The sequence below is a fragment of the Pristiophorus japonicus genome, chromosome 11 (genome assembly GCF_044704955.1).
Source record: "Pristiophorus japonicus isolate sPriJap1 chromosome 11, sPriJap1.hap1, whole genome shotgun sequence".
Lineage (NCBI taxonomy): Eukaryota > Metazoa > Chordata > Chondrichthyes > Pristiophoridae > Pristiophorus > Pristiophorus japonicus.
This window is the reverse complement of record NC_091987.1, coordinates 90,390,490-90,678,847: the sequence shown is the minus strand read 5'-3', so window position 1 is coordinate 90,678,847 and position 288,358 is coordinate 90,390,490. Positions and strand designations below refer to the sequence as shown.

General features: G+C 44.4%; 1 protein-coding gene and 1 long non-coding RNA gene across 2 annotated transcripts; both read right to left on the bottom strand.

Annotated features, from left to right (window-relative positions):
• Positions 1-100,310: 100,310 nt before the first annotated feature.
• On the bottom strand, positions 100,311-277,729 carry LOC139275555 (proto-oncogene tyrosine-protein kinase ROS-like). Its single transcript, XM_070892724.1, has 36 exons — positions 277,601-277,729; positions 275,952-276,012; positions 273,213-273,361; positions 272,371-272,509; positions 268,327-268,534; positions 251,666-251,720; positions 250,914-251,001; positions 247,096-247,405; positions 246,623-246,780; positions 243,476-243,651; positions 243,265-243,358; positions 242,723-242,983; positions 240,573-240,724; positions 198,314-198,505; positions 198,120-198,220; positions 196,730-196,814; positions 192,390-192,519; positions 190,720-190,976; positions 189,372-189,435; positions 187,842-188,015; positions 182,588-182,646; positions 178,954-179,070; positions 178,469-178,689; positions 178,251-178,358; positions 174,194-174,349; positions 166,643-166,709; positions 156,535-156,706; positions 153,376-153,484; positions 147,901-148,106; positions 143,173-143,308; positions 142,283-142,445; positions 141,730-141,794; positions 136,919-137,048; positions 125,589-125,686; positions 113,591-113,794; positions 100,311-100,449 (listed from the first exon to the last, which is right to left on the bottom strand). The coding sequence occupies exons 1-36, from the start codon at positions 277,727-277,729 to the stop codon at positions 100,311-100,313; spliced, it is 5,133 nt and encodes a 1,710-aa protein (XP_070748825.1).
• LOC139275798 (uncharacterized) lies at positions 251,722-267,859 on the bottom strand. Its single transcript, XR_011595758.1, has 3 exons — positions 267,810-267,859; positions 256,201-256,320; positions 251,722-251,841 (listed from the first exon to the last, which is right to left on the bottom strand). It is a non-coding gene; the product is annotated as an uncharacterized lncRNA (long non-coding RNA).
• Positions 277,730-288,358: the final 10,629 nt, after the last annotated feature.

Here is a 288,358-nt window from a genome sequence, read left to right as displayed (position 1 = left end):
GCTGAACCCTTTGTTTTCTCACGAGTTGCCCTTTCAACCCAGAGGGCATTTCTTTGTTCATTTACGCCATCCACAATGATATTATAGGACACATATGTGAAGCGTACTTTTCTATACTGTACTTCCTTCATCAGCATTTCAAATTTGTGAACTCCCACAGCTAGCAGCGGTAGTCATACTCAATTGGAGCAAAATTCTAGTGCTCTGGAGCAAATTATTTTACTTTTATGCTTTGTAAGCTTATCTTATCATGATAGATCTATTTTAGACCAAAAGTAAATGAGTAAATCCATTAAAGAACCCACCCAATTTTCATTCCATTGGTTTTAACAATAAAAGAACAATCAGACGCGTTCACCAATGGGCAGGCAGGTAATTCACTTCACCAGGTACCGCCCAGGAGGGCCGATTAAAATTTACTCTAAAGTCTCTGTACCTATGTTCGTTCATCTGCCTCTCTCTCCCTCTCTCTCTGTCTCCGTGTGTACTGTGTTTTTTCTTCTTCTATCTGTCCAGATGCATTTATGGTTACCCACGTATTTGTCTCTTTTTCTTGTTTTTTTCTCTTGCTCTGACCTACTGCGATTATTGAACAAGAAATCGGAACCCGAGCTGGAGTTGAAGACTGTCTGGCACTTTAGGGAGAGAGAGGTTTCTACAGCAAGAATTTCAGAGGGTAGTCATGCTGCTGTGATGATCCACAAATCAGGAATGGCTAGGGGACACAGGCCAGAGCAGCAACAGCCAGAGCAAATGATTCTCTTTTACAAGTTTAAAGCACTGGGTTCCAGCCGAACAATCCAATAAATAACAATGGCACCAAAAAATGAGATGGCTCAAGATGGAGACATTAGCATTTCAGTTAGGAATGCAATAGCGATAGGAGGCTCAATAGTTAGAGGGATGGACACTACCTTTTGCAATCTAGACCAAGTGCCCTGGATGCTTTGTTACCCAGATGTTAGGGTAAGGAACATTTCAGAAAGACTGGAAAAGATCCAACTGAAGACTGGAATAGGTGAAGGGAAGGTAGATCAACCAGTCATCATCACCCATGGGAGATCCAATGATATAGGAAACTCCTCAAAAGGAATTTAGGAAATCAGGAAGAAGGCCCGGGAGTAGGGCTTTAAGAGTGATAATATCTGGATTATTCCCCCCAGCCCCATGCTAGAATAGTGTGGGAAGAAATTCAGAAGCAATGCGTCGCTAAAGGGATGGTATTAGATGTCATGTTTGTAACTACAATGTAACAGCACTGTATTACTGTATACACTCAACTTAGATGCACACCTTGACCACAGGGGTGAACTTGTGGGAGACACTCCTTACCTGATCAAACAGGTATATAAAGGGAGGTCCCACGCAGGGTCATCACTTCTGGAGTCCTGTAAAAAGAGTTACGGTCACAGAGTGGCCTTGTCCCTGGAATGTGCCTCGTGTGGTTTCATGCTGTAGAGTAAGGACTTTACATTAGGAAGAGCGTTTCCACTTTAAGGGGCATTGGCACTCATCTGGAAAAGGTGGGAGCTATTCCGCAAGGAATATGGAAGTGTGTCATTTGAACTAGGAAGGAAGGGGAAAGGGAAAATACAAGCAATCAAAGAGCAAGTAGAGAAGGTAGAAACAGATTAGGTAAATATACAAATAAAAATTAATTTATCAAAAGGGGTAGCATGCAGAAGGAATAAATGGAGTAGAAGAGAAAAATCAAATAAACAAGTTGTAAGCAGGGAATAAACTGGAATAAAGGAATGAGATGTCATCTTGGGCAAAGAAAACAAAGGACAAAGAGTAGCTTTAACCAACCCCTCCACCCCCCCCCTCCCCGCAAAAAAAAAAAATGCTTTATTTCCATACTTAAGTGTGGGAAATAAACTGGGTAATTAGAAGCAATAAATATGTCACAGGAAGATATAGATTTAATAGCAGTAACATGAACTTGGCTGCAAACTGGACAGGAATGGAAAATAAACATATCGGCTTATAATAATTTTAGGAGGGACATAAGGACGAGGAATAGCAATATCAGTGAAGGAGGGAATACATGCTGTGGAGAAGTTCAGATCCAGTCAAAATGGTTAGAGATCCAACATTAAAAACAGGAATTGTTACATCTGTGGGATCATTTTACCGGCCCACTAACTGTCAGAGGTCGGAGGGAAATCGAAGATCAGCTCTGCGGACAGATCAGGGGAATGAGGGAGAGTAAAACAAATCATTGTTCTAGGAGATATTAATTACTCATTTATCAACTGGGGCAGGGAAGGAGTAAACAGAGTAAAAGGAATGGAATTCCTAAAATGTATGCAGGACTTCTTCCTCAAACAGTAGGTTCACAAGCGTACAAGGGTCGAGGCATTGCTAGATCTGGTTCTGAGTAACAAAATAGATTAAGTAGCTAAGTTAAATATGGGTGAGCATCTCCAGTGACCATAGCGAGATGAGGTCCAAGGCCCAAACAGAATTGGAAAAGGCGAGTCCAAATATATGGGCACCAGATTGAAATAGGGCAGATTTTAGACAACAGAGACATGAGCCAGCTGAGGCGAGATGGAAATTCAAATTGGCTCACAGAACTGTAGATCGATGAGATATTTTTAAAAAGGAGTTTGTAAACTTATATCATTTATATATAAAATAAAGAGACTAATTGAAATTTCAAGGTGCTATGGATGAATCAAGTTAAGAAACAAACTGAAAACGAAGAACACGGCACGCTGATAGATGTGATAAAAAATGAGAAAATAAGGAAAGAGGTTAAGAGGAAAACAAGATGGGAATATTAGGAGATAATCGAAAAAGAACAGTAAATTATTATATCAATGCATCAGTAAAAAGAGAATTGTTAGATATGAGGTGGTAAGCCTGAGAGGAGATGAGTTAGCAGAGGATAAGTGGACTTTGGTGAGGATAATTAGTGATAAAGATGTAGCACCTTTTAAGACCTCAGAATGTCCACAATAATTCATTGCCTGTAGGCACTTTGAAAGTGCAATCACTATTGTAATGCAGGGAAATGTGGCAGCCAATTTGAGCACAAGGTCCCACAAACAACAGTGAGTAATTGAACTGTTTTTAGCGATGTTGGTTGAACGATAAATGTTTGGTTAGCACTCAGCATCTGTAACCTTTTGTCGGAGAGAGTTCCAGATTTCCACTGGGTGTAAAAAAATGCTTCTTGATTTCACGCCTAAATGGCCTCGCTCTAATTTTAAGATTATGCCTTATTGTTCTGGTTTTTCCCCACCAGAGGAAACAGTTTCACTTTATCTAACTTGGTCTTTTCCTGATGGCCATTTTCATATTTGTATATGATCAGTATTTCCTTCCAGCTTCCTTTGCTCCTCTAAATTATTACTGCCTTCTATTTTAGTATTGTTTACAAATTTGGACACCGCTCCCTCTAGCTCTGTATCCAAATCATTGATGTACGCAGTGAACAGAAGTGGTGCCAAAATAAAACCCTGTGGGATTCTGCTACCTACTTCCAACCAGTCTGAGAAGCCTCGATTAGATAGTGTACATGGACTTTCAGAAAGCCTTGGGCAAGGTATCACACAGGAGACCACTGGAGTAGGTGAAAGGGTATGGAATCGGGGGAAGGCTGATAAAGTGAATTAAAAAATGGCTAGGAAATGGGAGTCGAAGTTAAGGGCAGCTTCTGGGACCACTTCTGTTCACTGCGTACATCAATGATTTGGATATAGGGCTAGAGGGAGTGGTGTCCAAATTTGTAAACAATACTAAAATAGAAGGCAGTAATAATTTAGAGGAGCAAAGGAAGCTGGAAGGAAATACTGATCATATACAAATATGAAAATGGCCATCAGGAAAAGACCAGCTGGTCCATCAAGCCTGCCTCAGTGATGGAAAGGGTACAAAAACTAGCAGATGGAAATCAAATGTCAGTAAATATAAGGTGGTACATTCTAGCTTTTTAAAAAGTAAAATTTATACTTTGAATGGGGTAAGATAGGATGATCTGAAAGAGCCGAGGGATTTGGGGGGTTCAGTTTCACGAGCCATTAAAAGCAGCACCTCAAGTGAGTAAGGCCATAAAGAAAGCCAAATGCATGCTGGGTTTTAAGGCAAGACATATTGGGGGAGAAATTTGTTTTAGCCAGTGTTGCTGGCAGGTGGAGGTGACAGCCACTGAAAAGGGCCACAATGCTAACGGAGTAAAATTTATCTGGGGAGATGGAGATTATTGGCGCAGCACTTCCTGCCATGCAATGCGGTCCTAGTGGCGTTACTGGAGGCATCCAACCCGAAGTTCGTGTGCAAGAGCAGCGTTGGAGCTTCCCTCAGTCTCAGGGAAACTTACCTGAACGATGTGTGTTTCCCCTTAAGACGTGCAGACATCGCCATGGTCAGCTTGCTTGCATGCCAGGTTAACGCTAAGGTTGAAGTTCATGCTTGTGACGTTATGTCGGTGTTGCACGCCGTTTTACGTCACAATGCCGCCATTTTGTTCGGGATGGTGTTGCCAGTTACCAGCAGCGCAAAGGTAAAGATAAAAACGGTGGCCGCCGCAAAAACCACCAACAGTTGGCGAAAGAGCGGTGGCCACCGTTTTAGCGCCATGGTGCAGCCCGGCACTGCGTTTCTGTGCCGGGCTGTGACCACAGCACCCCGTATCCTCGGTGGAGGCCCCTCGCCCCACTGCAGAGCTCACAATGTGCCCTCCCCTTTAATGGAAGGGGACAGTACCATGCTCACAGCAGCGCTACGTGGACAGGCTGCGTAGCGCTAGAAAATTTGCATGCTTACCATCCTGGTCCTGCCCCTGACATTGCGCTCCACTTCCTCTCGGGGGCGGTAGGACTTCCTACCAGCGCAGGAAGTCCTACCTTGCCTCGGTTACTGCCCCCAAATGGGGTGATACTGAATTTGAACCCCTTTGAAACAAACAAGAAATTGCATTTTTAAAGTTCTATTTCAGGCAAGTTTCATATTTAAAATATTAACTGCTCCTTTTCTAGTATGAACTGTTCAATTTTAGTTCACAGACGGACAACATCTGTGAATATTTAAGCAAGACAAAAATTCCGTGTCAAGAATGGATAACCTTTTTTAGTATAAAAATCAAACAGTATTTTAGTATTTTCAAGTAATATAAACACAGGAAGCTGAATTTGAATTAGCAGTTTCCTCCTAATTGGTTGTTATCCATGTCAATCATGACAGGCCCCTCCCATAATTTTGGCTCAAAAATCAGTTAAAAAAATCTCTCTCTTCTGAGAAAGACAGCGAGCCATTGTATAATCACTGTGTAAACGCTGAACTTTTCCCACATTTTATGTGGTCATTTTGTTCACAGAAATGTTGTTAAAGACTATATAGTTGGCATACTTAGTCAGTTGCGAGCTTATAAACTGCTTTAAGGTAGGAATGGGCTGACAAGAAAAAAAAGTGATGTTAGTTCCTGATCGTCCAAAAGGGGCCATAGACAGTTTTTTTGCCCCGTTCTCATGGGCCCCCAATATAGTTAGACCCTGGGAATTCCCCTAGTACTGCTGGACTCAGCCTCTCCATGCTGACTGGCCTCCCTTCCCAGTCCTTCTGGACCCCTTACGCAGAACCTTCCCTCTGCTCCCAGATTCCAGGAATACCCTCCCAGTTCGAACAAAATCTTAGACTGCTCCTCCAGTGCTTCCATACCCCAGGATTACCTCCTATTGCTCCCTGATTTTACGACCGGTCTCAATGCTTGCAAACCATAGGACTTCAGCTTGTAATACATTAAAAACCTTGGATATACTTTGCAATCCTTATGTTTCTGTAAAGTAACACTTACTTACTACTTCTGTTATTTTCATCAGGTCTGTTCTTTATCCAAACTATCTCCATCGATTAGATTTACCCTTGATTAGAGTCCTCCCAGCATGTGGCACTGTGCCCCATAGCACCACCTGCCGGAGGCTTATTTTAAGATGGTTAAATGCTTTCAAAACTTTTCCTTCTTTTAAAAGCAATTAAACAACTTAAGACTGGTTTCTAGTCATAGCCAGGAACAGTGCATTTAGTTTCAATCTATCCAAAGTGTTTTATTAATACAGATGGCTTATTTACAATATAGTTTTCAGTTTACTTTTATTTTTATTTGGCTTTCAAGCTTTCAAGGCCTTGTAGAACTGGAGTTTGAAGCTCTAATTATACTGCATAATGTTGATCATTTCTCTCCCCCCTCCCTTTCCTGGTACAGTTTAGGATCTGTGAGCACTCGCATAAAGAGTAATGAAAACACTACTCTAAGCCAAATAACTAAAATAGAAACAGCACTTGCATTTTTCAAATAGTTCCCCTATTCATAAGAAAATATCAGGCATAGTGCATCACTTCTAGAGGCAATGCAACTGCATGCAAAAATATAACGTTACTTCTGAAACTCATGAATCACAAGGTTTTTACATCTGTTCAGCATGTCGTGCTCTTCAATCATTTGAGTGTAGTTATGCCATGTGCTTCCAGAATTCACAATGAGATCACTGTCTTCTGGTGTGCAGTGGTGGCAGTCTGTCAAAACTGTACGTTTATTTTCAGGAAAAAGTTAAACAAAAGTGGACGGCAAAAATTCACAGTATCTTTACCATTCGTCACCGTTAATGTAAAATGTTAAAGATGTAGAATAAGAGCGCGACAGTTTACTTCTTTTGCAACCGTTTGCTCTGCAAAAATGCTGTCGTCAATGGCATCAATTTCAGATCATCACAGATCTCTCTTTTTGACTGACAGATTAGCTGTCTCCATCTATTATTCAGAGTGTAATTTTACTCCTCCCCTTCCCCCAACATAACATCAGTACTTTCTAAAGCACATTTTGTTTCGTTTGGGGTGGATGGGGGGAAACAAGCTGCTCACTATTCATTAAGCTTTGGGAGTATGTACATTACCTCTTGCTGTAATACACACTATGTCATTTGCTGATATCCCACAACCTCTGATAACATGCACTACTTATAGTTAACCCACCATGCCATCCAGTTCCAGAAATTTAGTGTTCAGCCTGATCTGGGAGCAGAGCTGCGTATGGAACTTCCTGATGGATGACTCTGTGGAAAACTTAGGGTTCAAACCAAATCATACATTATGTGACTTCAATTATAAATTTAATTCTAAATACTAAGAAAGTGGCGTATTGCCAAGACTGGGTAAGGATTTTCAAAATGGTAATTGTAACATAATTACTATGCTGCAATTCATTTGAGAAACTTTTTTTCATAAAGATACATGATTTGAAAGTCTAATTTAAAATAAATGACATTTAAAAGAAACAATGGGACAGGTGCTCTCATGCACCATGATGCTATGGCAGTGAATCTCAAGGTTCATCACTGTGATTCATGCAGAGTGATTCAATCTTTTACTAAACTTACAAAAGTGTATTATAAAATCCTTTGTTTAAAATTAAATTGCTTAAAGAAGTCACCATTGATGTAATGGCATCAATAGGAGGCAAACTAGCAAATAAGCACAGCACACAAAATGCCAACAAAAATGAGGACTGATAAAGAATTTGAATGTATATAGCAGGGTCCCGGAGAAAGCAATGAGATAAATGACCACTGATATTGTGTATTTTTGGGGGGAGTTGCTGTTTCAGGATAAATGTTGGACACAGAGAGGTCCTCTGCTCTTCTTTGAATAGTGCGATGGGATCTTTTACATTCACTTGAATTTATGGAAAAATTCATGATTGCTTTTTAAAAAATTGCTCCAAATGGCGTATCTGTTTCCGGAGTCTCCTGGGCAGGTCTTGTACTCAGAGGCTGTTCCACTATTTCCTGTTAGAATTGCAGCGGGGGTCCTACATGCATGGTAGAACCCGTTTTTCAATAATTATGCCAGCTGATGGAGGCATCTGGACCTCCCAGATCCTAACCAGAGGCAAAATGACAGCGGGCATCACCAATGCACAAACCGAGCGACATGTACTGTTCCACCATTTTAACACTTAGGCCCCAGTATTAAAAGAGAGGGTTTGGGGTGGGGCAGTTTTGCAGTCTGGAAACCCGGAAGGTCAGGTTTCCCTCAGGTCCTGCCGAATTTAATGGTAGGACCTGATCATCATTTTTGGAATCCGTTTTCTGGCAGAAGCCAGCCAGATTGAGAGGCTAGCTGGCTGTTAGGCGGGTAGGCCTGCAGCATCAGGCCACAACTGGGGAGTGGAGAGGATGGAGGGAGAGATTGGGGGTGGGGGGCATGGGGGTTGGGGGGGGGGGGGAGTTGAGACTTCGATGGGGGCAGTAGAGAGATCAAGGGAAATGGAGAGAAGATTGCAGAAGGCCCATGGATGACATGGAAGAGGGCGGGGAGCTGGAAGGAGATCACAGGCCCTGGAGGACATCGGGAGGGCATACGATCGCCGGGGGAGCGGTGGGGGGAGCAGGGGAAGGGGGAGCTGGGGAAGGGTGCCAGATCGCTGGGGAGGGTAACAGGTTTTCTTGGTGGGCTGAAGGAAAGCACTCCTGCTCCTCCTAAGCCCACAAGCAGTGCTGGAAAAGCACTTACCTGTTCCATGCAGTAGTTCTCGCCTCCCTTTAGCTGCCGGGATTCCCAAGAACCAGGAAACCCAGCTGGCCAGTGGAACAGAGAAAAAAATCTGAGGCACAAAGCCTCATTAAAATAATTAAATAGTTAGTCACCCACACCCGTCCTGCCTCTGTTAAAAATCGCAAGTGGCAGGTTCGAGGCGGGTTGGGTTCAGGTTTGAGATTTTTAAAATTCTTTACTTCCCTCCCGACCCAAACCCATCCGTTTTTGGGATTTAAAATTCCCTGTTGGTTGTTGATTACCCTTTATGTAAACCGATATATATATTTTTTTAAACTGACAGTACTTTTTCAAACTAAACCCCGACGTTCTGGTATATACAGGAACTGGATTACCACTTTAGAACCAATTATCAGCACAGAACTGCAAAGCACTACATGCAATGCCTGTGATTACGAAATATGATCCAATCAGGAGGCCAGCATAGTGTGAGTGACCACAGCTTTGAATTTTTATTCCTCGGGATCTTTTCAGCCATCCATGAGGGACCTGGCAGGAGTGAGCCATTATATGATGCAGTACTAAATCCTGAAGGCTGGATTTTTGGTTGCTATAGCTTCAGTTCGTGGCCAGAGGGGGTGTTAATGCGAGTGGGAGAGCTTAGCGACCAGGCGCACAGCCTTTAGTGCCCCAACCAAAAATTCATTAGAGGCTCACCGGGGGCGCAAACCATTAGCGCCTGGCTGTTGACGATCTCTCCGAACATGACGTAATCCTGGTGCAACGCGCATTCTTGCGCCCCGGTCGCTAAATTCGGTGCGTGTGCCTCATTGAGCACCCGCCAATAACAACGTCTGGAAAAATAGTCAGAACAGGCTTGCAGAGTCGTTAACTGGTGTCTACTTAAAGGGATGAGGAAGTGAGGAAGTGCTTCCCTCAGAGGTCATGTCAGTGCAACGTTTACACATAGCACAGTGCGTGAGCGCCGTGTTTGCAGTGGCAGACACACATAACGGTTCAGAATTACAAAAAGTAATTTGTTAAACTTGAATGGGTGCATTACTATGCCACCAGCATCCCATTGTATGTGTTCTAGCAGGGCGGTGTCAACAGAGAAGGGCTGTCTGCCATATCAGCAGCCGAAGGAGCAGGAGGCCTTACCCACCACGACTTCACCGGTGGCAACGTTCGTACCTGGATCTGTCAGAGGAGCAGTGTGTTAGAAGGCTGCACTTCCGAAAGGAAGTAGTTGCAGAGATATGCCATCTCCTGCAGGCAGACCTGCAGCCTCACATCGGCACCAGAACTGCGCTCCCCGTCGCAGTGAAGGTCACGGTGGCACTCACCTTCTATGCCTCCGGCTCCTTCCAGGCTGCATCGGGGGACATGTGCAGCGTCTGACAATTTGTAGCACATCGCTGCATCCGTCACATCACACATGCACTCTACACACGCAGAGAACCAGGGAGAAAGAGGATAAGTGTGCATGTGGGTTTGCCAGGATAGCAGGCTTCCCTCGGGTCCAAGGAGCAATTGACTGCATGCGTGTGGCCTTGTGAGCATCATTCCAGAATGCAGAGGTTTTCAGAAACAGAAAAGGAAAGCGCTCCCTAAATGTGCAGCTGGTGTGCGACCATCCACAGTGCATCTTCGCACTCAATGCTCGCTATACTAGAAGCGCACATAATGCCTTTATCCTGCGGGAGAGCACTGTTCCTCGACTGTTTCAGCCACCAAAGCAAGGCCGAGGCACGGGCACAAGGGATACGGCCTGGACACCTGGCTAATGACTCCCCTCCGCAACCCCACCACAGAGCCGGAAGAACGCTACAATGAGAGCAATGCCGCAACCCGTAACATCATCGAGTGAACAATAGGGGTGCTGAAGCAACGATTCCGATGCCTGGACCGCTCTGGAGGCAGCCTTCAATTCTCCCCTCAATAGATCGCACTATTCATTGTGGTGTGCTGCATGCTGCACAACTTGGTCATCATGAGGGCCCAGGCCTTGCCAGTGGGGATCGCAGGCCCACCTCAGGAGGAAGAGGGGAAGAGGAGAGGAGGGAGGAGGGGGAGAGGGAGAGGGAGAGGGAGAGGGGGAGGGAGAGGAGAAGGAACAGGAGCCTGGCGACGCCCCAAATCTCCAGCAACACGAGGAGGACCAGCAGCAGCCATGGAGGAGGCAGCCTGCCAATGTTGGCGGTGCCATGACTATTCGGCAGCGGCTCATAAGGGGGTGCTTCCCTTAAATGGAAGTAGCTGAAGGATGCAGCTAATAGTGCACTGTGCCCCAATAATGCCACATCTCCATCACAACTGAACAGTCAGACACCAGAGGCTGAAGGAAACAGTTCAACTAACATGCCTCAAACAACTCCAAAAAAACGCACACCCGCCAATAAAACAAAATGGAGCACCCGCTCCTTCAAAAAGCACAACAGAAATGCTGAAACTTCCCAACATATATACATAGGTCCCATGGGGACACATTTATTCAGTACATCTTCTGCTGGCATTTCCCACCCCTCTACACTCAGCTCTCTCCCTCGCCTACTGCTGCTCCTCAATGGGGCCTCAGTGCCTGCAGCAAGGCCGCATGAAGGCTGCTGTGTATCTGAGGGACACAGGACAGATGGCCTAGCATGGCACTCTGGACCAACTCTGGGCCAGGAAGGCCCGGCTGCTGACAACACCGCCTGAGAATAGGCGGCAGCAGTGTCGGATGGCTGGGGTGCAGACCACAGCAGATACAAAGGTGGAGTGGCAGTGGTGGGAGCCGGAATGATGTCTGCTGAGGAGAGGACATCAGTTTGCATCTCGACCGACTGGCTGCCACTCCCCCAGGGAAGAGTCTCAGCATCTGGAGCAATCTGTTGGAGCGCAGATTACCGGCCTACTTTGGTGCCGTTACCTCCCCATTAGACTGATGGGGAACAAGACACGTTGGCAGCAGTCAGTGCTGCGTGGCATCAGTTTGACTCTGCTTCAGAGCACACAGTGCACTGATGTCACCACGCACAGATGATATGGCAGAATGCAGGTGTAGCATGGTCTCGGCCTGCCGCTCAATGGCTACTGTCACGTCAGCCATGGCCCGCGCCATCATGTCTGGGACCCCATGGTCATTTGTGGCATCCCCCATCCATTGGTATCAACCAAGGATGGGCTCGATGGGCTCCTGAGACACAAAGGCAAATATTGAGGCAGCCTCCACCACACTCAAAGCTCAGCACACTACTAACCAATGCACCATTAGCTTGCAGTGCACCTGCACTGACTCATTGGACATAGCCTCCAAGTCCAGGTGCTCATATGCCTGTCTGTGAGCAGGACTCATACCCTCTGCTGCCTAAGCCTCACTGTATCACACAATGTAAAGACTTTGCAGGGCCATCCCCTTCTCTATGTTTACCAGGCTATGCTCCAGACGCGACCGAATTTCTCCTTCCATAGTGTCATCAAGGCTCTGTAAGATATGCACTCAGTATGTGCACTTAGGCACCAATCCTCACAGCAGACATCCTGGCAGCAAGGAGTCCTTCAAATTGCCATTTTTCCAAGTATGCAGATCATCAACAATGGCGACCTTGAAAAGCTTACGTCGCCACTGGACACCCCACCTCTGAAACAACAAGCTCCAAAACACAGATGGATTACACACCAGGATCTCACTGATTCCCAAAGATTCAGAGTTGGCCAATAATCCCATTAACAGTGTTTCTGCTGTCTCCTTGCTTATCTCAGAAAATCTGCACTCCCTTTTGGCTATCTGTCTTCTGCAACAAATTCTAACAAACATTTGCTATCCTGCATATTATATAGCATTTGCTGCACTAACATTATTTAAACTCCAGTTGAGACAGAGGACAGGAAACAGCTGAAGTATGTTAGAAGAAAGAAAGACTTACATTTATATAGTACCTTTCACAACCACTGGATGTCTCAAAGCACTTTACAGCCAATGAAGTACTATTTGAAGTGTAGTCACTGTTGAAATGTAGGAAACGCGGCAGCCAATTTTCGCACAAGAAAGCTCCCAAAAACAGCAATGTGATAATGACCAGATTCAGTTTTTTTGTTATGTTGATTGAGGAATAAATATTAGCCAGGACACCAGGGATAATTCTCCTGCTCTTTTTCAAAATAGTGCCATGGGATCTTTTACATCCACTTGAGAGAGCAGACGGGGCCTCGGTTTAACATCCATCTGAAAGACGGCACCTCCGACAGTGCAGCACTCCCTCAGCACTGCACTGGAGTGTCAGCCTAGATTTTGTGTGCTCCAGTCCCTGGAGTGGGACTTGAACCCACAACCTTCTGACTCAGAAGCGAGTGTGCTACCCACTGAGCCACAGCTGTCATTGTTTGTACACAATAATGTAAGACGGTACTGGTAAAAACAATTCTGTAACAAATAGCACTTAAAATTGATCCTAAACTGTCTGCTGCAGCAATAAAAACTTTCGGGGCGAAATTGCCCTGCGCCCCAATTTGGGGCAGTAACCCATTGGGGTGGGACTTCCTGTGCCCAGTGTGGAAGTCCCGAGCCCACCGCCACAATCTCGCACGCTCCACTTATTATAGGGACAGGATCAATGGCGCTAACGGGAGCATTACATGGAGCATCCGCGTGCTTCAACACCCCTCTCCTTCACTTAAAAGGGAGGGCCACTGTGCACACTCAACAAGGCCTCCGCTGGACCACCAGGGCAGCGTGGTACTGGGCCTGTAGCCCAGCACCCAAAACGGACTGCAAAATGATGGTCCCGATTACGCAAAAAAAGTGGTAAGTGAGCTGACCAGAGAGTCAGCAAAATATCTAAGATGGCGGCGCGGGGCTCTGGTGATCTCTCCTTTAACTTCCGCCCGGCAAGCGGATGTCGGCCAGCTTCACAAAGCTGGTGGTGACATCCGCTCGTGCCAACCTCGCGGGCTGCAGGGCAATTTATCCCATGGGGCGGTAAGCGCTTGGTGCGTGGCGCAGAGGGGTCATCGAGCACGGTGATGATGTCATCGCCAGTTGCGTGGAGCCCCGGGGCGCTACCAACGGGGCACGGCGTTGCCTTGACAGAGTCTCTGCAAACTCTCGGGCAATTTCCCGGGAGGCAGTAGCGGTCCAACCCCCTCCCCTCCCCACAAAGTGTCTTGCACCATAGGTGCTAACGACCCTCTCAAAAAGGGGCCATTTCGCCCCCAAATTATCTTTGCTACAATCTGGAGACAGTAGATCATTCTAACTACCATGCACATTATAATTGTTATTAAGTCAAATTTCACTGTTCCCTGCTGGGTTTAACATCAAAGACAATAGTCACTAGCTGGAAATCAAAGCAAGGAGCAGGATCTCTGGTCACCATCCATTAACCCCACTGTAAAATGGACATACGTGAACACTGGGTGAAGGCAAGATATAATGCCCACTCCCTTCATCTCCTCATTTTCAAATAACTCTTGCCTGACAACACTCATCGTCTAGGCTTACAGGAAGAATGGCTGTTTGGGGAAGGTACTGAAAGGTAGCTGTTGCACAAGGAACTGCACCACAAATGTCACAGCCTTCAGGAGCTTGGCTAAAGAGAAAAAAAACGGGGGGGCTAAACATAATTGAAGTTTAATTTTGACTGCTTTCATCGAAGTGAGGGCGCTCTATAATTTGGAATCAAGGGCACAGTTAGTAAACCTTGCAAGATCATTTATATGTTGTAAAAATGATCACCCAAACACGCCCTTTCTCAAACTGCGAGGAGGATGCTATGAGGCTGCAGAGTGACTTGGATAGGTTAGGTGAGTGGGCAAATGCATGGCAGATGAAGTATAATGTGGATAAATGTGAGGTTATCCACTTTGGTGGTAAAAACAGAGAGACAGACTATTATCTGAAAAGTGACAGATTAGGAAAAGGGGAGGTGCAGCGAGACCTGGGTGTCATGGTACATCAGTCATTGAAGATTGGCATGCAGGTACAACAGGCGGTTAAGAAAGCAAATGGCATGTTGGCCTTCATAGCGAGGGGATTTGAGTACAGGGGCAGGGAGGTGTTACTACAGTTGTACAGGGCATTGGTGAGGCCACACCTGGAGTATTGTGTACACTTTTGGTCTCCTAACTTGAGGAAGGATATTCTTGCTATTGAGGGAGTGCAGCGAAGGTTCACCAGACTGATTCCCGGGATGGCGGGAATGAAATATCAAGAAAGACTGGATCAACTGGGCTTGTATTCACTGGAGTTCAGAAGAATGAGAGGGGATCTCATAGAAACGTTTAAAATTATGACGGGTTTTGACAGGTTAGATGCAGGAAGAATGTTCCCAATGTTGGGGAAGTCCAGAACCAGGGGTCACAGTCTAAGGATAAGGGGTAAGCCGTTTAGGACCGAGATGAGGAGAAACTTCTTCACCCAGAGAGTGGTGAACCTGTGGAATTCTCTACCAGAGAAAGTTGTTGAGGTCAATTCACTAAATATATTCAAAAAGGAGTTGGATGTAGTCCTTACTACTAGGGGGATTAAGGGGTATGGCGAGAAAGCAGGAATGGGGTACTGAAGTTGCGTGTTCAGCCATGAACTCATTGAATGGCGGTGCAGGCTCGAAGGGCTGAATGACCTACTCCTGCACCTATTTTCTATGTTTCTATGTTTCTATGTTCAATGCCTGTGGTAGCAATTGAGATTGATGCTGAGGGTTTTCTCCAGCAGCTCTCGAATCATTTGCTTTTACTTTACATATTGAAGTTTTAAAAGTGTCACTTGTGCTGAAACTCAATGGGGAGATTTTAAAATCAGGTCCGCAAAACAAGTTTGTACTGGCAGCAATGCAGGAAGTCACCAAAGTTCATCCATTAGAATGACTGTTACAAGTCTCAATTATGGACACAATGGTCAAGGGCATTTTCAAACTTTATTGAAAATATACTTTATGTTCCCAACTTTTTGGGCAATTTGTTGCTTTTCCCTTCTAGATAGTTCCATTGTGCATAATACTCCACTACCATGTTTTCAATTAGTGAAGCCTGTAGCTTTAATGAATGCTGTTTCTCAAAGGAGAAGGCCAGGTTTCTAATCCAATGCTCTGCCAAATTGTGTTTGTTAATGCCAGCTGCTCCCCTATCTAACCATACACTTCATCCACAAATATCACTCAAGTACTGGGCCATGAAAATGCATCTCCTTGTATCCCCCAGCATCCCCCATACCATACTGAAAACATAATCCGACAGTAAGGTTCAGCATCACAAATCCTGTAGAATCTAAACAGTGTCTGCAGTACCTATGGTCAGCTGCTGTATGTCAAATTATAATTGAAGAAAAGTCTTCCTTTTACCATGGTAGTACTTATGAACACAGCAGGTGGCAAAATAGTTTCAGTTAATTAGAGCAACTGAGGCAATTTGTCGCAAGATTTATTTCTTCATCTTTTTTCCTTGCCAGTTTTTGCCCCAAATCTCTCTTCCCTCCCTCCTCTCCCAAAGGCATTGACATTTTGCTAGGGTATTGTTCCATGGGCATAGGTTGGCTTCTGGTACCTCACCCAACTGGCTAATTTATCATTGAGTGAGCCTTGACACTGAATGGTGCCAAGAGAGCAACACAACAAAGTCTAATCCTGCACTTATCCAATGTCTATACAAGCTCACTCCTCGGAGTTGTCAGTGATTAACAATCAGGAGGCCAATTATAACATCCCCTTCACCATCTGATTGAGGTCAGCTATCGCAGCACAGACCGGGGCGGGGGGGCGGGGTTGAACTTAAAATTTACATTTTTCTGAATGGTGCAGCTGTTCACTGAACATTTGAGTTTTAATTTAAAAAATATTCCTAGCGGATGAAATTGCCCCGCGCCCCGATTTGGGGCCGGGACTTTTAGCGCCTGGTGCGGATGTCCCGCCCCTGCCATGAAATTGCCCTTACCGGCCCTGAAAGGAAGGGGAGCACAATCTCCCGTGCTCCACTTCCTTTGGGGGCGGTAACCGGGGCGCTACTAGGGCGGGGAATCTAGTTCTGTGCTGATGCTACATGTAGCACTAATGTGCTTCAATGCCCCTCCCCTTCACTTAAAAGAGAGGGCCACTGCACACTCTGAAAGGACTCTGATAATCTCCACTGGACCACCAGGGCAGCGGCGACCAGGCCAGTTGGCCAGCACCCAGATGTGCCGGGCTGCATGATGGCAGCCCAGACCACGCTGGAGCTGCCATCTTTGAGCCTATCCAAGAATCGTCCACCAAAAAAGATGGCGGCCCAGGGTGCTGCTGCTCTCCCCTTTCAGGAGCACCCTGAGAGCGGATATCCACCAGCTTCGTGACCCGCGAAATGATCCCATATTGTCAGGGGTCAGTGCGAGACGATGAGGGTTGCCGCAGACAGCGATGGTTGCTTGGCCGCCCAGGGCACTAACAGCAAGGCCCCCCACATGTCTACACAGCTATTGTATGTAATCAAACTATTAATTTAAGACAGTGTCCCAGTGCCTTTCCCTGGTTTGGGTGACAGTCTATTTGGTTTGTAGTGAGAGGTTGATTAATGAGAAACAATCCAACTCGCCCATCACCCTGTCCTCACTGACATACATTGGTTCCTGGTCCCCAACATCTCAAATTTAAAATAGTCATCCTTATGTTTAAATCCTCTCATGGCCTCACCCCTTAAGGGTGAAACAATATGGGGTCAGTTCTTGATTCTTCTCCTCACTTTTGCCAAACATCAACTCCATCTGGGACAACCGGACAGCCTTGGCTGTTAGCATCCCCATAAATGCAATCAATTCTCCTGTACAGTCTGCCAGCAATAGATGAGATTCAAACATGGATCTGGATGTCGGTGTTTCTACACCCCTCTGCATGCTCCCCCCTACCCCCCTCCCCCCTACCTCCATCCAAAGATGGAGCATCCCACTTCTATCATGCCCTCTGTTTACCCAATATCAACTTCTAAAACTGACGACCTCCCCGAATGAACAAATGTGAGTGTGAGAGATGGCCTGTTCCATCTCTCAAAAACCTATGGATGATAAGCAAGTGTTTAATAAATTGAAATTCCAACTAGATTATTTTTTTTTCTGTTATGCACAATCTAGATTTTCTATATAACAGAAATGTGCACATGAAATTATCAGCATTGGGACGATAAATCTTTCCACAGAAAATTATTACAATTATTCATTAAAATATTGAAAAATGGTCTTGAGAAGTCATTTAAACAAAGTGGACGAGTTAGAAGCCCAATTTAGTACTTAGGGAAAAAAAGGCTCATGCGCAGCTGTTTATAATAGTAATTCAACCAAATACAGCAATATATTTAAGCCAATTCACATTGTGCAATACCAGTTTACTTGTGTGGAATTCTAGTTACTTATACATTCTGCAAAATGAAAATAATTCAATAAACAGAACATTTTGTAATCTGCTTGTTTTTTAAATTAATTCCTGTGATGTGGGCGTCGCTGGCAAGGCCAGCATTTATTGCTCATCCCTAATTGCCCTTGAGAAGGTGGTGGTGAGCAGCTTTCTTGAACCACTGCAGTCCGTGGGGTGAAGGTACTCCCAGGGTGCTGTTAGGGAGTTCCAGGATTTTGACCCAGCGACAATGAAGGAACAATGATTTACTTCCAAGTCAGGATGGTGTGTGACTTGGAGGGGAACTCGCAGGTGATGGTTTTCCCATGCGCCTGCCTCCTTCTAGTTGGTAGGAGTCGTGGGTTTGGGAGGTGCTGTCGTACAAGTTTATCATTGTGATCTTAGATATGCATTAGCTCAAGACCACAAATTCAAATAAATGGAAATTTGAAATCTTCTTTCTCCTGGCATGTGAAAGAAACAGAACTGTAATATTGTTTTAGTTTACCATTGTTACTAACTGTGCCAAACAGATCTGATTTTGGGATTGAAACTATTCCTTAAAACACTGTTTCATGCTGGAATTCAAAATGCTCTATTTAACAACAGTACTACCAAATCCGTAACAATAATTTATCACAACACAAATCTAAACATTAGCATTCCAGAAATCATTTCTTCATTTAATAAAATGGATTGTGTGTAAGAGAAGGCCAATGACAAATGACTATCTGCTTCAGTGAAAGATTCACTGTCCAACTATCAAAACTTCATGTAATTATTTTGCCAGAAACATTTGTTCCAAGTTTTGGCACTTGTGGTGAGAAATGTTTTGTTTCCACAAGGCTAATCAATAGATTAAACAAAATTACATTTATGTGAAAGACAGAACGTGTTAAATAAAATTGTAATAGTGATTCTTGCATTCATCTACCTTTAGAAAGGAAAGCTAATCAAATTAAATGGTACAGTTCCAGAATTCTCCTGGATATCAAGTTGATAATTTTAACTGAATTGTGAAGCGAGGAGATGCAACGAAAATGAAGTTGTAAATACCCAAGACCAGGAACCAGGTATATCACTTTAAAGAGGGTACAGTTAAAGCAAATGAATTTGGGGGAGGTTGTTCAACAACATTTCAGTAATAGAGAAATGGAACACCTTTAAAGGTATAATACTGAGCATGAAAGATAAATGCATTACTAGGTAAAGAAGAAAATGGTTCGTACAAATCTTGCAGGAATAAAGGAGAAAGGTCTAATTGGAATGAATATAAGCAAATGCAGAAATATATTAAAGGGGTGATCAAAGGAGAAAAGAAAGACCTGAAAAGAGGCATAGCAGCTTAAGCTCAGCATAACAGTAAAACATTCATTTAGTACCACAACAGCAGTTAGAGAAGAGATGAAAACCATAAAAGAACCAAACAGACTCAAAACTGAGGATGAGCACAAAATAGTAAAGATTCTGAATGACTAATTCCTCCAAGTATTCACAAGAGAAGACATTAGCAACCCATCCCCTCAAACAGAGCTATCCCAAATAAAACCAATGACTTCATTATAATTATTGGAAAAAATCCTGAAGGACAGGATAAATCTACATTTAGAAAGACACGGGTTAATCAGGGACAGTCAGCACGGACTTGTTAAGGGAAGGTCGTGTCTGACTAACTTGATTGAATTTTTCGAGGAGGTAACCAGGAGGGTCGATGAGGGCAGTGCGCATGAAGTAGTGCATATAGATTTTAGCAAAGCTTTTGATAAGATCCCACATGGCAGACTGGTCACGAAAGTAAAAGCCCATGGGATCCAAAATTGGTTCAGAGGCAGGAAGCAAAGGGTATTGGTTGATGGGTGTTTTGTGAATGGAAGGATGTTTCCAGTGGGGTTCTGCAGGGCTCAGTACTAGGTCCCTTGCTTTTTGTGGTACACATCAATGATCTAGACTTGAATATAGGGGGTATGATTAAGAAGTTTGCAGATGATACTAAAATTGGCTGTGTGGTTGATAATGAAGAAGAAAGCTGTAGACTGCAAGAAGATATCAATCAACTGGTCAGGTGGGCAGAACAGTGGCAAATAGAATTTAATCCAAAGAAGCGTGAGGTAATGCATTTTGGGAGGGCTAACAAGGAAAGGAACTACACATTAAAGGGTAGGACACTGAGGGGTGTAGAGGAACAAAGGGACCTTGGAGTGCAGGCCCACAGATCCCTGAAGGTAGCAGGTAGATAAGGTGGTTAACAAGGCATACAGAATTGCTTGACTTTATTAGCCGAGGCATAGAATATAAGAGCAGGGGAGTTATGCTTGAACTGTATAAAACACTGGTTAGGCTACAGCTGGAGTACTGCGTGCAGTTCTGGCCACTGCACTACAGGAAGGATGTGATTGCACTGGAGAGGGTACAGAGGAGATTTACGAGGATGTTGCCGGGAGTGGAGAATCTTAGCTATGAGAACAGATTGGATAGGCTTGGTTTGTTTTCCTTGGAACAGAGGAGGCTGAGGGGAGACCACATTGAGCTGTGTACATTATGAGGGGCCGAGATATAGTGGATAGAAAGGGCCTATTTCCCTTAGCAGAGGGGTCAACAACCAGAGGGCATAAATTTAAAGTAATTGGTTGAAGGTTTAGAGGGGAGTTGCGGTGAAATTTCTTCACGCAGAGGGTTGTGGATGTCTGGAACTCACTGCCTGAAAGGGTGGTAGAGGCAGGAACCCTCACCACATTTAAAAAGTACTTGGATGTGCACTTGAAGTGCTGTAACCTACAGGGTTACGGACCTAGAGTTAGAAAGTGGGATTAGGCTGGATAGACACGATGGGCCAAAATGGCCTCCTTCCGTGCTATAAACGTCTATGATTCTATGATAAATGAGATGGAAGCTCGAGACAAGAGAATGGTATAAGTGACCAAGTGCCCCTTCTTTGGGCTCAATTTTCCCTAAAGCCACTTTTTGGCGTACTTGAAGAGCTACGACCGTTTTTTTGGGGCCCAACTGCACCAAAAAAAATCATCCAACTTTCCCCGTTTTAATTGTTAATTTTGGCGCCGCGTAGCCCGTCCTTTAGCTTTGGGGTGGAGCCTAAGATCTGCGCCAAAAAGATTGGGTTGCCAGGGTAACAAGGGACACACTGCAGGCTGAGGCTGGAAAGTGAAACATGCAGCACATTTTGGCCAGCTCACAGCAACCTGCACAAGCACCTTGCACATTGCAGCAGCATTCCATTATTAAATTATTAAAGTGTTTATGCCAAAAGTCTATCCCCCCCTGCCCCCCCTCACGGTGCCTGGTACCACTCCTAATCCAGGCCAAAAGGCTTCCCTGCCCCCTTCCAGTGCAACTGGCGGTTGCCGCTGCTAACCTTGGCCAAAGGGCTTCCCTCCCGATGTCAGTTGTTGCTGCTAGCCCTGGCCGAAGGGGCTTCCCTCCCCTCCCTGTGCCGGGTGATGCGGCTCGCCCTGACTGAAGGGCCTCTCCCTCCTGATGCTGGTTACCGCTGCTAGCCCTGGCCGAAGGGCATCCCTCCTCCTGATGCCGGTTACCTCTGCTAGCCCTGGCTGAAGGGCCTCGCTCCTCTCCCAGTGCTGGGTACTGCTTCTAACTCTGGCCGAAAGTCTTCCCTCCCCTGCCGGTTGCTGCTCCTAACCCTGGCCGAAAGGCCTCCCCTCCTCGCTGCTGCTGCTGTCTGGGCCGTGGAATTGCATCTGCTGAGCTGATTCTCTCACCTGCGCCGATTTTGTTAACTTCCAGAAGGTTTTTCCAGAGTGGTCACATACACCGTCCTAAGAAAAATTGGAGTAAATCGGAGCTGGCCAAACTTCCTTAAATGGCCAGAATTGGTGTGGGTGGCAGGTTACGCTCCCAATGAGGTAAAAAAAATCATAGCCTAAAAAAAAATCCTACCTAAGTGAATTATGCAGAAATTTTGGGGAAACTTGGGAGATTTTAATTTACTCTTTAAAAAAAAACGGTGCAGGCCAAAAAACGGTGCAGATAATTGGGGAAAAGTGAGCCCATATATATGAGAGTCTAGTTTAGTGTCAGCAGGCTATTCAACTGTGAAGGGAATCCAAGAAAAGTTGATTCTGCCCTCACCCAACCAACACATGTGTGCCTCCCAGAACGAAGAGTCACTGAATAATAATCAAGAAAGGGAACCATGGCTGATTTTTCCCCTTCCCAGTCCAGGTCTGCTAAGGCTATTTGGAACATCCTGAGTGACACCCCAGCTGAATCAGCATAAACCATCTTTTGTACTGAACACTTCCCAGCCTAAAAATATTTGAGATACTTGATTTAAGGTTAAAAAAAAATGCCCAAATTTACTTTCTTTGCTTAAATATACTTAGCTTTTATAATGTACATAATTCTCCATGTTCTAAAATTACTTTCATATGCACACTTCAAAAGCTAGAAAGCCAGTAAAGATCTCCAAAGACACTGCACAGTTTTAATGTGCAAAATGACAAAGCTCTATAGTTAGCCAGAGAGCTTTTTAAGACTAAAACAGGTTTTCTAGTCAGTAAATAAAAATGGTGGGTATCGTGACATTTTCTAAAACTAGTAGGATGGTCAACTTACAAAGATACACATGCACAATATAACCCATGATTAAGAAGTTCATATGTGATCAGTATTATTACTTTTACTGTGAAGAAATAAAACTGATCAGAGGACAGCTGTTATGGAACCTTAGAGTTACATTCCATGATGCAATGACCCAAGACCACTATTATTTCTAATAAAATGTATCTATACTATAGCTCCACAGTGGTCTGGCATCTGCAATAACAACAGTGGGTTACCCGATGTACCAAGAATGACAAAGGGCAGTGTGGGAATAAAATTCTTGACAGTAGCCACTACACAGATGTAAAAGTCACCCTGTCATCCTCCTTAACACCTGTCAATCACTGGAACACAGTAACCTCGACACCCTGCTGTAAAGTGGCAAATACTCTGCTGGCTGCCGATCTTCTTATAAAACCCTCACTGCAGGACGTATGGTGGACAGGCTACCTGGGAATGCGAGTGCTAGGGCAGGCTCGACTATAGGCCTCAACTTAAACAAACAATTGGTGAATGTTCCCTTAAAAGATGCACTCTGGACTCAACTCAATTGGATGGTAGAACAATAGAATCAACAATAGAATTAACATCCAATTTGTATCAATTCCCATCAGGCCAAGGACAGTCATGTTATCTCCCATCTATACCACTAAGAAACACAAAACTGTTATTTCTAACCCTTAAGAGGGACAAAGCCATGTTATCCCTCTTTTTCTTATTTAGGGATTACAATACTGTCAGTTGTTCAGCCAAAACATAGCACATTTACCTTCAAATGCTTGATTGACAATACCCTGGGAGATGTCACTGTTCCTGTAGCCATCATTGTAGTGCACAAGAGCACGCTGAGTGCCTTGGGGGCTGCTTTTCAGGTGTTCCAGGCAGCTTTCAATGTATTGGAATGACGGCCTCTTGTGGGGTTCACGTGTCCAACACTTGAGCATCAGCTGGTGGCTGTTTTAGGGACAAGGAGAGATGATCACCATGGATAAGGAGAAAGCTAACTTCATTACTCAAAAGACCATGCGTGGAATGTCAAAAGTTATAATAGAATTGACAGCTTTTCACTGTTTTTTCTGATAATCACAAAAGGTTCTTTGACAGTTCTAAAATAGACCTTTGTTTATTTCATTTAGCAGCACCGCATACATTTGTAAATGCTCTGCATTAGTCACATTCCAAAGACTGCCACATTCACAAGTCTTAGCCAAAGAATTTCATTTTAACATGTAGAGAGAAACTTAATCAATGCAAATTAGATTCTTTTGAGAGTTAGAAGCCACTCAGCAAACAAGATTTATATAACCTCCAAGAAATTCATAGCACAAATTTAGGGAATTCATCAATATTATAACACTGATACTTCACTCTATGTCAAATCCATAATAGTCAATATTTTTTTAACATTGCTAAGATAATTAAAATACCATGAGAGTTAGATTAAGGATCACAATGAAGTATAATTTGCACAGTGATAACATTTTCCAAAAAAATTAAAAGGTAAATTAATACTTATGCAAGATGTGGAATCATACCATCAAATATCTTAACTGTAATACACAGATGCAATATTTTGTTTTCTGTATATCAATGTCTATATTGAGACAGACAGACTGAAATGAGATGAGAATGATTGACACTCTCAGCTGTACAATTTGACTTTACACAAATGGTTAAGAGAACTCACTAGCACAGAACCCAAAGCGAGATTGACTGTAGATTTCAGAGAACAAGCACCCTACAGGACTTGGCAACTAGTTGGATAAAGTTCCATAATAGTGCCCTGAAATGTCTTGAAACACAAATGTTGAAGATAATGAAAACCAATCAATACAGATTTTCTTTGTTTAACCATTTTGAGAAATAGCTTAAGCTAAAGCAAATATTTAGAATCAGCACAGAATTACTATTTCAATATAGTATAAGTGATACCTTTGCCTCCACCGGAAAATGTATTTTTGTTAATGAGCCATCTGCTTTAAATAACCACATTGCTGTTTCAGCAATTTAAATCAGCTCAAGTAGCTTAATTACACTGTCAATTGATAATTAGATCCAACATTGTAGGGAGTTATTGAGTCAATATAATAATTTGAGATACTGTGCAGACTTTTACCCAATCACAATTTTGGATTTACCATCTGTCACATTCATTGATATGAAGACATTGGCATTCTGCACAGTTTCTCATACCCAATTCTGTAAATTGGGCATTGTTTGATCCACAGCGGAAAATAAATTACTGGGAACACTTTCCAGTTAGGTAAATGTTGCAACAATATTTATCTTAAGCTAGCTATTGGCTGGCAGTAGTGTACAGAGGTAAGAATTGTGTCACAAAGTGCTAATATTCTCCAGTCTGCTGAGTTCTTAATGTCTCCTCACACAGCTGTGAGGAGGCACCAAGCAAAGACCAGTGACCTCCTCACAGAAACAAGGGAAAACTGGAGGGAGAGTCATCACCATAACCCATGCATGCCAGTTGCTACGTGGCATGAAACAATGAGTTGGGCATGGATGGAGGGAAAGGACTCTATGTCTAAAAGAAATGCTGGAGAAAAGACCATCCTCGTCGCCAGGTGTTGAGTCCTTAACTCTTAAACATAATCACACGAGGCACGTACTGCAGACACAGTCACTCTGTGACCTTCACCTTTATTACCTGGACCAAGGAGTATGGCCCTGTGAGGGACCTCCCCTTATATACCTGAATCTCCAGGTAAGGAGTGTCTCCCACAAGTACACCCCCTGTGGTCAAGGTGTGCATTTCTAGTAAGTATGTACAGTATGTAGTGGTTACATGAGGGTTACAATTGTATAAGGGTTACAGTAGTATCAAAAAGGAGTTAGTTCTATCAAAAAGGAGTTAGATGTAGTCCTTACTACTAAGGGGATCAAGGGGTATGGCGAGAAAGCAGGAATGGGGTACTGAAGTTGCATGTTCAGCCATGAACTTATTGAATGGCGGTGCAGGCTCGAAGGGCCGAATGGCCTACTCCAGCACCTATTTTCTATGTTTCTATGTTTCTAAACTATCAGGAATCCCAACCACAATGATTTAAATTTGTGATAGTCAGGATTAGAGATTATAAAAACAGAGAATGCTGGAAATCGCAACAGGTTAGGCAGCATCTCTGGAGAGAAAAACAAAGTTACCGTTTCGGGTTGATGACCCTTCATCAGAACTGCCGAATGTTCGAAAAGGTCACATTCTTAAACACTGAAAGGGGGAGGGGAAGAAAGAACAAAAGGGAAGGTCTGTGATAGGGTGGAAGGCAGGAAAGCCTAGAGACACAAAAGGGATGATGGGCCAAATTGAAATTGTAAAGACAGAAGTTAGAAAAAGGTAAATCTGGATAGGGTGTGAATGGCGGAATAATGACCAGCTGCCATTAGAGACAAATAGGAAAAAAAAGAAAGATTGTTCAGTGTTCAAGTTGAGGTACAAAATGATACATTTTGAAAATAGCTGCATATAAATAAAGATGATTCACAAATGGAATATACAGTTAGAAAGAGATGAAGATAATTTTACATTAATTTGATTCTATATACTTTCTATGCCAATATCTAATTTGCCGGTGTCTAGGGAGCTACTTTACAGTTTTGTATACAAAGGCAGGATACAATGACAACACTAGAAATGCAGTGATATCACATCACAGACCTGGCAACACAAATCAATATTGATACAAATCAAACAACTGCATTGCAAAAGTCCCCATCAGTGTTAAGGAATTGCTGGATTTTCATCATAAGTTCAAATTAAACTTGTCGCAGAAAGTTAGGGCTGCTATTTCACAGTGTACGGACCCTGGAAATGGGATGATTAATGGCCCTGACATGCCATGCAACCTCTCTGACCCAGAAAGGAAAAAATTGAAACTGTGAGTCTAACTCCTGCAAGTACTAAATTGTTCCTAGAAGATTTTTAGATTTTTAATTTCTCTCTTTCCTCTCTTTATCCAATCTTTCTTTCTGTATCTACTTTAACTCTAATTCACCCTATTTCCTTCTCTGTTGTTCGCTCTGTTTCTCTATCTTTAAATTTCACTGGTAAGGAGATGGACTTTTGGTCCCATCGTTCACCAAGATCCCAGATGACTTCACCACACTGTCACATTTCCGGCAATTTATGGTGCAAAAATAATTTGAGCTGAAGGACGAGGAAAATATTCCAACTCAAGTTGCACAACATGATACCTGTACCAGCAAATTCTGGGCCTTTATGTCTCTTGATACTTAAATGCTCCTGGTAATCAACTTGATTGTAGGACATGTTGCACCAGCTATTCCATCAACTAAGTGTGCATGTAGACTCAATATTGCAACAATGCCCTTATGCTTTTCAAACACAAAACCCGGTTTTAATTCTGGTCCAGTTTTTGGTGGGTGAGTAGCAGTGCGAATTAGAAACTCACCACTGCTCCAGAAATGGACTTGGAGTATTCTAACCGCCAATCCTCATTTAAACCCCACCAGTCAACTACTCACCTGTTCCGACCAGGAAGCTATACGAAAGGCCTAGCTTGCCTGGTGGGGCATGGAGGAGCATTCCTGGTCCTCCAGTCCCAAGGCAAGTTTAAAAAAAAACAACCTTGTGGACCTCTTCTGGTTTTTTCTTCTTTCCTTATGTTTTTTTCTTCTTTCTTCTATTTATTTTCTTTCTTCTATTTATTTTTCTCTTTGTCTCTAATGGCAGCTGGTCATTACTCTGCCATTCATTACCCTATCTAGACTAACCTTTTTCTAACTTCTACCATTACCATTTCAATTCGGCCCATCATCCCTTTTGCCTCTCTAATCTCTCCTGCCTTCCACCCTATCACAGACCTTCCCTTTTGTTCTTTCTTCCCCTCCCCCTTTCAGTGCTTAAGAATATGCTCTTTTTGAACCATCGTCGGTTCTGATGAAGGGTTGTCGACCCAAAACTTTGGGGCAGAAATTCTGAGGAGGGCTTCCATTGAGCAAATCAAGAAAAAATAGAAATAAAATGCGTACTTACCTGAAGCTGCTGCGCCCGCTGGAACTCGCGATCCACAGGCCTCCTCTCCCTGCAACATGCAGCGCGTGCACGTCGGGATGTCTGCAGGCGTCACGTGGCCCTGGACACCCAATCACAGGTAACTATTTTCTCATTCATTGTAATCGAAGATTCGTAAGTTACGAATCCCCTATTACTATGAATGAGACAAACCCCAAAACACACAAACACTACATAAAACATTTTAAAAACACCTCACACAATAAAGTAATCGAAATTAAAAATGTTACACATGTTTTTATAAAGAAAAAAAAAATTCCCGATTTTAAAAAAAAGTTAGGGTTAGGGTTTAAAATAACATTATCTGAGTGGGCAGGGTTTTAACATAAATGTGTTTTTTAAACTTTTATTTTAATCATGTTTTTTCTATGTTTTTAAACTCTTACGCCTATAAAAGTAGGCTATGTGCCTACTTTTTCAGCTGCAAGAGTTTTGAGGACATTTGCCATGCAAGATATGGGTAAATAGCCCAAACTTCCACGTACAAATGTCCTCACTCCCGATCTGCGGACAGATCGGAAAAGCCGGTTTTCAGTGCATGCGCATTGCGCTTTTCCGATGCCTTCCCGGATCCATAGAAACTTCGTACGGACCCAGGACATCAGAAATTCTGGGCCGTTAACTTTGTTTTTCTCTCCACAGATGCTGCCTGACCTGCTGAGATTTCCAGCATTCTCTGTTTTTATTATGAATTAAAATTACAGATGGATTCAGGTGATATCTTGGGGATCCGGCATACATATGTAAATAAGGATCCCATCATTTAGACGGGTATCTTTGCCGCCTGTTCAGTTGGACAGGTTAAAATTGGGAACCATCAGCTCCTAACGTGTCCAGCATGGGCTATTTAAACTGCCACGTTCCCAGTTTCTGCGTGCTAGGAAGAAGTTGCGGAATACCTGGGAAAATGTGACCAACAGTAAAGTAATAAGGAATGTGCTAAATGTAGTACATTACAGTCAAATCGTTATGATGGACAAGGTACGCATGTCAGGATTGGACGATGATGGAATGTATCTTAGCTAGCAAAAGATCACACAGAAAACCAAAGCTGAGATGGTGCAGCTCTGTAAAAGATCTAAATAAAGTAGTCACAAAGGGAAGATAGATGTGGGAACAAGCAGAAGAAAGAGTCCAATTATAAGATCTGGTCACATCATGGTTACTGGTTATGACTGACTGACATGATGATTGACTGCTTTAAGGACAGGGAAGTGCATGAAGGGGAAAGATTGAGGAGCAGAAATGTTCAGAATGTGGTTTATGAAATAAATTCAGATCATTGGCTAATGTGAATAACATTCATTTATTTTCACTTGATACTAATGCCTAATAACTATGGTTTCTTAAAACATTTTATTGTTTAACTTGTTCTGTATTATCCTAATAAATCTTATGTAGCATACTAAAAATCAACTGCAGTTTTCAACTTGTCTTTTTGATATTCTATGGTGCCTGTTCTTAATTATGATTACATTTCTGATAAATGCAGGGATCCTAAATTGATAATGAGCAGCTCATGCACACTAAATAGAAACAGAAACCCAGGACAAGGTGTTTATTAGTGCACAGGTGCCAAATAATTTAACAATTAGCATTATTTTTCCACATAGTGTTAAAGGAATATAGTGCAGAATAGCTCTATGTTTGGGATTCAACTACCTGATAAGATTTTTTATGAACATTAATTTAGAACTCAAAAATATTTGAAATGGATGGGGAAATTACTGCACAAAAGAACCAAGGGTGAAGTTATGGCAGATAAGCTAAGCACTGTCATGATGCATTCCCCTATCAAGAAATATGCAAATAAACTGAAGAGGTAGGCTAGGATCGATTCCATCACCCTCCAAACTTGACCTTGCCCATAATATGACTGCAACATACCAACTTACTGCCTTCAGCTCACTCCTTCGTATTACTTTAGTGTTGGTCACTGGTTTCTCCAGATGCTACCCATCATCCTCCTTACACACATTGAGGAAAGTAACTAGAAAACTGCCAATGCAAAACTGCAAAGAATTTATGAAAACAACCAATCCTGAACAATCAGTCAGGGGATTCTACTGATTAAAAAAAATAAAGCTCGAAATGAACCAACTGAATCACCAAAGTATTTTGCTGTTGAATCACAAAACGTTATTGAAATTTCCCATATCAAAAATAAGCAAAATAAAAACATTTTAAAAGTACATATTTCACAATAACATTGTTGAATTTATCCACTGAATTATCATTTGTGCCTTTTAATACCTTCATTAAAATTTTCATTTGAAGGCTTCAACCTCTCTCAAAAACCAAGGCTAGGACTATAATTCTTTGCCCAGTATTGTTTGTGGTACCTTGCAGTGCACAAATTGGCAGCCATTTTTGCCTACAAACCGACCATGATTAAATTTCAAAAGCAACTCATCAGCTGTGAAATTTTTTGGGACCTACGATGGTCATGAAAGGCACTTCATAAATGCAAGTTTCTTCATTTTTAAAACACCTTTTGCAGTTTTTGTTTATGTTCAAAACATAAACAATTATTTATTTTTCTCAGATTAAATGTCACATTATATGAGCTCAATTTTCCCCAATGCTGTTTTTTTGGCGTATTTCAAGAGTTACACCTGTTCTTTTGGGCCCGACTATGGCAATTTTTGAAATTGGTGCCGCGCAGCCTGTCCTTTAGCTTCAGGGGGTGGAACCTAATGTCTGCGCCAAAAAAAAGGATGCCAACCCTTCTGCGCATGCGTGAAAAAAAAAGTGATGTTTTTTACCCAACTGCTATGGGCGCGCATGCCCAGTACACCACCCGGTCTGCATTCAGCCATTTTTAAAGAGCCAGTTGTGTGTGAGAACTTTAATTCTGAGTGGTGTGTGAGAACTTAAAATCAGAGCCGAAATATACAACGCGGCTCAAGGACTAAGAATTTCTCACAGGACGAAGTGGAGACCCTGGTTACTGTAATTGAGGCCAGATGGCATGAGCTGAACACCAGCAGAGGTCACATAAAAGTTTCACCAAAAGAAATGAAGAAATGCTGGAACCAACTTTCACAAGATTACTGAGCAATGGTGACCACCCAGAGATCCGGAGGCCAGTGCAAAAAGTGGCAGGACCTTGGTCAAGCAGTTAAGTAATATTTTCATTTATTCACTGGAATTGCAAATGTAAATGTGATCATCTGTATATGTCCCACCCTTTTAAAAGTTACATTTTCATCTTTGCAGAGGAAGGTGGCACACAACAAAAGAGAAAGAACTCGAACAGGAGGAGGTCTGGCAAATCTGCACCCACTGGTACCCTTGGAAGAGAGGGTCACTGCTTTGATGGGTCCTGCCTAGAGAAAAGCAACCAACACTGCACAAGTTGGGCCCACACTCATGGGAGAGGTTAAGTCCTGCAAATTCCACAGTCTGGCTTTGCTAGATGTTAAGTACTACGCGGGCTAGCCATGCTTCAGTTCATGGGGATGTCTCTGTCAGCTACGCTTCAGTTGACGCAATGTGCTATCATTCATTGTGATCCTTCAAATCAGCCTGCTGTGTGAGCCTACTCATGCCACTCTGCCCCCTCCTCTGCTGCTAACCATTTGTCTTTTCTGTTATATTTTGCAGAACCTGATGCCAACCCTGACAAGACTGAAGCTGATGCAGAAGATTCAGACACAGACGAGCCTGAAGAGGAGAACATCTTGCAATCCGACCTTCCAGACCAAGAGCATGGGGATGTGGGGGAGGGGGAGGGGCAGGGACATGGGGAGGTTTCAGTGGGGTGCAACGAGGTACACCCAGGGCCCCACCGTCCAAGGCTCCGGGTCCCAGTGGGATGCAGCGAGCCACACCCAGGGTGAGGAGGGGAAGGAGAGCTCGACAGCGCTCTCCTGAGGTGCAGGATCTAACAGATGTGGATCAGATGATGGCAATGAGTGGGGAGAGCATTGACCTTACACGATCACTCCTGGACACCATCAGTGAGGTGGGTGATGAGGTATCGGGACTGTCGGGAGAAATAACAACACACTCACGAGAAATGGGAACACTGTCCGGGCACATCAGGGAGGGAATGTTGCAGGTAGTTGACACACTGTCAGGGCATGAGGGAGGGAATGTCGGAGTTAGCTGCTGCAACAAGGGAACACGCCCAGACCCCGTGCCCATTGATAGAATCAACTGCCACTCCCACTCCAATCTCCAGACCAGCCTCTGAAGAGGCCCAAGCCGGGCCTTCCACATTACCGCCTGCCCACGCCCCCCCCCCCATCAAGAAGTGCGCATTACCCGAGATGCTCAAAAGAGTAAGTTTGGTACCAATCCCAGAAACGCTGCACCACTGCCTGCGGGCAGGGGTGGAGTCAACAAGACGAAGCGCAGCGAGCGGTCTGAGAATAAGGTGGAGGAGAGATGGGTGCAGCCTTTCTTTGCTGCTGTTGTTATTATTATTGTTGTTACTGTTGTAACTGTCCTCAAATTAAATTTTTTTTGTAATTGATTTAAATTTACAAGTTTAAAAGTTTGTAAGTGATAACTGAAAACTTTAAAGTGTGATACAAGAATATTTTTATTAAAGTTAACTTAAGTACGAACAAGTGTTCAACTTTTGAATAAAATATATTTTAAATTATAACTGAATCATTTACATTATTTGTTCCATTATTAACACAACTTTTTGAACGAAAGAATAATCAATTTTGATTATTTATTCCATTAACACAACACAACATTATGGAACAGGTCCAAACAGTAAACATAGTCCATTTGGAATAGTTGCCGTTGAGCCTTCAGGCAGCAAAGTGTTCATGGATGAGCTGCTGGCGCAAGACTCGAGCAATCGTTAAAGGGGCACGACGGCCCGCCCTCCTCACTGTTGTGCTCCGGGTTCAGGTAGTTGCATGGCTTCCTCGTCCTCATCCTCCTCGTCAGCTGCATCTTCCTTCTCATCATCAGCCATTCTCACCTCAGGTGGGTCTTCTACTACCAGCTGCTGCTGCGTCATGATGGCTAAGATTTGCAGCATGCAGCAGACAACAGTGAGCTGACCGACAATCTCAGGGGAGTATTGCAAGTAGCCTCTGGAATGGTCCAGGCATTGGAAACGCTGCTTCAAGATGTCAATTGTCCTCTCTATTATGCTGCATGTCACATTCCCGCTCAGCTTCCGTCCAGGTTATGCGAAGGGGCGTCATGAGCCAAGTGGTGAGGCCGTACCTTTGTCTCCCAGTAGCCAGCTCTACCCTTCTGGCTGCTGCTGAAACATGGCAGATGTAGCACTCTCACATAGGATGAATGCACTATGGGTGCTCCCAGGGTATCTCGCATCAACTGCCACGATGCAATGCATGTCGTCACAGACGAGCTGCACGTTCATGGAGTGGAAGCCTTTTCTGTTCCTGTGCATCTCGGAATCCTCCAAGGTGCTCACAAGGCGATGTGCGTACAATCAATACAGCCCTGTACCTTTGGGAAGCCAGCAATCCTGGAGAAGCCCGCAGCCCTGTCACGCATTGCCTGGGCAATCATGGGGAACTTTATGTAGTCATTCCTTTGAGCATATAGTGCAGCAGTCACCTGCCGAATGCAGGTGTGTGTTGCATGTTGAGAAATGGCACACACATCCCCAGTTGTGGCCTGGAATGACCCAGGTGCATAAAATGAAAGTGCAGCTGTAACCTTTACTTCAACTGACAAAGCAGTGCTCCTGACGCTTCTAGGGTGCAGGTCTGCTTTATTAACTCTCAGATCTCGGTTACAACTTCTTTGCGGAAACGCAGCCTTCTCACACAGTCTGCATCACTCAGGTGCAGGTATGAGCACCTGTCTCGATATACCCGATGTGGGTAAGGCCTCCTTTCCATCATCCTACGTGCCCTGAAGTTCCTCAGGTAATGATGCCTAATCAATCTTCTTCTCCACAGCACTATCATGCAGAAGACTTGCACATGGTATAACATTGTCAATATTGCCTCCATAATTTAATTGTAGCTTTGCAACAAGCTCAAAACAGCAGGACAAAGCACGTACACCTTCTCTCCTCTCTCTCTCTCCAAGGTGCACACCCTGGTCTGCGCATGCACAATAGGCTTGCTTAGATTGGGAAGCTAGGCATTCAATTAAGACATTTGGGGTAACAAAGTCTAATGCATTTCTTTAATTTTTGATTATCAAAGTACCACCCCACCACCGAATGTCTCCTCACCGGGCTTGAGGGTCGGAGCGTCGGCCGGCAGAATCGCTCCATCGCCCGGACACAGGGGCTCAGCTTCCACCTCCACACTCCTGGGCTTCTTTTGACGCTGCTGAAGTCGACAGTAGTGAGGATGAAAACAGAGTTTTTAGAAATTGATCATTTATAGCCTAAGGGTTCTCATCCCTTATATAAGTGGCTGGCAGTTCAGTTCGGCTTCCACCTCACCCCCGGGCTTGTTTTGAAGCCGAGCCCCGAGCCCCTGTGTGTCTGGGCAAGTGAGCGATTCTGCCGGCCAACGCTTCGACCCTTGAGCCCAATGAGGAGGCGTTCGATGGTTGGGTGGTACTTTAAAAAAAAATCAAAAGTTAAAGAATTGCATTGGACTTCCAATTTCTCCCTTTTGACTTTGAAAAAATTAAGATTGATTATGCATATTCTTTGCCTTCTTGACTCCCTCCAAAACTTTGCCTAAAAACATCTTTCTGCACCAATTTTTTAATGTGCGCTGCTTTTTCTTAATTGCCTAGAAGGTTTTTTGGGAGTGGTCCATACACCGTACTAGGAAAAATGTAAATTGGCCAAACTTGCTTAAATGTGAAAAACTGGCGCAGACTTCAGATTATGCCCCCGATGACGCAAAAAAATCACAACCAAAAAAATCGTACCTAACTGAGTTACGCTGATGCAGAAACTTTGGAGAAACTTGAGATTTTTATTTATTACAAGAAAAAACAGTGCATGCCAAAAAAACAGCACAGATAATGGGGGAAAATTGAGCCCTATGTCTGTCCATATCAGTATTTCATTGCATTTTGGAAAATGATTTGAATATAATTGAACAATAAATTTGGGTAGATTTACAACTAAACTTTTAAGTATAATCTATTATTTTTTTACTCAGACTTTAGGAATCCATCAGTGAGCCAAACCCCACATTCCACTCACTCGTTTTGCCAAGCCTCAATAGTGGCAGCAGACAATAGGATTTATCTCCCACCCTCCACTATGCTGCCAAACTCCAGCTCCTCCACCCCAGTGGGGTCAATCTACAGGAACCCCACCCCAGTTCTTCCAAACCCAAAGACAATTCCCTCCAGAGCCACCACTCCAAGTGCAGCTAACCTCCAGGTATATACCAGGTGCCCACCTCTAAAACATAAATCTTGTAGTGTAGCCTAGCTTTAAAAAATAGTAATGGATAAAGGATTTGTGTAATTGCCACATTTATAGATTTGACAAAATATGAGAGAGCTAGATCCCCAAAGCACTGTAGAAATCATCATCATCATTATAGGCGGTCCCTCGAAACGAGGATGACTTGCTTCCACGCCAAAAAGGGATGAGTTCACAAGTGTTTCAATGAATGACCTAATATTCCAGATCCCAAACTACATATTGAAGGGTGGAAGATGCCTGTGCGTGGATTTTTTTAACGTGTGGTGGCCGTTGCACACCAGCCACCATACAGGCTTGACCGAGCTAAGTCTTGGTCCAGTGGCAAGGATTAACCAAGACGACTGGAAACCAGCTCTACTTTGTGCGCACACACATCTGGCCTGTGCAGTTCAGCTGTGACTTCGGTGAATGCTTGCTACTGGACAATTCGATACCCTTTAAGGTGAGAGTTGGGCAATCTGACCTGGTCTTCACAGTGCTGAAGATTATAGGCCAATCATTGACTCGCAGTCCAAACCGGTCGATAGCTGCCTGAGGGTTTAGGTCAAAAAAGACCCTGAAATAAGTGTCGTCATAAGAAGATGAATATCCATTTGCTATGACCTGATGCTTGCTTCCACTGTGCAAGTACTGAGCAACTCATGAGATGTTCCACAAGATACCAGTATACTGGGCAAGTAAATGGAATTTTATTTATTCAGTCACTGTAAATCAGTGGCTCCGATGTTACACCCTCCCCAACATTACACCCTATTGTTACACATAGTATATCATTTGAGTCACTGTGACCAATGACATAGGAAATCTATTAGTAATAAATTAAGGGGCCGAAATTGCCCACCTCAGAAAGACTCGTTAGTGTCTCCGGGAGGCACGAACGTGATGCTAAAGGGTTTTACCCGGGCGGGGAGGCCAGAGCACCCGTCCGTCCCCCAGAATTTCCCTTGGGGCTCCGCGTGGCACAAAGTGGTTTGTGCCATGCCTCACCCCGCGATGATGATGGCATCGGCGTGCGCGCCAACCCCTTTGCGCCCCATGGGGGAAATTGCCTGACGGGACACTAGGTTGGCGTGGGGCAATGCCACCGACTGCTTCTTGGGGAGGTGGTAGCGCCGTGGCAGCCATCTTTTCTCTGTGAACTGGTGTGGCCTGGCCATTGTGCAGCCTGGCACCCCCGCTTGGGTGCCGGGCCACTGATCCGGCCGACACCCTCCCTGGTGACCCAATGGGCACCATTAAAGTGGCTGTAGAGCTCACAGCGGTTCTCCATGGCATATCAGCAAAAAGATCAGATCATTCGAATTGAGCGCCCTAAACCCAATTTCGGCCCTAAAAATCTTACTGATAGAGCGCACATCCTATCATATTTGAGTAGTCGTACTTCAGATGCCACATTTCAGCATATTCTCTGATTCCGATATCATGGGAGTCTGATTTACATAAGAACTTAAGAAATAGGAGTAGGAGTAGGTAATTCGGCCCTTCGAGCCTGCTTCGCAATTCAATAAGATTCTGGATGATCTTCTACCTCAACTCCACCTTCCTGCACTATCCTTATATCCCTTGGCATCCAAAAATCTATCGATCTCTGTCTTGAATTTACATATTTTATTTCTGATTACCACATCTCTAACTACTTCATATTAAAAATACTATAGGACTTTTATATATGTCAATTATAGAATGAATAAGGGTTGTTACATTAGCAACTTAATGTCAGCATTAATTTACTCTCAGCTTAGGTGTAATGCTTGTACTGCTCCCTGATTATCAAGATCCATGACAAGACCTTGGACAATGTGGACCACTTCCTATACCTTGGGAGCCTACTATCAGCAAGGACAAACATCAATGACGAAGTCCAACACCACCTTCAGTGTGCCAGTGCAACCTTCGATTGACTGAGGAAAAAAGTGTTCGAAGACCAAGATCTCAAACCTGGCATCAAGCTCATGGTCTACAGAGCAGTAGTGATACCCGCCCTCTTATATGCTTCAGAGTCATGGACTTTGTACAGTAGGCACCTCAAAGCACTGGGGACGTACCTCTGCAAAATCCTGCAAATCCATTAGCAGGATAGGCGCGCCAATGTCAGCGTTCTCTCTCAGGCCAACATCCCCAGCATCGGGGCAGTGACCAGGCTTGGTTAGCTACTATGAACGGGCCACATTGTCCGGATGCCCGATACTAGACTCCCGAAACAAGCAGTCTACTCCGAGCTACGTCACGACAAACGAGCCCAGTAGAGAAAACATTTCAGAGAAAAGGCTCCTTGAAAAAATGTTACATACCCACCGACTCTTGAGAATCCTTGGCCCTAGACTGTTTAAAGTGGAGAAGCATTCAAGAGGGTGCCGAACACTTCGAGTCTCTTCGTCAGGAACACATGGAGACAAGTACAAACAACAGAAGGAGCGTACAAAAATCAAGCACCCCACCCACCCATCCCTCCAACCACCGTCTGCCCCACCTGTGACAGAGACTGTAGATCTCGCATTGATCTCATCAGTCACCTTAAAACTCATTTTAGTGTGGAAGCAAGTTATCCTTGACTCCGGGAGACTGCCTAAGAAAAAGAACACTTGTACCATAAAACATTCAAATTGCATGCTTTGACAGCATACCAACAGAGAAATCCAAGATTTATTTCTGCAAGGAAGGAATTGGTCTCCTATCCTCAGAAACACTGTGCTCCAGCAACTGATCTGGCTGAAATTTCAAATGAGGGAGGACAAATGTAAATTAGAGTCAGTTATGGCTAGGATTTCAAATCTACTTGGGTCCAATGCTGCACCACTGGCACAGTTTAATTTCAATTTAAATTCAACTTAAATCAAAGTTACATTTAACTCAAATTTTCTCATACACTTGACAAGCATCATCAATTAAAGACGATATTTCAGGTACTCTTCTATGCATTAGATATGTACTTGTCCACAAATGCAGGATGAACTGATCATTGTAGAAGTAACTGCCACAGAGTTAAAATGTCTGTATCTCTTACCGGCAACTGATTAGATCAACTCAAGAGTGTATGAAACAATGATAGTATAGATAGGTTTTAACAAAGCAAAACCAAAGGATGTTCTTTTTATTTTCCATTTTGCATTTATCAGGTTAAGAGCTGGGGAAATGTGTATTTCCTCTTTGTACCTAGAATCTGTCATGTATCCTACATGGCTATTTTTGTACTATCACAAGGTGTGCCACCAGAGGGCACAGCAGTGGGAGACTTGTAGGTTACCTGTACAGGTGTGCATGGCCTAGTATAAAAAGGCAGGCCACCAGGTGTGATCCTCACTCTGGAGTTAACAAATAAAGGACTAAGTTCACTACAGTTCAAGTACAACACATTGCCTCATGGAGTCATTATTAGAGCATTCAAGGACACAACAAATGGAGACAAGATTACAGACTTTCATGCGAAAATGGCTACCCTTGGTACGTTGCAGCAGTTCGCCGATGGTGATGATTGGGACGCTTTGTGGAGAGGCTAGAACATTTCTTCACAGCAAACGACCTGGCAGGAGACAATCCGACCACACTGGCTGATAAGCGCAGAGCTATCCTGCTAACCAGTTGTGGACCCACTGCCTATGGCCTTGTCAGGGACTTGCTGGCACCAGCGAAGACAACAACCAAGACGTACAAGGAGCTCGTAACACTGATCCATGAGCAACTCAAGCCGAAGGAGAGTATCCTCAAAACCAGATACCGGTTCGACACCCACCGGCGGCCCGAAGGCCAGGAAATCGCGAAATACGCCGTAGATCTCAGGAGGCTGGCGGCACCATGTGATTTCGGTGACCACCTCAACGAAGCGCTGTGGAACATTTTTGTCATTGTAATCAGCCATGAGGGCCTTCTTCATAAGTTACTTTCAGCGGATACCACAGTCACACTGCAGAAGGCCATCTCTGTGAGCCAGGCATTCATGACCTCGACCTGCGGTTCTAGGCAGATGACTCGCCCTCAGGACTCAAACCCGGCAGGTACTGTGCACTGAATGGCGCCTTTCAGAGGCTGGACTGTAGAATGCGAACCCTCTCAGGGGAGAGAGACCAGGCCCCCGAGTCCCTTAACTCAGAGTCCGCCGAGGGGGGCTAATCAAGTAGCACCATGCTGGCGTTGTGGAGGGAATCACAGGGCTCACCAGTGCCACTTTAAAGACTATGTATGCAAGGGCTGCAGCACAAAGGGCCACCTCCAGTGAATGTGTAAAAGAAATATGACTCACTGTGTCGATGAAGAGTCTGCAGATGGCCATGAATCCAGCGCGGATTATGAAACGATAGGCAAAGAGGCAGCTCAGCCCCACGATGAGGTATATAGCATGTTTACCTGCACCATTGAGTGTTCCCCATTGAGGATGGAAAGCGAGATAGATGGCGCTCCAGTCTTCATGGAAGTGGACACAGGGGCGAGCCAGTCAGTAATGAATCAAGAAGCCTTTGAGAGGCTATGGGACAATCAAGCTGGATGACCAAAGTTGGTCCTGGTTCAGGCAAAGCTGCGCACCTACACCGATGAACTTATCCCAGTCGTTGGTAGTGCGAAGATAAAGGTACTCCATGATGGCACGGTGCACAAGTTACCTCTGTCTATTGTTGCAGGTGATGGACCAATGGTACTCGGAAGAAAGTGGATGGAGAAGATCCATTGGAAGTGGGAAGACTTCACCCCTCCAGCGATCGACGTCTTCCGCGTTCGGAGGAATAGCAAGCCCTCACTTGAGGGTGGACCCGGCACCAGAGAGCCGAACAGCACAGCATCCGAGGCACAGACCGCTCAGCAAGACTGTTTGAGATGATCTAGCTGAGACAACCCGAACGCACCTTCCAGGCTCCAGTGGCCGGACCCTGGAGGAAGAGAATCAGATCCAAAGGCGACTTCCTGGCTTCAGTGGCAAAACCCGGGGAGAAGAGGATCACCGCAGTCGACATCGTGGATGGAGGAAAGATGGTGCCCAAACCACGAGGTGATGCACTGAAGAAAAAGTTGGCCGTGGCCAGACCATGAGGTGCAGCGCTGATGGAGCAACATGTGGCACCAAACGGAGAAGAGGTAAAGAAAGCAAAGCTCTCTTAAAGGAGGCCTGCAACCCACTACAATTAAATGGACAATTCCACACACTCAAGCAATGTAATAGCAACTGTAAGTTAGAGACTAAAATGTGCAACTGATCAGAGTTGTGAACATGCAATAAGCAAGGAAAAGTCGTGCGATCATGTAAAATGTGTAATTGATGATCAGAATTGTGTACATGCAACCAGCGAGGAAAAGTCGCGTGATCGCAATCGGAGCTTCAGAGTATCCACCATAAGTAATGAAAAGTTGTGCGATGTAGGATTTCAACTGCATGCAGCCAATGCAGCGGGCAGACACCCATCGGGAGCACACAGGTCCAGCGAGCTACCCAATGCTGTAGCCTGCATCTCTGGGACCAGAGTTATGCACCATGGAGTGTGGTCACAAGCAGCCAATACACACGAGCTGCAGAGCAAGCGATCTCAGGAGGGCAATGGCACCGGTATCGATACCCTGCCCCTGATCGGCTCCACCTCTCAGGCACCCGATGGCACCAACCACCAAGAGCCTGAAAGTGCAAACTGTGCTAAGGCGCAGCCCCCAGACCTCATCGCCACCAAGGCCCTACCCGGAAATGAAGGGTCACTCTCTACAGTCCTCCCAAAGGAGACCGAGACCAGCCAGGATCTCAAACCAAACAATGCACAGGCTAACGAGTCAGCAGTTCCCTGTGCACTGCTAGACGACAGCCCCTCAGGGAGCAGCAGTGACCCAGGGCACAAGAAGGGACAGGGAGGTCACAGGAATCTGTAAACCTGCCCAATGCTAGGAACCACAGCAACAGCCCCAAGAGCAGGCAACTTGAGCCAACTGGGTTCCCATTGCCAGTACTGGGCACCGTGCCGCCACCAGACTGCCTGGACTCCATCCAGCAGTTCTGGCACTAGTTTGTCCTTATGCACCGGTCACCGATCCTCAGTAAGCATTGATAATGTATCTCACCAGTCTAACGTACCGGTCTCACAACTGAACCACAAATGAATGCAAACTTGTTTTTCTGAACTTGAATGTATATGAATGCACTGAGCCTCCGGCATAACCTATATGTGGGAGGGGGAGAATGGAGTGGTCAGGGACACACACAAACAGCAACCATCAGCACACTACTGCACCAACCACTCACCCAAGATTGAAACAACCCGCCAAGGTTCAACCAGATAGAGCTATGCCCAGAGCACAGTCAATGCAGAGGCGATTTGCACTAAAGGCTTGGGGGAGAGTGATGTCATGTACTGGCTACTGTTGGTACTATCACAAGGTATGCCACCAGAGCGCACAGCAGTGGGAGGCTTGTAAGTTACCTGAACAGGTGTGCCTGACCTAGTATAAAAGGCAGGCCACCAGGTGTGATCCTCACTCTGGAGTTAACAAATAAAGGACTAAGGTCACTACAGTTCAAGTACAACACATTGCCTCGTGGAGTCATTATTCAAGCATCCAAGGATACAACAGAATCAAACAGCTCCAAGTAAAGTTTTGGGAGACATTTTTCTTGTATTACATTGGCTCCGATTTTCCGTGGCCTATGACCGTGTACGCTGACGTAAATGTCCCGCAAGTTCTGGCTCCCCGTATGTGATGCGCGTGCGCGAAAACCCGGAACTTGCGATCTGTCAAGCTTCAGCTTGACAGATCGTACGAATCCGCAGGAAACGAACATTCACTGGCACAGGGGTTGGGCTAATTTGCCCAACTACTGCCCAGCGAATGTCCACAGAACTCTTACGCCTGGTAAAAGCAGGTGTACCATTCAAAAACCTTTAAAATTAGGTTAGGTTTTTGTTGGCCCCTTTAAAAATGTTTACATTTTTTTTTAATTACTTGTTTTAAATATTTCATTAAATTTTATTTTAATAATTTTAAACATGTGATGATTTATTTTTATTTAGGTTGCATTTTTTTAATGTGGTTCCTATTATGCTTATGGGGATTCCGTACGTAAATGGAATCCCCATAAGCATAATGGGAATCTCCGCTTTGATTGGTTGACCAGCCCACATGATTCCAGGGACGCTGGCGAACCACATGCGCCCCGGGATACATGGGCTTTATGCAGGTGTATGCCTGCAGGCCCAGGAGTGCAAGTCTTCGCAGGTCCGGGGCCATCAAGTAAGTACGGATTTTACTTGCAGGCTGGGGGCATTTGTCTACATGAAGCCTCCCACAGCAATTTCAGGTCCATTAAGTTTTTTTTGTCCACTTGTGTTTGAAGTGTCTGTAGAACATTCTGAACTCTTAAAGGGGCTTCTGGAAATCCACTTTTCTTCATGGGGGTTCTTCTGGGAATTACACTCGAGCTGGAGGAAAAGTAAGAGCAACAACAGGAGGAAGGAGCTGCAACAGTCGGGATAGCAAATACAAGGAAGCATGTTCACAGGTAGCCTAACCTTCCCAAAAGAGTTTAATTATGCAAGATAATATACCTACAGTTCTCTGATTAGCAGTGCATTAAGAAGGTTGTGCTACTCTATGGAGGCTGTCACAGAGTTGAGGCAGCTCCTGCAAAAAGACCAACAACTCAATGGTACAGCTGCCATCAGGTTCACTACATAGAAACATAGAAAATAGGTGCAGGAGTAGGCCATTCGGCCCTTCTAGCCTGCACCGCCATTCAATGAGTTCATGGCTGAACATGCAACTTCAGTACCCCATTCCTGCTTTCTCGCCATACCCCTTGATCCCCTAGTAGCAAGGACTTCATCTAACTCCCTTTTGAATATATTTAGTGAATTGGCCTCAACTACTTTCTGTGGTAGAGAATTCCACAGGTTCACCACTCTCTGGGTGAAGAAGTTTCTCCTCATCTCGGTCCTAAATGGCTTACCCCTTATCCTCAGACTGTGACCCCTGGTTCTGGACTTCCCCAACATTGGGAACATTCTTCCTGCATCTAACCTGTCCAAACCCGTCAGAATTTTAAATGTTTCTATGAGGTCCTCTCTCATTCTTCTGAACTCCAGTGAATACAAGCCCAGTTGACCCAGTCTTTCTTGATAGGTCAGTCCCACCATCCCGGGAATCAGTCTGGTGAATCTTCGCTGCACTCCCTCAATAGCAAGAATGTCCTTCCTCAAGTTAGGAGACCAAAACTGTACACAATACTCCAGGTGTGGCCTCACCAAGGCCCTGTACAACTGTAGCAACACCTCCCTGCCCCTGTACTCAAATCCCCTCGCTATGAAGGCCAACATGCCATTTGCTTTCTTAACCGCCTGCTGTACCTGCATGCCAACATTCAATGACTGATGTACCATGACACCCAGGTCTCGTTGCACCTCCCCTTTTCCTAATCTGTCACCATTCAGATAATAGTCTGTTTCTCTGTTTTTACCACCAAAGTGGATAACCTCACATTTATCCACATTATATTTCATCTGCCATGCATTTGCCCACTCACCTAACCTATCCAAGTCACTCTGCAGCCTCATAGCATCCTCCTCGCAGCTCACACTGCCACCCAACTTAGTGTCATCCGCAAATTTGGAGATACTACATTTAATCCCCTCGTCTAAATCATTAATGTACAATGTAAACAGCTGGGGCCCCAGCACAGAACCTTGCGGTACTCCACTAGTCACTGCCTGCCATTCTGAAAAGTGCCCATTTACTCCTACTCTTTGCTTCCTGTCTGACAACCAGTTCTCAATCCACGTCAGCACACTACCCCCCATCCCATGTGCTTTAACTTTGCACATTAATCTCTTGTGTGGGACCTTGTCAAAAGCCTTCTGAAAGTCCAAATATACCACATCAACTGGTTCTCCCTTGTCCACTTTACTGGAAACATCCTCAAAAAATTCCAGAAGATTTGTCAAGCATGATTTCCCTTTCACAAATCCATGCTGACTTGGACCTATCATGTCACCTTTTTCCAAATGCGTTGCTATGACATCCTTAATAATTGATTCCATCATTTTATCCACTACTGAGGTCAGGCTGACCGGTCTATAATTCCCTGTTTTCTCTCTCCCTCCTTTTTTAAAAAGTGGGGTTACATTGGCTACCCTCCACTCCATAGGAACTGATCCAGAGTCAATGGAATGTTGGAAAATGACTGTCAATGCATCCGCTATTTCCAAGGCCACCTCCTTAAGTACTCTGGGATGCAGTCCATCAGGCCCTGGGGATTTATTGGCCTTCAATCCCATCAATTTCCCCAACACAATTTCCCGACTAATAAGGATTTCCCTCAGTTCCTTCTTCTTACTAGATCCTCTGACCCCTTTTATATCCGGAAGGTTGTTTGTGTCCTCCTTAGTGAATACCGAACCAAAGTACTTGTTCAATTGGTCTGCCATTTCTTTGTTCCCCGTTATGACTTCCCCTGATTCTGACTGCAGGGGACCTACATTTGTCTTTACTAACCTTTTTCTCTTTACATATCTATAGAAACTTTTGCAATCCGCCTTAATGTTCCCTGCAAGCTTCTTCTCGTACTCCATTTTCCCTGCCCTAATCAAACCCTTTGTCCTCCTCTGCTGAGTTCTAAATTTCTCCCAGTCCCTGGGTTCGCTGCTATTTCTGGCCAATTTGTATGCCATTTCCTTGGCTTTAATACTATCCCTGATTTCCCTTGATAGCCATGGTTGAGCCACCTTCCCTTTTTTATTTTTACGCCAGACAGGAATGTACAATTGTTGTAGTTCATCCATGCGGTCTCTAAATGTCTGCCATTGCCCATCCACAGTCAACCCCTTAAGTATCATTCGCCAATCTATCCTAGCCAATTCACGCCTCATACCTTCAAAATTACCCTTCTTTAAGTTCTGGACCATGGTCTCTGAATTAACTGTTTCATTCTCCATCCTAATGCAGAATTCCACCATATTATGGTCACTCTTCCCCAAGGGGCCTCGCACAATGAGATTGCTAATTAATCCTCTCTCATTACACAACACCCAGTCTAAGATGGCCTCCCCCCTAGTTGGTTCCTCGACATATTGGTCTAGAAAACCATCCCTTATGCACTCCAGGAAATCCTCCTCCACTGTATTGCTTCCAGTTTGGCTAGCACAATCTATGTGCATATTAAAGTCACCCATTATAACTGCTGCACCTTTATTGCATGCACACCTAATTTCCTGTTTGATGCCCTCCCCAACATCACTACTACTGTTTTGAGGTCTGTACACAACTCCCACTAACGTTTTTTGCCCTTTGGTGTTCTGCAGCTCTACCCATATAGATTCCACATCATCCAAGCTAATGTCTTTCCTCACTTTTGCATTAATCTCCTCTTTAACCAGCAATGCTACCCCACCTCCTTTTCCTTTTATTCTATCCTTCCTGAATGTTGAATACTCTTGGATATTGAGTTCCCAGCCCTGATCATCCTGGAGCCACGTCTCCGTAATCCCAATCACATCATATTTGTTAACATCTATTTGCAGTTCTAAACCTCTTGGCCTTGGGCACCTTCCAGACTGCCAAAGGGCTATCAGTAACATCAGTCAATTCGCAGTTCATCCCTGAATTAAAAGCAGGTCAGTAATGACATGTTTGGTAGAGCAAATACTTTCATAATTTTTCCCATGGACATCTGGAAGCAACAGGACGGAGCTGAGGTTTGCAGCGATTGCAGGATTCTCCCAAGTCCTGTGCGTCACTGATTGGAGCCACATCACCCTGTATAACTGCAGCCAGTGGAGATTTGTGACGATGGACGTTAGATAGAGAGTGAGAGGGGACCAACAGTTGCCTGCGTCAGAATTCTTCAGCAACATCTCATTGAAGAGTGCTCCAGCTGAACAATCGTTGCATTAGCAGTCATGAACAACATCCCTCCCAGTCCTTCACACTCAAATAAAATGCTTCTGCCCATATATGAAACTTAGATGAACTAGCATTTCAGGGTCACCAGCTAGTACACTCTATATACGAATATTTCAAAAATTATAATTTTACTGTCCTATACAAATGCCAAACAGCAATCATCACCAGAGTATCTGTCTTAAGTGCTCTCTCACCTACTCTAGTGCTCCTGCACAATATTCTGTCCCAGTGGCTGCAGTATGGGAGGTGAAAGGCCTTTATGGCTGCCAAGGGCACTCGAGATGCTTATGGTTGGAAAGCTGTAGGAGCTGAGAGGGCCTAGCTGCAGACTGAAAAAATCAGCCTCTGCCAGAGTAGTCAGGCCCAGCTGGCTTTCTAGCAGCAAGGTGGGCATTGATCGAGAGGGGATCTGGACATCCTGCCATCCCAAGAGTTGGCAACGTGGTCCATTCCACAACTGGCCGTTATCATGCTGTGCCTCAGAAATCCCACTGCTCTGCAGGAGAGCTGACTGTGAGATTCTTGATCTGACTAAAGCCCCTATGAAATCAGTCTGCCAATCTGTTCAAGGCGGAGTAAGTAGTGGAGTCCAGAGCTTGCCAGGCCCTTGCTTGAGCAGCCCCAGGAGATGCTATTATTGGTGCCACAGATTCCTGCAGGATGAGCACAGGGGCAGTGTTTTTTTGGAGTGTCAATGCCATTAATCCGAATCCCACACAAGTTGTGAGTAGACTCCTCCACACTCTCCATGTCAAGGGAACCCGATTAGTGCTGGCAGCTTGCTGATTTCATTTAACTTAAGCCTGGCCAACCCCCCTACCTGCTCCATAGGATGGGTGAGCAGATCACACACTTTGCTCATTACCCGCCCGACATGCGCCACATATGAAAATCACCCCTGCAGTTTCATGCTTATTTAATTATCAATGCATTTGTAGCATGAATAAGATTATTTGTGAAATAGAAGATGTAGAGAGGAAAATACTGTTACTGTCTGCTTTTAATGAAACTCCCTCATTAATTTAGTGTGGATATATATAACTATTTTTTTTTTTAAGTACAGTCTGTGAGTTGTGGCATGTAAAAAGGGGATATCTTGGTTGCCATCAAGCTTAGAGAACTGTGTGTAGTACATAGTAGTTCTGAATTTAAAATAAAAAGCATGAAACTGCAAATACTGGAAATCTGAAGAATAAATGCTCGAAACATTCAGGTCAGTCAGCATCTGTAAAGAGAAAAGACAGATCGATATTTCAGGCATATAGCCCTTGATCAGAACTCAGGACTTCATGCCGGAGATGTTGTTAGCTATTCTCGGCCCCGGATGCTGATTGACCAACTGCATGTTACCAGCATTTCAGTTTTTGTTTTAAATTCAGTCTAGCTGTTGTAAAACATCACTTCATATAAGCAGGCCAATTTCAACAGCATTCACAGCAGGATTGGAAGTCAGCGCAGGAAAATCACTTCTGCAAGCTGGTCTTCAATATAAACAAACCATCAAATTTAGAGAGATATTCAGTATTGTCATAAAAATTGGATCATTAGTTTTTTTCAGTAATTTTCCATTCTTAATTACAAAGTGATTTCTTAGATGCTGTTTTCTATTGCTGTTGTACTACTACATGACATAGGATCTTACAGAAAATGCATTTTAGCAATCTTAATGTAATGTTAGCAGGTTATTTTGGAATGTGAATTTGAGGAAAACTATCTAAACTTTCCATTATTAAACCATATAACCTCCATGTTTGAATAGGGAAATGCATCACAAAGTCTACAAAGTGGAGTTAATTTTAGCGAAAACAAACTGCTCCCCAGATCACTTAGCTACAATCCACCAGATTTATTAAATGTAATAGAAAATACTGTAGTCCCAATATTACTATGGAACCACACGCTGCAGTACTTTCTAATTACTGCAGCCCATAGTAATTAGAACCAATAGCACATCTGATGAACAAACTAAAATATAAGGGAAAATATTCAAACTATATGTAATTTTGCCATCCACTTACTGCCAGGAAGAATATTGCAATCTTGGCTTTAAGGGCACGGTGAGCAGCATTTGCATCCCTCTGTGCATTCCAGGATAGGTTTAACACAGCAGTAAATGATTACTATCAGCGAACTAAGAACACTAATTTAGCCAATTATTATGCAGCAGATCCAATTCAGTGAAGTAGCTCTACACATTGACATTTCAAAACTCTTTGGCAACTAGCACTATGAGTCACAGCTGGACTAGATTCTAAAAGACTCGAGATAACATATTTTATATTTTTTTTAATATATATGTAACCAATATGGCTGATTAATATTTACTGCTACATTTTGATAAATTATGAAGCACTGCTAATATTTTTCTAACACTGCTACTTATTATATATCCAATGAACCTATTTGTAATACATGCAGTGCGCTGGAGCTGCAGGAGGAAGGTTTGTTGATTTCCAATCAGCATGTTGATCAGATTATCATCCATCTTTTTTATTGCACCCAGCAAAACTCTGTAATATTAAGCAGTATTGTGAAGTTTCTGTATACTTTGATGAAACCAAACTGCCCAGCATCAAATCCTATATCCTGTGAACACCAAAGCTGCCTAATCATTGCCATAGCTTTGTTTGTCTCGGACTTTACTCAACTCATCATCATAGGCAGTCCCTCGGAATCGAGGAAGACTTGCTTCCACTCTTAACATGAGTTCTCAGGTGGATGTACAGTCCAATACGAGAACCACAGTCTCTGTCACAGGTGGGACAGATAGTCGTTGAGGGAAAGGGTGGGTGGGACTGATTTGCCGCATGCTCTTTTCCAATGCCTGCACTTGATTTCTACACGCTCTTGGCGACGAGACTCGAGGTGCTCAACGTCCTCCCAGATGCGCTTCCTCCACTTAGGGTGGTCTTTGGCCAGGATCTCCAAGGTGTCAGTGGGGATGTTGCACTTTATCAAGGAGGCTTTGAGGGTGTCCTTGTAATGTTTCCGCTGCCCACCTTTGGCTCGTTTGCCATGAAGGAGTTCAGAGTAGAGCGCTTGCTTTGAGAGTCTTGTGCCTGGCATGCGAACCACGGCCTGTCCAGCGGAGCTGATCAAGTGTGGTCAGTGTAACTATTAGCTGGCCAAAGTTGCCTAAATGGCCAGAATTGGCATAGGTGGCTGGTAGCGCCCCCTTTTGAGAAAAAAAAACTTACCTAAAAAAAACATAACTAAGTCAGTTACGCCAGTGCAAATTGATTGGGGAAACTGGGGATTTTTAAGTTAGGCCAGAAAAAGCAACCTGCTCCAAAAAAAAGAGCAAATACTGGGGAAAAGTGATCCCTTAAGTTAGGAGGCACAGAAAGTTGTGTAGAGAGGAGTAGGAAGTTGCAAAGGAGCATAGAGAAATTACGTGAGAGGGCAAAACAGTAGCGGATGAAGTTTAACGTGAGAAAGTGTGAGGGTATCCACTTTGGATCGGAGAAAGACAAATCAGAATATTTTCTTAAATGGTGAGACACTAGCAGCTGTGGTGGATCAAAGGAATTTAGGTCTCCATGTACTCAAATCACTAAAATCTAGTGCACAGGTACAAAAAGTAATCACAAGTATTAATGGAATGTTGGCCTTTATCTCAAGGGGACTGGAATACAAAAGGGGAGGAAGTTATGCTCTAGTTGTAGAGCTTTGGTCAGACCACATTAGGACTACTACATTCAGTTTTGGGCACCAAACCTCAGGAAGGATATATTGGCCTTGGAAGGTGTCATGTATGTAGACCATGTATAGTCACATAAGGTGTGCCACCAGAGGGCACTGCGGTGGAAGACCTGAGGGTCACCTGCATAGGTGTGCAGGGCCCAGTATAAAAGGCTGCCCACCATGCTTGTGCCTCACTCTGGAGTTACAATAAATGGGACTAAGGTCACAACAGCTCAAGTACAATACTAGACCTCCTGGAGTCATTCATAAGAGTATTAAAGACATAACAGAAGGGGCACAGCACAGGTTTAAAGGGTTAAATTATGAGGACAGTTTGCATAAACTTGGCTTGTATTCCCTTAAGTTTAGAGGTTTGAGAGGTGATGTAATTGAGGTATTTAAAATGATAAGGGGATTTGATAGGGTACACACCGAGGCCGTGATCTCGCTAACTGCGGCGAGACCGGGGTAGCCAGGGTACGTGGCGGGTGACAAAGCCACTCCTCGCTCCAGCCCGCACTGAATGAATAATCTTCCATTAATAGGGCTAGTTAAGCCCGCCCTGCGAGGTTTCCGGCCAATTAAAAGGATGATAGTCTGATGACATCATCTGATGACACATCATCTGGTTTCCTTAAAGGAACCATGTACACACTCATTTTGACAGTAGTGCTATCCGTGTTCTACAGCATTGAGGTGCTGCAAACACTGACGATCATTGCACAAAGGTGCAGCCAGGCTCTCCCATAACTCCAGATGCTTATGGAGGGAGTCACAGCACACAGGGAGGTTCTCTTCCCTTCCAATGGATGGAAAAGACCTCCCCAGGAGACCAACACAGCCTGATTACGCATTGCACAGGAGGGCACAAGCAGGGATGACGTCAGGAGGACCTGGCTGCAGTGGTGCAAACCTTTCAACTCAGTAGATCACTAAACGTTAGTGCAAAGCCACACTCAACTTCATCCTACTGTGCCACTCATCACATCCCCATCACTCTGCCTTCCCTACCCTAATTTTGCACATCCATACTCACAGCAGTGTACCTTGCATCTCCACCCATCCTTCTCTCCCTATCTACATTATCATATCCCCATTTCACTAGTGTCCCCTCACACTCACCCTCATCCTTGTCCAATCATTCAAACTAAAAACACACAAAGGTAGATATTTGGGTGCTTTAGTGAAAGTTTGTGTTAAGTTTCCGTTAGTGTTGTCAAGCATTGAAATCTTTATTTTCACCACTTGCCTTCTTGTACAAATTTGTGTGCATCTGGTAACGAGTGTCAAAGGAATGGCTTGGACATTGTAGGGATGATTTTTGGTGCTGGTATAGGGTGGTGCCAACCTGGTGTATCATGTGGCAGCCAGGGTGTACAGTGCTAAGTGAAGCAAATCTGGACATTGTGAGGCCATCGCTGGCGTCCCAGGCAGGAATGTGCACAGATGATGATGCACTGTGTCGAGTGCAGCATCGGTTGATTGTGGAAATGATTGGTGTGGATGTTGGTGCTGCTAGTGTGCCTAGTGCTGGGGTTCATCGTGCTGGGAATCTGATGAACAAGGTGAGATTTTTTCAAGGGTACCAATGCTGATGGAATAGATGGCAGGTGAGGTTGAGATGACAGAAGCGATCTGTCAATGGTGAGAGAGGTTGCTCCAAGAAGGTAACACTGGATAGAGAAAGTTTGCTCCAAACACTTGCTAGCTGCAAAATGCAGTAAGCAACTGCTTCTAACCTTGTAAAGTGAAGACCTATGAAATGGGAGTTTTCATAGACCATATGTAGCTGTCAGGTTAGTGAATCATTCGATGCTGACACAACACCCGACCTACTTACTGAACATGGTAACCGTGCTCCGGGAAACTCGTTAAAATCTAGTAAAATGTTAAATACATGGTAAAATCCTGCTTAGCGACCTTTTAACTATCTAAATTAGCTAGCCCGCCACTTGTTGTCGGGTCTGTGAACTGTAGCCAGACCCGACACTTTGGAAACTGACAAGTAGGTGGGTTCAGAGCGGGATCCCGCATCGCTGTCAATCTCGGCAATTTTGACAGTGGGCCTCCAAACCCACACTCACAGGGCTGGTAAGATTCCGGCCAGAGACACTATTTCCTCTGATGGGGAATCCAGAACAAGGGGGAAGGGGACACATTCTTAAAATTAGAGCTAGGAAATTTAGGTGTGAAATCAGGATGCACTTTTCACACAATGGCTAGTGGAAATCGGACTCTCTCCTATAAAAGGCTATGGATTCTGGGTCAATTAATATTTTCAAGACTGAGATTGAAAGATTTTTGTTAGGTAAGGGCATCAGAGGAAAGACAGACAGACAGACAGAAAAACAGAAAGACTTGCAGTTATATAGCGCCTTTCACAACCACCAGATTTCCCAAAGTGCTTTACAGCCAACGAAGTATCTTTTGAAGTGTAGTCACTGTTATAATGTAGGAAACGCAGCAGCCAATTTGCACACAGAAAATTCCCACAAACAGCAATGTGAAAATGAGCAGATAATCTGTCTTAGTGATGTTGGTTGAGGGATAAATATTGGTCAGGACACGAGGGATAACTCGATAACTCACCTGCTCTTCGTCGAAATAGTGCCATGGGACCTTTTACGTTCACCTGAGAGAACAGACGGGACTCGGTTTAATGTCTCATTCGAAAGATGGCACCTCCGACAGTGCAACATTGATAAGAACATAAGAAATAGGAGCAAAAGTAGGCCATTTGGCCCCTTGAACCTGCTCCACCATTCAATAAGATCACAGCTGATCTGATCTTGGCCTCAACTCCACTTTCCGGCATGTTCCCCATAACCCTCGACACCCCTATAGTTCAAGAATCTTCTGTCCCAGCCTTGAATATACTCAATAACTCAGCCTCCGCAGCTCTCTGGGGCAGCGAATTCCAAAGATTCATGACCCTCAGAGAAGAAATTCCTCCTCATCTCCGTCTTAAATGAGTGAACCCTTATTCTGAAACTAAGCCCCCTAGTTTTAGATCCCCCCTCGAGAGGAAACATCATCTTAGGATCGACCCTGTCAAGCTCAGTCAGAATATCTTTTTCTAACTTCTGCCATTATCATTTCAAGTCGGCCCATCATCCCTTTTGTCTCTCTAATCTCTCCTGTCTTCCACCCTATCACAGATCTTCCCTTTTGTTCTTTCCTCCCCCCTCCCCCCTTCAGTGCTCCTCAAGAATCTATCCATTTCGAACAGTCATCAATTCTGATGAAGGGTCATCAACCTGAAATGTTAACTATTTTTCTCTCCACAGATGCTGCCTGACCCACTGAGATTTCCAGCATTTTCTGTTTTTATTTCAGATTCCAGCATCTGCAGTATTTTGCTTTTGTTTCCCTCAGAATATTATATGTTTCAATAAGATCACCTCTCATTCTTCTAAACCCCAATGAGTACAGGCCTAACCTTTCCTCATAAGATAACCCCATCTCAGGAATCAACTTCATGAAACTTCCCCAATCCAAGTATATCCCTCCTTAAATCAGTTGTTGCAAAACTTCTCTGCTTTTATACTCCATCACCCTTGCTATAAAGGCCAACATTCCATTCGCCTTCCTAATTACTTCCTGTACCTGCATACAAACGTTTTGTGTTTCATGTACGAGTACCCAGATCCCTCTGTACCGCAGCATTCTGTAATCTCTCGCCATTTAAATTATATTTTGCTTTTCTATTCTTCCTACCAAAGTGGATAAACTCACATTTTCCCACATTATACTTCATCTGCCAAACTTTTGCCCACTCACTTAGCCTATCTATATCCCTTTGCAGACTCATTATGTCCTCCTCACAACTTGCTTTCCCACCTATCTTTGTATTGTCAGCAAATTTGGTCACAATACACTCGGTCCCTTCATCCAAGTCATTAACATAGTTTGTAAATAGTTGAGGCCCTAGCACTGGTCCCTGCGCAACCCCACTTGTTACAGTTTGCCAACCTGAAAATGACCCATTTATCCCGTCTCGCTGTTTTCTGTTAGTTAGCCAATCCACTATCCATGATAATATATTACCCCCAATCCCGTGAGCTCTTATCTTGTGCAGTAACCTTATGTGGCCCCTTATCGAATGCCATTTGGAAATCCAAATACACTGGTTTCCCTTTATCCACCCTGCTCGTTACATCCTCAAGGAACTCTAATAAATTTGCCAAACACAATTTCCCTTTCATAAAACCATGTTGACTCTGCTTGATTGTATTATGATTTTCTAAATGGCCTGCTACTACTTCCTCCCTCAGTATGCACTGGAATGTCAGCCTAGATTTTTTTGCTCAAGTCACTGGAGCGAAACTTGAACCCACAACCTTCTGACTCAGAGGTGAGAGTGCTACCAACTGAGCCACTGGCTGATAGCATATGGATTAATGGCGGATAAATCAAGTATAGATCAGCTATGATCTCATTGGGCCTGAATTTGGTGAAGGTCCCTGCCTGTCCAAGTGCTGCCCAAAGGACGGCCGATGCCCGCCGAGATACCCGACGGTACTTTGGGCAGGGTTTTCATCAAAACATATTCTTCAAAGGGCGGCGGGTGGCAAATGAGGGACTTACACCGCCAATCTGGGTGGCAGCTGGTGGGAGCTCCCAATCCCTGCGGCAAAGGCATTTGCCGCCCAAATGCCGCCGAGAATGGCATCAGGCCCATGGAGGGTCGAAGACCTGCAAAGTGAAAGCATTAAAAAAAATCGGAACACCTTCAGGGGACCCCATACAGGTAAGTGGCCGGAAAGAAAAAAAATTAAAAATGTTTACTCACCTTTTTTTTTCAGCTCCTCATACCTACCATCAGGGACAGACCAGCCACCTCGCAGTGGTCCACCCCCGTTCTGGCGCTAACTCCCGCCCGCACCAATCTGGCATCTCGGCGGTCGGGAGTCCACTTACGCCACTCCCGGCGGCTCTCCCCTCCCGCCCGCTCCAAACCAGATCAAAACTGCCACTGGGCGGAAGCCGAGGAGAAATGTTGGCGGCAGTGGGCGGTGAGTGCATTAATTTTAGGCCCACTTGAGTGGTAGAATAGGCTTGAGAGGCATCATTCCCCTTGCCAAGTGTTTCTCTGGCATTCTACTTCTCTTTGCTGTCTACTTCCAAAATGCTGACAGGCTCATAAAGCAGCTCCACGGCCGCAATCCTGCCTACCAAGGCAGGCTCAGTGCAGCCAAAGTAGGAGCTGGGTTGCGACCCCCCTCCCGGCTCCATCATGCTCTGTAAAACAATTTTACCTTGATGGGGCTTGTTAAGCTCACCCTGCGAGGGTCCCGGCCAATTAAAAGGAAGTGGGGCTGATGTCGTCATTTAATGACCCTTCATCAGCCAGGTTCCTTAAAGGGACCATACCCACATTCATTTTGTCAGATGTTGCTGTGAGTGTTCTACAGCATTGAGGTGCTGCAAACACTGACAAACAATACACAAAGGTGCACGGTTGCACCCATGCTTCCCATGACTCCCTCCAAATCCTTATGGGCAAAGTCACAGCAGGGAGGTTCTCTTTCCTTCCAATTAGCAGAAGCGACCTCGCCAGGAGACCAACGCAGCCTGGTTGAACATTGCACAGGACGTCACAAGCAGGAATGTTGTCAGGAAGACCTGGCTGCAGTGGCACAAACCTTTCAATGATCTCAGGAGATCATGAAACATTGCTGCAAAGCCACATTCAATCACATCCCCATCACTCTGCCTTCCCTACCCTACTCCTGCACATCCTTACTCACACCAACTTAACTTGCACCTCCATCCATCCCTCTCTATCTACATTATCACATCCCCATCTCACTAGCCAGCCCTCACACTCACCCTTATCCTTGTCCAATCATATCAACTAACAACACACAAGGGTAGGCACTTGGGTATTTTAGCCAATGTGCATGTAGAGTTTCTGTTGATGTGTTGCCAAACATTGACATCTTTATTTTCAACACTTTGCCTTCTTGGACAGATTTGTGTACACCTTTGGAAGTGGCTTGATCAGTTGCAATAAATGGTGAGACTACGGTACCCCTGCAATGGGGATGACTGTGAAAGGAATAGCCTGGACTTTGCAGGGATGCTTTACGGTGCTGGTGTGTGGTGGTGCCAACCTGCTGCATCATGTGGCAGCCAGGGTGTACAATGTCAAGTGAAGTAAATCTGGCCTAGTTGAGGCCATCCCTGGCTGCAATGTGGTCAGGTGCTGATGCCCTGTGTCCTGTGCAGCATCAGGTGATTGTGGAGAAGGATGGTGATGGTGTTGGTGTTGGTGATGCTGGTGTGCCTGGTGATGCTGGTTTTCGGGCTGATCCAAGGTGAGCTTTTTTTCCAAGAGTACCAATGCTGCTGGAATAGATGGCAGTTGAAATTGAGATGACAGAAGCGATCTGTCAATGGTGAGAGAGAGAGCTCCAAGAAGGTGAAATTGTTAGATAGTGAATTAGGAATTGGGCCTGCTTTAGCCAACAGCCTGCATTAGTAGTTTTAAAATTGGCCATGGCAACACACATCACCAGCTCTATGTTAAGACTTGTGGTTAGGCGAGGTGTTGAATGATAGGAAGGTCAGGCTGAATAACAGGAAGCCTCGGCCGTTGCTTCTCAACAGAAAATGTAAAGTCCCTCATTTGTCCAAACTATGATTTGACCAATGACTGTATCTTTGATTGAAAAAGGTCATATAGATGGACAATGAATGTACACGCCTACTTGCTTTCTGTATAACTGCTACGTATCTCAGTGAATTTTTGAGATCGGAATGTGGAGCACAGTGAATTGCTGATAAGAGATATCTGTATCTTCCTTGCAAATAAATAAACAACTCTGACTTTTCACAGACTTCTTGTGGTGTATTTATTATTATACCACATCAAATGGATTTCGTGGAAGGCAAACAGACAACTGTTGACAAAACAATACAGAGTGAGTATTTTAAATTACCACTCTAAAATCCGATGCAGTGTGTCACGGGACGTGTTGGTCGACCAGGGAATCCGAACTTTGGAAGAAGTCTGTGGAACATGGAAACATAGAAAATAGGTGCAGGAGTAGGCCATTCGGCCCTTCAAGCCTGCACCACCATTCAATATGATCATGGCTGAACATGCAACTTCAGTACCCCATTCCTGCTTTCTCTCCATACCCCTTGATCCCTTTAGCCATAAGGGCCACATCTAACTCCCTTTTGAATATATTTAATGAACTGGCCTCAACAACATTCTGTTGTAGAGAATTCCACAGGTTCACAATTCTCTGAGTGAAGAAGTTTCTCCTCATCTCGGTCCTAAATGGCTTACCCCTTATCCTTAGACTGTGACCCCTGGTTCTGGACTTCCCCATCATCGGGAACATTCTTCCTGCATCTAACCTGTCCAATCCCATCAAAATTTATATGTTTCCATGAGATCCCCTCTCATTCTTCTAAATTCCAGTGAATATAAGCCTAGTCGATCCAGTCTTTCATATGTCAGTCCTGCCATCCTGGGAATCAGTCTGGTGAACCTTCGTTGCATTCCCTCAATAGCAAGAATGTCCTTCCTCAGATTAGGAGACCAAAACTGTACACAATATTCAAGACTTGGCCTCACCAAGACCTGTACAACTGCAGTAAGTGTCCCTGCTCTTATACTCCAATCCTCTCGCTATGAAGGCCAAGATGCCATTTGCCTTCTTCACCGCCTGCTGTACCTGCATGCCAACTTTCAAGGATTGATGTACCATGACACCCAGGTCTCATTGCACCTCCCCTTTTCCTAATCTGTCACTATTCAGGTAATATTCCGCCTCCCTGTTTTTGCCACCAAAGTGGATAACTTCACATTTATCTACATTATACTGCATCTGCCATGCATTTGCCCACTCATCAAACCTGTCCAAGTCATCCTGCAGCCTCTTAGCTTCCTCCTCACAGCTCGCACTGCCACCCAGCTTAGTGTCATCTGCAAACTGGGAGATATTACATTCAATTCCTTCGTCTAAATCATTAATGTATATTGTAAATAGCTGGGGGCCCAGCACTGAACCTTGCGGTATCCCATTAATCAGTGCCTGCCATTCTGAAAAGGACCCATTTATTCTACTCTTTGCTTCCTGTCTGCCAACCAGTTCTCCATCCACGTCAATACATTACCCCCAATACCATGTGCTTTAATTTTGCACACTAATCTCTTGTATGGGACCTTGTCAAAAGCCTTTTGAAAGTCCAAATGCACCACATCCACTGGTTCTCCCTTGTCCACTCTACTAGTTACATCCTCAAAATTTTTTAGAAGATTTGTCAAGTATGATTTCCTTTTTATAAATCCATGCTGACTTGGACCGATCCTGTCGCTGCTTTCCAAATGTGCTGCTATTTCATCTTTAATAATTGATTCAACATTTTCCCCACCACTGATGTCAGGCTAACCAGTTTAGAATTCTCTGTTTTCTCTCTCCTTTTTTTAAAAAATGGGGTTACATTAGCTACCCTCCAATCAATAAGAACTGACCCAGAGTCTATAGAATGTTGGAAAATGACCACCAATGCATCCAGTATTTCTAGGGCTACTTCCTTAAATACTCTGGGATGCAGACTATCAGGCCCTGGGGATTTATCGGCCTCCAAATCCATCAATTTCCCAAACACAATTTCCTGACTAATAAGGATTTCCTTCAATTCCTCCTTCTCGCTAGACCCTCGGTCCCCTTGTATTTCCGGAAGGTTATTTGGTTCTGTCCTCACTAAGGAAGACCCAAAGTATTTGTTCAATTGGTCTACCATTTCTTTGCTCCCCATTATAAAGTCACCTGATTTTGACTGCAAAGGACCTACATTTGTCATCACTAATCGTTTTCTCTTCACATATCGTTAAAAGCTTTTGCAGTCAGTTTTTATGTTCCCAGCAAGCTTACTCTCATATCCCCCTCCTAATTAAACCCTTTGTCTTCCACTGCTGAATTCTAAACTTCTCCCAGTCCTCAGGTTTGCTGTTTTTTCTGGCCAATTTATATGCCTCTTCCTTGGATTTAACACTATCCCTAATTTCCCTCATTAGCCATGGTTGAGCCACCTTCCCCATTTTATTTTGACACCAGACAGGGATGTATAATTGTTGAAGTTCATCCATGTGATCTTTAAATGTCTGCCATTGCCTATCCACCGTCAACCCTTTAAGTATCATTCGCCAATCTATCCTCGCAAATTCACGTCACATATCATCGAAGTTACCTTTCTTTAAGTTCAGGACCCTAGTCTCTGAATTAACTGTGTCATTCTCCATCTTAGTAAAGAATTCTACCATATTATGGTCACTCTTCCCCAAGGGGCCTCGCACAACAAGATTGACAATTAATCCTCTCTCATTACACAACACCCAGTCTAGGGTGGCCTGCTCTTAGTTGGTTCCTCGACATATTGGTCTCAAAAACCATCCCTTTTTCACTCCAGGAAATCCTCCTCCATCGTATTGCTACCAATTTGGTTAGCTCAATCTATATGTAGATTAAAGTCACCCATGATAACTGCTGTACCTTTATTGCACGCATCCCTAATTTCCTGTTTTATACCATCCCCAACCTCACTACCACTGTTTGGCGGTCTGTACGCAACTCCCATTACCGTTTTCTGCCCTTTGGTGTTCCGCAGCTCTACCCATACAGATTCCAGATCATCCAAGCTAATGTCCGTCCTTACTATTGCGTTAATCTCCTCTTTAACCAGCAACGCTACCGCACCTCCTTTTCCTTTCTGTCTATCCTTCCTGAATATTGAATACCCCTGGATGTTGAGTTCCCAGCCTTGGTCACCCTGCAGCCATGTCTCCATAATCCCAATTACATCATATCCGTTAACAGCTATCTGCGCAGATAATTTATCCACCTTATTATGAATGCTCCTCGCCTTCAGGCTTGTTTTTTTAACACTCTTTGTCCTTTTAGAATTATGTTGTAATGTGGCCCTTTTTGATTTTTGCCTTTGATTTCTCTGCCCTCCACCTTTCCTTATCCCCTTTCTACCTTTTGCTTCTGTCTCCATTTTACTTCCCTCTGTCTCCCTGCATTGGTTCCCATCCCTCTGCCATATTAGTTTAAACCCTTTCCAACAGCACAAGCAAACACTCCCCGTAGAACCTTGGTTCCGGTCCTGCCCAGGTGCAGACGTCTTGTTTGTACTGGTCCCACCTCCCCCAGAACCAGATTCAATGTCCCAGGACTTTGAATCCCTCCCTCTTGCACCATTCCTCAAGCCACGTATTCATCTTAACTATCCTGCTATTTCTACTCTGACTAGCACGTGGCATTTATATCAATCCTGAGATTACTACGTTTGAGGCCCTACTTTTTAATTTAACTCCTAGCTCCCTAAATTCAGCTTGTAGGACCTCATCCCGTTTTTAACCTATATCGTTGGTACCTATATGCACTACGACAACTGGTTGTTCACCCTCTCCCTCCAAAATGCCCAGCAGCCGCTCCGAGACATCCTTGACCCTTGCACCAGGGAGGCAACATACCACCCTGGAGTCTCGATTGCGGCCACAGAAACACCTATCTATTCCCCTTACAATAGAATCCCCTACCACTGTAGCTCTCCCACTCTTTTTCCTGCCCTCCTGTGCAGCAGAGCCACCAATGGTGCCATGAACTTGGCTGCTGCTGCCTTCCCCTGATGAGTCATCTCACTCAACAGTATCCAAAACGGTATATCTGTTTTGGAGGGAGGTAACCACAGGGGACCCCTGCCCTACCTTCCTTCCACTGCTCTGCCTGATGGTCACCCATTCCCTATCTGCCTGATTAACCTTTACCTGCAGTGTGACCAACTCACTGAACGTGCTATTCATGACATCATCAGCATTACGGATGCTCCAGAGTGAGTCCATGCGCAACTCCAGTGCCGCAATGCAGCTTTTTCAGGAGCTGCAGCTGGACACCCTTCCTGCACACATAGTAGTCAGGGACACTGGCTGTGTCCCTGACTTCCTGCATAGCACAACATGAGCATGACACAGTAACAGTAAGGCTCATATTACGTGTTCGAACAATTTAAATATAAAAGATAGTTAAAGTAATTACGTAGATTAAAGTCATCGACAGGAAACTGTGGTAGTGATATATTTCGGCAAGTTGGAAGTAAACTAAGTCAGTTATAATTGTATAAGTCTAGAGTGTACAATATAACTTTCCAGCTAACAGTCGAGGACTGGTCGATCTGGGTCTCGGAAGTACCCGAGTGCATGATAGTTGTCTAGAGAGTTACCCAACTCAGAAGAGATTAAACTATCAAGTATCGGTTCGGACCAATGATGGCCGACGGAGATAAAATAGTCTGAGGACCAGAAAAGTCGCTCACGTGGTTTTACGCTGATGACCGCCAGGGACTTAGATAAAGTAAAAGATGGTTGGGACCCGTCCAAAGAGCTACCTACTCAAAAGGAGTGTGGAAGAAAGAGAAGAGAAAAAGGACAACTAAAGCTGGCATAATTATCGCACTACAATTTCTGAAATACGTAGAATTGAACAAGCCAAAAATAGAGAAACTAAAAGAATTGAAGTGGGACATTGCGTCCTTCAGGAATTAAGGGGTTAACAATGCAATCTGCAAACTAGCTGCAATGGCTGAGATGGCACATACACATAAACCGCAGACAGGCTTAAGCTAAAAAGAATTCCCCCTTCGTAGTTGACAGGATCTCAAGCGGCAATTCAAAGCCATGTCAAAGGTATAAGAACATTTTAATTACCACGCACAGTTAGGACAAGGGAAGAAATCTGTCTGGTGTCAGTTGCCTGAGAGACTCGAATCTGCAGGTCTGGCAGAGACTTCAATTCGTCAGCAGAAGATCCAGGTGAAACAATTACGATCGGTTATATAGAAGTGTGTCTGTGTAACGTTGCGACTGATAATTGATATATGTTGCAAGTATCAGTCTCACTCAGGGCAAGTAATTAAGGGGTGTACCGCTGACAACATATAGCCATGGGAAGTGAGAAACTCGAGTTGGGACCAGAGGTGTCTCTGACACGATACCTAGCAGATAAAAAAAAAATCATAAACTAATTGAAATAATGATTATACAAAATTGGAAACCAGACGACCCACCCGCGGCATAAAGGAAGTGGTGGGAGTTGGAAAAGAAACAAAAAGAGAAAGCCCTCGTTTTAGTGACTCGCCCGTATTGTGAAGACTATTGACTGAGAAAGTGACAAAATAAACCGACAGTAGGTATGATGCTGATAGCACCCACATCAGGACGACAATATATACGGGGGGGTGGGGGGAGGTTTAGAGAAGATCTCTTCACCCAGAGAGTGGTGGGGGTCTGGAGCACACTGCCTGAAAGGGAAGATTATGTTTTTCTTTACGTGTACAAGCACTGAGAGGTTAAACTGAAAAGGCTGCAAGCTGTGGGATGAAAGTTGACATTGATTGATGGTGTCTGTGTTTGTTGGCTTTCGAAAAAAGGAAGTTAACTCTTTCACAGGCAGCTGTGAACTCTGTTTTAATTCAGTGGGCAATACCTTTTGAATATTGGAGGTTTTCTTACTTTGAAGAGAATATTTGCTTGTAGGGTAGAAGGAATTTTCGGATCATATTACAAATTAACCCCTCGGGCTCTTAAGCAAAATCACCAGAGATTCTCTGTTTCTTTTGTTTTAAGTAGGTGACCATCAGGAAGAAACAATGTGTTTAAAGAGGTTAGTGGATTGTACCCGAGGGATCAGGAGGACACACACCTGACTACATGTGGCCCTGAGTAAATCTCAGGAATGGGAGGACTCCCCGGGAAATTTGGGTGAGATCACACTCGAGAATCCAGACCTCATGGACGGGTCTCGAATCTGTGATTGGCCATCCCAGAATGGTATGGGCGGTGGTGGATCAACACCTGCAATAATTTTTATTTATATAGCACCTTTAACGTAATAATGTCCCAAGGCGCTTCGAAACACTTGAGGGAAGTGTAAAAAGAGGTTAAAGGCTGGGGTCTGAAGTGCAAGGGCCATGAGACAGAGGACCATCGGCATAAGTGGCAGAGCTGACCTCCCTGACTGAAGCCCTGATATTAGCAGAAGGGAAAATCAGTAAACATTCATACCGACAGCAGGTATGACGACATGGTTGCCTGGGAGAGATGATGGTTTGTCACATCAGCTGGTGAGGCCATCAAACATGAAAGCCAGATTAGGTTGTTACTAGAGGCTGCTAGTAAACCCGCCAAGGTGGCGGTACTAAAGGTAAAAGCCCGCCAGGGGATGGCAAACAAGGCTGCTCATGAGGCGACGACATCTGCCGAAGTCAAGGCAAAACCAATATGCAGCCTGACCATGGAAGAGGATATAAAAATTACATGCAGACGTTAGTAAGAAAGCCATATAGCTCCATGTGCATTAGGCCCCCCCAAACCTAGCGGCTGATCATCGCAACCGGGTTAGTGTAGAATTTAGATGGGTTGGTTACCTTGAGCTGGTTAGTCAAGGATCAAAAGTGGGAATTGAAGTAGGAATTGGGCCTGCTTTAGCCAACAGCCTGCATTAGTAGTTTTAAAATTGGCCATGGCAACACACATCACCAGGTCTATGTTAAAACTTGTGGTTAGGCGAGGTGTTGAATAACAGGAAGGCCAGGCTGAATAACAGGAAGCCTAGGCTGTTGCTTCTTAACAGAAAATGTAAAGTCCCTAATTTGTCCAAACTGTATGATTTGACCAATGACTGTATCTTTGACCGAAAAAGGTCATATAGATGGACACCTACTTGCTTTCTGTATAATTGCTACGCACCTCAGTGAATTTTTTGAGATCGGATTTTAGAGCTCAGTGAATTGCTGATAAGAGATATCTGTATCTTCCTTGCAAGTAAATAAATGACACTGATTTGTCACAGACTTCTCGTGGTGTATTTATTATTATACCACATCAGGTAGTTTGCTCCAAACACTTCCAACCTGCATAAAGCAGAAAAGTGTATTCCAAATCCTGATGGCTCCAGCTTCTAAAATTGTAAAGTGAACAGTTGTGAAATGGTAGCTTTTATACTACTTTTGAAGCTGTCAACTATTCAGAGGAATGGAGAGTCATTGAAAACCCAACCTACTTAACTGACGTGATCCCAGAGCGCCGGGAACCTTGTGAAAAGCTGGAAAAATGGAAAGTACATGGTAAAATGCTGTTTAAATACCTTTTAACAAGCTCTTAACGATGACAATTGGCTTTCCCGGCGCTTGGTGTCGGGTCTATAAAGCGGTCAGACCCGGCATTTCGGAAACGGACGTTGAGGCGGGTTGACAGCAGGCCGCCTCTGAACCCGCTCTCTGCATACTGGCAAAATTCCAGCCCAAGTGCGGTATACATATAAAAATATCTGTGGATCCACTAAAACAATATTTTCACCAATTGGTGTTAGATTTGTCTAAACGTCGCATTCTTTACAAAAAACCTGCTGCAGAAAACAGAAAGCCAATAATTAATCTGAGTACTTGAACCACAGCAAAGAAATATGACTAAAACGGCTAAATTATGAGGCCAGGTTGCATAGACTAGGCTTGTATTCCCATGAGTATAGAAGATCAAGAGGTGATCTAATTGAGATGTTCAAGATGATTGAAGGATTTGATAGGGTAGATAGAAACTATTTCCTCTGGTGAGAGAGCCCAGAACAAGGGGGCATAACCTTTAAATTAGAACTAGGCCATTCAGGGTGTGATGTCAGGGAGCACTTCACAAAAAGGGTAGTGAGAATCTGGATCTCTCTCTCACAAAAAGCTGTTGAAGCTAGATCAATTGAAAATTTCAAAACTGAGATTGATAGATTTTTGTTAAGCAAAGGTATTAAGGGTTACAGAACCAAGGCGGGTAGACAGAGTTAAGATACAGAACAGCCATGATTAATTCAATGGTGGAACAGGCTTGTAGTGTTGAATGGCCCATTCCTGTTCCTATTTAATAAACGTTATTATAGAAAACGTTGGGAAAATTGCATGCAACCATTAAAAATTATAATACACTTATTTGAATTGAAAGACTCTGCACACATATCACAGTGTGGGCTGGCCCGTGCTGCCCCAGGGCCCTCGGCTCTTCTGGATCCTGAACTCTCGCCTCTCCTGCGCCCCGATCACATCCCGAGTATGTGCTGATTCCCTCATAAGATTTGCAGAACTTACGGCCAAAGTTGTAATGAAGCAGATTTTTCAAATTAGTGCTCCAACATAAAATTCATATTGAAAGCCATATTCCTGACAAATGAATGGGTGGGAAATTCTGCAGGAAGTACTGAGCTCCACATGCAAATTTACAATCTGTGCTCCTGTTGCAGAAAGCCTTGTGCCAGAAGCACTCATTTGTAAAAACTACCTCAGTATTTATAAGGCCACATATTTAAATCACTGGGCCGTAAACTGCGGCCTCTCCGGGTGCGTACCATGTGTGCACATACCCGAAGAGGCCCCCCAAGTGCCAATTCCGGCACACAATGCGCATGCACCGAGAACCGGCATTTGTGAACTATCAAAATGTCTTTTGACAGATCGCACACAACCCTGGGAGAAGGACCTTCACGGGCAGAGATTTGGGCTATTTGCCCAACTCATCTAGCCTGCTTTTACCAGTGTAAGAGTTTTAAAAAGATAGAAAAATAAAATGATCAATAATTTTTATATTAAAAACCCTGTCCATTAAGATAAGTTTTATTTTTACCCCTATTAAAAAATTCAAAAAAAAAAAATAATTGTGTAATACATTTAATTAAATTCAATTTCAATTAATTTTAAATATGTGAAGTGTTTTTCTTATTTATTTAAAATGTGTGTTTTTGGGGGTATCCACATTCACAGAAATCCATACAAACAGAACTCACCATCACGGTGAATGGGGATACTCTATTTTAATTGGTTGGTCTGGCCCACTTGATCCCAGGCTGCACATACGCTCCTGGAAGACGTGAGCCTATATGCTGGACTGCAAATGCAGGCCTCGGACTGCAAGTTTACTTTCCTCCGGGACCACTAGGTACTTTCATTAAAAAAAATTCAGTCGGAGGCAACTGCCTGCAGGAATTTCTGGGCCAATAATACACTTTCCTATAGCCTTGTATGCTATTCCACAACTTTGGGAGCATTGCTACATTTTCTAGGAATGATTCCTGAGGCCTTTTGATAGTCCTCGCTTGTAGGCATTGCCATATTGCTGCCAAAGAAAAGCATGTTTAAATTGACCAGTGCCTCACTGAAACAAACAATGTTGATTTCACCAATGTTCCTTCTTTGCCACTGGAATGCCGAAGTCACAAATTAGCACAGGCAATGGCTTCCTTTCTGCTGATAGGTTTAAATATTAAATGTTAACAGCTCACTAATAAATGTAGCAGCTGAGACCGCAGAAGTGTCAAAAGTGCCTTTAAATCCACCATTCAAGAGAGTTATCTCCGAAATACTTAAACATCACGCTCCTCTTAATACCCTAATAACTGCACTATATTAAAATTTATACTTTTAAGCCATTATAAAAGCAATAACTCTAACATTTAGATGCTTAATGATGATCAGAATCCCAAAAATAAATCACTACCGTGACTTCTGTGGATTTAAAAAAACTTTTTAAAACATTTGGTATTATTAAACGCTTTAATTTTTTTCTTTTAGTAATGAATTTTCTTGTAACTTCACACAATAATTCAGTACATTGCTGTAATTTAATTAAAAAAATCGCAAATTACAAAGCAAAGTATTTTAAAGTAAATTAAGACGACAGAATGAAAAGTACTCGGAACAAAAAATCCCTTAAATTTTGAAAAGATGCACATTTGACAGGGACGATTAAAGGGTTAAAATCCAAACTAATTCTAAGTATAATCACTGTAACAAGTTTGAGAAATGTGGTTCACTTTTAGTCTCCATTAGTATTAGCGATTGAACATGTCAAATGTAATTTCAGCAGAAGGGGTTTTAAGCTGGAATTTTACTGTTGATTGACTTAATTGACTAATCCTTTAGGTACGCTCACGGGAATAAAAAAAACATTGTTTTTATAGAATATTGTAAGAAAGTCAGCATGGTGGAACCAATTCTTTACTGACAGATTGTCCGCTATCAAATTATTAATAGGCTGATGTTTAATTTAAAATAAGGATATCGGATAGTCATTATATTTTCCGAGGGTCATAACTACCATTAATACTGGACTTCAAAGGTTTTCACATTATGTCAAGTGAAAATGGAGGAATTAGGATGACTCAATCATTGTGAGTACTTCATTATTTTCTTTTGAAGAAAGGATTCCTTTTCACTGATTTACCAATAGTAGCCTATGTTTGAAAGACGGAATATTGTATTACTAGTAGTATCATATTTAAATATCAACCAGGTTCAAAAAGCAATTATGATTCTTTAAAAAAATGACCTGAAAAAAAAATCAATAAAATAAAAATAAGTCAAATAGGGAGAACTAGGGGTTGGGACAGGGAATAAATTGGTGTCTGGAAGAAAGCTGCAGAAAACACATAACTATGTGTAAAAAGTTGAGCGAGACTAAATTCCAGGATCTTGTAAGAATAAAAGTGTTTATTAATGATTAAAATTGATTCTGTGTATGGATAAATGTTAAAAGTGTAGATTATACGGAAAGGTCTGTTTGTGTTGAAACAAAATGGAAGCCCACAGAGTTGCCGCATGGGTTTTGTGTATTGGAAAACCATTAAAATAATCAATGGCTGAGCCAGGCCAGACAGCCACGTGTGAGGAGAGCCAATAAGGAACTGCCCTGGAACCAAGGTCCAATCCGGAGGCGTTTTGAGGGACAATAACTTTGAGAAGTATAAAGAACTCAGGCAAAGACCTTTCTCTTCCTCTTCTCTCTGCTGGACACACGGCAAAGACCTCCTGTTGAAGATCCGCTAAAACAGCAAGCCGTGTGTTCAAACCAGCCAGCCAAAGGGAAGTAATGTGTATCACTTGTTATTATAATATTGTATCTCGGTTGTAGCTAAGGTAGACCCGTAGGATAATCAACAACTGCTGATATGTGCATGTGTGTGTATTTTTTAATAGACTGTTCCAATTATTTTTAAAAGAATTGTCTCACTGTCAAATTTAATGCCAGAGATTTAGAAATCTTACAATTGGTGGAGAATGCCGGCACCTGGCGAGACAGCTTTTTGATGATTCTTTTGAATAATTGGAAATCTCGGGAGAGTTGCGATTCTAATCTGTGTTGCGAATTATAAGCTATAAACGATTAATCAGATCGGGAGTTGCGTCTTAAGGAGCAGTTGTCTCAATAGTTGTAACTGTTTAAGTGGTGTGGGTTGTAACTGTTTAAGTGGGGACCCACCAGTTGTTATATTCAAAAGACACAGGATGAAGGGATCGGTCCTGGACAAAAAAAACAACAATAAATGAAATGTTGACTAATTTATCAGGAAAAGTTGTTCAAAAAGTCCCCGATACAAAAGATAGAAGAGTTAAAGGAACAGGCACGGCACCTTCACGAGGGTCAACCTGCATCATTTGGGGAGATGGTGAAACTTATCCAGGAAAGAGTAGATAAGGGAGAGCTAAGGCCAAAATGGGCAAACAGTCTCGTGGCCTTCAGCGCATTTTATTGTGCCCGGAGAGATGAGGAATTAATGAGACAGGACGCCAAAGTGATACATGATTTGAAAGAATTGCAAGTAAAAGAGATTCAACTAAAAGAGAGATTGAAGGTATAAAACAACAAAAGGAAGAAGTCTTCCAACTTGTGAAGCAGTTAAAAAAGGGAGAAATACAGCATTTAAGTCAAGAAACTGGCCAATTAAACCACAGTATTAAGCAATTAGAAAGAGGGGCTGAACAGGCAGCTTCACTGCTACAACAAAGTCTCTCAAACTTAAATGCCACAGCAGCCGTTGTTGAAGCAAATGAAAACAAATTAGAGTTAAAAAAATATAATTTGGAAAACTTGAGGCTCCAGCAAGAGATAGAAGATGCTAGGGGGCATTAAGGGAAGTAATTAAGAAGCCACATAGGGAGGCAGATCACTCCCAGTGCCAACTAGAAATAGCGAGGCTAAAAAGTAAGTTAGGGGAGCAGTAGTCCCTGATATCCGCAGTAACACGGGGAGCCATAACAGAGAAAGCAGAAGGGGAAAAGGGGGAACCAGACTGGGAAGAGGAAGGCAGTCAGTATAAACCCCAGGAGAGTGGTGTAGAATGGGATACCATGGAGACACAAGAGCCAATCATAGCCGTAGTAACCACTTCTTCACGACATAATGCACATGGCCACATCACCAGTAACCACAGCGACTCACGGCCCATATCTGGTGCTGACGCCACCTTGTGTAGCCACATGTTGGGGCCCATTAATGATGGGGACGATCCACTGGAAGTTAATAGGACGTGGGAAAATTTCAGGAGGGGTCACCATGAGTTGGAAGCGAGAGACTTAACATGAGTCCTACTCTTGGCCTATTCCACTTCCCTAAAAGATAATCTGCCAGAAGCAGTCCTCCAGCCGGGCACAGCGGCTGAGGCACTCATGACCAAGATCCTAAACCATTTAGGGGTCCAAAACTTGAACTTAGTGGCTCTGCTTAATCAGACCAAACAGCGCCCAGAAGAGACCCCTAGAGCCTTCAGTAATCGCCTGTACGCTATCTATCAACGTACACAGAACCAGGCACCCGCAAATGCTACAGTAGGAAAGAATCAGGAACTGCTCGCCCTCTTTCACTCCCACCCCACAGCAGGACACTATTCGGCCCTGGTAACCTTCTATAAGGTAGCATCCACAGCTTGGTGGCCTTCCATGAGGGAAACAATCAACCAATACGTGGCATGATGCCTACCGTACCTGCAACACAATCCTCCCGCATGCACTAACTGAGCCTTGCTTCAAAGCACACACCCCACCTCAAGGGCCGTGGACTCACCTCCAGATAGACTTCATTGGGCCACTTCCACAGGCGCAAGGCAATTTTCAGCATGCCCTAGTGGTGGTGGATCAATTCACTAAAGGGATCGAAGCATTCCCCTGTCACTCCAACACCTCAATCACAGCAGCCAAACACTATTAAATCATGTTTTGTAGGTGGGGAGTACCAGTACAAGTGGACAGCGATCAAGGTTCACACTTTACCGGTAAAATTTTTACCCACTTGCAGGAAATGTTGGGGATAAAACACAAATTATATATTGCTCACCACCCCCAGTCATCCAGAGGGGTCGAAAGGGGGAACAGGACCCTCAAGTTAATGTTAAAAAAATTGTGCGTGGACCACCCCACTCAATGGGCTAACATGCTGCCAATGTGCTTAATGGCAATGAGGTCCACACCTCATAGAACAACAGGTGTCTCCACATAGCAAGCCATGACTGGGAGGCTCATGAGAACACCAGGCCAGCTAACACTAACAGGGATGAGTCCCATGACCATGAAACCATGTAGTTCCAAGTGGCTGGAACAAGTGGTAGATCACACCGATCAGATCAATCAATTGATTTGTGGCCACCAAATTGGGGAAGTCAAAAAGACAAATTAAAAGATACTTTGACAAGAAAGTACGTCCCTTTGTATACCAGGTGGGAGACTCTGTAATGATTCAAAATTATGGGAAAAAGAAGCTGCCTTTGAGCCCAGGTGGCGGGAACCACATACAATTATAGACCGGTTGAACCCCGCGGTCTATTTGATTCAGCTACCGGGGAAAAAGGGTGTTAAGTACAAGAAGTGGTTTCACATTAATCAGTTAAAAACTGCCAAAGAGTAAATACTGCACTGATCTCGTTTCCCACAGACCATGTTACGGATCCTCACGATTGTCAGGACAATACCGGCCAGGACCGAAGCCGAGGTAAAATGGAGAAGTGGGAGCTGCAGCATGACTCACGAACATCATCAATCATCAATGTGCTGTGAGAAGCGATGGTGCACTGAAGATACGGGAAAGGGAGGGTCTCCGCTGGAGATGTTATTGTACTATAGTAAATCCCCTACGTGGCCTACACCTTATGAGGTGGGGACCAAGTCAGGCCATCCACTTTTCTCTCTCTCCCTCTCAATGTTTATGATATGTAAACCCTGAGGAGATAAACCATATGAGGAGTCAATAAGGATATTTCCTCCTCAAGATGGGGAGTTTGTAAGAATAAAAGTGTTTATTAATGATTAAAATTGATTCTAAGTATAAATGTTAAAAGTGAAGATTGTACGGAAAGGCCTGTTTGTGTTGAAACAAAATGGAAGCCCACAGAGTTGCCGCATGGGTTTTGTGTATTGGAAAACCATTAAAATAATCAATGGCTGAGCCAGGCCAGACAACCACATGTGTGAGGAGAGCCAATAAGGAACTGCCCTGGAACAATGGTCCAATCCGGAGGCATTTTGAGGGACAATGGCTTTGAGAAGTATAAAGAACTCGGGCCAAAACCTTTCTCTTCCTCTTCTCTCTGCTGGACACACGGCAAAGACCTCCTGTTGAAGAGCAGCCAAAACAGCAAGCCGTGTGTTCAAACCAGCCAGCCAAAGGGAAGTAACGTATATCACTTGTTATTATAACCTGATTGTATCTCGGTTGTAGCCAAGGTAGACCCGTAAGATAATCGACGACTGCTGATATGTGCATGTGTGTGTGTTTTTTAATAAACTGATCCAATTGTTTTTAAAAGAATTGTCTCACTGTCAAATTTAATGCCAGAGATTTAGAAATCTTACATCTTGATTGGGTATGTGCAAAAGGGGGACATAACCCATGCCAAAAATGTTTGGTGGGGAAGGAGTCGAACATTTTCCTCAGTAATTACACCTATGGGTTACTAAATCCAACAGCACGTGTGAGCTGGAATTAGCCTTCACAACTGAAATGGCAAGATTCTTTAAGCACGCTGATACTCTTGTATCTACTCCTACCCTAGGAAATGCAACGTGACGTGGTAGGAAGACTTGCATGCTTATGACCCAGTAAACAATGCTGGAATAAGTCAAGATGATACACTGATGGAGTCAAATATTTTGCTCTGGACTGACAGCAGTGGAAAAAATGGGTTGCCTCATGTGCCACAGGAGTCTAACTAACTGCATTTACTAATTCAAATTTATCACACATCTCTGTAACTCCACCCAGATTTCTGTACTGATAACCAAAACCTTTGAACATTGTGTTTTTTTTTTTAAAAAAGGGAAAAAGCTCCTGTCTACCACAGTGATTTCAAAATTAATTTCTATCCTTAACAAATTAGAACTGGAAAATTAACTCACTAAATTGGATGGCAGATGTCATGAATCATCATTCAAACTTTACAAATAGGCAGCCTTGACTGCATTAAAAAAAAACTATTATCTTCATTTTATTGCTGTTTATAAAATGTTTACCGCAGTTTTAAAGAAAGCACTTTTTATGGGTTTAGAACACCAGCTCTCACAGGACCAACATAACCTTGCCAACATTGCTCGACCTCCACAGCTAATACCATTGCAAAGCAGAAAAATAAAAGGAAAATAGAAAGGATGAGAGAGAAAACATTTGCACTAGCAATAGTACTGTCGTATTCTCAGGCAAAGTCTATCTACAATAGTACACGCAACCGTGAAAAAAAACTTTTTGCCTGGAAAGAATTTCTGCTTCGCAAAATTACAATTCTAGTAGCCAAGTAAAACAATTTTGATGCCAAGCCATATGAGATGTCACAACATATCAAGACATTAGTGAACAAAGGAATATTTTTAATATTTCATCTAAAACAATGTAGGTTATCTCACCCCATGTGCTTGACAGTTACCATTATCATATCTTTGACAGTTTAGAAGTTTTAGCAACCAATTTAAGGAAGTAGTTATTGACCAGGGTCATGGAATTTGTTGCCAAATTTCCAAAGCTCATTGAATTAATGTTATAAAATCTGCAAACACAAAATGGCTGCCTAAGTTTGCATGGTCTCAACAAATCTGGGAAATTTGCTATTAAAAAAAGACAGATTTTCTGGTACCATCTGTACGGCAAGATTTATTGGTATCCGCTTGGAACACAGGGCCAAAGTTGACTTCTCCTCCCCTGTTGTATTAAACATCAGCTTCATGTGAACATGACCATTGAAAATAGAAATATTAGCAAAGTCTATTGCAAACTTTTATTAAATTTTCAGTCATAGATTAACATGCAAGAATAGAAAGTCCTGTATATTTTCCTCAGGTAAAGTAATCTACGAGGGAAATGGCTAGCTAAAAGCATTCCAGTTTGAATGTCTTTAAATCTTAGTCAAGCAATCTAAATATAATAAGTACATAAAAACAACACAATGAACCTTTGGTTAGTTCATGGTGAATCAATTTATTCAAGTATACTGAAAGATTGGCCATCTGTAGGCATTTACATTGTTGGAGTTTTCAATACAAGGCCAAAATAAATACACAGCTGCAATGGATTTGAACAAGCAACCTTCTCTATTGTCAGTATAAAAATATATCTATTATTTGATTAGATTTTACAGATAGAATTAGCTCTGAGCCCACTGAATTTCAAGATGATAGGCAAACCTTAATCAGCAGCTGATCTGATGTTAGGTGCAGATTCTCAACTGCTTTTAGTTTGACCTTGTTTCTACCACTGCGTGGTACGATAGCTTTACAAATACTTTCACTCTATTAAATTGCTGTTTTTGGTACTGCATATGTGCTCATGAAAAAAATTAGTATCATAAATCAAGGTACAAGGTCCAGAAGATTTTTCCTTTAATAAGCTTATGGCAGCTCATTTCTAATACACACATCTTTCTGAGGTAATTGTGAAACCAAAGATCCAATCCCAAACCCTTGGACACATACTGACCTCTACAAATTAGTGATGGGGATAAAATGGTAGTATTCTCTCTCTTCCCCCGCCCCCCACAACAACTTATTACACAATGATTAATGACAAAAATATTTGAGTCATTTTAATCCTTGCATTTGCATAAATACTCAAATTATAGAAAGTGGTTACTTTCCTTTTTATTCCACAGTTCGCAATTATTTATTTGATGGGTCAAATGGTCAATAATTCAAAAATCAGAAATAATAATTTACACATGTAAATTTTGACTTAATAGTCACCAACCATGTCCAACATTCCAGAGATCATTTAAAAACTTAACAACATTCTACCAGGGCACATTTGCTCTTGGAAATAAATAGACAGCTAAGTTGTGAGTTCCATGACGTTCTTTCCCTTGTGTGAAAGATTGGCATTGCTTAGATATTCTGTTTTTCATTTCTCCTAGACAATTTCTCACTTCTTTAAAATAGTTTGGCTGTCACCAGAGTTTATCAGTACAGGGTACATTACTTTGTTCCCATTTTGAAGTCATCTTATTTTCTAAGTCTCCTCATGAGTGCAAATAGGTGACTTATTCCCAAGCCTCTGTCAAGTCCACATTTGAACTGGGAGGTATGCAAGAATGGTGCAGGGTCATTTTCTTGCTGTTTTTGTTCCCTCACTGTATGGATGCACCTGGTATACATTTTGCACCACCCTCTGATGGTATGGAAAAAAATGGGAGGGGGGGGAAGTTACTATGGGGAAATTCAGACATGCAACTGTTTTGCATAAGATGTTGCAGCAGTTGTTCCTTTTAGTTACTAATCTGCACATAATTATATTTTTCTCTTATTCAAGAGCTTTGAAACATGTTAAAAAATAAGCAGTGGGTGTTAACTGTCTGGTTACCTCTAGTCCCTGGGCTTAAAATCAGTCCTGGAGAACTGGATGATAGTTTCCACTTGCTGTGAACTGTAAGGGTCCAACATGAATTGAGTTTGGTCAATTTAAGGCCAGTTTTAAAAATTGATGTTATGCTATAAATCGACACAAATTGGCAGGGACATAGAGACAGCTCATGTTAGGCATGATAAAATTCAAGTTGGTCCAATATGACGTGTTTTACTGAGGCTGGGGTAAGCCATAATGTTTAGGAAAGGGGAAAGGAGAGTTTAACTTCATTCATCTAGAGTTATTCATGACTGGGGACTCTGGACAATGTCACTGGAAACCAAATAAATGTGTTCTATTCCCCAGCACCGAATTCAAAAACAAAAATATATTATTGGCAGAGGGATAATAGTTTATTTATGTTTTTTTACCTTTAAACATCAAAGATAGTAAGTTCTCTTACAGCTCACTGCACAGCGTGACAACTATTGAAAAGCAGACTTAAAGAAACAGAAGTAAATCCTACTTCATTTTTTTAATATACAAGAGAAGGAAGAAAGGTACTTAAGGACAATAGAGGGGAAGATGAGAGTGCAAATAGGCTGAATGGTAATCTGCTTTGTCATTTTCCTACGGGGGTCCAAATTTCATATATATTGCTGACAAATTAGTTGTCTTGCTTCATCAAGTTACATAGATGCAATCCCTCCAACTCTGACACCCAATGGATTATCACATGTAGGTTGGATACAAACAGCCACCTCATCAACATTGCCAGGGACACCGAACACATACTACTCCACCACTGCCAGAGAAAACATACAGGCAACAGGCTGCCAGGGATTTTCCCTCCCACTTCCAACATAATCATTAATAACTGGATTGTTACTCTGCCTATATTAGCAGGACAGAAAAAAAGGTATGAAACTTCACCATTACGTACTTAGCCACAGACATTAGATGCTCACTTGTAACTCTCCGTAATGACAGTTAACTTATGGCAGGATAAGATAAATGGCACAAGTGAAATATTTGTGGACATACTTTCAAGTAAAATTTGAGTATTTGAGAATTAACCCATGCTTGCCCAATGTCTGCCACTTTGAGTTATAGGTTTAATAGGAATCTCTCCCCAAGCTAGACAGTTAAAATTAAAACAAAAACACAACCAGCCAATCAGAAATATGAAGAAAAAGGGGAAATACAAGAGACCGTGTGAGAGTAAGAGAGCATAGAATGAATATAATCTGGTTAAAAACAACCACCTGCAGGTAAGAGAGAAAAATAAATGAGATAATGACCAGATTCTTAGATATTTTATTTCCATAGGTGCATATATTTTAGAGTTTGTCGGGACAAGGGGGCGTAAGCAAACAAATGCATTTGGCGCTTTTTCAAAGTTTGAGATCAACACCATATGACCCCAAAACAATTGAAATGTAGGAAGCATCATCCCAATAAAACCTGGCAGGGGGACGAGGGCTTTGATGAGCATTTAAAAAGCCCATACACCTTCAGGATAAGTACATTAGGCCTTTCAAAGGCTCTTCTATATATTTTTTTTATAGCTGACATGTAGGCTTTCATGAGCCTTAGTGCCAGGTGCAATTTATTTTGCCCAGAGCTCTCTATATTGGCACCAGAGGATTTGCTACCAAGATCCTTCAAGCATATTTGATAGAGAGGGGGGAACCAGAGGAAGAATGCCAGGCAGGTTAGACTTGGGATGCTCTGCATCTTCTCGCCTACACCCCCACCCCAATACCTGTGGAGAGAGATAGCAAACCTCACTTTGGCAGGTGTTGTCATTTCTTCTTAGGTGTGCAGGTTATCAGCAATGGTGTAAATAGTCCTACTACTGGGTTTTTAAAATAATCTAATTTAAATGATTTTAAGGTCTTGTAACCGTGAAGCATTCCATCACAGTAGAATGTTGCATTTAGATCATTAGAATGGCAACATCATTTCTTACAGTACGCATACACATGTACCTAGCGAGATCATCAGCAAGCATCCTGGGTGGAGGTGTCCTAAAATAATTATAGGTTTATTGTCAACTCTTCAATAGATTATTCCCACGTATTGAAAAACAATTAAATATAAAACCTGAAAGATTTGTGGGCTATCTTCAAAAATGCAACTTGGCACCAAAGCCGCATCTATGTCCATTGATAAATGTTACAAACTTACAACATAATACTTATTCACATAAGATTTTGATTATGGTTTTTTTTTCCTTGAAATGTTTTCATTGAAAAACAGCAAAATGAGGTTAAAGTTTCTTTGTTGACAACAAAAAAATAAGTAACGGAAAGCGAAAAGTCAAAGATTGCTGGAAAATATTGAGAGTTTTTATTCATCCATTCCTTGTTTCCATTTTCAAAATGTTCAGAGAGTTGCATGGCCCAACAGGTGCAGTCAGTTTGCTGCTTCAGTTTGGGCTTAATTACACAGATTTGTCATGAAGAAGAATATATTCATTGCTGTTTAAGCCATGAACCCACCACTGCATGAAAACTTAAAACTTAAACATCTAACAATTCCAAGTGTTGAAAATGTGATTTAAAAAAAAAAATTCTTTCACATCTTAAGATAATAAATACACAGTTTTGAAAATTTAAGCAGCCCATCTGGCAATGGTGAAAATTTAAATACTGTGTAATGGTTAAAACAAGCAATGCAATACAGCAATGTCATTACAGAAAGCTGAACTTCAGCCAGGAGGGCAATGTAATGAGGCTGGAATTAGGCTGGTTTCCTGTCTCCTTTAACACAGTTAAAAACAATGGATTTTATTAACTGAAAACACCATTCCACCCCATGCTGAATGAGGCTTACTTTCTCACGCAAACCACCACAGTTCCTAGTGTACAGAAGATGTCTGCGGAGTCAGCATGTACTTAGGTTCCTTAAAAAAAATTAGATGACACTGATATTTGTTAAATAAAATCTAAAACTACAAAGTGCTATTTCTTGTCATTTGATATTTCACAGATATATGCTGTGGCAAAGAATATGTAAAAAAAAATGGAAGTAGCTTCGGTAGCAAGTAGTGGGCTTTCATTTAAGCCACTTTGAACACAACTCTTTTCAATGGCACAGTTTCACCAGCTTGGAACTGGTCCGTTGAACTGAGCTCCTCATAGTCGCAGTAGGACCTGTTTCCTCTCTGGTAGAATGAACAGGCCTTCAGACCGTTGACCATTGACCAGAAACTCACCTGGACCAGCCACATAAATACTGTAGCAACAATCAGAGGCTGGGTATTCTGTGGCGAGTGTCTCACCTCCTGACTTCCCAAAACCTTTCTACCATTGACAAGGCACAAGTCAGGAGTGTTGTGGAATAATCTCCACTTGCATGGATGAGTGCAGCTCGAACAACACTCAAGAAGCTTGACACCATCCAGGACAAAGCAGCCCACTTGATTGGCACCTCATCCACCACCTTAAACATACACTCCTTCCACCACCGGCGTACTGTGGCTGCACTATGCATCATCTACAAGATGCATTGCAGCAACTCACCAAGGCTTTTTCGGCAGCACCTCCCAAAAACGCGGCCTCTACCACCTAGAAGAACAAGGGCAGCAGGCGCATGGGAACACCATCACCTGACAGCTCCCCTCCAAGTCACACAGCATCTTGACTTGGAAGTATATCGCCGTTCCTTCAGTGTCGCTGGGTCAAAATCCTGGAACTCCTTCCCTAACAGCACTGTGGGAGTACCTTCACCAAATGGACTGTAGCAGTTCAAGAAGGTGGCTCACCACCACCTTCTCAAGGGCAACTAGAGATGGGCAATATATGCTGGTCTTGCCAGTGACGCCCACATCCCAGGAACAAATGAAAAAAAAAGACTGGCCCTGTCCTGCAGGTATGCCAATCAATCAGGGAACAGCAGTAATGGTGGCCATTGCGAGATCATCAACGTACCATCCCAGTGGAACAAGTGACAAGAATGAAGAAACAAAATGTTATATATTATGCCTTAGAGTATTATGTACATTTGTTCCCATTAAAATCTGTGGCATTAACAGACTTTTTTGTAATTAAACAAAATTGAACTCCCTCCCACCTAGAGACGTGTTAAGACGTCTTTCCTGTTTCCCAGGCTAGACAGACGCCCTCACATTGACACCAAGAAAATACAAACTCCCTAAATGTCAATTATTTAATGATGAGAATAACATGACTACATCACCACCATGTATAACTGGCTTGGGTTGTTTTCTTACAATTAGTAATTACTGACTAGTCCACTAAAAAACAAAACCCACCCAGGCCCATGGACCTCCCTTACCTGGGAAAACAATATCCCACAGAATTTCAAAAACTGCTCGACTATTAAACAGCATGATGATCAAATTCTGCTTAACAGGGTTTTGTAAGACATGTTCCAGAAATCTTATAAGGATCCAATTAGATGTTTGAAAAGAGAGCAGCTGGGCACAAACATAAACAAACTATCATTGTAAACTGATCTTTAGCTTATCCCCAATTGTAATTAGAGCGGAATCGTCTTTTAAACTCCTTTGAAACATTTTCAACAGGCCCAAACAGCCATAATACAACGACCAAAGGTCTCCCAGCAACCACAAAGATTTTAAAATTTGGATTTTAAACCATTAATGAAAAACATATCGGACGAGCCAGAGGACTACTCAGCCAATTTTAGCAATAAATCGGAGTACCTTCCCTCCCCGCCCAAATCATGGCTGCATACACATGCCACACCTCCCCAGGGTAGGGGACGCAATCTAGGGATAGTCTGTTTGGATAATCTCATTAAAACAAAGGGACATAGACAGGCAGACGTACGGCCATCTTTCCACATCTCCCATTGGCTGCCTTCAGCAAAATGGCAGAGTTCCGGGAGTAAATTACTTGCATGCGCTCTGGACAAGGTTTGGTACACAGTACAGAGACCCCAAGTAATGAAGGGGGCAAAATAAGGCTGAGAAAGATCCCAGCTTATTTCTTACCTAAAAAAGAATTCTACCCCAACCTTTTTCAAGCAAGCTGAGATGGAGCACGTAGTCAGGAAGCTAATGGTCAACTAAATTGACATTGCTATAAGACTACATTTCACATTTGTGGTTTTGAAGTGTTCTCCAAATGCACAGAAGGCAGGCAAATTAAAGGAAGTTTAAGAACTTGTGCCCATTCCTACCACCATTACTGCCAATACACACATGATGGAATCCCTATCCTCCCAATCACCTCAGGCATGGCCTTCTTTTCTAAAAGACAGATTCCTAGTCCACCTTAAATTACCCTCAGCTCATACTAAATCGCTGATTACATTTTAAATTGCAGCTTTCCTGCATTGATGGATTTCTTTTTCTCGCTGACCTTTCTTTTTGCGTCTGTTTTTTTCAGACCATTTATGATCTTCTCCATTCTGTTTCCTCCAATGTCCAACCTCATACTCCTCATATTTAAATATTACCAGAGATAACATGAGAATTTAACTATGTGCCTTTTAGTTGAAAAAAAAATGACAGGACAAGTACATTAGTGTTGGGGAAAAAATAGCATGGCAGCAGGTACCAGTGATATCTACCATGCAGACTGCGGCAGGGGGCAGAATGCCATTTTTTATATCTTAACCTTGCCCAGAAGAATGGATTGCCTCCATTACAACTGGCATCAGGCAGTAGAATTATTACATTAAAGGTAAATCAATCTCTTGTGGTGATTGAGAATGGGGAGCCGGTGTTCTTATAATAATTCAGTGTTGCATCTGCAAATGACCATTTGTTATGCTGTGCATCCATTTTGGGGGGTTGGGGTGGGGGTGGGGGTGGGGGGGAAGAGGGGATTAGAAAGAAAAATGCATCACAATCACGATCAATTTAATGGGAGTATATACAAATTTCAAATAGGACAGTTCATTGGGCCCTTTCTGCATTTAATGGGTACGTAAAAATAAAAAAGGGAAGGTGGCTCAACCGTGGCTATCAAGGGAAATCGGGGATAGTATTAAAGCCAAGGAAGTGGCATACAAATTGGCCAGAAATAGCAGCGAACCCGGAGACTGGGAGAAATTTAGAACTCAGCAGAGGAGGACAAAGGGTTTGATTAGGGCAGGGAAAATGGAGTACGAGAAGAAGCTTGCAGGGAACATTAAGGCGGATTGCAAAAGTTTCTATTAGGTATGTAAAGAGAAAAAGGTTAGTAAAGACAAACGTAGGTCCCCTGCAGTCAGAATCAGGGGAAGTCATAACGGGGAACAAAGAAATGGCAGACCAATTGAACAAGTACTTTGATTCGGTATTCACTAAGGAGGACACAAACAACCTTCTGGATATAAAAGGGGTCAGAGGGTCGAGTAAGAAGGATGAACTGAGGGAAATCCTTATTAGTCGGGAAATTGTGTTGGGGAAATTGATGGGATTGAAGGCCGATAAATCCCCAGGGCCTGATGGACTGTATCCCAGAGTACTTAAGGAGGTGGCCTTGAAAATAGCGGATGCATTGACAGTCATTTTCCAACATTCCATAGACTCTGGATCAGTTCCTATGGAGTGGAGGGTAGCCAATGTAACCCCACTTTTTAAAAAAGGAGAGAGAGAGAGAGAAAACAGGGAATTATAAACTGGTCAGCCTAACATCGGTAGTGGGTAAAATGATGGAATCCATTATTAAGGATGTCATAGCAACGCATTTGGAAAGAGATGACATGATAGGTCCAAGTCAGCATGGATTTGTGAAAGGGAAATCATGCTTGACAAATCTTCTGGAATTTTTTGAGGATGTTTCCAGTAGAGTGGACAAGGGAGAACCAGTTGATGTGGTGTATTTGGACTTTCGGAAGGCCTTCGACAAGGTCCCACACAAGAGATTAATGTGCAAAGTTAAAGCACATGGGATTGGTGGTAGTGTGCTGACATGGATTGAGAACTGGTTGGCAGACAGGAAGCAAAGAGTAGGAGTAAATGGGTACTTTTCAGAATGGAAGGCAGTGACTAGTGGGGTACCACAAGGTTCTGTGCTGGGGCCCCAGCTGTTTACATTGTACATTAATGATGTAGACAAGGGGATTAAATGTAGAATCTCCAGATTTGTGGATGACACTAAGTTGGGTGGCAGTGTGAGTTGCGAGGAGGATGCTATGAGGCTGCAGAGTGACTTGGATAAGTTAGGTGAGTGGGCAAATGCATGGCAGATGAAGTATAATGTGGATAAATGTGAGGTTATCCACTTTGGTGGTAAAAACAGAGAGACAGACTATTATCTGAATGGTGACAGATTAGGAAAAGGGGAGGTGCAACGAGACCTGGGTGTCATGGTACATCAGTCATTGAAGGTTGGCATGCAGGTACAGCAGGCGGTTAAGAAAGCAAATGGCATGTTGGCCTTTATAGCGAGGGGATTTGAGTACAGGGGCAGGGAGGTGTTACTACAGTTGTACAGGGCCTTGGTGAGGCCACACCTGGAGTATTGTGTACAGTTTTGGTCTCCTAACTTGAGGAAGGACATTCTTGCTATTGAGGGAGTGCAGCAAAGGCTCACCAGACTGATTCCCGGGATGGCGGGACTGACAGATCAAGAAAGACTGGATCAACTGGGCTTGTATTCACTGGAGTTCAGAAGAATGAGAGGGAATCTCATAGAAACGTTTAAAATTCTGATGGGTTTAGACAGGTTAGATGCAGGAAGAATATTCCCAATGTTGGGGAAGTCCAGAACCAGGGATCACAGTCTAAGGATAAGGGGTAAGCCATTTAGGACCGTGATGAGGAGAAACTTCTTCACCCAGAGAGTGGTGAACCTGTGGAATTCTCTACCACAGAAAGTTGTTGAGCCCAATTCACTAAATATATTCAAAAAGGAGTTAGATGTAGTCCTTACTATTAGGGGGATCAAGTGGTATGGCGAGAAAGCAGGAATGGGGTACTGAAGTTGCATGTTCAGCCATGAACTCATTGAATGGCGGTGCAGGCTCAAAGGGCCGAATGGCCTACTCCTGCATCTATTTCTATGTTTCTATGTACCTTCCAAATCCTGGTGGACTAATGTTATGCAGCTTAGATCTCTATCTTTTAGTGCAGCAAGTACAGGGAAGATTGTTCCCGGCTTACAGTAACCCCACTCTTAGTAGTTTAACTTTAAAATTTAAAGAGAATTTCTATTCTATGTCTAAATTACTGATGACAGTCTCTTAGGAGTAGAAATGAGCTTAGCCCCAGAAAAAGATCTCTTCAGAAGAGCTCTTAAAGAACTAGATGTGGAATTAAGGCCTAGAGTTTCCTTGAAATAAGTTACACCACTGTTGCATTTTTGACTAGGTGTTGCGTCTGCCGGGTGGTTTCGAGGGAGTTAACACGAGTTTGCTGGGTCTGCTCATTTGCATTCTCATTGGTCCACTTATCTAAAACCGGCCTGCGAGCAGCGTGGTGGCCCCGACCTGCGAGGAACCATCAGCGGCAGGTCGGGGCCATAAAAGGAGCAGCGTGGAGCATACCACTACAGGGTACAGCGCGAGCTGGGTGCAGGAGGGCGACGGCAGTGAAGAGGGCAACTGGATTGGACGTCACCATAATCCAGGTCGGTGATTGGAGCGTGGGCAGGTACAGCAGGAGCGGTGAGATCGGCGCAAAGGAGCAGCAAGAGATTGTAGATGTGATCGGGGCCCAGGAGAGGCATGAGTTCGGGGCCAAGAAGAGGCGTGGGCTCAGGGGCAGCACGGGCCAGCCCACACTGCGATATGTGTGCACACTAGGTCCATGCAGCAGAGCTGGTTTCCAGTCATCTTAGTTAACCCTTGCTACTGGATCAAGCCCTAACTCTGTCAAGCCCACATGGTGGTTGGTGTGCAAACTCAACCACACGTTAAAAGAATCCACGCACAGGCATCTTCCACCCTTCAATATGCAGTTTGGGACTTGGAATATTAGGTCCATCATTGAAACACCTGTGAACTCATTGAACTCATCCATTTTTGACGTGGAAGCAAGTCATTCTCAATTCGAGGGACCTGGAATCTTCTGTGCAGCCTATAAAAGAAAGACAATTCAGCCTGCACTCTTCAGCAGCAGACAGGGGACAAACAAGTGAGGCAGCAACAATGCTTGGCTATTTCACTTCAATCTCTAATACCTTGACTTGTACAGAATTATGGCCACTCAAGCGCCATCTGTACCTGGAGGGCAGCAGAGCATGGCACCAAGTCAGAGAAGAAGAACGCACAACTTTACTCATTTGGAAAATTTGCTGGTGGTCTGACCTTGTGAGAAGCAGTCAGAAGTAATTGCAGGTGTCTGCCATTCCTGCACATTAAGGGCACCTGAAATGACAAGGAAAATCACCACCTCAGTCTCCAATTTCTGGCTCATTGTTGCAAACAAGAAGCTACCAACAAGTTGCATTCAACAAACAGAGACAACATTGGCCCAGAAATTGCAGTCGGAGGCTTCCCGCGGGCGGATGCCTCCGACCTGAAAATTTCTATGAATGTACCTGGTGGTCCCAGAGGAGCGTGGGATTACTTGGGGAGGCCTTCTCTTCCCACGCTGCGAAGCGCGCTCCCGTCCTCCAGGCTCCCACACAGAAGGTGCAGTCACGTGTGACTGCTCAACCAATCAGGTACAGTATTCCACAGTTTTCTCATTAATAGCAATGAGAACTCTGGATCTACTATTGCTATTAATGAGAAAAAAAACAAACACACTAAACACCAAAATAAAAAATAAAAAAACACACCTCACATAATTAAAATTAATTGAAATTAAAGTTAATAAATGCCTTAGAAAAAAATATATTTTCCGATTTTTTAAAAAAGTTTTGTAATTAGGGTTAAAAATAAACTTACCGTAGTGGGCAGGGTTTATAACAATAAAATGTGCTTTTTTAATTTAATTATATTTTTGTTCGTTTTAAAACTCTTATGCCTGTTAAAGTAGGCTATGCCTGATAAAAGTAGGCTTTTATCAGGCGCAAGAGTTTTGAGGACATTTGCTGGGCAAGATATGGGTAAATCCCGCAATTTTGCCCTTGCAAATGTCCTCGCTCCTGAGATACGGAAGATCTGTCAAGCTCCAGCTTGATAGATCGGAAAAGCTGGTTTTCAGCGCAAGCGCATTGTGTGCTGAAAACCGGCTTTTGCGATGCCTTCTCGGGTCCATAGACACTCAGTACAGACCTGGGGAGGCTGGGATTTCCAGGCCAATAAGGATGACAGTACAGTTGGACTAGATCAGTACAAAGGGACTGACAGAATTATTTAGAAAGAGTACACATATTTGGACTGATTGGCTTGCTATGAAGAAAAAAAGAACTGGCATTTATATAGCACCTTTTGTGATCTCAGGATGTCCCATAGCACTTCAGCACATCCAATGAATTACTTTAGAATTGTAGTCACTGCTGCAGTGTAGAAAATGCTACATCCAATTTGCACACAGCAAGCTCCTACGAACAGCAGTGAGATAATGACCAGATAATCTGTTTTTAGTGGTGTTGTTTGAGGGGTAAAATGTTGGTCAGGACATTAGGAGAAATCCTCTGATCTTCTTCAAAATAGTGTTGTGGGATCATTTACATCCAGCTGAGAGGGTAGACGGATAAGATGTCAATCAGCAGATTTACTCCCACTGCTCCAGGTACCATTTGTGGAAGGTGGAAAAATGAGTCAACAGTCTATCACATTTTGAAGTCAAAGCAGAAAGCTTGGCTCACTCTGATCAGTAATGAGAATTGTCTCATTTGACTGACAATTTTAATCCCCAAATATGAAAACTGAGCAATATCAGCAATCAAACTCAGCAATATTAATCTTTATTATTGCAGTTAGTTTAATCAGCATTGCTCAAAATGTCTATTTTCTCAAAAAGAGTGGAAGAGGCCTACATTTTCCTTGATATTCATGAATCACTAACAAAACTCTGGAAATGCCTGTTTTTGAAAGGTACCATTCCTGAAATAAAGATTTCGGTAGGAGTAATGATCAAATTGCAGGCAATCACGACACAGCTGCAGTAATGATCCTTTAACACTTCTTCGGCAGCTGAACAGTCAGTTAACTTGTGTAAATCTCCCAGACTTCGTTAATCCAGCTGTTGAGTGTGCAATTATAGCTGAAAACGGCTGAATGCCAGCAGAGTAAAATTCTGATTTACAAGGTATTGTATGCACTCAAGCCCTCAGTTCTCTCAAGAATGAGTTTAAGTCATTAAAAAAATATATTTGTTGCCATTGGTAGCAAATTTGACATCGCAGAACAGTTTGATGTACTAAATTATTTCTATTGTCACTCTTATATTGCTCCAATTTCAAAACTGTTTTGCAATGATATAAATATGACTGTATAACCACATTCTAAGTGTAAATAAGGTTCCACACTAAAAATTAAATAAATTACATCTGTGTTTTAGGCACCAGAATTTGAAGTCTTGCGCTACAACTTTGAAACCTGGCTATATTACTCGCTTCAAAGCGAATGTAATCATAGAATGAATAATGCAGAAGAAATAGTTCCAAGGCTAATGGGCTGAATTAATGCACCGCCAGACAATTACAATGTGTTTGTTATGTGAAAACCTGTCCAGAAAATTAACTCAATTTGAATGATGTGAGCTCTTCAATTTTTTTTTAAAAAGTATATTGGTATTGATTAACCAAAATTGTTTGCGGAACGGTAAGGAACATAGCGAGAAACTGGACACACCTCACCCTCTAAAGAGTTACTCCTAAAATGCTGAAAAGTACTCATTTGAAGAACATTCTGATTCAACCATGTCTTACTGTCAGACAAGCTGTCTGACAACACAAAGATGATTTAAACAGATAAAGCAGAGTCTCATCAGTATACAGGGCACAAGTTTCCACATGATTTGCACCTGATTTTTAGGAGCAACTGGTGGAGAACGGACTATTTTAGAAATCGCAATTCTCCACATTTTTTTTTCTGCAGTTCTAGTCAGGTAGAACAGTTCCACTTTGGAACAGAATTTTTTCTTCCACTGACGCCTGATTTCAAAGTTTCCACAGTGAAAACGTACTCCAAACTAAAGTAGAATGGAGCAAGTGAAGATTTTTGTAGAACTGAAAAAACCTGTTCTACACATTAAAAAATCAGGCCCAGGTTACAAATTAGGCGTCCAGAACGAGGTGGGAGGGGGTGGGGGGTGGGGAAGGGAAGTCATTAAATTCTACAATCAATCCTATTTATACTTCTACAAATATTATACAAATAAATCCAACCTGAATAAACATTTATAAGCAAAGAAAAGATTAAATAAACCATCTTCCTACCTGTGTGAAAGTGCTTCAGCCATCGTTCGTTCCCATGGGGGGTGGGGAAGGAAACCGTCGTTTGTTGCCGTGGAGGGGAGGGAGTGGGAGGAAACCGCCATTTGTTACCGTGGAGGGTGGGGAGGGGAAGGAGACAGTGAGAAGGGAAGCCTCAGTGCTGATGTGCTGATAGCAATGTGCTTTTATTAAAAAATGTTCAAAAATTAAACAGCTACAAAGAACTACAAAAATGGCCGAGTGCCAATGTTTCCTTCACACTGCGCGTGCGCGAACGCTCCAATGCGCAGTGTTGCCGGCAGGAAAAAAACTAATTTAAATAGTACCCGCCCCCTCCCACTTACAAAATCGGCGCGAGTGTAGGCTCCGCCCCCCTGGGTGCCGCGCCAAACAGACAAGGAGCTGCAAAGCGCTCGAGAATAGCTTTGGCAGTAAAAATAGAAAAGCAAATTACAATTTAAATGGAGAAAAATTGCTAAATGTTGCAGTACAGAGGGACCTGGGGGTCCTTGTGCATGAAACACAAAACGTTAGTATGCAGGTACAGCAAGTAATCATGAAGGCAAATGGAATGTTGGCCTGTATTGCAAGGGGGATAGAGTATAAAAGCAGAGAAGTCCTGCTACAACTGTACAGGGTATTGGTGAGGCCACACCTATACTACTGTGTACAGTTTTGGTCTCCTTATTTAAGGAAGGATATACTTGCATTGGAAGCTGTCCAGAGGAGGTTCACTAGGTTGATTCCAGAGATGAGGGGGTTGACTTATGAAGATAGGTTGAGTAGGTTGGGCCTATACACATTTGAGTTCAGAAGAATGAGAGGTGATCTTATCGAAACATAATGAGCGAGCTCGATAAGGTGGATGTAGAAAGGATATTTCATAGGGAAAACTAAAACTAGGAGACATAGTCTCAGAATAAGGGGCCGTCCCATTTAAAACTGAGATGAGGAGGAATTTCTTCTCACAGAGGATGGTAAGTCTGTGGAATTCTCTTACCCAGAGAGCTGTGGAGGCTGGGTCTTTGAATATATTTAAGGCGGAGATAGACAGATTTGTGAGCGATAAGGGAGTAAAGGGTTATGGGGAGCAGGCAGGAAAGTGGAACTGAGTCCATGATCAGATTAGCCATGATCTTATTGAATGGCGGAGCAGGCTCGAGGGGCCGGATGGCCTACTCCTGCTCCTATTTCTCATATTCTTATGTAATCCAGAGACCAGGACCGACCATTAATCCAGAGAATGAGAGTTCAAATCCCACCATGGTTGTTTCAGAATTTGGATTGTTAAAACATATCTGGAAATAAAAAGGCTGGTATCAATAAAAAAGTGACCATGAAGATAGAAAATTGTTGTAAAAACCCACTGATTTGCTAATGACTTTTAGGGAAGGAAACCTGTCATCCTTACCCAGACAGGCCTATATGTGACTCCAGTCCCACACCAGTGTGCTTGATTCTTGCCCTCTGACGTGGCCTAGCAAGCCGCTCGGTTGTATCAAACCGCTACAAAGACAACAGCTGTTCAAGAAGGTGGGCAGCCATCACCTTCTTAGGGCAACTAGGGATGGGCAATAAATGCTGACCTTGCCAGCGACGCCCACATCACAAGAATGAATGAAAAAAATGTACTGGGACAGGTAGGAATGGAACCATAAAGGGGCACTTCCATGAAGGTGAACTGTGGCGGATGGGCTATGCCTTATTTCAGGTACAGTAATAAGCTGCTTGTATGCCTCCTTTTGATAAGGTCAATAAAATGTATACTGTTTGATTTGACTGTGCAGCACTTTAATGATGTACCATTTATTTACAAGTTAGATATTGATGATGTCGGCCATTCAGCCCATCTTAGCTGATGCATTCCTCAGACCACAGCATGCAAATGTTTCTCAAATGATTTCAGAGTTTTTGGTTCTACTATCCTACCCAGATGTCCATTCCATGCATTGAACATTGTGTGGAAAACTTCCTGACATCAGTCCTAAAGTTGCCTTTTGCTAGATTGAATCTGTGTCCCATTGTCAGGTTATGATGAAGTAGTGCTCCCGATTTATATTTTCTATACCATATATTGCCTTCTATGACTCAGTAACTTCCATTTAAAGCTGAAAAGCAGAGTGTTTTTCCCAGTCTTTCCTCATACCTCAATTCTCTGACACTATCGGATCAATCTGATGGCTCCTTGAACTGTCTTTAGTGCTTGAATATCTCCTTTGTGCCAGTGATCATACTGGACACAGTGATCTGAATAGTGCACTATACAGTGTGAGCATTACTTCCCCTAACTTGTACTTTACTGTTTTATCAGTATATTTTGAACCTCAACTAGGTCTTAATACACAAGAACATTAAAAAATATATATTTATATTGTTAATGTGCATTACTCTTTTTTTAAAAAAAGGAAAGGGATGATAAGATCAGCACTGTCAGATAGTTCATTAGTGCTTTCTCCACATTACCACCTTATTCATTTGCAAAAATTAACAGAGTTTTAGGCTTAACAGAATTAGATTTTGCTACCAAATTTATCTTTTTCCTTTACTTTCTGACCAGTTTTCCTGCATATTACACTGCTACGAACACACTAAGAAAAAGTGCAGAAGCAATGAAACTGCTGCCATATTTTTCTTTAATGCATGCTCACTTGTACCTCCATAGGCATTTGTTTCAAAATTAAGATTTCACTAAAATATTTAGCAGGGGTAATGGTCTCCCAGCATGGAGCCTTGCTGGGCGAGAGCCATGGGTGCAGAATCAACCCTATCGCCCACATAAGGAACAGGGCAATGTTCCCTCGAAGCTGCGCGGTTGTGCAGATGCACAGTGGCTGTGTGGGCCCACGCAGGTCGCTCGCCCGCTCGCCCACCTTTGCATTGTAAAAACTGCGCATGCGCAAAACTTGAATGGGCTGCGCAGCAATTTAAAGGGACCGCACATGGAAAAAAAAAATTAGAGGGAACATTAGAGCAGGGTCTTGCAAATCTATTCCCATATCCTGTTCAGGTTAACATGGCATCTCTTTGCTGACTTTTTAAACTTGGATTCAATATTTTTCTTTTTCCTCCCTGCTGTTTCTCTTTATTGCTTCACTTGCTCATTTCGTCCCTCCATTCTTTCCCTTTTTCTCACTTTATAGTTACTGCCACCCAGATCACAATATAAGCAATGTGTGCACTACAATACAATGACTGTCATCAATGGGAAAATGTATAATTATGGGCATTTTCACACAGGATTTTGACTATTTGGATAGTTCACAGGGGCACTTGAAATCTATAGCATTCCTGGAAATTCCTTGCCATATCCATCTTGTGTTGCAGTCTATGTAATATGGGAATCCCTATAGAGATGGTATCACTGCACGTTGTAAAAACCTGCAGGATAGCGGCCAGCAGTTGGAAAGACTTGAATTTCTAACTTTTAATAACAAATTTAGCTGCATAGCTGTGGAGCTGTAGTATTCTATCATGTTCCCTCTTCGCACCCCAATACTGACAGCACCAAGCTCACTGGCTGTCTAAGCAACAGCTATTGAAACAAACTGCTTTGTGTTGATCAATTATCTTATCTCTTGCACTGTTTTTTGGGCTTTTGGCTGACAGAAGTTCCCAAGCGCTGTTTGAAAATACATCAGGTTAAACCAAAGTTAATGGACAAGTAAGAGTGATAAATTTAGTATGAAAAGTTGCACACACAGGCCGCGATTTCGCCAACAGTGGCGAGACCGGTCCACCGGCATTGATGGCGTGGGGAATGCGCTCCCAACTCCATCCCGTCCTCTCAACACAATCTTCCAATGATTGGGCTTGTTAAGCCCGCCCTGCGAGGTTACCGGCCAATTAATAGGAAGCTGGTCTCATGATGTCATCTGATGACACATCATCAGCCGGTTTCCTTAAAGGGACCATGGCTGACTTTTTTATTACAGCTGTGCTGTCAGTGTTCTACAACATTAACCTACTGCAAACATTGACGATCACTGCACAAAGGTGCACGGCTGCACCCAGGCTCTCCCATGACTCCCTTCAGATGCTTATGGAGTGAGTCACAGCACGCAGGGAGTTGCCTTCCCTTCCAATGGATAGACGAGACCTCCCCAGGTCACCAACACAGCCTGGTTGCACATTGCACAGGAGGGTACAAGCAGGGATGTCATCATAAGGACTTGATTACAGTGGCGCAAACCTTTCAATGATCTCAGTAGATCACGAAATGTTACTGCAAAGTCACACTCAACTCCATCCTGCTGTACCACTCATCACATCCCTATCACTCTGCATTCCCTACCCTACTCCTGCACACCCTTACTCATACCAACTGACCTTGCATCTCCACCCTTCCTTTTCTATCTACATTATCACTTCCCCATCTCACTAGCCACCCCTCACACTCACCGCATCTTTGTCCAATCATACCAACTAACAACACAGAAGGGTAGGCATTTGGGTGTTTAAGCCAATGTTCATGTAGAGTTTCTGCTAATATACTGTCAAGCATCGAAATCTTTATTTTGAATACTTTGTGCTCTTGCACAGATTTGCATGCATCTTTGGAAGTGGCTTAGTGAGTTGTAGTGAATGGTCAGACATAAGGCCATTCTGCACAATAGTGATGAGTGTGTAAGGAATGGCTTGTGCATTGCAGGAATGCTTTATGGTGCTGGTGTGGGGTGGTGCCAACCTGCCACACCATGTGGCAGCCAGTGTGCACTGCATCAAGTGAAGTAAATGTGGCCATGGTGAGGCCATCCTTGGCCTCCCAGACAGTAATGTGGTTGGGTGCTGATGCCCTGTGTCCTGTGCAGCATCAGTTGATTGCGGAGAAGGTTGGTGTTGTTGGTAGTGGTAGTGTGCCTGGTGATGTTGATGTTGGGGCTGATCGTGGTGGGATTCTAAGGACCAAGGTGAGATTTTTTCAAGGGCACCGATGCTGCTGGAATAGACGGCAGGTGAGGTTGAGATGACAGAAGCGATCTGTCAATGGAGGGAGAGGTTGCTCCAAAGAGGTGACAGCGAATGGAGAGTTCACTGCAAACACTTCCAAACTTCACACAGCTCAAAAATTTCTTCCAAATCCTGAAGACTTCAGCTTCTGACATTGGAAGTGAACAGCTGTGAAATGGTAGCATTTATACCACTTCTGCAGCCATCAACTAGCCAAAGCGATGGTGAGAACCTGACACACTTACCTGGCGTGAAACCCAAGGGACAGTAAACTGGTTGAAAACTTGGTAAAATCCTTTTAAATACCTTTAAATTACCTCTTAAGCATCTTAATTGACTGGCCCGATGCTTGGTGTCAGGTCTGCGATCCAAACGCAACAATTGAGAAACTGACACGGAGGCGGGTTCAGAGCGGACTTCTGCCCTGCTGTCAATCAGAGTCATTTTCACAGCGGGCCCGCCTCCAAACCCACACTCGCAAGGCTGGGAAGATTCTGGCCACAATGTCAATAACAGTTTTACTAAATCAAAGCAGTTTGCCACATGGCTAAGAGTCATGACAACCTTTCAGAAAACCTGCATGTTTATGAAGAATGGTTTTGTATTCAAAACTTGGGGAACAATGGTATCGTGGGAGCTCGTAATGCCCTCGCACTATATGGGATTAACCACCCTATCAGCTGGTCTAAAGATGGTAATGGCCAGAGGAGGAGCATTCCATGTCACAGCCCATCAGACTGTTAATCAGCCTACAAATCTTTCGACGTAGTGTCAGATGTGGCTTAGTTGGTAGCACTCTCGCCTCTGAGTCAGAAGTGTGTGGGTTCATGTCACACTCCAGAAACTTGAGCAAAAAATCTAGACTGATACTACAGAGCAGTAGTGAGGGAGTGCTGCACTGTCAGAGGTGCTGCCTTTAACAATGGAAACCCAGGTCACTGTTTGGAGCATAGGCAGGAACATCGGTGGGGTCCAGATACAGCGAAGGAGCGGGAAGGTCAGGGCGGATGAACGGCAAGAGATCATAGCGGAGATGCGGTGAATGTTTGTGGCAGGGGAGCGGTGAGAGATTGTGGCAGAGGTGCAGCGAACGTTTTGTGGTGGAGGCGCGGCGCGAGATCATAACGGAGGTACGGCAAATGAGTGTAAGGAGGCCAGAAGAGTCGCGGGTCCAGGAGCAGCACGGGCCAGCCCACACTGCGATATGTGTGCGCACTAGGTCCATGCAGCAGAGCAGGTCTCCAGTCGTCCTGGTTTAACCCTTGCCACTGGATAAAGGCCTAGCTCTGTCAAGCCCGTGTGGTGGCTGATGTGCAACAGCCACCACGTTAAAAAAATCCATCCCTTCAATTGGAGTTCAAGACTGGAATATCGGTCCTTCATTGAAACATCTGCGAGCTCATCCCTTTTAGTGTGGAAGCAAGTCATCCTCCTTCAAGAGACCACCTATGATGATTAACAATGAAATATTAAACCGACACCCTGCCTGCTCACTCAAGTTGATGTAAAAGAAATGGCACTATTCTGAAGAAAAGCGGGGGACTTATCACTGGTGTCATGGCACCAACCCGACCTGGTTGGAGACACCAGCAGCAACACTGGGGATAAAAGCAACTAGCCACCGCAGGGAGCAGCGCGAGCCGTCCTGAGAGAGCGCCAAAATCGAAGTTTGACGTCCCCGGAATCCAGGTAGCTGATTGGCCGCGTATCTCAGAGTGAGGTCGAGGCTCAGGATCAAGGTCGGAAGGAGCAGCAAGGTTGAGCGAGGTCTGGAGGAGCAAAGTCAAGGCCCAGCAGTGAGGTTGAGGCCCAGCAGGGAGGTCGGGAGGAGCAAAGCCCTGGAGAGGCAAAGTAAGGTCGGGACCCAGAGGAGCCGGGACCAAGAAGCGAGGTCAGGAGGAGCAGCGAGGTCAGGGCCCGGGAGCGAGGTCGGGGGGCCCGGGAGTGAGGTCGGGGCCCAGCATGGACTAGCAGCGGGTTCGGAGCCCAGGGAAGGTGCAGCATGGGCCAATAGCGAGATCGGGAGACTAGACTGCATCCTATGAAACCCAGGGAGAGAGGACCTGCGGGAAGGAGGAAGGAGGACAGTAGAGTATGTTTGTGTGTGTTTACTAGGCCGATGTAGCAGAGTCTGGTCTCCAATCTTCTTGGATCCTCTTGTCATTGGACCGTGACCAAGCCCGTGTGATAGCTGGTGAGTAACGGCCACCCCACGATAAAAGAATTCATGAACAGGCATCTTCTACCCTTTAAAACAAGGATGCGCTTATTTGTACTGCCAAAATGGCCAACGTGTTCCAGCCTTTGTTTCTTGGAGGATAAGCCACACCCTGAAGTTTCACAGGAATGTGTCACTGGAACAGCCCATCCCAAGGTCTCACTGACTTTGCAAATTGTAACTCAACTCGATCCACTTTGACTTCCTGAAACGACAGAGGACAGAGCTCCCCAGAAGACAGCAAGGACCAGCCAAAGTCTCATACCCCAGTCCAAGTACATCCCTCCCCCAGCCAAAATGCTTTACCCCACCCCAGTCCAATCACTAAGGAGGTGGTACTTAGTAAGATAATAGGACTAAAGGCAGATAAATCCCCTAGACCTGATGGCTTGCAGCCTAGGGTATTAAGAGAAGTAGTGGCAAGGAGTGTGGATGCATTGGTTGTAATTTACCAAAATTCCCTGGATTCTGGGGAGGTCCCAGCAGATTGGAAAACTGCAAATGTCACGCCCCTATTTAAAAAAGGAGGCAGACAAAAAGCATGAAATTATAGACCAATTAGCCTAGCATCTGTGGTTGGGAAAATGTTGGAGTCCATTATTAAAGAAGTAGTAGGACATTTGGAAAAGCAAAATTTGGTCAGGCAGAGTCAGCATGGGGGGAAGTCATGTTTGACAAATTTGCTGGAATTCTTTGAGAATGTAATGAACAGGGTGGATAAAGGGGAACCAGTGGATGTGGTGTATTTGGACTTCCAGAAGGCATTTGACAAGGTGCCACATAAAAGCTTACTGCACAAGATAAAAGTTCACGGGGTTGGGGGTAATATATTAACATGGATAGAGGATTGGCTAACAAACAGAAAACAGAGAGTCGGGATAAATGGTTCGTTCTCTGGCTGGCAATCAGTAACTAGTGGGGAGCTGCAGGGATCAGTGCTGGGACCTCAACTATTTGCAATCTATATTAACGACTTGGAAGAAGGGACTGAGTGTAATGTAGCCAAGTTTGCTGACGATACAAAGATGGGAGGAAAAGCAATGTGTGAGGACACAAAAAATCTGCAAGAGGACATAGAGTGGGCAAAAATTTGGCAGATGGAGTATAATGTTGGAAAGTGTGAGGTCATGCACTTTGGCAGAAAAAAATCAAAGAGCATTTTTTAAATGGAGAAAGATTGTAAAGTGCCGCAGTACAGCAGGATCGGGGGGGTGCTTGTGCATGAAACACAAATGGATAGTATCATGTACAGCAAGTGATCAGGAAGGTCAATGGAATCTGGGCCTTTATTGCAAAGGGGATGGAGTATAAAAGCAGGGAAGTCTTGCTACAAGCTATATAAGGTATTGGTGAGGCCACACCTGGAATACTGCGTGCAGTTTTGGTTTCCATATTTAAAAAAGGATATACTTGCTTTGGAGGCAGTTCAGAGAAGGTTCACTAGGTTGATTCTGGAGATGAGGGGGTTGACTTATGAGGAAAGGTTGAGGAGGTTGGGCCTCTACTCATTGGAATTCAGAAGAATGAGAGGTGATCTTATCGAAACATATAAGATTATGAGGGGGCTCAACAAGGTGGATGCAGAGAAGATTGATGGGGAGACTAGAACTAGATGGCATAATCTTAGAATAAGGGGCTGCCCATTTAAAACTGAGATGAAGAGAAATTTCTTCTTTCAGAGGGTTGTAAATCTGTGGAATTCGCTGCCTCAGAGAGCTGTGGAAGCTGGGACATTGAATAAATTTAAGACAGAAATAGACAGTTTCTTAAATGATAAGGGGTTATGGGGAGCGGGCAGGGAAGTGGACCCGAGTCCATGATCGGATCAGCCATCATCGTATTAAATGGCGGAGCAGGCTCGCGGGGCCGTATGGCCTACTCCTGCTCCTATTACTTATGTTCTTCTGTAAGCGCATGCCTCCCCCAGCTGAAGTGCCTTACCCCAGTCCAAGTACATCCCTCCCCCAGCCAAAGTCCCGCACCCCAGCACAAGTGCATGCCTGCCCTAGCCAAATTGCCTTATCGCAGTCCAAGTGTATCCTTACACCGCCCCCCCCCCACCCCCCCAACCATAGATGGGGCATTGTGTACTGATTGTTAACAGGTTTATTGGGTATGAAGTGAATAGTGACAGTGTCATGACTTCTGGATATCATCCACACCAACGATGTCCCTTGTAGGGGGTTGTAAGAACGTGATCCATCTTCCCCGAGTTCCCTCTCTCCCCTCCGATTTACCCCCCCCCCCACCCAGTGTCTCTCTCTACCCCCCCTCGCCACCCCCAGCCTCTCTCTCAACCCCCAGCCTCTCACTCTCCCCCTCCCCCAGCCTCTCTCTCTTCACCCTCCCCCAGCTTCTCACGCTCCCCCTCCCCCAGGCTCTCTCTTTCCCCCCCACTGCCCCCCCCCGCCCCAGCCTCTCTCTCCCCCCGGCCTCTCCCTCTTCCCCAGCCTCCCTCTCTCTCCGCCCTGCTGCCTCTCTCGTTATCGGGCCCAGGACCACCGCTATCAGATCCCCGGGAGTTGCTCTTGGACCCAGGATCGCTGGCTGCTCTCGGGCCTATGCCCAAGGGAGCGAGTCGGCAAGGGAGCAAGTTGGGTCCTAGCGAGGGAGCGAGTCGGCGATGGAATCAGCAGCGTCTCAGGCCTCAGGACTTGTTTCTTGGCACCACATGGAGGGAATGATTCAGGGCCCGGAAGGGGAGGGGGCGAAGCTTGATGGGGGCAGGGCTTGCCGCCTGTTGGTCAAAAAAAGTGCAATACGGGTGGGGAGGGGGACGGGGCTGGATAGATGCTTGTCTGTCAAAGAAAAGTGCAGTACAAAGAGTGTCATCCTCGTCTCTGAGGGACTGCCTAAGAAGAAGATTTCTCCCTCGATCAATATCACTAAAAACAGATTATCTGATCATTATCACATTGCTGCTTATGGGAGCTTGCTGCCACAAATTGGCTGCCACATTTCCTACATTACAACAGTGACTACACTTTAAAGGTACTTCATTGGCTGCAAAGCACTTTGGGACATCATGATAGATGCTACATAAATACAATTCTTTCTTTTTCTTTTTTCAAGGGAAGAATGTGAAAACAGAAGAAAAAGTCTCCTTCCGTTGCAAGGATCCTATGTGGGCAAAGTTTGTGCAGTTTCAATCCAGTTTATAGTGGGCACGAGCCTGCGGCACAAAACTAATTGGGCACTCAGAGTGGTTACAGGATGGCTGGTATGAGAAATGGAAAATATTCCACCCTATTGCAGTAGGGGTGCTCTTCTGAAGTTGGAGCTAAAGCACAGAGCAGAAAGAGCTTTAATTTACATCTGGCTTTGCTATATCTAGCCTGGGAGTTCTTGATTGGGTGCCTAAAATGGGAAAAGTTGCATTCGCCAACACCTTAATAAGCTGAAAATAAGCCCAGCCACAGTAAATGACTGGTGATGCATAAACTGATCAAAATGACTTTGATGTGATTATATGTAGTTTTAAATTCGCTCTCATAGTTCTTACATTAAGTCACTAGTTATTTAACAAGCCAATGTAACTTCTCTCTATAAACTGTCACAAAGTAAAATCTCACTAAACCTCGATTTTTGGGGGAACTGTGTTCAAAGAAGAGAGAAGCAAGCACCTGCTGGTTATCATCGTTGGAAGCTATAACAAGCAGGACCTTGCCATGTTCCCAACAAAGCTCTGGCACTGCGCCAGTTATTAAATCCAGCTACAGCCAGACAATTTGGTCTTTATTTTATTTTAATGTGGCACTAGACATCTCACATGACATTTCCAAATATGGAATTACACTCTAGGCTTACTCTGATTGCTTGTAATGACTTAACTGCAATGGAATTACTAAAGAATGAATAATAGCAGCATGCACTACGATTGTATGAGCTTCTCAAAAATGCGCATGTAACTGTATAACTTGTTCCCATTCATGCTGTAGCAAAGGGAGCGGGGGAAAAGAAGACTGTAGATGGAGTTTAATTTGTTTTCACTTCTCCATGAACTAGCGTTTAACCATAGCCTTATTTTATAATTCAGGGATACATGATGACTTTAGAAATGATGCCAGAGAACCTACTTATTGTAGAATTACAAATACTTACAAAACTTTTCAATTACAGCCATTTCTGAGGCTTTCAGTCCAGAATTGTAGCTCTCTGCAGTATTTCATCCACTTCTCTGATCACTTCACAGACTCTAAAGTGCCGAGATCTATGATAACCTAGCTGGCAATATTCAAACCTGTAGCTTCTCTGGAGCGTACATTTGCGTTCTTGGTATATTAAAAACACCTCAGGTCGTTGAAATTTGTAGTAAAAGATTAAAATGAGACTCATTTCCATGTGTTTTGTGCTGCAATCTAGGAACTAGGTCATGGTCACAAATCAGAAAAAATTATGAGTACCTTGGAGTGCGATTAATCTCAATAGGATGGCTACTGGAAGTCAAAACAACACAGACAAAATAAACATTGCCCAACTTCCTCTATAATTAATATCCCTGAGTTGCAGTACCCTCCCCACCCTCACACAGCGTTCCTGATTTTTTTGTCACATGACACTTTCTTCCAGATAGCGAGGCACATGGCTCATGATTGCTAACTTCACCATGTTGACAGACAATGGTGGGACCACAGTGATTCGCTTTCTTTAAGTTGCTTATCATAAAACAGCTCTCTGCGCTATTGCAAGCGTAAAGCTAGAAATGAATACAATCCTCCCATCAAGATTACAGCAGCTGCTGGTTCTAGAAATTCTAGTGAGGTTTAAAGCAGAGAAATTAATACTCCAGATGCTCATTTTTTTCTTCTGAGCGTAATGTGTATTTTGCAGCCTCTGTCGCAGTCACAGTTGGCAAAAATTAGATTTTGTTTGAAGTTGTGCTGTTTTAAATTGAGAAGCACACAGACTACTGAATTTGTTTTGAGCGCTAGAAGGAGGCTTCAATGGAAATCTAACAGAATTTGTTTAAAGCCCCCCCCTTCAGTAAAACCGTTTGATTGCCCTCTGCTGGGCAAGGTGCAAAGCATGCACAATTCCCTCGGCATGTAGCCCGGCCATGAAATCAGCGGGGTCCAGTGCGGTACAGCAGAAGCCTCCTCAGCCCTAGCCCAAAGGTGGAGACCCTGTCCCAAATCCCAGGGGCAAGCTCAGTTGCGTAACCGGGGCAGATACATTGCACATGCAAGGCTGCTTCAGCTGTGCCTGCCAGAAGGTGGAGTAGCCGAACAGCTGCTCTGCCTGCAGTGTCCCCAGGACCTCCCAGGCTGAAGAAAAAAACAACGCTGAAGGATTTTTTGCTCAGAGTGGAGCCTGTGTGCCTTCGAAATAATATAATCCATTGGCTCCAGGATCATAACAGAGCCTACGCCTACTCTGAGCAGAATTACCCGGGAACGTCCTCATACACGCCCCACTGATGTGTGCAAGTTTGAGAGAGGGGGGTGGAGGGGGGGGGAGGGAGGGGACTGGGGGCCCTCTCTGGTCCCCAAAGTTTCAAGGTTGAGGGATAATCCAGACCAACTGTATGGGAGCTTAAAGATAATGGTCCCAAGATTTGTTTTGGATATTGTTATTTTGTCACTATATTCATTTCATCAAAGTTACTTACTACAAGTGGTATGAATGCTACTTCTTTAAAATTTAATGATATACACTGCAATCTATACCAAGGTGACCTGGAAAGAAAGTGCCAATCTAGCCTCAGTACTCGTGTATCAGTGCCAAACTAACATCACTCAACAAAAATGGAAACTGAACAGGAGGTCACCTGAATATGAATACCACCAATGGCAGTCTCAAAAATTCATCGCAATGGGTTCACTGCATTTCAAAAGTGAAAGAGATGGACATTGGATTGTAGTACACAGGAAGGAGGACATTACAACAGTTATTGCACCCAAGAGATTTAAAACCCCAGTCAGTTAGTTTTTGACTTTCCCGTATATTATGAGTCCGAAATGAGTCCCAAGGGTAGGTGCACTTACCGATATTTAAAATTTTTCTCCACCCCAACCAATGGGGCAGATCTTGCGATAATATTCATCTCTTTGTTTTGCATTTCCGGTCGGGGTGGTGTTGCGGGGCGGAAGTGCCCTTGGAGCGCGTTGGCTGCCCCAACAAGTCATCAGCGCCACGCTGATGATGTTAGTGTCACGCTGATGATGTCAGCACATTGCTGCTGACGTCATAATGTCCCTCCCTTTCAGTTGAAAGGGAAGGCCGCTGCGAGTCAGTTGGTAGCCTAACCGAACCCATGACCTTGGAGTCAGCCAACAATTAAAATAAGATGGAGGTGCCGGCAGCGCGCCTTCCCCTTTAAGGGCGGACGGGGCCACCCAGCTTCCACAGAGGAAAGTGGTCAGTGACACCGAGTAGCTGCCGCTCCGCTCCCGTGGGGCACTTTCCCGTAGGGGTCGGAAAGAGGGTCGCCGCCGGTTGGAAGGGGGTCGGCGCATGCCTGACGGGCTGCAGCACGGGCAGCGTGGAAATCCGTTCCCGCAGCTCCCGGACCGGGGGCAATTTAGAACTGGTTGGCCCATCCGTCTGCCCCCAGTCTATCCGCTTAGAGGTGGCAATGGCGCTTAAGGAGAAGGGCCCTATAACTTTAGTTATAAAACAGCAAGGCACTCACTTACAAGTCTCTGCTATATCGATATATCACTTTTATCTTTGTAATTCAGACTACCCCAGTTAACTTAAAGCATCAAGAAAATTAGAAGATGACTCTTCTGATAATTATCAACACACCTTCTGACAAGCACACACTTTGAAAGTTGTAGAAAAAACTCTGTACTCAGAATTCACCATATATTTATTGTCATGACTATTACTTTCTGAATATGGTTCAGGAACCAGTATGTGATTCTGATTTTTTTTTTTAAAAACGTGTTTTAAACTTAGTGATACTTACACATTATCTGGACAATTGCTTGGTTTCTCCAGCCTTCCTTCTGTTCTAACGAAGTGCAATACTTCAAGATTGGTACGAGCTGGATAAGGTTGCTGGCCCAAAGTCATTACTTCCCACATTAAGATACCAAATGACCTGGAAAATCATTTAAAAAATATTATAGGAAATGGCAAAGCACTCTAAATATTATTCCTGGTCATTTGTGGGAGTGAATTTCATTCGCTACTGGAACTAAGCAAATATTTAATACCGTCAAACTTTATGCCTAGTTAAGTAAATTCGATGGGCCTCCTTCTGTGCTGTACACGTCTATGATTATGAGCCATTCCTGACGCTGAAAGCCAGGCTACTATTTGTTGACCAACTAGGATTTTTTCCCCTCCCATAGACATCAAACCTTTCCCACTAGAGAACCGCACGGATGGATTTTTCTATCCAGGCCAACATTAGAAAGAAGAAATGAAGCTTAACTGTTTGAATGCTAGGGCTTTTAGTTGTGAATCTTGCCAAGTAAAAAAATGCACATCAATTACCATATTTTACGTGTATAATCAGCCTAATGCAATGTCAGTCTGCATTTGAAAAATCAGCAAACCTCCCCACCCCCCAAAAATCAGTAACCCCCCGCCCCGCAAATCTTCATTCTAGCTTCCCAAACTTCAGAGAGCTGCCTCATCAGTCACTGCAGCTCAACATTAATCTGCATTTGCTGCTGTATCAAATAGTTCCCATGTATCGTGGGAGCGGGGGGGAGGGGGAAGAGAAAGACTGAAAGAGAGAGCACGAGATAATTAACTCTGCGGTATCTTTCGAAACCAATATTGCACTCTGCTTAGTGACATTTAGTTTTGATGCTGGCACACACCATTTTGACCATGGACTAAACGATTACTCTGTAAATCTACAAAAGAAAAATTAACTATAAGCATATACTTTCATTTCCACGAACACTGCACCTCAGTGAGTACTGTTGGACTAAAAACAGATTATCAAAAAAACAGTAAAGGTTTGGGTATTTAAGGATAGATACTGATCTTTGATTCAGTTTGCATTAATATATTGGTACCACGATAAACTGCATTGTGTTTCTATCCATATCAAGAGGCACTGAACATATTTTTATTGTACAATTTGCAGTTTAATTTTTTTGGTCACTTTCTTTAATGATTTAATGATCGCCACTTTAGATCATCCTTCCTGTACACCATTCCTAGACTAGGATGGTAGGCAGCTGGTCTGCTGATACTAGATCCAGCTGCTGGACGTTTTACAGTAGCCATTTGGTTATTTCCCTTCTCCCCTCCCCCGCTTCCTAAAAGCAAGAACCTTTATCCAGTCCCTAGTGGCCAAGCACAGACCTGGAAGTCAAAATGTGGAAACTGCAGGTGCTGTATTTATCAATATGGAAATAGAACTCTCAACTTTGTAATATATTTTCTCCTCTCCCTCTCTCTCTCTCTCTCTCTCTCTCTCTCTCTCTTTATAGTACCATTTTTACACAGTTTATTAGTGTCAATAGGCGCAATGTGACCTGATCCACACACTGGTCACACTACAATATATCAGGCATCTTAAGGCAGTTGTGTTAATTATAATTATGTGTTGTAAAAGGTTTCAATTTATAAATCAATGCTGTGCATCAGTGTTTAAAAAGTTCCTGATGGAAGAAAACAAACTCTTGAATTTGCATCGCTAGATTTTCATAGTTAAAATATCTGTTATCCTTCTACGATAAATATTTTGGCTTGGAAGACAGAAATAAAGCAAATTCCAAAATTCTGGAAAACACAACAAAGTATCCAAAATCAAAACATTCTGGGTTTGGGAGACAACAAGGTGTGGGGTGGGGGCGTGAGAGGGGTGGTGAAAGAGATTCCTATGGATAGTAAAGTTTGCACCTTCAGTACTTTCTTAATCCTTACTGCTGCAAGCTGTGCTTTTTTTCCTCTGCGATACAAGTGATAATAGATTGGTTATAACTACTGCTTACGTTATGACAATCTCAATTCCCCTGCCCTTTCAATGTAACTACTTGGCTATAATCAGCACAGTTTTTCAGCAGTCAGTTTCATTAACAATGTTGAACTTAATGAGACACATAAGATACTGAGGGGGCTCGACAAGGTAGATGCAGAGAGGATGTTTCCACTCATGGGGGAATCTAGAACTAGGTGGCATAGTTTTAGAATAAGGGGTCGCCCATTTAAAATTGAGATGAGGTGGAACAAGGAAATGGCAGAACAATTAAATAAATACTTCGGTTCTGTTTTCACGGAAGAGGACACAAATAAAGTCCTAGAAATGCTAGGGAACGAAGGGTCTAGTGAGCAAGAGGAATTAAAGGAAATGATTATTAATAAGAAAATAGTGCTGGAGAAACTAATGGGACTGAGCGCCGATAAATCCCCAGGGCCTGATAATCTGCATCCCAGAATACTAAAAGAGGTAGCCATGGAAATAGTGGATGCATTGGATGTCATCTTCCAAAATTCTATAGATTATGGAACAGTTCCTGCAAATTGGAGGGTGGCAAATGTAACCCCACTATTTAAAAAAGGAGGGAAAGAGAAAACAGGGAAATACAGACCAGTTAGCCTAACATCAGTAGTAGGGAAAATGCTAGCGTCTATTATAAAGGATGTGATAACGGGACACTTAGAAAATATCAACAGGATTAGACAAAGTCAACATGGATTTATGAAAGGAAAATCATGTTTGACAAACCTACTGGAGTTTTTTGAGGATGTAACTGATAGAATAGATAAGGGGAACCAGTGGATTTAGTGTATTTTGATTTTCAGAAGGCCTTTGATAAAGTCCCACATAAGAGGTTTGTGTGCAAAATTAAAGCACATAGGATTGGGGGTAATATACTGGCAAGGATTGAAAATCGCTTAACTGACAGGAAATAGAGAGTAGGAATAAACCGGTCTTTTTCGGGGTGGCGGGCAGTGACTAGTGGGGTACCACATGGATCAGTGCTTGGGCCCCAGCTATTTACAATATATATACACACACACAAATGATTTGGATGAGGGAACCAAATGTAGTATTTCCAAGTTTGCTGACGACACAAAACTAGGTGGGTTTGAGAGTTATGAGGAGGATGCAAAGATGCTGCAAGGCGATTTAGATAGGTTGAGTGAGTGGGCAAACACATGGCAGATGCAGTATAACATGGATAAATGAGAAGTTATCTGCTTTGGTAGAAAAAACAAAGACAAAGTATTATTTAAATGGTGATAGCTTGGGAAGTGTCGATGTACAAAAGGGATCTGGGTGTCCTTGTACACCAGTCATTGAAAGCAAACATGCAGGTGTATCAAGCAGTTAGGAAGGCAAATGGTATGTTGGCCTTCATTGCAAGAGGATTTGAGTATAGGAGCTAGGATGTCTTACTACAGTTATACAGGGCCTTGGTGAGACCACACCTGAAGTATTGTGTGCAGTTCTGGTCTTACCGAAGAAAGGATATATTTGTCATAGAGGGAGTGCAATGAAGGATTCTGGTGAATGGCGGAGCAGGCTCGAGGGGCCAAATGGCCTACTCCTGCTCCTATTTTTTATGTTCTTATGTTGGTTAAATGTTGTTAGTATTCTCAATTGCCATTAATTTTAGTGACAAGTACAATGAGCAAAACTGAAAATCTAGTAAAATTTTGCTGGTCAAATATGCATGAATCCAACAGAACTAAAATGTATTCGTGGTTTTCAAATTATCAATCTCGGTTGTTTCATATTCACACTGAGTTTTCCACCTACTTCTACATGAGCATTTTGTCCTCCTTTGTCCAGATCCAATATGCAATTGGAATTTGCTGGCCATAACTAACAGAAGAAAATTACATCCTAATCTCAGAAACCAAGGTGACCAGTGTCCTGGCGAATTGAATAAGTAGGGCTGTAGATTGGGCTTTAAACCCAAAGGCGGGGAGAGGGGTCAGGTGAGGGGAAATTTAGAAATCTAAAGATAAAAGTCAAGGCAATAGAGCAGTGTAGTGATTTAGGTAAAGTTAAGCAGAGTGTGACAGGATGGACAGAGAGTTTAATAGTAATAGTACATCAGCGAATAAGGTGAAAGCAGGGAATAATGGTGAAAAGTTAAAATTAAAGACTCTTTATCTGAATGCACAAAGCATTAGTGACAAGATAGATGAATTAATGGCACAAAGAGATAAATGGGTTTGATGTTGAGTATTACAGAGATGTGGTTGCAAGGTGGCGAAGGTTGGGAATTAAATATTCCAGAATACTTTATGTTTCAAAAAGACAGGCAGAATGGAAAAGGAGGGGTGGCATAGCCTTGATAATGAAGGATGATATAAGGATAGTAGTGAGAAAGGATCTTGGCTCAGAAGGTCAACAACAACAACAATGTTTATTTATATAGTGCCTTTAATGTAGTAAACATCCCAAGGCACTTCACAGCAGTGTTATAAGACAAAACAAATAAATTTGACACTGAGCCACATAAGAAGAAATTACAGCAGATGGAGGTAGGTTTTAAGGAGTTTTAAAGGAGGAAAGAGAGGTCGAGAGGCGGAGAGGTTTAGGGAGGGAGTTCCGGAGCTTAGTGCCCAGGCAGCTGAAGGCACGGTCACCGATGGTTGAACAGTAATAATCAGGTATGCTCAAGAGGGCAGAATTTGAGGAACACAGACATCTCATGGGATTGTGAGGCCGAAAGAGATTACAGAGATAGGGAGGAGCAGGCCCTTGGAGGGATTTGTAAATAAGGATGAGAGTAGGGATAAGCGGGTCATTTTCAGGTTGCAAGGCTGTAACTAGTGGGGTGCCGCAAGGATCAGTGCTGGGGCCTCAGCTACAGTCTATGTTAATGACTTAGATGAAGGGACTGAGTGTAATGTGTCCAAGTTTGCTGATGATACAAAGCTAGATGGGAAAGTAAGCTGTGAGTAGGACACAGAGCCTGCAAAGGGATTGACAGTTAAGTGAGTGGGCAATATGGTGGCAGATGGAGTATAATATGGAGGAAATGTGAGGTTATTCACTTTGGTAGGAAGAATAGAAAAATAGAATATTTTTTAAATGGTGAGAAACTATTAAATGTTGGTGTTCAGAGAGATTTAGGTGGTACAGGAAACACAGAGTTAGCATGCAGGTACAGCAAGCAATTAGGAAGGCAAATGGCATGTTGGCCTTTACTGCAAGGGGGTTGGAGTACAAGAGTAAGGAGATAGAGACCACTAGAGTAAGAGACCACACCTGGAGTATTGTGCATAGTTTTGGTCTCCTTATCCGAGGAAGGACATACTTGTCTTAGAGGCGGTGCAACAAAAGTTCACGAGATTAATTCCTGGGATGAAAGGGTTGTCCAATGAGGAGAGATCGAGTAGATTGGGCCTATGCTCTCTGGAGTTTAGAAGCATGAGATCTCATTGAAACATGTAATATTCTGAGGCGGATTGACAGGGTAGATGCTGAAAGGTTGTTTCCCCTGGCTGGAGTGTCCAGAACTAGGGGGCACAGTCTCAGGATAAGGGGTCGGCCATTTAAGACTGAGATGAGGAGGAATTTCTTCACTCAGAGGGTTGTGAATCTTTGGAATTTTCTACCTCAAAAGGCTGTGGGGCAAAAATTGCCCCTTCCAATAAGGCCTCTGACCGCTGGAAAGCGGCGGCGCATAATGGCCGCCGACTCTCCGTGAAAGGGCCGCCATTTAGTAAATTGCCTTTCCTCAGGAGCGGAGCAGTGTCCGGGACCACATGCGCCAACCCTTTACCGTCTGGCAGAGAGCCCCTCGTGAGATTGCCCCGCTGGCGGTGAGGCTGCTCTTAAAGGGGAGGGCGCACTACTGCGGTCGCCATGTTATTTATTTTTTTTGTCAGCCCGACAATTATGCCCCCGGTTTTGGCCGGACCACCAACCGGTAGCCTGGCACCCTTTTTGGGAAACCCTGGTGGCCCAGTGGACCTAACTAAAATGAATGCAGAGTTCGCAGCGGCTCTCCCCTTTAACTGAAGAGAAGAGACATTGTGACGTGCCAGCACGATGATGACAGCCTCAGATACTCCAGTCCGCTCCCACTTCCGCCTCCATGATGCACTTCTGCCCCGCTGAGAAAAAAAACCCCGAGGAGCTGAATTTCGACGGATAGGCCGCCGCATCCATTGCAGAGGCCAGAACACTTCAAAAATGGTAGGTGCACTCCGTTTCTGGTGGAGGGCAATTTATACCCATGTGGATTCTGAATTGCTGAGTATATTCAAAACTGAGATGGACTCTAGAGGAATCAAGGGATATGGAGATCGGGCGGGAAAGTGGAGTTGAGGTTGCAGATCAACCATGATCTTATTGAATGGCAGAGTAGGCTCGAGGGGCAACATGGCTTACTCCTGCTCCTGATTCTTATGAGCTTATTCATGGATAGAGGATTGGCTAACTAACAGAAAACAGAGAGTCAGGATAAATGGTTCATTCTCAGGTTGGCAATCAGTAACTGGTCGAGTGCCGCAGGGATCAGTGCTGGGACCCCAACTATTTACAACCTATATTAATGACATGGAAGAAAGGACCGAGTGCAACATAGCCAAGTTTGCTGATGATACAAAGATGGGAGGAGAAGCAATGTGTGAAGAGGACACAACAAATCTGCAAAAGGATATAGACAGGCTAAGTGAGTGGGCAAAAATTTGGTAGATGGAGTATAATGTTGGAAAGTGTGAGGTCATGCACTTTGGCAGAAAAAAATAAAAGAGCAAGTTATTTTTTAAATGGAGAAAAATTGCAAAGTGCTGCAGTACAGCAGGGCCTGGGGGTACTTGTGCATGAAACACAAAAGGTTAGTATGCAGGTACAGCAAGTGATCAGGAAGACCAATGGAATCTTGGCCTTTATTGCAAAGGGGATGGAGTATAAAAGCAGGGAAGTCTTACTACAGTTATGCAGGGTATCGGTGAGGCTGCACCTGGAATACTGCGTACAGTTTTGGTTTCCATATTTACGAAAGGATATACTTGCTTTGGAGGCAGTTCAGAGAAGGTTCACTCAGTTGATTCCGGAGATGAGGGGGTTGACTTATGAGGAAAGGCTGAGGAGGTTGGTCCTCTACTCATTGGAATTCAGAAGAATGAGAGGTGATCTTATTGAAATGTATAAGATTATGAGATGGCTTGACAAGGTGGATGCAGAGACGATGTTTCCACTGATAGGGGAGACTAGAACTAGGAGGCATAATCTTAGAATAAGGGGCCGCCCATTTAAAACTGAGATGAGGAGGAATTTCTTCTGAGGGTTGTAAATCTATGGAAGTCGCTGCCTCAGAGAGCTGTGGAAGCTGGGACATTGAATAAATTTAAGACAGAGATAAACAGATTGTTAACTGATAAGGGGATAAGGGGTTATGGGGAGCGGGCAGGGAAGTGGGCCTGATTCCATGATCGGATCAGCCATGAGCGTATTAAATGGTGGAGCAGGCTCGAGGGGCCAAATGGCTACTCCTGCTCCTATTTCTTACGTTCTTATGTTCTTATGTTCTTATTCAAAATGCTCATTCAATCTCACTTCTCCAATGGGAAAAGAAAATGAAAAACAGTTGGGGAGATTTTTTGATTCAGGCCTAAAACGGATGCAATATCGACAGTGCACCCTCCCAAGGCCACAGTTAGGAGGCCCAAATTACCTTCAGATCTGAGCCTCAGGCCATATCAGCGGGCTACGGGTGTCAACCGGGAATAGAAACCACTATTCTGGTCAGTGCCAAGACTCATGGTTCTGCACCACCACCTGCTGGAATCTGATGGGAATGCAGTTACTTATAAAGTATATGAAAATATATTGGCAAGCTTTAGTGATTGTGGATTTATATTGTTTTTCAAAATGTATTTTAATGGTGTTGAAAACTGAGCAGCTTACAGCCACTAAATAAAACAATATGATATTTTGTGATGGGCAATAAATATTGTTTTCTCAAAGTAAATTAGCAATGGATACAAAAATACAAGTTAAATATTGTCTGGGGTGTAGTTCAGACAGATTGATTATATTGCTACATTGTAGTTAAGTAGCTGTTAAAATGATTGCTCCACATTCTTTTAAAGCATTGTGTGAATCATTTCTTGAATATTAATGGTTATAAACATTTGATTGGCTGGGTACCAGCTTGGTTCACTTGGTAACACTCTCAACTCTTAATCAGGTATTTGCCTCGTGTTTCACTTCAGATTTTGAACCTATAATCTGGACTAACACTTCAATGCAGTACCGAAAGAAAGAGCGCTCCAATGTTGGAGGTGTTGTTATTTAAATTAAATAAAATACTTCCATTTATATAGCACCTTTGACATCCTGAGGCTGTCCCAAAGCACTTTACAACCAATGAAGTACTCATTGAAAAAGATGTAGGAAATGTACCAACCAATTTTCCACAAACAGCACTGAGATAATAATCAGATCATCTGGCCTGGCGTTTCCGCTCGATTGTGCTGATTTTTTTTGGCGTAATTCGCCCACTATTGGCGTTATCGGCGCAAAATATTGCGTAATTTTAAGCAGCAGCCAAGTCCATGGCACTGTGGATGGCTCTGCTGCACAGGAGGGCAGGAAAAAGAGTGGGAGAGCTATCGTGGTAGGGGATTCTATTGTAAGGGGAATAGATAGACGTTTCTGCGGCCGCAATCGAGACTCTAGGATGGTATGCTGCCTCCCTGGTGCAAGGGTCAAGGAAGTCTCGGAGAGGTTGCAGGACATTTTGGAGGGGGAGGGTGAACAGCCAGTTGTCGTGGTGCATATAGGTACCAACGATATAGATAAAAAAACGGGATGAGGTCCTACAAGGTGAATGTAGGGAGCTAGGAGTTAAATTAAGAAGTAGGATCTCAAAGGTAGAAATTTCAGGATTGCTACCAGTGCCACATGCTAGGCAGAGTAGGAATCGCAGGATAGCTGAGATGAATACGTGGGTTGAGGAGTGGTGCAGACAGGAGGGATTCAAATTCTTGGGACATTGGAACCAGTTCTGGGAGAGGTGGGATTAGTACAAACCGGCAGTCTGCACCTGGGCAGGACCAGAACCAATGTCCTCGGGGGAGTGTTTGCTAATGCTGTTGGGGAGGGGTTAAACTAATATGGCAGGGGGATGGGAACCTATGCAGGGAGACAGAGGGAAGTAGAATGGGGGCAGAAGCAAAAGATAGAAAGAAGAAAAGTAAAAGTGGAGGGCAGAGAAACCCAAGGCAAAAATCAAAAAGGACCACATTACAACAAAATTCTAAAAGGGCAAAGTGTGTTAAAAAGACAAGCCTGAAGGCTCTGTGCCTCAATGCGAGGAGTATTCGTAATAAGGTGGACGAATGAACAGCACAGGCAGCAATTAATGAATATGATATAATTGGCATCATGGAGTCATGGCTCCAGGGTGACCAAGGCTGGGAACTCAACATCCAGGGGTATTCAACATTCAGGAAGGATAGACAGAAAGGAAAAGGAGGTGGGGTAGCGTTGCTGGTTCAAGAGGAAATTAATGCAATAGTAAGGAAGGACATTAGTTTGGATGATGTGGAATCTGTACGGTGGAGCTGCGGAATACCAAAGGGCAGAAAATGCTAGTGGGAATTGTGTACAGACCACCACAGTAATAGTGAGGTTGGGGACAGCATCAAACAAGAAATTAGGGATGCGTGCAATAAAAGGTACAGCAGTTATCATGGGTGACTTTATCTACATATAGATTGGGCTAACCAAACTGGGAGCAATGCAGTGGAGGAGGATTTCCTGGGGTGTATTAGGGATGGTTTTCTGGACCAATATGTCGAGGAACCAACTAGAGGGCTGGCCAATATGTAATGAGAAAGGACTAATTAGCAATCTTGTTGTGCGAGGCCCCTTGGGGAAGAGTGACCATAATATGGTAGAATTCTTTATTAAGATGGAGAGTGACACAGTTAATTCAGAGACTAGGGTCCGAAACTTAAGGAAAGGTAACTTCGATGGTATGAGACGTGAATTGGTTAGAATAGACTGGCAAACGATACTTAAAGGGTTGACGGTGGATAGGCAATGGCAAACATTTAAAGATCACATGGATGAACTTCAACAATTCTACATCCCTGTCTGGAGTAAAAATAAAATGGGGAAGGTGGCTCAACCGTGGCTAACAAGGGAAATTAAGGATAGTGTTAAATCCAAGGAAGAGGCATATAAATTGGCCAGAAAAAGCAGCAAACCTGAGGACTGGGAGAAATTTAGAATAGAATTCAGCAGAGGAGGACAAAGGGTTTAATTAGGAGGGGGGAAATAGCGTATGAGAGGAAGCTTGCCAGGAACATAAAAACTGACTGCAAAAGCTTCTATAGATAGGTGAAGAGAAAAAGATTAGTGAAGACAAACATAGGTCCCTTGCAGTCAGATTCAGGTAAATTTATAATGGGGGAACAAAGAAATTGCAGACCAGTTGAACAAATACTTTGGTTCTGTCTTCACGAAGGAAGACACAAATAACCTTCCGGAAGTACTAGGGGACCAAGGGTCTAGTGAGAAGGAGGAACTGAAGGATATCCTTATTAGGCGGGAAATTGTGTTAGGGAAATTGATGGGATTGATAAATTGATAAATTGATAAATCCCCGGGGCCTGATAGTCTGCATCCCAGAGTATTTAAGGAAGTGGCCCTAAAAATAGTGGATGCATTGGTGATCATTTTCCAACAGTCTATCAACTCTGGATCAGTTCCTATGGACTGGAGGGTAGCTAATGTAACACCACTTTTTTTTAAAAAGGAGGGAGAGAGAAAACGGATAATTATGGACCTGTTAGTCTGACATCAGTAGTGGGGAAAATGTTGGAATCAATTATTAAAGATGAAATTATTAAAGATGAGCGCATTTGGAAAGCAGCGATAGGATCGGTCCAAGTCAGTATGGATTTATGAAAGGGAAATCATGCTTGACAAATCTTCTGGAATTTTTTGAGTATGTAACTAGCAGAGTGGACAAGGGAGAACCAGTGGATGTGGTGTATTTGGACTTTCAAAAGGCCTTTGACAAGGTCTCACACAAGAGATTGGTGTGCAAAATTAAAGCACATGGTACAGGGGGTAATGTACTGACGTGGATAGAGAACTGGTTGGCAGACAGGAAGCAGAGAGTTGGGATAAACAGATCCTTTTCAGAATGGCAGGCAGTGATTAGTGGGGTGCCGCAGGGCTCAGTGCTGGGACCCCAGCTCTTTACAATATACATTAATGATTTAGATGAAGGAATTGAGTGCAATATCTCCAAGTTTGCAGATGACACTAAACTGGGTGGCGGTGTGAGCTGTGAGGAGGACGCTAAGAGACTGCAGGGTGACTTGGACAGGGTAGGTGAGTGGGCATTGTAATGTGGATAAATTTGAGGTTATCCACTTTGGGGGCAAAAACAGGAAGACAGAATATTATCTGAATGGCGGCAGATGAGGAAAAAGGGAGGTGCAATGAGACCTGGGTGTCATGGTATATCAGTCATTGAAAGTTGGCATGCAGGTACAGCAGGCGGTGAAGAAGGCAAATGGTATGTTGGCCTTCATAGCTAGGGGATTTGAGTGTAGGAGCAGGGAGGTCATTCTGCAGTTGCACAGGGCCTTGGTGAGGCCTCACCTGGAATATTGTTTTCAGTTTTGGCCTTCTAATCTGAGGAAGGACGTTCTTGCTATTGAGGGAGTGCAGCGAAGGTTCACCAGACTGATTCCCGGGATGGCAGGACTGACATATGAGGAGGGACTGGATCGACTGGGCCTTTATTCACTGGAATTTAGAAGAATGAGAGGGGATCTCATAGAAACGTATAAAATTCTGATGGGACTGGACAGGTTCGATGCAGGAAGAATGTTCCTGATGTTGGGGAAGTCCAGAACCAGTGGTCACAGTCTAAGGATAAGGGATAAGCCATTTAGGACTGAGATGAGGAGAATCCTCTTCACTCAGAGAGTTGTTAACCTGTGGAATTCCCTGCCGCAGAGAGTTGTTGATGCCAATTCACTGGATATATTCAAGAGGGAGTTAGATATGAGCCTTACGGCTAAAGGGATATGGAGAGAAAGCAGGAAAGGGGTACTGAGGTGAATGATCAGCCATGATCTTTTGAATGGTGGTGCAGGCTCGAAGGGCCAAATGGCCTACTCCTGCACCTATTTTCTAGGTTTCTATGTAAATTGCGTTCATCAAAAATCAAGTATGCGTGATCTTTTGCACAAGCTTTAAAAACATCACGCTGATTTTTTTGCAGGCCTGGTCTCGGGGGAGGAGAGGGAGAACTTGGTGTAGGTGTAAAGAGGAGGGGTATGTGGGTGGGGGTGATCCACGTCTAACAGAGGAGGCAGAACGTGATCCATTTTCCTACCTGGATCACATTCTTGCTCTCATTTCCCCCACTTTCGAATGAGACGTTAAACCGAAGCCTCATCTGCTCACTCAGGTTCACCTAAAAGATCCCATGGCATTATTTAGCAGAAGAGCAGGGGAATTATCCCTGGTGTTCTGGCCAATATTTATCCCTCAATCAACATAACAAAACAGATGATCTGGTCATCATCACATTGCTGCTTGTGGGAGCTTGCTGTGCGCAATTGGCCGCTGCGTTTCCCACATTACAACAGTGACTAAACTCCAAACATACTTCATTGGTTGTAAAGCACTTTGAAATGTTTGGTGGTCATGAAAGGTGTCATATAAATGCAAGTCTTTCTTTCTTTAGACCTGTATCATGTTCTTCCCGCATCCCGACTGTGCTCTCCATGCTCTTCCCCCCCCACTCTAGTTCCTGATCTCTGCTTCCCCCTTCTCTCCCTCTCTCTCTCTCCCCCCACAAAACTCGACACCAGCAAAACTCCCTGCTTTTCTTTAAAATATGTCCACCTGAAGGGGCCTCAGTATAACGTCTCATCTGAAAGACGGCACCTCTAACAGTGCAGCACTGGGGTGTCAGCCTCGATTTTGTATTCAAGTCCTTGGAATGGGACTTAAATCCGCAACCTTCTGACTCAGAGGCTACCATTGAGCCACAGCTGACATGGATGAGATGTTAAACTGAGAGCGGATCTGCCTATTCAGGTGGGGGGGGGGGTGGTAAAGGTCCCTTAAGCTCTATTCTCAAACTTTCTTCCTCAACCACCACCAAAAATAAATAGATTTGCCCGTCATTTTTCTCATTGCTGTTTGTAAAATCCTGCATGACAACAGTCACTACATTTCACTGTTTGCACAGCACAGATGATTCTGGCAGACATGATCAGGCACTAGAAACACTTTACAATTCAATTATTACCACTAAAGATTTACTTACCAAACATCGGACTGATTTGTGAACATCCCGTCAATTAAGCTCTCAGGCGCCATCCACCTGACAGGAAGTAGCCCTTCTCCCTCCTTTCTATAGTAGTCATTCTTATAGATGTCTCTTGCAAGGCCAAAGTCTCCTATTTTCACCTTACGGTTTGAGGCGTTATATTCCTTCATGGACACCAAGCAGTTTCTAGCAGCCAGATCCCTAAAACAAAAAAATATATACTTGTACCACGACAACAGTTACTCAACATTCTTTTAGAACATACTGATCAGCACATAAAATTCCCGTAAAGTGTGTAAGTTTTCTTTTAGTTGCAAACATACACCGTCAATGAGCCACAAATGGTCATGTTAAACACCACCTCTGCAGAACTAATGCTGGTAAAAACCCACCTAAACTTCTAAAGAGAAGTTAATTGTTGGTCATAAACAGGAAAGGCAGTACAAAGTAAAATGTGAAAACAAACAATGTTTTTCTATATGGGGAATGAGAGTAATTGGATGGGAGTGGGAATGGGGCAGTAAGTTGTGTGGCAATTTTGGGAGTGCTGCTACCCCGTTACTGCCCGGCGGGGGCAGTAAAAATTGGCCCCACAGTATTTGAATTAGTTTCTATTTCCTCCCCAACTACAGGTTGTTATGTATGTAAACCTCATCTAGATGTAAGACTTGCCACTAGGGGGCACACCTTTGGGAAACCTATGGGTCCCCTGTGCACCCTGGAGCAAGCAGGTATAAAAGGCAGTCCACCACGTTGCTGCCTCACTTTGGAGTTATATTAAAAGAGACCAAGGCCACAATGGTTTGAGCTTACAACACAGTCTCGTGGGGTTATTCTGAACTTAACACAGGTCATTCCAGAAAAGCTCTGCTAGATCACCAACAGCACAGTTATTTTCACAACCGTACTAAAATACTGTGCTGGCAAAGTCTGCAGCATTCTCGTACTGCACAATTACAGCGACTAGAACATGAGTACAATTTAAAAACTCTTCTGCTGATTCTTCCAAGGAATAGCAGTTCCACGGTAACTGAATTACAAGTTTTATTGACCATGTTATCTTTTTCACCTGCAATCTTTGCTGCCTAATTGCCAGCAACAGCTGCAAATCATTTGGGTATGAACCGTGATTTTTTCCATTTCCAAATGATTATTCATCGGTTCAAGCAAAGGTCACCGACTACTACAAAGCTTGAAAATTGTTGGCTAGTGGGAAAACCACAAAGAATAGTGGAGGAGATATCCCATTAGAACTGGACAAAAGAAACAGCCAGCCAGTTTCAACTCATTTAATTAGTGCAGCATTCACTGTACTGAAAGGCTCATTGGATCTTACACTTACTCAAAATAAGCTGGGATTCTAACTCGGTTATAAATGTGAAATAAAGTTAGGGTTGTGCGGATGATTACTGTTATGTCCTTAGATGCTCTAGTAATGACTCCACGAGGCAGTGTGTTGTACTTGAACTGTAGTGACCTTAGTCCTTTATTTGTTAACTCCAGATTGAGGATCACACCTGGTGGCCTGGCTTTTATACTTGGTCAGGCACACCTATACAGGTAACCTACAAGTCTCCCACTGCTATGCATTCTGGTGGCACACCTTGTGATAGTACTAACAGTAGCCATGTAGGACACATGACATCACTCCCCTGAGCCTTCAGTGCAAATCATTTCTGCATTGACTGTGCTCTGCGCTTAGCTTTATGTGGGCTCTGTCTGGTTGACCCTTGGTAGGTCACTTCATTCTTGGGTGAGTGGTTGATGTAGTAGTGTGCTGGTGGTTGCTGTTTGTGTGTGTGTGTGTGTGTGTGTGTGTGTGTGTGTGTGTGTGTGTGTGTGTGTGTGTGTCCCTGACCACTCCATTCTCTTCCCTGCCCCCCCACCCCCCCCCCCGCACACCCAACATTGATTACGGCGGGGGCTCCTACCATTCACGTACATTCATGTTCAAATAAGTGAGTTTGCATTGTTTTTGTGGTTCCGTGGTGCGACAAGTACTTTAGATGCCTTATCGATGCAGTGACCAGTGCGTGAGGACAAGCTTGTTCCAGAGCTGCTGGGTTGTGTCCCTGCAGTTTGCTGGCGGCTCAGTGCCCAATGCTGGCAGTGAGAACCCGGTTGGCTCGCGTAGCCTGCTCTCGGGGCTGTTGCCATGGTCCCTAGCGTCAGGCTGGTTTACAGATGCCTGGGACCCCCCCTGACCTTTCTTTACACCCTGGGTCACAACTACTCCCTGAGGAGCTGTCGTCTAGCAGTGCACAGAGCGTCGTTTGGTTTGGGATCCTGACTGGTGCCTGTTTCCTTTGGGGGAACTGTGGCAGGTGAACCTACATCTAGGGGCATGGCCTTGGTGGCAATGCGGTCTGGTGACTGTGCCTTAGTGCAGTCTGCTCCTTCAGGCTCGTGGCGGTTGGTGCCATCGGAATGCCTGAGAGGTGGAGCCGATCAGGGGCAGGGTATCGATACCGGTGCTGTTGCCCTGCTGAGGTCGCTTGCTCTGGAACTCGTGTGTGTCAGCTACTTGTGGCCACACTCCATGGGGCATGACTCTGGTCCCCAGGACACAGGCTACAGCATTGGGTAGCTCGCTGGACCTGTGTTCTCCCGATGGGTTTCTCGATTCATAATCCACGCTGGATTCATGGCCATCTGCAGATTCTTCATCGACACAGTGAGTCATATTTCTCTTACACATTCACTGAACGTAGCCCTTTGTGCTGCAGCCTTTGCATACCTTGTCTTTAAAATGGTACTGGTGAGCCATGTGATTCCCTGAGAGAGAGAGAGAGAGAGAGAGAGAGAGAGAGAGAGAGAGAGAGAGAGAGAGAGACCTGCTCCCCATAACCCCTTATCATTTAAGAAACTATCTATCTCTGTCTTAAATTTATTCAATGTCCCAGCTTCCACAGCTCTCTGAGGCAGCGAATTCCACAGATTTACAACCCTTGGAGAAGAAACTTCACCTCATCTCAGTTTTAAATGAGCGGCTCCTTATTCTAGGATCATGCCCTCTAGTTATAGTCTCCCCTGTTGTGTATGTATAATATAAGTATACTCCCTGTACACTCAATGTACAGTTACATAAGACTGCTGAATGTATCTTCACACTGTATATACTATGCCTGTACCACCAGAGGGTGCAACTGGTGGAGACCGAGGGGTCACCTGTACACGACAGGTAACCAGGTAGAAAAGGGAGCTCACCATGCTGTACCCTCACTCGAGAGCTGCAATAAATGGACTAAGCACACCACAGTTAAAGTACAACACCTTACCTCGTGGAGTCATTACTAGAATGCTTTTAGACACAATAACTGACGATGAGATTACGAATTTCCACATGAAAAATGGTTAACCTTGGCAACTTTTAACAATTCGCTGATGGGGAAGATTGGGATGCCTTTGTGGAAAAGCTCGAACACTTTTTCATTGCGAACGACCTGGCGGGAGACACACCGACCTCGCTGGCTGATAAGAGCAGAGCTATCCTGCTCTTCAGTTGCGGACACAACCTCTATGGCCTTGTCAGGGACTTGCTAGCCCCAGAAAAGGCAAGAACCAAAACGTATGTGGAGCTCGTAACGATGATACAGGAACAGCTCAAACCTAAAGAGAGCATCCTCACAGCCAGACATCAGTTCAACACACACCGACTGCCCGAAGGCCAAGAAATCGTAAAATATGCTGCAGACCTCAGATGATTGGCTGCACCGTGTGATTTTTGGCGACCACCTCACCGAAGCGCTGTGGGACAGCTTAGTTATCAGAATCGGCCACGAGGGCCTTCTCCACAGGCTGCTTTCTGCGGACACCACGGTCACCCTGCAGAAGGCAATTAATGTCAGCCAGGTGTTCATGGCCTCGGCCTGTGATTCCAAGCAGATGACGACTCATCCCCAGGACTCTAACCCGGCAAGTACCGTGAACCAACTGCCGCCTTTTAGAGGCAAGGCTGCTGCAAGCAGTCTCTCTCAGGGTAGAGAGAACAGAACCCAGAGTCCTGCAACCCTGAGTCCGCCACATTGGGCCAAGCCGCCAGCCCCATGCTGGTGCTGTGGAGGGAATCACAGGGCCCACCAGTGCCACTACAAAGACTATACTTGCAAAGGCTGTAACATGAAGGGCCATCTCCAGCGAATGTGCAAGAGAAATTTTACTCACTGAGTCGCTGAAGAGTTGCCGATCATCTAGACTCCAGCGCTGAAGAAGAGGAAGAGAGAGTCTAGAAGGCAGCTCAGCCCCAGGAAGAGGTGTACGGAATGTTTACCTGCTCCACTGAGAGTTCTCCGTTGAAAATGGAAGTTGAAATCAACGGTGTTCCAGTCACGATGGAAGTGGACACAGGCAAGCCAATCGCTGATGAATCAGGCAGCTTTTGAGAAACTCGGACAGTCCAAGCGAACGACCTAAAATGATCTCGATCCAGGTGAAGCTGCTCACCTATATGAACGATACCATCCCAGTCATTGGCAGCGTGGATGTCCAGGTGTCCTACGGTGGCACAATGCACAAGTTACCTTTGTGGATGGTTGCTGGTGATGGTCCAACGCTGCTAGGAAGAAGATGGATGAAACAAATCCAAATCTGTTGGAGCCGGGAAAACCTCCAAGGCCTGGCGATCAACGTCCTATGCGGCCCCAAATTTGGATCCAGCACAACACCTGAACATCTAACCCTACAACTCGACTGCATGGAGACGACACAGACCGCTCAACCCAACGGCGAGGAGATCCAGCCCAAAACGATCCGACCTCACCTCCTCAGCTCCAGTGGCAGGACTCCGGAGCAAGATCGGTGCAGAAGGTAACTTCCCTGTTTCCGTGGCAGAACCTGGAGAGAAAAAGATCACCGCAGCCTACGTAGTGGAGAGGAAGAAGATGGCGCCTGCACCACGAGATGAAGTGCCTGAAGTAAAGATGGCACGGCCAGACCACGAGGGGCAGCGTTGATGCCGAGCAGCAAACCGGATTAGGGTAAAGAGTGCAAGGCCCTCTTAAAGGAGACCGGCAACCCATCACAATTAAAGGGACAGTTCCACTCTTTGTACAGCGATGCTGGTGATACTAATGTAAAAGATGTCATCAACAAATGCAAGTATCTAAATGTACTTTTGAACAACAATGCCGATAGTACACATGGAAAAGTTATAATTGCCAAATGCGAATATGTAAAGGCAACTAAGTGTCGAGTCAGGTGATTGTGGTCGGAGCCAATGTATTATGATTGTAAATGAAGAAATGATGTGCAATGCCAGGTTCTACATGTACGCCAAGAAAACCAAGGGCAACCTCCTGTCTGAAGTATCCAGGTCCAGCGGGCTACCCGATCATGTATCCTGCGCCTCCGGAACCAATGTGATGCCCCAGGGAGCGTGACCACACACAGAGGGAGCATACCAACTGCAGGGCCAGCGATCAGCAGACAGCAAAGGCACCACTACTGGCACCCTGCCCCAGATCGGCTCTACCTCTCTGGCCACCAGGGCCAGTACTGGGAGCAAGAGGCTAGCACCCTCCAGTCCTCTCTACCGAACCTGGGATGACCAGGCTCCCATTACCGCTGAAGGGCAGCAGGGAGACAACGCAGCCCTCAAAAGAGGACAGGGAGGTCACACAGTCCTGTGGCTCTGCCCACCACTAGGCAACGACAAAGGCCCTGAGACTCAGCCAGATGAGCGATCAGAGCCCACCCAGCTAGCAGGGGGCGCAGCGCCGCCAGCAGACAACCTGGACACAGTCCGGTTACTCTGGAACTAGCGTCTTCACCCACCTGCATCTACACCCCAGGGGCAAGACTGTGATACCACGTATGTGCCTTACCTGTAAAATATACTTGTTCCACTACTGCAAAACCCAAAGTGTGATATAATTAATCCTATTCATTTTGGGTTCTTTCCTTCTGTACATGTATGCACATGCTGATGTTGAGCCACACACATGGTCTATGTATGGGAGGGGGAATGGATGTATGTAGCCATGGACACACATGGATCACACCCAGAGCCCACTCAACCCCCACTGCAACCTCCAACAGTCCACTGCTTACCATTTCCCAATGTCATGGCAATAAGGACTTGGGGGTGCTACAGGGAAAGAGCCAAGCCAAAGCATAGACAAGGTGCAAGGGCTTTGGGCACTCAAGTCTAGGGCCAGAGCACACAGTGCAAATGCCAGTGGCACAAGACTTAGGGGGGAGTGATGTTGTGTATATATATATATAAAACAAGTATATATCTTGTATACCCAATGTACAGTTACACAAGACCACTGTATGTATCTACACACTATATACACTATGCCTATACCACCAGAGGGTGCAACTGGTGGAGACCTAGGGGTCACCTGTACACTACAGGTAACCAAGTATAAAAGGGAGCTCACCATATTGTACCCTCACTCAGGAGCTGCAATAAATGGACTAAGGTCACAACAGTTCAAGTGCAATACCTTATCTCGTGGAGTCATTACTAGAGTGCTTGCAGACACAATAGAATCCTCAAAATTTACAGCACTGAAGGAGGCCATTTCGGTCCATCGTGTCCACGCCGGCCGACCAAGAGCTATCCAGCCTAATCCCACTTTCCAGCTCTTGGTCCATAGCCCTGTAGGTTACAGCGGTTTAAGTGCACATCCAAGTATTTTTTAAATGTGGTGAGGCTTTCTGCCTCTACCACCCTTTCAGGCAGTGAGTTCCACATCGCTGCCACCCTCTGGGTAAAGAAATTGTCCCTCACACCTCCTCTAAAGCTCCTACCAATTATTTTACATCTATGGCCCCTGGATGTTGATCCTTCAGCAAGGGAAACCGGTCCTTCCTATCCACTCTATCGAGGCCCCTCAATTTTATACACCTGAATCAGGTCTCCGCTCAGCCTCCTCTGTTCCAAAGAAAACATACCCAGCATCTCCAACCTTTCCTCATAGCCAAAATTCTCCAGTCCAGGCAACATTCTTGTAAATCACCTCTGCACCCTTTCCAGTGCAATCATATATTTCCTGTAATGTGATGACCAGAACTGCATACAGTACTCCAGCTGAGGCCTAACCAGTGTTTTATACAGTTCAAGCATAACGTCTTTGCTCTTGTATTCCATGCCTCGATTAATAAAGGCAACTGTTCAATGTGCCTTCTTAATTACCTTATCTACCTGGCTTGCTACCTTCAGGGATCTGTGGACCTGCACTCCAAGGTCCCTTTGTTCCTCTATACTTTTCAGTGTCGTACCATTTAATGGTATTCCCTTGCTTTGCTAGACCTCCCTAAATGCATTACCTCACACTTATCCAGATTGAATTCCATTTGCCACTGGTCTGCCCACCTGACCAGTACATTAAGAACATAAGAACATAAAGAAATAGGAGGAGTAGTAGTCCATATGGCCCTTCGAGCCTGCTCTGCCATACGATGATGGCTTATCTGATCATTGACTCAGGTCCACTTCCCTGCCTGCTCCCCATAGCCCCTCATCGTTTAAGAAACTGTCTATTTCTGTCTTAAATTTATTCAATGTCCCAGCTTCCACAGCTCTCTGAGGCAGCGAATTCCACAGATTTACAATCCACTGAGAAGAAATTTCTCCTCATCCCCTTATTCTAAGATTATGCCCTCTAGTTCTAGTCTCCCCTATCAGTGGAAACATCCTCTCTGCATCCACCTTGTCAAGCCCCCTCTTAATCTTATACGTTTCGATAAGATCACCTCTCATTCTTCTGAATTCCAATGAGTAGAGGCCCAACCTACTCAATCTTTCCTCATAAGTCAACCCCCTCATCTCCGGAATCAACCTTGTGAACCTTCTCTGAACTGCCTCCAAAGCAAGTATATCCTTTCGTAAATATGGAAACCAAAATTGCACGCAGTATTCCAGGTGTGGCCTCACCAGTACCCTGTATAATTGTAGCAAGACTTCCCTGCTTTTATACTCCATCCCCTTTGCAATAAAGGCCAAGTTATCATTGGCCTTCCTGATCACTTGCTGTACCTGCATACTATCTTTTGTGTTTCATGCAAAAGTGCCCCCAGGTCCCGCTGTACTGCAGCACTTTGCAATCTTTCTCCAATTAAATAATAACTTGCTCTTTGATTTTTTTCTGCTAAAGTGCATGGCGTCACATTTTCCAACATTATGGGCCCAAGTTTCCACATGATTTGCGCCTGATTTTTAGGAGCAACTGGTGGAGAATGGACTATCTTAGAAATCGCAATTCTCCACATTTTCTTTCTGCAGTTCTAGTCAGTTAGAACAGTTCCACTTTGGAACAGAATTTTTTCTTCAAAAGGGGGCGTGTCCGGCCACTGACACCTGATTTCAAAGTTTCCACAGTGAAAACGTACTCCAAACTAACTTAGAATGGAGCAAGTGAAGATTTTTGTAGAACTGAAAAAACCTGTTCTACACATTAAAAAATCAGGCGCAGGTTACAAATTAGGTGTCCAGAACGAGGGGGGGAAGGGAAGTAATTAAATTCTACAATAAATCCTTAGTTATACTTATACAAATATTATACAAATAAATCAAACCTGAATAAAAATTTATAAGCAAAGAAAAGATTAAATAAACCATGTTCCTACCTGTGTGAAAGTTCTTCAGGCAGGCTTTTAGGAAGCGATTTGCCATCGGGACCGAAGGCTGAAAGGGCCGGGCCCGAGATTTCGGGCAGGGCAGGGCCCGTCCCCAGCACCAGAGGTAGGTGGCGTTGGGTCGGGTCGGGGAGAGAGGTTCGGTTCGGGTCGGCGGCGGGGGAGGGAGAGAGGGAGGGAGGGAGGGAGGGAGGGAGGGAGAGAGAGAGAGAGAGAGAGAGAGAGAGAGAGAGAGAGAGAGAGAGAGAGGGAGGGAGGGAGGGAGGGAGGGAGGGAGGGAGGGAGGGAGAGGGAGGGAGGGAGAGGGAAGGAGGGAGGGAGGGAGGTCAGGTCGGGGAGGGGGGGGTGGGGGGAGGTCGGGGAGGGGGAGGTCAGGTCGGATCCAGTCCGGGGGCGGGGGCGGGAGTAGAGTCGGGTCGAGTCGAGCGGGAGCGGGAGCGACAGCGGCAGACGCAGACGGGTCGAGTCGGGTCCGGTCGGTGGGAGGGGGGGAAGCAGGAGCGGCAGCGACAGACAGGTCAGGTCCGGTCCGGTCCGGGGTGTGGGGGGGGAAGCGGGAGCGGCAGCGGCAGACGGGTCGAGTCGGGTCCGGTCGGTGGGGGGGGGGGGAAGCAGGAGCGGCAGCGGCGGTCGGGTCGGGTCGGGTCCGGTCCGGGGGGGGGGGGGGTGGGGGGGAAAGCAGGAGCGGGAGTCGGGAGGAAGCAGGAGCTGGCCGTGGGAGGAGCCTTATTCACGCAGCCCCAGTGAGGCCATTCGGCCAGGGCTAGGGGCTGCGTGCTTCGGGCCCCTCCCACACAGTTTCGGGCGACTGGAGCTACTGCACTTGCGTGCCCACTGTAGCGCGCATGTGCAGAGGTCCCGGCACTGTTTTCAGCACAGGGACCTGGCTCCGCCCCCCTACAGCTCCTGCTGCGCCGCGCTGAGGGCCAGAGGACCTGCAGGGAGGTGGAGAATATGGAGGGTTTTTTTAGGCGCACTTTGTGGCACGAAAAACGGGCGTCCAGGTCGGGACTGCGCCGTTCTAGGCGCAGCTCGAAACTTGGGCCCTATACTCCATCTGCCAAATTTTTGCCCACTTACTTAGCCCGTCTATGTCCTTTTGCAGATTTTTTGTGTTCTCTTCACACATTGCTTTTCCTCCCATCTTTGTATCGTCAGCAAACTTGATATCTTCCTGCAGTCTGCAGTTTTCTTCTTCATTTTCAACCACACAGCCTATTTTAGTTTCATCTGTAAACTTCTTAATCATATCCCCAACATTCAAGTCCAAGTCATTGATATATACCACAAAAAGCAGGGGTCCCAGCACTGAGCCCTGAGGAACCCCACTGGATTCAGCCTTCCAGTCACAAAACCATCCATCAATCATTATCCTTTGCTTCGTGCCTCTGAGCCAATTTTAGATCCAACTTGCCACTTTTCCCTGGATCCCATGGGCTTTTACTTTTGTGACTAATCTGCCATCAAAAGCTTTGTTAAAATCCATATACACTACATCATACGCACTGCCCTCATCAACCCTCCTGGTTACCTCCTCGAAAAATTCAATCAAGTTAGTCAGACATGACTTTTCCTGAACAAATCCATGCTGACTGTCCTTGATTGATCCACATCTTTCCAAATTTATCCTGTCCCTCAGGATTTTTCCAATAATTTTCCCACCACTGAGGTTAGGCTGATTGGCTTATAATTACTCAGTCTTTCCCTTTCTCTCTTTTTAAACAAAGGTACAACATTAGCAATTGTCCAGTCTTCTGGCACCACACCTGTAGCCAGAGAGGAACTGGAAAATGATGGTCAAAGCCTCTGCTATTTCCTCCTTTGCTTCTTTTTACAGCCTGGGATACATTTCATCCAAGCCTGGGGATTTATTCACTTTCAAAGCTGCTAAGCTCCTTAATAAACGTAGAACATAAGAAATAGGAGCAAGAATAGGCCATACCGTCCCTCGAGCCTGCTCCACCATTTAATACGATTATGGCTTATCTGATCATTGACTCAGGTCCACTTCCCTGCCCGCTCCCCATAATCCCATATTCCTTTAATAGTTAAGAAACTGTCTATCTCTGTCTTAAATTTATTCAATGACTCAGCTTCCACAGCTCGCCAAAGCAGCAAATTCCACAGATTTACAACCCTCTGAAAGAAGAAATTCCTCATTTCAATTTTATTCCTCCTCATCTCAGTTTTAAATTTAAGCTTAATACTTCCTCTCCCACTGTTTATCTCGTCTAGTATTTCACACTCCTCCTCTCTCATTGCAAAATCTGCATCGTCCCCCTCTTTTGTGAAAACAGATGCAAAATATTCATTAAGAATCATACCTATGTCTTCTGCCTCCACACAGATTTTCGTTATGATCTCTATTTATATATCAAACTTTATTTTAATCTGAATCTTAAAAGAAATTAACTACATAAAAACTTAACAAAAATGCAATTCAAGGATTTTGGAGATATTCAGAATAGAAACAGGGTTGTAATGCATTATGAACTACTTGAAAAGGATAACAAATGTAAAAAAAAAGACTTGCTTTATATAGTGCCTTTCTTGACCACGGGATGTCTCAAAGTGCTTTACAGCCAATTAAGTACTCCTGAAGTGTAGTCACTGTTGTAATGTAGGAAACGCAGCAGCCAATTTGTGCACACAAACAGCAATGTGTTAATGACCAGATAATTTGTTTTTGTTACATTGATTGAGGGATAAATATTGGTCAGGACACCCGGGATAACTCCCCTGTTCTTCTTCAAAATAGTGCCATGGGATCTTTTACATCCACCTGAAAGCAGACGGGGCCTCGGTTTAACGTCTCATCCAAAAGACGGTACCTCCGACAGTGTAGCACTCCCTCAGCACTGTACTGGAGTAACAGTTTAGATTTGTGTCCTGGAGTGGGACTTGAACCCACAACCTTCTGACTCAGACGTGAGAGTGCTACCAACTGAGCCATAACTGACACTTATCAACATTATAAGAGTAGTTTAAACTATGCATACAAAAATGTGTATAGGATAGTAATTGACATAAGACATTTTTCTTATGCCCGATATACACCAAGATTTCCCAGTTACTTAGCTTCCACAAAGCTCAAAGTATATATAAATTATTTTGAAAACCTATTTTGTTTTTAAACTTTAGCTGCATTAGGCTGCATCATAACCTGCATTTTTCCATAATTGACAGACTCAGTCCATGTTACCAAGTTAGTTTTTAAAAAGAAAACATGGTTCTCACTAAGGCAGGTTCACTCTCGTTGCCAGATATGTACTTTCTCTGAAATTGATTTCTTTGGCCAAGAGTTGTTTGCATCTACCTCTTGTCAAGCGACTTTCAGGAGTATCTATTAAATCTGCCCAAATTGCATTTGCAAAGTGCAGAAGGTAAATTTGTAATCTAAATGTTACCTTACCTGTGGACAAAATGCATTTTCTCAAGGTAGGTACAGCCTTTTGCAACATCTAGACATACATCTAGGAGGTCACCCACACAGAGCAAGGGATGATGAAGCTGGGAAAATAAAAGAATTAGAGGTTGACAGCTATTCTCAAAGTGTTACTTACTGAGAAATTGTATCAAAAGAAAAATACTGAAGTGAAAGGACATATAGGTGTACAGTAGCAGCTACAATCTGGTGTTTTGTTTGACCAAAATTGAATAAATATCTGCTTACTTGCATTTCCAAATACCTGTGAAACAGAAAACCATAAGTTTGACCATCTCTATCTTAGGCTATAACCTTCACTGCCTTTCATAACTAGGTAATCATCATAAGGATAAATGACTGAATGAAAAGGATAAATGACTATTTGAAGTTGGTTCCCAATGTTGGGGAAGTCCAGAACCAGCGGTCACAGTCTAAGGTTAAGGAGTAAGCCATTTAGGACCGAGATGAGGAGAAACTTCTTCACCCAGAGAGTGGTGAACCTGTGGAATTCTCTACCACAGAAAGTTGTTGAGGCCAATTCACTAAATATATTCAAAAAGGAGTTAGATGAAGTCCTTACTACTAGGGGGATCAAGGGGTATGGCGAGAAAGCAGGAATGGGGTATGAAGTTGCATGTTCAGCCATGAATTCATTGAATGGCGGTGCAGGCTAGAAGGGCCGAATGGCCTACTCCTGCACCTATTTTCTATGTTTCTATGTCATCCTTTAGAAAGGAGATGATTATTACCTAGTTATGAAAGGCAGTGAAGGTTATAGCCTAAGATATAGATGGTCAAACTTTTATGGAAATTACACTAATTTTCATTCATTTTTCTTAAGGAATCAGTGGAATTTTAGTTTTCTATTTTGAGAGGTTATTCCCTATTTCTATCTATTAAAATTGTGCATGATTATCAGCGCTAATGACATATTTTTTGAGTTCACCAGGAATTGATTACATCCAGTTGAGCGGTTTCCAAAACGAATAAATTCATCAGAATCCATTTCTCAATCACTTCTAGTTTAATATTGCTAGCCACTTCTCACTTTTCAATATGGCTTTTCCAATTCACACTCCATCTCAATATTGCTCATTAAATTCAAAATGAAAACAGATCAGCATTGGAAATGGAAGCCAGAAAGAGAGAGATTCGGAGATGTGATGGAAAGCTCATGTGAAGACATGGGTTTAAGAAGGTTTTATGAAGGAGGAGAGAGAGAGAAAAAGGGGGGGTGAAGAGACAGAAATGTCTAGGAAGAGAGCTTGAGTGAGTAAGACTGAACTGTAAGATACCCTATTCTTATACGTAGGATTATGATTTGTTTTAGTATCATATAATTTAAAGTTTGTACTTTCTTTTCACTTATAGCTTCTACTGCAGCTAGAAATAATAAAATGGTTATATTGCTCATTCCCAGATTCAGGGTATGGATGACAACTAGAAAGAAAAGCTTTGTCAGCAAAGAGGGTTTTTAGCAAGTAATTCTGCATAAGGGGCCAGTGTTCTCCCAGATAAAGGGTAACCAATATAACAAACAAACAAGACAATGATCAACAGATCAGTTAGGGAACTGAAAATCAACTTCTATCACACTATAATGAATCATCAAGGTCACAAGGACAGTGTATGTGACTAGAGCCCAATAAAGATTTCAAGCTTTTCTTCACAATTCATAGAGAAAGACAAGATTACAAGAATCGACAATGATTAGATTCTCTACTGAGAGCAAAAGCGGGTAATATTATTTATTGCTTAAGATTTGGGGGAAAACTAAGGGGGAAACTTTCGCCGGGCAGTTTCTCTAGCAAAAACAGCTGTACCGCCGAGAAAATGGCCGAACACCCGCTGAAAGTGAAGGTGAAAGTTTAGCCCATTGAATGCATCAAGACTCGGTCGAATTCAATAAAGATTTTTTGTAACCAAGAAATTGGTGTCAAGTCCAAGATCCTTACACAGCTGACAGCTCTTCCACAAACAGTGAATTAGAGAAAGAGGAGTATGAATAGAAGGCCAGAGTCAGGAACAGAGCATTTGAGTTGGAGGAGCTTTCAGAGGAAGGGTGGAACAAAGCCATCCAGGGATTTGTAGACTAGAATAAGGATTTTACACTATACACTGGGGGATGGGGAGTCAGTAAAATTTAATGCAGACAAGATGATGGAAAAATAAAACTTACTGTGGGAAAGGATACAAGAGACAGGGACCCCGAAATTCACAGTCCTGGAAAGGACCGTTACTACCAGTTTGCGGCGGCCATTCATCAAAGTCGACGCTTTGGGCTCAACTAGCCGCCCCGACCTAAATTCGGCCTGGGAGGTTTTGCAGCATTGTGGGCCACTGCCGCGATCGACCAACTCTCATGGCGGTGTGGGGTTTGCGGCAGTAGTGACGCGATAAAAGTGCACACCACTGCTATTCCTCCCCCGGACCCATTTTCAGCATGAAGAAGCCGGCTCTTTAGCTGACGGTGTCCCTGCCAGCTTGTCGGGCCGGTGCAGAGTGGCAGAGATCTCGGAGCCGTGGGAGCAGAGAGACAAGAAGGTACGATCCAAACCTGAGGATGTTCAGCACAGAATCCGCACTTAGGGAGGGAGGGAGAGAGAAAGAGGGAGAGAGCGAGAGGGAAGGGAGCAGAAGAGAAAGGAGAAAGTGATAGAAGTGGGGCAAGGGAATGAGAAACAGAATGAGAAAATTTGATTGGGACATAGAGAAATAGCAATAGAAAAAGAGAAAAAAAAACGAGAGAGAGAAATAGAGATCCCGAGATTCAGAGAAAGAAAACTGAAATCTCAATCCAGGGGCTCAGAAGGGAAACATCACCCGAGCTCAGAATTCCAAGCGGTCACAAATGGGCACCTGTTCCACCTCCGCTGCCTTCAGGCTCGATCCAACTACAGTGTCATCTGTCATTGAACTACAGTGCACAGACGACGCTTGCATCTGCACATACATAGAGGCCAAACTCCAAACCATCGTCAACACCTTCACTGAGGCATATGAAAGCATAGGCCTTGCACTAAACATCTGTAAGACAAAGTTCCTCGACCAACCTGACCTCGCCACACAGCACTACCCTCCTGTTATCAAAATCCAAAGCGAGGCCTTGGACAAAGTGGACCATTTTCCATACCTCGGGAGCCTACTCTCAGCAAGGGCAGACATCGATGATGATGTCCAACACGGCCTTCAGTCGCCTGAGGAAGAGAATTTTTGCAGACCAGGACCTCAAATCTGGCACCAAGCTTATGGCAAGAGCAGTAGTGATACCCGCCCTCCTATACGGCTCACGGACGTGTGTAAAGTCCTTACTCTACAGCATGAAACTACATGAGGCACATTCCAGGGTCAAGGCCATCAGTGACCTTAGCTCTATTACAGGACTCCAGAAGAGCTGACCCTGTCTGGGACCTCCCTTTATATACCTGTGTGATCAGGTAAGAAGTGTCTCCCACAAGTTCACCCCCTCTGATCAAGGTGTGTATCTAAGTTGAGTGTATTCAGTAATACAGTGGTGTTACATTGTAGTTACAAACATGACATCACCTTTCCCCCCCCCCACCCCCCAAAGTCTTACTGGGATCATAGGTTCAGTCTTTCAGGTGGTCTACGCTCCCTCGTGGAGCGCCGCAGTTGGGGCTCTGGTTGTTGGACGCTGATGTGAGTGTCTGTCACCTGTGGTGATTCCGGCCTGTCCGGGCTGACCTCAGGGACTGTGCATTCTTCTGATTGCTCTTGTTGCACGTTCACTGGCGGTAGTGTGAGCTCCATCTCATGGTCTTCTTCAGGTTCCTCCGTGTCCATTCTGAACCTTTTTTCTTTACTTGGTCCAGATGCTTACGGCATATCTGGCCATTGTTGAGTTTTAACACGATGACCCTATTCCCCTCTTTGCCAATTACAGTACCCTCAAGCCATTTGGGCCCCATGGCGTGATTGAGGACGAATACAGGATCATTTCTTTCTATACATCTCCCCCTTGAATTATGGTCATGGTACTCGTTTTGTGACTTGCTCTTGCCCTCAACTATGTCGGTCAGGACTGGGTGGATGAGGGACAACCGAGTTTTGAGTGTCCGTTTCATGAGTAGCTCTGCGGCCAGGATCTATAGACCAGGAGGAGGCACGATAGGTGGCATTGTAGGGAGGGTCCTTGAATCCTGACCATACCTTGCTTAATGAGTTGGACTGCCCGTTCCGTCTGGCCATTGGAGGCGGGCTTGAACGGCGCAGTCCTGACATGGTTGATGTCATTGCCCGACATAAACTCCCGGAATTCATAGCTCGTGAAACACGGGCCATTGTTACTAATGAGGATGTCTGGCAAGCCATAGGTTGCAAAGATCGCACATAGGCTTTCCACGGTGGTGGATGACGTGCATGAATTCAGAATGATGCATTCGATCCATTTCAAGTATGCATCTACTACAATGAGGAACATCTTCCTCATGAACGGGCCCGCGTAGTCAACGTGAATGCGTGACCATGGCTTGGTGGGCCAGGGCCACTGGCTGAGCGGGGCCTCCTGGGGGCATTACCCAGCTGGGCATAGGTCGTGCACCTACGAACAGAGTGTTCCAGGTCTGAATCAATTCCAGGCCACCAAACATGTGACCGGGCAATGGCCTTCATCAGCACAATGCCTGGGTGCACGCTGTGAAGTTCCCTGATGAATGCCTCCCTGCCCTTCTGGGGCATGACTACCTGGCTGCCCCATAGTAGGCAGTCGGTTTGGATGGAGAGCTCATCCATCCGTCTGTGGAACGGTCTGACCTCCTCAGGGCATGCTCCATGTGCGGGTGCCCAATCTCCAGTCAGGACACATTTCTTAATCAAGAATAGGAGGGGATCTCTGTTTGTGCAGATTTTGATCTGGCGGGCTGTGATAGGGGATCCTGCACTGTCAAAGGCATCGACAGCCATGACCATCTAAGCGCTTTGCTCAGCTGCCCCCTCGGTGGTGGCCAGTGGGAGCCTGCTGAGTGCGTCAGCGCAGTTTTCAGTGCCGGGCCGATGCCGGATGGAGTAGTCATAAGCAGCTAGCGTGAGGGCCCCCGCTGTATGCGAGCTGATGCGATGTCATTGACAGCCTTGCTGTCTGAAAACAGAGATGTGAGTGGCTTGTGGTCTGTCTCTAATTCAAACTTCCTACCGAAGAGGTACTGATGCATTTTTTTTACACCATAGACACATGCAAGCGCTTCCTTCTCGACCATGTCATATCCCCGTTCTGCTTGAACGCGCGACCTGGAGGCATAAGCCACAGGTTGTAGCTGACCCTCACCATTACCCTGCTGCAACACGCATCCAACCCCATAGGACGATGCATCATAAGTCAGAACTAAACATTTACCGGGGTCATAATGGATCAACAATTTGTTTGAACAAAGTAGGTTTCGCACCCGATCAAAAACCCGTTCCTGACAATCCCCCCAAAACCAATCGCAACCCTTACACAGGAGCACATGTAGCAGCTCCAACAACGTGCTCAAGTTCAGCAGAAAGTTCCCGAAATAGTTCAACAGTCCCAGGAATGAACGCAGCTCCAATGTGTTGCAGGGCCTGGGTGCTCGTCGAATCGCCTCTGTTTTGGATTCGGTGGGCCGAATCCCATCTGCAGCAACCATCCTGTCCAGAAACTCAACCTCAGGAGCAAAAACACACATTTAGACTTCTTGAGTCACAGGCCTACCCAGTCCAGTCAGCGTAGCACCTTCTCCAGGTTGTGGAGATGTTCCTCGGTATCTCGACCCATGATGAGGATGTCGTCCTGGAATACAATCATTCCAGGAATGGATCTAAGCAGGCTTTCCATGTTATGTTGAAATATCGCGGCCGCTGATCGAATGTCAAACGGGCACCTGTTATACACAAACAGTCCCTTGTGCGTGATAATGGTGGTCAGTAGTTTGGATTTGTCGGCCAGTTCCTGGGTCATATAGGCTGAAGCGAGGTCCAACTTGCTGAACAGCTTGCCACCTGCCAGCGTGGCGAAAAGGTCCTCCGCTCTTGGGAGTGGGTATTGGTCTTGTAGGGACACTCGATTGATGGTGGCCTTGTAGTTGCCACAGATCATGACAGGGCCTTCCGCTTTTAGAACGGGAACGATGGGGCTCGCCCAGTCGTTGAATTCAACAGGCAAGATGCCCTCTCGCAATAGCCGGTCCAATTCGCTCTTGATCTTTTCCCGCATCACATACAGCACCGCTCTGGCTTTGTGGTGCCTTTGAAAGTCCCGATGCCTGGTTGAAATAGTGACTCAAATTGTTGTAGGACTTGTGAGCACGAACTTCGCTCCACCGAGGACATTGCGTGAACATCCCCCCCCATTTCCAATTCATCTCAGCTAACCAGCTCCTCCCCAACAGAACGGGACCATTACCCGGGACAATCCAGAGTGGCCTGCCGGTTCACTAGCCCATTGTGTGTGACAGCCACCATTGCACTGCCGAGCACCGGAATGATTTCCTTGGTGTAAGTCCGTAATTGTGTCTCAATACGTTCTAATTTGGGTCTACTGGCTTTGAGTGGCCATAGCTTCTCGAATTGCTGAATGCCCATGAGTGACTGGCTGGCCCCAGTGTCCAGCTTCATGCGTACTAGGATCCCATTCAACAAAACCCTCATCATCATTGGTGGCGTTTTGGTGTATGAATTGTGAATATTCGCCACATGGATCCGCTGAACCTCGGCGTCCATCGATTTGCCCCAACAGTCATCCTGCCTCACAGAACCCTCTTCTAGTCCCTCTGTCTCATATCAGTCTGGTTGCAGGTTTTCTACACAGTCGAGCTAAATGGCCACTGAAATTGCAGTTTCTGCAGACAAAATGTTGGAATCTGCAAGATCTGGCTGAGTGTTTTCCCCCACATCTCCAGCCTGAGTTAAAGTTTCCATTGTTGTGAACAAAGGGACTATGGCCAGGCATTCCATGCTGACTGTCCCTTTGACTCTCTTAAGTATCCTATTAGTGGGTGTCAATGGCCCCATCCCGGGCTGCATTGTCCACTGTGATGGCGTGAACGTCCGTTCAGCCTGCCATTGTCTCTGTTGAGATCCTGCTCTGGGATCTATTGCTGCCTGGTAAATGTCGGACTGCCCCTGCCTGCCTGCGGGGCTCTGAGTAGCATTTATGATGTTGACTCCCTGATCCATCGCCGTGTTAGAGGCAGAATTGCGCGCGTAAATCATTTTCGTCTCTTTCTCCCCCGCCATGAAAGTTTGAGCTGCCGCTTCCAAGGTCAATTCCTTGGTCTCAATTAACTTGCGAAAAATTCCCACATGACCAATACCCTCAATGAAAAAGTCCCTTAGCATCTCCCCACTGCAGGCGTCTGTGAACTTAGAGGCTGGCCAAACGTTGGAGGTCGGCTACAAAGTCCGGTATGCTCTGTCCTTCACGATGTCGGTGGGTGTAGAATCTGTGTCGAGTCATGTGTATGCTGCTCGCCGGTTTGAGGTGCTCCCCGATTAATTTGCTGAGCTCTTCAAAGGTTTTGTCCGACGGCTTTTCGGGTGCCAGTAAGTCCTTCATGAGCGCATAAGTCTTTGGCCCGCAGCTGGTCAGGAGATGAGCCCGTCGCTTGTCGGCCGCTGCATCCCCCAGCCAGTCTTTAATTACGAAGCTTTGCTGAAGCCTCTCGACAAAATCGCCCCAGTCTTCCCCAACACAGTACCGGTGGCCATTCTCGTGGGTCGTGAATTCCCGTTTCTTGTTGCCAACCTTTTTTTTTTCTCCTTGGTCCAGATGCTTACGGCATATCTGGCCATTATTGAGTTTTAACACGATGATCCTATTCCCCTCTTTGCCAATTACAATACCCTCAAGCCATTTGGGCCCCATGGCGTGATTGAGGACGAATACAGGATCATTTCTTTCTATACATCTCCCCCTTGAATTACGGTCATGGTACTCGTTTTGTGACTTGCGCTTGCCCTCAACTATGTCGGTCAGGACTGGGTGGATGAGGGACAACCGAGTTTAGAGTGTTCGTTTCATGAGTAGCTCATCAGGCGGGCCCCCCTTGAGCAAGTGCGGGCGGGATCTATAGGCCAGCAGGAGGAACGGTCATCCACCACGTGGAAAGCCTACGTGTGATCTTTGCAACCCATGGCTTGCCGGACATCCTGGTTAGTGACAATGGCCCATGTTTCACGAGCAATGAATTCAGGATAATGCACTCGATCCCATACTCATCACCAATGTAAAGTCCTTACTCTACAGCATGAAACCACACGAGGCACATTCCAGGGACAAGGCCACTCTGTAACCTTAGCACTTTATTACAGGACTCCAGAAGATCTGATCCTGTGTGGGAGCTCCCTTTATTTACCTGTGTGATCAGGTAAGGAGCATCTCCCACAAGTTCACCCCCTGTGGTCAAGGTGTGCATCTAAGTTGAGTGTATACAGTAATACAGTGGTGTTACATTGTGGTTACAAACATGACAACGTGGACTATTTCCAGGAGATAACTCAAAGCACTGGAGAAGTACCACCAACGCTGCCTCCACAAAATCCTGCAAATCCATTGGGAGGACAGATGCCCCAACAGGTCTGGGGCCAGGAATGTTGCAAGCCGGAGGGAGCGCATTTTCTGTACCCTGGCCCGAGGAGCCCGAATAACTCACCAGGGTAGCATAATACCACCACCACCAATCTGAGGGAGCTAAGGTCAGTGCTGTGGTGCCACACTGGAAGTTCCCCTGTGGCCCGTGGTAGACCCAGCTGCGAAAGCAACACTGAGGTCTTGGGGGGCATCCACCTGAGCAGTCTGTGCGGCCCCCGGCCTGCGAGCACCATCTGAGCAGGCCGGGGAGCAGAAGGAGCAGCATGGCAGCATACCACTCCAGGGAGCAGCACGTGCTGGAGCAGGAGAGCAACGGCAGTGAAAAGGGAAGTCACCAAGGTCCAAGTCGGTGATTGGAGCGTGGGCAGGTACATCAGGAGCGGCGAGGTCGGAGCGAAGGAGCGGCGAGAGACTGTAGAGGGACGTAATTGGGGCCCAGGAGAGGCGCGAGTTCGGGGCCCAGATGAGGAGAGGGCCCAGGGGCAGCATGGGCCAGCCCACACTGCGATATGTGTGCGCACTAGGTCCATGCAGCAGAGCAGGTCTCCAGTCATCTTGGTTAATCCTTGCTACTGGACCAAGACCTAGCTCTGTCAAGCCAGTGTGGTGGCTGGTGTGCAACAGTCACCACACGTTTAAAAATAAAATCCAAGCACAGGCATCTTCCACCCTTCAAGATTTAGTTCAGACTGGAATTTTAGGTACATCATTGAAACACCTGTGAACTTTTTGACGTGGAAACAAGTCATCCTCAGTTCGAGGGACTGCATGTGATGATGATGATGCAGGATAGCAGCCACAGTCTGAAAGCTGTGGCCATCCTCTCCAAAACAACACCGATACGCCCGTTCCCTCACGCCTGTGCTGCAATGGCAGCTGCCACACCACCCGAAGGGTGAATTTCCTGGGGGAATAACGCCCCAATTAAGACTACAAACATTCAGGTTTGAAGGGCTAATAAGACTGGAACACTTTTTTGTGGTCAAAAATCTGAATATGGATCCAATGACCGCCACAAACTTTGCGGTACTAATCGGGGAAAAAAGGCTTTAACACCACCTGCTTTCTGGCTGCACTGAATTTCGGCCCTAGGAGCCGAAATTGCCCCTCTCCTTCAGGCCCGTTACCACCGCAAATCGGTGGCCATGCTGCAGAGTGGAGTGGCCGCCGACTTTTCATGGAACGCCCGCTGATAGCCCAGTTGCCCTCCCGAGTTTTCCCGGTGGTGACCCGATCTTCCCCCTGCACACCCCCCCCCCGCCCCCCCACCACCCACTACTGCTCCACTGCTGCTGATCCATGTTAAGTGCGTCATCACCTTGCGCACCAACGATTGAACCCCCTGACGACGACATTCACCTCTGAAAATCTTCGACCCGCCCAGCGGTGCCAAAACCTGTTTTTTCCGGTGGTCCAGTGAAGCTGTGGCCTTCTGGAATGACGATGTGGCTTCCCTTAAAGGGAGGGCCTACTGCCGCTGCCGCCATGTTTTTTTGTCGGCCAACTGCCATGTCGGCCTGACAATTATGCCCCCGGGTTGGCAGCCCGGCACCCCCTCTTGGGTCACAGGCCGTTGGCCCGGCCAAAACCCTCCCTGGTGGCCCAGTGGACTGAAGTTTTGAAATCGCGAAGGTTCTCCCCTTTAAGTAAAGGGGAGAGCCGTGGTGACGCGGCACCATGATGACGTCATCGCAGTGGTCACTCCGCACCTCCCCCAACTTCCGTCACTCAGGTATTGCCATCGCCGCATATCTGCCCCCCCCCTCGTGTAGTCACCGGCCCCATTAAGAGCGACTTCCGGGTCCGAATAAAAAGAAACAACACAGAGTGGAATTTTGCTCAAGGGGCGACCTCATCTACAGCTGCGGGAGGGCGACAATTTCTACCCCACAGAGTTTGGACAAGTTGAATTGATGGAAGGAGGTGGATAGGAGGCCAGCATGCATGGTGTTGAAATAATGGATTCTGGAAATGACAAAGACATGTATAATAATTTCAGCAGTGAAAGGATAAGATAGGGGTGGAGGCAGGCAGTGTTGCAGAGGTGCAAATAAGTGATTTGGTGATGGATAAGATTTTTTTTTTCTTTGGGGGGCAGGCGGGGGGTGGGTAAAGCTCACTCCATAATTGCAAATTGCTTTGTCTACCCTCAGAGTGTGGCCAGAGAGGGAAAATTAAGTCAGTAGCAATTGAGAGAACAGTTTCTGGCAAGGACCAAAAACAGTGGCTTCTTAATGTCAGGCTGGAGGAAATTAATACTTATTTGAGATTTGATGTCAAACAAGGATCCTGACAGCATGCAGGTGGTCGGGGAAAGTAGTAGATAGACAGACATGGGAATCACTGGCATGTATATTGAAGCTCATCCCATGTCTGTGGATGGTATCTCTGAGGGGCAGCATACAGATCAAGAGAGGGCCATGGATAGATCCTTTGGGGGCTCCAGTGCAGGGATGGGAAGCCACTCTGCACTGGCTGCATTTGGATATGTAGTGATGGAAGTATGCAAGGGCAGTTTCCCATGGAGCTTGACAAAGGAAGAGAGACATTGGAGGAGGGTCGTATGATCAGCTGTGCTAACTACTGAAGCTAACCCCTGGAGAACAAGGGGCAGAATATTAATTATCCTATTGGAAAAAGGGAAAAATTGCATTTAAAAAATGAAAAACAAAACTCTGCATTATTGTTGTTGCTTATCTTCAAGTGACATGGTGGGAGGACTGTCAATATTTTCTGTCTAACGTACCTGAGATCCACGAGCTCCTCGGAGATAACTGAGCAAGTCTCTCCCCTTCATAAGCTCCAGGAGTAAGAATTGTGGCTCATTCAGCAGGCATACGCCCAGCAGCTTAACTATGTGAGCATGATCAAAATGACTAAAACACAACAAATGCACACCATTAGAATTAATATTCCCAGTATTGCAGAACACAAAAAATACATCTGAAGTCAACAAAAAAAACAAGTAAATGTCATAAAGGACGAAACTAAAGTGTTGCGTTGTTTTTAAATGATCAGATAAAGGAAAATTGGAACAAATTGCTTATTTGGGGATAAGTGGATGGAAGGGACCTTTTGTCAAAAACATTTTTTTTGGCCCCATCCCTATTGCAAATAGTAAGGTGTGGATAAATAATGCCTGCAGACGTGTTTACAAATATGGATGAACCAATTCTATTTGCATATTATAATTTGAACATGCTATTGCCATGTGCCAAAAAATTAAATTCCAATTATACTTGTTCGTTATAGAAATTATGGCCAAAACGGGAATAAAGTAGTCAAAAATGCAGGCCTCATTATTTCACTGAGCCGCAGAACTATTTCACCCTATGGGAGAGATTTCCTTTATGCTCTTGTTGTAGTAATGTTCTTTATAAACACAGATATAAAAAACATTCCATTGAGAAACAAAAACTATACAGGAAAAGTGATCCATCCGTGGCTAAGTAAGTTAAGGAGAGCATTAGATTGAAAGAAGAAGATTATAATGTTGTGAAGAATAGTAGTAAGCCTGAGGATTGGGAGAGTTTCAGAAACCAGCAAAGGGTGACCAAAAAATTGATAAAAAGGGAAAAAATGGACTACGAGAGAAAACTAGCATGAAATATAAAAATAGATTGTAAGAGCTTCTACAAGTATGTAAAAAGGAAGAGAGTAGCAAAAGTAAACATTGGTCCCCGAGAGGCTGAGACAGGAGAAGTTATTATGGGGAATAAGGAAATGGCAGAAACGTTAAACAAATATTTTATATCTGTCTTCACGGTAGATGATGCAAATAGCATATCTAAAATAATGGGGAACCAAGGGGCTAATGAGGGGAGGAACTTAATGTAATTAGTATAAGTAGAGAAAAAGTATTAGAGAAACTAATGGGATTAAAAGCCGACATCCCCTGGACCTGACAGTCTACATCCTAGGGTTCTAAAAGAAGTGCTAAGAGATAGTGGATGCATTGGTTTCGATCTTTCAAAATTCTCTAGATTCTGGAATGGTCCCAGAGGTTTTGAAGATAGCAAAGTTAACACTGCTATTCAAGAAAGGAGGGAGAAAGAAAGCAGGAAACTACAGGCTAGTTAGCCTGACATCAGTCAGCGGGAAAATGCTGGAATCCATTGTTGACGAAATGGTATCAGGCATTTCGAAAATAATAACATGATTAGGCAGAGTCAACATGGTTTTAAGAAAGGGAAATAGTGTTTGACAAATTTATTAGAGTTTTTTGAGGATGTAAGTAGCAGGGTAAATAAAGGGGAACCAGTGGATGTAGTATATTTGTATTTCCAAAAAACATTTAATAAGGTGCCACATAAAAGGTTATTACATAAGATAAGAGTTCATGGGATTGGGCCTAATGTATTGGCATGGATAGAGGATTGGTTAATCTACAAAAAACTGACAGTAGGTATAAACGGGTCTTTATCAAGTTGACAGACTTTAACTAGTGGAGTGCCGCAAGGATCAGTGCTGGTGCATCAGCTATTTACAATCTATATTAATGACCTAGATGAAGGGACTGAGTATAATGTATCCAAGTTTGCTGACGATACAATACAAAGCTAGGTGGGACAGTAAGCTGTGAGGAGAACATAAAGCGTCTGCAAAGTGATATAGATAGACTAAGTGGTTGCGATTTCTCCACACGTGGCGGGATCGATGCGGCCGGGGTTATTGGCGGTGGAAAATCCGCTCTCTCCGGAATCTTCCCATGATTGAGCTTGTTAAGCCCGCCCTCCAGGCTTCCCAGCCAATTATGAGGAAGCCAGTCTGATGACGTCAATTGATGACGCATCATCAGCCAGTTTACTTAAAGGGACCATGCCCACATTGCTTTTGACAGTTCTTCCATCAGTGTCCTGCAGCATTGAGGTGCTGCAAACACTGACAAACACTGCACAAAGGTGCACGGCTGCACCCAGGCTCTCCCATGATTCCCTCCAGATGCTTATGGAGGGAGTCACTGCATGCAGGGAGGTTTTCTTCCCTTCCCATGGGCGGAAGGGACCTCCCCAGGACACCAACGCAGCCTGGTTGCACATTGCTCAGGAGGGCACATGCAGGGACGTCTTCAGGAGGAGGATGCAGTGCCACAAACCCTTCAATAATCTCAGCAGATCATGAAACGTTACAGCTAAGCCACACTCACCCTCATCACTCTGCCTTCCCTACTCTACCCCTGCACATCCTTTCTCACACCAACTTATTTTGCACCTCCACCCATCCCTCTCTCTCTCCCTATCTATCTACATTATCACTTCCGCATCTCACTAGCCACCCCTCACACTCGCCCTCATCTTTGTCCAATCATACCAAATAACAACACACAAGGGTAGGCACTTGGGTCCTTTAGCCAATGTTATGTATAGTTAATGTTGATGTATTGTCAAACATTGAATCTTTACTTTCAGGACTTTGCGTTCTTGGGCAGATTTGTGAGCACGTTTGGCAGTGGCTTAGTGAGTTGTAATGAACGAGACATAAGGGTACCCCCCACAATGGTGATAAGTGTGAAAGAAAAGGGTTGGACATTGCAGGATTGCTTTATGGAGCTGGTGTGGGGTGGTGCCAACCTGGCGCATCATGTGGTAGTCAGGGTGTACAGTGTCAAGTGAAGTAAATGTGGCCATGGTGAGGCCATCACTGGCCTCCCGGGCAGCATTGTGGTCGGGTGCTGATGCCCTGAGTACTGTGCAGCATCAGATGATTGCGGAGAAGGTTGGTGTTGTTGGTAGTGATGTTGGTGTTGGGGCTGATCGTGGTGAGATTTTTTGAAGGGCACTGATGCCGCTGGAATAGATGGCAGGTGAGGTAGAGATGACAGAAGCGCCCTGTCAATGGTGAGAGAGGTTGTTCCAAGGAGGTGACAGTGAAGAGAGAGTTCACTGCAAACACTTCCAAAGTGCGTACAGCTCAAATACTCTTCCAAAACCTGAAGGCTTTATCTTGACACTGGAAAGTGAGCAGCTGTGAAATGGCAGCTTTTATACCACTTCTGCAGCTGTCAACTAGCCAAAGCAATAGAGAGTCACAGAGAACCCGACTCCACTTACCTGGCATGAAACCTGAGGGATGGTAAAGCCTTCAAAAGGTTGGTAAAATTGTATGTACCTGCTTTTATGCCTCTTAACTAGCATTTAAGTACCTGTCCTGTCGCTTGCTGTTGGGTCGGCTATCTGAACGGCAACCTGACAGTTAAGAAACACACACGCAGGGGGTTCAGTGTGGACCCGCCTCCAAACCCACACTCGCAGGGCTGGGAAGATTCCGACCAGTGAGTGGGTAGTGTGGTGGCAGACAGAGTATAATGTAGGGAAATGTAAGTTTATTCACTTTGGTAGGAAGAATAGAAAAACAATCATTTTTAAACGGTGACAAACTTTTAAATGTTGGTGTTCAGAGAGATTTGGGTGTCCTTGTGCAAGAAACATAGAAAGCTAGCAAGAAATAAGGAAGGCAAATGGCATGTTGTCTTTTATTACATGGGGTTTGGAGTAAGGAAGCCTTGCTATAGTTGGACAGGGTCTTTATCTGAGGAAGGATATACTTGCCTTGGAGGGGGTGCAACGGAGGTTCAATAGATTGATTCCTGGGATGAGAGGGCTGTCTTATGATGAGTGATTGTGTAGAATGGGCCTGTACTCTATGGAGTTTAGGAGAATGAGAGGTAATCTCATTGAAACATGCAAGATTTTGAAGGGGATTGACAGAGTAGATGCTGAGAGGTTGTATTCCCTGGGTGGATTGTCTAGAACTAGGGGGCACAGTCTCAGGATAAGGGATAGGCCATTTAAGACCGAGATGAGAGGAATTTCTTCACTCAGAGGGTAGTGAATCTTTGGAATTCTTTGTCCCAGAGGACTGTGGATGCTAAGTCTCTGAATATATGCAAGGCTGAGAGAGGTAGATTTTTGGAGTCTAGGGAAATCAGAGGATATGGGGATCGGGCTGGAAAGTGGAGTTGAGGTCGATGATCAGCCATGATCTTATTGAATGGCGGAGTAGGCTCGAGGGGCCATAAGGCCTACTCCTGCTCCTATTTCTTACGTTTATGATTTTGCTGCACCGAGCATACAAAAGAAATTGTTCACATATATATAGAGATGGTTTGAAAAAGAATTTTAAATAACTGAGAATAAAAGCTGCATTATGAAAAACTCTTAGTATGGCCAGGTTGCTTGCTTTCTTCCTTGTTACCACTTTCTTCAATGTCCCTTGAAGCAGGCACACTGTATATGCTGCTGCTGTATCAGGTATCTGCCTGTCCTCCACTTACCACCATCCTCCCACACTCTGCCACCTCACGAAATATTTTCTGGCCCTCCTCTCTTCATAACTCATTTGGGCCCAACTCCAACTCTTGCAATATTTTCTACTCTCAAATAGATTTGATTGTTTACAAGTTTGAAATACAATCTAAGTAAGTCAGCACTTATGGGGCACTGTAGCTGTCAACATAAAATCATTAAGTTCTCCAACAAATTTCAACACGTAACACACCTTTTCTCTCCAACCTTAGAACGAGACAAACATGTCATGAGATAGTTTAAAAAATCCTACCTCATTAAATAGGCCTCTTTGAGGAATTCAGATTTTTCGTGATCTGTCGCCCCTTTTCTCAGTGTCTGGTAAGTAAATAATCACACTTGTGTGAAAATTGCATTGCAGCCTTGACTAATAACTTTGATGTGAATCTATTTATTTTAGTTGTTATCTCTAAATACTTATTTTTTTTGGGGGGGACACAAATTGTATCAGGGTAAATTTTTTTATTTCCCATGATGTTTGAGCACGAATGGGACATAGATAGCACACTAGTAATCGTGATGGAGGTTCCAAAGTTAGTCTTAATTAGAAATGCATGGTGAGTGCCATTCCAGGACTGGGTCTCCAACTGGGACCTTAGTCAATGAGGGCAGATACTAACCTACCTCATTCTTTCAGATTGACCCGCTGTATTTCCAAAATTTTGGGCTTTTATTTCAGATTTCTGGCATTTGCAGTTTTTCATTTTATTTCGGTTGGGAGTCTGGCTGCGATCTCCTGACACACAATGCAGCACTATCTCTCCTTCTTTCCTTTTACCGAACCCGCATTCTTACTGAACACTTACCTTTACAGCTACTCTGACATCTCCACTGCCGGGCCCCAAAATGTCTTCAGCTTTTCCTTCAAACACTTCTCCAAATGCTCCACTACCAAGAAAATTTTGCAAAGTGAGTTTCTCTCTTGGAAACAATGGAAGAGACTCGAGTTCCACCTGTGTGGGGAGGCAGCTAGACAAACACAAGAGATTATGTGAATTATTCATCACATTTTTATCCCCATACCTCAATTTTAAAGGCATTAATAATGAGTACTTTTGAGTTTCAAATAAGCCAGTCACAGTTATCACAGTTTAGCACCTTTAACATAAAAATCCACTGTAGAAGCTTCATAACTTGCCAGCAATCTAAATGTTCTAATCGCAAACTTTAAAGCATGAGCTCAGAGATTGTTCCAGAAAGTCTCTTTCAGCAGCACATAAATATCAAGGCTTGTGGAAGAGATACTGGTCACTGAGGGCAGCAATATTTGCTTTAGGTGCACAATGTGGCCCTCCTCCTGATCCACACAGCAGAAAACAACCCCAATAGGGCATCCATGCCATGTCTACGGCTCATAAATATCCATTTAACTAATATATAAATGAATCAGTGCTGTTGCTTAATGCACTTATTTCAACCTGCCTAGCTCCAGAAGAGTGTTCAGTCAATAAATGTCACTTCAATCTAATCAAATAATCATTATACAGCATGTGATGAATTCTGCTATCTTTCATTAGATTTACAATCATCTTGTCAAGGGTAAAATCAACATCCCATCCATCATGCTGTTCAGAAGCTAATTCATGCAGCAATATTAGAACTGAAAGGTATACAAGAGACCTGGGTAACTTGCTTTTTTTATCAAGGATGGCTTAGAAACTAATATCTAATAAAAATAAAAGAAGCTGAATTGTACCTCGAGGTATACCAGATGTTTGTCTGAATTACAGATGCGTTCATATCTCTGATCAAAGCCAATTCTAAATCTGGATTGTAGTTTACATGAAGAGTGGTTATGTCTCCCTTTTGTTTGTCATGCTTTGCATTTTGGGCTGGTAAATGTTAAGAAAATTACATTTTATAAAGAACTAATATCTAACAATTCAAAGTGAATCTTTATTAACAAGTGAAACTCTGGCCTTGATTTTAACCTGGGGTGAAAGACGAGCATGGGGGGCACGCACCCTGACTCAGCGGCGCGAGGCCTGGGCTAATTTAAGTCCCGGACCTCATTAACATAGCCCAGAATCCAACTGTTTCCCGAACCTGGCAAGAATGACTCGGAGCTGGCAGGCAGGGGCGAGGCGAGTGCGACAGAAGGCCACCATTTGGGACTGCTCCAATGAAAGTGGGGAGCTCCAGACACAATCGTGGTTGGGAAGGCCTTGTATTACTTGTGGGGCTTGGAGGGGCCTTCCTGCTCTTCCTGGCCCACAAGGAAACCTTGAAATAATTTTATTTATTCGGGCCTCTCCTGGAGCCTCTCATGCCAGCTTCACTGGGCACAATCTTTTAGTCATCTGTCCTGATAGCTCCTTCTGTGGCTCGGTGTCAACATTGTGTTAAATTGATATCACTCTTGTTAAGCACCTTGGGATGTTTGCTACATTAAGTGCGCTATATAAATGCAAGTTGTTGTTGTTGGACACCGAGGGCAAGTTGCGCATCCCGGGGTTAAAATAATGTCAGAGTCTAAATGACATCAGCAGATCCAAACTTTTCCATTTCAATTAAACCTTTGCCTACCTGGGGCAAGGACGTTGCTCACTGCCCGAAATGTGCCTGTTAAAATGGCACAGGGCGCAAGTGTGGTTTGTACAAGATGAGCACCACGCTACCGATATTTTAAACCCTGCACACCCTGTTCCGGTCAGACACCGGGGTGAAAAATCGGGCCTTAGATATATATATATATATCACATATATCTGTTTCAGAGTTCTTTAAATAACCTAGAATGACTCAATTTATCTTGCAAACAATATACTATCTTTCAAACAGAGTATCTTGCAAACTCACCGTAAACTGCTATGGAAATACAGAAGACTGCCATTATAACTGTAGCACAGACAGGTCCAAGTACTAGCTGGACAAGATTTTCGTGAGGTTCTGTTGACACATTGTTTGGATAGTTTATACAAAACATTTTCAATATAAGATTTGCTTATGCCGCTATGTACTTTTGCATACACAAACTCTGCATACCTCCCTAATGCAATAAAGTCCTTTTAAACTGAAACACATTCACTGGATTAAAGTGTAGACAAAACATGCACTAGTATGTTTGAGAAATATGAATACTTTTGAAAGCAATTTTATAAATATTTCTTTTATAAAGCAAAAAGATAAGTTCAGACTTTGAATGGATTACAAAAATTAGTCCTTTTTAGGCTTTCCTGCAAACAGCCAACTTTTAAAATTAGAACAATATACCGATACTGGACTGCTAGAGTTTGACAAGGCAGAAACTAGTAGAATATGGAGGGGACAAAATTGCCCTCGGCCCCAAACGGGGTGCACCTTCTGTTTTTTTTTTTAAAAAGCGTTATGTCTGCTGCAATGCATGGGGTGGACAATCCGGGGAAATTCTGCTCTTTTTTTGGAGCGGGGCTGATGTACGGTCGTCAGTGGGGCAGAAATGCCAGCGGGTCGGAACGGTCGTCGCTCCGAGTCACCATCGCTGCGCTGATGATAAACGTCAGCACGGCGTGGATGTGCCGCGTCACGCTGACACATCACAGTTAAAGGGGCGGGCCACTGCGAACCCTGCAGCCACTTCAGTGGCAAACACTGAGCCACCAGGGAGGGTTTCAGCAGGGTCACAGGCCCGGTACCCAAGAAGGGCTGCCAGGCTGCCTGTTGACAGCCCGGCCGAACCCGTGGCCACCACTGTCAGGCCGAATTGACAGTCAGCCGACAATCAAAATAGAATGGCGGCCGCGACAGTGCATCCTCCCCTTTTAAGGGCGGACGCGCCGCCCAGCCACAAGAAGCTTCCCGCCGGAGAAAGCGGTCGGGGTCACCGAGCGCCGGCCAATCTGCTCCCACAGGGCAATTTCCCACGCGGGGCGGAAATGGGGTCACCACCGGTCGGTAAGGGATCGGTGCGTGTCCAACGAGATGGGACGACAGACGGGGCGGTTCTGTACACTATTCCAAAAATAAACGAGAGCAATTTTCAAAATGGCAGCCCCTTCGTGCCGACTGAGCGGCGAGTCCTTACCGACCTGTCGTCTCTTATAGAAAGGGACAATTTTGGCCCTGGAGAGTTTAAAAATAAAATTCAAGTTACATATAAGCCTAGAAATTGCTATTTGTAGTATTACCAGCCACATGCTTCATGTGGTTGTGTGATATCTTTCTGTCCAATGCTTTAATCCATTTATTTTAAAAGGGATTAATGCCTCCGTCAAGATAGCAGGCAGAGAATGTCATATTAAACGTTCATGTGATAATATCACAGGCAGTAATTTCTGGACTTTAATCTCTACCTCCCAGGGGATTTGCAGGATCTTGGAGACAGCATTGGTGGTATTTCTCCAGCGATTTGAGGTGTCTACTGTATATGGTCCATGTCTCTGAGCCATATAGGAAGGCAGGTATCACTACAGCCCTGTAGACCATAAGCTTGGTGCAAGATTTGAGGTCCTGGTCTTCAAACACTCTCTTCTTCAGGCAACCGAAGGCTGCACTAGCGCACTGGAGGCGGCGTTGGACCTCGTCGGCGATGTCTGCCCTTGCTGACAGCAGGCTCCCGAGGTATGGAAAGTGGTCCACGTTGTCCAAGGCCGCGCCATGGATTTCGATGACCAGGGGGCCGTGCTGTGTGGCGGGGTCAGGTCAGTGTTCTCGATCAGGCCAATATCTCCAGCATCGAAGCACCGACCACACTCTACCAGCTCCGGTGGGCGGGCCACATCGTCCGCATGCCCGACCCAAGACTCCCAAAGCAAGCGCACTACTCGGAAATCCTACACGGTAAGCGATCCCCAGGTGGGCAGAGGAAACGTTTCAAGGACACCCTCAAAGTCTCCTTGATAAAGTGCAACATCCCCACTGACACCTGGGAATCCCTGGCCAAAGACTGCCCTAAGTGAAGGAAGAGCATCTGGGAGGGCGCTGAGCACCTAGAGTCTCGTAGCCGAGAGCATGCAGAAATCAAGCACAGGCAGCGGAGGGAGCGTGCGGCAAACCAGTCCCACCACCCTTTGCTTCAACGACTCTCTGTCCCACCTGTGACAGAGACTGTAATTCCTATATTGGACTGTACAGTCACCTGAGAACTCACTTTTAGAATAGAAGCAAGCCTCCTCGGTTTCGAGGGACTGCCTATGATGATGATAATCTCTACCAATGTGGTAACAGTTCAGTACTTACATCCCCGATCATCCATTCTATACTCACCGACACAATGAGAATCCTAGTTACTTATTATTCAGAATCAACATAACTTTTGCCATCTAACAAAATCTGAATTCTCTAGAATAACTAATCTTGGATGCTAACCACTAATTAAAATAACCACATGATCACACAGTATCACAGCATCTTGAAGTACTAGCATACTGATTGGAGGCAAGGTGTGTTTATGTCTACAGCTCCCTATATAGTGAGTTCCAGATTTCATCCAAACCCTGCCTTCTGATTTAAGAGGTATTGACAGAAGTCTGTGAACAGTTACAGCATGCAAAATCAAAAATTATAAAATGAAACAAAAAAATAAACACAAGAGATTGCACAACCAGCGTATGAAATTTTATACATAAATATTTTTCAATAGTTTGCACCATTTAACAACCACAAAATGCTTCAATGAAACATTTTTTGATTTATATAGGCCTGGATTTTGCGGTCGACGGTGTACCTACGGAGTATGCTGCTGGCATCGAATAGAATGCAAACTTACCTGATGGGGTCCCTCCTTCGCGCACTTGCTGTTTGACGCCGTGTCTGAGAGGATCCCTTGGGTGCAGTGTGTGTGGAAGCGTACCTGGGATCACATGGGCTGTTGCTCCAATCATCAAACAGAAGGTCTATCATTCATTTATGATCTCCATAAGGGGGGAAAAACCTTCATTCCTAGACCCTTTCGGGATAAACATCTATATTTTCTGTTTGGATTTTTATTAAGCTTCTGCTCCACATAGATGCAACAAAAACATTTTTAAATCGATGTGACAACCATTTCCTCTGAACTTTCCATGGACAAAATCCTTAACTGCTTCCATTTCCAGCCTCATAACTTTTTTTAATTACCTGGATTTATCAGGGCGTTTCTCCTTATGCTGTGGAAACAGGCCCTGTGGCCGTTTGCACCAGCTGTAAAATCTTTGCACAGAATTGCTGGTCAGTTGTTGGGCAATTAGCACAACGCCGCACCAGCAATTAGACTTTCAATGCTAGTGTGGTGCAGGTGCGGATGATCTGTCAAGTCGGAACTTGACAGATCACAAGTTCGGGATTTAGCGCAAGCGCATGCAGAAATCCCGAACTTGTTGTCCATCTGAAAGGCGGTATGATGCGTACTCTGAGTTTTCCATCAAACCCACTGCAAATCTTGGCCCATAATAATTGATCAATTTGGAAAAACCTTATTCAATAATTTTTTATAATGTCTAAGATCTAAAACGCAGTATAATTTCTCACCATAAATTTTCATGATGATTTCCCCATTTATGTCACTGAATTCACCCATGCCGATGCCATTAACTGCCACGACTCGCATATGATAAAACCCACTGAAGCGCTGGTTACGCCAAGCACAGATTGTATTATTGCAGGGCCCATGATAGAGAGTGATCCATTCATCAGAACTGTTCAATCTCTGTAAGCCTGTCCCGTTTTGGGAATTCCTGTAAAAGAAAAGTATTTTTAACCTTTATCTATGAAACTCTGAATTGGAGCTCCCTTGAACATTCAGTTTTCAAAAACAGTGTATAATTGCACCATAAAAACAAATTGGTTCCAGGTTCAATTCAACTAAGTGAGCTGACCTCCATCAGAGTGCTATAATTAGCACTATTGGGCTGGGGAAAGGAGAATCGTGTTCGTAATCCAGTAACCCCTGCCGGAAAATAGAGGGCAACAAAGACCATGAAAAATGTACAGCTGATAGATATCACTTGGAGTGAGCTTTGGTGTCTGGCAGAAAAAGTGATGTCTAGCATGCGTGACCAGTCTCCTGCATTATTTGTCATGAGGAGATCGAAGTCCAAGTCAATTTAGGTCAGCACCAATTTGGGTAGATTTTAAAAATCGAGCACCCTGGGCCAGCCCGCTGGCACCAGGCTGTCGAAATATCGCAAGGCCCGGCTGAACCAGACAGACGTCATCTGTTTTCTTTCAGTTTGTTTTTCTTGATGAGATGAAAGAAAAATTATGAAGCAAATATGAGCAGATTGGTTTAAGTTCAATGATAGTAAAATATTTCTTCACATTTAAAAATTAGCTGGAATGGTGAACATTAATCAATATTTACTGCAATAGATGCTAAAAAATGTAATTCAAATTTTATTTTGCCAATTTTTGTTCCCTCATCTTCCAAAGGCCATTGCTCAGCCCCAGATATTAACTTCCACATAGTGTGAGATGTTCGGCAGAATATAATTTTGCTCACTCTTTTCGTGCTTCATTCTATAATTCTTGCTTGGTTGCTGTAATGTAAGCACCTGTGAGTATGCGCTCAGGTTTGTAGAGCTGTTGCTGTGGGGAGATCCCGTCCGAACTGACCCCCGTCTGGACGGAATTCCTCATCGGTGCCAAACCCCGGAACCTCCCTCGGGAGCCGGCACCTCACAACTTGAGCCGCCTCGGGGAAATCCTCTCCGTGCCTTTCAGTTCTGCGCGGAGGGGTTTCCTGCACGGGCTGCTCCTGCACACTCTCAACCTTGCCATCCTCGTCTGCCGTCCAGACACGCCATGGCGTACCATCTTGCCATCCGGAGGAGGCGGGGGTCCCCGATGGAGTGCACTCTATGCGGGAGTCCTCCCACTATTTATCGGGGACTTGGCCTGGAGGGTGGTGCACGGAGCAGTCCTGTGCGATAAATTTTTAAGTCGGTTCACGGGCTCCCAGGCCGCCTGCAATTTCTGCGGTCTGGAGGAGTCCATGTTCCATGTTTTTATTGAATGTACGAGGTTGCATTATTTAAAGGGGCTGCTCCTCAATTTCTGTTGTACTTCAGTCCCATGCTCCTGATCTTTGGGCACCCTGTGCGGAGGGGAGCGGGTAGGTCTGAGGGCCTCCTCTTGGGACAGCTCCTGGGCACGGCCAAGGGTGCCATCAGCCGGTCCAGGCAACGGGCGGTCGAGGGGGTCATTCTGCCTGACTGCCTGCCTCTCTTCCGTGTGTACATCCGAGCCAGGGTGTCCTTAGAGATGGAGCACGTGGGGTCCACCGGTACGCTCGCGGCCTTCGGGGCCTTCCGTGAGAGGTGGGCGCCGGAGGGACTGGAGTGCATCATTACCCCCGGCAACCAAATTTTAATTTGATTTTATATGTTAAGGTTTAATTTGTTTTATTGCCGGTTTTAGTGTCCCCCTCCTCTTTTATAGGGGGCACTTGTAAAAATGTATGCTTTTTTTGCCCAAAATACCTCCCACAAAACACACAAAAAAATACAAGAAAAACCCCAAAAAAGGGCCTTGAAAAATGTTTGGAGTGTCCCCCAGATCTGGCGGGCTCCTGATTTAATTGTTTATTTATGTTTCCAATCAAAAGAGTGTAGAGCTGTTGCTGTGGGGGGGATCCCGTCCGAACTGACCCCCATTCGGACGGAATTCCTCATCGGCGCCAAGTCCCGAAACCTCCCTCGGGAGCCGGCACCTCACAATTGAGCCTCCTCTTGGAAATCCCCTCCGTGCCTTTCAGTTCTTCGCGGAGGGGTTTCCTGTACGGGCTGCTCCTGCACACTCTCAACCTTACCATCCTTGTCTGCTGCCCGGACACGCCATGGCGCACCATCTTGCCGTCCGGAGGAGGCGGGGGTCCCCGATGGAGTGCACTCTACGTGGGAGTCCTCTTGGGAACTTGGCCTGGAGGGTGGTGCACAGAACAGTCCCAATGCAATAAATTTTTAAGTTGGTGCACGGGCTCCCAGGCCGCCTGCAATTTCTGCGGTCTGGAGGAGTCCGTGTTCCATGTTTTTATGGAATGTGTGAGGTTGTCGCCCCTATTCCATTATTTGAAAGGACTGCTCCTCAAATTCTGGCTGCACTTCAGTCCCACACTCCTGATCATTGGGCACCCTGTGCGGAGGGGAGTGGGTAGGTCCGAGGGCCTCCTCGTAGGACTGCTCCTGGGCACGGCCAAGGGTGCCATCAGCCAGCGGACGGTCGAAGGGGTCGTTCAGCCCGACTGCCTGCCTCTCTTCCGCGGTTACATCTGAGCCAGGGTGTCCCTGGAGATGGAGCACGCAGTGTCCACCGGTACACTCGCGGCCTTCCGCGAGAGGTGGGCGCTGGAGGGACTGGAGTGCATCATCACACCCCCGCAATCAAATTTTAATTTGATTATTAGTGTTTAAAGTTTAACTTGTTTTATTGTCGGGTTTTAGTTTCCCCCCCCCCCCTTTTAGCCAGGGGGCACTTGTAAAATTTGTATTTTTCAGTGCCCAAAAAAAACCAAAAACAAAAAAAAGGGCACTTAGTGTTTAGAGTGTCCCTCCCCCTTTAATCAGGAGGCACTTGATTTATGTTTATTTTTGTTTTCTACAAAAATAGTTGTAGAGCTGTTGCCGTGGGAGATCCCATCCGAACTGACCCCCATTCGGACGGAATTCCTCATCGGCACCAAGCCCCGAAACCTCCCTCGGGAGCCGGCACCTCACAATTGAGCCTCCTCTTGGAAATCCCCTCCGTGCCTTTCAGTTCTGCACGGAGGGGATTCCTGTACGGGCATCTCTTGCACACTCTCCACTATGACATCCTCGTCTGCCATCCGGACACACCATCGTACCATCCGGACGAGGCGGGGTAACCAATGGAGTGCGCTTTCTATGCGGGAGTCCTCTCTTTATTTATTGGCGACTTGGCCTGGAGGGTGTTGCACAGAGCAGTCCCGTGCAAATCGGTTTTTACGTCAGTTCACGGACTCCCAGGCCACCTGCAATTTCTGCGGTTTGGAGGAGTCCGTGTTCCATATCTATGTTCAATGTGTGAGGTTGCAACCCCTCTCAATATTTGAGGGGGCTTCTCCTCAAATTCTGGTTGCACTTCAGTCCCATGCTCCTGATCTTTGGGCATCCTGTACGGAGGGGAGCGTGCAGGTCGGAAGGCCTCCTCGTAGGCCTGCTCCTGGGCACGGCCAAGGTGGCCATTAACCGGTCCAGACAGCGGGCGGTCGAGGAGGTCGTTCAGCCAGACTGCCTGCCTCTCTTCCGCGGTTACATCCGAGCCAGGGTGTCCCTGGAGATGGAGCACGCAGTGTCCATCGGTACGCTTGCGGCCTTCCGTGAGAGGTAGGTGCCAGAGGGACTGGAGTGCATCATCACCCCCGGCAATCAAATTTTAATTTGATCCCAGATGTTAAAAGTCTAATTTGATAACATTTGTTGCTTTTAGTGCCCCTTCAATTGAGTTGAGTTTAATGGAATTGAGTAAATATATTTACTAAAATGTGAGTAAATACAGATCTCAACTCCATCACATACCTCAAATGTGCCCAGTTACATCGCGCCAGGGTATGGAGCACGCGGTGTAGCCTTCCACGAGAGGTGGGCACTGGAGGGACTGGAGTGCATCACCCCTGGCAACCAAATTTTAATTTGACCGTTTAATGTCCAAAGTTTAATTTGTCGGTTCCACTGCCCCTTTTAAGGGGGGGCACTTGATATATAGTTTAATTAAAATAGTTGTAAAGCTGTTGCATTGTGAGTGGCTTAGCTAGTCACGTGATGTTCACAAGACTCAATAAAACCCCAGTCAGTTGGGTCTAGGTCATCCACGATGAGGTATGCAGTTGTGTGCCTAGTGGATGAACTGGTAATGTGTAGTGTGATTGTTAAACCTTTGTTAATAAACCAACTAGTTCTTAACAGCAATGTGTGGCTATGAATTCTTAAACAAAGAAGCCATGAAGCAAGAACACTACAGTTGCCAACTGCACTCTGTCTAGTGAGAGGCTTCAAAATCTACCTCATTGTCTAAACTCAGATATTAAGAATAGCAACTTGGATGAAGTACTGGAAGACAATTGGCAACTAAGGAATCTTACATTTTTAAGTTCATCAATGTGAGGGATGTTAGTGAGAGGAAATGAATGCCCACTTTGAACACCCAATGCGAGTCTCAAGCACTCACAGTACAAGTACAGCATAGTTAGATGCAAAGTTCCCTTTATTCTGCCACAACAATATAACTTAGTCCTAACTTCAACTGCCTTTCCTCCCTCCCTCATTTCTACTGCACCACTAGAATCATTTCCTAAACAGCCTCCTTGAATAAAAATGCTAAATCAAGGGCAGTGTTATGCTGTGGCCCCAAACTCATCAGTAACTAACTCCAATGCTCAAACTCACTTAATCTGGTTTATTCGCAAATCAAAATGGCAGAATCAATATTGAAACAAGTGGCAATATGACTGATAGATATTTCACTTTTATTCAGATCATAAACTTATTGTAAAAAGCATTAGCAATGAAAGCTAGCGGGGCAACATCTTTTGAAACACTGTTTATAGTACATCCAAATGCAGAATGGAATTGAGTAAATATATTTACTAAAATGTGAGTAAATACAGATCTCAACTCCATCACATACCTCAAATGTGCTGAAATGTTGCAATTGTGAAGTTTTACCTGAACACACCAACATATTTTAGAAGTGTGATTAACTTTGCATATAATGTCCTTTTTGTTAAGTCTTCATCTCTGTTGCCTATGCTGAATAAAAGATTGAATTAGCTCTGTCACAAACATTCCCTATTGGCTGATTTATAGTTGTAAAAATCCTAATCCAACATAATATTTATTGGTAAGTTAGTTATGTAATTTATGAGGCTCCAACTTGTATAAATCGTGCATCACTTTCAAGGTGCATGGCTTTCTAATGTTTAAGAGGATCACATATAATAAGCTTTACACTTAAGTGATTTTCCCCCATTCTGATGAATTATAAACTTACTGGGCCTGCAGAATGTAGTGCGTTATATTATTCCCATTATCATCTGCTTTAGTCCAGTTGATATCATCCTGAATGGTATAAGGTGAACCTGGTTTTCCTGGTACACCAGCTAAAAACAAAGAACAAATCTGATGATTGCATAATATCAGTGAAACATGAATGAGGAAATAACTGCTACATCACGGTATAATTAATATGCATCCATCAATGTGGAGTATTCAATAAAGAAAGTACAATAATGCTTCTAAACAATCCACTATTAAGCTGTCAATACCAACATGGTTAATCTATGTGCCTTTAGTCCAGAAATGTGCAATAGTCTTTTGCAGGACTACTGCGCTGACATGGTCTAACAGTTTAGGGCGTTCAGAAAAGCACACAACAAAACTATGATGCTTATATTCCCGATTCCAGGAATGAGGCACTTCAGTTACATTGATAGACTGGAGAAGTTGGGGTTGTTCTCCTTGGAGCAGAGGAGATTGAGAGGAGATTTGAAAGAGGTGTTGTAAATCATGAGGGGCCTAGACAGAGTAGATACAGAGAAACTGTTCCCATTGGCAGAAGGGTCGAGAACCAGAGGACACAGATTTAAGGTGATTGGCAAAAGAACCAAAGGCAATGTGAGGAAATTTTTTTTTTTTTTTTTTTTTTTTTTACACAGTGAGTAGTTAGGATCTGGAATACACTGGTGGTGAAGGCAGACTCAATCTTATATTTCAAAAGGGAATTGGGTAAGCATCTGAAGGAGAAAAAAATACAGGGCTCGAGGGAAAGGGCGGGGGAATGGGACGAGCGGAGAATCAGCAGGGCTCGACGGGCCAAAAGGCCTTCTTCTGTGCTATAACCATTCTATGATTCTACGAGAGTTATAAGTAAAAGTCAAAACTGTTAAAGCATCAAGGCAATCTCTGTCTGAGAGTCCTGACCACAGGCTCCCACATATTATACTTCCAATCATTACTGCTCCCCCACAGAAAGGTGGCAAATGGAGCCCAGTCACTTCACCTCTGGGATACAGGGAAACTAGATAAGAGTTGACCAAAAGCTGAACTTGTGTGCCTCCTAGAAACCAGTTGCACGACAGCATTTCCAGAGACCTTTCAGCGGGTAGTGCATGGGCAGGAGGACCATGAAAATCAGTAAAGAAAAACTGGGAGTCTCACCCCTGTAAACATAAGAACATAAGACTAGGAGCAGGAGTAGGCCATTTGATCCCTCGAGCCTGCTGTGCCATTTAATAAGATCATGGCTGATCTGATCATGGACTCAGCTCCACTTTCCTGCCCGCTCCCTATAACCCTTTATTCCCTTATCGCTCAAAAATCTGTCCATCTCCACCTTTAATACATTCAATGACCCAACCTCCACAGCTCTCTGGGACAGAGAATTCCATAGATTTACAACCCTCAGAGAAGAAATTCCTCCTTATCTCAGTCAAGAAAAAGATCACAGCTATGGTTGTATAGTGATTACGTTACTAGACTTGTAATCCATAGATTGCAAGTTCAAATCCCACCATGGCCATTTGAGAATTTGAATTCAGAAAAAGTAGTTGAAAAATTACTGCAAATCAACAATACAAAAGTAAAATATTGCGGTTGCTGGAATCTGGAATAAAAACAGAAAATGCTGGAAATCTCAGCGGGTTGGGCAGCATCTGTGGAGAGAAAGCAGAGATAATGGGCACAATTTTTCCCAAAGCTATTTTTTGCCGTATTTGAAGAGTTATGCCCGTTTTTTGGGAGCCTAGGTACGCCAAAAAAAATGTTCTCAGTTTCCCCGTTGGATTTCTTCATTTTGGTGCAGCCTAACCTGTCCTTTCGTTTTGGGATGGAGCCTTGATCTGCGCCAAACTGATCGGGTTGTCACAGTAATCAAGGACACAATGCGAGCTAAGGCTGGAAAGTTAAACATACAGCCAGCTCCCAACACATTAAAACACATTGCAGAACTGACCTCCAATTATTAAAGTTCCCCCCACCCTCCCGGCCGATGCCGGTGCTGATCTCCGTCCCTATCCCAGGCGGAAGGGCCTCCCGGTCTGCTTCCCCCGCCGGCTCTAAGCCTCGAGTGCCTTGCCGGTGCTGGTCCCACTCCCCCATCCCTAACCGAAGGGCTTGCCAGTCCTGTTTTCCCTGACTAACTAACTGAGTTATGCTGGTACAAATTGATTGGAGAAACTGTTTTTTTTTTTAAACTTAGGCCAATAAAAGCAGCCTGCTCCAAAAAAACAGCGCAAATCACTGTGGAAAATTGAGCCCAATGTTTCAGGTCTGACGAAGGGTCATCGACCAGAAACATTAACTCTGCTTTCTCTCCACAGATGCTGCCTGACCCACTGAGATTTCCAGCATTTTCTGTTATTACTGTAAAACATCAGTTCACCTTCTCTCATTACTCCAACAGAAATACATATCTAGACTGTCTGCAGAAATAATGCTCTGATGTTGATACAAGTTAAATTTGTGTTAGCATTTATTGACGGTAAATGGGGGTAAATTTAATTTTCACTGCTTGATTTTGAAGGAAATGAAAATTATGCAGGTTCTATAAAGGGTGGGCGATCCACTCCACCAGTTTATCACCCCATGGTGAAAGTAAAAATGACCCCCAATGTGTTCATCGGCAAAAACAATTATAATTCCTTTAAAATAATTTTGAAAATTAAGACATTTTAGTAGAATAGTTAAATAAAAAATAAGACTTGGACCAACAAACTGGAACAATGCAGCCAAAAATGAAAATATAACCAACAGTTATTTCTCATTTTATTGTACATAAACCGAGCAGATGGCTCGCACAATGTTGGTCGCCAGCAACTGCTGGAAATAAAGGTGTTAACAAATTGTTTTAAAGGATGCAATCACAGATTAAAAACTTGTTATTTGATGATTGCGTCTTTGAAACTTTCAAAAGAGCATTTCTGATTGTTTATATATTAATGATCCTTTTTATAATACTTTGTGCTTCAACACAAAAGTAAGTAAATGGAACAACAGTATTCAAGATACAGCTGCAAAAGATTGCTTAATTATATTTTCAAATCATCTTTCAGTCCAATATAAAACCTTCTGGCCGAGGACATTTCAGACTGCACATAAAATCCAAGTGCAATATTAATATTTTTCGAACAGATGATTTCAATCCCATCATTACCTTTTGTCTTAAGTGCCTGCACAGCAGATGTGCACGAAACGTTTGTTTTGTAAGTAACGACTGTTCTCAGTGCATATATTCTCGATGGATGAAGACCTAGAATAACGCAACTGAAATTTCCCTCAATGGAGCAGTTCACTTGCGCTTGTTTCCAGGTTTCCCTGCTGGTGTCCTTGTTAAAGAAAAAATATACAGCAGACAATTAAAACTGCAGTCATAGGCAAGAGCAAATGTAGCAAAGTAGTCTTGCAATACTTCCAGTAAAGTAACAGTAGCTACATGAAAAACTAACACTAACAATATACACCAAAAAATAACAATGCTTTAACAAAAAATGCGTGTGTGTGTTAATCTCCTACAACATTCCACAATTAACTTCTTTGAGGATGCCTGTATTGCAACAATTATTATAGAATGCTCATTATTACCCTGTCGCACCATCAGATTGGGTTCCCCCTCCACCCAGTGAGTTTTCCACCTCATCTGGGATTATCTGGAGAGATGCCATGTAAAGGCACTTAGAGGGAGCAAATGTCACAAAATCAAGTCAATCCACACCTGTTTCACATCCTATTAGTAGCTAGCTCACAGTAGTACCAAAAAGAAATATGAGAATATTGCCTTCCCATTAATAAGACTTCAGTTGTATTCTCCATTTGGGTTCACAAATCAAATATGTGTAGAATGAATATCTAGCCGTGATTTCATATACCCACGCTTTCAGCAGGGATCACTAAACAGCAAGTGGGAGGATGCCTTGCTGATACTTAGGGGGTTGACTGTGGATGGGCAATGGCAGACATTTAGAGACCGCATGGATGAATTACAACAATTGTACATTCCTGTCTGGCGTAAAAATAAAAAAGGGAAGGTGGCTCAACCGTGGCTATCTAGGGAAATCAGGGATAGTATTAAAGCCAAGGAAGTGGCATACAAATTGGCCAGAAATAGCAGCGAACCTGGGGACTGGGAGAAATTTAGAACTCAGCAGAGGAGGACAAAGAGTTTGATTAGGGCAGGGAAAATGGAGTACGAGAAGAAGCTTGCAGGGAACATTAAGGTGGATTGCAAAAGTTTCTATAGGTATGTAAAGAGAAAAAGGTTAGTAAAGACAAACGTAGGTCACCTGCAGTCAGAATCAGGGGAAGTCATAACGGGGAACAAAGAAATGGCAGACCAATTGAACAAGTACTTTGGTTCGGTATTCACTAAGGAGGATACAAACAACCTTCCGGATATAAAAGGGGTCAGAGGGTCTAGTAAGGAGGGGGAACTGAGGGAAATCTTTATTAGTCGGGAAATTGTGTTGGGGAAATTGATGGGATTGAAGGCCGATAAATCCCCAGGGCCTGATGGACTGCATCCCAGAGTACTTAAGGAGGTGGCCTTGGAAATAGCGGATGCATTGACAGTCATTTTCCAACATTCCATTGACTCTGGATCAGTTCCTATGGAGTGGAGGGTAGCCAATGTAACCCCACTTTTTAAAAAAAGGAGGGAGAGAGAAAACAGGGAATTATAGACCGGTCAGTCTGACCTCAGTAGTGGGTAAAATGATGGAATCAATTATTAAGGATGTCATAGCAGTGCATCTGGAAAATGGTGACATGATAGGTGCAAGTCAGCATGGATTTGTGAAAGGGAAATCATGCTTGACAAATCTTCTGGAATTTTTTGAGGATGTTTCCAGTAAAGTGGACAAAGGAGAACCAGTTGATGTGGTATATTTGGACTTTCAGAAGGCTTTCGACAAGGTCCCACACAAGAGATTAATGTGCAAAGTTAAAGCACATGGGATTGGGGGTAGTGTGCTGACGTGGATTGAGAACTGGTTGTCAGACAGGAAGCAAAGAGTAGGAGTAAACGGGTACTTTTCAGAATGGCAGGCAGTGACTAGTGGGGTGCCGCAAGGTTCTGTGCTGGGGCTCCAGCTGTTTACATTGTACATTGATGATTTAGACGAGGGGATTAAATGCAGTATCTCCAAATTTGCGGATGACACTAAGTTGGGTGGCAGTGTGAGCTGCGAGGAGGATGCTATTAGGCTGCAGAGTGACTTGGATAGGTTAGGTGAGTGGGCAAATGCATGGCAGATGAAGTATAATGTGGATAAATGTGAGGTTATCCACTTTGGTGGTAAAAACAGAGAGACAGACTATTATCTGAATGGTGACAGATTAGGAAAAGGGAAGGTGCAACGAGACCTGGGTGTCATGGTACATCAGTCATTGAAGGTTAGCATGCAGGTACAGCAGGCGGTTAAGAAAGCAAATGGCATGTTGGCCTTCATAACGAGGGGATTTGAGTACAAGGGCAGGGAGGTGTTGCTACAGTTGTACAGGGCCTTGGTGAGGCCACACCTGGAGTATTGTGTACACTTTTGGTCTCCTAACTTGAGGAAGGACATTCTTGCTATTGAGGAAGTGCAGCGAAGATTCACCAGACTGATTCCCGGGATGGCGGGACTGACCCATCAAGAAAGACTGGATCAACTGGGCTTGTATTCACTGGAGTTCAGAAGAATGAGAGGGGACCTCATAGAAACGTTTAAAATTCTGACGGGTTTAGACAGGTTAGATGCAGGAAGAATGTTCCCAATGTTGGGGAAGTCCAGAACCAGGGGTCACAGTCTGAGGATAAGGGGTAAGCCATTTAGGACCGAGATGAGGAGAAACTTCTTCACCCAGAGAGTGGTGAACCTGTGGAATTCTCTACCACAGAAAGTAGTTGAAGCCAATTCACTAAATATATTCAAAAGGGAGTTAGATGAAGTCCTTACTACTCGGGGGATCAAGGGTTATGGCGAGAAAGCAGGAAGGGGGTACTGAAGTTTCATGTTCAGCCATGAACTCATTGAATGGCGGTGCAGGCTAGAAGGGCTGAATGGCCTGCTCCTGCACCTATTTTCTATGTTTCTATGTTTCCCCTTCCAGGCCGAAGGACAACTCTAACAAGCCCACTTAGAATGACAGAATCTTTTACCCAGCTGAAAGCAGCAAACACTAGAGGGGAGAAATTGCCCTGCGCCCCGATTGGGTGCAGTAACCTGCAGAAGTCCCGCCCCCGCCGCTGATTTGGGCTTGCCGCCACTCAAAGGAAGTGGAGCACAATCTCACGTGCACCACTTCCTTTAGGGGCGGGTCCCGGGGCACTACTGTGGCAAGGACTATAACACTACGCGGTGCTCCGTGTAGCGCTGGCGCACTTCAACGCCCCTCCCCTTCACTTAAACGGGAGGGGCGCTGCGAACTCTGCAAGTCCTCCACTAGGCCACCAGGGTCTGCAGTTCAGTACCCAAAACAAAATGCTGGGCTGCACGACGGTGGACGGACCACGCTAAGAAGTCGACAAACCAGTAAAGATGGCGGCGCTAGGTGCAGGCACCTTTCCCTTTATGTTCCGCCCTGCGAGAGGATGTCAGCAAGCTTTGCGACTCGCGAAACTGGAGTTAACATCCACTCTCGCCAGTCTCGCTGGCCGCAGGTTGGGTAAGGGGTCGGCACAGGGTGGCGAGGGGTCACGGCACACAGCGATGACATCATCGCCGGTTGCGCAGCGGCCCAGGGCGCTACCCGCAGGGCACCTCTGCAAGCTCCCGGGCAATTTCCCGGGAGCCGGTAGCTTCACCATCCTCCCACTGCCCCCGCCTCCCCAACCCTAGGTAAAATAAAATCACTTCCACTCCAATAATGGGCCTCTAAAAAAGGGGCAATTTCATGCCCTAGGATTCAAATCAGTGATCCTTATAGGAACATGCTCCAGTTAAGTTTTTTTTTAAACAATTTTCCTGGGGTGAAGCATTAATACCCTCCACACCCCACACCATGTGATCAGCTGGAGTTTAGGTAAGGTGGAACATGTTGGGATAACAAGGAGAATGCTAGACAAGTAAAACCTGGAGATAATAAAGGTATGGATAAGGATTTCAGCAGCAGCGATAGTTCGCATGCTAGACATGAGACTCCCAAAGCAAGTGCTCTACTCCGAACTCCTTCATGGCAAACGAGCCAAAGGTGGGCAGTGGAAACATTACAAGGACACCCTCAAAGCCTCCCTGATAAAGTGCAACATCCCCACTGACACCTGGGAGTCCCTGGCCAAAGATCGCCCCAAGTGGAGGAAGTGCATCCGGGAGAGCGCTGAGCATCTCGAGTCTCGTCGCCAAGAGCGTGCAGAAATCAAGCGCAGGCAGCAGCAAGAGCATGCGGCAAACCAGTCCCACCCACTCCTTCCCTCAACGACTATCTGTCCCACCTGTGAGAAAGACGGTGGTTCTCGTATTGGATTGTACAACTGTTATGTATGAATGAAGAGTCTGACTGGATACTGTGAGCTCAAAGTAAAGTGTGACCTTAGTCTTTTATTGCAGGTCTCCAGAGTGCCTCTCCAGCCTGTACGGCCTCCTTAAGTACCTGTGCTCTCAAGGGATTGTGGGATCCCTTGGGACTCCAGGGGATGAGCCCTCTGATGGCTACACAAGGTATATACAGGTTTTCATATATAACAACAACCATCTAAGAACTCATGTTAAGAGCGGAAGCAAGTCTTCCTCGATTCCGAGGGACTGCCTACGATGATGAGTTGAGTAAAGTCCGAGACAAACAAAGCTATGGCAGTGATTAGGCAGTTTTGGTATACACAGGATATAGGATTTGAAGCTCAGCTTAAGGTCAACCCAGGCACAAAGGTTAGAAATCATAGCCAAGGATAGTGTCAAGTACTATGGTGTGAAGCTTTTGGTGGGAGCTGAATCATCTTAGTAGGCTTCAGTCCTGCTAACGACAGGAAAGTGGTGGACATTCTTTTTAAGTTTAAAGTGGTGTCGGAGAGGTAAGGGAGCGGGCGGGGGGGGGGAGTTTAACCCTCAAAAACAGCAGGGTTTGGGTCAGGTGGCATATAACCCACCATCAATCCAACCACTTCCGATTTTAACAGAGTCAGGCCGAGGGAGGGGGTGCGGGGGGGTGGGCAGCCTCTCAATCTGCCTGGCTGCAGCCAGGAAACGGAGACAGAAATGTAAATCAGGTCCTGCCGTGAAATTCGGCAGGGCCTGAGGGAAACCCATTCTTTCAGGTTTCCTGACCTCAAAACAGCACCCTCACTCCCTCCCCGCCTCTGAGCTAATATCCAGCCCAAAGAATAGGGTCTTACATAGAAACATAGAAAATAGGTGCAGGAGTAGGCCATTCGGCCCTTCGAGTCTGCACCACCATTCAATAAGATCATGGCTGATTATTCATCTCAGTACCACTTTCCTGCTTTATCTCCATACCCCTTGATCCCTTTAGCCATAAAGGCTATATCTAACTCCCGCTTGAATATATCCCATGAACTGGCATCAACAACTCTCTGTGGTAGGGAATTCCACAGGTTAACAACTCTCTGAGTGAAGAAGTTTCTCCTCATCTCAGTCCTAAGTGGCTTATCCCTTATCCTTAGACTGTGTCCACTGGTTCTGGACTTCCCCCAACATCGGGAGCATTCGTCCTGCATCTAACTTGTCCAGTCCCGTCACAATTTTATATGTTTCTATGAGATCCCCTCTCATCCTTCTAAACTCCAGTGAATACAGACCCAGTCGATCCAGTCTCTCCTCATATGTCTTATCAGCCTTATACATATGGAAGCTATGCCTAAGAATGATGATGCTGAGAAGCAACATGTAGAAAAAGAATGAGAGGTCCAGGATGGAACTGTTCTGGGTGGGAGCAGAAGCCATTATAGTGGGATATGTAATGACTACAGTGGGGCAGATAGGAATAGAATCAGTCAGGATTGTACCCGAGAGATAAACCACAGAAGAAGACAGCAAAGGACAATTCATTTCTCTATTCAGCCATCAAGAGAGCCCTTAATCTGGTTTTAAATGGGAGATGTGATCCTGTATTAAAATTTGAGCATAATGCCTACTTAATTAAACTGTTGCTATGACAGGTACCTGGGAAATCTCAAACCAGTACTTTTCCATGTTACGATTGGTTGTATATTGCCAGAGAATTGTTGCGGTCGTGTTTCCAACTGAAAGAAGGTGAGGAGACTGAGGAGTCTGAAATGTTTTTCGTAAGACAGCTTCACTTTGGCTAAAGCTTCCACCAACTGGGGGAAAACTCACTACCTGCCAAAAATAATTGCCCATTTAGCAGAGCAACTTACACATTATCTGAGACAGCATACCAAACAACATGACAGAGTAACAACAAGTTGCCAAATTATTAAGATATATACTTCAAAACTAGTAATACATCCTCATGGACTGTTTTTATCTTTGCTACATGTGAGTGAACTGTGAACTCATAGTTTAGGAGATCAAAGGATCCTCCAGAAGAAATTATGGTCCTCTAATCACTCCCGGCTATCTCTTAAACTCGAATAAATTTCTGGTGTTAGGTATACAAATTGATACTTATGAAAGGTGGCCGATTCTGTGCTTCTGTTGCTGTGGCAGAGACCTTCAGGTCATTTACATATTAACATGACACTCCCTGCAGAGATTGACTGGGCTGAATGGATTGGATATCTGGCAATATTCTTTAAAGCTGCCATATGAATTATTTTGATTTCCAATTATCTAGCATGACCGCAAGGAGTGGAAGGAACAGGACATCTCATTTTAAGGATGCCATATTAAAGGTCTTGCTCCAAGAGGTTTTACCAAAAGAATGGGCTTTTTGAAGCTTAGGGCCAGCCTCTCAACTTCTCAAATGTGGGCAATGTCTAGGTATGTCAATATCATACACACACGCATACAACAAAGTAGGAAACAAGGAAGGCATTTTCCGAAATCCTGCGGACCTTTGATCACAGTTTATATGCAGGGATCTGCTCACTGGTGAACATCAACACTAATCCCACCAAAGTTTGCAATGTCAGGGAGAGGTACCCTATTTGTTCTGTATTCAGGAACTCGCAGCATTGAGAAGCATTGCTGACACATGGTAAAAGATTTTACATTTAGACTGTATCTGGACTATTGACAGAGGTGGAATATTCACCCTTGTGAAGAAGCTAAGTCTAGTGATGCCCTTCCTATGTCAGGTTCTAAATTCACTTGTGGCTAGTACATCTGGAAATTCTCTGTTGCGCTATAATGCCGTATTTGTGCAGGAATATGTTGGTTGTAAAACATGTCCTATTGTATCTGCATAATTAAGTTTGTAACCTGAAAGCTGGAACTCACTGTGGGTCTGGGCCAGTAAGCGGAAGCCAGTCTGGGTTGAAGTTAAATGCTCCTCTTGTTCTCTGACTAGTAGATTCCTTTATGAGCTATGTGGGGGGACTATGAAATGGGAAGCAGTGCTGCAGTAAAATTGAGTGTCTCTTCTTTTTTTCCCCCAATCAGCAGATCAGCTATTTACTTCAAGTGTGGAGTGCTTCTTGTTTAAAGCGCTCAGTAGGGTTTGGACTGGGAAGGGAAAGCAGCATTTCCCTTGGCAGATTGGGCTATGGAAGTGTGAGGAGCAGCTGAGAAACTTGTAGGTCGGCTTCACCATGATCCCTACACTTGTTAGCAGCAATGGTGAGTCATGAGAGAGACAAGTTACACTTTCCTCTTTTTCTAATGGAGTTGGATAGTGTCCCAAGACAGGCATTCCTTGAGGTACATTCAAAATCATAAAGGGTTTTGATAGAGTAAATAAGGAAAAACTGTGACAGAAGGTTCGGTAACCAGAGGTCACAGATTTAAGGTAATTGGGAAAAGAACGAGAGGCGACATGAGGAAAACATTTTTTACGCAGCAAGTTGTTATGATCTGGAATTCACGGCCTGAAAGGGTGGTGGAAGCAGATTCAATAGTAACTTTCAAAAGAGAATTGGAAAATTACTTGAAATAGAAAAAATTGCAGGGCTATGGGGAACGAGCAGAGGAGTGGGACTAATTGGATAGCTCTTTCAAAGAGCCGGCGCAGACACAATGGGCCGAATGGCCTCCTTCTGCACTGTATCATTCTAAAAGTTTGCTGCATGCAGAGGCTGATAGCCTGACGGGTCAGGTAAAGCAGAGGTGTAGGTGCAGAGCTCTGGGTCTCTTTAATGTTAGAGCTGAAGGAGCCTAATCTTGTTTTACTTGTCTGGTCAGCAGTGAAACTGTGCCTTGCTTCACTCTGTGGATGAGATTTACTTTTCTCTCAAGTGTTGATGGATGTGTACTTCCAGCATTTTACTTTTTAATATGGAAAAATCAATGGTCTTTTGACATCCTCTGGCTTAGTATAAAACAGTTTAGCTGATGTGTCACAGCGCTATAGTATGGGAGACAGAAAACACTTCGTACAAAGGGACAAGTATTTAGACATTATAACTATTTATTCTTAGCTTACCTGAAACCAGTACTCAGTTCCACCTTTAAGGTTTGTTAGTTCAATCTGTCTTTGTCCATCTGCCAGTTGGTCTAATCTCACAGGCACAGCAGGCCAGTAGTTGTTTCCATTGTACTGAACTTGGAATCGAAGCTGTTCCATAGGTCCTTTGGGTTCTAGAGGGGCAGCCCATGAAACTTTTACTCTGCGGTCTGACAGCACAAGTACTTCTACCAGTCGTGGTGCTGATGGCACTTGTAATTATATAAAATACAGTTGTGGGTATCAGTATATACTGTTCTGTTCTACATACAGTATTGCATGCTTATGCCCACTATATTTTAAAAGATGCTCTGCTGAATAGCATTTTTAAAAGTGACATTTCCAATGAACAAAACAATAAGACCCTCCATCTCAAATGCCAAAGACTCCAAATCAATCTTATACAGATTGCAGCGTAAAACATGACTAAGCAATTAAGCTACATCAGTTTCCACTTTGGCTCTGCACTCGGAGGTCATCCAAATTTTTTTTTTATTCATTGTGATTGACTGTCAGCCATATCTGACATGGAAACAATCATTTTCCAGAGACTAAAGACAGGCTGAGAGTTGGGGATACTTGCTGATTTAGGTCACAGCAGAGCCATCAGCTTGCAAAGCAGGATAATATATATCAATTTCCTTCCGCTGAAAAACAAATGCATTATATATAAAATTTCTACTTCAACCATTAACTAAATGTTATCCATTAAACAAGTTCTGTCTACCCTACCCAAATGATGATCTATTGTACACCCCTGCAAGCATCCTCTCCACTAACTGTAAAAGAACCCCCTCAAAACCTTGCTCCTCTCCTTCCCCCATTCCCCATGTTATGTGTCCACCATGTGTATCCCTTTCCTCCTTATTGTAAATTGCTCCGAGATGTCTTCCTGCAGGGGAGGACGGCTTTATAAATGCAAGCTGATGTTGTAAATCAACAATTGACAATAACATGACTGTCTACCAAAGATAACATCCTGTTGTATATAAATTACAGTTTTTACCAAATTAACATTCTGCAGAATATATTAATTTGATGACTTTTTAAAACCAAGAGCATAGTCATAAACTTATTTTTACAAACTAATGGTTCATTAATCAGTCCACACTTGCACACATACTATTAAGTGGCTTTAATAAAGAGATATTTCCCTTTTGCTTTGTGTTGGTCTCCCTGTAACATGTATTATCCCTGGTTGAGTGGGCAAGCAAGTGGTCTGCTTCTGCCCATCTGACAATTTTGCTCTATAACCTGCCACTACGAGGTGCTCAAAACAAACTCTTGATGATTCTGTGCCCCCTGCAAAGCAATTATCTATTTTACACTGTCCGGCCTAGATTGAGAGCTCAACATCCGAGGAATCACAAGACACTGGACGAACAGATACCACCAATCATGAGAGCTCAAATAAGCCAGGACACTAAATATTGTCCGTTTCATAAAATAATTAAAGCAATTGACTACATTAAAAATATACTCCTTTGAGAATACGGCCCAAAATTTCCCCAAAGAAAAAAAATTCCCTTAACTTACCTGGACACCCATTTTTTTTTAGGCCCCTCAGTGCTGAAAAATTAAAGCAGTATTTTCTCCACCATATGCACACCCTCTGGCGCTGGTGCTACCTGACGTAACTCTGCAGGGCCGAGCCTCCAATGTGTGCTGAAACGGCACAGCGCATGTGAAGAAGAAAAAAAAGATCCCATCTGCACATGCACAGTGCAAAGTATAAAAAAAACAGCATATGTGGGGACTGTATGGATCACCATTGAGAATCCATTGGTGGCAGAGGTAGTTTCGCAGATAGGAAATACAGCTTCGTTCATGAGATGGCTGCAATGGAAGAGTGCAGAGAAGGTGAAAGAGCCAGAGATGGAGAAGGGGAAATCGTAAGGGTGAAGAGATTTTGTGCGGATGAAATTGAGTCTCTGGTAGACTTAATCGAGAGTGGATGGGGAGTTCTTGAGAACAAGGGGAGCTTTGGTAAAAATAAGCTTAAACCGTCTGTACTCGCAAAGGTTTGGGACCAGGTCGCAGTCGAGTTTAATGGAATGTCCATGAACCAGAGAACCAGTACGCAGCTGAAAAAGTGGCAGGACCTCGTTCAAGCAGTGACTGTAAGTAATACGTTATACTTATATTTATTTGGGCTTTAAAATATATGTATATTTATGCACTGCAATAACATCTGTAAATATGATCCGTGTGAGTGTGTGTGTGCGCGCGTGTGTTCAGAAGGACCCTCTCTTAAAAAGTTCCATTTGCATCTCTGCAGAAGATGGTGTCACAGATCAACCGAGAACGGTCACAAACTGGAGGAGGTCCTCCAAGTATGCTGCAACTAACAGCCATGGAGCAGAGGATAGCGTCAATGTAACGCCTCTGTTTAAAAAAGGGGGCAGACAAAAGGCAGGTAACTATAGGCCAGTTAGTTTAACATCTGTAGTAGGGAAAATGCTTGAAACTATCATTAAGGAAGAAATAGCAGGACATCTAGATAGGAATAGTGCAATCAAGCAGACGCAGCATGGATTCATGAAGGGGAAATCATGTTTAACTAATTTACTGGAATTCTTTGAGGATATAACGAGCATGGTAGATAGAGGTGTACCGATGGATGTGGTGTATTTAGATTTTCAAAAGGCATTCGATAAGGTGCCACACAATAGGTTACTGCAGAAGATAAAGGTACGCGGGGTCAGTGGAAATGTATTAGCATGGATAGAGAATTGGCTGGCTAACAGAAAGCAGAGAGTCGGGATAAATGGGTCCTTTTCGGGTTGGAAATTGGTGGCGAGTGGTGTGCCACAGGGATCGGTGCTGGGACCACAACTGTTTACAATATACATAGATGACCTGGAAGAGGGGACAGAGTGTAGTGTAACAAAATTTGCAGATGACACAAAGATTAGTGGGAAAGCGGATTATGTAGAGAACACAGAGAGGCTGCAAAGAGATTTAGATAGGTTAAGCGAATGGGCTAAGGTTTGGCAGATGGAATACAATATCGGAAAGTGTGAGGTCATCCATCTTGGGGAAAAAAAACAAAAAAAGGGAATACTATTTGAATGGGGAGAAATTACAACATGCTGCGGTGCAGAGGGACCTGGGGGTCCTTGTGCATGAATCCCAAAAAGTTAGTTTGCACGTGCAGCAGGTAATCAGGAAGGCGAATGGAATGTTGGCCTTCATTGCGAGAGGGATGGAGTACAAAAGCAGGGAGGTCCTTCTGCAAATGTACAGGGTATTGGTGAGGCCGCACCTGGAGTACTGCGTGCAGTTTTGGTCGCTTTACTTAAGGAAGGATATACTGGCTTTTGAGGGGGTACAGAGACGATTCATTAGGCTGATTCCGGAGATGAGGGGGTTACCTTATGATGATAGATTGAGTAGACTGGGTCTTTACTCGTTGGAGTTCAGAAGGATGAGGGGTGATCTTATAGAAGCATTTAAAATAATGAAAGGGATAGACAAGATAGAGGCAGAGAGATTGTTTCCACTGGTCGGGGAGACTAGAACTAGGGGGCACAGCCTCAAAATACGGGGGAGCCAATTTAAAATCGAGTTGAGAAGGAATTTCTTCTCCCAGAGAGTTGTGAATCTGTGGAATTCTCTGCCCAAGGAAGCAGTTGAGGCTAGCTCATTGAATGTATTCAAGTCACAGATAGATAGATTTTTAACCAATAAGGGAATTAAGGGTTATGGGGAGCGGGCGGGTAAGTGGAGCTGAGTCCACGGCCAGATCAGCCATGATCTTGTTGAATGGCGGAGCAGGCTCGAGGGGCTAGATGGCCTACTCCTGTTCCTAATTCTTATGTTCTTATGATTAAATGCCACAGGAGAAGACCAACAATCAATGCGGAAGCTGGGCCCAGTTTTCTATTAGAGGGTAAGCCCTGCAAATTGCACAGTCTGGGTTGGTTAAATGTTACATCATGCGTGTGCTTCCTACCCTTCTCCTTCCTCAATGTTGCTAACCAAGCATCTATCTTTTGTTTCACAGAGGTTGAGCATCAGGAGGAGACAGAATGTGCACCTGAAGTTGAAGGAGAGAATGCTCAAGAAAATGCCAAGCTGGATATTCCAACTCAGGACAATGATGGGCAGCAAGAAGTCATAGACAACGAGATGGTTAACCTGGATTTGGAGGTGCTGCACACATCGAGGATTCCATGCCCTTTCATGAGTGAATCAAAAGAGAGGATTTTTCTCAGTGTGATGTCTGAGGTTGCGGGTACAATTGTGTTGCAGCAAGCCACACCTGCGAGACGTCATAGGAGGGCGAACTCCAGAACTGATGCAGAAACACTGGACTCTGAGAACATAGGACATCTTGTGGGTTTGAGCGGGGAGAACATCCAACAATCTCGATTGCGCCTGGAAACCTTTGGTGGGGTGAGAGCAGAGTTGGCGGGGGCGGGGAGGGACTGTCATTACAGGTTGAAAGACTTTTGGGACGGTTGAACAAGGTAATATCGGCAATAGTGGGGGACTCACCCAGGCTGCCCTTAATGCGAGGAGCGCTTTCCATTCTGCACCAAATTCAAGGGCTGATCCTGAGGATGAGGTTGACTATGAAGAAGAACCCGGGCATTCCACAATGACACATTTTGGCTCTGTCCCTGTTGTAGCCCAGCACCAAGAAACGCCACGCCGGAAAAGAAATGGATTACACCTACGGGGTACGGGGGGCAAGGAAGCAGAAGTCTGCAACTACAAGCACGTACAGGGGGAAGATACAGATCTTGTTTTTTTTTGGTTGCTTTAGTTCATTGTACTTTGTAAAGTTTGTCACGGTTTTGAATAAAGTTTTTAAAGTTATGAAGGTTTAAACATAAGTAAAGTCAAGCTAATTACAACTGTGCTGTACAAATGTTTAATAAACATTCTCATTTTAGACTTTTAACCTGCACTTCATTTTTTAATGCTGCACTGGGCAGGCCATATTGTTCGCATGCCAGACACGAGACTCCCAAAGCAAGCGCTCTACTCTGGACTCCTTCACGGCAAATGAGCTAAAGGTGGACAGAAGAAACATTACAAGAACACCCTCAAAGCCTCCCTGATAAAGTGCAACATTCCCCACTGACACCTGGCCAGAGACCACCCTAAGTGGAGAAAGTGCATCCGGGAGGGCGCTGAGCACCTCGTGTCTCATCGCCGAGAGCATGGAGAAATCAAGCGCAGGCAGCAGAAAGAGCGTGCGGCAAATCTGTCCCACCCATCCCTTCCCTCAACGACTATCTGTCCCACCTGTGACAGGTACTGTGGCTCTCCTATTGGACTGTTCAGCCACCTAGGGACTCATTCTGAGAGCGGAAGCAAGTCTTTCTCGATTCCGAGGGACTGCCCATGATGATGATCATCATCATCTTTGCAGGATAATCGGACTCAAAAGGTATATGGCCTCACCCCTTGCAACCTATTGGTTTAAATGATACAGGGGCAGGTTCCAGCACTAAGGTGTTCATGGATCCTGCCTTGTTCTAGGTCACTGATGCCTGCAACGAAGTACCATGGTGCATATATCAGTGACCCTCACCCAGTCTGGATCCATGAACAACTTAGTATTATTGTCCACCTAAGCACTCCAACACTCAAACTCCATTAAAACATACAAGATTTGTGATGGGAATATTTAATAACCATTATGTAATGTCCACTGAAGCACTCCAACACTCCTTTGAAACATAAAAGATTTGTGGTGGTAATTTAATATAAATTATTTATTTTCCACCGAAGCACTCCAATACTCCGTAAAAACCTAAAAGATTTGTGGTGGGATTATTTTTTTTTCAATGTAATGTTCCACCTTTAATAGAGATCACTGCTGCTTGCCTTTGAGCCTGGAGTGTCTTACACGGTCGTTTGTGTGCAGACCTTCGGCCTGGGATAGGTGCAGGTAGCGTGGGTGGAGGACCTTCAGCCTGGGATAGCAGCGGCTGCATTCAACATCCAGGAGAATCGGGAGAAGGCTGTACTGGATGCCAGAAGACGACGAGTTGGATTGGTATGCTGATTCTTCATTTTTGGATGTTTATAATGGTTTCCTTCAACTATTTGGAGTATTTTGGGCCGTGAGGACAGTGATGAAAAAAAGTTAATTTTTTTAATGTTTATGCCATCACACTTTTTTCATTGCAGGAGCATCAGTATGGATGAGTTTCTATTTATTTTTTATTTTATACCTGCTTATAGATAAAATTTGGTTTTGAAAATACCTTAAAGTTTAATTGTAAGATAAATGGAAGTCCCTTCGGCCGGGGATAGGAGCGGGCCAGCGCAGATTCTCTAATGGCAGGTAATGGTTTTTCCTATGGTGTTTCTAGGGTCTCTGCGCGGTTTTAAAAATTTAGTTGGTGGGAAAAGTTTGCTTTATGTAACAAATGGTGTGGAACCTTCTTTTACAGGTACACCAGTGCCAGAATGTTTGGCGCCAAACATTCTGCCACTGGTCGTAGACGCTGGCGCCCTGACATTGGGGAATCTTTGGACTGAACTTTGGCGCTAAAATATTCACAGGGCGCTGAAAAAACGTCTCCCAGTGATGGACAAAATTGAGGCCTAGGTCCCCTAGTTTTAGTTTCCCCTATGAGTGGAAATATCCTCTCTGCATCCACCTTGTCGAGCCCCCTCATTATCTTGGATGTTTCGATAATATGCAATGATCGCCAATCTGCCCTCAATTAACATATAACCCAACAGCAGTAAATCTGATGATACGTGCCTGGAGACCAAACAGAAAATGATTACCAGGCATAAACCAAATAAAGCTATTGAAAAATCAAACAATGCTGATTCCAGCTGCCCCAAATTCTCCACTGCAGTGTTGCTTAGGAGCTGAACAAACACCACGTGGAAGAAATCTACTTCAGAGAAGACGGAAAAAATATTAGCTCGTGACTGTTTATATTTGAGATTTAGATTAAAGAGAGAAGTTTGAGCATTTTGTTCTGAAAAAATGCTTGGTTCTCTTGTAATGCTGCCAGTAATTCTTTTTGGTGGCGCGCAGCTCATTCAAAATAACTCCACGAGACTGTGTTGTAAGCTCAAACCATTGCGACCTTGGTCTCTTTAATATAACTCCAAATTGAGGCAGCAGCATGGTGGGCTGCCTTTTTTACCTGCTTGCTGCAGGGTTCACAGGTGACCCGTAGGTCTCCCACAGGTGTGCCCCCTAGTGGCAAGTCTGACACATAGGTTAGGTTCACATACATAACATCACTTCACCCCAAAGTCTTAAGTACAAGTTATTTACAGGATGAGGTGATCTGGCGCTCTGCGTTCCCAGGTCGATCGCCTGAGTTGAAGTTCTGGCATGGATGAGTTGGTCAGACCATTGCTGCACGGGAGCGCGGCTGGTCTGATCGGGCTGTCGGGCATGGTGGGTTCATCCTCGTGGTTGACAGCGAGGTCAATTTCTGGTTGGATGTGTGTTGTAGATGGTAGGGTATTCTTCAAACTGTTCTTGGTTGTCCGTGAATCGCAGTTTGATCTGATCCAGGTGCTTTCTGCACGTTTGCCCATTCAACAATTTTACAACAAACACTCTATTCCCCTCTTTGGCTAAGACCGTGCCAGCAATCCACTTGGGACCGTGACCGTAATTTAGAACAAGCACTGGATCATTAACCTCAATGTCACGAGAGGCCGCCGCGCGATCATGGGACACGTTATGCCTGTGCCGCCGGGTTGCTACATGATCATTGCGATCCGGATGGACTATGGAGAGCATGGTTTTGAGTGCTCTCTTCATTAACAATTCTGCAGGGGGAACCCCGGTGAGCGAATGGGGGCGCGTCTGGTAGCTGAGCAGGACCCTGGATAACTGGGTCTGCAAAGTTTCAAACTTTGCGTGATGGTTTGGACTGCCCGTTCCACTTGGCCGCTGGATGCAGGTTTAAATGGGGCAGACCCGACATGCTTAATGCCATTGCGGGTCATGAACTTGTTGAATTCCGAGCTGGTGAAACATGGTCCATTGTCACCGACATGGACGTCGGGCAAACCATGGGTGGCGAACATGGCCCTAAGGCTTTCAATGGTGACAGTGGATGTACATGATGACATTATTATACATTCAATCCATTTTGAGTAAGCGTCCACTGCTACTAGAAACATCTTCCCAAGAAATGGGCCAGCGAAACCTTTATGGACCATGGACTGCGGCTTGGAGGGCCATGACCACAGGCTCAGGGGGGGCTTACCTGGGTACGTTGCTCAACTGTGAGCAACTGCGACCAGGCGATAGCCTTCATCATGATTATGCCTGGGTGGGTACTGTGTAGGTCGTGTATAAACGTTTCCCTGCCTCTTTTGGGCAAGATCACGCAATTCCCCCATAGGAGACAATCTGATTGGATGGACAATTATCCTTGCGTTGGTGAAATGGCTTGATTTCATCTTGCATTTCCCCAGGAACCGCCGACCAGCTCCCATTGAAGATGCAACTTTTTACTAGTGATAGCAAAGGGCCTTGGCTAGTCCAGTTCCTGACCTGGCGAGCGTGACGGGTGACCCCTCGCTCTCGAAAGCATCCATTACCAGACGCAAATCTGCCATTTACACCCTGGTGGTGGGCAATGGCAGCCGACTGAGAGCGTCAGCACAGTTCTCAGTGCCTGGTCTGTAGAGGATTACATAGTCATAAGCAGACAATGTTAGTGCCCATCTCTGGATGCGGGACGAAGCATTGGTGTTGATACCTTTGCTTTCTGAGAGCAGTGAGGTAAGCGGTTTGTGGTCGGTTTCGAGCTCGAACCGGAAGCCAAATAGATATTAGTGCATTTTCTTAACCACGTATTCACAAGCCAACGTTTCTTTCTCAACCATACTGTAGACTCTTTCAGCCTTGGATAAACTTCTGGACGCATATGCCACTGGTTGCAGTATGCCTGACACATTTGCTTGCTGTAACACACAACCGACCCCATACAACAACGCATCACATGATAATACTAAACGTTTACATGGGTCATACAATACAAGTAGCTTGTTAAGAGCATAGCAGATTTCTGGCCTTATTAAAGGCTGTCTCTTGCGATTTACCCTAAACCCAGTCGTCACCCTTGCGTAGCAATAGATGCAAGGGCTCCAGCAATGTGCTCAACCCCGGTAGAAAGTTACCAAAATAGTTGAGGAGTCCCAGGAACGAACGCAGCTCCATCACATTCTGTGGTCTGGTGCTTGATGGCCTCCGTCTTGGAGTCCGTGGTCTGATGCCACCTGCCGTGACCTTCTTTCCCAGAAATTCGATCTCTGGCGTTAGGAAAACATACTCGGAGCATTTCAGCCTGAGTCCCACTCTGTCCAGTCACATTAGAACCTCTTCCAGGTTGTGCAAGTGTTCAATGTTGTTGTGACCAGTGATCAATATGTCATCCTGCAACACCACGGTGCATGCAACCGATTTCAGACGACTCTCCATGTTCCCATGGAAGATGGCCGCAGCCAAGTGAATCCCAAAGGGGCATCTGTGGTACACGAACAGTCCTTTGTGCATGTTGACGCACGTCAACTTCTCTGACGGTTCAGCCAGCTCCTGTGTCATGTTAGGTCTAGCTTGGTGAACGACTTTCCCCCTGCTAGCATTGCGAATAAGTCCTCCGCTTTGGGTAGTGGGTACTGGTCCTGTAACAAGACTCGGTTGATCGTCACCTTGTAGTCTCCACAGATTCTAACCGTACCATCGCTCTTTAGTACTGGCACGATTGGACTGGCCCACTCATTGAACTCGACTGGCGATATGATTCCCTCTCATTGAAGTCTGTCCAGCTCGATCTCGACTTTCTCTTGCATCATATATGGGGACTGCTTGGGACTTGTGATGAATGGGCCATGCCCCAGGAACAAGATGGATCTGCACTTTGGCACCTGTGCAGTTGCCGATGCCTGGCTCAAATAATGCCGGGAATTTGTTTAGCACTTGGGTGCACGGGGCGTCATCCACTGAAGACAGTGCTTTGATGTTGTCCCAATTCCAGCGGATCTTGCTTAGCCAGCTCCTGCCGAGCAGCGTTGGGCCATCGCTGGGTACATAGAAACATAGAAAATAGGTGCAGGAGTAGGCCATTGGCTCTTCGAGCCTGCACCGCCATTCAATGAGTTAATGTCTGAATATGCAACTTCAGTAACCCATTCCTGCTTTCTCACCATACCCCTTGATCCCCCTAGTAGTAAGGACTTCATCTAACTCCTTTTTGAATATATTTAGTGAATTGGCCTCAACAACTTTCTGTGGTAGAGAATTCCACAGGTTCACCACTCTCTGGGTGAAGAAGTTTCTCCTCATCTCGGTCCTAAATGGCTTACCCCTTATCCTTAGACTGTGATCCCTGGTTCTGGACTTCCCCAACATTGGGAACATTCTTCCTGCATCTAACCTGTCTAAACCCGTCAGAATTTTAAACGTTTCTATGAGATCCCCTCTCATTCTTCTGAACTCCAGTGAATACAAGCCCAGTTGATCCAGTCTTTCTTAATATCTCAGTCCCGCCATCCCGGGAATCAGTCTGGTGAACCTTCGCTGCACTCCCTCAATAGCAAGAATGTCCTTCCTCAGGTTAGGAGACCAAAACTGTACACAATACTCCAGGTGTGGCCTCACCAAGGCCCTGTACAACTGTAGCAACACCTCCCTGCCCCTGTACTCAAATCCCCTCGCTATGAAGGCCAACATGCCATTTGCTTTCTTAACCGCCTGCTGTACCTGCATGCCAACCTTCAATGACTGATGTACCATGACACCCAGGTCTCGTTGCACCTCCCCTTTTCCTAATCTGTCACCATTCAGATAATAGTCTGTCTCTCTGTTTTTACCACCAAAGTGGATAACCTCACATTTATCCACATTATACTTCATCTGCCATGCATTTGCCCACTCACCTAACCTATCCAAGTCACTCTGCAGCCTCATAGCATCCTCCTCGCAGCTCACACTGCCACCCAACTTAGTGTCATCTGCAAATTTGGAGATACTACAATTAATCCCCTCGTCTAAATCATTAATGTACAATGTAAACAGCATAGCATAGCACTTCTGATGTCCAGGACCGTGCCTTCAATAACCCTGCTGGGAGAGCGGAGGACTGCAGGGGAGTAGAACAATAACAACAGCTGGTTACATTTATGTAACACTTTTAACATAGAAAACATTACAAGTCGTTTCACAAGAGGAGAGAAAATGGGCGATGAGTAGGAGATGAATTAGGGGACGTGACCCAAGGCCTGAGGATGCGGGATGAGCTTATAGGACAATGTGTTTGGAGCTTAGGAGGAACAAGACATGGAGCAATCACTGTGGTAGCATCAATAAAATGGAAATAGTCACAAGAAAGGTTATGGTGCGGACAAAATGGTTGGAATTGCCAACTGTCAAACCCTCTAATGCTTCATTTAAACCCGCATATCACACATAACCCTGTGCCAAGCAAAATACACAACACACCACAAACTGGGGTGGTTTCATTCATAAAATACTGCATTGAAAGGTCATCAACCTGAAACGTTAACTCTGTTTTTCTCTCTCTCCACAGATGCTGCCTGACCTGCTGAGTATTTCCAGAACTGTATTTGTGTTTTTATCGGAGTTGTTTAATATTTTCCCATCGACAATGTTGCTCATTCACAGGACAAACTTCGATTTCATTTTGCGCTCATTTCATGGGGTTTGTTTGTACAATGCATATTGGTAAATCATGCACCATTCCGTCATACGATACTTTCACTGCTGCACTGCCGATAACAGGTATGAGTTCTTTGGTGTAAGTGCGCAGCGTAGTTTGAATCGGGCTCAGTTTTGACCTCTGTGCCTTGTTACTCCACAGTTTCTCAAAAGCCTTCTGGCTCATAATCGATTGATTCGCCCCCGTGTCCAATTCTATGGAGACTGGAATGCTGTTAAATTTAACTTTTAACATTATCGGAGGGCTTTTGGTGGTGAAGGTGTGTACACTATACACTTGCTCTTTATCCTCCGGTTGAGTTGCCTCTCCTGCTCGTTCAGTGTGATCTGCGCCGGATCGGCCGTCCTCTGCTGACTCTGCCATGTGGTGAGTCCGAGGTCACTTGCACATTCGCTGGAGGTGCCCCATTGTTCCACAGCCCTTGCACACATTGTGCTTGAATCGACATTGATGGGCTCTGTGACTGCTCCCACGGCGCCAGCATGGTGTTAATGGATTCGCATTAGCACTCCACAGTGGCCTGAGTCACCCTTGGCCTGGCCTCTGCGATCGTGTGGGCCCTACGATGCACAGTTCTGCCTACTGAAGGCATTATTTTATGCACAGTACTTGCTGGTGAGCTTCGATTCTGTGAGGATATTTGTTTTGTGTTGTCGCTCGCGGATATGAAGGCCTGGGCTATCTTAATGGCCTTGCTCAGATCTAAGGATTCGGCAGACAGTAGTTTGCGGAGGATGGCCTCATGGCCAATTCCGAGCACGAAAAAGTCCCGCAACATTTCCCCCAAAGGTCCTGCAAATTCGCACTGTCCCGCAAGGTGTCTTAGGTCTGCAACAAAACTCGCCACGTCTGGCCCTCGGAACGATGGTGCATGTAAAAGCAATACCTGACCATTAAGATGTTCTCCTTTGGCTGGAGGTGTTCCTGAGCCAGCGCACACAGCTCTGTGTCAGTCCTGTGCCTTGGTTTGTCTGGGACCAGTAGATTTTTGAGGAGGCCATATATCGATGATCCACATGCGGTGAGGAGAATCGCCATGCACTTGGTCTCCGTTTCAGCCGTGTCCAGCTCGTTTGCCACGAAGTACTGGTCGAGACGCTCAACAAAGGCTTCCCAATCATCACCCTCAACAAATCTCTCAAGAATACCAACAGCAGCCATTTCCATGTGAAAGTTCATAATCTGTAACTCGTCGCCAGTTGTTAAGTTCAGAATAACCCCATGAGACTGTCTTGTAAGCTCAAACCATTGTGACCTTGGTCTCTTTAATCTAACTCCAAAGTGAGGCAGCAGCATGGTGGGCTGCCTTTTGTACCTGCTTGCTCCAGGGTACACAGGTGACCCGTTGGTCTCCCACAGGTGTGCCCATTAGTGGCAAGTCAGACACATATGTATGTGAACCTAACCTAACACAAAATACCGTGCATGCGCAGTTTTAGCATTGAAGAGCCGGCAAGCCGGCTGCCTGGGATGCCTGAAGCGACTGCACAGCCATGCAGCTTAATGGGAACATTATTCCCTTGCAATTCCATTTCGTATAATATAGGGGTCGATTTTCATCAAGGCCCCGCCCGCCCAAGTGTCGAATAAAGTGCCGCCGATGGCAGCCAAGGTACCAGACAGTATTTTGGGTGGGATATTCATGGCCGAGGTCCCTCAAAGGTCGGCGGGCGGCAAATCAATGACATACACCGCCAATCTGGGCGGCAGTGGGCGGGAGGTCTCATTCTCGGCGGCAGAGGCATTTGCCTTCCAAGTGCCGCCGAAGATGGAGTCAGACCCACGGAGGGTCGAAGAGCTGAAAAATAAAATCAACATCAAAAAATAAAAACACTATCCGAAGATCTTCAGGGGAGCCCAAACAGGTAAGTCGCTGTTGAATTTTTTTTTTTTTTAATGTTCACTTACCTGTTTTTCCAGTTCTTCCTACTCACCGTCTGGGACAGACCAACCTCCAGCCAGCGGTCCACCACCTTTCTGCCGCCAAGTCCCGCCGACTCCCGCCTGCAGGAATCTGGGAGCTCGGCGGGCGGGAGCTCAGGTGCGCCATTCGGTCGTCCGCTGACGTCAGCGGGCGGTTCCCGGCGGCTCTCCCCTCCCGCCCGCTCCAGGCCAAATGGAGAGTGGCACTGGGCGGAGCAAGAGCAATGTCGGCGGCAGTGGGCGGTGAGTGATGAATTTTGGGCCCCATAGTCTTATTGATGTTTTTCAGTTGTGGAGCAAGCGAGATGGTAAATCACATCAATAATTTTGCATGGTCACATAACACCATAGATATACATTATATATGTGCAATTATAATGCAGTTTGATGGCGATTTGCTCATTAAAATTGATATATGCTAAATTACGATCACTCCATAAAATATCACCTCCAAACCATGTCCGGTCAACTGCTGGCGGACCTAGTTTCTTTGACATATCTCCGTAATGATTTTTCACTGAAACTTGCATGAGGTATCTGGTGTAAGACTGCAGCCCTTTCAGCTCAATGATGTTTGTCTGCACTTCCTGTTTGAAAAATATATTTTAAAAACACAGAAAAATAAGTCATTTTTAATGCGGTGGCTCCAGGTTACAATCAGATTATTCCGGTTGACCTAGTATCATTTTTTTCTCTGCTTTTTCTTTTGTACTGGTTCGGTATTTTAAGTTGCATAGAGACCAGAGGAAAACATTTAAAAAGATAGGAAAGAAAGAGAAGACTTATATTTACATAGCGCCTTTCACGACCACCAGATGACTCAAAGCTCTTTACAGCCAATGAAGTACTTTTGGAGTGTAGTCACTGTTGTAATGTGGGAAACGCGGCCAATTTGCACACAGCAAGCTCCCAGAAACAGCAATGTGATAATGACCAGACAAACTATTTTTATGTTGGTTGAGGGATAAATATTGTCCAGGACACCAGGGATAACTCCCCTGCTCTTTTTCAAAATAGTGCCATGGGACATTTTACGTCCACCTGAGAGGGCAGATGGGGCCTCAGTTTAACATCTCATCCGAAAGACGGCACCTCCGACAGTGTAGCAATCCCTCAGTAGTGCATTGGAGTGTCAGCCTACATTTATGTGCTCAAGGGATAAATGGGTCATTTTCAGGGTGGCAAACTGTAAATAGTGGGGTGCCACAGGGATCAGTGCTGGGGCCTCAACTATTTGCAATCTATCTTAATGACTTGGATGAAGGGACCAAGTATAACGTAGCCAAATTTGCTGATGAAAAAGCTAGGTGGAAAAGCAAGTTGTGAGGAGCACACAAAGAATCTGCAAAGGGAATATAGATAGGCTAAGTGAGAGGGCAAATATTTGGCAGATGGAGTATAATGTGGGAAAATGTGAGGTTATCCACTTTGTAGGAAAAAAAAAATCAAATTATTATTTAAATGGGGAGAGATTACAAAATGCTGAAATACAGAGGGATCTGGGGGTCCTGGTACATGAAACACAAACAGTTAGCATGCAGGTACAGCAAGTAATTAGGAAGGCAAATGGAATGTTGGCCTTTATTGCAAGGGGGATGAAGTATAAAAGTAGGGAAGTCCTGCTACAACTGTACAGGGCGTTGTTGAGACCACACCTGAAGTACTGCGTACAGTTTTAGTCTCCTTATTTAAGGAGGGATATACTTGCATTGGAGGCAGATCAGAGAAGATTCACACAGTTGATTCCTGAGATGAAGGGGTTGTCTTATGAAAAAAGGTTGAGCAGGTTGAGCCTATACTCATTGGAGTTTAGAAGAATGAGAGGGGATCTTATTGAAACGTATAAGATTCTGAGGGTAGGTGCAGAGAGGATGTTTCCCCTCATGGGGGAATCTAGAACTAGGGGGCATAGTTTCAGAATAAGGGATCCCCCATTTAAAACGGAGAGGAGGAGGAACTTCTTCTCTCAAAGGGTCGTTAATCTTTGGAATTCTCCACCCCAGAAAGCTGTCATTGAATATATTTAAGGTAGAGATAGACAGTTTTTTGAATGATAAGGGAATGAAGGATTATGATAAGGGAATGAAGGATTATGATAAGGGAATGGAGTTGAGCCCAAGATCAGATCAGCCATGATCTTATTGAATGGCGGAGCAAGCTCAAGGGGCCAAATGGCCTACTCCCGCTCATATTTCTTATGTTCTGATGTAAGTCCTTGTAGTGGGACTTGAATCCAGAACCTTCTGACTCAGAGGAGAGTGCGCTACCCACTGAGCCACAGCTGAGACTAATTCTTTGTGTACATCATTTTCAAATCATGCCTGAAAAAAACTCCATTAAAATTTTAAAGTGAGTCAGGGAACATTGTATTGACTGGACAGGTTAGATGTATTGACTGGACTGGTTAGATGCAGGAAGAATGTTCCCGATATTGGGGAAGTCCAGAACCAGGGGACACAGTCTAAGAAGAAGAGGTAAGCCATTTAGGACTGAGATGAGGAGAAACTTCTTCACTCAGAGTTGTTAACCTGTGGAATTCCCTACCGCAGAGTTGTTGATGCCAGTTCATTGGATATATTCAAGAGGGAGTTAGATATGGCCCTTACGGCTAAAGGGATCAAGGGGTATGGAGAGAAAGCAGAAAAGGGGTACTGAGGTGAATGATTGGCCATAATCTTATTGAATGATGGTGCAGGTTCGAAGGGCCGAAAGACCTACTCCTGCACCTATTTTCTATCCCATTGTTAATGTTCCGTTATTATTTCTACCCCATTGAATCCAATAGAGTAACTAAGCATGATATATATCCCCAGCCCTCTACCTTTGCTGTTCGACACAGCTATTAGGAGATGACCAACACTAGACTAGGGATTACTCATCTTCTGATCATTTGTGTTGCACAACAACTTTTCTTTTGATAAAATTAGCCCTAGGCGATCACTCAATAGCTCAGCAACTTGATCGAATGAGCAGCTGAGCAGCACATCATCATCATGGCAGTCCCTCAAAATGAGGATGATTTGCTTCCACGCCAAAAAGGGATGAGTTCACAGGTGTTTCAATGATAATATTCCAGGTCCAGAACTACACGTTGAAGGCTGGAAGATGCCAGTGCATGGATTTTTTTTAACGCATGGTGGCCGTTGCACACCAACCACTACACGGGCTTGACAGAGCTAGGTCTTGGCCCAGTGGCAAAGATTAACCAAGACGACTTGAGACCAGCTCTGCTGCACGCACCTAGTGCATACATATGTTGCAGTGTGGGCTAGCCTGTGCTGCCCCTGGGCCCTCGCCTCTTCTGGGCCCTGAACTCACGCCTCTCCTGGGCCCTGATCACATCCCTCTACGAACTCTCGTCGCTCCTCCGCCCCAACCTCACCACTCCTGCTCTACCTGTCCGCACTGTAACCAGCAACCTGGATTTGGGAGACGTTAAATCCAGTCGCCCGCTTTGCAGCTGTCACCCTTCTGCAGCAGCACACGCTGCTCCCTACAGTGGTATGCCTCCGCACATTGCTCCCTCTCATGGCCCCGGCCTGCTGATGGTCTTATAGGCCAGGACCGCACCGATTTCCAGGCCGTAAACAGCCAGCTATAACCCCTAATCAGTGCAGCTGAGCCATACATAGCCAGCTTTAGTGCGGCAGTTGACATGCTACAATTGCCCTCAGCGCTCCTGGGTTAAAGGGACCCCTGACTCTCGATTGCTATCCAGTGACCCACAGAACACAGATTTAATGTGATTGGCAGAACAACCAAAGGGCGACATGAGGAAAAACTTTTTTACGCGGCGAGTGGTTAGGATCTGGAATGCACTACCTGAAATTTGGTGTTGGCAGACTCAATCGTGGCTTTCAAAAGGGAATTGGATAAGTACCTGAAGGAAAAAGATTTACAGAGCTACGGGGAAAGGGCAGGGGAGTGGGACTAGCTGAAATACTCTTGCAGAGAGCCGGCATGGGCTCGATGGGCCGAATGGCCTCCTTCTGTGCTGTAACCATTCTATGATTCATTTAATCCCATCTATATTATAGTCAAATAAAATGTATAAAACACATCAAAGAATGAGAAAATGGGATTAGTTTTTCCTGAATAACTTACCTTTTTATAACAGTGAACTCCATGGGTGCAGTTGACATTGATGTCACTATCCTGGAACTCTGCATAATGCAAAATGTAAGTGAGAGTGGGTTTGCTAATCTCAGAGCATGCAGATGAGAACTCCACAGGTGGAATGTGAATAATCAGACTGGTATCTGATTTATTCAAGACTTCTGGTGCACTTGTATAGGCCTTTGGTATTATACACTGTGGTTCTAAAAAGAAAAAACGGATGTTTAGGTTGTCACTTTTACAACAGCTATTCCACTTATTAGGATGCTGCCCCCAGAAGTAGCCCCGTCTTCAGAGGCAGTGCTATAATATAAATGGCATTGCTTTTGAGACAAGGAATACTATTCACAATATGGTTTCATTTTCCTTCTCAGAGGAAAATGTATACCAACATTTTGTGATAGCTATAATTTTATTTTTAAACTCAGCTTCGATGCATGGGTCAGCAAAATGATTTCCTATAGGACCCTTCTCCGACATCAAGGAACGTCTATAGCCAGAATGGTAATGTTGCAAATGTGACGATGGTGTTACTGCCAATCTCTAAATAAACAAGATGCATTCCAACCACAGGTAGCTGGATCATATTAATAAAGGGAAGCAGTTCCACAAAATAAAAGAATATGTATTTTGGTATTCAGGGAGATTTAAAGTGCCTCGCGGTAGAATCTATTTCAGAGCCGTATTGTAGAACTTGTATCACAGGCTTGAAAAAGTGGACTAAAAAGCAAAACTTATAGCTCAAAGATGCAATAAGTAAGAAATTACATTGAATTGTGATGCCCCTTATAATCCTGTGCCAGCTAAACAAGTTGAGTAAGTTTTATAATCACAGTCAACATATCCTGTGTATTCAAATGTAGCAACTTATAGGTTAGGTTCCTAACTGCTGTTCTCTTACCTGGGTATGGCTGTGATTGTTCACTGAATGCCACTACTGCAACTAGAGATGAATCTTCATATTCAGATAGAACATTCCCCGAGGACTTATCAGCCATATAAATTGTTGATTGATCAGCATCTCGTGTTATCCAATAAATAGCATTTGAATTCACAGTCAGTGAAATTGCACCAAAATCTGTGAAAAATGTTCATAGGATCATAGGATCATAGAATCACTCAGCACAGAAGGAGATCATTTGGCCGATCGTGACTAGCTGAATCTTTGAAAACCTCTCCAATTAGTTCCATCCCCCTGCTCTTTTCCCATAGCCCTGCAAATGTCCTTTTTAAGTATATATCCACTTCCCTTCCGAAAGTTACTATTGAATGTGCTTGCAGCACCCTTTCAGGCAGTGCATTCCACATCACCAACAACTGGCTGCATAATAATAATTCTTCTCATCTCCCCCTCTGCCTTTTTCGGCAATTACCTTATATCTGTGATCTTTGCTTACCGACCCTCCTGCCAGTCAATATATCCTGATAATTTCCCTCATAATTTGGAGTACCTCGATCAAATTTTCCCTTTATTTTCTCTGCTCTCATGCAAAATAGTTTTATTGCAAGGTGAGGTTCATAAAATGGAAACATTTCCTGTATCCATCAATGGCCCCATCACAAACACAAGTGAAAAATAAACCTTGTGACTGGAGAAAATCTTTGCTCTTACAGTAGTTTCACATAGTCCAGGTTCATTTTGAAGAACTAACCAGTGATTATTTCTTTGTAATGCAAGGTACAAGATATTCAAGCCACTGTAATTTTGGGGAAATTATATGCTTCGAAATGTTTTGATGTTAGAATCTGACTTTCCTTTGTTTTACACCACACACGATAGATGTCTGTCCTGTTAGGCCATCACCAACAATTTTCTTCCTTCTTCACCGATGGCTCCATAGATGCTCGTAGCCCTCTAGTACCTCTCGCAAGCGGCCATTCATGATTTGCTATTGTTGGCAGGTTATTTCACTAAGGAAGACACGAATAACCTCCCGAAAGTACTTGGGGACAGAGGGTCTACCGAGAAGGAGGAACTGAGGGAAATCCTTATTAGTCAGGAAATGGTGTTAGGATTGAAGGCCGATAAATCCCTGGGGCCTGATAGTCTGCATCCCAGAGTACTTAAGGAAGTGGCCCTAGAAATAGTGGATGCATTGGTGCTAATTTTCCAACATTCCATGGCCTCTGGATCAGTTCCTATGGATTGGAAGGTAGCTAATGTAACCCCACTTTTTAAAAAAGGAGGGAGAGGGAATTATAGACCGGTTAGTCTGACATCGTTAGTGGGGAAAATGCTGGAATCAATTATTAAAGATGTAATAGCAGCGCATTTGGAAAGCAGTGACAGGATCGGTCCAAGTCAGCATGGATTTATGAACGTGAAATCATGCATGACAAATCTTCTAGAATTTTTTTGAGGATGTAATTAGTAGAGTGGATAAGGGAGAACCAGTGGCTGTGGTGTATTTGGACTTTCAAAAGGCTTTTGTCAAGATCCTACACAAGAGATGTTATATATGCAGACTATAGATATACTCTCTGTGTAGTCACTGTATCGTTGCATAAGATGGAGACTTGTTACCTGATGTACTGTCAATAAGGTTTACACTGTGTATATACTATGCTGGCACCACTAGAGGGTGCAACTAGTGGAGACCAGGGTTTCCTGCCCCTGTGGTAGAGGCTGTCCACCAGAGGGCACTGCGGTGGGAGACCGGAGGGTCTTCTGCATAGGTGTGCAGGGCCCATTATAAAAGGCTGCTCACCTACTTGTGCCTCACTCTTGAGGCACAAACACAGGACCAAGGGCACTACAGTTTGAGTATAACACATTGCCTCGTGGAGTCATTCATAAGTGCATTACAGACATAAGATTAGTGTGCAAAATGAAGACACAAGTTATTGGGGGTAATGTATTGACATGGATAGAGAACTGGTTGGCAGACAGGAATCAAAAAGTGGGAATAAACGGGTCCTTTCAGAATGGCAGGCAGTGACTAGTGGGGTACCGCAAAGTTCAGTGCTGGGACCCCAGCTATTTACGATATATATTAATGATTTAGATGAAGGAATTGAATATAATATCTCCAAGTTTGTAGATGACACTAAGCTGAGTGGCAGTGTGAGCTATGAGGAGGATGCTAAGAGGCTGCAGGGCGAATGGGCAAATGCATGACAGATGCAGTATAATGTGGATAAGTGTGAGGTTATCCACTTTGGTGGCAAAAAGAGGAAGGCAGATTATTATCTGAATGGTGACAGATTAGTAAAAGGGGAGGTGCAACGAGACCTGGGTATCATGGTACATCAGTCACTGAAAGTAGGCATGCAGGTACAGCAGGCAGTAAAGAAAGCAAATGGCATGTTGGCCTTCATAGTGAGAGGATTTGAGTGTAGGAGCAGGGAGGTCTTGCTGCAGTTGTACAGGACCTTGGTGAGACCACACCTTGAGAATTGTGTGCAGTTTTGGTCTCCTAATCTGAGGAAGGACATTCTTGCTATTGAGAGAGTGCAGCAAAGGTTCACCAGATTGTTTCCCGGGATGAGACTGAAATATGAAGAAAGACTGAATCAACTAGGCTTATATTCACTCGAATTTAGAAGAATGAGGGGATCTCATAGAAGCATATAAAATTCTGACAGGATTGGACAGGTTAGATGCAGGAAGAATGTTCCCGATGTTGGGGAAGTCCAGAACCAGGGGTCACAGTCTAAGGCTAAGGGGTAAACCACATAGGACCGAGATGAGGAGAAACTTTTTCACCCAGAGAATTGTGAACCTATGGAATTCTCTACCACAGAAAGTTGTTGAGGCCAGTTCGTTGGATATATTCAAAAGGGAGTTAGATGTGGCCCTTATGGCTAAAGGGATCAGGGGGTATGGAGAGAAGGCAGGAGTGACGTACTGAAGTTGCATGATCAGCCATGATCATATTGAATGGTGGTGCAGTTTCGAAGGGCCGAATGGCTTGCTCCTGCACCTATTTTCTATGTTTCTATGTTATTTGCTGAGGCTGTCACATCCTCCGCTGATTTCCACACCTAGGCCCTTCCCAGCACAGACCACTAGAGAGTGGCATTCTTGGCTAATGTTCCCTCTATCCCAGCCCAGGAGCCCCGACATGAACTGTAGTGCTCGTACTGTTTGTTACCACAGCTTCCTCATCTAGGGAGTCCCTTCATCCTAATAAAGCACTGGCCTTTTTGCACTAATCATACTGAAGAATATATACCAAAACCACAGATGGTTCAAAATAAACCTAAAATCTCTAATGTCCATTTTGGGCTTTTAAGTTTACTTGTGACTAAACCATTCATGCACATTCTAGCCCCAAAACTACATGTCCAGCTGTAATTCTACCCCGAGTAGCAAAAATTGACCTTATTTTCCATTCAGATCACTAATCTCTTTCTCATTCATCATAATTTCCTGCAATAAATCAAATTTATTCTTAAGCTTCTGGTGTGCGGTGTATTTTACTACAGCCACTACTGTGAGCAAAAAAAAGTCAGAGGGTGTAAAATTCAATCTCCTATCAATCAGTATCAGGCATAAAATGACTGAAAAACTCACCAAAAATCAGGCCAGGATCTGAGTCTGAAGTTCAAGGGCTACCATTTTGGATCAAAACACATTTAGTCGCCCAGGGCGCCTGACTGAAACAGGCATTAGGCCCCTTGAATATGGTAATCAGGGGCATAATGCCCACTTCAGGACCCGATGCTAAATTAGGCAAAAACTGAACACCAAACATACTCTGCTCAGTTTTTCCGGGTCTATGGTGACCCAACCAGCGGTCATTAAAAGGAACCATTGGAGGCCATCGAAGAAGAGGTAATTCTCCACTTAGCTTGATATGGAGCCAGGCGGAACAGGATTGTTGTTGACTTGCGCTTGCCCCTTCCCAATCTCTTCACCCAACCCCTGCCAGGACTTATCTTTGGACCGATTCTGCATCCGAACTGACCTATTTTTGGAATCAGGATGCCCAACTGGTGTCTGCAGCTCGGCATAAATTTTTTGAGAGGTTGCCTGAGACCCAATTTGGAGGGAGCCTAGGGCCCCCATCCTTGGGTGCGTATTTTTAATGTGCCGATTTAGCACCGGTTCCACACCAAAACCCAATTTCTCCCCGAGTATAAAATGAGTTTCCCCATTTTATGCTTCCACCACTTTTTCCACTCACATTAGTAACTAGAGGAAAATATGCCGAAAGCAGTGAAGATCTTTTCTGTTTTGTGGTAAGGCTTTCAGTTTTTTTTTTTCCAGATACAAGAGTGATTGTGTTATGATATATACCTGTAGCTCCTGTGGAATTAATTTTCTTCCAGCACGTGCAGCCATTCAAATCAGAGACCCAGACTTCATGATCTTGGGTAGTGAAAAAAAGTCTCTCACGCTTGGAGTCTGTCGTATCAACAGCTAAGTTTCCATCTAACTGAAGCTTGGCTGCTGTGCAGTTGCAATATGTTGCTTCAGGAACAGAGCGATCAATCTCCAGATGAGGAGCAATAAGAATTCGAGGCGATCTATCAATTAAACTGTAGGACACTAAAATTATATTTCCAGACAATGACTGGGTCCAAAACAGGATGCTGATAGGGAAGGCAGGAAGAAAAAAGAAACAATTTTATTTATTCTGTCCAAAAATAATTTATTCCAATTAACATATAAATAGATACTTTCTTCAAATGCAGCATAAATACCTTTTGTGTGGATATATCCCTATTGAGTAAATATTTTGGCTGCTGGACACTAATTTCTCTAGCTTTCTTCCTTGCAATTCGAGATCTAGTACACTGATTGAACTGTTTGCATCTTCCTGTTTATCCAACACCACGTAAAGTTTTTGCCCGATCCAGTCAACAGTCATTCCTTTGGGAGCACTGCACAAAATACTCTCAATAAGCTGTCGATAGAATTCAAGTATATCTTTTTTTAATTGGTTTTGTAGCTTGAAATGCATGTTGTCAAGTCAAATCATACTAGGAGAACATTGAACAGGAAAACCATACCTGCATTTTGTGTTTACCATCCAAAGCTGTACTCATAATCAGGTTTTCTGTCAAATAATATATCCTCTGTGATTGTATTATGTAACCCATGTGAGCAACAGCAGGAACTGGCATTGTCTGTATGGTATTCCCAGTGTCCATATCCAAAAGACTGACCAGTTTGTCCTTTATGGCCAATAGATATGGCACTGAGCCTGTAACTGTTTGCAGGATTATTAGTTATGGTTTACTTCAATACTTCAGGCCATTCAACAGAATGTAACTAAGATAATATTTTAAAAGGCATTTACGGTAGTGAAAATCCATCAGCTAACAGACCCGCTCAATTGTCCTTCTTCTTCCCTATCTCCCCCATTTCAACAGCCAAGGTTTCTCTCCTCTAATACTCAGATGAAAAGAAAATCTGCCTGCAGATTCTGCATTAGCCACATATTTTGATAATATGTTTCATTTTATCTCCCAGAATATACTGCAAAGATCTTTGCCAATGAAATTACTTTGATAAAAACTAGGAAAGTGAATGACTACACTTCATAGAACAGGATCTTACAGTAATAAATGGGAAAACATTTGGACTCTCAACAAAATGACTTACCATACACTTAAGTTTAGCAGGTCCATTTTAAAATTACAAGAAGTCAAGTATTCAATCCATTAATCAAGCCATGTACCTCTAAGATTTCAGCAATTTTCATTATTTCACATTTGAATTTAAGTGATCCATTGGCCTGATTTAGACCCAGAGGATTAATACCAAAGAGTTTTAAACAATTAATCACATGACTGTGTTTTCTATTCCCATGCATTCACTGACCTGTTGCATTTCCCATTCTAACATGTGTTCTGCTACCTGATCCAGCATTTGTAAAACCTTCCACCTAGAAAAGTAATAACATATGTTACAAAGAAGTTTCATTTTAATAAAGCAATTCAAAACAAAGGGTGGACATACAAAGCAGTTGTAAAAAATCCAACTGATCATTCTGTGGCTCGAAGATTTTTTTGTACAAAATGTCCCTCATTTTATAGAACAAAAAGAATACATTCAAGAGAATTTTTATCAATGAGGATGCTACTGCTGAGGAATACAGGCACCTTCTGCCAAGACACACTCCCGGGTATATAGGAAAGCCAGTTGCAGAGTAAATCACCCTCAACACTTGCACACCATCCTTCAACTCCAACTTCAGAAGGGCATCTCAATGTGTTAGTTTTTTCCCCATTTCCCACACAAGTCATTCTGTGTCAAATTACAGCCAATTTTGCGCTGCATGCCCATGCCTAATAGGAACTAAACAAACTTATTTTACATAGGCCAGCCAACAGACAAATGAATTTGAAACTAGATCCAGAGGTGAAAAACCAGTGTCTAACCCACTGTGCCACCCAATTCCCATTACAGAGGATTACATAGGATATACAGTACAGAAACAGGCCATTCAGCCCAACCAATCCATGTTGGCGTTTATACCCCACTCGAGTTTCCTCTTATTTTTCCTTGTCTAACTGTCAGCATAACCCTCTATTCCCTTCTCCCTCATATGCTTATCTAGCTTCCCTTTAAATACATCAATACTATTTGCTTCAACTACTCCCTGTGGTACTGAGTTCCACATTCTCACCACTCTCTGGGTAAAGATGTTTCTTCTGAATTCCATATTTGATTTTTTGGTGACTATTTTATATTGATGGCCTCTTTAAAACACAATGCACTCAACAACAACAACAGAATTGAAAAGTAGAGAAGGTATGCTAAACCTGTATCGAACCTTGGTTAGACCACACTTGCAGTACTGCGTGCAATTCTGGTCTCCATATTATAAAAAGAACATAGAAGCACTGGAGAGGGTGCAGAGAAGATTTACAAGGATGATACCAGAAAGGCTCTTTTCCACAACTGGAAACCCTCTCTCTGTATCCATTCAATCAAAATCTTTCATAATTTTAAAGAGCTCAATTAGGTCACCCCTCAGCCTTCTTTTTTCATGCAAAGAGAGACCCTGCCTGTTCATCCTTTCCTGATGGGTATACCCCCACATTTCTGGTATCATCCCAATCTTTGGAGACACCGATAATGAGAAGACACAGAGCTAACTTCAGAAATAAGTATCCACAGAGAATTATTATTATAAGTATACAATGGGGTGACCTGTTACACATACCTGAACACAATAGGTTTTCTTTGGGTCTGCATCAGTAATCTTGAAGGTAGTGATGTCAGCAGTCACATTGATCAGTGTGGCACCCTGGAGAGGACTGGAGCAATTTTCCGTGGTGTAATACACTGTGTAACCCCTGAGAATGCCATTAGTTTGGGCTGGCACATTCCACCTAAATTCCACATCCATGTTCACCATATCTACCAGGATGTTCTTCCTCAAATTTACAAAAACCCTTGGATTTTCAGGAGCAGATGGTGCTGAAAAGCATGTCAGACCAACTAAACATTGAATAATCTCTACATTTAAAAACAAGGTCATTAAAATTTCTATGATATCTGCAAAACAGATTACTCTAACAATTCTATTCATTAAAAAGCAGAATTACAGAAAGATACCAAACTACAGAATGTTTCTTCATATTTTCTCTGAATAAAATTATAAAAAATTACATATTTAATTGATGTAGTCATAGGGCTGGATATTTGGCTTTACTCATTTCGGGGTGGTAACGATGGTAGGGCGGTAAAATTTGAGCCCGGGAATAGTTTGCGCCTCAGTCAGCAAAATTGGGCAGCTGGGTCCCGAGTGTGGGGCGGCGCGATAAGGGAGACGTTGCGCACCTCTCTTAGGGCACTAGGCCAGCTGAGCAAGCGAAAATCCCGAGCTAAGCAGCCGGCCTTGGTTATGGGGGAGAAAAGAAAAACCTGGAAGAAAAACACAAAAAACATCCCAATAAATAACTCGCACCACCAGAACATAAATCGCAAAGAAAAACCACAATCACACTTACCCGAGGTCGACATTACTCACCTCACTGCAGCCGCTACAGGTCGGACCGCCCGCTTTCACAGGTGGTCCCAGCACGGCGCTCTATGGAGCGCTACAGATTGGGCGGGAGACAAAAATCAAGCTGGTGCCGCAACCAGGGGCGTTGCACACCAGCTCGCTTGTTCCGGGCGGTAATGCTCCCCGCCCCACCAAATCTGGCCCCGCAAACCTTGGCAGAGCGCTGGAAGTTGCCCACCTGCCCGGAAGAGCTTACCACCACCATTTCCACCCCTCCGGGTCAAAAACAGAGGTGGCAACGAGCCAAAAATCCAGCCCATTGTCTTTATAAGGAATTAATTAGCTCTTTTTATAAAAACAGTGCATTACATGTTTATAAAACTCATTATTTCTATTTATCATTCACCCCCCCCAAAAAAAATGTTGCTAATTTCCACCGCTCCCCAATGCAGCTTTGGCAGAGATTTTTCTCGAACAATTATCGCTGACACTGTATGATTGTCTTACAAGGATGACCCAAATAAGACCCCAACATCTTATAATTTAATCATGACCCATATCGGTTTAGCTAATTAAAGGTTACAGAATATTTGAACATCTACATCAGCAGATCGAAGACAGATAAAACAAAAATAAAAGTAGGCTCGGGCACTGTCACATGACCAAGGGGTCACGTTTAGTGCCACATGCAACAATTAACTTATCCTCTGTCATCAAGCCTTACAAGGTAATGTAGGTATTGTATCTCTCCAAAATTACAGACCTGTTCATATATGCAACATACTTTCAATTTATTGGAAATTAAATAAAATGTCATGTATATGAAATGAATTGATCCAAGCACTAGCTGAATCAGTCTGGTACTGAATATTAAGCTACCATACCAGCTTCTGGAGAACAGAGGGTGACTTGTGTCTCTGTTGCAGATCCCCAGTAAGTATATGGCTTCACTGCGACATCAAACTCCGTAAAAGGCTCCAGTCCACTTACACAATAATGAGGAGTGCTGAGGTCCTAAAGGATAAGATATACTTGTTTCAATTTTGTACAGTCGATGCATTCCTTTAAATTTGCAAATTGCATTTATAGAGCGCCTTTAATGTAGTAAAATATCTCAAGATGCTTCAGAGTTGGGGTGCAGATCCAGTTAGGAGTAGGAGGGAAATTAGGAGAGAATGTCAAAAGTGTAATCAAATAAGTTTTAAAAGGGCTTTTAAAAGGCAAAGAGAAATGTTGAAAGGCAGAGTTGTTTAGGGATAGACTATGTGACCGAATGGATAAAGGTTCTGGCAATTGATGGGAGGATTTGGGTGGAAAAGAAAGACTTGCATTTATATAACGCCTTTCATAGCCAATGAAGTACTTTTGGAATGTAGTCACTGTTGTAATGTGGGAAACACGGCAGCCAACTTGCGCACAGCAAGCTCCCACAAACAGCAATGTGATAATGAACAGATAATTCCAGAGTAGATGAGAATTGGAATATTTAAAAGCATTAATGTAAATGAGAGTGAGAGTAAGGACTTAGAACTGGGTAGGGTTGCAGAAGCAGGGAGCAACCGGTCTGATAGATGAAGATTTTGAAGTCAATGTATTGAGTGATTGGGAGCCATGGGAGATCAGCAAGGTCATAGGTTAATATGGCTTGTGCAGGATAGGATAAGGATGGCGCAGTTCTGGAGGAGTTGGAGTTTCTGCAGGATGGAGATCAGGAGGTCAGCAAGAATGATGTTAGAAAGGTGACAAAGGCAAAGATAAGGCTTTCATTGGCAACCAGGACAGAGGCAGACAGCACTACAGAGGCAGGCAGGGTTAGCAATGAATTGGATGTGAGGTTTGAAGGTCAGCTCAGGGTCAAACTGGAGACAGAAATTGTCCAACATTGGATTGGGCATCCAGGTAGAGGTATGCTATCCGGGGCTAAGAAACTGATGTTTCTGCAGGGACCAAACAGAGGAAATTGCTTTGGGGCTAAGGCATTGAGTTTTTGGCAGGGCTCTAACAGAATGGCTTTGGATCGTACCAATATTGAGCTGCAAAATGTTCTTGTTCATCCATAACTTTATGTCGAGCAGCATAGCAACAGTCATGGGACTATGGGCAGCGGAGGAGAGGTAAAGATGGATATTATTAGCATACTGGTTGGGCCAAATGGCCTGTTTCTGTGCTGTATATTCTATGTAATTTTGTGTATGTAATAGTTGAAAGTTGACTGCCAGACTTGGAGAATTTCTAAACTGTACTTCCTAAAAATTACATGGACTTTCTCATTTTCAAAATCAAATATTGTTGTCTAATGTCCATATAGTGTAAATGATTTGCCTAAGTTATGCATAAATGTTTCAGTCAACAATATTAACACATAATACAGTGCAGTGAACATGTTCAATCAACAAAAAACAAATTTAGTTAACGTATAACTAAAATTTATATAAAAAGCAAAATACCTCAACTTTCAAAAGAGCTTGTGATTCAAACCGATAATATAGTATACCATAGTTCACATTTCTTGCCCTTTCCCATTTAATGCAGATCCTGGAGGAGTTTCCTTGTATCTCAAATGAAGATGCTGGAACTGGATTAGGAATTACAACTGGGAAATTAGAGAAACCATCTAAATGGAAAGTAATACATAAATGAATGCAAATATAATGACAAAACAAATCTGTATGCACAAGAAATTCTTAATATTATATAAAGATCTGATACAAAAGTGGACAATTGATCTGGTACTTAAAGTAATATCAAAGATTTTACAACCACTGCAGAAGTTATTGGGCAACTTATTTTTTTTTAAACCAGTGTGACTCAAGCCAGGCACTGAAATCATAAGCCAATGTTTGTTATAGGCTTTCATTCCCAAGCAGTCCGTTTCAGATGGAGGTGCAACTGAATGAGATTCAGGCACTTCTACATCAACAGCAACTCTTCTCCACAGTCAGCCTATAGGAGATTTGCTTGGATGCATGGCGAGAAGTTCCTCATCACCAGTCCTCCCCCACCCCCCGCCCACCACACACCAACCAACTAATATCTTTGATGAGACACTGAGCAAAAATCCTAGAGAATTGGATAACAATGAAGTATTTTGACGAGGAGAGTAAAGGTTTTTTTTAAAACAAAAATGTCTTGGTGGATATTAAATAACTACTAAAGAATGTAATCCATGGAGATTTGTGTGATTGATATCAATTAAGTTTTATGTTAATAAATATAGATCACTTGGGCTCTGTACTTAACTCTAGGAAGGGAAAACAAGAATGTGGTTGGTGGAAGCAAATGCTGTGGGGCACATAAGGTAATAAAGTATTTTATGCCAAAAGTACTTCCCAGCTATAATCCATTTCTCTGGTAAATAGAAGAGCTATTAATTGTTTACATTCTATTTAAGTAACCTAATTCCCTACACTGAAGATACTAGGCTACAGCCAGTGTCTATTTAGTGTGTTCAGGTCATTAATCAAAGGCACAGACAAAAGGTGGCAGGTTTCAGCAAGTTAATGGGACTGCATGGCCTAGGAATGAAAAACATGACATTTTCCTCTCCATAACCCAGGGAAATGGAAGCTGATTTTGGCAGTCCTATTGTAATGCAACTGATCAGCCAATTTAACTGTGAGGTCATGCACTTTGGCAGAAAAAAATCAAAGAGCAAGTTATTATTTAAATGGAGAAAGATTGCAAAGTGCTGCAGTACAGCAGGACCTAGGGGTACTTGTGCATGAAACACAAAAGGATAGTATGCAGTTACAGCAAGTGATCAGGAAGGCCAATTGAATCTTGGCCTTTATTGTAAAAGGGATGGAGTATAAAAGCACGGAAGTCTTGCTACAGTTGTACAGGGTATTGGTGAGGCTACACCTGGAATATTGCGTGCAGTTTTGGTTTCCATATTTACAAAAGGATATATTTGCTTTGGAGGCAGTTCAGAGAAGGTTCACAAGGTTGATTCCGGAGGTGTGGGGTTTAACTTATGAGGAAAGGTTGAGGAGGTTGGGCCTCTACTCACTGGCAATCAGAAGAATGAGAGGTGATCTTATCGAAACGTATAAGATTATGAGGGGGCTTGACAGGATAGATGCAGAGAGGATGTTTCCACTGATAGGGGTGACTAGAACTAGAAGGCATAATCTTAGAATAAGGGGCCGCTCATTTTAAAACTGAGATGAGGAGAAATTTCTTCTCTGAGGGTTGTGGATCTGTGGAATTTGCTGCCTCAGAGAGCTGTGGACGCTGGGACATTGAATAGACAGAAATAGACAGTTTCTTAAACGATAAGGGAATAAGGGATTATGGATAGCAGGCAGGGAAGTGGACCTGAGTCCATGATCGGATCAGCCATGATCATATTAAATGGAGGAGCAGGCTCGAGGGGCCGTATGGCCTACTCCTGCTCCTATTTCTTATGTTCTTATGTTCTTATGAACTCAGACTAGGGATCAAACCAGATATGTTCTGGTCTGTACAGCCTAGCTGCTCACTGGATCAACTCACTGAGTCATAAAAAAAAATCTTAATATTCGGTCTTGTGAAGCATGCGCTAAACTGAAACGCTGAATAATCATAATTTGTCACCCCGAGCATGCAACAGAATTAGGCCAACAAAGAAAGTATAGGTTAAGGGCAGAACAAGGAGGTAACGCATAGCCAGAATAGAAGAAGGGAAAGTCATGAAACACTGAAATGAAGCAAAGACAGGAATGGAGGCAAAGCCAGAAATTATGAGAAATAATGCCGCCAATACAGAATGAGGCATATCTCATAATTAAGGCAGCCAGTGCTCCACAAAGGGGAATTGGTATACATGTACTAGAGAAAGCAATGATCATTTTGTTTTGGAACATAAGTTCAAAATAAATAACATCGCTAAACTGCAACATAATTTGAACCTATTAAAATCTACTCAATTCATCTCAGAAAATCGACACTTTTAGACCGCTATCTTATCAACTGGCCTACAAAACTACATATGTCTAATGTTTTTATTATTACCTTACAGAAGCCTCATTAATAAGGGAAATAAGGCATATTAGCATGTAGCTTAAACAACTTTTTCTAATTTATATATGCAGCACAATCTATCAAATGTGTATTGTGACTAACCTGGTAGCGGTTTCCGATGTACTACAGTAAACGCTATAAAGGGAACACCAATAGAAATGTGAACAGTTTGGTTTTTGCCCAGTTCTGCAATTTGCAAATCCCCTTCCTCATTAATCCAAACCAATCTGCCAAAGTAGTACTGAAGCATGTGTTGTGAGGTTTTCAAAGAATCAGAAGACAAGATCCTTTTAACCGTGCGACTGTTCCTGTGCCATGAGAAAACACAGCAGTGTTCAGAACAAATCTCAGTGAAAAAATTACAATCCATTCATTAGCATGTTGAAAATAGAATGTCAAACAATGTTATTACAGAAAAATAATCAGATTAATGTATTGCTGATGCTAGTAATCAATATTCTGCATTTAAATAACAATTACATTTAAGTGGGTAAGGGATACACTTAGATTAAAGACACTCATGTCCAACTCTTGTCCTCTAGAATCCCAAATTTGAATTTAATTCAAAGCACAGGTGATTTTCACAGCTATTAAAGCGACATCTTCATCATGAATTTCTCACTTTTCTTCAAAACAATCTGCTTGTTTGGCATCATCCCAGATGTTTTGAATAGCTTCAAAACAATAATCTTTGTACAGAAACGTTATTTTCTTTTACCTGACCAATTTCAAGACTAACACTTCAGTTCTGAGGGAGCCTCCGTTGCACTGTCGGAGGTGGTGTCTCAGGTAGACATCAAAGATGCCATGACACAATTCAAAGAAGAGCAGGGGAGTTCTTCTGGTGCCCTGGTCAATTTTTATCTCTCAATCAACATCACTAAAACAGATTATCTGGTCATTATCACATTGCCATTTGTGGGAGCTTGCTGTGTGCAAATTGGCTGCCACGTTTTCTACATTAGAACAATGATTACACTTCAAAAAAATACTTCATTGGCTGTAAAGTTCTTTGGAAATAAATGCAAGTATTTCTCTGGTTACCATATTACAGGAAAGATGTGATTGCACTAGAGAGGGTACAGAGGAGATTTACGAGGATGTTGCCTGGACTGGAGAATTTTAGCTTTGAGGAAAGATTGGATAGGCTGGGTTTGTTTTCTTTGGAACAGAGGAAGCTGAGCAGAAGCGTATAAAATTAAGAGGCGTCTCGATACAGTGGATAGGAAGGACCTATTTCCCTCGGCAGAGGGGTCAACAACCAGGGGACATAGATTTAAAGTAATTGGTAGGAGGTTTAGAGGGAATTTGAGGGGAAATCTTTTCAACCAGAGGGTGGTAGGGGTCTGGAACTCACTGCCTGAAAGGGTGGTAGAGGCAGAGACCCTCATCACATTTAAAAAGTGCTTGGATATGCACCTGAAGTGAAGTAACCTACAAGGCTACGGATCAAGAGCTGGAAAGTGGGATTAGGCTGGATAGCTCTTTGTTGGCCAGCACGGACACAATAGGCCGAAATGGCCTCCTTCTGTGCTGTAAATTTCTATGATTCTATGACTTTAAAGTGCAGTATGAGTGTTGTTCTGATTGTCTGTTTCCATTTATTCACTTACCCTTTCCTGATCAGCTCAGCCTGATTTATTTCAAGCTGGATAGTATCCTGAGTAAGCCAATATAATGCCCCAAGATCAAAATCCAGAGTCAATCCTGAAATCTAAAAACAAAATATTTAGAAGCACAAATAATTTATACACAAAACTTAACTCGTGGTTAAATTGTGCAAATAGAGTCTTAAGTCTGGTTTCACCTGTTTACCAGAGAAATTAGGCAGCTCTTCAAACAAGCCTGGTTGGTCACCATTTATCCGAGCATATTCTACACTCTGTGCTGTTGTCCAATACATGTAGCCCCAAAGTGGATCTAGCTGGAGATCTTGGACTTTCCCTGCAACGTCCCTGACTTTTATACATACATCGGTATCCAAAGGCATGCGAAATATCTAACAGTTAATAAAACACACTGATAAGTTATAATTAATATGGATTATATCAGTCATAAACCATATAAACTGCGAGTGATTAAATACAATACTGACTTGGCAGTATATTGTTGTTCCTTCATTGTGGCTGGGTAAAAATCCTGGAATTCCCTCCCCAACAGCACTGTGGGTGTGCCTCCACCACATGGACTGCAGCGGTTCAAGAAGGCTGCTAATCACCACCTTCTCAAGGGAAATTAGGGATGGCAATAAATGCTGGCCTTGCCAGCGACGCCCACATCCCAGGAATGATTAAAATAAAAGCCAACATAATGGGATGGATTTTCCGAACTTTTGTGCTGTTTTTTGCCCCGGAGAGACAGCAATGGCGCCAGTAAGATCTGCTGGGTAGGTGATCAGCCTCCGGCGCCCCGCAGGGGTTTTCAGGGCTGGTTTTGCAGCGGCGTGGTGCAGTACTGCCCGGAAGAGCTGCGTCAGTGTGCAACAGCCCTGGTTGCGATGCTGGAGCGATTTTTGTGTCCTACCCAAACTGTATGACCTGCAGCGCATCCTGCTGTGACAGCCTGTAAATTTGGTGGTCCAACCTATACTGACTGCAGAGAGGCAAGTGATGCTGTCCTAAGGTAAGTGTGATTGTTTTTTCTTTTAATTTATTTTGCGAATTATGTTGTGGTGGCATGGGCTACGTATTGGGAATGTTTTTGTGGGGGGTTTTGTCCAGGTATTTTTTTTTTCCCCCAGGCCTTTCTTGGAGCACTCCCGGTCCGGCTCTTTAGCTCAGGATTTTCCCATGCTAATGCCCCAAGAGAGGTGTACAACGTCTCCCTTAGCAATGCACCCCCTGACTCAGGGCCCAGCTGCCCAATTTTGATGACTGAGGCGCAAACTGTTCCCGGGCACAAACTTTACCGCCCTGCCGCCATTACCGCCCCAAAATCATCAAAGCCGAGAATGCAGCCGAATATTGTGTCAATTGTATTCCCTGAACCTGGTTATGATCATTCACTATTATCAATTTTTCTGATATAACAAAGTTGAACAATTCCTCCCTTCTCCCTCCTCGCCCCAAAATAAATATCTGCCTCAGTTCTGAATGGTCTCTTCTGTGGGAAGTGACCACATGCAAATGCACTTTATTCAACATTTACACCTGCACAAGAGCAGGCACAATCTGAGGACATCAGTACTGTGGTTTCAAGTACATGCCTGGAGACATGTGAAAGGGTTCAAAATGTCACTTCTGAATCAAACCAGGATACCCCTTGTCCCCTGTGCTCACTGCCCTACTTTGGCTCCCAGTCCCCTAATGCCACAACTGTAAAATTCTCATCCTCATATTTAAATCCTTTAATGGCATTACCCATCCTTATCTCAGTAAACTTCTCTAATCCTACAACCCTCCAACAACTGTGTTAATCATTAAGGTATGTATCTCTGTTTATATTAAAAAGGGTACAGCTTCTAGATCATAGTGGAGAGGTCCACTTGCAGACTACTGAGAGAAAACAATTCTGCAAAAATCTAAAATTTAACACTAAAACTCACCCAAAAGTCATGAATGGATCATAATAAAAATGTAACAGAATTATTTATTTTTATACATTAGTTTTACATTTGCTGATAAATCTTAGATGCCACTGGAAAATTTACTTAAAAATTAACCTGAGTAAAGAGGCTTTAAATGAGTAAATTAGAAATATAACAAAAATTCCTTTGGGGCAGGTGGTAAAACATGCAATTATGTGAATTAGGCAAATGATCTAATACTTGTGTTTTGTGGTTTAATAATTGCACCTTACCAAAAGGCATTTTGCTCAATGCTATAATTTTCACTTTTTAAGTGCTGACATTACTGCAATTACTGCTCAAATTCTGAATGCTCTCTTCACAAAGTGAGCTTTTTAAAATTATAGGGCACTGTAATTTATTAATTTGTGGTTTCAATGTATAAGCATCTTGTAGCTATTTTATTTTGAAGTAATGTTGTGTTGCGCTCATTTTTATTTGAAAGATTTAAATATACTCATTTTAATTGAGGATATTTAGTTAATTTCTTTTTAAGTATTTCATTTTAGAAGTGTTTAGCAGTGTGCCCTTCAAGCGAGGGCAGCACTGCACTGAGCTAAAGTTAGCCTGGGTAACTAGCAGTGTCAAACATAACGGAAAGTCTATTGTATTTGACATTGATTATACATAATTTGGAAAATGGGACTCAGGTTCTAGGGTTTGATCATGTGCAGTGAGTCCTACAACCAAAGCAAATCCAAGAGAGAGCACAAATGATTGTTTTCTTTTGGAAGAGAATAGTTAAAGAGGAACACTTAATTAAAATGCAGGTACATGTCAGGTATTTTCAATGGAATTACTGGCAGTAAATTCCACTGGTAGTATAATGCACTGTATCAAAAAAAGAATAAATATAAGAGCATAAGAAATAGGAGCAGTAGGCCATTTGACCCCTTGAACCTGCTCTGCCATTCAATAAGATCATGGCTGATCTGATCATGGACTCAGCTCCACTTCCCTATCTGCTCCCCATAACCCTTTATTCCCTTATCACTCAAAAATCTGTCTATCTCTGTCTTAAATATATTCAATGACCCAGCCTCTACATCTCTTTGGGGCAGAGAATTCCATAGATTTACAACCCTCAGAGAAGAAATTCCTCATCTCAGTTTTAAATGGACGGCCCCTTAATCTGGGACTATGACCCCCCTCCCTCCCCCCGCCAAGTGGAAATATCTTCTCCGCATTCACCTTGTTGAACCACTTCCGAATCTCATCCTTCTGAACTCCAGTGAGTACAGGCCCAACCTACCTTCATAAGTCAACCCCCTCATCTCAGGAATCAACCTAGTGAAACTTCACTGAACTGCCTCCAATGCAAGTATATAACCTTTAGGGCTGCTGACCAAGGGCCGTGCGGTTCTGTGTCGGCCTGTGCGGACACGATGGGCCAAAATGGCCTACTTCTGCACTGTAAATTTCTCTGTTTCTATGTTTCTATCCTTCCTTAAATAGAGAGACCAAAACAGTACGTAGTACTCTAAGTGTGGCCTCACCAACACCCTGTACAGTTGTAGCAGGACTTCTCTGCTTTTATACTCCATTCCCCTTGCAATAAAGGCCAACATTCCATTTGCCTTCCTGATTACTTGTACCTGCATACTAACTTTTTGTGTTTCATGCACAAGGAACCCCAGGTCCCTCTGTACTGCAACACCTTGCAACCTTCTCCATTTAAATTATAATTTGCTTTTCTATTTTTTTTGCCAAAGTGGATAACCTCACATTTTCTCACATTATACTCCATCTGCCAAATTTTTGCACACTCACTTAGCCTGTCTATATCACTTTGCAGATTTTTTGTGTCCTCCTCACCATTTGCTTTCCCACCTTTGTATCATCAGCAAACTTGGCTGCATTACACTGGGTCGCTTCATCCACGTCATTAATAAAGATTGTAAATAGTTGAGGCCCCGGCACCGATCCCTGCAGCACCCCACGAGTTACTGTTTGCCAACTGGAAAATTACCCTTTAGAAACATAGAAAATAGGTGCAGGAGTAGGCCATTCGACCCTTCGAGCCTGCACCGCCATTCAATGAGTTCATAGCTGAACATGTAACTTCAGTACCCCATTCCTGCTTTCTCACCATACCCCTTGATCCCCCTAGTAGTAAGGACTACATCCAACTCCTTTTTGAATATAATTAGTGAATTGGCCTCAACAACTTTCTGTGGTAGAGAATTCCACAGCTTCACCACTCTCTGGGTGAAGAAGTTTCTCCTCATCTCGTTGCTAAATGGCTTACCCCTTATCCTTAGACTGTGATCACTGGTTCTGGACTTCTCCAACATTGGGAACATTCTTCCTGCATCTACCCTGTCTAAACCCGTCAGAATTTTAAACGTTTCTGAGATCCCCCCTCATTCGTCTGTACTCCAGTGAATACAAGCCCAGTTGATCCAGTCTTTCTTGATAGGTCAGTCCCGCCATCCTGGGAATCAGTCTGGTGAACCTTCGCTGCACTCCCTCAATAGCAAGAATGTCCTTCAAGTTAGGAGACCAAAACTGTACACAATGCTCCAGGTGTGGCCTCACCAAGGCCCTGTACAACTGTAGTAACACCTCCCTGCGCCTGTACTCAAATTCCCTCGCTATGAAGGCCAACATGCCATTTGCTTTCTTAACCGCCTGCTGTACCTGCATGCCAACCTTCAATGACTGATGTACTATGACACCCAGGTCTCGTTGCACCTCCCCTTTTCCTAATCTGTCACCATTCAGATAATAGTCTGTCTCTCTGTTTTTACCACCAAAGTGGATAACCTCCCATTTATCCACATTATACTTCATCTGCCATGCATTTGCCCACTCACCTGCCACCCAACTTAGTGTCATCTGCAAATTTGTAGATACTACATTTAATCCCCTTGTCTAAATCATTAATGTACAATGTAAACAGCTGGGGCCCGAGCACAGAACCTTGCGGTACCCAACTAGTCACTGCCTGCCATTCTGAAAAGTACCAATTTACTCCTACTCTTTGCTTCCTGTCTGCCAACCAGTTCTCAATCCAAGTCAGCACACTACCCACAATCCCATGTGCTTTAACTTTGCACATTAATCTCTTGTGTGGGACCTTGTCGAAAGCCTTCTGAAAGTCCAAATACACCACATCAACTGGTTCTCCCTTGTCCACTCTACTGGAAACATCCTCAAAAGATTGCAGAAGATTTGTCAAGCATGATTTCCCTTTCACAAATCCATGCTGACTTGGACCTATCATGTCACCTCTTTCCAAAAGCTCTGCTATGACATGCTTAATAATTGATTCCATCATTTTACCCACTACCGATGTCAGGTTGACCGGTCTATAATTCAGTTTTCTCTCTCCCTGCTTTTTTAAAAAGTGGGGTTACATTGGCTACCCTCCACTCCATAGGAACTGATCCAGAGTCTATGGAATGTTGGAAAATGATTGTCAATGCATCCGCTATTTCCAAGGCCACCTCCTTAAGTACTCTGGGATGCAGACCATCAGGCCCTGGGGATTTATCAGCTTTCAATCCCATCAATTTCCCCAACACAATTTCCTGACTAATAAAGATTTCCCTCAGTTCCTCCTTCTTACTAGACCCTCTGACCCCTTTTATATCCGGAAGGTTGTTTGTGTCCTCCTGAGTGAATACCGAACTTGTTCAGTTGGTCTGTCATTTCTTTGTTCCCCGTTATGACTTCCCCTGATTCTGACTGCAGGGGACCTACGTTTGTCTTTACTCACCTTTTTCTCTTTACATATCTATAGAAGCTTTTGGAGTCCATTTTAATGTTCCCTGCAAGCTTCCTCTCGTACTCTATATTTCCTGCCCTAATCAAACCCTTTGTCCTCCTCTGCTGAGTTCTAAATTTCTCCCAGTCCCTGGTCGCTGATATTTCTGGCCAATTTGTATGCCATTTCCTTGGCTTTAATACTATCCCTGATTTCCCTTGATAGCCACGGTTGAGCCACCTTCCCTTTTTTATTTTTACGCCAGACAGACATGTACAATTGTTGTAGTTCATCCATGTGGTCTCTAAATGTCTGCCATTGCCCATCCACTGTCAACCTCTTAAGCATCATTCGCCAATCTATCCTAGCCAATTCACGCCTCATACCTTCAAAGTTACCCTTCTTTAAGTTTTGGACCATGGCCTCTGAATTAACTGTTTCATTCTCCATCCTAATGCAGAATTCCACCATATTATGGTCACTCTTCCCCAAGGGGCCTCGCACAACGAGACTGCTAATTAATCCTCTCTCATTACACAACACCCAGTCTAAGATGGCCTCCCCCCTAGTTGGTTCCTCGACATATTGGTCTAAAAAACCATCCCTTATGCACTCCAGGAAATCCTCCTCCACCGTATTGCTTCCAGTTTGATTAACCCAATCTATGTGCATATTAAAGTCACCCATTATAACTGCTGCACCTTTATTGCATGCACCCCTAATTTCATGTTTGATGCCCTCCCCAACATCACTACTACTGTTTGGAGGTCTGTACACAACTCCCACTAACGTTTTTTTGCCCTTTACAGCTCTACCTATATAGATTCCACATCATCCAAGCTAATGTCCTTCCGAACTATTGCCTTAATTTCCTCCTTAAACCAGCAATGCTACCCCACCTCCTTTTCCTTTTATTCTATCTTTCCTGAATGTTGAATACTCTTGGATGTTGAATTCCCAGCCTTGGTCACCCTGGAGCCATGTTTCCGTGATGCCAACCACATCGTATCTGTTAACTGCTACCTACACAGTTAATTCGTCCACCTTATTCCGAATACTCCTCGCATTGAGGCACGGAGCCTTCAGGCTTGCCTTTTTAAACAAATTTAGACCCTTTAGAATTTTGCTGCAAAGTGGCCCTTTTTGTTCTTTGCCTTCGGTTTCTCTGCCCTCCACTTTTACTCATCTCCTTTCTGTCTTTTGCTTCTGTCTCCATTTTGTTTCCCTCTGTCTCCCTGCATTGGTTCCCACCCCCCTGCCATATTAGTTTAACTCCTCCCCAACAGCATGAGCAAACACTCCCCCTAGGACATTGGTTCCGGTCCTGCCCAGGTGCAGACCATCCAGTTTGTACTGGTCCCACCTCCCCCAGATTGTACTGGTCCCACCTCCCCCAGAACCGGTTCCAATGCCCCAGGAATTTGAATCCCTCCCTGCTGCACCACTGCTCAAGCCACGTATTCATCTGAGCTATCCTGCGATTCCCACTCTGATTAGCACATGGCACTGGTAGCAATCCCGAGATTACTACTTTTGAGGTCCTACCTTGTAATTTAGCTCCTAGCTCCTTAAATTCATCTCGTAGGACCTCATCCCTTTTTTTACCTATATCGTTGGTACCAATGTGCACCACGACAACTGGCTGATCACCCTCCCGTTTCAGAATGTCCTGCACCCGCTCCGAGACATCCATGACCCTTGCACTAGGGAGGCAACATACGATCCTGGAGTCTTGGTTGCGGCCGCAGAAACGCCTATCTATTCCCCTTACAATTGAATCCCCTATCACTATCGCTCTCCCACTCTTTTTTCTGCTTCCTGTGCAGCAGTGCCAGCCATGGTGCCATGAACTTGGCTGCTGCTGCTCCCCCCTGATGAGTCATCCCCCTCAACTCTCTTATCCCGACTCTCTGTTCTCTGTTAGTTAGCCAATCCTCTATCCATGCTAATATATTACCCCCAACCCCATGAACTTTTATCTTGTGCAGTAACCTTTTATGTGGCACCTTATCAAATGCCTTCTGGGAATCCAAATACACTACATCCACTGGTTCCCCCCTTATCCACCCTGCTCCTTATATCCTCAAAGAACTCCAGAACATTTGTCAAACATGATTTCCCTTTCATAAAACCATGCTGACTCTGCTTGACTGAATTGCGTTACATTTGCAGTTTTCCAAACCGCTGGGACCTTCCCAGAATCCAGGGAATTTTGATAGATTACAATCAATGCATCCGCTATCTCTGCAGCCACTTCTTTTAAGACCCTAGGATGAAAGCCATCAGTTCGAGGACTAGTCCACTTTTAGTCCCATTATTTTACCAAGTACTACTTCTTTAGTGATAGTGATTGTTTTTAGTTCCTCCCTCCCTATAGCCCCTCGATTACCACTATTGGGATGTTATATTGGGATAAAATGTAGGTTTGAGCTTACATCTCTCTACATAATGTTATCTTGACTGTGGCTGTATTATCGGGCATGCCTATCAAATGTCCCAAATTATCCAAGAAATTCCAATTCCAGCAGCAAGAACCCTGATTGGCCCACTTGCATACACAGTGCCTGTAATTCTCTGTTATCAGCAGCAGTTGTTTTTGTACTTCTTTCCTTTGCGAGTGAAGAAGCGAAAGAGTGCTATACAAGGCGGTAAATCCTAACATTCATAGAACAGATCAATGAGCGATTGGAATTCTAGGTATTTAGTGCACTTAAAATTATGTTATTGAATGAAACAACTTGAAGTTATATAGTGCCAAAGCACTTCACAGCCAATGAAGCACTTTTAAAGTTTGGTCACTGTTGTAATGCAGGGAAGGTTGAAGGACAGAAAACATTGGTGGGAGTTGTTTATAGGCCCTCAAACAGTAGTGGTAATGTAGTGCACAGTATAAATCAGGAAATTAGAGGTGCTTGTAACAAGGGTAATACAGTAATTGTGGGGGACTTTAATTTACATATAGACTGGGCAAACCAAATTTGCAGTAATAGTGTGGAGGACAAATTCATGGAATCTTTATAAGATGGTTTTCTAGATCAGTATATTGAGGAACCAACTAGGGAACAGGCTATTTTAGATCTAGTATTGTGCAATGAGAAAGGGTTAATTGATAACCTTGTAGTAAAGGGGCTCTTAGGGAAGAGTGACCATAATATGATAGAATTTTATATTAAGATTGATAATGATCAAGTTAAATCTGAAACTAGGGTCTTAAATCTAAACAAAGCAAACTACGTAGGTATGAGCGGAGAGTTGGCTAAGATAGATTGGGAAACTACATTAAAGGGTATGATGGTAGACAAGCAATGGCTAGCATTTAAAGAATGAATGCACAATTTACAACAAACATACATTTGTTTAAGGCACATAAACCCCACAGGAAAAGTGGTCCAACTGTGACTAACAAGAAAGGTTAAAGAGAGTATTAGATCAAAGGAAGAGGCTTATAATGTTGCCAAAAAGAGCAGTAAGCCCAAGGATTGGGAGGATTTTAGAATTCAGCAAAGGAGGACCAAGAAATTGATCAAGAGATCAAGGGATATGGGGAGACTCAAGGGATATGGGGATAGTGCAGCAAAGTGGAGTTGAGGTAGAAGATCAGCCATGACCTTATTGAATGGCAGAGCAGGCTCGAGGGACCAAATGGCCTACTCCTATTTCTTATGTTCTTATAATATTGAAGGCAATTTTAATCATACCTGCCCAATTTCCACCAGGCAATTGGGCAGTTAAAATGACCAAGTTTACTTACATGCTGGACAGCCGTCCAAAACCGCCAACTGCGGTTTTTAGTCAGGCTCTGGATAAGCAGCTAAAGTTGCCTGATCAAAACTGGTGGGGTCCTTCTTTAGGGTCCAATGACATCAGGCGCCAACTGTGATTTTAACATGGGCCTGATGGGGAAGTCATCGCAGCTTCTCCCAATGTTGGAGAGTCGGGACCTGCCAGGAAGTTGGGAGAGAGCCAAATGGTACACTAATGCACTGTGACGGAGGTGCAGCGAATGATTGAAATGGAGGAGCAGTGAGAGATTGTGGCCGAGATGTGATAAGAGATGAGCGATGAGAGATCGTGGCGGAGGTGCGGCAAATGTTTGGTGCGGAGGTGCGGTGAGAAATTGTGGCGGAAATGCGGCGAATGTTTTGTGGTGGAGGAACGGTGAGAGATCGTGGCGGAGGAGCGGTGAGAGATCAGCGCAAGAGATCATGGTGGAGGAACGGTGAGAGATCATGGCGGAGGTGCGGCAAATGAGGGTGTGGGGCCCAGAAGCAACACAGGCCAGCCCACACTGCGATGTGTGCGCTCACTAGGTCCGTGCAGCAGAACAGGTCGCCAGTTGTCCTGGTTTACCCTTGCCACTGGATAAAGGCCAGGCTCTATCAAGCCCGTGTGGTGGCTGATATGCAACGGTCACCACATGTTAATAAAATCCACGCACAGGCATCTTCCACCCCTGGAGTTCAGGACTGGAATATTGAGTCCTCCATTGAAACATCTGTGAACTCATCCCTTTTGGTGTGGAAGCAAGTCATCCTCGTTCGAGGGACTGCCTATGATGTAACGCACTGCATCACAAAATCATAAAATGTAGGATTGCATTTATAACTTCCTTTGTGGGGAAAAGAGGAGCACGGATGCTCCTCTGGGCCCCACAAGGAAAGTTAAGGCCTTTCCTGCCCTGGACTCCCTTTCCAACTGATGACCAGCTGTTACTATTATTGCATATCTTTTGAATGTAATGTTAAACCTAGGCCCCTTCTGCTCTCTCAGGTGGACGTAAAAGATCCCATGGCACTATTTCGAAGAACAGGGGAGTTATCCCTGGTGTCCTGGTCAATAGCTATCCCTCAATCAACGTAACAAAAAAAAAACAGATTATCTGGTCATCATATTGTTGTTTGTGGGAGTTTGCTATGCGCAAACTGGCTGCCACGTTTCCTACATTGCAACAGTGACTACACTTCAAAAGTACATCATTGGCTTAAAAGCGCTTTGGAACATCCGGTGGTCATGAAAGGTGCTATATAAATGCAAATCTTTCTTTCTTAAGGTTAAAGGGCTAGAACCTCCACTTTTTTGCCTGTTTGACACCCACTTAACGCCCATTTTACTTCTGAAATGACGTATAACGGCCATATATCGCCCATTTTGGCACAAAATGGAAACTGGCAGGCATTTTTCGGAAACTTATCACCAAACGTTACTTTCCCCGTGTGCTTAACACCAAGATAAATTATTACCGCCCGCCAACTTTTTTTGGACGGAATCAGCAGGATGGACGAATTCAATGCCCATATCGCCCAGCGTTACTTTCCGTACAGAATTAACGCCGAGATTCAATATTAACACACGGTAACTGGTTTTTGTCATAAAGAGCATAGTTACCCAAGCGACCATTTCACCACCTCGCATACATTTCGGCCACAATATCGCTCGCTCATAAAACTGCCCACAAAAGGTGGAACTAACCGGAATGAATCACAGCATTATAGACGCCCGTGTTCTAGATCACATGTCACGTCCTTTAAAAGGCTGCTGTGTTTCAACCTCGGTGGAGTTCGGATGTACTCTGCAGATCATTGGAGTTGATGTGAACATCTCTAAAAACCTCTTGACCACACTGTGACTGATTGGAATTAAAGTGCTCGTCGGGACATTCCTTGTTTGTCAGCAATCGGTGGAAAACAGAGAGCTACTGCAATAGGGCCTGTCCTTTCTGAGCTTCCCTTGGTGATCAAATACATGCAGCAGACTCGACATCGCCGAAGGAACGCTGCACTACATTATGTGCCCAATGTACGAAGTGATAGACAGATGAGGAGGACAAGGAGAAGCATTCTTACCTCGCCTTGCCCGACACCACCTGCCTTCAGAGACTGCGCTTCCACAAAGAGGTTATCACTGAGGTATGCCAGCTGATAAGGGCAGACCTGCAGCCTGCCAGCACCATCAGAAATGCACTGTCCGTCGAGGTCAAAGTCACCATGGCACTGTCGTTCTATGCCTCGGGTTCTTTTCAGGCCACAGCTGGCGACATTTGCGGACTTTCTCAACATGCCACACATCGCTGCATTAGACAGGTCACTGAAATCCTGTACGCACGCAGGAGGGACTTGATCAGCTTCCCTATGACCACGGAGGCACAGAGTGAGAGGGATCTAAGTTTCTCCAAGGTGCAGGGAGCACTCGACTGTACGCACATCGTGATGCGGGCACCTTTTCAGGATACTGAGGTTTTCAGGAACCACAAGGGATTCCACTCCCTCAATGTCCAGCTGGTTGTCGACCACCAGCAAATTATACTGGCAGTGAATGCTAAATTTCCGGGCAGCATCCATGATGCGCACATCCTGCGTGAGAGCACTGTATCTGACTTGTTTAACAATGAGCCACAAGGTCAATGCTGGATGCTTGGGGACAAAGGATATGGCCTCGCCATCTGGCTGCTGACCCTCCTGCCTGACACCCACACAGAGGCAGAGAGGCGATACAACGAGAGCCACAGAGCAACTCGCAATATTGTGGAAAAACCATTGGAGTGCTGAAGCAGCGCTTCAGATGCCTGGAACGCTCAGGAGGAGAGCTCCAATACCACCCTGAGCAGGTATCTCAATTTATGGTGGTGTGCTCTATGCTGCACAACTTGGTTATCAGGAGGGCACAAGAATTGCCTGATGAGTCTGACAGTCCACTTCACCAGAGAGAGGAAGAGAAGGACAAGGAGGTGGATGCTGACATCGGGACAGACAATCAGGCTGACGCTGAAGCCATGCCTCTGCCTCCTTGTAGAGCGGTTGAAAGGGCCCATGGCAGCATAACTGCAAGAGCCTTACATTAGGAGCTCATCAATGATCGCTTTGCCTGAAAGAACTTTGGTGTTATTTACAAGGCTGACACACTGCTGGGTATGCAGGTCATACATCAATGGTGGGCATCACCTTGGTGACAGTTAAAGTTTAAGTTGATTGAAGTTAAGTGTAATTATACCCTTTGATGTTAAGGAATCACCAGCATGTAATGGTGCAGCTATCTGAGCCAATGTGCTGCAAGGTTTTGTAAATAAAAAACATTTAAACCGAACATTAGACTGAAATCATCAGTATTTCTGATCAAACCAACCCTTCCCCCCACCCCACCGCCCCCCCCCCCCCCCCCTCCGGCTTCTCCTCCCCACCTCTACCCCTTCCCCTTACCCTCCTGACTCCAAGCTGCCTGGTCAAGGAGGTCCTCAGGTGATGCTTCATTGGGGGAGGGGGGGGGGCAGGGGGGATGATGGCTGAAGCGTTGCTTGGACGGATACAGGAGAGGACGGTCCCAAGGTGGGACCATGCTCCGAGCCATAAGCAAGATGTTGCTGCTGGCTCTCATGTGTGGTTGGCAATAGAGATGTGGCACCTTGGTGTGCAGTGCTGCGCTCCGGGACCACTGGGAGCCCTCTGCCACCAATGTTCCTGGCTACCAGCTCCAGGGCCTCCTCCATCCCTTCCATGTTATATATTATTTGTTGGACAAAAACTCGGTGCCAACTACGTTCTTGGTGCTTAGTAGACTTTTTGCTGCTGGTGAATCTCTGTTGTTCTTCCCACAACAGCCAGACAAGCACACACCACAACCACACATGCTTTCAGTGGCTCTGAGCTCACTCTCTCTGTCTCCTCTTCTGCAGATGTTATGATGATCCTTGACCTCCTGAATCGCGGGAATCGAGCGTTGTCATGCCGTTGCTAAGGACGGCCACACTTTACGGCAGAAGGTCAGAAAATTTAACGCTTCCGCCCATTTGATATCGCTCGCGGAAACGCCCATTTTCAAAAATGTAAACTAGCTGTTTTGAGAATGGGCGAGAAGCAGCGATCTGAAATCCCTTTTTTAATGCCCATGCCGGAAATATCGCCCAAAAGCTCAAAAGTGGAGGTTCTAGCCCAAAGTAAGTTTAAATAGTCAATTAGCAATTTGCTTTATGATTACATGCCCGGACACTACCATAGCTGAAAGCAAGTTTATGTTTACAAATAGTTTTCATTCTATGGACAAATAAAAGATTAATAAAGTATAGTAACTTTAATTTAATCGGTAAGTGACAGCCAAACTAAATTAAATTCCAATTAATTTGAGACATGATCTAAAACAATATGGTTTGTTCATCATAAAAGGTAACATTATTACATCTCATCACAAATTCCAAATCAAAGTTAATTGCAGCTTTAATGAATAATGGACCACCTTCTAATAACTTAAAAACTCATTGAGGAACACAACTGTCATGTTACATACATTATTTTTCTCACGGTCAGCCCAGTACAGGGTATTACTTATCCAATCCACAGCTAATGCTCCCACATTCTGCAAGCCTTGTATTACGTCTGTCTCACTGTTAGAATCAACCAAGGATGTAACATGAGCAAAACCACTGGAATTTGTCCAGTAGAGGGAACTATTTATCCAGTCTAAATCTATAAAAAAAGAGAAAAAATGTTTTTATTAGTTGAATGACAGTTGTGAAATAGAACTATACTGTCACATCATTAAATATGGTTGGATGTATAAAACACTGGAAGATCTGCTAACAAAAGGGTGGGAAAATTTGGGCCACAGACTTCTCCATGAACCCCAGTGGTGCTTTTCCGTGAAATGTACATTGCTACAATGTGAGTTTCATCCTGCTAGACATTATTTAATCGACCACCAGAAGACCTGGCAAGTGCGAATCTCAAGTCCCCATGGCTCAAAGATTGAATTTTATTGCATTCCAGCTACTGGTCCATCCCAACATGCAAAAGATACAATTCAGCACACCTCTAAGATGCAGCAAGTATCAAATAGTTATCTGATGTTTGTATCGCTAAAAATAGCAAAACTGCAAGAGTTTTTAAATCAAATGTTACTCGCTGTCCTCTAATGTGGAACTAATATATGACTTAGTGCTTTACATGGACTTATTTTAATAGTTAAAATCAATTATTAAAGATGTAATAGCAGCACATTTGGAAAGCAGTGACATGATCGGTCTAAGTCAGCATGGATTTATGAAAGGGAAATCATGCTTGACAAATCTTCTGAAATTTTTTAAGGATGTAACGAGTAGAGTGGACAAGGGGGAGCCAATGGATGTGTTGTATTTAGACTTTCAAAAGGCTTTTGACAAGATCCCACACAAGAGATTGGTGTGCAAAATTAAAGCACATGGTATTGGGGGTAATGCACTGACATGGATAGAGAACTGGTTGGCAGACAGGAAGCAAAGAGTAGGAATAAACAGGTCCTTTTCAGAATGGCAGGCAGTGACTAGTGGGGTATCACAAGTTTCAGTGCTGGGACCCCAGTTATTTACAATATATATTAATGATTTAGACGAAGGAATTGAATGTAATATCTCCAAGTTTTCAGATGACAATAAGCTGGATGGCAGTGTGAGCTGTGAGGAGGATGCTAAGAGGTTGCAGGGTGACTTGGACAGGTTAGGTGAGTGGGCAAATACATGGCAGATGCGGTATAATGTAGATAAATGTGAGGTTATCCATTTTGGTGGTAAAAACAGGAAGGTAGATTATTATCTGAATGGTGACAGATTAGTAAAAGGGGAGGTGCAACGAGACCTGGGTGTCATGGTACATCAGTCATTGAAGGTTGGCATGCAGGTACAGCAGGCGGTGAAGGAGGCAAATGGCATGTTGGCCTTCATAGCGAGAGGATTTGAGTATAGGAGCAGGGAGGTCTTACTACAGTTGTACAGGGCCTTGGTGAGGCCACACCTTGAATATTGTGTACAGTTTTGGTCTCCTAATCTGAGGAAGGACATTCTTGCTATTGAGGGAGTGCAGTGAAGTTCACCAGACTGATTCCCAGGATGACAGGACTGACATATGAAGAAAGACTGGATCGACTAGGCTTATATTCAATGGGATTTAGAAGAATAACAGGGGATCTCATAGAAACATATAAAATTATGACGGGATTGGACAGGTTAGATGCAGGAAGAATGTCCCGATGTTGGGGAAGTCCAGAACCAGGGGTCACAGTCTAAGGATAAAGGGTAAGCCATTTAGGATCGAGATGAGGAGATACTTCTTCAGAGTTGTGAGCATGTGGAATTGTCTACCACAGAAAGTTGTTGAGGCCAGTTCATTAGATATATGCAAAAGGGAGTTAGATGTGGCCTTTACGGCTAAAAGGGATCAAGGGGTATGGAAAGAAAGCAGGAATGGGGTACTGAAGTGCATGATCAGCAATGATCATATATAATGGTGGTACAGGCTCGAAGGGCCGAATGGCCTACTCCTGCATATATTTTCTATGTTTCTATGTTTCTAAATCTAGCCATCACAAATAAATTGCCAAGACAGAATATAAGTCATCATAAACACATTTCAAACAGGGCACCACTGGTGCAATGAATTAGCACACTGTCCTTTCATCTCTAGCATTCAAACCTATCCAAATCTGTTGGATTTAAAACCTCTTTCAGTCAGCTGCAAGAGTCCTATCTGAAATGAAACTGGCCTGTTTCAACCCAGTTCCTAAAAGTGCGAATCACAACATTAAATGCCCAAATTGGCAATCTCAAAGTCAAAAGTATGCCTGGTTTGCATTAGTGACATTTCTTCTGAGACTGGAGTGAAGGCACATTTGTTTGATGTCAATGGGAATCAGGGGAAAACTCCCCACTGGCTGGAGTCATACCTAGCACAAAGTAGATCTGCAGTTATTGGAGTCCAATTATCTCAGCCCCAGGAGTTCCTCAGGGCAGTGTCCTGAGACCAAACATCCTTTTTTTGTATTCGTTCGTGGAATGTGAGTATCGCTGGCAAGGCCGGCATTTATTGCCCATCCCTAATTGCCCTTGAGAAGGTGGTTGTGAGCCAGCTTCTTGAACCACTGCCGTCCGTGTGGTAAAGATACTCCCACAGTGCTGTTAGGGAGGACGTTCCAAGATTTTGACCCAGCGACAATGAAGAAACGGTGATATACTTCCAAATCAGGATGATGTGTGACTTGGAGGGGAACTTGGAGGTGGTGGTGTTCCCATGCATCTGCTGCCCTTGTCCTTCCAGTTGGTAGAGGTGGCAGGTTTGGAAGGTGCTGTTGAAGAAGCCTTGGCGAAATGCTGCAGTGCATCTTGTAGATGGTACACACTGCAGCCTCGGTACGCTGATGGTGCAGGGAGTGAATGTTGAAGGTGGTGCCAATGAAGCAGGCTGCTTTGTCCTGGATGGTGTTGAGCTTCTTGAGTATTGTTGGAGCTGCACTCATCCAGGCAAGTGGAGAGTATTCCATCACACTCCTGATTTGTTCCTTGTAGATGGTGGAAAGGCCTTGGGGAATCAGGAGGTGAGACACTCGCCGCAGAATACCCAGCCTCTGATCTGCGCTTGTTGCCACATTATTTATGTGGCTGGTCCAGTAATGGTTCTAATCAACAGTGACTCCCAGGATGTTGTTGATGGGGAATTTGGCGATGGTAATGCCATTGAATGTCAAGTAGTCATGGTTAGACTCTTGCTTGTTGGAGATAATCATTGCATGCACTTGTGTGGTGCAAATGTTACTTGCCACTTATCATCCCAAGCTTGAATGTCATCCAGATGCTGTTGTATGTGGACTGCTTCATTATCTGAGGAGTTGCGAATGGCACTGAACACTGTGCAGTCAGTAGCGAACATCTCCACTTCTGAGCATATGATGGAGGGAAGGTCATTCATGAAGCAGCTGGAGATGGTTGGGCCTCGGACACTGCCCTGAGAAGCTCCTGCAGCGATGTCCTGTGGGTGAGATGATTGACCTCCAACCACCACAACCATCTTCCTTTGTGCTAGGTATGACTCCAGCCAGTGAAGAGTTTTCCCCATGATTCCATTGACTTCAATTTTACTAGGGCTCCTCGATGCCACATTCGGTCAAATGCTGCCTTGATGTCAAGGGAAGTCACTCTCACCTCACCTCTGGAATTCAGCTCATTTGTCCATGTTTGGACCAAGGCTATACGAGGTCTGGAGCGGAGTGGTCCTGGCGGAATCCAAACTGGGCATCGGTGAGCAGGTTATTGGTAAACATGTGCCGCTTGATAGCACTGTCGACGACACCATCTATCACATTGCTGATGATTGAGAGTAGACTGATGGGGTGGTAATTGGACAGATTGGATTTGTGCTGCTTTTTTGTGTGGAGAGGGCGTACCTGGGCAGTCTTCCACAGTGTCGGATAGATGCCAGTGTTGTAGCTGAACTGGAACAGCTTGGCTAGAAGCGCAGCTAGTTCTGGAGCACAATTCTTCAGCACGACAGCCGGGATGTTGTTGGGGCACATAGTCTTTGCTTTATCCAGTGTGCTCAGCCATTTTTTGATATCATGTGGAGTGAATCGAATTGGCTGAAGACTGGCTTCTGTGATGGTGGGGACCTCAGGAGGAGGCCAATCTGGATCATCCATTTGGCACTCCTAGTTGAAGATGGTTGCAAATGCTTCAGCCTTGTCTTTTGCACTGATGTGCTGGGTTCTGCCATCATTGAGGATGGGAATATTCAAGGAGCCTCCTCCTCACATTAGTTGTTTAATTATCCACCACCATTCACGACTGGATGTGGCAGGACTGCCAAGCTTTCATCTGATCCGTTGATTGAGGGATCACTTAGCCCTGTCTATAGCATGCTGCCTCCACTTTTTAGCATGCATCTAGTCTTGTGTTGCAGCTTCCCCAGGTTGGCACCTCATTTTTAGGTATGTCAGTTGCTGCTCCTGGCATGTCCTTTTACACTCCTCTTTGAACTAGGGCTTGATGGTAATGGTAGAGTGAGGGATATGCCGGGCCATGAGGTTACATATTGTGGTGGAGTACAATTCTGCTGCTGCTGATGGCCTACAGTGCCTCATGGATGCCCAGTTTTGAGCTGCTAGATCTGTTCTGAATCTATCCCGTTTAACACAGTGGGAGTGCCACACAACACAATAGAGGTTGACCTCAGTGTGAAGAAGGAACTTCTTCTCACAATGACTGTGCAGTGGTCACTTGTACCAAAACTGTCATGGACAGATGCATCTGTGACAGATTGATTGGCAAGGACAAGGTCAAGTAGCTTTTTCCCCTTGTGTTGGTTCTCTCACCAATTGCCGCAGGCCCAGTCTGGAAGCTATATCCTTCAGGACTGGTCCAGCTCAGTTACTAGTGGTGCAACCGAGCTACTTTTGGTGATGGACATTGAAAACCCCCACCCAGATTACCTGCTATGCCCTTGCTACTCTCAATGCTTCTTCCAAGTGGTGTTCAACATGGAGGAGTATTGATTCATCAGCTGAGAGCAGACAGTGGGTGGTATTCAGCAGGAGGTTTCCTTGCCCATGCTTGACCTGAGGCCACTAGACTTCATGGGGTCCAGAGTCAATGTTGAGGACTCCCAGGGCCACTCCCTCCAGACTGTATACCACTGTGCCACCACCTCAGGTGGGTCTGTCCTGCCGGTGGGACAAGACATACCCAGGGATGGTGATGGAGGAGTTTGGGATATTGGGACATCAATGACCTTCCTGCCATCATAAGGTTAGAAGTGGGGATGTTCGCTGATGATTGCACAGTGTTCAGATCCATTCACAACTCCTCAGGTAATACAGCAGTCTATGTCTGCATGCAGCAAGACCTGGATGACAATCAGGCTTGGGCTGTTAAGTGGCAAGTAACATTCTCGCCACACAAGTGCTCAGCAATGACTATCTCCAACAAGAGAGCATCTAACCACTGCCACTTGACAATCAATGGCATTTTGATCACAAAATCTCCCACCATCAAGATCATTGGGGGTCACCATTGACAAGAAACTTAACTGGATCAGCCACATAAATTTGGATCTGGCTACAAGAGCCGGTCAGAGACTAGGTATTCTGTGGCGCATGTCTCACCTCCTGACTCCCCCAAGCGTTTCTACCATCTGCAAGGCACAAGTCAGGAGTATGATGGAATACTCTCCACTTGCCCGGATGGGTGCAGCTCCAACAGCACTCAAGCAGCTTGACACTATCCAGGACAAAGCAGCCCACTTCATTGGCACCCCATCCACCACCTTAAACATTCACCCCCTCCACCACCGGCGCACCATAGCTGCAGTGAGTACCATCCACAAGATGCACTGCAGCAACTCGCCAAAGCTTCTTCAGCAGCACCTCCAAAACCCACGATCTCTACAACCTAGAAGGACAAGAGAAACAGGCGCATGGGAACACCACCACCTCCACCTTCCCCTTCAAATCACACACATAGAAACATAGAAAAATAGGTGCAGGAGTAGGCCATTTGGCCCTTCTAGCCTGCACCGCCATTCAATGAGTTCATGGCTGAACATGCAACTTCAGTAGCCCCTTCCTGCTTTCTCGCCATACCCCTTGATCCCCCTAGTAGTAAGAACTTCATCTAACTCCCTTTTGAATATATTTAGTGAATTGGCCTCAACAACTTTCTGTGGTAAAGAATTCCACAGGTTCACCACTCTCTGGGTGAAGAAGTTTCTCCTCATCTCGGTCCTAAATGGCTTACCCCTTATCCTTAGACTGTGACCCCTGGTTCTGGACTTCCCCAACATTGGGAACATTCTTCCTGCATCTAACCTGTCTAAACCCGTCAGAATTTTAAACGTTTCAATGAGGTCCCCTCTCATTCTTCTGAACTCCAGTGACTACAAGCCCAGTTGATCCAGTCTTTCTTGATATGTCAGTCCCACCATCCCGGGAATCAGTCTGGTGAATCTTCGCTGCACTCCCTCAATAGCAAGAATGTCCCTCAAGTTAGGAGACCAAAACTGTACACAATACTCCAGGTGTGGCCTCACCAAGGCCCTGTACAACTGTAGTAACACCTCCCTGCCCCTGTACTCAAATCCCCTCGCTATGAAGGCCAACATGCCATTTGCTTCCTTAACCGCCTGCTGTACCTGCATGCCAACCTTCAATGACTGATGTATCATGACACCCAGATCTCGTTGCACCTCTCCTTTTCCTAATCTGACCATCAAGACTTGGAAATATATCGCCATTCCTTCACCGTCGCTGGGTCAGAATCCTGGAACTCCCTCCCTAACAGCACTGTGGGAGTACCTTCACCACATGGACTGCAGCGGTTCAAGAAGGCGGCTCACCACCACTTTCTCAAGGGCAATTAGGGATGGGCAATAAATGCTGGCCTTGCCAGTGATGCCCACATCCCTGGAACAATTTTTTTTTAAATGCTGACAATAGATGTCAGAAGTGGAAGCATTCCATTTGCCAGCAATAATGGCCCAGAAATCCCAGCCTCCCGGGTCCGTACGGAGTGTATATGGACCCGGGAAGGCATCGCAAAAGGAGGTTTTCAGCGGCAATGTGCATGCGCTGAAAACGGGCTTTTCCGATCCGTCATGCTGGAGCTCGACAGATCCCTCGCATCTCATGAGCAAAGACATTTGCATGGGCAAGATTTATACATTTCTTGCCCAGCAAATGTCCTGAAAACTCTTGCACCTGATAAAAACAGGCGCAGCGCCTACTTTTACAGGCGTAAGAGTTTTAAAATACACAAAAACATTCTAAAATAAAGTTTAAAAAACACATTTTATTGTTAAAAACCCTCCCCACTATGGTAAGTTTATTTTAAACCATAATTAAAAACAACTTCCTTAAAAAAAAAATCAGAAAAATATATATTTTTTATAATACACAAATATCTTTCATTTAAATTAATAAAAGTATGTAATGTATTTTTTCTTTTTTTTTAAATTAGAGTTTATGTTGGGGGGGGGCGGGGGGGGGAGGTTCATTCATAATAATAGGAACTCCAATTTACGGAGTTCCCATTATTATGAATGAGAACAAACTTTATCTTGATTGGCTGCCCAGAACCATGTGACTGCAGTTCCAACCCTGCGCACGTCCTGACATGCATGTGCTGCGATGTGCAGTCAGTGGAGGCTTCAGGACCGGGAACTCGCGTGAGCACAACAGAAACAGGTAGGTGCGCATCTTTTTAAAAAAAACTTTTTTACCCCATTGCCAGCAGGAAGCAGCCAACCGGGATTTCTGGGTCAATATCCCTTGCATTGTTGAGCACAGAAAATACATTTTAGAAAACCAACAAATATCGGATGGTTGTGCTTTGGTGCGACGTTACTAATTTTTATTCTTTTTTTGATTGACTGGTGGGTGGAGGGATGGTGGTGAGAGGTGGGGAGAACCTTATGACTAGTTTTTAAACTTTCAATCCATCAGTTATACTGTTACATATTCGGATCTGCTGCAGATATTTCCTTTTGGTCAGTACTGTCAATCGCTCCCATAAGTAGTCTGAAAGCCTGACCTTTATAGTAATTTACTCATACTGCCCTAGGTCTGGACAGCATCTGTGGAGAGAGAAACAGTGTTAACATTTCAGGTCAATGACTCTTCGTCAGAACATCTGATGAAGGGTCATCGACCTGAAACATTAACTCTGTTTCTCTCTCTCTCCACAGATGATGCATGACCTGCTGAGCATTTTCCCTTTTTATTTCAGATTCCAGCATCCGCAGTATTTTGCTTCTGCCCTTGATCTACTTGTGTGATAGTATAACCCAGGACTGCAGCAATAGGTTGTGATATGAACTGGATATTTGTGTCTTACACCAATGGTTCTTCAATCCCTCCAGGGGCAAAACAGAGCAAATACTTGATGAGATGAGTCTTCATACGATCAACAAACGGCTTTATTTCACAGCATAGTGAACATATAGTAAGGCAGTTATGAATGGACTCACTTCATTCAAATAGTACACATAATGGTCACGCTTCCTCACATCAATGGACCTTCTAACTGTTCCTCTAATGTTAGAGTGGCGGAGTCTAGCTAAAGCTATCGGTTTAAAAACCTGACTCCCACCTGTGGCGCTTGGTCACCTCTTTCTTGTCCCCATAGGGACTTTAAGGTTTGGATCCAAATTCTTCTCCCCGTTTGCCAGGAGCCAGTATTCAAACTTATTACTGTGCCCCCTCACATTGAATCCAGCTTAAAGCCAAGGGGCATTCCAACCCACTGTGGCGTAACTGTTTGCTGGGAGACCTTGGGTAATAGTATCAATGTCAGGCTTTAATGCACAGTCTCCAAATGTCTGCAGCCTTTCTTTTTTAAATATGTCCAAATCCACTTTGTTTTAAAACCCATCACTTAAAGCACAAAACTTTTCTATGGAAAAATTATTTTTTTTTAATTCTGAAATGTGACACATTGATTGGAACTATTGGAATCGTATACATGTCTTCATGTAAAGGGGAAATACTCAAACTGAATAAAAATGAAAATGTATAAAGTATTGAGGATTCATCTGTAAATGCCTTAAAGATGCTCATCACATTAGAATCGAATCTGGAATATTGATGCAGTTTTCAGATTGACTCTTCTTACAAAAACACTTCAAAAAAATTAATCGATGATATCAATAGTACTGCAATGAACATTGAGAAGTTTGCAACGTTTGAATTAAACATATTTTTGTACATAATTTTAATTCAGAGCTTTACAGATGCATTTAATGCACAGAATTCTATAATTCAGTTACTGTACCTATTGCGTTTTTCACACTTGGAAGCATATTTTCATTCTCAAATTTATCCAAGAATACTTTCCAAGTCCCTAGTTCATTTCCTGCTAGAACATAGGGATCAGCACCTTCAACAAAATAAAAGAGAGAAAAATGCATTAACCCCAAATGGCTAACTCCAAGTAAACAGGTATTAAATTGCTTCAAGACCAGTTTTCGAATGCAAAAATAGCAAGCTTAGTTAAAAACAAGCAACACTACTTGATATTCCTACCTATGACAGATAAAATATACTACCGCTAACATGATTATTAGGAGCAATTTTAACTCTGCTCACTTAGCGAGAAGGCGCAGGCAGGCGGCTTAAATCACTGTAGAGGACATACTGCTCCATTCCTGCCTGCCGCCATTTTAACCCCGCAGTTTTTTGTCGGCTTTAGTGTCATTAGGTTTTTTGGATTGCATGAAGAGTTCCCAGCTTCCAGATCACTCCTTTGATATGTTTTGTCTTTCTTACCCTCATCATGGGTGGTATTTGGTATATATGTGAACTTCTTTTTACTCTGTACAGCCACAAGAGGGCTCATTCCCCAGAGTCCCAAGGGATCCCATAATCCCTTGGGAGCACAGGTATTTAAGAAGGCTTCACAGGTTGGAGAGGCACTCTGGACACCTGCAATAAAAGACCACGGTCACACTTTACTTTGAGCTCAGTGTTCAGTCTGACTCTTTCTCCATACACTACAACTGGCGACAAGGAACAGATAGCGAACCGAAAGATGCAGAGAACAGTGGGCATCCTGGAGAAATTTTCGGAAGGAGATATTGGGAAACTTTTGTGGAGCGACTCGACCAATACTTCGTGGCCAACGAGCTAGATGGGGAAGAGAGCACTGCCAAACGAAGGGCGATTCTCCTCACCGTCTGTGGGGCACCAACGTATGGTCTCGAAGAATCTGCTCACTCCAGCGAAAGCCACGGAGGAATCGACCGACGATTTGTGCACAGTGGTTCGAGAGCATTTGAACCCGAAGGAAAGCGTTCTGATGGCGAGGTACCGGTTCTACACCTACAAAAGATCTGAAGGCCAGGAAGTGGTGAGTTATGTTGCCGAGCCAAGGCGCCTTGCAGGACATTGCGAATTTGAAGGACATTTGGAGTACATGCTCAGAGACTTTTTCGTACTTACCACTGGCCACGAAACCATGCTTCGCAAACTTTTGACTGTAGACACCCCAACCTTGAGTAAGGCCATAGCGATAGCCCAGGCGTTCATTGCCACCAGTGACAATACTAAGCAAATCTCTCAGCACACAATTGCTGCTACAAGTACTGTGAACAAAGTGATGTTGTTTTCGAATTGTAACGTACAGGGCAGGTCACACATACCTGCTGTTACACATCCGCAGATGTCTCAGAGTCCACCATCAAGGGTGATGAATGCAAGGCCATTAACATCTTGTTGGCGCTGTGGGGGTGATCATCGTTTCCATTCATGCCGATTCAAAGTATACGTTTGCAAGGGTTGTGAAACAATGGGACACCTCCAACGAGCGTGCAGATGAGCTGCTAAGCCTGTTAAACCTGCAAACCACCAGGTTGCAGAGGAGGATCACTACGAACCAGAGCCTCAGATAGAGGAGGCAGAGGTACATGGAGTACAAACATTCACCACGAATTGTCCCCCGATAATGCTGAATGTTGAACTAAATGGGCTCCCAAGGCCCATGGAGCTGGACACGGGCACGAGCCAGTCCATCATGGGCAAAAAGACTTTCGAAAGGTTGTGATGCAACAAGGCCTCAAGGCCAGTCTTAACTCCAATTCGCACGAAACTAAGAACTTACACAAAAGAACGGATTCCTGTAATTGGCAGTGCTACCGTAAAGGTCTCCTACGATGGAGCGGTGCACAAGCTACCACACTGGGTGGTACCGGGCGATGGTCCCACGCTGCTCGACAGGAGCTGGCTGGGAAAGATACGCTGGAACTGGGACGACATCCGAGCACTATTGCCCGCTGACGATACTTCGTGTGCCCAGGTCTTAAACAAATTTCCTTCGCTGTTCGAACCAGGCATCGGGAAATTCCAACGAGCAAAACTTAATTCCGGGGGCGCGACCCAACCATCACAAGGCGAGAGCAGTATCGTACATGATGAGTGAAAGGGTAGAGATCGAGCTAGACCGGCTACAAAGAGAGGGCATCATCTCACCGATCGAGTTCAGCGAGTGGGCCAGTCCTATTGTCCCAGTCCTCAAGGGAGACGGCACCGTCAGAATCTGTGGCAATTACAAAGGAACTATCAATTGTTTCTCCCTGCAGGACCAATACCACTACCAAAGGCCGACGACCTCTTTGCAACGCTGGCGGGAGGAAAGACGTTCATGAAGATGGATCTGACTTCAGCCTAAATGACGCAGGAACTGGAGGAATCATCGAAGGCCCTCACCTGCATCAACACACACAAAGGTCTTTTTGTTTATAACAGATGTCCATTTTGAATCCGATCAGCAGCGGCGATATTCCAGAGAAACATGGAAAGTTTACTGCAGTCGGTCCCGCACACCGTGGTCTTCCAGGACGACATCTTGGTCACAGGTCGGAACACAGTCGAGCACCTGCAAAACCTGGAGGAGGTTCTTAGTCGACTCAACTGTGTGGGGCTCAGGTTAAAACGCACGAAGTGGAGTTCCCGGGAAGGAGGATTGCGGCAAACGGCATCAGGCCTACCAACGCGAAGACGGAGGCAATCGAGAATGCACCGAGGCCACAGAACATGATGGAGCTGCGGTCGTTTCCGGGACTCTTGAACTACTTTGGTAACTTCTTACCGGGTCTCAGCACACTGCTAGAACCACTGCATGTCTTACTATGAAAAGGGGGCAAATGGGTTTGGGGCAAAAGCCAAGAAAATGCCTTTGTAAAAGCGAGAAAATTGTTATGCTCAAACAAATTGCTTGTGTTGTATGATCCATGTAAGCGTTTGGTACGAGCATGTGATGCGTCGTCATATGGTGTTGGGTGTGTATTGCAACAAGTCAATGATTTCGGGAAACTGCAACCGGTTGCTTATGCATCCAGGAGTCTGTCTAAGGCTGAGAGAGTCTACAGCATGATTGAAAAAGAAGCATTAGTATGTGTCTATGGGGTAAAGAAAATGCATCAATACCTGTTTGGGCTAAAATTCAAATTGGAAACTGACCATAAGCCACTTATATCCCCGTTTTCCGAGAGTAAAGAAATAAATACCAACGCATCGGCCCGCATTCAGAGATGGGCGTTCACGTTGTCCGCATACAACTACGCCATCCGCCACAGGCCAGGCACAGAAAACTGCGCCGATGCTCTCAGTAGGCTGCCATTGTCCACCACGGGGATGGAAATGGTGCAGCCCGCAGATCTAGCCATGATTATGGAAGCATATGAGAGTGAGCAATCACCCATCACTGCCCGGCAGATCAAAACCTGGACAAGCCAGGACCCCTTATTATCTCTAGTCAAAAGCTGTGTGCTTCACGGGAGCTGGTTCAGTGTCCCAGTGGAAATGCAGGAAGAGATAAAGTCGTTCCAGCGGCGCAAAGATGAAGTGTCTATACAGGCAGACTGCCTTCTGTGGGACAATCGAGTAGTGGTCCCCAAGAAGGGCAGAGACACCTTCATCAATGACCTCCACAGTACCCACCCAGGCATCATAATGATGAAAGCGATAGCCAGATCCCACGTGTGGTGGCGCGGTATCGATGCGGACTTAAGAGTCCTGCGTTCACAGATGTAATACATGCTCGCAGTTAAGCAATGTACCCAGGGAGGCGGCGCCAAGTTTATGCTCTTGGCCCTCAAAACTGTGGTCTAGGGTACACGTCGACTATGCAGGCCCGTTCTTGGGTAAAATGTTCCTTGTGGTTGTAGACGCGTACTCCAAGTGGATTGAATGTGAGATAATATCGGCTAGCACGTCCGTTGTCACGACTGAAAGCCTGCAGGCCATGTTTGCCACTCACAGCTTATCCGATGTTCTGGTGAGCGACAATGGGCCGTGTTTTACCAGTGCAGAGTTCAAAGAATTCATGACCCATAACGGGATCAAACATCTGCCCAGTTTAAACCAGCGTCCAATGGTCAGGCAGAGAGAGCAGTGCAAACCATCAAGCAAGGCTTGAAGAGGGTAACTGAAAGCTCACTGCAGACTCGCCTGTCCCGAGTCCTGCTTTGCTATCGAGACCCCACTCACTCACTGGGGTCCCACCTGCTGAACAGCTCATGAAAAGAGCACTTAAGACAAGGCTCTCGTTAGTTTACCCCGATCTACATGAACAGTTGGAGAGCAGGTAGCTTCAACAAAGTGCATACCATGATAGCGCAAATGTGTCACACGAGATTGAAGTCAATGATCCTGTATTTGTATTAAATTATGGACAAGGTCCCAAGTCGCTTCCCGGCACTGTCGTGGCCAAAGAGGGGAGCAGGGTGTTTCGGGTCAAACTTTCAAATGGACTCATTCACCGGAAACACTTGGACCAAATCAAACTCAGATTCACGGACTACCCTGAGCAACCCACCTTGGACCCCTACCTTTTTTGATACCTCAACATACACACCAATGGCAACCGACACCACGGTTGGCCACGAAGCAGAACCCATCACCCACAGCAGCCCTGCAGGGCCCAACACACCAGGCAGCCCAGCAAGGCCAGCTGCACAGCAGCCCAGTGAAGGCCCAACAAATGATTCAACAACACCAGCTTTCACACTGAGATGATCAACCAGGGCAAGAAGGGCCCCAGATCGACTCACATTGTAAATAGTTACCCTATTGACTTTGGGAGGGAAATGTTGTTATATATATATGGATTTGTATTTACTCTGTACAGCCACCAAAGGCTTATTCCCCAGAGTCCCAAGGGATCCCATAATCCCTTGGGAGCACAGGTATTTAAGAAGGTTTCACAGGTTGGAGATGCACTCTGGAGACCTGCAATAAAAGACTATGATCACACTTTATTTTGAGCTCACAGTGTTCAGTCTGACTCTTTCTCCATACACTACAGTATTATTTCTGGTTACCATGCTCATGGTCTACAGGGCTGTAGTAATACCCGCCTTCCTGTATGGCTCAGAGACATAGACCATGTACAGTAGGCACCTCAAGTCGCTGGAGAAATGCCACCAACGATGTCTCCGCAAGATCCTACAAATACCCTGGGAGGACAGATGCACGAACATTAGCAACCCTTGACCAAGCCAATATCCCCAGCATTGAAGCACTGACCACATTCGATCAGCTCCACTGGGCAGGCCACATTGTTCGCATACCAGACACAAGACTCCCAAAGCAAGCACTCTATTTGAAACTCCTTCACAGCAAACGAGCCAAAAGGTGGGTAGCGGAAAAGTTACAAGGACACCCTCAAAGCCTCCCTGATAAAGTGCAACATCCCCACTGACACCTGGGAGTCCCTGGCCAAAGACCACCCTAAGTGGAGGAAGTGCATCCGAGAGGGCGCTGAGCACCGAATCTCATCGCCGAGAGCATGCAGAAATCAAGCGCAGGCAGCGGAAAGAGCGTGCGGCAAACCAGTCCCATCCATCGCTTCCCTCAACGACTGTCTGTCCCACCTGTGACAGAGACTGTGGTTCTCATATTGAACTGTTCAGCCACCTAAGGACCCATTTTAAGAGAGGAATCAAGTCTTCCTTGATTCTGAGGGACTGCCTATGATGATGATGATATTTCTGGTTTCATTTGGATGGAAGAATAATTGGACAAAGAGGAGGATCAGGAGTAACTGTGTACATTAGAAGGGAGTAGGTGAGGGGGGTTTCTAATAGGAGGCCATGTCTAACACACAGGGTGTACAGGCCTAGAGTCAGTACACTATTGTCCAAATTTACCTCAACAGGGCACAACTGTGCATCATAATCATCTGCTGTAAATAAATACCTGTCTTACATTACTTCAAACCCATATGTTACAAGAATGGACTACACACTGAAAGTTGGCTGTATCAAATGGTAATAAACTGTCCATGCATGGGACAATATAGAGGTGGCAAAGGCTTTAAACTAGTAATATGGGGGGGAAGGATCTACAAGAAACATAACCAGCCTCGATATAAACAAAAAAGGAAGAGAGAGCATTGGAAAGTATAAAGTAATGGAGGACATTGATAACAAGGGAATAGAGTTATAGAACAGGAGTCTAAAAAGATGGTTAAACATAAAAATGAGTTAAACTGCCTAACCTCGCATTCTTTCTCCAGTTTCTCTCCGATCTCCCTCATGACCTTTCCGAGCTTATCTTGTCCATGAGACCCACTTCCTGCTCCCTTGACCCTATTCCCACCAAACTGCTGACCACCCAACTTCCTTTTCTGGCTCCCATGTTAGCTGACATGGTTAACGGTTCTCTTTCCTCAGCTACTGTCCCCCTCTCCCTCAAACCTGCCGTCATTCATAATCTCCTCAAAAAACCAAACCTTGAACCTGCGTCCTTGAAAACTACCACCCCATCTTAAACCTCCCTTTCCTTTCCAAAGTCCTTGAACGTGTTGTCTCCTCCCAAAACTGTGCCCACCTTTCCCGCAATTCCATGTTTGAATCCCTCCAATCCGGTTTCCGCACCTGCCACAGTACCGAAACGGCTCTTATCAAAGTCACAAGTGACAGCCAGAGCTGGTCAAGGGCATCCTGCAAGGCCATTTGTAGACTCTGGCCCTGACACACAGCAGCCTTTCCCCAGCCATGTTGCAGCCACACATGACAAACTGCGGAGGAGCACTAGATTAGTTAAAGCAGAGGGGATATCATTGACAAATGACATCCTTTGTGACTATGACAAAGGCAAACCTATCCCGACTAGTCTTTTTTGACTTGTCTGCAGCTTTTGACACAGTTGACCACTCTATCATTCTCCAACGCCTCTCCATCGTCGTCCAGCTGGATGGGACTGCACTCGCCTGGTTCCATTCTTATCTATTTAATCGTAGCCAGAGAATCACCTGCAACAGCTTCTCTTCCTGCCCTTGCATCATTATCTCTGGTGTCCTCCAAGGATCTATCCTTGGCCCCCTCCTATTTCTCATCTACATGTTGCTCCTTGGCCGACGTCATCCGAAAACAGTGTGTCAGTTTCCACGTATATACTGATGATACCCAGCTCTACCTCACTACCACTTCTCTCGATCCCTCCTCGGTATCTAAATTGTCAAACTGCTTGTCCGACATCCAGTTCTGGATGAGCAGAAATTTTCTTCAATTGAATATTGGAAGACCCAAGCCATTGTTTTCGGTCCCCGCCATAAACTCCGTTCCCTAGCCATCGACTCCATCCCTCTCCCCAACTTGTGTCTGAGGCTTAACCAGACTGTTCATATTTGATCCCGAAATGAGCTTTCAACCACCTAGCCACAGCATAACAAAGACCGCCTATTTCCACCTCTGTAACATTGCCTGTCTCCGCCCTTGCCTCAACTCATCCACTACTGAAGTCTATGACTATTCCAAAGCACTTCTGGCTGGCCTCCCACATTCTACCCTATGTAAACTAGAGGTGATCCAAAACTCAGCTGTCCGTGTCCTAACTCGCATCAAGTCCCGTTCACCCATCATCCCTGTGCTCACTGACCTATATTGGCTCCCGGATAAGCAATGCCTCGATTTCAAAGTTCTCATCCTTGTTTTCAAATCCCTCCATGGCCTCGCTCCTCCCCATCTCAGTAATCCCCTCCATCCCCACAACCCCCCGACATGTCTGTGCTCCTCTAATTCTGCCCTCTTGAGAATCCCTGATTATAAATCGGCAACCAATGGTGACCATACCTTCTGTTGCGTAGGCCCCAAGCTCCTGAATTCCCTGCATAAACCTCTCTACCTCTCTTTCCTCCTTCAAGACGCTCCTTAAAACCTACCTCTTTGACCATGCCCTAATTTCGCCTTATGTGGCTCGGTGTCAAATTTTTAAAATCTCAAAAGCGCCTTGGGATGATTCACTATGTTAAAGGCACTATATAAATACAAATTGTTGTTGTTATATGCACAAAATGTCCTTAATAAAACAGGGGAGCTGGAGGCGATCATGCGTTGCGAGGAACCAGACATAGTAGGGATTACTGAGACATGGTTACAGAAAAATCAGGACTGGGAATTAAACATTGCAGGGTATAACATATTTAGAAAAGATAGAGAGGGAAAAAGAGGAGGTGGAGCAGTTGTACTTATCAGGGATAACGTAATGGCATTAGAGAAAACTGACACAGCTATCAGCAAGACAAAAACAGAATCCATATGAATACAGATAAAAGATAATAAAGGATCAATCACACTAACAGGCGTAGTCTACAGACCATCTAATAATGGAAGAGAGGTGGAGAAAGAAATATGCAGACAAATTAGGGAAATGAGTAAAAAACATAGAATAATAATCATAATAATAATCATGGGGGATTTCAACTACCCTGATATTAATTAAACAGAAGAGTTGGTAAAGGGGATAAGGTGTACAGGACTCCTTTCTAACCCAATATGTAAAAAGCCCAACAAGGGAGGATTCGGTATTGAATCTAGTAACGGGGAAGAAGCAGAGCAGATAAGAGAAGTAAAATTAGGGGAACATCTGGGCAATAGTGACCATAATATAATACTTTAAAATGATAATTGAGTAGGACATATGTATGATAAAAACCAGGTACATAGATTGGAGAAAAGCTGATTTTGAGGGGCTGAGAATAGAACTTGGGAAAATAAAATGGGCAAATATATTGGCAAACAACGATGTAGAACAGCAATGGGAAACATGTAAAACGGTGTTGAACAAAGTGCAGGAAAAATATATTCCACTAAAAAGGAAAGAACAAACTAAAACTAATGAGTTACAACAACTGGCTTACAGCCACGATATGCGAGGATTCTTCACTGCAGTTAAGGCCACCTACGGTCCAAACTCCCAAGGCCCCACCCCACTCCTAGCCAAGAACGGGGAAACACTCATCAAGGACACCGAGGCTGTCAGGGCCCGATGGAAGGAGCATTTTGAAGATCTCCTCAATCAAGACTCTGCCTTTGACTCGAGTGTTCTCGATTCCATCCCGCAGCATGCCACCCGCCACCAACTCAGTGAAACTCCAACGTTGCACAAGGTTGGCAAAGCCATAAAACAGCTTAAGAATAACAAGACTACGAGTGCGGATGGAATCCCTGCTGAGGTGCTAAAATATGGCAGAGAGGTGCTTTTGGCGCGGATACATGACCTCATCTCTTTCATTTGGAGGGAGGAGAGCATGCCAGGAGATCTCAGAGATAGTGTGATTGTGACCATTTTTAAAAAGGGGGGACAAGTCCGACTGCGGCAACTACAGGGGAATCTCCCTGCTTTCAGCCGCTGAGAAAGTTGTCGCTCGAGTTCTCCTCAATCGTCTTCTCCCTGTGGCCGAGGAGCTCCTCCCAGAATCACAATGCGGATTTCGTCCCCTACGGGGCACAACAGACATGATCTTTGCAGCGCGCCAGTTGCAGGAAAAATGCAGGGAGCAGCGCCAGCCCTTATACATGGCCTTTTTCGATCTTACAAAGGCCTTTGACACTGTCAACCGTGAGGGTCTATGGAGCGTCCTCCTCCATTTCGGATGCCCCCAAAAGCTTAACATCCTTCGCCTGCTTCACGATGACATGCAGGCTGTGATCCTTACTAACGGATCCATTACAGACCCAATCCACGTCCGGACTGGGGTCAAACAAGGCTGCATTATCGCTTCAACCCTCTTCTCAATCTTCCTCGCCGCCATGCTCCACCTCACAACCAACAAGCTCCCTGCTGGCATGGAATTAAACTACAGAACCAGTGGGAAGCTGTTTAACCTACGCTGCCTCCAGGTCAGGTCCAAGATCACCCCAAACTCTGTCATCGTCCGCATACTGCAGCTCAATGTCTGTGTCTGTGCACATTCATAGGCTGAACTCCAGGATATAGTCAATGTATTCACTGAGGTATATGAAAGCATGGGCCTTACGCTTAACATCCGTAAGACAAAGGTCCTCCACCAGCCTGTCATCGCCGCACAGCACTGCCCTCCAATCATCAAGATCCACGGAGCAGCCCTGGACAATGTGAACCATTTCCCATATCTCGGGAGCCTCTTATCAACAAAGGCAGACACTGATGCGAAGATTCAGCATCGCACAGTGCACCAGCACCAGCACTCTGCAGAAAAGAGTGTTTGAAGACGAGGCCCCCAAATCTACTACCAAACTCATGGTCTACAGGGCTGTAGTAATACCCGCCCTCCTGTATGGGTCTGAGGCATGGACGATGTACAGAAGGCACCTCAAGTCACTGGAGATATATCACCAACGATGTCTTCGCAAGATCCTGCAAATCTCCTGGAAGGACAGGTGCACCAACATCAGTGTCCTCGACCAGGCTAACATCCCCAGTATTGAAGCACTGACCACACTCGACCAGCTTCGCTGGGCAGGCATCATAGTACGCATGCCAGATATGAGACTGCCTAAGCAAATGCTTTTATGCGGAGCTCCTTCATGGTAAACGAGCCAAAGGAGGACAACGGAAACGTTTATAAGGACACTCTCAAAGCCTCCCTGGTAAAGTGCGACATCACCACTGACACCTGGGAGTCTCTGGCCGCAGACCACCCGAGATGGAGAAAGTCCATCCGGGAGGGCGTTGAGCTCTTTGAGGCTCGACGCAAGGAGCACGAAGAGGCCAGGCGCAGGCAGCAGAAGGAGTGCATGGCAAACCCTACCGACCCCTTCCCCCGACAAATATCTGTCCCACCTGTAACAGGGTCTGTGGCTCTCGTATCAAAGAACTCATTTAGGGAGTAGAAGCAAGTCCTCCTAGATTCCGAGGGACTGCCTATGATGATGGATGAATAAAGCCATACAGGAACAATTGAGGTTAATGAAAGAGGCATACATTAATTACACAGACAGTAGGGGAGTGCAGGATAAGGAAGAATATGAAGAGATTCAGAGAAAAGTCAAAAAACAATTAGGAAGGTAAAGAGGAACTATGAAATTTAATCATCAAGGAACATAAAAAATAGTAAAATATTTTACAGACACATCAATAAAAAAAAGGTTGGGATGGGAATAGGGCCATTAAGGATAATACTACAGGTAACGATAGAGATGGCAGAAATATGGAATCATTATTTTGCTTCCGTATTTACCAGTGAGATAGAACAGGTGGACATGACACTGTATGATGAGATTAGTAATGAGGTAAGTGCATTTAAAATAAAAAAAAGAGAAAGTATATTAAATAAACTAATCAAACTCAAAGAGGATAAAGCCCCTGGTCCGGATGGATTGCATCCACACATTTTAAAAGAATCTAGGGAAGAGATAGCAGAGGCATTACTACACATATTTAATAATTCATTAGAAAAAGGTGTAGTGCCCAAGGACTGGCGGATAGCTAACATAATACTTATATTTAAGAACGAGGATAGAACATGTCCAGGGACTTAGACAAGTAAGCTTAACATCGGTGGTAGGAAAAATAATGGAATCCCTACTAAAGGAGAAAATAGAAGATCTAGAAAACAAATATATAATAATGAATAGTCAGCATGGATTTCAAAAGGGAAAGTCTTGCTTGATCAACCTTATTGAATTTTTCGAAGAGGTAACAGAGAGAGCAGACAATAGTAATTCAGTAGATGTAATTTATCTAGATTTTCAAAAAGCCATCAATAAGGTAACCCATAATAGACTGATGAACAAGGTTGATTGCGGAGTCAGGAGAGAAATAGCAGAATGGATTTCTAACTGGCTTCAAGACAGAAAGCAGAGAGTAGGAGTAAAGGGTAGCTATTCACAGTGGCAGAAGGTGGGGTAGTGGTGTCCCACAAGGATCAGTGCTCGGACCACTGATAATGTTCACAATTTGCATTAATGATTTAGACTTTGGAATCAAAAACACAACTTCTAAATTTGCGGATGACATCAAATTGGGGGTATAGTCAATACCGAGGAGGACTGCAACAAGTTACTGGAAGACATTAATAAAGTCGCTTATTACGTGGAGGGTGCAAGTCTAGGTGCAGTAGAGGAACAAAGGGAGTACAAATACACAAATCACTAAAAGTTGAGACACAGACTAGCAAGGCCATAAAAAGCAAACAAAGGATTCATATCTAGAGGTATCGAATTGAAAAGTAGAGAAGTTATGCTAAACCTGTATTGAACTTTGGTTAGACCACACTGCGTACAGTTCCGGTCACCATATTATAAATTGGATATAGAAGCACTGGAGTGGGTGCAGAGAAGATTTACAAGGAAGATACCAGAAATGCAAGGGTATACATATCAGGAAAGGATGAACAGGCTGGGTCTCTTTTCTCTTGAAAAAAGGCGGCTGAGGGGTGACCCAATAGAGGTCTTTAAAATTATGAAAGGTTTTGATAGAATGGATAGAGAGAGAATGTTTCCACTTGTGGGGAAGAGCATAACTAGAGGCCATCAATATAAGACAGTCACCAAGAAATCCAATAGGGAAGTCAGAAGAAACTTCTTTACCCAGAGAGTGGTGAGAATATGGAGCTCGCTACTACAGGGAGTGGTTGAAGTGAATAGCATTTAAGGAGAGGCTAGACAAGCATATGATGGAGAAGGGAATAGAGGATTATGCTGATAGATATAGACAAGGAAAGACGAGAGGAGGCTTGAGTGGAGAATAAACACCGGCATGAACAGGTTGGGCCGAATGGCCTGTTTCTGTGCCGTTTATCCTATGTAATCGACGTAATCATATTTCTGTCTCATACAAAAAGATATAATGGACTGTGTCTCCTCTGTCACTAATATAGAGGAGACTTTTGGAAAATGGATTCAGTGCAAAGCTGCAATGACTAAACAACATTGTGGATAAAGTACCAACGAGGGCCTTAAAAATGCAAAGCTGACATTTTATTGTTATACATCTGGTCCAATAACCATGTAACACTTAACTATGTTGAAGGGAATGGTAAAAAAAAATTACCCCATTATGAATGATTAAAACCTGTCCTTTTGCTAGAGGTTTCTACTGTAATCCTCCACCAACACTTGCCATTTGTTCTGTCTCCTCGTTATCTTTATCTAACTTGATTCCTTGTTACTAACTTCTATTATTTGAAAAAAATCCTAAACACATTCATTGGAATACATTTAAAAGGCCAAAAATACTTACTAATTTTCGATGTCAAATATAACAGTAATAGCCACTCTTTTTACCTTCAATAAGTGTCGTTCCTTGAAATATTGAAGACCATGGACCATTGCCACCTGGAGAAGATGCACGTATCATGAAAGTATACACTGTCGAACTGTTCAAACCATACAATGTGATATTCGTTGCTTTAATTCCTTCCTTATAATTGATTATGTTGCCATTTGCAATTGTCAGGTCATAGGACCACTGCTGCCATGCATTAGGACCTATAATAGAAAGGTAACATTAAGGACAGATTAACACTCTGCTATGCTGGAATAGAATAGGAATTCATCTATTAGAGATGGAATCCGGCAGATGCATAAAATGGGGCTGTTGTCAGTAATAACAAACGCTATAGGTAAAAAAACGATACAGGTAAAAAACGGGATGAGGTCCTACGAGATGAATTTAGGGAGCTAGGAGTTAAATTAAAAAAGTAGGACCTCAAAAGTAGTAATCTAAGGATTGCTACTAGTGCCACATGCTAGTCAGAGAAGGAATTGCAGGATAGCTCAGAGGAATACGTGGCTTGAGCAGTGGTGCAGAAGAGAGGGATTCAAATTACTGGGGCATTGGAACCGGTTCTGGGGGAGGTGGGACCAGTATAAACCGGACGGTCTGCACCTGGGCAGGACCGGAAACAATGTCCTAGGGGGATTGTTTGCTAGTGCTGTTGGGGAGGAGTTAAACCAATATGGCAGAGGGATGGGAACCTATGCAGGAAGACAGAGGGAAATAAAATGGAGTCAGAAGCAAAAGATAGAAAGGAAAATAGTAAAAGTGGAGGGCAGAGAAACCCAAGGCAGGAAACAAAAAGGGCCACATTACAGCAAAATTATAAAGGGGCAAAGTGTTAAAAAGACAAGCCTGAAGGCTTTGTGCCTCAATGCGAGGAGTATTCGGAATAAGGTGAATGAATTAACTGCGCAGATAGCAGTTAACGGGTACGATGTAATTGGCATCACGGAGACATGGCTCCAGGGTGACCAAGGCTGGGAACTCAACATCCAAGGGTATTCAGCATTTAGGAAGGATAGACAGAAAGGAAAAGGAGGCGGTGTGGCGTTGCTGGTTAAAGAGGAAATTAATGCAATAGTAAGGAGGGACATTAGCCTGGATGATGTGGAATCGGTATGGGTGGAGCTGCGGAATTCCAAAGGGCAGAAAACGCTAGTGGGAATTGTGTACAGATCACCAAACAGTAGTAGGATTTCCTGGAGTGTATTAGGGATGGTTTTTTAGACCAATATGTCGAGGAACCAACTAGAGAGCTGGCCATCCTAGACTGGCTGATGTGTAATGAGAAGGGACTAATTAGCAATCTTGTTGTGCAAGGCCGCTTGGGAAAGAGTGACCATAATATGGTAGAATTCTTTATTAAGATGGAGAGTGACACAGTTAATTCGGAAACTAGTGTCCTGAATTTAAGGAAAGGGAACTTCGACAGTATGAGGCGTGAATTGGCTAGAATAGACTGGCAAAGGATACTTAAAGGGTTGACGGTGGATAAGCAATGGCAAACATTTAAAGATCACATGGATGAACTTCAGCAATTGTACATCCCTGTCTGGAGTAAAAATAAAACGGGGAAGGTGGCTCAACCATGCCTAACAAGGGAAATTGAGGATAGTGTTAAAGCCAAGGAAGAGGCATATAATTTGGCTAGAAAAAGCAGCAAACCTGAGGACTGGGAGAAATTTAGAATTCAACAGAGGAAGAGCAAGGGTTTAATTAATAGGGGGAAAATAGAGTATGAGTGGAAGCTTGCCGGGAACATAAAAATTGACTGCAAAAGCTTCTATAGGTACGTGAAGAGAAAAAGATTAGTGAAGATAAACGTAGGTCTCTTGCAGTCAGATTCAGGTGAATTTATAATGGGGAACAAAGAAATGGCAGACCAATTGAACAAATACTTCAGTTCTATCTTCACGAAGGAAGACACAAATAACCTTCCGGTTGTACTAGGGGACAGTAGGTCTAGTAAAAAGAAGGAACTGAAGGATATATTTATTAGGCGGTAAATTGTGTTCGGGAAATTGATGGGATTGAAGGCCGATAAATCCCCGGGGCTTGATAGTCTGCATTCCAGAGTACTTAAGCAAGTGGCCCTAGAAATAGTGGATGCATTGGTGATCATTTTCCAACAGTCTATCGACTCTGGATCAGTTCCTATGGACTGGAGGGTAGCTAATGTAACACCACTTTTTAAAAAAGGAGGGAGAGAGAAAATAGTTAATTATAGACCGGTTAGCCTGACATCAGTAGTGGGGAAAATGTTGGAATCAATCATTAAGGATGAAATAGCAGCGCATTTGGAAAGCAGTGACAGGATCAGACCCAGTCAACATGGATTTATGAAAGGGAAATCATGCTTGACGAATCCTCTGGAATTTTTTGAGGATGTAACTAGCAGAGTGGACAAGGGAGAACCTGTGGATGTGGTGTATTTGGACTTTCAAAAGGCTTTTGACATGGTCCCGCACAAGAGATTGATGTGCAAAATCAAAGCGCATGGTATTGGGGGTAATATACTGACGTGGATAGAGAACTGGTTGGCAGACAGGAAGCAGAGAGTTGGGATAAACGGGTCCTTTTCAGAATGGCAGGCAGTGACTAGTGGAGTGCCGCAGGGCTCAGTGCTGGGACCCCAGCTCTTTACAATATACATTAATGATTTAGATGAAGGAATGGAGTGTAATATCTCCAAGTTTGCAGATGACACTAAACTGGGTAGCAGTGTGAGCTGTGAGGAGGACGCTAAGAGGCTGCAGGGTGACTTGGACAGGTTAGGTGAGTGGGCAAATGCATGGCAGATGCAGTGTGGATAAATGTGAGATTATCCATTTTGGGGGCAAAAACACGAAGGCAGAATATTATCTGGATGGCAGCAGATTAGGAAAAGGGGAGGTGCAACGAGACCTGGGTGTCATGGTACATCAGTCACTGAAAGTGGGCATGCAGGTACAGCAGGCGGTGAAGAAGGCAGATGGTATGTTGGCCTTCATAGCTAGGGGATTTGAGTATAGGAGCAGGGAGGTCTTACTGCAGTTGGACAGGGCCTTAGTGAGGTCTCACCTGGAATATTGTGTACAGTTTTGGTTTCCTAATCTTAAGAAGGACATTCTTGCTATTGAGGGAGGCAGCAAAGGTTCACCAGACTGATTCCAGGGATGGCTGGACTATCATATGAGGAGAGACTGGATCAACTGGGCTTTTATTCACTGGAGTTTAGAAGGATGAGAGGGGATCGCATAGAAACGTATAAGATTCTGACAAGACTGGACAGGTTAGATGCAGGAAGAATGTTCCCGATGTTGGGGAAGTCCAGGACCAGGCGACATAGTCTTAGGATAAGGGGTAGGCCATTTAGGACTGAGATGAGGAGAAACTTCTTTCCTCAGAGAGTTGTTAACCTGTGGAATTCCCTGCCGCAGAGAATTGTTGATGCCAGTTCATTGGATATATTCAAGAGGGATTTAGATATGGCCCTTATGGCTAAGGGGATCAAGGGGTATGGAGAGAAAGCAGGAAAGGGGTACTGAGGGAATGATCAGCCATGATCTTATTGAATGTTGGTGCAGGCTCGAAGGGCCGAATGGCCTACTACTGCACCTATTTTCTATGTTTCTATGATCACATGAGTGGAACCATGGCTGCACAATAGCACTTAAAAATAGAAGTATTTTACAAACTTATTGGCAGGTTTGATTTATGTCTGAATATTTTCACAATGTAAAGTTTAAGACTAGTCTATTGGTTGATGATGGCCATTTCCTATCCTGAATAGACCTTTGTTCCCAAGGAAATTGGGAAACATGGGGGAAAGGGAAGAAACTAAATATGTCTAGTGATGCATCACAGATAACCATAGACCCGGGACTTGTTACATTACTTTAGGGAATTGGGGAAGATTTGCCCTGAGTTTTTCCTGAAATTGGCCATAGCCTTTCCCCCCTTTTGGCTTTCCCATAAGTTAACATTATGGGGGCGTCGGTCCACTCTGGCAGAATGTACCTGCTAAGCAAGTTCCAAATTCAGTTCCTACTGGCCAGACCTTACTCCCCAAATCAAAACCAACAAGAGGAATTAGGAGTTGCTATATTTATAACTCCCCCACCGCCGCAAGACCTCTTCCCTGTTACACAACCACCTTTAATGAGGAAATGTGACAGCCCAGTCTCTTACTTTGCATCTTTTCAAAAAAAACTGGATTATTTTGACCAATAAGTAAGTGAAAGGTGTAAGGATATGACCAAATACAAAAAATCATAACATACCAAGCCCAGCCCCTGGTAGAGGCTTTCTCCAGGTTAAAGCTGCTGAATTAAATCCCAAGACAACTTGCAAGTGTGTTGGTTCATGAAGAGGTACTGGCAGAGGCTGAGTAGATAAGTCCCATAAAAACAAGTTGTCAAAGTTTCCATCCTTTTCATTGCATGATTCCACACTCACCTCAGTAGGGTACAACTGTCCACCGTATTCTTCTGCTGTAAATACCTGTCTTCCATTGCTTAAAACCCATAAGTTACAAGAATGGACCACATGCTGAATACTGTTGGAAAATGGTAATAAGCTGTCCATGCTAGTTTCTGTCCCGTCCAAAAAGATATAATGGACTGTGCCTCCTCTGTCGCTGATGTAAATGAGTCTTTTAAAAGCTGGGTTCAAACTGAAAGTGAGAAGTGATGTATTTGCAACTATAGGTTCCAAGCTGTTGCTCTCAACTTCCAACACCATTCCTGGTAGAGTCATGCGATATAGGCTATCCATGAAACCAATAAACAAATACCTATATAAAGGACAACAGGACAAGTAATAAAAGGGCCAGATGAATAATCAAAGCCTACAGTGCCAATTTGAAAACCCCAAAATTACAATCATTTTAAGTAGAAGCTGTACATGCCCCAAAAATGATGGTTTATTTGGTGCAACAATACAATGCTTTGACTTTCCGAAATATAATAATTCTGATTGATGCTAGTGAATAGACTGGATCAGAAATTGGTCATTTTATTTCCTTGCTGGAATACTTTCTTCTTCTATAAAGCCTCTTTCCTTTTATACAACCACTTTAATGAGGAGGTAATGCTGTTTTTTTTTAAAAAGATAGATAATGGGGTGACCTGAGGTTGTGTCCCATAATGGGGTGGGTGAAGAACTCTCATGGTGGCTGCAGCACAATCTTTTTTTTTGCAGGTAAAATGTTTGCGGGGATTGAATGGAATTGGACAGAAAACAAACCGGGGAGAAAGGTTGTACACAATATGATTGTTAAATAAAGGAAGTAGAAAATAATTAGGACAAAATTTGGGTCCAAAATTTGCCATCATTTAGCGCCAAATTTTTGGAGGGATCAGTGTTTTTTGGAGCTAATCTTGCAAGTTTTGCCAAGGGTATAAGGCTGTTGTTAACAGGTAAGTGCCATTTTTGTTAAGTACTGTTTTTATGACGTCACTCGGGGTCAAACCCACCCATAGCGCCCTTTTTTGCAAGTTTCGCCAATAATGATTTTTTCAAAAATGGTGCTGGGGACCACCTTGAAAAACCTTACCTTACCAAATGGAAATCAAATAGAAATTGGCATTACTGATGCCATCTTTCTAAACAGAGCTGAGTTGTAGCTTTTGGAGGGAGGGAACAATACTTATATTGGCTAGAATTTCCATAAAACCTGCCACCAGTGGATTGCTGCCCAAAAGATCGCTAAGATTCTTAAATTAACCCCATCGAAATATTGCACAAAAAAAAAGGAAAAATTACCGTCCAACAAGAAAATGAATCTTACACACAGATTCTTGGTGGTTAAACGCGATCCTGGGCAAATTGGCCGGTTCTTAATCAAAATAGACAGTAATTACTCAAATTTAGACCGAGGCTGCGGTTGGGCTGAGGGAGGGGAGAAAAATACAAAAAATAATTTTTCCAAGAAAAAAGAAAAAAAAAAATCAGAAAACATTCTCAAGACCCTTTTTAAACTTAATTGCTGTAAAAAAATGTTAAAATTATAATTAACACCTTAACTTACCATTCTTTTCAGGGCTACTTACCTACCGGATAGCTCCGGCTGCTTTTTGTGGCCGTTTTTTCAACTTTGGTCACCGCTGGGTCCAAACTTAGGCGGTAGTTTTTTTTCGGCGGTATACGCCGGCGGCCCACGCCGGCGGCCCGCTCCCCAGCGATATTTCGAAATCGCCGGCAGAAATCTTTATGAAATAGAGAGGAAACTTTCGCCAGGTGGTTTTCCGCCGAAAACGAGCAGTACCGCCGAGAAAACCGACGGAAATGAAGTGGAAATTAATTGTATATAAACTATTTAAAATGTGCGAAGGGAAGAGACAAACTTTATTGCAGTTGAAAAATGAAATTGCCGAGAGGGATGTGCTTAAGTTCCACCACCACCCAACTTTTAACATCCCATCTCCTCCGCTGCTCCGGGCGGACTCGAGGCAGACAGGCTCGATGTGTCGGCCGGCAAGATCGCTCCCTTGGCCGGACACAGGAACTCGGCGCACGGCTTCCACCTCATCACCCCCTCCCCCACCCCTCTTTGGAAGCTGAGCGCCGAGCTCCTATGTCCAGCCAAGGGAGCGATCCTGCCGGCTGGCACGCCGACCCGCCCACCCGGAGCAGTGGAGGATACGGGAATTCAACAGTTCGTTGCAAATTTGTACATTTTCACCCTCTCCTCCCCCGCCCCCGCCGTGTTGATTTTCTATGTTATGCATCTGGCCAAGATCTCTGCTGACTCACTATTGTGTAACCCTGGAAATGAAGCTTCGAGTCGAGTATTGTGCATGCGCAGAGCGGGTCCGATCGACTACGGCGTCAACCTTTTGGAGGGAAGGTTGTATGTGCTTGCTCTTTTCGTGAGTACTTGTGAAGCAAATTTAATCAATGGGGGCAATTCGAACATTGCCAAATCTGCTGCATGCATATTGTATGCTTGCTTTTCGAAGGAGAAGGCTAATTAAGCAGCAATAGCCGAGACATCAGAGAGCTCGCAGACTGATGGCGAGGAGGCCTTACCCAGATCGTGTGTACAGAGAGAGGCAATCATACCTGCACCTGAGTGAGGCAGTGTGTCAGAAGGCTGCGTTTTCGAAAGGAGCTGGTCGCAGAGATATGCCAGCTTAAAGTGACTGCCACTCTTGCCTTCTATGCCCCCGGTTCCTTTCTGGCATCAACTGGGGACATATGCTGCGTCTCGCAGCATGCTACACATAGCTGCATTCGCCAGGTGACTACTGCACTGTATGCACAGAGGAAGTACTTCATCAAGTTCCCGATGAACTGGGAGGCACAGCGTGAAAGGTTTATAGACTTCTCAAAAATTGCTGGCTTCCCCAAGGTACAGGCTGCCATTGACTGTACTCATATTGCGAGTACCCTTAGACGACTCGGAGGTTTACCAGAACTGAAAGATGCAGATTGTATGCGACCATATGCAGCGTATCATGGCCGTGGATGCCAAATATCCAGGGAAAGTCCACGATGCTTTCATCTTACACGAGAGCGCTGTAACTTTTATGTTTCAGCAGCAGCCAGAAGGGCAGAGCTGGATGCTGGGGGACAAAGGTTATGGGCTCGCCACCTGGCTCATGCACCCCCCCTTTTGTAAAATGCAAACAGAAGGCGAGCGTCGCTACAATATCTGCCACATAGTCACACGCAACATCATTGAGAAGGCAATTGGAGTGCTAAAGCAGCGTTTTCAATGCCTGGACCACTCTGGAGGTTACCGACAATACTTTGCTGACCAAGTCCGGTCACTTCTCTGTCGTGTGCTGCATGCTGCACAACTTAGCCATCATGAGGGAACGGACACTGGACATTGAAGAGCCACCTCAGGCAAGAGGAGGAAAGGAGATGGAGGCTGATGACAAGGAGGAGCAGCAGCAGGAGGAACCCATGCCAGAACTTCAACCCGCAGGACGACGAAGGAGGCAGCCCCGTGGACCTTTCGTCATTGCAAGAGTGTTGCATCAGCAGCTAATCCGGGAGTGCTTTGCAGCATGAAGGTTGAACGGCACGTTTGATCATTGTGCCCCACCATGTTGACTATTTGCACCTGTTGTTCTTAAAAAATTATGTACATAATGTTGTGTTGGTCTACTTGAAGAAATAATGTATTTCAGGAGAGCAGTGTTGAGCTCTCCTTTCCCTAGTCACCCGTACCCTTGGTGTGGTGTGCTGCAACCCACTGGGACCCACCGCGACGTCAGAGGCTGGACCACCTCGAAATGTTGCTTCCGTTGTAGCATCCTCGAAAGGGCTTGGTATATGCCTGGCCTCCAGCATCACCTCCTCCAACTTCAATGTCACCATCTCACTAATACCGGCGTCTTCCTGCTCCCCCCAATTCTCCTCCTCCTCATCGTGCTGTGGAAGATCTTGCTCATCATCCACTGGTTCTGGTGCCGCGGTGGAGGATTGTCCTTCATTCAGTGATGCATGTGCAACGTCTGCAAAATATAACAGAGCAGACGAATGGTTAGCAGCAGAGGAAGGGGCAGGTTGACATAAGTAGGCACACATAGCACAGGCTCATTTAAAGGACCACGATGAATGATAGCACATTCATAGCCGGCAGAGAGTACATCCCATTTAAACTGAAGCGTAGTCCACACAGTACTTACCATTTAGCCAACCCAGACTGTGGAATTTGCAGGACATAACCTCTCTCTGGAGCTGAGCCCAGCTTGTGCAAGGGTGGTCGATCTTCTGGAGCCAGCACCAATCATACCAGCGACCCTCATTTCTAATGGTGTAAGTGGATGCATATTTGGCACACCTCCGCCGGTTATTGTCTGCTCACGATTGTCATGTGACAACTTCTTCTGCAAAGATGAAAATACAACTTTTTAAACAGAGGGGCCTTCTGTTGTCGTGGCACACACAGATCGTCACATTTACAATTCTAGTAATTGCAGTGCATACATAAAAATCTTACTTACACTAACTACTTGGCCAAGGTCCTGCCACTTCTTGCGGCACTGCTTGCCAACTCTCTGGATGGCCGCCACTGCCGAAAACTCCTCTGCCACTTGGTCCCAAGCTTTATTCATTGCTGAGGGTTTCAGCTTGCTGGCACCCTTGTTGCCAATCTGCTGCCATCTCCTTTCAATGGCATCTACCAGGGCCTCACTGTCGTCCTCAGTAAAATTTCATGCCCCTTTTCCTTTCAGATTCAGTCTCCATTGGATGAGTTCTCTGGATCTCCTTTGTAGTTTTGCAGCTCCCCGATTTCACAGGTACTCGCAGATCTGCTCAAGAGCTCTTTAAAAATGGCAAACTCGTCACGTGGGGGGTATGGAAAAAGGGAGGTTTTTTCCCTGCATGCGCAGAGAATGGGCCTCAGTTTTTCAGCACTATCAATTAGCTCCACCCACAGAAGCCAAGGTCTTTCTGCACGGCACCAAATTCAAAAAGAAAAATGGCGAAACTTCGGAGTTTTTGGGGGCGCTACCTTTTGGTGGCCGTTAATCTTAAATAGCGCCAAAAAAAGTCCATGTGGAATTTTGGGCCCCATGAAAGGAGAAAACAGAATCGTAACCAATGAGGAAGAAAACTGACCAACGCACAATAGTCACGACATAGATGACAATTAGACCAATGCTACAGACAAGCGATAAAGGGCTTTATTTTCACCACCATTGGGCGCGTTTTTTTGGCGTCTGCTGATCTTTATTGAGCAATCTTGATTTTGCAACTTTCCTCAAAGTATGTACGCCGGCGGCGACCGTCAGCGCCAGATATTTTGTACGGCAGATTTTTTGGCGCAGGTCTGGTTGAAAACTGATTTCCGCGCCGTTTTTGGCCCTTTAACTGATTTTCGCCAGCAATGATTTTTTTCAGGACGACGCAGAGTGGCCTTAAGTACTAATTAGAAAAATCCTACGTTAACTTAAGGAAATCGGCGCTGCGTATATTTGAGTTTTTGGAGCGAGGGAAGACGACAATTTAAAACACAAATTCATGATGATTTTTGCAGAGGGAACTCGGAAAATAACTCTGAAAGTTAATTTTTCCCACAAAATGTTAATTTAAGTTTTTCCGCAGAATGTTACAAATTAAATTTTTTTCCACTTAATGTTTAGAATGTGAGAATGTTGCGAGAGAAGGCAAATTGCGACTCCACCCCATCTCTGCTCACGGGGCTCCAGGCATGTGTTGGAGAAGTGCTGGCCGACCGACAGCTGGATCACTCCCTCAGACAGACACCAGCACAGGAGCTCGGCGCTTGGATTCCCCGCCCCCCCTGCCCTCCCCGGACTCAGCTTGTAAAGGGGGGGGTGGAATACAAGCGCCGAGCTCATATATTTCTGTCCGGCCAAGGGAGCGATCCTGCCAGCATGCACTCCAAACTATGCATCGGAGACAGCACAGCGGCAAAAGCTCTTGGTGCCATAAATCACTGTGCGTCGCGTCGCCATAGAGACAGAGCTTAGTGTTGCACATGTGCACAGACCAGGGTGTGGTCTGTTCTACTAGGGCATCACTCAGCAAAGGTGTGTGTGCACTTCAGTAAATACTATCACACAATAACATGAATAAAAAAATTAATAATAATAATTATGGGTGCAAATATTACTATGCCTCATGTGGTAAGGTAGATTTACATGCATGCCATGCAGAGGCGACAGATAATACAACACCACCATCACAGAAACCAGATCGCTCGGGCATTAATGGGGAGGAGGGCATAACCTGATCGAATCTACAGGGACAGGCGCTCATACCTACACCTGATTGAGGCAGACTGCATTCGCAGGCTGCGATCTAGAAAGGAGGTCATCACCAAAATCTGCCAGCTAATCAGGGCAAACATACAACCAAGAATTGGCAGGAGGACTCCCCTACCTGTGGAAGTGCAGGTCACTGCAGCACTTGCCTTCTATGTTTCTGGCTCATTTTAAGCAGCAACTGGGGACCACATATTGCTGCATTCGACAGGTGACTGCTGCACTATATGCCAAAAGGGACCAGTTCATCAATTTCCCTATGACCAAAGGGAGACAGGGCTGTGGGGTTCTCCAGAATTGCTGGCTTCCCAAAAGGTACAGGGTGCGATCGATTGTACCCACATCACCTTGAGAGCACCTTTGGACAACTCCAAGATTTATCGCAACAGGAAAGGGTTCCATTCCCTAAATATCCAGCTCGTCTGCGACGATATGCATTGGATCATGGCAGTGGATGCCAAATACCTATGTAGCATCCATGATGCTTTCATCCTATGTGAGAGCGTTATATCTGCGATGTTTCAGGAGCTGCCAGAAGGGCACAGCTCGTTGCTCGGGGACAACGGGTACGGGCTCGCCACCTGGCTTATGACCCCCCCCTATACAATTCCCGCACTGAGTCAGAGCGTCGCTACAACATGTCGCATCATAGAGCGGACAATTGGCATACTGAAGCAGCATTTCCGATATCTGGAGGCTACCTGTAATGCGCCCCTCATCACGTCAGTCAGTTCACTGTCGTGTGCTGCATACTGCACAACTTGGTCATCATTAGGGGCCAGGCACTAGACATTAAAGATCCTCTTGAGGGGAGAAGTGGGGGGAGGGGGGGGTTGTGGAGGAAAGAGGAGGATGAGGAGGCTGACAACGAGGAGGAGCAGCAGGAGGACTAGCAGCAGGAGGAGGAGGAAGATGAACCTATGCCACCACCTCAACCCGCAGAGCCACGGTGGAGGAGACGGCTTTGTGTACCTATAGCCACAGCTAGGGACTTGTGTCAGCGGCTAATCCATGATCGCTTTACTACCCGAAGGCTAAACTGTCCGACAATGTTGACTCTCTGTACCTGTTAGTGTGAAAAAATAATGTACATAATATACGTAATGTTGTGTTGCTTTATGTTGCTTTAATTCTAAAAATAATGTGCAGAATTCTGCTTAAATTTTAAAAATAATTAGGCATATTAAACATTTGTACAGTTTTATTTAACTTTAAATTTTTTTAAAATTGTATCAAACTGTAAACTTTTCAATGAAGAAAACAGCATGTAGCAGCAACAAACAAACAAACTCTAGTTGTAGCCATCTCTCCTTCCCCTTATTCAAAGGCCTTAGCCCCTCTTATTGCCGCTACCCCTACCTGTGCCCATCATCTCAGACTTCTGTTTCCTCACCCTGAACAAGGTTTTTTCCGCTTTCTGCGTGAAAGCACATTTGTTGTTGGTGGGGTTGGACAGGGACAGACCAAGCAGACAGCATTGTGGAAGGCCCGCGTTCTTCCTCGGATTCTTCTTCAGCCTGTGGATCAACCCGTGACATACTATCGGAGGTTGATATGAGGATTGGAAAGTGAGTGTCAGTAGTTGATGCTGTTGGGCAATGACAGCCTGGGTGTATCCACTTATTGCAGCAGCTATCCGACATTCCTTCCCTAATTTCCAACATTCTCTCCCTCATCTGTCCTAACAGTGCTCCCTTTCCTCCAGACAATGTTGCTACTTCTACTGACAGTCCCGCTAATTCTACCCTTACCCCACCCATGGTGTTCAGAAGCGATCTCATTAGCTCAATGCTCTCCCTACTCATTCTCATGCTCTGTTTTAGGTCCCTTACATCCTGCATTTCAGGTTGAGCTCTCCTTCCCATCCTCCTTGGCCATTTCCAGGTATGGCTTGCTGCAACCCACTGGGAGCCGCAGCCTCAGACTGTACACCATGAAATATCGCGTCGGTTGTATCACTCAGCAAAGGGCTTGGCGTCCTCAGGGGGTTCACTGGCTCCAATTGCAATGTAACCATCTCATTATTGGGGTCTTCCTGCTGCCCTTCATTGTTCAGCTCATCCTCATCTCGAAGTTGATGAAGAATATCTGGACTGACGGCTTCCTGATCTTCTGCTTCAGCCACTTCCTGATGCGCAACATCTGCAAAACATAACAGAGCAGATGTTTGGTTAGCAGCAGGGGAGGGGGCAGAGTGACATGAGTACGCAGGTCACACAGCACAGGCTCTTTTCAAAGACCACAATGCCACCCCAACCCAGACTGTGCAATTTGCAGGGCTTACCCTCGCTCGGTAACCTGGGTCCAGCATCCACATTGGTGGTTGATCTTCTCTTGCAAGATTCAATCATATCAGCGATCCTCTGTTCCACAGCTGTTAGTTGCAGCCTACTTGGCACACCTCCTCCAGTTTTTGACCTTTCTCGGTTGATCTGTGACACCTTCCTCTGCAAAGATGAAAATAGAACTTCTGCTGTGGTGACCACATACACATATTAGTCACATTTACAAATGTAATTGCAGTGCATAAAATAAAAATATTACTTACAGTAACTGCTTGGCCTAGTTCCTGCCACTTCTTGTTGATGTGTGTGTTGCTTCTCGGATTCATGGGCACTGCATTAAACTCTTCTGCAACTTGGTCCCAAAGTTTTGCTAGTAGAGAGGGTTTCAGTTTTTGTCCCATTCTCCCTTTGTTCTCGAGCACATCCCGTCTCCTCTCAATGATGTCTACCAGGGGCTCAACTTCTTCTGCTAGAAATCTTTTGGCCCTTCCCCCTCTCCTTCTCCTTCTTCCCTTGGTTCCATCTTTTGCAGCTAAAATTTAAATGTCTAGATCCAGCTCCGATCCCAATGTGTTCTCACAAGCTCTTGATCCAGACCAGGAAGTTCACTGTGGATATGCGGACACACCAGTCACGTGGAAAAAGTTTTTTTTTCGGCGCATACTCACTGACCTTTCAGCGCACACTTGAAACTCCACCCCCAGATTTCACTTCGGGTACCGCAGCGCCAAAATTACTTTTGCGAAAGTTGTATTTTTTTTTTCCTCGGTGCAATCGGGCACAAAAAAAACGTCCATACGCCCTCCTGGGCGCCAAAAATTGGCAAAGAGGAAAACAGATCCCTTAAAGAGTTAATAAAGCATCATTCTATCTTCATTCTCAAGGATGAAGAAAATACTTGAAACTCCAGTTGTTATATATGTATACTTGTATTTATTCTGTGCAGCCACCAGAAGGCTCATTCCCTGGAGTCCCAAGGGATCCCATAATCCTTGGGAGCACAGATATTTAAGGAGGCTTCACAGGTTGGAGAGGCACTCTGGGGACTTGCAATAAAAGACTAAGGTCACACTTTACTTTGAGCTCACAGTGTTCAGTCTGACTCTTTCTCCATACACAACACCAGTAATGTAAAAACTCCAGCAATGCTGAATTGAAACATAGAAACATAGAAAATAGGTGCAGGAGTAGGCCATTCGGCCCTTCGAGCCTGCACCGCCATTCAATGAGTTCATGGCTGAACATTCAACTTCAGTACCCCATTCCTGCTTTCTCGCCATACCCCTTGATCCCCCGAGTAGTAAGGACCTCATCTAACTCCTTTTTGAATATATTTAGTGAATTGGCCTCAACAACTTTCTGTGGTAGAGAATTCCACAGGTTCACCACTCTCTGGGTGAAGAAGTTCCTCCGCATCTCGGTCCTAAATGGCTTACCCCTTATCCTTAGACTGTGACCTCTGGTTCTGGACTTCCCCAACATTGGGAACATTCTTCCTGCATCTAACCTGTCTAACCCAGTCAGAATTTTAAATGTTTCTATGAGGTCCCCCCTTATTCTTCTGAACTCCAGTGAATACAAGCCCAGTTGATCCAGTCTTTCTTGATAGGTCAGTCCCGCCATCCCGGGAATCAGTCTGATGAACCTTCGCTGCACTCCCTCAATAGCAAAAATGTCCTTCCTCAGGTTAGGAGACCAAAACTGTACACAATACTCCAGGTGTGGCCTCACCAATGCCCTGTACAACTGTAGCAACACCTCCCTGCCCCTGTACTCAAATCCCCTCGCTATGAAGGCCAACATGCCATTTGCTTTCTTAACCGCCTGCTGCACCTGCATGCCAACCTTCAATGACTGATGTACCATGACACCCAGGTCTCTTTGCACCTCCCCTTTTCCTAATCTGTCACCATTCAGATAATAGTCTGTCTCTCTGTTTTTACCACCAAAGTGGATAACCTCACATTTATCCACATTATACTGATAAATATAAAGATAATGAGGAGAGTACCATTATACAAATGAATAAGGTATAGAATGTCCGTCTTTGATTTCTTTCTAAGTTGAGTGCTTTGCTATTAAAGACAGAGCAGCCAAAAACCCCAGTCCTTCTAACGCATTCCATCATGACTCCAGCAGGAGTGCACCAGAAGGGCCACAAATTAGGCCAGAACCCAGATATTCTGAATCTCGGCCTTACCTCAGATTCCATGGAGCATTTAGGGGAGGAACTCAACCCATCCCTTACAAGACTAGCAAATTAGGAGGCAGCGAGAAGCTGAGGGCGAGGAATCCCAACACCTGGAGTTTCTGTATCGCCAGCCTTTCAGTCACGGGCACATCAGTAGTATTAGCTCGAATTGAGTCATTGGCCCCAAAAGAATAAAAGTTAATGGGAGGACGAAATTGCCCCTTTTTATAGCCTCCGTGGGTGCTAACGGGGCAGAGGCGACTTTTCATCCGGGGGTGGGCGATACTGCCTCCTGGGAAATAGCCCAAGAGTTTGCGGATGCGCTGCAATGGCAGCACCGCACCCCGCAGTTGACGCCCCGGGCCGCCGCGCAATAGGCGATGACGTCATTGCCATGCGCAGCAAACCCTCACCATCCTGACCTCTTAACGCCCCTTTAACCCACGACAATGAAGGAACTGCGATATATTTCCAAGTCACAATGGTGCGCAACTTGGAGGGGAACGTGGAGGTGGAGGTGTGCCCATGAGTCCGTTGCCCTTGTCCTTTGAGAAGGTAAAGGTCGAGGGTTTGGTGGCAAAGAAGCCTTAGCGAGTTGCTTTAATGCATCTTGTAGACTAAGGGATCTTCCCCAACCCTGCAAACTTTGGTGAGGTCAGCAATGGAGGTCCCAAGTGGGAACATCTCAGCATTTACACATGATGCAAACCCCCTCCCACATGATTTCAGTCCCAGAAATTCTAGCTCACTTCCAAAGTAGTTGATGAAAGAGGGTTGCAAGAGTGATAGAAAGAAAATTAATAGACAATACCACGGCCATTGTAGAGGCCATTTGATGTTTGTAAGCACTAATAGACATGAAAATTGTGCAAACATCAAGTCAAACAGCATCTAAAAAGAGAGAAAAGTCAGATTGGCATAGAGTGCCATGCATTAATATAATTTGTCTCTTCAGATTCTGATGGGTTTGCAGTCCATTGCCAGCATATTCTGTTTTACTTCCAGATCTGCACCATGCACAATTTTTCTTCTCATCTCTTAATACTGCAGTGATACTGGTTAAGATATTTCCAGGAGATTAGATTTCCCTTGGCGCCTAATAAAAAGCTAAGCCATCAAATGAAAGAGGCCACTGTGAGATCACACAGCTTTAAAGGGCATTTGACTTACCCACTGAATGGGTCTGCTACAGCTTTAACCGGGGAAGAAGTTAACATAATGACTACTTCGCTGGAGCAGTTTTTCACATCACATCGTAATACCTACAAAGAAAGATTGGTGAACATTTATCATCCAACCTATACAGCGGAGCTGCAAAGACTATGAAGTAACCTCAACAGGTCAATCACTACCAGATCTCAAACAAATATTATTGTATTTAATTGTGTGTGGGGAGGGGGGGGGGGGTGGTCATTAAAATCCCAGCAAGCATCATGGTAGCAGGAAGTGGGAAGGGGTATAGGGGCAACAGGGAAAGGAAACAGTTGTATCACCTCACCTTGGAAATGCTTTGAAGGGCAGTCACATAAATCACTGAGCAGAATTAATAGATGATAACAGAGGTAAACTTTTCCTTGGGGTATGCTATGAATCCTCAGGCCAGGGTGAAAGACTTGATCTAGAACTGTGAAATGAGAGAAGGTGTGCAACTAGTAAGGGACCAACTATAGTAGTTGGAGATTTCAACTTACCAGAAATTGACTGGAATAATAATGTCTTTAGTGGTAAGATTGGGAAGGGCTTTCTAGAATTAATGGAAGACTTTTTTATGACTCAGTTTGTAAAAGAAGTAATAAGGTGAGAAACTTCCTGGATTATGAATCCAGTTATTTGTTTTTGATTTAAGCAACAATAAATGATTAACTGAACTTTAGAAACAGTCACATTTCTCAGTATCATATTCACAGACATGTCAATAACAGTTACCTCTTGGTCTATGACAAAGTACAGCTTGCTGTATAGCCAGTCAACGGCGATATCACTGATAAACCGGTCACTCCGATAAAGCAGACGGGAACTGCTCGAGCTGCCAACGGATAGTGCCCAGATGTGCGGCCCCTCAGAAATATAGAGCTCTTTCTTACGTACATCACCAGATATTCCTAGAAGTTGGGAGTGGGAGAACACAGATAAGAAAATGTTTAGTCATTTTTCTGAATTATTATGAACATTAGGAACAGCAGTAGGCCATTTAGCCCCTCAAAACTGCTCCTCCATTCAATCAGATCATGGCTGATCTGTAATTCCATTTAACCATCTTTGATCCATATCCTTTGATATCCTTACCTAACTAAATCTATCAATCTTGCTCTTGAAAGTTTAAATTGTCCCAAAATTCACAGTCTTTTAGAGTAGAAAGTTCCAAATTTTCCACTCCCATGTGTGTGAGGAAGTGCTTCCTGACTTCATTCCCAAATGGCCGAGCTCTAATTTTAAGATTGTGGCCCGTTGTTCTGGAATCCCCAACCAGTGGAAATAGTTTCTCTGAATCTCCTCTATCGAATCCTTTTATTATTTTAAACACCTTGATTAGATAACCTCTCAATTTTCTAAACACTATGGGCTAGAACCTCCACTTTTGTGCATCTCGCCCAAAAATGGGTATTATTTCCGGCGTGGATGTTAAAAAAGGGTTTTCAGATCGCCGGCTTCTCGCCCACTCAAAATACCGAGCTTCCATTTTTTAAAATGGACGTTACTATGAGCGATATCAAATGGGTGGTAGCGTTAAATTTTTTTGACCTTCTGCCGTAAAGTGTGGCTGCCTTAGCAACGGCATGACAACACTCAATTCCCACGAATCAAGGGTCATCATGACATGCGCAGAAGAGAAGACAGAGAGAGAGAGAGAGAGAGAGAGAGAGAGAGAGAGAGAGAGAGAGAGAGAGAGAGAGAGAGAGAGAGAGAGACACTGAAAGCATGTGTGACTGTGGTATGTGCTTCTCTGGCTGTTGTGGGAGGAATGACAGATTCCCCAGTAGCAAAAAGCCTACTAAGCACCAAGAACATAGTTGGCACTGAGTTTTTGTCCAACAAATAAGATATAACATGGAAGGGATGGAGGAGGCTCTGGAGCTGGTAGCCAGGAACATTGGTGGCAGAGGGTTCCCAGTGGTCCCGGAGCGCCGCACTGCACCCAAAGGTGACGCACCCCCATTGCCAACCACACGAGAGCTAGCAGCAACATCTTGCTTCTGGCTCGGAGCATGTTCCCACCTTGGGACCGTCCTCTCCCGTATCCGTCCAAGCAGCAGTTCGGCTGTCACCACCCCCCTCCCCACCAATGAAGCATCGCCTGAGGACCTCTTCAACCAGGCAGCTTGGAATCAGGAGGGGAAGGGGAAGGCGTAGAGGTGGGAGGAGAAGCAGCAGGGGGTGGGGAGGGGGGGAGGTTGGTTTGTACAGAAATACAAGATTTCAGACTAATGTTCAGTTTAAATCATTTTTATTTCACAAAACCTTGCAGCACATTGGCTCAGATAGCTGCACCATTACATGCTGGTGATTCCTTTGCATCAAAGGATATAATCACACTTCACTTCAATCAACTTAAACTTTAACTGTCACCAAGGTGATACCCACCATTGACGTATGACCTGCACACCCAGCAGTGCGTCAGCCTTAAATAACACCAATGTTCTTTCAGGCAAAGCGATCATTGATGAGCTCCTGACGTAAGGCTCTTGCAGCGATCACACCACCATAGGCCCTTTCATGCGGTCTACAGGGGGGCGGGGGCATGGCCTCAGCGTCAGCCTGATTGTCTGGCCCGATGTCAGCTTCCACCTCCTTGTCCTCCTCTTCCTCTCTCTGGTGAGGTGGACTGTCAGACTCAGGCAATTCTCGTCCCCTCCTGATAGCCAAGTTGTGCAGCATGGAGCACACCACCACGAATTGAGCTACCTGCTCAGGGTGGTATTGGAGCTCGCCTCCTGAGTGGTCCAGGTATCTAAAGTGCTGCTTCAGCACTCCAATGGTTTTCTCCACGAAATTGCGAGTTGCTCTATGGCTCTCATTGTACCGTCTCTCGGCTTCGATGTGGGTGTCACGCAATGGGGTCATCAGTCAGGTGGCGAGGCCATATCCTTTGTCACCAAGCATCTAGCATTGACCTTGTGGCTCATTGTTAAACAAGTCAGGTACAGTGCTCTCACGCAGGATGTGAGCATCATGGATGCTGCCCAGAAATTGAGCATTCACTGCCAATATAATTTGCTGGTGGTTGAGAACCAGTTGGACATTCAGAGAGTGTCCTGAAAACCTCAGCATCCTGAAAAGGTGCCCGCATTGCGATGTGCTTACTGTCTATTGCTCCCTGCACCTTGGGGAAGTTTGCAATTCTGGAGAATCCTAGAGCCCTCTCACTCTCTGCCTCCCTGGTCAATAGGGAAGCTGATCAACTCCCAACTGCATGGGTACAGGGCTTCAGTGACCTGTCTAATGAAGCAATGTGTGGCATGCTGAGAAAGTCCGCAAAGGCATAGAACGACAGTGCCGTGGTGACTTTGACCTTGACGGACTGCGCAGTACTGGCTGGTGCTGGCAGGCTGCAGATCTGCCCTTATCAGCTGGTATACCTCAGTGATAACCTCTTTGTGGAAGCGCAGTCTCCGAAGGCAGGTGATATCGGGCAAGTCGAGGTAAGAATGCTCTCCTTGTACTTGCGGGTGGTGTAACGTCTGGTCCTCCTCATCAATCTGTTACATCTTACATTGGGCACATAATGCAGTGTCGATGTCGAATCTGCTGCATGTAATTGGTCACCAAGAGAGGGTGAGAAAGGACAGGCCCCATTGCAGTAGGCTTTCCACCAATTGGTCACAAACAAGGAATGCCCCGACGAAGACACATCTTCAATTGCAATCGGTCACAGTATGGTCAAGATGTTTTTACAGATGTTCACATCAACTCCAACGATCTGCAGAGTACATCTGAACTCCGCCGAGGTTGAAGCACAGCAGCCTTTTAAAGGACGCGACATGTGATCTACAACATCGTGCCCATAACGCTGTGATTCATTCCGGTTAGTTCAATTTTTTCTGGGCGTTTTTTTTGGGCAAGCTATATTGTGGGCGATATGTGTGCGATGTGGTGAAATTGACAATGGGCGATCTCATGGCTGCTAGTTTCGGTAAATATGCTCTTTACGACAAAATAAAGTGGGCGGGCGTTAATATTGAATTTCGCGTTAAATCCGTGTGGAAACTAATGCTGGGTGATATTATGGCCGTTGAATTCGCCCATTCTGCTGAATCCGCCCAAAAAAAGTGGACGGGTGGTAATATTTTTTCCCGCCGTTAAGCACATGGGGAAAGTAACGCTCAGCGATAAGATTCCGAAAAATGTTCGCCAGTTTCCATTTTGTGCCAAAATGGGCGATATATGGCCGTTACATGTCATTTCAGCAGTAAAATGGGTGTTAAGCATGCAAAAAAGTGGAGATTCTAGCCCAAAGGAATTATTCTACAGCTAGCTTGTTTGAAAGGCTATATAATGGTGTGAGCCCGTGTGCCAGGAGATGGCTCCACTGCCATAACTTATAAAAACCACGGTTACATGTGGAGATAATTGCTATCTCTCATGCTCAGCCAAGACATATTTTATTTCTAAGTTTTCAACTGATGAAATAAATTAATTTAAATATCAGTAGCTCCATAGGTTTTGCAGCATAAGAAAATCTGCTGATTTTTTAGTGGCTCGTGATAATAAGATTTCCCTATTAAAAAAGGTATTGGCTAATTTGTTCGGTTTCTCAAGGCGAGGACTTTCTATATTAGGAAATAAAATATCCCCCCCCCCCCCCACCACACTTTGGGCACCCACCATCAGCATTAGTCACTCCAGAGTAAAGCTCCTTTTAAACTCTCCCAACAGCGTGCCTTCACCAGAACCTCAGAAGGCCACCTACTGACACCAACGTACCGAAAGCAGTAAAGCGTTCTAACCCTGACATCCCTTATCAAAAATATCAAATAGAGATCTCAAGTACAATTGAGCAGCTTTTATTATATTATTATATTAATATTGTGTACAGCTTTCATAGAGCACAGAAGGCAGCCATTCAGTCCTTCGTGTCTGTGCTGGCACTTTCAAAGAGCGCTTCAGTTAGTCTCACTCCTTCCCCATACCCCTGCAAATTTTTCATTTTCAAATATATCTCCAATTCCCTTTTAAAAGTTACTGTTGAATCTGCTTCCACCACGTTTTCAGGTAGTGCATTCCGTATTATAACAACTCGCTGTGTAAAATATCTCACCTCCCCTCTGGTTCTTTTACCAATGATCTGAAATTGACTTTTATTTTATTAATACTGCAGAAAAAAAAGATAACAATATTCAGTGAAGTTTTCATTGTCGCTACAACTCTCAAATTAACTGACAGAACCCACTGACTGTAGATTAGTCAGCCAAGAAACCGTACAGCTTGTCTGAATCAACAAGAAAGGAAGGAATTAACTGTACCAGTGATGCTGTGAGTAATCCAATCTGTTCTGGAACAGAACATCTCCTCCAAATCCCCAGGTTTACTTTCATATAGGGCATTTTGTCTCGACAGCCAGAGTGCCAGACTTTCAGATAGCTCTGCAGCAATGAAATTATTTGCTCTTAGTTAAATTTAGACAAAGTAGTTGTACAATTACTTTATGATGATCTTTATACATTTCATCATTCAGACTAATACAATTTCCACTACTTCACTCTCCCATATATACCACCTCGCCAACATCTCCTTTGTACAAGATGGCTAGAAGTTCTGAGTCACAATGTTTTTTTGTAACTGAAATCAGTAATGATTCACAGTCAACCAACAGATGTGATTCAACTATCGTGAGTTGAGTCCGGATTTTCATTTTTAAATTCCCTCTGAAATGTATATGTTCATTAAAGATTCACAGCCAGGCTGACAACTGACCAAACACATCCAAATGAAGGTGATGACTCTCCAGAAATGAGGCTCTCAGGGGGTGAAATTCCATTGTGCCCCGTTTGGGGGCAGTAACATCCGGGAGACAGGACATTTTGTGGCAGGCGCGGGAAGTCCCGCCCAGCTAGTTAAATTTGGGTTACCACGCGCGATAGGAAGTGGACCACAAAATAACGCGCTCCACTACCTTTCTGAGGCGGTAGTGGGTGGATAGGTCGAGATCGGCATGCAGCACTATAAACTGGGCCGCCTAGCGCTGCCACGTAGGAGGGGCTCTTCCATTCATTAAAGGGAAGGGCCCAAGCTGCAAACTCTGTGGTGATTAAATGGGCCTCCCTGGATTACCGGGGAGTAGGGTTGCTGTGCCAACTGCCTGTGACCGAACGCAGCATGGATCCCGCAATCAAAACTGGTAAAAAGCCATCTAAAAATGTTTTTCACTGCCTGATACCTCCCCTTTAATTATCGCCCCGGGAGCGTCTACCCTGTTCACGTCCCCTGAAGCTGTTGTTGGCATCATCTGGCGTAGCTTCAGGGGGCAATACCCAATTTAGGGTCCGGGGCGCTAGCGGGGCGCTGCGCACGGTGATGTTCGGGGAGCTACGGATTACCGCTGCCGCTAAACTCACGCGGAATTTAGCAGGAGCAGTTAGCGGTGCCACGCCTAGACTACAAGTCGTTTGTGCCCCGTTAGCAGCCCCCAGGGGCGCTAACAGGGCACAAACGATTGAATTTCTCGGCCTCAACTTGTGAAACTATCAAGTCATCTCAAAATTGGCTCCAATATAGGAAATCCAAATCAGGCTTCTCTTCGTAGGTATAAATGATAAAGATCAGGGTGATTTTCCAGGCAATGTAGTCTCTAGGTAGTTGATCAAGCAGTGCAGTACCAGACTCCCTGGTAGATAGCTGGTGAGGTGAACAGGTGCTGCACGAGGAGGGTTTTGTACTCCAGGACACTCTGAGAACAGCAATATCAATGCCTGCTGAGAGACGGTAACCATGCTCAATACTATGTACAGAAAACCTGGGGACAAATGCAAAATGGGATTGCACACCTGAAGGATGCTGCCAAGGTTAACGATCAAAAAGAAACTTGTATTTCTATAGCGCCTTTCACGACCACCAGACATCCTAAGGCGCTTTACAGCCAATGAAGTATTTTTTTTTTTTTTTTTTTAAGTGTAGTCATTGTTGTAATGTAGGACACGCAGCTGCCAATTTGTGCACCGCAAGCTCCCACAACCAGAAATGTGATAATGACCAGATAATCTGTTTTAGTGATGTTGATTGACCAGGACACCGGGGATATCGCCCCTGCTCTTCTTCAAAATAGTACCATGGAATCTTTTACATCCACCTGAGGGAGCAGATGGGATCTTGGTTTAACATTTAATCCGAAAGACAGTACCTCTGACAGTACAGCACTTTCAGTACTGCACTGGATTGTCAGCCTAGACTTTCATACTCAAGCGTCTGGAGTGGGACTTCTGACTCAGAGGTGCTACCAACTGAAAAACAGCTGACACTCATCAGGTACAAGGGCCATGGATCTATGTTGGTAAGCATGATGTTACACATTTACTGTTAACCCATCCCAAGATCTCAATAAAATTTACAGCTCTTTCACTGCTGTTAGATAGAATGTACAGCACAGAAACAAGCCATTTGAACCAACTAGTCCGTGCTTGTGTTTATATTTCACAAAGTCTCATCTCATTCCATCTACCTCATCTCAACTTTTCAGCATATCTTTCTATTCCCTTTTCTCTCATGTACTTGTCTAGTTTCCTTTTGAAAGCATCTAAACTATTTGCCTCATACACTTCCTAAGGTTGCGAGTTCCACATTCTAACCACTCTGAGTAAAGAAATGTTTCCTTATTTCCCCATTGGACTAATTAGTAACCATCTTGTATTTATGATCCCTAGTTACAGATTCTCCCAAAAATAGAACCATTCTCTCCACACCTACCCTGTCCAACCCATTCATAATTTTAAAGACCTCGATCAGATCACCTCCAAGTCTTCTCTTTTCTACAGAAAAAAGCTCCAACCTTTTTAATCTTTCCCTATAGCTGTAATCTCTCAGTTCTGGTATCATCCTTGTACATATCCTTTTGCACGATCTCCAGTGCTTCGATGTCCTTTTTATAGTATAGAGACCAGAACTGTGCACAGTATTCTAAGTGCAGCCTGAGCAGGGTCCTGTACAATTTTAATATAACTTTACTATGAATTCCATACCACTAGAAATAAACCCCAGTGCTTTGGTATCATTTGTAATTGCTTTGCTGACCTGTGATGCTGCTTTTAAAGAATGTGTTCATTCGTATCCCTAGATCACTTTGCTCTTCTACTCCATTCTGTTTCTTATTTTCCAAAGTGTAGGCGATTGTAAGAATATAGGCTAATGAGGGTATTTAGAGGAATTAGGCATTGCAAGAGTTAAATGATCCTAAGCATTTTGCTAGAACTGTTGTTCTGAGAAATCCACTGCTTTTGGATTCTCTGGATGATATACAAGTGTCCTTGATATTGCAATAAAATTGTTATTGATAGAAGAGAGGGAGAAACAGTGCGAGACTTTAAGCTGTCTAGTGCATCATCTCTTATCTCTCTTCTCTGAATGTGGGAATACACAGAGCTTTGTAATTTGTTGATAATCAAATATAATCCCCTTTTATTATTTTTCAGTACTAGGCTTTGCTAGATTACAGTTTAATATTTAGTTTGGGAGTCTACAATGTAATTACTTTGGTTTTATTCCTCCACTATAATTAGGGAAAAAGAGCATGTTGAACCTAAGTTTTATTTACAGTTAGGACTCTTGTAGTCTTCAAGGTCCACAGGATGAGTCATCAACTGTAGGAACAGAAAAAGCTTGTAGCTAAGTCTAAAAAACAGATATGGAGGCTCAAGGTCGAACTCTGGGCACAGATGTGTTTGGCCCATGATTGGTTAGAATGGGGATATGGAAGATACATGATTGGATAGATTTTTCTGCAGTTCCATTTTTTGAAGTATATCCCAGGGGGTTTTGGTCTCTCAGTGTAGAAGGGAAGGGCCAAGGAGGGCATCAGACAGGTGTACAGATGTATGTGAATAGGAGTTATGGGAAATGGGTCACATCTTCTACCCAAGGATCAATGGACTAAAGTAATTCTCAATTGTTCCTTGTAAACTGCTCCTCAAATACTGCATGTATCAAGTCTCACTTATGCTTAAATAAAAATTATAACTTAACAATATGGAGTCAGCTTCGAACTATTGGACAGGTAGACCAAAGTGACTATGAAGTTTATGACATGATGTTTCTATTTTCCCTACCAAAGTGCATCATCTCACATTTATCTATGTTAAAGTTCATTTGGCATGTAACTGCCCAGTCTACAAGTTTTCTGATGTCTTCCTGTACAATGTTGTATTCTTCCTCAGTGTTAGCTATACCCCCCAGTTTGGTATCATCTGTGAATTTTGATATTGAGTTACTTGTTTCCAAGTCCAAATCATTCATGTAAATTATGAACAGTGCTCCCAGCACTGATCCTTGTGGAACAACGCTTTATCTTCCTCCAATCTGAATAATACCCTTTACCCCTACTCTCCGCTTTCTAGTTTTTTAGCCAATTGGCTATCCATTCAGCTATTTGTCACCTGACTCCACATGCCCTAACCTTTGACATGAGTATCTTCAGTGTGGTATCTTATCAAATGGCACACATTAGAGCTGTAAATTGCAATTGAAAGTGCAGCCAAATCTGGAAAGGACTACACAAAGTGCTTTACAGCCAATGGATTACAGGTGCAGCATCCAGAATTCGGAACCCTCGGGATCCAAGGCCGTTCCGTATTCCGCGTTTTTTCGGACTTTGGATCGTCTTTCTGACGTCACGAATCCGGAAACACCCGAACCTAGATTCTGGTATTTCTGGATTTCGGAACGTCAGAAAGGGGGTGTGGCTGCCAAGGAGCTGTTCGGGCCGTGGGCCCCACCGCCATGGAGGTGTTCAGGCGGGGCCCCACCGAGGAGGAGCTGTTCGAACAGGACCCTGCCAAGGAGGTGTTCAGGCGGGATCCCACCGCCAAGGAGGTGTTCGGGCGTGGTCCTGCCACCAAGGAAGTGTTCGGGCCGACAGGCCCCGTCGCAGAGGAGGTGTTGGGGTGGGCCGGTGAGGAGGCCCTGAGGTAAGAGCAACGGCGGCGAGCGGGGTGAGACGAGCGGCGGCGCGGTAAGGGCAGCGGCAGCAAGGCGAGGCCCGAGGTTGGGCAGCGGCGGGGCCTCAAGGTCGGCAGGGTCCAGATTCCGAAACCTTTAACGGATTCCGAACGACCCTGCCACCAATCGGCCTGGAGTCCAGATTCTGGCACTCCGGATTTTTGACGCTGCACCTGTACTTTTGAAATGTAGTCACTGTTTTAATGTAAGGAAATGTTTGCACACAGTGAGGTCCCACAAAAAGCAATGAGATAAATGGTCAGATAATCTGTTTTAGTGATGTTGGTTAAAGGATAAATATTGGCCAGGCAACAGGAGAGTTCCTGTGCTCTTCTTTGAATAATGCAATGAGATCTTTTACATCAACCTGAGGTGGCAGTCGGCCTAGATTTAACATCTCATCTGAAAGACAGCACTTCTGACTGTGCAGAATTCTCTTAGTACTGAACTGAAGTGTGCATCTAGATAACCGGCATGGACCTGTTGGGCCAAATGGCATGTTTCTGCGCTGCAAGTACTTTGCAATTATGTGCTCGAGTCTTTGGAGTTGAGTTTAAACTAACGACCTTCTGACCCAGAGGTAAGTGTGCTACCACTGAGCCAAGGCTGACATCTCGGCTGTAAAGCAATGTAACATAACCTAACAGCATGTCACACGGCTGCTTAATGAGACGTTAAACTGAGGCCCCGTCTGCCTTCTCAGGTGGGCGTAAAAGATCCCATGGCACTATTTCAAAGAACAGCAGGTATCCTGGCCAATATTCATCCCTCAATCAACAAAACAAAACCAGATTATCTGGTCATCACATTGCTGTTTGTGGGAATTTTCTGTGTGGGAGTTTGTCGTGCGCAAGTTGGCTGCCGCATTTCCTACATTACAACAATGTCTACACTTCATTGGCTGTAAAGCACTTTGAGACGTCTGGTGATCATGAAAGGTGCTATATAAATGCAAGTCTTTCTTTTTCCTTCTTTCCTTGAGACCTAGGTTGAGCTGCAGCTTGGAACATTTATTACTGTGCATGTGCTCCTTCAATATATATGTTAAGATCGTTTTGCCACTTGCACAAGATAGCAGCGAATAAAAGGGAGAAGATGTGAACCAGAGGAGGGCTCAGAGACTACAAGCTCTTGATGCCCTTTGGAGGAGGCCACCTTGAACAGCCTCATTTGTGAGGCGAGAGTGAGAGAGAGAGAGAGAGAGAGAGAGAGAGAGAGAGAGAGAGAGAGAGAGAGAGACACATGCCTCCACCAAGATAATAGGCCATGACCATCAGTTCTAATGTCCTGCCTCCCTTGTCACTCACTCACACACAGGCATAAACATGGCCACACAAACAGCAGTTACAATCTTGCAATGCAAAGGGTGTTGGAGAAAGCAGTGTAACAGCTTGGGCAGCAAGAGGAAATAGTTAGTGAGCTTAACAATGTGGCATAGGTGAGCAGGGCAAATGCTGGTGTTAGATCAACAGCAGAAACAGGAACTCACTGGCTGACAAAAACTGCTTGTACTTATGGAAATGAAGCGAAGCAGTCTGGCAATATTGATCAGCTGCATCAGCCTGCTGGTGCGAGTCAGTAGGAAAGGTGATGAAATAGCTGGTGTGTGCAGGTAAACCTGCCTGCCATTGATAGTGCTGTTCCTATGACGCAGGCTGTCTGCTGGTGTACATGCAGCAGATAGAATAGATCTACAAGTGACTACCTGCTGACCCAGAGTCTGCAAAGCCTATTTCCCATTGTCACACCAGGTAGACGTGCCAAGGCCTGCAGATATGGTTGATAGCATCTGCTGATCATCCTACCATGACTCCTTTCATCTAGGATCACTTACAATATAAAATACTGACTGGGTCGTTTAAAAGCAACCTCCAATATTAAGGAAACAATGACTTGCTAAAGGACATGCATTTTGTGTAAGATCCAGTTAGATGGGCCCACTTCTTTAAGGATCTACCAGAAGAGTTTCTTTATAGTCAGTTTATCTGCGATGGTGATAAATGATTCTGCTGCTTGTCACATTACTTAACGTACTCCTGGCTGGCTTGCCACATTCTACCCTACATAAACTAGAGGTGATCCAAAACTCAGCTGCCCATGTCCTAACTCATACCCAGTCCCGCTCACCCATCACCCCTGTGCACGCTGACCTACATTGGCTCCCAATTAAGCAATGCCTTGATTTCCAAATTCTCATGTTTATTTTCAAATCCCTCCATGGTCACGCCCCTCCCCAGCTCACTTAATCTCCTCCAGCCTCACAAAGCACCCCCCCGACAAGTCTGCGCCCCTCTAATTCTGCCATCTTGAACAACCCTGATTATAACTGCTCAACCATTGGTGGCCGTGCCTTCTGTTGCCTAGGCCTTAAGCTCTGGAATTCCCTTCCTAAAACTTTCCGCCTTTCTATTGTTCTTTCCTCCTTCAAGGCGCTCCTTAAAACCTACCTCTTTGACCAAGCTTTTGGTGACCTGTCCTAATTTCTCATTTTGTAGCTTGGTGTCAAATTTTTTGTCTCACAATAATCCTATGAAGCACTTTGGGACATTTCACTATATTAAAGGCGCCATAGAAATACAAGTTGTTGTTGTTGCTGCTAAGTATTTTCTTGGTGGTCACATTTTGAAAAACAGACAAAGAATCCTTTCAAAATTACTTTCCGCACAAAAATGTGCACAAAACTCCATACAAAATCATTCGCTTAAAAAAAAGCTCATATCCCTTAAAATTGGGACTTTATCAAGTAGCTTCTTTTAATGCCTGATGAGAATGGTCAGAAATAAAACCGAGCCATTGATTCACCAAAAAAATGACTACATTCAGCAGGCCTGCTAAAGGCCTACAATAGATATGGGATGCATGCAAATTAGGCTCCTGTTTGACTGAAAAATTGGATGAGGTACATGACCACCAAACAGTGGTAGTGAGGTTGGGGATGGCATCAAACAGGAAATTAGGGATGTGTGCAATAAAGGTACAGCAGTTATCATGGGTGACTTTAAGCTACATATAGATTGGGCTAACCAAACTGATAGCAAGATGATGGGGGAGGATTTCCTGGAGTGTATAAGGGATGGTTTTCTGACCAATATGTCGAAGAATCATCCTAGACTGGGTCTTGTGCAGTGAGAGGGGATTAATTGGAAATCTTGTTGTGCGAGGCCGCTTGGGGAAGAGTGACCATAATATGGTAGAATTCTTTATTAAGATGGAGAGTAACACAGTTAATTCAGAGACTAGGGTCCTGAACTTAAAGAAAGGTAACTTCGATGGTATACGATATGAATTGGCTAGGATAGACTGGCAAATGATACTTAAATGGCAGACATTTAAAGATCACATGGATGAACTTCAACAATTGTACATCCGTGTCTGGCGTATAAATAAAACGGGGAAGGTGGCTCAACTGTGGCTAACAAGGGAAATAAGGGATAGTGTTAAATCCAAGGAAGAGGCATATAAATTGGCCAGAAAAAGCAGCAAACCTGAGGACTGGGAGAAATTTAGAATTCAGCAGAGGAGGACAAAGGGTTTAATTAGGAGGGGGAAAATAGAGTACGAGAGTAAGCTTGCAGGGAACATAAAAACTGACTGCCAAAGCTTCTATAGATATGTGAAGAGAAAAAGATTAGTGAAGACAAATGTAGGTCCCTTGCAGTCAGAATCAGGTGAATTTATAATGGGGAACAAAGAAATGACAGACCAACTGAACAAATACTTTGGTTCTGTCTTCACTAAGGAGGACACAAATAACCTTCCGGAAATACTAGAGGACTGAGGGTCTAGCGAGAAGGAGGAACTGAAGGAAATCCTTATTAGTCAGGAAATTGTGTTAGGGAAATTGATGGGATTGAAGGCCGATAAATCCCCAGGGCCTGATAGTCTGCATACCAGAGTACTTAAGGAAGTGGCCCTAGAAATAGTGGACGCATTGGTATTCATTTTCCATCATTCTATAGAATCTGGATCAGTTCCTATGGATTGGAAGGTAGCTAATGTAACACCACTTTTTAAAAAAAGGAGAGAGAGAGAAAACAGGGAATTATAGACCGGATGGCCTGACATCGATAGTGGGGAAAATGTTGGAATCAATTATTAAAGACGTAATAGCAGCATATTTGGAAAGCAGTGACAGGATCGGTCCAAGTCAGCATGGATTTATGAAAGGGAAATAATGCTTGACAAATCTAGAATAGGAATAAACGGGTCCTTTTCAGAATGGCAGGCAGTGACTAGTGGGGTACCGCAAGATTCAGTGCTGGCCCCCCAGCTATTTACAATACACATTAATGATTTGGATGAAGGAAGTGAATGTAATATATTGCAGATGACACTAAGCTGGGTGGCAGTGTGAGCTGTGACGAAGATGCTAAGAGGCTGCAGGGTGACTTGGACAGGTTAGGTGAGTCGGAAAATGCATGGCAGATGCAGTAAAATGCGGATAAATGTGAGGTTATCCACTTTGGTGGCAAAAACAGGGAGCCAGAATATTATCTGAATGGTGACAGATTAGGAAAAGGGGAGGTGCAATGAGACCTGGGTGTCATGGTACATCAGTCATTGAAAGTTGGCACGTAGGTACAGCCAGTGGTGAAGGCAAATGGCATGTTGGCCTTCATGGCGAGAGGATTTGAGTATAGGAGCAAGGAGGTCTTGCTGCAGTTGTACACAGCCTTGGTGAGGCCACACCTTGAATATTGTGTACAATTTTGGTCTCCTAATCTGAGGACGGACATTCTTGCTATTGAGGGAGTGCAGCAAAGGTTCACCAGACTGATTCCTGAGATGGTAGGACTGACATATGAAGAAAGATTGGATCGACTAGGCTTATATTCACTGGAATTTAGAAGAATGAGAGGGGATCTCATAGAAACATATAAAATTCTGATGGGATTGGACAGGTTAGATGCAGGAAGAATGTTCCCAATGTTGGGGAAGTCCAGTACCAGGATAAGCCATTTAGGACCAAGATGAGGAGAAACTACTTCACTCAGAGAATTGTGAACCTGTGGAATTCTCTACCACAGAAAGTTGTTGAGGCCAGTTCGTTAGATATATTCAAAAGGGAGGCAGATGTGGCCCTTACGGCTAAAAGATCAGGGGGTATGGAGAGAAAGCAGGAATGGGGTACTGAAGTTGCATGATCAGCCATGATCATATTGAATGGTGGTGCAGGCTCAAAAGGGCCAAATGGCCTACGCCTGCACCTATTTTCAATGTTTCTATGTTTCCAACGGGGATTGAAAGCGATAGCACTCAAAACCCCATTTTCTAGGAACATCAGTAATTCATGCAGCCCCTCAGGTATACTCCACTATTCAATTAGATTCTGGTGATCTTCACCTCAACTACATGTTCCCACCTTTGCCCCATATCCCTCGATACCCTTATCTAACATAAATATACCCTTACTCAACATCCAAATCTCACCCACATTACAGAGAACACCAGTAGGAATATTCATCTTATTAAAGCCTTGCAACAAGAAATCCCATTCCCACTCCCACCTTATTGCTGGGAGAATGAAATAATGAAATGAACATCAGTACCCTTTAAGTATAGTAGGTTGAGTATCGACTGGCTGGACCAATGATGCCTCATGACGGAAAAGGATCACTTGATTGCAAAGAATGAAAATACAGGTGCAGCGCCTAAAATCCGGAACCCTCGGGACCGAGGCCGTTCTGGATTCCAGGCTTTCGATTTGTTTCTCATGTCACGAATCCAGAAACACACGAGCCCAGGTTCGGGTATTTCCGGAATGTCAAAAAGGGGGGGGAATTTCCCGCCGAGGAGCTGTTCGGGTCGTCTGGCCCCGCCGAGGAGGTCGTCGGGCGGGCCCCACCAAGGAGGTTGTCGGACAGGGCCCGCCAAGGAGGTGTTCGGGCGGGCACAGTCAAGGAGGTCGTTGGGTGGGCTGGAGAGGAGGCCCCGAGGTATGGGCAGCGGCGGTGAGGTGAGCGGGGCGAGGTGAGGCCCGAGGTCGGGCAGTGGCGGGCCCCCGAAGTCGGTAGGATTGGTCTGGATTCCGGATCATTCCAGATTCCCGACGCTGCACCTGTATATATGTAACAGATACTGGGGCCGAAATTCAGGCACGCCAGAAAGCTGGTGCACCTATAATATTTTACCTGTTTTTTCCGCCGGGAGCGATTGATTTTTTACTGTTGGACGGGAAGTCAGTCATAATGTGGGCGGAAGTGCAGCGGTAATCCATGCTGAGGGGCGGAAGTTGGGACGGGATCGGGATTCTGCTGCTGTCACTCAGTGGCCAAGTGGTAGTGACCTTACTGCATGTGTGTGTCAGCACGCTCTCGCCCCTCCGTTAAAGGGGAGAGAATCGGGGATTTAATTAACTTCAGCCACTGGTCCACCAGGAAGGGTTTCGGCTGGGCCAGTGGCCTGGCACCCAAGAGGAGGTGCCAGGCTGCCTGTTGGCGGCCCAGCCAAACTCGGGGGAATAGTCAGGCCGACATGGAAGTCGGCCGGCAAAAAAAATAAGATGGCGGCCACAGCAATCAGCCCTTGCCTTTAATGGCTGCCGCACCACCAGGGCAGAGAGAGAGCAGACAAGGTACACCGACAGAAAAAGCTGTTCAGCAGCTCGTGGATTATTTTCAGTAAATCTGGGGCGGATTGAAATGGAGGTGCGGGATAGCGGCGGTGCGCGCTTTGATGACATGCTTGCCGCAGTCGGCAGCAGCGGGGCAGAAGTGGGAACAAGCCGAAAAATCCCCGAGCTGAATTTCGGTCCAATGGACTGGAACGCGGCTGCCAGTCGATTCCGCCGCATGGCCACCGCAAAACAGCGGTAACGGGCCTTATACGGACTCTGAATTTCGGCCCCACTTTGAACAAATCTGAAAATAAAATTAGAATCCACAAAGGGGCAGCATTAATTCAAGTTAACATTTAAGAACATGATTACCTGGTTGAGGCAGTGTGCTAACATACACAATGGCTACAGGCCCAATTCCTTCTGTATTTCTTGCAGCTATGGAAAACCTACATATTAGTCACACAAAAAAAACTGTAGTCAGCCAAAAGAGAATATTGACATAGATTGGAGATAATTATATACAACATAAAGAAGTTGTCTTTGCAATGTATATTTCCCTGCAAAATATCTAGCTTATTGTGTAATTAAATTGCAATTTCATAGACGACAATAAAGGTGACTTTCTCAAAAATGGTTTCCGTACTTTTGTAATTGTTCTTCGTAATATTGCCTACTTAATTCAGTGAAAATAGGATTAAGAGTAACACTTGAGGGTATTTGATAGCCTTGATAACCTTAGCTAAGCACCCAGAAGTTATATTACCATCAAAGAGATGACTTTTAAAACTTGTTTAAGATTTTGCAGCATTTGTTACGAAAACCTAGAGATATCACATTATTCAACTAGGATATAATTGTTAAGATTGTACAAACATATATATGGTACCTGTATGTTGTGCCTGGTTTGGTGGGATAGATAGAATAACGTAGTTGTTCCTTATCTGCATCCCTGAACAAATGCTCAGTACTACTCTGGAGCTCAATATGGTAACCAATTAATGGTCCATTAAAAAACATGGGCGGTTTCCACTCTGCAACAACTGAGCTAGGACTGGGACTTTCAATCCTAACTATTACAGGTGGCGACGATGGGACTAAAAAAAAAAACACAAAAAGTAAGTTTAATATAACATTTCCTTTCCAATAATAATACGACATGTCAGTTAGAAAATTTTAAATTAATTGATACATATTAAGAAAGACACATTGGACTGTGCAAAGCTGCAATATCACTTGTTACAGCCCACAACTGCTCCTCAGAGTTGCAAAAAGATGGCATCACATATTTTCTAAGGCCAATTATGAAAAAGTATGGGCTAGAACTTCCACTTGTGCTTCTCGCCCAAAAATGAGTGTTATTTCCGGCGTGGGCGTTAAAAAAGGATTTTTAGATCGCCGGCTTCTTGCCCATTCTCAAAACACCTCGTTTTACATTTTTGAAAATGGGCATTACCGTGAGCGATGTCAAATGGGCGGTAGCGTTAAATTTTTCTGACCTTCTGCCGTAAAGTGTGGCCGCCCTTAGCAACGGCAAGGCAATGCTCGATTCCTGCAATTCAGCAAGTCAAGGGTCATCATGACCTGCGCAGAAGAGGAGAGAGGGAGCTCAGAGGGACTGAAAGCGTGTATGGCTGTGGTGTATGCTTGTTTGGCTGTTGTGGGAGGAACGACGGAGATTCACCAGCAGCAAAAAGCCTACTAAGCAACAAGAACATAGTTGGTACTGAGTTTTTGTCCAACTAATAAGATATAACAAGGAAGGGAGGGAGGAGGCCCTGGAGCTTGTAGCCAGGAACACTGGTGGTAGAGGGCTCCCAGAGCGCCGCACTGCACTCCAAGGTGACGCACCCCCATTGCTAACCACACGAGAGCCAGCAGCAACATCTTGCTTGTGTCTCGGAGCACGCTCCCACCTCGGGACCGTCCTCTCCCGTATCCGTCCAAGCAGCGCTTCGGCCATCAACCCCCCCCCCCGCAATGAAGCATTGCCTGAGGATCTCCTCAGCCAGACAGCTTGGAGTCAGGAGGGTAAGGGTAAGGGGTAGAGGTGGGGTGGAGAAGTGATGGGGGGGGGCGTGAAAGGGTTGGTTTGTACAGAAAGACTGATGATTTCAGACTAATGTTCGGTTTAAATGTTTTTTATTTAACAAAACCTTGTAGCACATTGGCTCAGATAGCTGCACCATTACACACTGGTGATTCCTTATCAAAGGGTATAAGGGTATAATCACACTTAACTTCAACCAAAAACTTTAACTGTCACCAAGGTGATGCCCACTGTTGATGTATGACCTGCACACCCAGCAGTGTCTCAGCCTTGTAAATGACACCAATGTTCTTTCAGGCAAAGTGAGCATTGATGAGCTCCTGACGTAAGGCTCTTGCAGCTATCATGCCACCATGGGCCCTTTCATGCAGTCTACAGGGGGTCGGGGGCATGGCTTCAGCGTCAGCCTGATTGTCCGACCCAATGTCATCATCCACCTCCTCGTCCTCCTCTTCCTCTCTCTGGTGAGGTGGACTGTCAGAATCATCAGGCAATTCTTGTCCCCTCCTGATAGCCAAGTTGTGTAGCATGGAGCACACCACCACGAATTGAGCTACCTTCTCAGGGTGGTATTGGAGCTCGCCTCCAGAGTGGTCCAGGCATCTAAAGCGCTGCTTCAGCACTCCAATGGTTTTCTCCACGATATTGCGAGTTGCTCTGTGGCTCTCATTTTATCGCTTCTCGGCCTCGGTGGCACGGAGGGGGGTCATCAGCCAGGTGGCGAGGCCATATCCTTTGTCACCAAGCACCAGTATTGACCTTGTAGCTCATTGTTAAACAATTCAGATACAGTGCTCTCACGCAGGATGTGAGCATCATAGATACTGCCCGGAAATTGAGCATTTACTGCCAGTATAATTTGCTATTGGTCGACAACCAGCTGGACATTCAAGGAGTGCAATCCCTTGCGGTTCCTGAAAACTTCAACATCCTGAAAACGTGCCCGCATCACGCTTTGCATACAGTCTTATTGCTCCCTGCACCTTGGGGAAGTTTGCAATTCTGGAGAATTCTAGAGCCCTTTCACTCTGTGCCTCCATGGTCATAGGGAAGCTGATCAAGTCCCTCCTGCATGCGTAAAGGGCTTCAGTGACCTGTCTAATGCAGCGATGTGTGGTCTGCTGAGAAAGTCCGCAAATGTCGCCAGCTGTGGCCTGAAAAGAACCCGAGGCGTAGAACGACAGTGCCGCAGTGACTTTGATCTCGACGGACAGTGCATTTCTGATGGTGCTGGCAGGCTGCAGATCTGCCCTTATCAGCTGGCATACCTCAGTGATAACCGCTTTGGGGAAGCGCAGTCTCCGAAGGCAGGTGGTGTCGGGCAAGTTGAGGTAAGAATGCTTCTCCTTGTACTTGCGGGGGATGTAAACATCTGGTCCTCCTCATCTGTCTGTCACTTCGTACATTGGGCACATAATGCAGTGGAGCGTTCCTTTGGCAATGTCGAGTCTGCTGCTTGTATTTGGTCACCAAGAGAGGGTGAGAAAGGACAGGCCCTATTGCAGTAGCTCTGTGTTTTCCACCGATTGCTCACAAACAAGGAATGTCCTGGCGAACACACCTCTTCAATTCCAAATCGGTCACAGTATGGTCAAGATGGTTTTAGAGATGTTCACATCAACTCCAACGACCTGCAGGGTATATCTGAACTCCGCCGAGTTTGAAGCACAGCAGCCTTTTAAAGGACGTGACATGTGATCTACAACATGGCACCCATAACGCTGTGATTTGTCCCTGTTAGTTCCACTTTTTGTGGACGGTTTTTTGAGCGAACGATATTGTGGGCAATGTGTGCGCGAGGTGGTGAAATTGACGATGGGCGATCTCCATGGCCGCTAGTTTGGGTAAATATGCTCTTTACGACAAAAAACAGTGGGCGGGCGTTAATATTGAATCGCAGCGTTAATTCTGTGTGGAAAGTAACGCTGGGTGTTATGGGCGTTGAATTCGGCCATTCTGCTGATTCTGGCCCAAAAAAGTGGGCGGGCAATAATATTTTTTCTCGGCGTTAAGCACTTGGGGAAAGTAACACTCGACGCTAAGTTTCCAAAAAATGCTCGCCAGTTTCCATTTTGTGCCAAAATGGGCGCTACACGTCATTTCAGTGGCAAAATGGGCGTTAAGCAGGCAAAAAATGTGGAGGTTCTAGCCCTATATCTTTAACAATGAATAACTGCTGGAAATTATTCTTCAGGCATCTAAAATAAAATTGCTTCTTCAGCAAATCGACTTAGAGGCAGAGCTTTATCCACCACCCCCCATAAACTTTTATAATCGTTACTCTTTATCCCCTCCTCTTAGATGCTTGACCCCACAGAGCAAAGCCACACAAAGGTTTTTTTTTTCCAATATTAGCGTGAAACCACTAATTTAAAATGTGGAAAGGTGATTCTAGAAATAATCCTGACATACAAATTCTAGAGCTCACTAAAGCAGCATTACCAAGTTAGAAGATAGCCCATCTCAATTTGCTGGCATACTGCCATTAGAGTTCAGATGGAATGGACAGATGGTGTTCGAGATGAAAATCCATGCCAGCCAAATTACATGCAATGAGCTGAGACAGATTATAGCCAGACTATAAAAGGCCTTGGCTCCTAATCAGTCCAAGCATAGGTCTAAATATAGATATCTTTAAAAGTAGTGTGAACATAGTTTAAGATGTAGGCCTGCTCATCCAAGTGTTAACAAAAACTATAATGCAATTTTTTCAATATGCATCTGTTGCCAAAAAAAATTAAATACACAACTCCACGTATTTGGCTCTGAACACCTTTGCTGATATTTTACAAAAATACTGAGAATTTTAAAACCAGTGCATCTTATAAACAATGCAAAGGCACATCTTACTTATATCTATATATTCTTCTTAAAATAACATACCACCATATGGTTTGGTTCTGTACGAGTGACTTTCAGGGGAGTATTTATGTAGGCTGTCTGTTATTATCCACATCACTCTAAAGACATACTCAGTATATGGGTGCAATTCTGTGAGGTTATATGTTGTATCTTCGACAACCTGCGCAAACAGAAGGTCATTTATACAACAAAACAATAGCTTTATAAAGTTTCCAAGAACATTGCTGGCACCAGATATAGGCTGTACTTTTACTGTCAAGTCACTCCAATGTAATGTAAATAAATAAGCAAAAACAAAATTAGATCAAATAAGACAGTCATAAAAAGATGTAAAACTATATTAAGTTATGAAAAATGAATGAGCTGCATTTAAATATAGTAATGTTCCCTGATCTTTTTTTAGCTGTATTGGATATAACACAATTATTATTTTCTGCTGCATGCATTTTTTTTGATTGCATGGAGGACATTCACCTTCAAATATATATTTACAGTTTAACTGATTGGGACAACACCATGTGCACCAGCCAGTCAATGCTAAATATTTGTTGGGGAGGAAAAAGGAAGACGGACAGCCAAAAGGAACTTTTAGAGTTCTATGTCCTGCAACATGTTTGCAGGACAGCCAGCAATGTGAAATTTAATTTTTCAATTGCAAACCTGCAACTTGGGTGTTCTCAATTCAGTTGGATTTTCAAAGTTTCAACTATCTAATCAATGTGGATTTTCTATATCCACTGTGTTGAGGTGCTTCTGGGGACTGTGAAAATTGCAGCCAATTTCAATTTTGTATTCTGGTTTGCAGTGCAAACTCTTAAAACACTCAAAAATATTGCATTTATGTTCCATCATTGAATACATACTTCCGTGTAAATCCATTGCCCAGGTAGTTCTCTGTATCTCCATTGAAGAATGTATCTTACTGCTGACGAGTTTGCTAGTTCCCATTTTAAAATGATGGATGTACTGTGTATTGCACTTGCCACTGGAGGATGTGGATCATTCAGAGATTCTAATGATATACAAAGGAAGACAGAGTAATTACAGCATTTGAAATTATGAGACAAGAAACAAACTCATTCATCACTTACCTGTCAATCTGAAAACCACTATGAATAAAGTATTGATATACTATAAGCAGGGTTGATATTGACCACAGCATCTTATTGCAAAACAATTTTGCAGAATAACACTACTTCACTATTGGATTTAAAGCAAGCTGAATCAGAAGGAATCTCTCCATCTATATCTATGAAGGAGAAAGAGTTTTTCACTCTGATCCAATTCTCACTGTATGAATTTGTACTATAACATTGTCTTATAATATGCAGTATATTCATCATCATCATTGGCAGTCCCTCGTATCGAGGATGACTTGCTTCCACGCCAAAAAGGGATGAGTTCTAGGTCCCGAACTACCTGTTGATGAGTGGAAGATGCCTGTGCATGGATTTTTTTTTAACGTGTGGCCGTTGCACACCACACGGGCTTGACAGAGCTAGGTCCTGGTCCAGTGGCAAGGATTAACTAAAACGACTGGAGACCAGCTCTGCTGCACGGACCTAGTGCGCACACATATTGTGACCTGGCCAGTGCTGCCCCTGGGCCCTCGCCTCTTCTGGGCCCCGAACTCACGCCTCTCCTGGGCCCAGATCACTTCATTCCACGATCACTCGCCACTCCTGCTGTACCTGATCATGCTCCAATCAGTGACCTGGATTATGATGAGGTCCAATCCAGTTAGAAACATAGAAACATAGAAAATAGGTGCAGGAGTAGGCTATTCGGCCCTTCTAGCCTGCACCGCCATTCAATGAGTTCATGGCTGAACATGCAACTTCAGTACCCCATTCCTGCTTTCTCGCCATACCCCTTGATGCCCCTAGTAGTAAGGACTACGTCAACTCCTTTTTGAATATATTTATTCCTCTTCATTGCCGTCCCCCTCCTGCACCAACTCGTGCTACTCCCTGGGTGGTTCCTCGCAAGTCGGGGCCGCGCTGTGGGCCGGGCCGCCTCCATGCTGCTCATCTTATAGCCCCGACCTACCAGTTCCTCGCGAGCATATTCAACAGTATGGTGACTCACTGAACCGTTACTGGTTGCTTAATGACTATTGGATCCATGCAGAAAGTACTAAAAACATACTGCCAAAACTTAATTACATTGAAAAGTCAGTCAGTAATAAATGATTATCAATGCCACATTAACCATTAACTACATTTAAAGGAGAAATGGGGAGAGGGGAGGGAGAAGTCATTGCATGTATGTTACAGCCTGTGGCTGCCCTTGGGACTCAGTGGTTAAATGCATCATACAGTGTGCAACTGAGCCATAAAGTTCAAGGTGGTTTGAGCTGAGATTGACGATCAAAGCTGGGACAATGGTAGAAAGAATTACAACTGGCCTCTGTGTTCCCCAAGTTAGGATGGAGATAAATCAGCCAGGGCTGCCACTGCTACTGGAAAGTGACTCCAATTGGTAAGTTTTTGTTTCTGGAAGTTGGCTGCAGAAGGACCGAGCTTTACTGTGAAGGTACCATGGTTGCACAGTCTACGGACACTAACTGGAAATGGAAAGGTGGGGGGGTATTTTTTTAGCCAATATTTCCTGCAAACAAAAGTTATCCGGGACATTTTTAAAATTGAAAAGAAATAGCAAATGACCAGAGTGTACTCAGGCTAACCAGTGCAAAACGCAATAGGGGGATTATACTCAACGGACTGATTTTAATGAATAATAGCTGATCAGACACACTGGAGAACCTCGGCCTTAAAGCTGTTTCCCGCCAAATGCACAGACTGGTGTTTTCTACCCAGAACCTGTTTCGTGTGCTCTGGCTTATGCCAAAATAAACTCATTAAGCCTTTCAAATTTATGCCAGTACATATCAAGGAACCATTGCTGCCATATCCTGGGTTTTTTCACCAGGAATATGCTAAAGTTGCTAAGCATCCTTTTAAATGGATATTGCACTGTTGGAGAGTTAACTCTTAAATTTGAATTCCATTATTAGCTACGCAGATTTATTTTGCTGCAGTACTCACTTTTGATTTTTGTTTTTACATTTATCTCATTGCATAGGCTGGTTTTAGTCTAGTTTTTGCATCTCCTTTAATTTATTTATGGTCTTATATTTTCCCATCTCAGGCTTGTTGACAGCTGTAATACAAATTGCTGTAACTAGGATCCAGAATGCTGAGCATCTCACTGGATATACTCTTTATCAGTTTGTTGTGGCAGAGGAAGAGGAGGATTTGAGAAGGAGTCAAAGGCAGGTCTATTTACACTCAAGGTGAACAGACAACATTCACCCATAGAGATACCTAATCAAGAAGTATATTGTGCTAAAAATGCAAATTGGCAAAATGTTCTACTCCTGGCACTGACTTCCCTCACACTGTAGAGCATAAAAATTCAACCTCAACGCCAACCACCTTTCCAAAAAGCAAGCTGCAATAGAATAAACATGTGATAAAAACACGAGTAGAATGTGAATCTAGAAACGTTCAACTATTAAAAAAAAAGTCTGAAGTCCTAGTATGGGTTGTTTAAAATGAGCATACAGTTCAGAGTCCAAATTTTAAATATTACTTCTTTACCTATTATGAGGAAACCATAAGACGCCTCAGCCTTCTTACAGACAAATCGACAGAACTGTACCTGTAAGAAATACATAAATGGATGCTAAAAACTCAGTAAAGCTAAATAAATCAAAGTAAAAATGGGGTAAAGAAAAAATTTGCAATCATACAGTGCCTTACATGACCTCAGGACATCCCAAAGTGCATCACAGCAATTGAAGTACTTTTGAAATGCAGTCAATGTTATAGAGAAACACAGCAGCCAATTTGCACGCACAAACAGCAATGAGATAAATGACAAGATGGAGTGTGCCCTCAGTATGAACACGGGACTTAGTCTCAACAAGGATTTTGCTGTGGTCACTCCTACCAATGCTGTCATGGACAGGTGCATCTGAGACAAGTAGATGGAGGAGGACTAGATGAAGTATGTTATTCTCTCACGTTGGTTGTCTAACCACCAGCCACATGCCAGTCTGATAACTACGCCCTTCAAGAATCAGCTAGCTCGGTGAGTGTTGGTACTAACAAGCCAATTTTGGTGATGAACATTGAAGTCACTCATTCAGAGTACGTTCAGTGCCCTTGCTATCCTCAGTGATTCTTCCAAGTGATTTTTAACATGGAGAAGTACTGATCCATCAGCTGACAATAGGTGGTAAGTAGCAGATATTTTCTTGCCCATGTTCGACCTGAAGTCAACATGGTCAAAATAGTGTCAATATTTTTTGAGTATTGTTGGAGCTGCACTCATCCAGGCAAGTGGAGAGTATTCCATCGCACTCCTGACTTGTGCCTTGTAGAGGGAGGACAGGCTTTGGGGAGTTAGGAGGCAAGACACTTGCCACAGAATTTCCAATCTCTGACCTGCTCTTGTAGCCACAGCATTTATGTGCTGGTCCATTTAAGTTTCTGGTCAATGGTGACCCCCAGGATGTTGATGGCAGAGGATTTGGCAACAGTAATGCCATTGAATGTCAAGTAGCCGTGGTTAGACTCTTGCTCGTTGGAGATAATTATTGCATGGCACTTGTGTGGTGCGAATATTACTTGCCACTCATCATCCCAAGCCTGAATGTCATTCAGGTCCTGCTGTATGCGGGCATGGACTGCTTCATTATCTGAGAAGTTGCGAAAGGCACTGAACACTGTGCAGTCATCAGCGAACACCCCCACTTCGGAGCATATGATGGAGGAAGATATTCATGAAGCAGCAGAAGATCTTTGGGCCTAGGACACTGCCTTGAGAAACTCCTGCAGCGATGTCCTGGGGCTGAACTGATCGACCTCCAACACCCACAACCATCTTCCTTTGTGCTAACTAGGACTCCAGCCAGAGTTTTCCCCGATTCCCATTGACTTCAATTTTACTAGGGCTCCGTGATGCCACACTCAGTCAAATGCTGCCTTGATATCAAGGGCAGTCATTTCACCACTGGAATTCATCTCTTTTGTCCATGTTTGGACCAAGGTTGTAATGTGGTCTCGAGCAGAGTGATCCTGGCGGAACCCAAATTCAGCCTCAGTTTGTAGGTTATAGGTGAGTAAGTGCCGCTTGATAGCACTCTCAACAACTCCTCCATCACTCTGCTGATGATTGAGAGTAGACTGATGTGGCGGTAATTGGCCGGATTGGATTTGTCCTCTTTTTTGTGGACAAGACATACCTGGGCAGTTTTCCACCTTGTCGGGTAGATGCCAGTGTTGTAGCTGTACTGAAACAGCTTGGCTAGAGGTTCGACTAGTTCTGGCGCACAACTGTTCAGCACGACAGCCGGGATGTTGTCAGGTCCCATCACCTTTGCTGCATCCAGTGCACTCAGCCATTTCCTGATATCATGGGAGTGAATTAAATTGGATGAAGACTGGCTTCTGTCTAATTTATTTGATTAATGATATTCGGAAGACTATTGCAAGTTTTCTTTTGAAAACTGAAACAAAAAGGTGGAATTTAAGGGATAACTACTTTCCATTGTGCGAGCTCAGTGGAAATACTTTTGCCTCCGAGTCAGAAGTTTGTCGGTTCAAGCGCAATTCAGAAACTTAAGTACATAATCTCAGCTGACACTTCAGTGTAGTACAGAGATAGTGCAGCATTGTCAGAGGTGTTGTCCTTCTGATAAGTCAAAAGCATTTAATTGGCTATGAAGCATATGGAGATGTGAAAGATGCTATATAAATGCAAATGTCCTGATTCTTTTTGTCCTGTTCAATAAAAGAAATAAAGAAAAATGTGTTACATCTGACATTTCTTTCACTCACCCTCTGACACAAGAATAAAATTATTGTGGTCATCAGCATGAGTGAAGAGAGAATTCGCCATTTGTTCAAGGCCATTGGTTCAGTGAGTCACAACGGGCAAATGGAGCAGTAAGAAGTGTTGCGTGGGATCAATGTTGAATTATGCAAAAAAGAGTCTTGCTAACCACCCACATACTGCATTAGTCAAAAGCTATTCTGCAGAATGAATAAGATTGAACCTTCTTGTATCTGACACATTCAGAAACTTTGGTATAACAAATCCCTCCATGACCTCACCCTTCTCTATCTCTAATCTCCTTCAGGCTCACAAACCACCTCCCCTCCCCGCCACCCGCCCCTCCCACTCCCAAGATGTCTGTACTCAAATTCTGCCCTCTTGGGCATCCCTGATTATAACTGCTCAACCATTGGTGGCTATGCCTTCAGCTACCTAGGCCCCAAACTCTGGAACTCCCTCCCTAAACTTCTCCACCCCTCTATCCTCCTTTAAGCACAGCTTAAAACTTACCTCTTTGACCAAGCTTTCGGTCATCTGCTGTAATTTCTTCTTAGGTGCTCAGTGTGAAATGTATTTGTTTTTTTTTATAACACCCTTTGAAGTACCGAGGGATGTCTCACTACGTTAAAGGCACTATATAAACACAAGATGCTGAGAATGTTGTGACGAGCATGTTTAGTGAGTTGGTCACACCGCAGGTAAAGGCCACTCAGGCAGATAGGGAATGGGTGACCATCAGGCAGAGCAGTGGAAGGAAGGTAGTGCAGGGGTCCCCTGCGCTCATCTCCCTCCAAAACAGATACACTGTTTTGGGTACTTTTGGGGGGAGGTGACTCATCGGAGAAGACAGCAGCAGCCAAGTTCATGGCACCATGGGTGGCTCTGCTGCACAGGAGGGCAGGAAAAAGAGTGGGAGAGCTATACTGGTAGGGTATTCTATTGTAAGGGGAATAGACAGGCGTTTCTGCGGCTGCAATTGAGAATCCAGGATATTATGTTGCCTCCCTGGTGCAAGGGTCAAGGATGTCTCAAAGCGGCTGCAGGGCATTTTGGAGGGGGAGGGTGAACAGCCAGTTGTTGTGGTGCATATAGATACCAGCGATATAGGTAAAAAACTGGATGAGGTCCTACAAGCTGAATTTAGGGAGCAAGGAGTTAAATTAAAAATAGGACCTCAAAAAGGTAGTAATCTCAGGATTGCTATCAGTGCCATGTGCTAGTCAGAGTAGAAATAGCAGGATAGCTCAGATGAATACGTGGCATGAGGAATGGTGCAAGAGGGAGAGATTCAAATTCCTGGGACATTGGAACCGGTTCTGGGGGAGGTGGGACCAGTACAAACCGGACGGTCTGCACCTGGGCAGGACCGGAACCAATGTCCTGGAGGGAGTGTTTGATAGTGCTGTTGGAGAGGGTTTAAACTAATATGGCAGGGGGATGGGAATCTATGCAGGGAGACAAATGGAAGTAAAATGGGGGCAGAAGCAAAAGGTGAAAGGAGATAAGGAAAGGTGGAGAGCAGAGAAATCAGAAGGCAAAAATCAAAAAAGGCCACTTTACAACAGAATTCTAAAAAGGACAAAGAGTGTTAAAAAAAAACAAGCCTGAAGGCTGTGTGTCTCAATGCGAGGAGCATTTGTAATAAGGTGGATGAATTAACTGCGCAGATAGCTGTTAACGGATATGATATAATTTGGATTACGGAGACATGGCTCCAGGGTGACCAAGGTGGGAACTCAACATCCAAGGATATTCAATATTCAGGAAGGATAGACAGACAGACAGAAAGGAAAAGGAGGTGGGGTAGCGTTGCTCGTTAAAGAGGAGATTAACGCAATAGTAAGGAAGGACATTAGCTTGGATGATGTGGAATATGTATGGGTAGAGCTGCGGAACATCAAAGGGCAGAAAACGCTAGTGGGAGTTGTTTACAGACCACCAAACAGAGGTAGTGAGGTTGGGGATGGCATCAAATACGAAATTAGGGATGTGTGCAATAAAGGTACAGCAGTTATCAGGGGTGACTTTAATCTACATATAGATTGGGCTAACCAAACTGGTAGCAATACGGTGGAGGAGGATTTCCTGGAATGTATAAGGGATGGTTTTCTAGACCAATATGTCGAAGAACCAATGAGAGAGCAGGCCATCCTAGACTGGGTCTTGTGCAGCGAGAGAGGATTAATTGGAAATCTTATTATGCGAGGCCCCTTTGGGAAGAGTGACCATAATATGGTAGAATTCTTCATTAAGATGGAGAGTGACACAGTTAATTCAGAGACGAGGGTCCTGAAATTAAAGAAAGGTAACTTCGATGGTAGGAGATGTGAATTGGCTAGGATAGACTGGCGAATGATACTAAAATGGTTGACGGTGGATAGGCAATAGCAGACATTGAAAGATCACATGGATGAACTTCAACAATGGTGCATCCCTGTCTGGCGTAAAAATAAAAAGGGGAAGGTGGCTCAACCACGGCTAACAAGGCAAATTAGGGATCATGTTAAATCCAAGGAAGAGGCATTGGCCAGAAAAAACAGCAAACCTGAGGACTGGGAGAAATTTAGAATTCAGCAGAGGAGGACAAAGGGTTTAATTAGGACGGGGGAAATAAGAGTATGAGAGTAAGCTTGCAGGGAACATAAAAACTGACTGCAAAATCTTCTATAGGTATGTGAAGAGAAAAAGATTAGTGAAGACAAATGTAGGTCCCTTGCAGTCAGAATCAGGTGAATTTATAATGGGGAACAAAGAAATGGCAGACCAATTGAACAAATACTTTGGTTCTGTCTTCACGAAGAAAGACACAAATAACCTTCCGGAAGTACGAGGGGACTGAGGGTCTAGTGAGTAGGAGGAACGGAATGAAATCCTTATTAGTCAGGAAATTGTGTTTGGGATATTGATGGGATTGAAGGCCGATAAATCCCCAGGGCCTGATCGTCTGCATCCCAGAGTACTTAAGGAAGTGGCCCTAGGAATAGTGGACGCATTGGTGGTCATTTTCCAACATTCTATTGACTCTGGATCAGTTCCTATGAATTGGAGGTTAGCTAATTTAACACCACTTTTTAAAAAAGGAGGGAGAGAAAACAGTGGATTATAGACCGGTTAGCCTGACATCGGTAGTGGGGAAAATGTTGGAATCAATTATTAAAGACGTAATAGCAGCACATTTGGAAAGCAGTGACAGGATCGGTCCAAGTTATCATAGATTTAAAAAAGGGAACTCATGCTTGACAAATCTTCTAGAATTTTTTGAGGATATAAGTAGTAGAGTGGACAAGGGAGAACTAGTGGATGTGATGTATTTGGACTTTCAAAAGGCTTTTTGACAAGGTCCCACACAAGAGATTAGTGTGCAAAATTAAAGCACATGGTATTGGGGTTAATGTATTGACGTGGATAGAGAACTGGTTGGCAGACAGGAAGCAAGGAGTAGGAATAAACGGATCCTTTTCAGAATGGCAGGCAGTGACTTTTGGGGAACCACAAGGTTCAGTGCTGGGACCCCAGCTATTTACAATATACATTAATGATTTGGATGAAGGAATTGAATGTAATATCTCCAAGTTTGCTGATGACACTAAGCTGGGTGGCAGTGTGAGCTGAGAGGAGGATGCTAAGAGGCTGCTGGATGCCTTGGACAGGTTAGGTGAGTGGGCAAATGCATGGCACATACAGTATAATGTAGATAACTGTGAGGTTGTCCACTTTGGTGGCAAAAACAGGGAGGCAGAATATTATCTGAATGGTGACAGATTAGGAAAAGGAGAGGTGCAACAAGACCTGGGTGTCATGGTACATCAGTCATTGAAAGTTGGCATGCAGGTAGGTACAGCAGGCGGTGAAGGCGGCAAATGGCATGTTGGCCTTCATAGCGAGAAAATTTGAGTATAGGAGCCAGGAGGTCTTACTGCAGTTGTACAGGGCCTTGGTGAGGCCACACCTTAAATATTGTGTATAGTTTTGGTCTCCTAATCTGAGGAAATATAGAAACATAGAATATAGGTGCAGGAGTGGACCATTGGGCCCTTCGAGCCTGCACCACCATTCAATATCATGTCTGATCATCACCTCAGTACCCTTTTCATGCTTTCTCTCCATATCCCTTGATCCCTTTAGCCATAAGGGCCATATCTAACGCCCTCTTGAATATATCCAACAAACTGGCTTCAACAACTCTCTGCGGCAGAGAATTCCACAGGTTAACAATTCTGAGTGAAGAAGTTTCTCCTCATCTCAGTCCTAAATGGCTTACCCCTTACCCTTAGACAGTATCCCCTGGTTCTGGACTTCCCCAACATCGGGAAAAATCTTCCTGCATCTAACGTGTCCAGTCTCATCAGTATTTTACAGGTTTCTATGAGATCCACTCTCATTCTTCTAAACTCCAGTGAATACAGGGCCAGTCGATCCAGTCTCTCCTCATATGTCAGTCCTGCCATCCCGGGAATCAATCTGGTGAACCTTCGCTGCACTCCCTCAATAGCAAGAACGTCCTTGCTCAGATGAGGAGACCAAAACTGAACACAATATTCCAGGTGAGGCCTCACCAAGGCCCTGTACAACTGCAGTAAGACCCCCATGCTCCTACACTCAAATCCCCTAGCTATGAAGGCCAACATGCCATTTGCCGCCTTCACCGCCTGTTGGACCTGCATGCCAACTTTCAATGACTGATGTATCATGACACCCAGGCCTCATTGCAACTCCCCTTTTCCTAATCTGCCGCCATTCAGATAATATTCTGCCTCCCTGTTTTTGCCACGAAAATGGATAACCTCACATTTATCCACATTATACTGCATCTGCCATGCATTTGCCCAATCACCTAACCTGTCCAATTCGCCCTGCAGCCTCTTAGCGTCCTCCTCACAGCTCACACCGCCACCCAGCTTAGTGTCATCTGCAAACTTGGAGATATTACACTCAATTCCTTCGTCTAAATCATTAATGTATATTGTAAATAGCTGGAGTCCCAGCACTGAGCCCTGCGGCACCCCACTAGTCACTGCCTGCCATTCTGAAAAGGACCCGTTTATCCTGACTCTCTGCATCCTGTGTGCCAACCAGTTCTCTATCCACGTCAATACATTACCCCCAATACCATGTGCTTTAATTTTGCACACCAATCTCGTGTCGGACCTTGTCAAAAGCCTTTTGAAAGTCCAAATACACCACATCCACTCGTTCTCCCCTGTCCACTCTACTAGTTACATCCTCAAAAAATTCTAGAAAATTTGTCAAGATGATTTCCCTTTCATAAATCCATGCTGACTTGGACCGATCCTGTCACTGCTTTCCAAATGCGCTGCTATTTCATCTTTAATAATTGATTCCAACATTTTCCCCACAACTGATGTCAGGCTAACTGGTCTATAATTCCCCGTTTTCTCTCTCCCTCCTTTCTTAAAAAGTGATGTTACATTAGCTACCCTCCAGTCCATAGGAACTGATCCAGAGCCGATAGACTATTGGAAAATGATCACCAATGTATCTACTATTTCTAGGGCCACTTGCTTCAATACTCTGGGATACAGACTATCAGGCCCTGGGGATTTATCGGCCTTCAATCCCATCAATTTCCTTAACACAATTTCCTGACTAATAAGGATTTCCTTCAGTTCCTCCTCCTCACTAGACCCTCTATCCCCTCGTATTTCCGGAAGGTTTTTGTGTCTTCCTTCATGAAGACAGAACCAAAGTATTTGCTCAATTGGTCTGCCATTTCTTTGTTCCCCATTATAAATTCACCTGATTCTGACTGTAAGGGACCTACATTTGTCTTCACTAATTTTTTTCTCTTCACTTATCTATAGAAGCTTTTGCAGTCAGTTTTTATGTTCCCTGCAAGCTTCCTCTCATACTCTATTTTCCCCCTCCTAATTAAAACCGCTGCTGAATTCTAAATTTCTCCCAGTCCTCAGGTTTGCTGCCTTTTCTGGCCAATTTATATGCCTCTTCCTTGGATTTAATACTAGCCCTAATTTCCCTTGTTAACCACGGTTGAGCCACCTTCCCCGTTTTATTTTTACACCAGACCGGGATGTACAATTGTTGAAGTTCATCCATGTGATCTTTAAATGTTTGCCATTGCCTATCCACCATCAACCCTTTAAGTATCATTCACCAGTCTATTCTAGCCAATTCACATCTCATACCATCGAAGTTACCTTTCCTTAAGTTCAGGACTCTAGTCTCTGAATTAACTGTGTCACTCTCCATCTTAATAAAGAATTCTACCATATTATGGTCACTCTTTCCCAAGGGGCCTCGCACAACAAGATTGCCAATTAGTCCTTTCTCGTTAGATATCATCCAGCCTAGGAAGGACCTTCTTGCTATTGAGGGAGTGCAGCAAAGGTTCACCAGACTGATTCCCGGGATGGCAGGACTGACATATGAAGAAAGACTGGATCGACTTGGCTTATATTCACTGGAATTTAGCAGAAACATAGAAACATAGAAAATAGGTGCAGGAGCAGGCCATTCGGCCCTTCGAGCCTGCACCGCCGTTCAATATGATCATGCAACTTCAGTACCCCACTCCTGCCTTCTCTCCATACCCCCTGATCCCGTTAGCCATAAGGGCCACATCCAACTCCCTCTTGAATATATCCAAATAACTGGACTCCACAACTTTGTGGTAGAGAATTCCACAGGTTCACCACTCTCTGGGTGAAAAAGTTTCTCCTCATCTCAGTCCTATATGGCTTACCCCTTATCCTTAGACTGTGACCCCTGGTTCTGGACTTCTCCAATATCGAGAACATTCTTCCTGCATCTAACCTGTCCAGTCCAGTCATAATTTTATATGTTTCTATGAGATCCCCTCTCATTCTTCTAAATTCCAGTGAGTATAAGCCTAGCCGATTTAATCTTTCTTCATATGTCAGTCTTGCCATCCCAGGAATTAGTCTGGTGAACCTTCGCCGCACTCCCTCAATAGCAAGCACGTCCTTCCTCAGATTAGATGAGAGGGGATCTCATAGAAACATAAAATTCTGACGGGATTGGACAGGTTAAATGCAAGTAGAATGTTCCCGATGTTGGGGAAGTCCAGAACCAGGGATCACAGTCTAAGGATAAGAGGTAAGCCATTTAGGACCGAGATGGAGGAGAAACTTCTTCACAGAGAATTTGAGCCTGTGGAATTCTCTACCACAGAATGTTGTTGAGGCCAGTTGGTTAGATATATTCAAAAGGGAGCTAGATGTGGCCTTTACGGCTCAAGGGATCAAAGGGTATGGAGAGAAAGCAGGAATGGGGTACTGAAGTTGCATGATCAGCCATGATCATATTGAATGGTGGTGCAGGCTCGAAGGGCTGAATGGCCTACTCCTGCACCTATTTTCTATGTTTTCTATGTTTCTAAGATGTTGTTGTGATATTCATCACTCTTTCAAATCCTTCCCAACTATGGTTCAATGTACATAATCGATGTTTAAAACTAAATTTCCCAAGTGTAATAGTTCATCTAACCTCAAATCAAATCTCCATTTAAATTATACTCATTTATAAAAAGTCTTTCAACCAATCTTTAAACAAACTAATGGCAAGGAAAGTAAAGTTGCCCAACTATTGCAAAAACAGACTGTTACGAGAACATACCCACTATTGCTTAGGATAATGCCCTGGATTTTGCAGTCAGCGGCAAAGGAACGGCGCTTGCCGTTCACCTCACCGACACCTGCCCACAAAGTTTTTTGCAGACTTTAGAACAAAGACTTGCTTTAATTTGGCATCTTATCCAGTGCAGTGCCCTCTACAGAGGATCTGTGGCATCTATGAGCAAGGCAAGATACAGCGAGCCCCTTCAACCAATCAAATTGAAGAATCCGCAGAGAGTCTAAACCAGGAAGTATAAAGCAGGAATTATAAATTAGATTTAAATTATGTACAGAAAGCAGAATAAAGATTGGGAAGACAGATTGAATTAGGGGACAGAGATAAAGAGACGGACAAAAAACTTTTTAAAAAAAAGGTCCAAAAATCTCTGAACAGCAAGTAAATTCTGAAGGAATGAATTTTCAGGGCCAGAGATGTCGTTTGGTAATAATTATCAATTATCATGCTGTTAAAAAAGCACTGCTGAATGCACCAGCCCTTACTTGTTATGGCATCTTAGGTGAGGAAGTAGTTCGCAAGTAGCCCAAGTTCATGCCATTACATGTCTTTTCAATGTTAAGTCTATCGGCAAGGACTGCTGCAGAGCACCCTGTGGAGGAGCGAGGTTTCTCTGACAGCAACTTCTGGATTTCTGCATTTAAATGCACATGCGCATGTAGTTGTCTAATTTAAGCACTGTTGGTCTCATCATTGTTAACACAAAATCTGGCCAAAATTGTGAAACACCTGATCATCATGGATAAATGGTTTTGCAACTGCAATGGACATTGTCCAAAGTAGCTGTAATAACCTCTAAAGACCAGTGGTCCCAGTTTTGATTATTGGCTTTTGCTGGTTTTGACTAGACAGCAACTGGGGTAATACAAGCAGACTGAGAGAGCGGGGGGGGGGCATGCGGCTGGGTGGGAAAGGGGATGGAAATCAACCAGGTTCCCATCTCTAAACATTATCCAGTGATTCCTGCTGGAAAATATACACGTGAACATTGGATGAAGACTCCACTGGGATCATCTGTGATGGCTGCAGACACCTCAGTATCTTCATTCTTCACGTGCGCATTATCACTTGGGTGAGATACTGAAGGGCTGCCTATGCAGTAAATGGACAAAAAACATACACAATTCAAACAAGCATCAGTTTTATATCATAAATTATTACAGTTCAAAAGAACTGAGAGTGAGGGACTTACATAATAAGGCAGATAAGATTTAATAATGGCGATGGATCGATTCTTATAGATACAGAAGCTGTATAGGAACCTTCCAAGCAGCAGAAATAAGAGACATACAAATATTGATTCGCATTTAGCACTGCCTAACTGTAAATTATTGATATCCAAAAATACAAACTGTGACAAGAGACATTGGAGAGAACAAAATGCAGTTGGCTTAAATAAACTGTTCTTTTCTAGTTACAAATACAAACAAGTATAAGCTTCATTATAATATGCAGATTGTTGATGCTGCTTACCTCACATGTCTGATTAAATGTTGAATCCTGGAAAATAATAGAGAAAATAAGGAAAGGAATTTATACTTTCACAACCGTTCGCTACTGACAGTTTGCAAGAATCTACCAGTAAAAGAACAAAAATGTGTAATTGAGATTTAGTGACATTCAGTGTGTTGCGGTATACTCCAAGCAATCTGTCAATAAAAACACCTACATTTCTACTCCATATCAATACATGACCAAAGGGACCAATTGCTGTCATGAAAATATTGAAATTATATCTTGCACTGGATTTTAGGCTTTTCTGTTTTAGGGGCGAAAATGGAGACGGGGCGTGAAAGTTACCGGCCGGGAATAGTCTGCGCTTTGGTAAGGAATTTGCGCCATCGGGGGCCTGCGTCAGGGGGCGCAGCTCGAAGGGGGGCATTGTACACTTTGAGACGCAAAAATGGAAAACTCGTGAACTAAAGTGCGGGCCAGGGAGCGCTCCGAGAGAGGCCTGGTTGGTGGGGGGGGGGGGCGGAGGGGAAACCTTTAAAAAAAAACACAAAAACATTCCCAAAACATTGCCCAAACCACAACACAAAGCGCTAAAAAAATGTAAAAAGCAAACACTCGCACTTATCTTTAGAGTACTTTACCATCCTCAGCGCCGCCGTCATGGCTGGACCGCACTGATTTCCCGGGCGGTCATACCTCCAGGCAGACTGATCGGGCAAAAGTCAAAACTACTGCTGGTGTCGCAACGAGAGGCGTGGCACACCCGGCACAGCTCTGCGGTGAAGCCGAGCGCCGGCGCAAAAATGGACCAGAGGATTGAGAAACGGCGCAGGAGACCTGAACACCGCCTTTCGTTGCCCGGAACGAAACCCGGAGCGCAAGGACCAGAAAATCTAGCCCCTTCTCTATTATCTGCAATCATTATTCAGTTTCTATGAAAAAATAAATATGACCTTGGAACGATACTACTTCTAAATAATTGACTTATGAGGAGATCCATGTTTGTTAGACTGAATGTAAACTTTGTGTAAGCCAGTTTTTTTTAAGTATTTATAAATACAATTAACTAAGAATAGAATAT

Coding starts and splice junctions, on each gene's coding strand:
- LOC139275555 (XM_070892724.1), bottom strand. CDS start 277,729: ATGGGACCTGACAACATCCCGGCTGTCGTGCTGAACAGTTGTGCGCCA. Junction 251,721..268,326: donor AAACCAGGCACAACATACAG/GTACCATATATA, acceptor CCGGTTTATCAG/TGATATCGCCGTTGACTGGC. Junction 196,815..198,119: donor GCTGAGCTGATCAGGAAAGG/GTAAGTGAATAA, acceptor CTCATGGCACAG/GAACAGTCGCACGGTTAAAA.